This window comes from Thalassophryne amazonica, chromosome 5 (genome assembly GCF_902500255.1).
Source record: "Thalassophryne amazonica chromosome 5, fThaAma1.1, whole genome shotgun sequence".
NCBI lineage: Eukaryota > Metazoa > Chordata > Actinopteri > Batrachoidiformes > Batrachoididae > Thalassophryne > Thalassophryne amazonica.
In genome coordinates this window covers 24,177,668-24,434,876 of record NC_047107.1, presented here as the reverse complement: position 1 = coordinate 24,434,876, position 257,209 = coordinate 24,177,668, and the positions used below count along the sequence as shown (strand labels likewise).

General features: G+C 41.6%; 2 protein-coding genes and 3 long non-coding RNA genes across 6 annotated transcripts; 3 read left to right on the top strand and 2 right to left on the bottom strand.

Moving 5' to 3' along the window:
- Positions 1-7,739: 7,739 nt before the first annotated feature.
- LOC117510197 lies at positions 7,740-21,916 on the bottom strand. Its single transcript, XR_004560643.1, has 3 exons — positions 21,788-21,916; positions 21,267-21,417; positions 7,740-8,051 (listed from the first exon to the last, which is right to left on the bottom strand). It is a non-coding gene; the product is annotated as an uncharacterized LOC117510197 (long non-coding RNA).
- Positions 21,917-61,068: 39,152 nt separating this feature from the next.
- On the top strand, positions 61,069-80,628 carry anxa1a (annexin A1a). Its single transcript, XM_034169803.1, has 12 exons — positions 61,069-61,210; positions 65,587-65,663; positions 66,168-66,258; positions 69,711-69,805; positions 69,892-70,005; positions 70,110-70,200; positions 70,328-70,407; positions 72,226-72,370; positions 75,492-75,587; positions 76,859-76,917; positions 80,060-80,182; positions 80,277-80,628. The coding sequence occupies exons 2-12, from the start codon at positions 65,604-65,606 to the stop codon at positions 80,334-80,336; spliced, it is 1,014 nt and encodes a 337-aa protein (XP_034025694.1). The 5' UTR covers positions 61,069-61,210; positions 65,587-65,603; the 3' UTR covers positions 80,337-80,628.
- A 2,903-nt stretch (positions 80,629-83,531) lies between these two features.
- On the top strand, positions 83,532-171,802 carry mfsd3 (major facilitator superfamily domain containing 3). Of its 2 annotated transcripts, XM_034169801.1 has the most exons (6): positions 83,532-83,616; positions 88,108-88,914; positions 123,057-123,204; positions 148,081-148,181; positions 161,950-162,059; positions 170,935-171,141. In XM_034169801.1, exons 2-6 carry the CDS (start codon positions 88,215-88,217, stop codon positions 171,139-171,141), a joined length of 1,266 nt encoding a protein of 421 aa, XP_034025692.1. In that variant the 5' UTR covers positions 83,532-83,616; positions 88,108-88,214. The 2 variants fall into 2 exon arrangements, with proteins under 2 accessions (XP_034025692.1, XP_034025693.1); XM_034169802.1 differs by lacking the exon at positions 83,532-83,616 and having other exon boundaries at positions 88,215-88,914; positions 170,935-171,802.
- On the bottom strand, positions 155,504-178,794 carry LOC117510182. Its single transcript, XR_004560642.1, has 3 exons — positions 177,851-178,794; positions 166,670-166,674; positions 155,504-155,515 (listed from the first exon to the last, which is right to left on the bottom strand). It is a non-coding gene; the product is annotated as an uncharacterized LOC117510182 (long non-coding RNA).
- A 23,099-nt stretch (positions 178,795-201,893) lies between these two features.
- LOC117509752 lies at positions 201,894-220,535 on the top strand. The gene is made up of 3 exons (XR_004560499.1): positions 201,894-201,904; positions 219,845-219,854; positions 220,428-220,535. It is a non-coding gene; the product is annotated as an uncharacterized LOC117509752 (long non-coding RNA).
- The last annotated feature ends 36,674 nt before the right edge of the window (positions 220,536-257,209 follow it).

The following is a 257,209-nucleotide window of genomic DNA, read 5'->3' as shown; positions in this document are numbered from 1 at the left end:
AAAATGTTGGTGGTTTTTTCCAGAACCCAAAATTTGAAAATAAAATGTTTTCACTGTCAATTTGACACAAGCTTTGCACTTTTCTACTGATCAATCAGAAATTGTCCATATTCCTACCACATCATTCTGGGTTTATTTCTGGTAGGTTGATAGGGATCTATTAAATTTCACAGAGGAAATAAATGCTTATTATAAATTATTATAAATATTATTACAAATATTACAAAAGATGACTTTTTCAAAATCTATATTTCATTTTTACTTTTGACACTATTTGTGCAAAGTTGATTGTATCTCTGATGGATCAATTAATGTAAAAAAAAGAAAGGCATTTCCAGGGCCTCATTAACCACTTCTGACTAGGGGATCTCAAGGTGTCCCCAGGCCAGTGTGAACATATAATCTCTCCACCTAGTCCTGGATCTTCCTCAGGTTCTAATACCAGCTGGATGTGCCTGGAACACCTTCCTAGACAGGTGCCCAGAGGGCATCCTTGCAAGATGCCATCTGGTCCAGGCTTTAAATCAAAGGTAGAGTAATTTGATTTAAGCAATAACTTGGTGGGTTGGATGTATTTTTTTTTTTTTTAACTAGTAGGAGACAAAGAGTGCGAGTCAGTGGAACATTGTATGATCAGATCTGTTGGTCCACTGGTTCCCCTCAGAGTTGCCTGCTGTCCCTCTCTGTTGTTCATCATTTATACCAACATGTGTCCCGGCAGCAGGAGGACAGATTTATTTTCAAGTACACAGATGACTCTGTTATCGTGACTTTGCTTCATGAGTCGCAGCCCAGCCAGCTAGGACTTTGTTGAACAGTGTGATAGGTCCTTTCTTCAGATGAACACCTCTAAAACAAAAGATGTGTATTGACTTTAGAAGACTCTCCAGGGCTCAGGAGCCCACTCTTATAAAGGGTCAGACAGTGGAGCCAAACTGTGAAGCTGTGTGTTAGAAGGGGAACCAGCATTTGCACTGTTTGGGGAAGCTGTTCTTTTTCCACACTGATGGAACACTCTTGACCATTTTTTAAATCGCTCATTTATTTAATCGATTTTATCGTTTGGTGTCTTGGTTCAGCAACCTTACCCTAAAAAATTAAGGTTTTCTGAATCAGATTGTGAAGTGGTCCGATAGGCTGATTGGAGAGCCACAGCTTAACCCAGAATGCCAACATACCACACAGTTACAGAGGATGACTGGTCTTATTTTGAAGGATGGCTGGTCTTATTTTGAAAGATGACTCCGACCCACTACATGCTGAATTTCAGCTTCTTCCATCAGGCTGCAGATATAAATTGCCTGTCTGTAAAACCAAGCTATATAGGCAGCCATCAGAGTCATCAATGGAAGGGAAAGCTGTTATTTATTTATTTTTATCAGTTTTTTTATCTGCTAGGATTGTTTTTTTTCTTTGGATTTTACTTCCTCGCACTGATCCCTGTCTTTTAGCGTGAAGCACTGTTGTTTTTTATTGTGTGTGTTGAGAAAGCTGACTCACTTCGCTGTAAACCAATCTACCTTTGGGTACAAATAAAGTGACCTTGATCTCATGAAGTCTCTGCTGGGGTGCTGCTCTCCAGTCGGCTTTGGGCGTGTGCTTTTTTGTTTTTGGCTACTTGGTGGTGGTCCATTCTATTGGGAAGCAGGAACCTGGGCTTTGATAAGCCGGGCAGCTGGACCCGCAATGCAGACTCCCAGACTAGGTTTAGGTGTAAAAGAAGTCAACTTTATTCCATGCTCTAATTCAATACACATGTAATCAGGCAGCGGAGCAGAGATACAATTGGGGTTAGGCAGAGACGCAGTTGTGGATAGGCAGGGGTCAGAGGCACAAGCAAACACAGAGTTCAAAGATGAGGCAAGCATCATCTTGAGGTGAACAGAGCAATAATCGGTACATGGCTAGACAAAAACAGGACTGAGATCAAGAGGCTGGAATGTGTGCAAGAAATGACAACAAACTGGCAGTGAGCTATGAGATTGTGAGGGTTTAAATAAGGAACAAACAAATCAGGGTGATGTGAAGCAGGTGTTAATTTAGTGCACATGAAGAACAATCTAGAAAGGGACATGGCTAGTGGGCAAAGATTGTGCACTGTGCAAGATAATGAGGGAGGACTAAACAAGGTGGAGAGATGTAAGAGACAAAGATACATGAACAGGTGCCAAGAAAGTGAGTGAATGGAAACACTAAACAGAATCAAAGTGAGGGACAAAGACATAATGGCAGGCGCAGGGTGTGGAGTGAACATAAAAAGCTGGGTGTGAGGAAAAACAGGGAACATGAACAGAGCTAAAACAGAATATAATACTACTATGAACAAAAACTAAAATCAGACATGAGCATGACAACTAGAAGAACCTACATGAGAACTGATCAGGGAATAATAAGAACGTAAACACTAAGACAAAACTAAAATGGAACTTACAAATGACTGAAGAATACAATAAAGATAACCAGATTGACAAATTCAACAAGCAAAGACTAAATAATAAACCAAAAGCAAAATCTGATATTAAAGGACAACAGAAAATAACAGAAATGAGAACAGCAAAAATAAACAGATGACAACTAAATGATAAACAATGAAAACACAACCTGGCAGAACTAGAATGGAACTGAACTATGGCAGAAGTATAAAAGAAACAAAGTGATAATGAAAAACAGAACAGAGAATAAACACATGATGAAAATAAACAACTAATAAATCAGTGCTGGGGCAGATGGTGGGTAAAAGAAAGGGGGGGAAAATTAAACCATAACCCCGATCAGGGCCGAGCATGACAGGCTTTTACTGGGTCAGTCCAAATATCTTTTGCCCCCTCCTGCCAGGTGGAGAATCTCTGACACATTTTTAGGGGATATGTGATTGTCACCTTGGGGTGCCATGTGGCCTCTCCCAGCATAGTGGCCCACAGGGTGGGCATTGGCACATGGCAGGGGTCCACATGGTAGTGGCGCTGTTGCCCTGTGGTTCTTGGGCGGGGAGGGGGATGGCCTTTAGTTGGTCACAGTGTGTGGTCAGAGTGGGGCACCTCCTGGTGGCCAGAGGCAGTGCGTACCTGGTGCAACCAGGTGGGTTAGACTCTGCCCTCTGTACCGGTGTAGGGGGCCTTGGCCTCGGGGAATGCGGTGGTGCTTCTGCATGCAGCTGACCTTTACTCTGGCAAGTAGTCCCATGTGGGGCATACTTGTGACTTCACCTATAATCTCTCTATGATTAATACCAGCCTGAACTCTTCTGATTGTTCTCTCTCTCTCTCTCTCTCCTCTCTCTCTCTCTCTCTCTCTCTCTCTCTCTCTCTCTCTCTCTCTCTCTCTCTCTCTCTCTCTCTCTCCTCTCTCTCTCTCTCTCTCTCTCTCTTAGAGAGTGCATACCTCGCCCAAGGCTACATATTGCTTCAAACTGCTTCTGGATTATAACATTCAGTATTTATAATCATTTTATGTACTCTCAAATTTAGATGCAACGTAAAACAAAACACAAACCTCAGTGAAATAATTAAAATTTTATTCAACACATTTACATATTTTACATCTTTGTTATCTTAAATGAGAGAATTAACATGTGGATTAATATCAGTTTACATAATTTATGATAATTACAATAGTTAGTCCCTGTTTAATGTTATTTAGAAGGTGTGTCATCAGGATGGGTCATCTTATGTGTAATATTAACATTCCACAAACGGGCCCCCTCTGACTGTTCCGTCACATTCCCATCCCACCCGCTCACATCTCCATGTGCAGGAATGTGGGTGTGGCATCACGGTGTTATTTTCCACCCAGAAAACCTTTCAGTAGAAAAACAAAAATGACGTCACCAGGGGAAATATGAGGTTCACCTAAAGGTAAATATGTCATAACACAACAATGTGCAAAAATACAATGTAGACGTGTGTGTGAGTGACTTTATCATTACACAGATGATTAAAATATGGTCTTAATATTTTGGAGAGAGGTTAAAAAAAAGGGTCTGTTCTACAAATTCAAGATTTTTAGATAACTGTTTTGTTATATTTCCAATATTATAATTTTGAAGCTTTTGAAAATGAAAGAAAATGACAACCTCATTTCAACCTGCAAACATAATAAGAAGAAACGTGATTTGACGACATAAAAAAAAAATAACATTTGGTGTGGACATTTGACTGTGTTATTTCAATTTTTACAATTTAACCACTGATTGCAATGTTTTGAGTCTGACCCAGAAAAAGTAGGGTGTGGTTCACCATCTTCTTGCATTCTGAGAAACCAACATTTCTCAACATTGCACCCAGTGAGTCAAAATTTCACACACTCTTGAGAAATGTTGGTTTCTCAGAATGCAAAAGATGGAGAACCACATCCTACTTTTTCTGGGCAAGGCACAAAACCTCTCAATCGCTCCTTGTACCACTTTAAGTACTATTTGGTTTAATAAACTCTGCAGACTCTTTCTCTCTCTCTCTCCTCTCTCTCTCTCTCTCTCTCTCTCTCTCTCTCTCTCTCTCTCTCTCTCTCTCTCTCTCTCTCTCTCTCTCTCTCTATCTCTCTCTCACAGACCCCATTCATTGTGTACCTCATTCGACCATCTCCCTCATTCTCTTGGTTACAAAATCCTTTGTGCATGATTTGTGTGGAGGTATAACTGTGCCCTTTTGAGTTTCAACAGGTAACCTCTCAGAAACACTCAGAAAGTAAAGGTTTACATCTCTGATTTGTCCTGTGATTGACCTGAATATCCTGTTTCAGACCATGTTGGCATCTATTAACATAATTGGCAGTTGGACATTTAAAGTCCTTTTGCTGATATGCCATTTATGTAGACTTTTTGCTATCCACAGGGTGTAGTGGCCACTATTGTCAGTGTTCATTGAAGTGGTATAATGAATCATGGTCCAGCACACATGTGAACCGTGACATAATTGCACCGTTTACATAAAGTTTGTTACTACATTTGTATATAATATGGGCAGCACAGTGGCTTAGTGGTTAGCACTGTTGCCTCACAACAAGAAGGTCATGGGTTAGATTGGCCTTTCTGTGAGGAGTTTGCATATTCTCCCCCCTGTTTGCGCGGGTTTCCTCCGGGTGCTCCAGTTTCCTCCCACATTCAAGGACATGCAGGTTAGGTGAATTGAAACTTTATAATTTTACAGATCTCCCTTGCAAAACAGGTCTCGATCTCAGTGGGACTAACCTAGTTAAATAAATATTAAATTAAAATTAAATAACTTGAATTTAATGCAATTTTATGTCAAGGGCACTTTTATTATATTGGCCATGTCTGTAGCTGTGTTCTTTTTAAATGTTTTGAAAAAAGTGTTTCTTGAAAGAAAATCTACAAATGTTTTCTCACGCCTGACTGTAAATGAAGCTTAAATATTATTTATCTGTGTGTTTTTCTTGTGTCACTAACAGAATGCTAAATATAATGATATGAGGATGAATACATATTTTCTGGTGATTGAATGTTGTTGTGACAAAAACAGGAAATAAATATTTAACACAACATCAGCTTATCAACCCACCTCCCACCACATGATGGCAATAATTAAATACTACTTAAACTTGCTCTGCATACTCTAAATGGTGAAGAAGAAATCTACACAGCTCAGTATGGATGCAGATATATGTTTCAAGTGTCGGCTCCAAAGGAAAATGTGTTACTTCAACTTTTCTAAGGCCGAAGAATTATTCGTTGAGTGGTTACAAGCGTATTCTAGACTATTGCAGTCTAAGGATGGGGCCGATCCGATCCAATATTGGCACTGGCTTCCAATATCAAATTAATTCACGTATTGGAAATTTCAAATACAACCTGCGGCGTTTTCCAATACTGGAGAGGAGCCACATCTGTGAAACCTCTCAAGTGCTGCTTGCTCTCTGCTCTGTTTGCTGCTGTGTGTGAGGAGGGGAGGGTGGAGGTTTCTGAACTGAGGCAGAGCTGTTTGAGAGAGGTCTCTTCCACAGCTGAGGAGCAGGGTTCTAGCCACAGTGGGCGGTAAATTTCCACCCGACTCTAGGGTTCAAATTGACTGTGCCGCCAAGCACGGATTTTCTGAAAAATGAACTGAATTGTTGCTGAAAATGTACCAATTCAATCATATTTCAAGCTTATAGAGTCATAATTTTGCTTTAATTTGCAATTTTAAACAAACAGTTAAAGAAATAAGAAATATATTTTTTATTTTCTTCATATCAAATCAGCCACAAACAGCAGCGATCAGCACCAGTCAGCGTCACTTCAGCGTTCTGTGAGGCTGTGAAACGCTGAGCTCAGACAACCCAGTCTCATGGCATGTCATGATTTAACAGCACGAAATATACATTAATCTATTGGTTTGTGATATTGTCATGAAAAGCGCCTCATTTTCATCACGGTAGCACAAATTCATTCTAATACATTCCGTGATGGCTGCACAAAATTAAAAGTGAAGCGGTGGGGGGGGGGGGGGGGGTAGGGTTAGTAAAAATAGTTAAAAAAAAAGTCACAAAATTATTCAAATTTTTGTGACGGGGTTTTGTTTTCACATGATGTCATGAACCTGGAAGTTGCCATTACTGAAGGTGATCAGGAATCAGGGTGAAGTTTGTGGAAAAACTGTGCGAGAATATGAAAGGTGATTTTCTACAATATGAAATCTTTAATAATTATCTTATTGAATCCAAAGCCAACCTGTTGGAGCTCCAGGCTGTTAATTCATCTTTAAGCTGAACAGCCTGAACCAGCACAAACTCCCACATTTGAGATTTAACAGTGACAGATATTAAACCAAGTTCACTTTAGTTTGAAAAGTATTTAACATGTATCTTGCCAGCTTGTGTAGCACAGCAGCAGGAGACATTAATGTGGGAGATCAACATGGTAAAAAATAAATAAATAAATTCTTGCATTGACTTTGAGAACTGATTTAAGGTAATTTTGGGATAGTGAATCTGAATCAGAACTCAGATTTCCTCTGTCACATCAAGTTTTTTTGCAATCTGCATGCATGTCCCATATTGATGGATTACGCAAAAGTTGCTCATTCACACACGAGTTTGACACCACTAATTGTGCACAAAAGCAGCTTCAAAAGCAGTTTTTAAACCAAGTTCACGAAATATGAACAAGAGCCATAATACTGTTCATGGCGCTGAAGAGGTGTGTGAGACTGCAGCTTTTGCTTCAATGCTTGATATGAGAAATATGTCTTCATATCTCAAAAACTAACTCCAGATTCGGATTCAGTTCCCCAAATTACCCCAAATCCACTGAAAAACTCCATGCAAGAAAAATCATGTTGACCAGTCTAATCAGTGCAATGTGAATGTGCTGAAATGTTTGTCCTTCACGATCTGTGATCTTCTCTGACCCAGCCACAAACAAACTGATTATAAACATCCAAGCTTTTGTAGTTTTTCAGCCCTCGGAGAGGTCCTGGTGAAAATAATAAATAATTCATGATGTCCATGTACGTAACAGCAGGTAGTGAACTCTCACTCTCTGACCAGCAGATTTTACACAATTTTCTTCACCGGTTAACTTCATCTTCATCTCATAGTGTCATCCTGCTTCACTGCTGAGTCTCTATATCTGACAACTGTCTCACAAATTTTCAACATTTTCTCAACGTTTCGCCATTGGAGAGAGTTGAATGAAAGTTTCCTCTATCTATTGTTTCCTCCCTGATGCCACCGACGTGGGCAAAACAGCTGGCGCACCAAAAATTCTGATATCAGTGAAAACGCTCATGTATCAAATTTGTTGTTGTGACCATTTAATATCAGGTGATATTTTATGTAGCTCAAATGACCTATATGTGGGTTAACCCACTTTACCTCTCAGGATGGATGGTACACACCACAGTGTTCGTATGTGGGAGGGGTCTAACCTGCTGTGTTACCCTCATCCTGACCTCGTGGCCTGCTGTGAATTATTGGACATGAGGTGTCTTCCTTCAGCTCTGGCACGCTGCCTGGTAAATGCCCCAGGACCTGAACTGTCGCTGGGACACGATTGGCATGTGAGGACACTGCAGGGTCCTCAGGGTGGGGAGGTTGATTTGCTGTCTCCCAGGCACCTGAGACAAAATTGGACATGTAGAGCATACAAAAAATTCAGGGACTGAACAAAAAACTCTAAACAAAAAGACAGTTTATTTATGGTCAACAAATATCAAGAAAAAGCAAAGTGCCTTTGTGTAAACAAAACATCTGGAGACAAGATTGTGGAGATTACAACTGTACAGTGGCTCCTGCAGGGGCCAAGTGTTGACTAAGGATTGGAGCTACTAAAGTGAATGCCCAGATTAAATGATGTTATTTTTTTTAGCACCTAATGCTGCATTCTACAATGGCATTTAGGGCCACATTCATTTTTTATTTTTTATTTTTTTAGAATAAAGTCATAATATTATGGGAAAAAAATCTTGTAATTTACGAGATTAAAAAAACTCATAATATTACAAGAATAAAGTCATAATATTATGAGAATAAAGTTGTAATTTTATAAGAAAAACTTTTAATATTACGAGAATAAAGTCATAATATTACAAGAATAAAGTCATAATATTATGAGAATAAAGTTGTAATTTTATAAGAAAAACTTTTAATATTACGAGAATAAAGTCATAATATTACAAGAATAAACTTGTAATTTTATGAGAATAAAGTCATAATATTACAAGAATAAAGTCATAATATTACAAGAATAAAGTCAGAATTTTATAAGAAAAACTTGTAATATTATGAGAACAAAGTCAGAATATTACAAGAATAAACTTGTAATTTTATAAGAATAAAGACTGAATTTTATGAGAGAACTAGAAGCACTCAGAGAGTGCAAACCTCTGCCAAGGCCATGGGGTCACTGACGCCATAACATCTACACGCCGTGGAATCATTGAACCTAAAAAAGTCTAACAATGATGTTTGCTCAGTAGTAAAAAAAAGTTTCATCTGCTGTGACTGCATAGCATGTATCCTTAGCGCTTGACATCACAGTTTATTGCAACTTGCACCTTTCCCAGAAGCTACTGTCATCTGAGCACTGATATTGATATTGCATGTGCTTATAGACAAAAACAAATAAGAGACAAAATTCAATTTATTATTCAACTAAACTGCAAAATATATGAATTTTTTAACATTTATGAAACACTTCTCTAAACAAGGCCATAGGGTCACTGACCCTAAAGAGATTCCCTCCTTGGCACAGTGATCTATTCAACAATTCAATGTTACAACCAAAACTATGATACATACACTTTTCTTTCCTTTATATTTGACATCCTTGACCATGAAAACATACCACTAGAACTTGAAATCACTTTTATGTCTTTATTAGTTCAAAAGTTATTGTATAAAAACAATTTTTCGGTAATGGCGGTTTTCTTCTGGATCTAGCTCCATAACATTTGAAGCTACATCAAATCTGATGACACCTTACTGAATCAGTACAGATTCAGCTACAATTTGGTGTTAGTTGTGCATCTCTAGCTTCATTTGTCACCTCACACTGACACATTTTCCATTTTCCCTATATTTTTGCATATTCTGGATCACCAGATCCAAAATCCGGATCCGATCATCACCAAACTTTGTTGTTTGATAGAACATTTGACTATGTTACACCCTAATTTTTTTCAAGCCTTTCTGCCTTGTTTTTGTGGATTTAGAAACTACAATGTCAAAATTCCCCCTATCCTGCAATGGTGAAGAATCCTTTAAAAAATTCCTGGATCCAGATCGTGATCCGGATCACCACTAAAATTGAATCACTTGTTCCACTCGTCATTTCCAACCACTCCACAAAATTTCATCAAAATCCGTTCAAAACTTTTTTAGTTATCCTGCTGACAAACAGACAGACAGACAAACAAACAAACGTGACTGAAAACATAACCTCCTTGGTGGAGGTAAAAACTCTGCATCTCAAAATGACATCTGTGGAGCACTTTAAGTTATACTTTAGTATAGGTTTTACAAATAAATATTTCATCTTTTGGCCCATCTGCACCACATCATCACTAGTATCAGAACTTTGAAAAGAATATGCAAGAAAATGTATCTATTCCAGAGGAGATGGCTAGAGCTGGTGTTGTGGGGCTGTATCCCCTGGCGTTGGTGCCAGAGGATACAATTCCTCGTGGGAATAACTACGTTGGCACGACGCTGCCAGTCGTTGCTTTTCATATAAATACAACTGTATTCTCATAAAATTACAACTTTATTCTTGTAATATTATGACTTTATTCTCAAAGTCTAAAAAAAAAAAAAAATTCCTGTGGCCCTAAAACACTGTTGTAGCATTCACGTCAGTAGGAAAATAATACTACCGGTCATTATAACAAATTCTCTGCCATCTGCAGCAGAAGACGATAGATGATTATGTGAGACACAGTCATTTTGCAGTGTTATTGGGCATCAAATATTCCCATTATCAGGGATCGAGAGGTCAGTGTGTGAATTCCTCTTTGTTTGTTGTCTTTTTCAGCCTGCTTCTGGTGGACCTGGCTGGCTTCAAGCCAAACTCTGCCAGGTTTTGTTCTGATCCACTGACTGCTTCAGTGCTTCTCAACAGAGCCAGTGAAGCAGCTGAAATATTTAACCTTCTCTGCTGCGCCTGTCTGTCTGCAACATATCTTCTCTCTCGGAGAGTTTTTGTCTTTTGCAGCTCCAGTCATTTTACCAACAAACCACAGGGAACAGATGGTGGTCCCAACCTGGATCAGCCATTATGAACAGCTTTGTTGATGACTGTATCACATTTAGGAAACATGTTATAGCCACAAGAAAACCAAAACAAACAACAGATATAATTAATGCAAATATTAAAGGTCAAGTTGAAAGTAAATATGTACAGTGCATCTGGAAAGTACAGCACTTCACTTTTCCCACATTTTGTTATGCTACAGCCTTATTCCAACATGGAGTCAATTACTTTTTTCTCTCAAAGTTCTACTCACAACACCCCATAATGACAACATGAAAAAAGTTTTTTTTTATTAAATTTATTATTTATTAAAACTAATAAAGTAAGAAATCACATGTACAACCCCAATTCCAGTGAAGTTGGGGCATTGTTTAAAATGTAAATAAAAACAGAATACACTGTAAATCCTCTTCAACCTACAGTGAGGAAAATAAGTATTTGAACACCCTGCGATTTTGCAAGTTCTCCCACTTAGAGATCATGGAGGGGTCTGAAATTTTCATCTTAGGTGCATGTCCACTGTCAGAGAAATAATCTAAAAAAAAAAAAAAATCCGGAAATCACAATGTATGATATTTTTAATAATTTATTTGTATGTTACTGCTGCAAATAAGTATTTGATCCCCTACCAATCAGCAAGAATTCTGTCTCACACAGACCTGTTAGGTTTTCTTTAAGAAGCCCTCTTATTCTGCACTCTTTACCTGTATTAATTGCACCTGTTTGAACTTGCTACCTGTATAAAAAAACCTGTTCACACACTCAATCAATCACACTCCAACCTGTCCACCATAGCCAAGACCAAAGAGCTGTCTAAGGACACCAGGGACAAAACTGTAGACCTGCACAAGGCTGGGATGGACTACAGGACAACAGGCAAGCAGCTTGGTAGAAGACAACAAAAGTTATGATTATTTATTAGAAAGTAGAAGAAACAACATGACTGTCAATCTGGGATTCCATGCAAGATCTCACTTTTTGGGGTAAGGATGATTCTGAGAAAGCTCAGAACTACACAGGAGGACCTGGTCAATGACCTGAAGAGAGCTGGGACCACAGTCACAAAGACTACATTAGTAACACATAATGCTGTCATGGTTTAAAATCCTGCAGGGCAGCAAGGTCCCCCTGCTCAAGCCAGCACATGTCCAGGCACGTTTGAAGTTCACCAGTGACCATCTGGATGATCCAGAGGAGGCATGGGAGAAGGTTATGTGGTCAGATGAAACCAGAATAGAGCTTTTTGGAATCAACTCCACTTACCATGTTTAGAAGATGAGAACAACCCCAAGAAAACCATCCCAACCGTGAAGCATGGAGGTGGAAACATCATACTCTTGGGGTGCTCTTCTGCAAAGTGGACAGGACGACTGAAACGTATTGAAGGGAGGATGGATGGGGTCATGTACAACCTCCTTCGCTCAGTAAGAGCATTGAAGATGGGTCATGGCTGGGTCTTCCAGCATGACAATGACCCCAAACACACAGCCAGGACAACAAAGGAGGGGCTCCGTAAGAAGCATTTCAAGGTCCTGGAGTGGCCTGGCCAGTCTCCAGACCTGACCTGAATGCTGCAGTGTGTGCAAACCTGGTGAAAAACTACAGGAAACGTCTGACCTCTGTAATTGCAGTCAAAGGCTACTGTACCAAATATTAACATTGATTTTCCCAGGTGACAAAATACTTATTTGCAGCAGTAACATACAAATAAATAATTAAAAATCATACATTGTAATTTCTCGATTTTTTTTAAAATTATGTCATCCACAGTGGACATGCACCTAAGATGAAAATTTCAGACCCCTCCGTGATTTCTAAGTGGTAGAACTTGCAAAATCGCAGGGTGTTCAAATACTTATTTTCCTCACCTATATTCAATTGAATACACCACAAAGACAAGATATTTAATGTTCAAACTGATTGACTTTATTGTTTTTGTGCAAATACGAGGTCTATTAGAAAAGTATCCAACCTTATTATTTTTTTCAAAAACCATATGGATTTGAATCACGTGTGATTGCGTCAGACAAGCTGAACCCTCGTGCGCATGCGTGAATTTTTCAACACCTGTTGGTTGCGTCATTCGCCTGTGAGCAGGCTTTGAGTAAGGAGTGGTCCAGCCCCCTCATCGGATTTTCATTGTCAGGAAATGGCGGAATGATTTGGGCTTTTTTTCCATCAGAATTTTTTCAGAAACTGTTAGAGACTGGCAGCTGGAAACCATTAGAAAAATTTATCTGGCTTTCGGTGAAAATGTTACGGGCTTGGTAGAGAATAAAGAGGGTTACTGTCGCTTTAAGGATGGCCCCCAGCGGCTGTGGGGCGCGCCGCGCTCCGAAGCCGCCATCGACAGGCTGAACGACCATTTCACTTCTAAACGGATGGCTGTCTGGATCCGTGACCATTGTGTGCCATTTCTCTGGTTATCACAAGAGCTGGACATCAACCATTTTCCGGCAGATTTCACTTTTATCAAGAGATTTTGTCATGGAAAGCCGAGCGGAGGCTTCACGCGTCACGATGGATTCGCTACTGGAGCGAGACAAACCCACCTCCGTTTTGGTCTCACAGGACGGCTTTGAGATGGCGTTCAGACAGCTGTCGGTGGTTTTTCCATCGAGTGATTATCCGAGAAATTGTGGATGTGCCTGGACATGCAAGAACATGTCCCATGAGGCTTCATCACAGTGTTGCTGTGCGCCATGCGGCACCGCCGCAACGCGCGGAATTCCTCCGCACGTCTGTCTCAATGTGCCAATGATGTCCACGTCTTTTCACAAATCCTGTGCTAATCAGACGACGTCCCAGATAAAACACAGCGTCCAGTTTGGAAATGAACGGCACATTCCACTGTTACAGGAGTTTTTGTCTTGGAAAGAGGAGCGGAGGCTTCGCGCGTCGCGGTGGTGCCGCATGGCGCACAGCAACGCCGTGAGAAGCCTCACGGGACATGTTCTGGCATGTCCAGGCACATCCACAATTTCTCAGATAATCACTCGATGGATAAACCACTGACAGCTGTCTGAACGCTATCTCAAAGCCGTCCTGTGAAACCAAAACAGAGGTGGTTTTGTCTCGCTCCAGTAGCGAATCCATAGTGACACGCGAAGCCTCCGCTCGGCTTTCCATGACAAAATCTCTTGTTAAAAGTGAAATCTGACGGAAAATGGTTGATGTCCAGCTCTTGTGATAACCAGAGAAAGTCAGCCATCCCTTTAGAAATGAAATGGTGATGGCGGCTTCGGAGCGCGGCGCGCCCCACAGCCGCTGGGGGCCATCCTTAAAGCGACAGTAACACTCCTTATTCTCTACCAAGCCCGTAACATTTTCACCGAAAGCCAGATGAATTTTTCTAATGGTTTTCCAGCTGCCAGTCTCTAACAGTTTGTTGTGAAGTGTAGTGACATGGACCCACACAGGGGGCGCAAATGAACGTGCAATAGATGAGCCAAAAAATTAACAATTTAATGTTGTGAAGGTGCACAATGAACATACAGACAATCTCAGAATATGATTACAGTCAATCCACAAAGGTGACGTGTGGGCAGGCTCGAGGATAGAAGATGTCTGTCCGAGAAGAGCCGGAAACCACACGATTTCCCGCTGCCACCAGGACCTGGTGAATACTGGAGCCGCCAAGTCCCGAATTCCCAGGTGATCACCGTCCCCGACTGTCGGATCTGGTACTGCTGGCGAGAACAAAGACAGTCAAGTGTGGGTGTGTGTACACCCAGTAACACAACGGTGGGAATGCCACCTCCACCTCTCACTCAATATGTTGCAGAGTACCGCAGTGAGTCCTCAGGGGAAAAGAGTGCCGTCCTGCACTCACTCAGCCTCCACGGAAAAGAGGGACCGGTACTCCTGCAACACTCACAATATACAGATATGTTGTAACACAAATGGCTGAGAATATTACCTCCAACGAAGTACGATACTCTCGGCAACGAGGTGAGTTGACTTCTGGTCTTTATGGAGGTGAGATGATGTTGAGTAGATGGGTGACAGCTGTCAGAGATAATGAGTCACAGCTGTCCCCCCCGGCTGTGTCCGTGGCGGCAGCGCCCCTCTCGTGCCTGAAGCCCGCACTTCAGCAGGGCGCCCACTGGTGGTGGGCCAGCAGTACCTCCTCTTCTGGCGGCCCACACAACACAGTTTCTGAAAAAATTCTGATGGATAAAAAGCCCAAATCATTCCACCATTTCCTGGAAATGAAACAACGATGAGGGGGCTGGACCACTCCTCACTCAAAGCCTGCTCACAGGCGAATGATGCAACCGACAGGCATGGAAAAACTCACGCATGCGCACGAGGGTTCAAGCTTGTCTGACGCAATCACACGTGATTCAAATCCATATGGTTTTTGAAAAAAATAATAAGGTGTGATACTTTTCTAATAGACCTCGTATTTGCTCGTTTTGAAATGGACACCTGCAACACGTTTCAAAAAAGCTGGGACAGTGGTATGTTTACATCACCTTTCCTTCTAACAACACTCAATAAGTGTTTGGGAACTGAGGACACTAATTGTTGAAGCTTTGTAGGTGGAATACTTTCCCATTCTTGCTTGATGTATGTCTTCAGTTGTTCAACAATCTGGGGTCTCCGTTGTCGTATTTTGTGCTTCATAATGCTCCACACATTTTCAATGGGTGACAGGTCTGGACTGCAGCAGGCCAGTCTAGTACCCGCACTCTTTTACATGAAGCCAGGCTGTTGTAATAGCAGAAACATCCCTGAAAAAGACATTGCTTGGATGGCATGTGTTGCTCGAAACCTGGATGTACCTTTCAGCATGATAGTGCCATCACAGATGTGTAAGTTGCCCATGTCATGGGCACTAACACACCCCCATACCATCACAGATGCTGGCTTTTGAACTTTGCGCTGGTAACAATCTGGATGGTCTTTTTCCTCTTTTGTCCGGAGGACACAATGTCCATGATTTCCAAAAACAATTTGAAACATGGACTCATCAGACCACGGCACACTTTCCACTTTTGCGTCTGTCCATTTCAAATGAGCTCGGGCCCAGAGAAGGTGTCGGCGTTTCTGGATGTTGTTGATGTATGGCTTTCACTTTGCATCGTAGAGTTTTAACTTGCACTTGTAGATGTAGCGACAAGCTGTGTTAACTGACAATGGTTTTCTGAAGTGTTCCTGAGCCCACGTGGTAAGATCCTTTACACAATGATGGGGATTTTTAATGCACTGCTGCCTGAGGGATCGAAGGTCACAGACATTCAATGTTGGTTTTCAGCCTTGCCGCTTATGTGTAGAAAGTTCTCCAGATTCTCTGAATCTTCTGATTATATTATGGACTGTAGATGATGGAATCCCTAAATTCCTTGCAATTGAACTTTGAGAAACATTGTTCTTAAACTGTTGGACTATTTTCTCATGCAGTTGTTCACAAAGTGGGGATCCTCGTCCCATCTTTGCTTGTGAATGGCTGAGCCTTTTGGGAATGCTCCTTTTATACCCAATCATGACACTCACTAGGTTTCCATTTAACCTGTTCACCTATGGAATGTTCCAAACAGGTGTTCTTTGAGCATTCATCAACTTTCTCAATCTTTTGTTGGCCCTGTTCCAGCTTTTTTGAAATGTGTTGCAGGCATCCATTTCAAAATGAGCAAATATTTGCACAAAACAATAAGGTTTATCAGTTTGAACATTAAATATCTTGTCTTTATGGTGTATTCAATTGAATGTATAGGTTGAAGAGGATTTGCAAATCATTGTATTCTGTTTTTATTTACTTTGTACATAAGTATTCACACCCTTTGCTCAATACTTTGTTGATGTACCTTTGGCAGCAATTACAGCCTCAAGTCTTCTTGAACATGATGCCACAAGTTTGTGCACCTATCTTTGGGCAGTTTTGCCCATTCCTCTTTGCAGCACCACTCAAGCTCCATCAGGTTGGTTGGGGAGCATCGGTGCACAGCCATTTCAGATCTCTCCAGAGATGTTCAATCAGATTCAGGTCTTGGCTCTGGGTGGACCCCTCAAAGACATTCACAGAGTTGTTCTGAAGCCACTACTTTGATATCTTGGCTGTGGGCTTAAGGTCATTGTCCTGCTGATAGATGAGCCGTCACCCCAGTCTGAAGTCAAGAGTGCTCTAGAGCAGGTTTTCATCCAGGATTGTCTCCTGCTACATTGCTGCATTCATCCTTCCCTCAATCCTGACTAGTCTCCCAGTTTCCTGCTGCTGAAAACGCCTCCAGGGTATCAGCAGCGCCCTCAACTCAAGAGTCTTCAGTGCCCCCTCCAAAGGCTTCAGGATCTCTACCTCCTTAAGCAGCACCCACACCTCCAGAGTTTCAGCGGCACCTTCAGTGGTGCCCAAACCTCCAGAGTCATCAGCGCTACCTTCAGCGCCACCCACACTTCCACACTATTCAGCGCACCTTCAGTGATGCCCACATCTTCAGCAGCACCCTCAGAAGCACCCACATCTTCAGTGGCACCCTCTCCAGAGTCTTCAGCACCCACACCTTCCGTGGCGCCTTCAGCTGTGCCCATGGCTCCAAAGCCTTCAGTGGCGCCTTTAGTGATGCCCACACTTCCAGAGTCTTCAGCAGTGCATTCAGCAGCGCCCATGCCACCAGAGTCTTCAGGGACAGCTTCAGTGGCATCCTCAGAGCCGAGTCTTTAGCTGTGCCCATGTCTCCAGAATCTTCAACACTGCCTTCAGTGTCTCCACCTCTTCCAGGGTCTCTGAACAGTACCTCATGTGTCACTGCATTTTGGACAATCATTTCATCTGTGATAGGGCTGTGATATACTGTGTTCAAGAGACCACATGGAAAGGAAATAAGGCCAGCAGCAACAGAGGTGGGTTCAAACTCTTGTATCATGGCATGGTTGGAAGGAAAAACAGTTCTGCGGTCCTTCTAAAGAGCAGATAGCTAAGTGGATAAGGAGCTGGCCTGTCCAAATGTAGATCTGGGTTTGAGTACCACTCATGCCACCTGTCTGTGTCCTTGGACAAAACACTTCATCTATGTTGTCTCAGTCCACCCAGCTATAAAATGGGCACCAGCCGTGGCTGGGGAAGTAACCTGCATCGGACTGACATCCCATCCAGAGAGAGTCAGAGACTCCTATCCATTTGATGTTGTGAAAGCTTGAGATAAGCAAGGGGCCTCATGGTTTATAAGGACTTCATTCTAAAGGAAGAGTGTGTTGGAGATAAAGTGAGTGTCTGACAGGGTGATGAGCATGAAGTTGGAAATTGAAGGGGTGATGATAAAAGTCATCAGCACATATGCACCACAAGTAGGTTGTGAAATGGTAGAGAAAGAAGATTTGTGGAGTGCGGTAGAAAGTGTAGCAAAGCAAGAAAGAGTGGTGATTGGAGCAGACTCCAATGGGTATGTTGGTGAAGGCAACAGAAGTGATGAAGAGTAATGGGTGGAAATGGTATCAAGGATGGGAATATGGAAGGATAGACTGTGGCAGAGGTTTCAAAAAAGATGGAAATGGCTGTTGTGAACACTTATTTTCGGAGGAGCACAGGGCAACATATAAGAGTGAAGGAAGGTTCACATAGGTGGACTATATCAATGGCAGGGAAGAGTGGAGTCAGACAGCATTGAATAGTGGTTTGTTGGAAGACTTTGGAGGTGAAGAACAGGAAGACACTGAGAGCCAAACCAAGGATCAGCTGGTGGAAGCTGAAGGAGTGAGACTGCTGAATGAAATTCATGATGAAGAAGATAAAACAGGCACAGTACAGAGGTGAAGTAATTCTGGACAACTACTGCAGATGTGGAAAGGGAGACAGCTATGAAAATACTGGGTGTGACATTTGAACAGAGGAATTAAGACAGAGAATGGGTGAATGAAGATGTACAGGAAGGAATAAAGAGAAAGAAGTTGGATAAAAATAATTGGGAACATTGGAGAGATGAAGGAAGTACACAGGAGTACAAGGAGATGTGACATAAGGTGAGAAGAGAACGTTACCCTATGGTTCTCACAAGGTCATGAATGTCACTGGTGTTTTAACATTGTGAGAACGTTCTCAGAACATTTAAATTGATCCTTAAAAGATTTTTTTTCTGAAGTAAATCAAATGGGAAAAGGAACTTAATGATTTAAAAGCATTGTCTGTAATTAGCGCTTCTTTTTATTTTGTAAAATCCATAACTCACTTCAAAATTCTAGTTCTTTAGTAATGTTTGCGGAACGTTGCAGGGATGTTTTAAATTTATATATATATATATATATATATATATATATATATATATATCTCTAAAAGGAAATAGATTGGCTCTTATTTAAGCATGAAATCCATTATATTGAAAATATAAGATATGCAAGAAGTAATATCTATAATTTGATCTGTATGTCCGTCCGTCTGTCTGTCTTTTCTTTCTTCCTTGCTGTCTAAATTGTTTGCTTGCTTATGATTTTTAGATAATTGAAAAGTATCAAATTTATTGCAAATTGTGTTTTATACATTTCTTAGTAACGTCCCAAGAACGCTGTTGGAACATTTCAGCTCTCTTTAACATGAAATTATATGTATGTGGGCCTGTGAATTATTCTTCAAGATTACAGTCCGAGATCAAATCACTAAAGCTGAAACGATTAGTCGAGTAATTCGAATGATTCCATTACAAAAAATGTTCGAGGCAAGTTCTGTGCCTCGAAGCTTTATTTAACATTGTAGTACATATGCCAGGCCTGTGTGTGGTGCTGTAACATCCCCAGAAAAAAAACAAACAGAAGAAGACTAGAACATGCACACAGGCCGAGTAACAGCTAATCAATTTAGCACAAAAGCTACCTTTTCCCAACGCGACACAGAGTAAAATAAAGCCTTTTAGAAAGAGTCCACATGGATTATCTCAAATAGACTTAGTACACATTTAAAGTGAAGCAGTGTGTTTGTCTATTTTTAGAAAACTTTCTTTTTGTCAACTTTCTTTGTCACTGATCTATTATATAGAGATCAGTGACATCGCCACGATAATGTTGACGTCAAAGCTGCCAAATAAAAATAGCAAGAAGGAAAAAACAATATATCGTGACACATTGAATCAAATTTACAAAGCGAGGTATTTACAGAAAATTGCTGAAATTGACAGTAAGGACCCGAACACAATCGGAAAAGAAGAATGGTGCTCGGATGAGGAAGCGTTCCCAGCCAACACCTTCCCAGATCTTGTCAACTATTTGGTATACGGTGTGCGTGCGTACATGTTAGAGGAAATGAAAGCCTACAATTGTTGTGTACATGCAGATGAGGATGATTTGGGCTGCTGACGGCGGAACAATCACACCGGGATTTACAGTATGCTGCACCCACAGTTGTTGCGCTGATCCACAGCAGCAGCAGAAGCAGCGCTGGCATTTTATTATTATTGAGTCAGTATCACCCGAATGAATAATTCGCCAACATCTGAGTGGTAAAAGTCATGACGAAACAATGTGATGTTCTGCAGCCTGTGCAAAAGCATCTCCACGTTACGCATCGCCAGTTAGTACAGGATGGATCAAACCATCTTCCTCTGTCCTGTGTGCACTGGTCGCAAAAAGTCCTTGCGCTGTCGAGAAGGCTTTCAAGAAAATAAATGTGTCAGTTTTCATGCGCTCACAGTGATAAAATGTACAACAGAACCTGGTGTGCATCCACGGAAAGCCTACTTTTTAGACCTCCGTGTGCCGCTTACCCATGTCGTAGGTTAGCAGTCGACACGCGATGGTCACAAAAAAAAAAACACCTTTGGGCTATGACCTCAGATCAGATGACACCACCTGCTGAATTTAAGCAGCATATTAAATGAATAAATAAATAAATGCAGATGATTTTATTATGTTCTTGTCAGATGTAATGAGAGATGTGTGTGTGTGTGTGTGTGTGTGTGTGTGTGTGTGTGTGTGTGTGTGTGTGTGTGTGTGTGTGTGTGTGTGTGTGTGTGTGTGTGAGAAAGAGAGAGACAGAGTGAAAAAAAAATTCACAGTTAAACATCAAGTTTTACTTCTTGCTCTGATGAGGAGCGACAATATGTGCCTTGATTGTGAGTATATTGTCGCTTGGGACAATATGTAATGTGCCGACATCTCTTTATTAACAAACTGAATCAGTGGCCTGTAAAATTTGATTGCCACACAACATGACTGCTAACGCAAAGGGTCACGGGAAATGTGCCGGATCGGAAACCCATCTATTGACCCCGCGGCCGGCTGCTGTGAGGGGCTCTCAGCAGAAGTCCACTCTTTCTTTTGTGTTTTGCTCAGATTCACACTGTTTCACCTTTTAATTTTCGCTTTTTTGAGCAACACAACGCTTCACAAACACTATAACTTAACAAAAAAACCTAACTGCAAGGCTTGCATCTTCAATCTCCAGCTGAAATGCATCTGCTGAAATGTCAGCTACCAATTTTATAAACACTACCCAATCTAGAGCCCATGGATCCCCAGAGGCAACACACTGGTACTATATTTTATTGTGCCATTGATGCACACAAATGCACACTTTAGATTTTGTAACGTTTTTGTGTTTGAGCTAAAATCCTTTTCTTGCTGTGGCATTGTTGTTTGGTGTGTGTTTTCTACTCACGCTGTTTGCCTGCGGGGGCCACAGAATGATGTCTGCCCACTTTCTTTCCCAGAAAGGTAAGTGAATAGGACGTACTCTCAGAATTCACATACATTGTGTGTCGGACTGTTGGTTTTATGCCACTGTGTAGAGATAAGAAAGTGTACAAAATCTGCAGATAATCAGATTCATTCAAACCACATTTCATTTGTGACTGATGTGCAGACGAAAGTATTTGCAGATGTTAAACAGTTTCACTGTGGAATCCTTTCCTTAGCTGTTCTGACCTTTCTCCACAAAAACTTTATTATCTCATACTCTATTAAAATACTTAATCTTTGCTTTATTAATTGGCTCTGTAATAGTTATTTTAACACCTCATTTATAATCAATGATTAAATTAACAAGAAGCACATATTTATGAATAGTACAGATGCCAGAATGAGCGCCGCTGTCATGAAAATAATCTATAAAATACTCATGAAATTAATCTCAGAGAAAATAGTTTGTAAATGACAATAAATAAAATAATGTGTGATTACCTGAGCTGGATTAGATCCCTGTGTTTGTGCTGCTATGCTGAGCAGGAAGAGGAGGATTCACTGATCCTGATCTCTAGGGAGAACCAAACTCTCAAACATTCTTTAAATATTAAACCCGGACAGATGGAGTTTCAGCAGGTGCAGCGACCGAAGCCCCACATAGCCTGCAGGTAAATAGATGCCCCAAACAGTTGTCAGGTTTCCCACGTGTACGATAGAGATTGTTACGGGATCTGAGCTGTAAAACACCCCTTGGATCTGCATGAGGACGCTCATTGACGTAATCTGTTATCAAAACCCTCCCTTAACAATTGTACCGTACATAACCACAATCATTAAGCAGAGACAACTCAAAAAAGCCTTCCAAAGGCTGTGAGGAGTGGGCGTGTTGAGCCCATGACTATGTAAGATTATGCCGGTATTCTACCTTCCTCACACAGTCTACAAGTAATGCAAGTTAGGACTACTGATGACATTCTCTTTCAATCATTCATTCATCTTCTAAACCCACTTATTCCAGTTAAGCGGTCAGGAGGGAGCTGGAGCCTATCCCAGCGATCACTGAGTGAGAGATAGGGGAACATCCTGGATAGACCGCCAGAAATTCACACTCTCACTCACACCGCTGTTCAAGTCATGGAGGAAACCCACACAAACACAATGACTACGTTTACATGCCGTTAATATTCGGGTTAAGGTCAATATTCTGGTTTCTGAATCATTAGGAATAACCCGTTTACATGCTAAAGCAGACAGAGTTACTCCTGTATACATGACCATTGGTATCATTTGGAATATTTATATGACCTGATATTCATGTTAATAATAATAATAATAAATTTTATTTGTAATGCAATTTACATTTGACACCAAATCCCAAAGTGCTACAGTATAAAACAAGAACACAGAAGACTATAAATCAATGTAAAAGCAATAAAACAGTAACAATAAAATCAAAATAAGAACCATAAAACAGCAGCAGCTATTTAGCTAAAGGCCAGAGTAAAAAGGTAGGTTTTAAGTCCTTTTTTAAAAGCATCCACAGTCTGTGGAGCCCTGAGGTGGTCTGGGAGGGCGTTCCATAGATGGGGAACAGCCACTGAGAAGGCCCTGTCACCCATGGTCTTGAACCGTGTCCTGGGCACGGCTAGACAGTGCTGTTGGCCTGACCGGGTCCTAGTGGAAGTGTGTGGTATGAGCAGTTCAGTGAGGTAAGTGGGGGCCACACCGTGGAGACAGTGATGAGTGTGCAGGAGGACTTTGTATTGAATACGGCAGTGAATGGGGAGCCAGTGGAGGAAGTGAAGAATGGGGGTGATGTGCTCGTGCCTGCGCACCCTCATCAGGACCCTGGCAGTGCTGTTTTGGACATACTGGAGCTTTTGAATGCTCCTGCCAGAGATCCCGATGAGGATCGCATTACAGTAGACCAGCCTGGAGGAGACAAAGGCATGGACGAGCTTCTCTGCAGCAGGGAGGGAAAGAGAAGAGCGAAGTTTGGAGATATTACGGAGGTGAAAGAAGGCAGTTTTACAGATGGAGGTGACATGATTGTCAAAGCAGAGGTGGGGGTCAAATTTGACCCCCAGGTTTATCACAGAGGGAGAGAGGGGAATGTTGTGTCCAAAAAATGAAACAGAGGTGATTGGGGAGGAGCGGAGTTGATGGGGGGTACCAGTTTGGATGGCTTCTGTTTTGGAGCCATTTAGCTGCAGGAAGTTTTGACTCATCCACGCCTCTATTATCTCCTCAAGGCAGGAGCTGAGGCGGGAGACTGTGACCGAGGGGGGACAAGAAGGAGAGATGGTGAGGGAGAGTTGTGTGTCGTTAGCATAGCAGTGAAAATTAATTCCATGCTTGCTGACGACACGACTGAGGGGAAGCATGTAAATGGTGAAGAGGGTTGGGCCGAGTACAGAGCCCTGGGGGACCCCACAGGTAACAGTGTGGGGTGTGGATCTTGCTTCCCCCAGAGCTACGTACTCGGTTCTGTCAGAGAGGTAGGAGTGAAACCAGTGAAGGGCGGTGCCAGAAAGACCTGTATAGTGCTGGAGACGGTGTAGGAGGACGTGATGGTGTTAGAAAAGGAGTAAACCAGGGGTCATATTTGGGTTTTTAAAAACCAGAATATGAGCATATTCTGGTTTTTGCGGGTGTTTACATGGCCGTGCGCAACCAGGTTATTGCTAATATTCCGGTTATGAAAGGGTTATTGGCTGCATGTAAACATAGTCATTTAGAAACTCCACACAGAAAGGACCATGTAGGATGTGAACCTAGGACCTTCTCGCTATGAGGCAATAGTGCTAACCACCAAGCCCACACCTTCTCAGTACTAATCTGAATATAAATATACTTCATTAAATATTCATCTAAGCATTTAGAGGTTGTAACATAATCACTCTATGAGACCCCACATACAGTAGTGTTCAGAATAATAGTAGTGCTATGTGACTAAAAAGATTAATCCAGGTTTTGAGTATATTTCTTATTGTTACATGGGAAACAAGGTACCAGTAGATTCTCAAATCCAACAAGACCAAGCATTCATGATATGCACACTCTTAAGGCTATGAAATTGGGCTATGTGTCAGAATTTGGAGTACAACAAGAACCCACAACTAAAACAGGAGCCCATCATGGGCAGGAGCATGACATTCCCAGAGTTGTGACACTAGTAGCCAGTAAACCAGTATTGATCAGCATGTCTGGTATTTATATTGTGTATTTGTATTTACAGTATATTTGCAAACTACTTTATATGACAAACACCTCTGGAGTCATTTAAAAGACATTTTTTCACGTGCACGCTAACTTCCGCTAACTTCTGCTAACTTCCTATGAAGTAAAATTTGTCTCAATAATACCTGCAAATGCAAATGATCCACAAATATTCCTTGATTTGCCGAACTTCTGCTCTTGTCAAAAGCTCATGCTGCGCAAACGTAAGGCCTCCTGCAGACGCCGTTAAAATGTAAATATCGTTTTTGATTGATTCAATGACAGAGGGGCTTTATTGAACATGCAGAAATTGTACGTAAGACAGAATCTTAATAATTAAACACCTGCAAATTATAAATAACACACTGCTCATACGGCCGAGGGTATTTTAGCATTGCAATATGTTTTTTAATTTTGGAAATGTACACATCCATGTTTACCATTTCAAAACAAAAGCAATGCCACAGTGTTGTAAACTAAACCTTGTGGTTGATGTTTTGTTGTTAGAACAATTAAGGCGTTCCCACTTAAAGGGGTAATATTGTGCAAAACAGTTTTATCAAAGTTACTCTTTAATGTTGTTGGGATGACATTTATAAAGTGCAAATAAAAAAAAATTACATGTAGGACTCCAACTGTTTTAAATGTGTGACAAAAGAGCTAAAGTTAAAATAATGTAAGCTGACAGGAATGAAAATAAACTTCAAAAGGTTTAAAATAGATTAAATGATGTCATCACCCAACACAGAATAAACATGAATTACGACATACTAGCTGAAGACAGCCATTTTTATAGACAGTACCTCCATTTTCAATGAACAGTTGGCCCAGTCATACGGCACTTAATGAAGGGCAACAAAGCCCTGACGAAACAAGAAATCTGGACTTTCTGTGGCACTGTTTAACCTTTGCGCAGCTTCGTTCTTGCAGCTGGCATTTCATCTGGATTTTTAATGGCTCAGTCACATGGCACACCACGATTCCTGAATGAAGGGGGAAAAGTAAAAAAAGTCACAATTCGCTGAGAAAAGGTGGACGAAAGAGCTTTATCACCAAATAGCCTGGGAAGCAAGAGCGCAAAAGTGATGAAAGAGGAACTTAACAAAACCGAAGCTAATTATCTCACTGCTTTAAATGAAACGCGCCTGGAGCCACAGCTGGAGCAGTGTGTGTCTGCAGTGACATCAGAGCACATGTATATAGCGCCAAATCACAACAAACAGTTGCCCCAAGGCGCTTTATATTGTAAGGCAATGGTGTGGTGGAAATTACATTTACAAGGCCAATAGTGCCCGTAGTTAAAGAATCACCCATATACACTCAACAAAAATATAAACGCAACACTTTTGGTTTTGCTCCCATTTTGTATGAGATGAACTCAAAGATCTAAAACTTTTTCCACATACACAATATCATCATTTCCATCAAATATTGTTCACAAACCAGTCTAAATCTGTGATAGTGAGCACTTCTCCTTTGCTGAGATAATCCATCCCACCTCACAGGTGTGCCATATCAAGATGCTGATTAGACACCATGATTAGTGCACAGGTGTGCCTTAGACTGCCCACAATAAAAGGCCACTCTGAAAGGTGCAGTTTTATCACACAGCACAATGCCACAGATGTCGCAAGATTTGAGGGAGCGTGCAATTGGCATGCTAACAGCAGGAATGTCAACCAGAGCTGTTGCTCGTGTATTGAATGTTCATTTCTCTACCATAAGCCGTCTCCAAAGGCGTTTCAGAGAATTTGGCAGTACATCCAACCAGCCTCACAACTGCAGACCACGTGTAACCACACCAGCCCAGGACCTCCACATCCAGCAGGTTCACCTCCAAGATGGTCTGAGACCAGCCACTCGGACAGCTGCTGAAACAATCGGTTTGCATAACCAAACAATTTCTGCACAAACTGTCAGAAACCGTCTCAGGGAAGCTCATCTGCATGCTCGTCGTCCTCATCGGGGTCTCGACCTGACTCCAGTTCGTCGTCGTAACCGACTTGAGTGGGCAAATGCTCACATTCGCTGGCGTTTGGCACGTTGGAGAGGTGTTCTCTTCACAGATGAATCCCGGTTCACACTGTCCAGGGCAGATGGCAGACAGCGTGTGTGGCATCGTGTGGGTGAGCGGTTTTCTGATGTCAATGTTGTGGATCAAGTGGCCCATGGTGGCGGTGGGGTTATGGTATGGGCAGGCGTCTGTTATGGACGAAGAACACAGGTGCATTTTATTGATGGCATTTTGAATGCACAGAGATACCGTGACGAGATCCTGAGGCCCATTGTTGTGCCATACATCCAAGAACATCACCTCATGTTGCAGCAGGATAATGCACGGCCCCATGTTGCAAGGATCTGTACACAATTCTTGGAAGCTGAAAATGTCCCAGTTCTTGCATGGCCGGCATACTCACCAGACATGTCACCCATTGAGCATGTTTGGGATGCTCTGGACCGGTGTATACGACAGCGTGTACCAGTTCCTGCCAATATGCAGCAACTTCGCACAGCCATTGAAGAGGAGTGGACCAACATTCCACAGGCCACAATTGACAACCTGATCAACTCTATGCGAAGGAGATGTGTTGCACTGCATAAGGCAAATGGTGGTTACACCAGATACTGACTGGTATCCCCCCCCAATAAAACAAAACTGCACCTTTCAGAGTGGCCTTTTATTGTGGGCAGTCTAAGGCACACCTGTGCACTAATCATGGTGTCTAATCAGCATCTTGATATGGCACACCTGTGAGGTGGGATGGATTATCTCAGCAAAGGAGAAGTGCTCACTATCACAGATTTAGACTGGTTTGTGAACAATATTTGAGGGAAATGGTGATATTGTGTATGTGGAAAAAGTTTTAGATCTTTGAGTTCATCTCATACAAAATGGGAGCACAACCAAAAGTGTTGCGTTTATATTTTTGTTGTGTGTGTATATATATATATATATATAACAGAAAACTGTCAAAACAGGGAATAAATATAAGCGTAAAGATGATTGAATATATCAGAGCAGTAAACTGATCAGTCTGTGTGAATGCGCATTGACTCACATGTGCGGTTATTCCATGAGGTGCAGCTGATCCACAATGTGAATTCTGCCTTCCAGAACAGCTATTTATATAATCATCTGAATCATCTACCTGTTGCCACGTGTACTTTGTCATTCCTACACTCATATTGTTATATTTAATTAAAAAAAAAATAAGCGCATGCAGGAGCTGCTGCTCTCAAGTACCATCGGAAAATACACAACTTTTATGTTGTTTGAAATTCAGCAGTTGCTTGTGGCAAAATAATTAATTGTATCCACACAAAAGATTAATTCTGCCCTATATAAGGTGCCTGAGCCCAGTGAAGCTGACCACCCCACCCGGATAAAAAAAATCCAAGCAAACAGGCTGTTTGCCCTGTAATTTCCGACGGTACTTGAACGCAGCAGCAGCCTCAGTGCTCACAAACCGGCTTCTGCACTGTGTGAAAACATTCAGCCGGTCGAACGAAGTCAAACAACAATAAAGTTACAAAAACTAAACAAATGATTAAAAAACGTCAAGAACGACAGCAAAACAAAACACGGATGAACTGAGGATTTTGGTGCCCTTCGTTCAAATTTTTCAACAGTTTAAGACCCTTTCACACCGGGCCCACTTAGAGTTGCGGCGTGCGGCGTCATGACGACGCCACGTGGAAGCAACCCAGTGCTGAGACAATGTAGCTCAATGACACAACAGCGCGAGGGATGCAAAGGACGAAGCGAATCAGACACCAAAAATTAAACGTTTAATTTTTTTTGTCCTGTGCTCAACTCAGAAATTAAGTGGTTTCAACGCAAGTTCAACGCGACAGTACTCAACGTGACTGGAAGTCACACCTTCACAAGACAACGTTACCCAACACCAATTTATGATTCCTGCTGTGTTCCATTGTTCCCGAAGTTTAAATCACACAGGATTGTTTTCATACTGTGTACACAATGCAGTAAAACTACACTCTCAAAGCACAGAAAAAAAAAATGCTGCTGATTGTAGCTGCAGCTCCTCGCTCTTCTCTCATAAAAGAGTTTAATTAAAGTCCATAAAAGTCCTGCTCACAAACTGATTACCAGATACAGGACATGTGTTGTGTGGGCCGCTGAAGAGGAGGTACTGCTGGCCCACCACCATCAGAGGGCGCCCTGCCTGGAGTGCGGGCTCCAGGCACCAGAGGGCGCTGCCGCCTTATGGGAGCAGCCTGGGTGACAGCTGTCACCCATCACCGGACACAGCTGTTCCACTCAGCACAGAGGTATATCAGGAGGACGGCGTCTCCACCTCAGTGCCGAGATATCGCCTTTAGACGAAGGTAACGTTCTCTGCATTTATATTCTGACTAAATAACTAACAGATTTGTTAAACCTTTTCAGGACAGCTGAATTGCTTAGATAAGTACTCACCTGCCTGTCATACTGTAACTGGAGGTGGAGGCAGCTTCTCCCCTCTCCGTTGCTGGGTGCTGTCGCATCCACGCCTGTGTTGTTGCTCTCTCCCGCCAGCAGTACCGGATCCGACGAGCAGAGGCAGTGGCCACCTGGGAATTCAGGACGTGGCGGTTCCAGTATTTCCAGGGTTCGGTGGCAGAGGAGATCTGGGTGGTTTCGGTTCGACTGAGACGGACGTCTCCTACCTTCGAGCCTGCCCACACGACACCAGCGGATTCGACCCCAAATTGTGATTGTTGTATTCATTATGCTCGTTTCACAATAGTAAACCTTGTTATTCACCTTCCTCCATTGTCCGTTCATTGCGCCCCCTGTTGTGGGTCCGTGTTCCTACACTTTCACAACAGGATATCTCGGCCAGCGCAATGAGACAGGGGCGTCGGAGCGCAGCTGCCTATGCAGTCGCCTTCCGCATCGCGGCGGCGAGATCCGGCTGGAATAGCACTGCCCTCCGCGCCGCCTTTGTAAATGGACTGTCATTGGTCCTAAAAGAGCACCTGGTGGCGAAGGACGAACCGCGGGACTTAGACGGGCTCATCGATCTGGTCATACGACTCGACAACCGGTTAGAAGAACGCCGTCGGGAACGAGGCGAAGGGCGTGGCCAGGCACGCGTCATCCCTCTCCCTTCCGGTGCCGATCGAGCTCCGCCTTCCCCACGCTCCACAGCCCCTGCGCTCCGTGGGGTCACAGCTCCCCCTACTGACGAAGCTAGGGACACGAGTAGGGCAACATTTAGGGCACCAGATGCACAGAGGAGATGGACCCACGGAGCGTATCTTGTTTGTGGTTCCATAGAGCACCATGTGAGAGACTGCCCCGAGCGGCCAAACGCCAAACGCCCGCCCCTAGAGACTGGGCCAGGGGTGGGCCAAAACATTCACGTGGGACACACCCACATTGCTACACGACTCCCAGTCACGATCCTGTTTGAGGATTCAACCCTGAAGGCCCCAGCACTGGTGGACACGGGCTCTGAGGGGAATCTGCTTGACAGTAGATGGGCCAGGGAGATAGGGCTCCCTCTGGTGGCTCTTACCTCGCCTGTGCAGGTTCGGGCACTAGATGGCTCCCTACTCCCACCAATCACACATAAGACACCTCCAGTAACTCTGGTGGTGTCAGGTAACCACCGGGAGGTGATCGAGTTCTTTGTGACTCAGGCCACCTCCCGTGTGGTTTTGGGTTTTCCCTGGATGCTAAAGCACAATCCCCGGATCGATTGGCCGTCCGGGGTAGTGGTTCAGTGGAGCGAAACCTGCCATCGGGAGTGTCTAGGTTCCTCGGTTCCTCCCGGCTCCCAAGCTAAGGAGGAGGTCCGAGTCCCGCCCAATCTGAAGGCGGTGCCGGCGGAGTACCATGACCTCGCTGACGTGTTCAGCAAGGATCTGGCTCTCACGCTTCCTCCCCACCGTCCTTATGATTGTGCCATTGATTTGGTTCCAGGCTGTGAGTACCCGTCCAGTAGGCTGTGCAACCTCTCACGGCCGGAGCGTGAATCAATGGAGACCTACATCCGGGACTCATTAGCTGCCGGGTTGATCCGGAATTCCACCTCTCCGATGGGTGCTGGTTTCTTTTTTGTGGGTAAAAAAGACGGCGGGCTTCGTCCATGCATTGATTACAGGGGGTTGAACGAAATCACGGTTCGCAACCGATACCCGTTGCCCTTGTTGGATTCGGTGTTCACCCCCTTGCATGGAGCCAAAATTTTCACCAAGCTGGATCTTAGGAATGCGTATCATTTGGTTCGGGTCCGGAAGGGAGACGAATGGAAGACGGCATTCAACACCCCCTTAGGTCATTTTGAGTACCTGGTCATGCCGTTCGGTCTCACTAATGCTCCCGCGACTTTCCAAGCGTTGGTAAACGATGTCTTGCGGGACTTCCTGCACCGGTTCGTCTTCGTATATCTAGACGATATACTCATCTTTTCCCCGGATCCTGAGACACATGTCCGGCATGTCCGTCAGGTCCTGCAGTGGTTGTTGGAGAACCGCCTGTTTGTGAAGGGCGAGAAGTGTGAATTCCACCGCACTTCTTTGTCCTTCCTGGGGTTCATCATCTCCTCCAACTCCGTCGCCCCTGATCCGGCCAAGGTTGCGGCGGTGAGAGACTGGCCCCAACCAACAAGCCGTAGGAAGCTGCAACAGTTCCTCGGCTTTGCTAATTTCTACAGGAGGTTTATTAAGGGCTACAGTCAGGTAGTTAGCCCCCTGACAGCCCTGACCTCCCCAAAAGTCCCCTTCACCTGGTCGGATCGGTGCAAAGCCGCGTTCAAGGAGTTGAAACGGCGCTTCTCGTCTGCACCAGTTCTGGTGCAGCCCGATCCTAGCCGCCAGTTAGTGGTTGAAGTGGATGCCTCGGACTCAGGGATAGGAGCGGTGCTCTCCCAGAGCGGGAAGACCGATAAGGTCCTTCACCCGTGTGCCTATTTTTCCCGCAGGTTGACCCCCGCTGAACGGAACTATGACATCGGCAATCGGGAACTCCTTGCTGTGAAAGAGGCCCTCGAAGAGTGGAGACATCTGTTGGAGGGAACAGCCGTGCCATTCACGGTTTTCACTGACCATCGGAACCTGGAGTACATCAGGACCGCCAAGCGGCTGAACCCCAGGCAAGCCCGCTGGTCACTGTTCTTTGGCCGTTTTGACTTCCGGATCACCTACCGTCCAGGGACCAAGAATCAAAGATCGGATGCATTGTCCCGGGTGCACGAAGACGAAGTCAAAACGGAACCGTCGGATCCCCCGGATCCCATCATCCCGGAGTCCGCTATCGTGGCCGCCCTCACCTGGGACGTAGAGAAGACCGTCCGGGAGGCCCTGACCCGTGACCCGGACCCCGGAAACGGACCAAAGGACAGACTATACGTCCCACCAGAGGCTAGGGCTGCAGTCCTGGACTTCTGTCACGGTTCTAAACTCTCCTGTCACCCTGGGGTGCGAAGGACCGTGACAGTCGTCCGGCAACGCTTCTGGTGGGCATCCCTGGAGGCCGACGTCCGGGACTACGTCCAGGCCTGTACCACCTGCGCCAGGGGCAAGGCCGACCATAGAAAGACCTCAGGGCAGCTACAGCCACTGCCCGTGCCTCATCGCCCCTGGTCCCACATCGGCCTGGACTTTGTCACGGGTCTCCCGCCGTCCCAGGGACACACCGTCGTCTTCACGATAGTGGACCGTTTCTCCAAGGCGGCCCACTTCGTGGCCCTCCCGAAGCTCCCAACGGCCCAGGAGACAGCGGACCTCCTGGTCCACCACGTCGTCCGTCTGCATGGCATACCATCAGACATCGTCTCCGATCGCGGTCCCCAGTTCACCTCGCACGTCTGGAGGAGCTTCTGCCGGGAACTGGGGGCCACGGTCAGCCTCTCGTCTGGGTACCACCCCCAGACCAACGGGCAGGCAGAGCGGGCGAATCAGGAACTGGAGCAGACACTTCGCTGTGTGACAGCCGCGCACCCGACGGCCTGGAGTACCCACCTGGCCTGGATCGAGTACGCCCATAACAGCCAAGTGTCATCTGCCACCGGCCCGTTTGAGGTGTGCTTGGGGTATCAGCCCCCCTTGTTTCCGGTGGTTGAGGGAGAGGTCGGTGTGCCCTCGGTCCAGGCCCACCTACGGAAGTGCCGTCAGGTGTGGCGTGCCGCCCGCTCTGCCTTGTTGAAGGCCCGGACGAGGGCGAAGACACATGCAGACCGGCGGCGGGCCCCGGCCCCCACGTATCGTCCTGGGCAGGAGGTCTGGTTGTCTACCAAGGACATTCCTCTGCAGGTAGACTCGCCGAAACTTCAGGAACGGTACATCGGACCTTACAAGATCCTCAAGGTCATCAACCCCGCCGCAGTGAGGCTCCAGCTTCCGGCCTCACTGCGGATCCATCCAGTTTTTCATGTTTCCCGGATCAAGCCCCTTCACACCTCACCCCTCTGCACCCCGGGTCCGACGCCGCCTCCTGCCCGGATCATCGACGGGGAACCGGCTTGGACTGTACGCCGGCTCCTTGATGTCCGTCGGATGGGCCGGGGTTTTCAATACCTGGTGGACTGGGAGGGGTACGGTCCCGAGGAACGCTCCTGGGTGAAGAAGGGCTTCATCCTGGACCCGGCCCTCCTGGCCGACTTCTACCGTCGCCATCCGGACAAGCCCGGCCGTGCGCCAGGAGGCGCCCGTTGAGGGGGGGGTCCTGTTGTGTGGGCCGCTGAAGAGGAGGTACTGCTGGCCCACCACCATCAGAGGGCGCCCTGCCTGGAGTGCGGGCTCCAGGCACCAGAGGGCGCTGCCGCCTTATGGGAGCAGCCTGGGTGACAGCTGTCACCCATCACCGGACACAGCTGTTCCACTCAGCACAGAGGTATATCAGGAGGACGGCGTCTCCACCTCAGTGCCGAGATATCGCCTTTAGACGAAGGTAACGTTCTCTGCATTTATATTCTGACTAAATAGCTAACAGATTTGTTAAACCTTTTCAGGACAGCTGAATTGCTTAGTACTCACCTGCCTGTCATACTGTAACTGGAGGTGGAGGCGGCTTCTCCCCTCTCCGTTGCTGGGTGCTGTCGCATCCACGCCTGTGTTGTTGCTCTCTCCCGCCAGCAGTACCGGATCCGACGAGCGGAGGCAGTGGCCACCTGGGAATTCGGGACGTGGCGGTTCCAGTATTTCCAGGGTTCGGTGGCAGAGGAGATCTGGGTGGTTTCGGTTCGACTGAGACGGACGTCTCCTACCTTCGAGCCTGCCCACACGACACCAGCGGATTCGACCCCAAATTGTGATTGTTGTATTTATTGTGCTCGTTTCACAATAGTAAACCTTGTTATTCACCTTCCTCCATTGTCCGTTCATTGCGCCCCCTGTTGTGGGTCCGTGTTCCTACACTTTCACAACAACATGTCCACATCCAGTAAAAAGTCCGAGCATCTCCAGTCCACTCAGACGATTTGTTCGCGCGCACACGTGAACAATTAAAAGAAAACTAGAGACATTCATCATGAAATGCCCTGCGTGCAGTATTATTTTCCATACAAAGTGCAGTAATATGTACTTGTACGGGGTGGGTATTTGGTTGAACGCTTATATGTTTGATGTAAACTGGGATATACAATGAAAAAATTGGAGAATTGGAATTGGCATAACACGAGGTCTATCAGAAAAGTATCCTACCTTTTTATTTTTTTTTAAAAACTATATGGATTTAAATGACGTGCGATTACACCAATCATGCTTGAACCCTCGTGCGCATGCGTGAGTTTTTTCATGTGTGTCGGTGACGTCATTTCCCTGTGGGCAGGCCTTGAGTGAGATGTGGTCCCGCCCTCTCGGCTGAATTCCTTTGTTTCACACGCTACTCGAGACGGCGCGCGTTGTTTTATCAAAATTTTTTCTGGACCTGTGAGGAATATCCGAGTGGACACTATTCGAGAAATTAAGCTGGTTTTCGGTGAAAAGTTTAACGGCTGATGAGAGATTATGGGGTGTTTCTGTCGCTGTAAGGACTTCCCATGGAGCGGGACGTCATGCAGCGCTTCCAGGTGCCGTCGTCGGCCTGTTTCGACCTGAAAACATCCTGATTTACGGCTTAATTCACCCAGGATGTCGTGAGAGAACAGAGAAGATTCAGAAGAGGCCGGCATGAGGACATTCCACTGTTTAAGGACATTTTGTAATGAAAGACGTGCGCGCAAACGACTCGGCGAATCTGTGTGCGCGGCGACAGGAAAAACATCTCCGTGTTGAAAACCATTTGTAAAATTCAGGCGGCTTTTGGTGGCTTTCAACAAGTGAGTAACTGAGAAATTGTTTAACAGCTTGGGCATGTTCCAACTTGTCCGTTAAGGTTTCCAACGGAGGTGTTTTTCCTGTCACGACCCCCTGCGGTCGGGTCCGGCCCGACATGCGACTCTGCCCGCACGTTCTTTCATTACAAAATGTCCGTTAACAATGGAATGTCCGAATAAACTCCTCATGCCGACTTCTTCTGAACGTTCTCTGTTTTGTGACGACTTCCTGGGTCAACAGAGCCTGAAATGTGGAAGTTTTCAACTTGAAACAGCAAGACGCTGCTGCCTCGAAGCGCAGATCAGTGTCAGGCACCGTAAGCCGTCCTTACGGCGACACTACCAGACCAAAATCTCTCAGCCGTTAAAATTTTTACCGAAAACCAGCTGAATTTATCGAATGGTGTCCACTCAGTTGTGCCTTACAGTTTTGAAAAAATTGTGATCAAACAAAGCAGCAGTCAGAGCCATTACTTCTTCTTCTTTGTCTTTCGGCTGTTCCCGCCACAGCAGATCAATTGTTTCCATCTCACCCTGTCCTCTGTATCTTCCTCTGTCACACCAACCACCTGCATGTCCTCTCTCAGCACATCCATGAACCTCCTCTTTGGTCTCCCTCTTCTCCTCCTGCCTGGTGGCTCCATCCTCAGCATCCTTCTCCCTATATAGCCTGGGTCCCTCCTCTGCACATGTCCAAACCATCTCAATCTCGCCTCTCTTTGTCTCCAAACCGTCCCACCTGAGCTGTCCCTCTGATATGTTCATTCCTAATCTTGTCCATTCTTGTCACTCCCAAAGAGAATCTCAACATCTTCAGCTCTGCCTCCTGTCTTTTTGTTAGTGCCACTGTCTCTAAACCATACAACATAGCTGGTCTCACTACTGTTTTGTAAACTTTCCCCTTCACTCTTGCTGATATTCTTCGGTCACAAATCACTCCTGCCACCTTTCTCCACCCACTCCACCCTGCCTGCACTCTCTTCTTCACCTCTCTACCACACTCTCCATTACTTTGAACAGTTGACCCCAAATATTTAAACTCATCTACTTTCACCACTTCTACTCCTTGTAACTGCACTATTCCTCTGGGCTCGCTCTCATTCACAGACGTGTACTCAGTCTTGCTTCTACTGACTTTCATTCCCCTTCTCTCCAAAGCATATCTCCACTTCTCCAAACTAGACTCAACTTGCTCTCTACTCTCACTACAGATCACAATGCCATCTGCAAACATCATAGTCCATGGGGACTCCTGTCTGATCTCATCTGTCAACCTGTCCATCACCACTGCAAACAAGAAAGGACTCAGAGCTGATCCTTGGTGTAATCCCACCTCCACCTTGAATGAGTCTGTCATTCCGACTGCGCATCTCACCGCTGTCACACTATTCTTGTACATGTCCTGCACTACCCTAACGTACTTCTCTGCCACTCCAGACTTCCTCATACAATGCCACAACTCTTCTCTTGGCACCCTATCATAAGCTTTTTCTAAGTCCACAAACACACAATGTAACTTTCTGTCCTCTTTACTTTTCCAACAGTATTCTCAGAGCAAACATTGCATCTGTAGTGCTCTTTCTCAGCATGAAACCGTATTGCTGCTCACAGATCTTCACCTGTTTTCTAAGCCTAGCTTCTACTACTCTTTCCCATAACTTCATTCTGTGGCTGATCAGCTTTATGCCTCTGTGGTTACTGCAGCTCTGCACATCACCCTTGTTCTTGAAAATAGGAACCAGCACAATTCATCTCCACTCCTCAGGCATCCTCTCACTTTCCAAGATTTTATTAAACAATCTGGTTAGAAACTCTACTGCCATCTCTCCTAGACATTTCCATGCCTCCATTGGAATGTCATCTGGACCAACTGCCTTTCCACTCTTCATCCTCTTCATAGCAGCCCTCACTTCGTCCTTGCTAATCTCTTTTACTTCCTGATTTACTCTCGCCACATCATCCAGCCTTTTCTCTCGCTCATTTTCTTTATTCATCAACTCTTCAAAATATTCCCTCCACCTTCTCAGCACACACTCCTCACTTATCAGCACATTACCATGTGCATCTTTTACCACCCTAACCTGCTGCACATCCTTTCCAGCTCTGTACTTTTGTCTGGCCAATCGGTACAAGTCCTTTTCTCCTTCCTTACTATTCAACTTCTTGTACAGCTCGCAATATGCCTTTTCCTTTGCTTTTGCCACTTCTCTTCTCGCCTTACGCCGCATCTCCTTGTACTCCTGTCTACTTTCTTCATCTCTCCGACTATCCCAAAACTTTTTCGCCAACCTCTTTCTCCTTATGCTTTCCTGGACCTCTTCATTCCACCACCAAGTCTCCTTGTCTTCCTTCCACTGTCCAGATGTCATACCCAGTACTGTCCTAGCTGTCTCCTTCACCACATCTGCAGTACTTTTCCAGTTGTCCAAAATTGCTTCCCCTCCAACTAGTGCTTCTCTCCCCTGCTCGCTAAATTTCACACAACAGTCTTCCTCCTTCAGCTTCCACCATCTGATCCTTTGTTGAGCTCTCACTCTCTTCTTCTTCTTTACCTCTAAAGTCATCCTACAAACAACCATCCTATGCTGTCTAGTGACACTCTCTCCTGCTACCACCTTACAGTCTGATTTCTTTTAGCTTGCATCTCCTATAAAGAATGTAGTCCACCTGTGTGCACCTTCCTCCACTCTTATGTTACCCTGTGCTCCTCCCTTTTCTTAAAGTAGGTATTCACCACAGGCATTTCCATCCTTTTTGCAAAATCAACTACCATCTGTCCTTCCCCATTCCTATCCTTGATACCATATCTACCCATTACTTCCTCATCACCTCTGTTCCCTTCACCAACATGCCCATTGAAGTCTGCTCCTATCACCACTCTGAGCCATTACTAAACAATGAAAAAAAAAAAACAAAAAAAAACCGACGAGAGGGTGGGCCACTCCTCACTCAAAGACTGCCCACAGGTGAATGATGTAACCGACAGGCGTGAAAAAAAACTCTCGCATGCCCACGAGAGTTCAAGCATGTCTGATGTAATCACACATGATTCAAATCCATATGGTTTTTGAAAAAAATAATAAGGTCGGATACTTTTCTAATAGACCTCGTATTTATTTAGAGGATGTGACAAACAGTGACCATAAAAAGTCAGTCACGGTGGCCAGCCTTCAAAACGAATGCAACCACTGATGACCTTGAAACAGAGGTCAAGGTCACTGGCCTTCGAGCCCATGCGAAGTACTCCAAGGCATGTACCCACCAAGTATGAAGTTTCTACGAACAAAAGGTTCAATTTCAATTTATTTTCATTTATATAGCACCAATGTTGGGAAAGTGTAGGAACACGGACCCACAACAGGGGGCGCAAATGAACGGACAATGGAGTAAGTCAAAATAACAACGCTTTACTGTTGTGAATGTGCACAACGAATACAACCAATTACAGAATTGGACAAAAGTCAATACACAAAGGTGTCGTGTGGGCAGGCTCGAAGATAGGAGACGCCTCTCCAAGGTAAGACCGGAACCACACGGCTTCCTCCGCCACAGGTCCCCGGGTATACTGGAGCCGCCAAGTCCCGAACTCCCAGGTGGCCACTGCCTCCGCGTGTCGGACCTGGTACTGCTGGCGAGGGAAAAAGAACAGTTGGATGGGGGCGCGTTTGCACCCAGAACTCCGAACGGCAGGAAAGGTACCTCCACCTCTCGTTGGAACAGTAACCAATAACTAGCTCAGTCAATACTGTGTACTCAGTAGGCTTTGATATGTTACCTCTCTGGTAGAAACGATATCTCGGCAATGAGGTGGAGATGCCGTCCTGCTGATATACCCCACGGATGATTGCCGTCAGCTGTCTCAGGTGATGGGTGACAGCTGTCACCGAGGCTGCTCCCGTGAGGCGGCGGCGCCCTCTGGTGCCTGGAGCCCGCACTCCAGGCAGGGCGCCCTCTGGTGGTGGCGGGCCAGCAGTACCTCCTCTTCAGCGGCCCACACAACAACCAAATCACAACAGAGTTGCCTCAAAGCGCTTCACACAGGTAAGGTCTAAACGTACAACCCCCAGAGCAACAGTGGTAAGGAAAAACTCCCTCTGAGGAAGAAACCTCAAGCAGACCAGACTCAAAGGGGTGACCCTCTGCTTGGGCCATGCTACAAACATAAATTACAGAACAATTCATGGACAAATATACAAGAAATGCTATTGGCGCAGAGGACAGGAAGATCGCCAACACGAATACAACTCCCATGTCTGGATGGAGCTGCACCTTAAACAGAGAGAAATCAGAAAGACAAAAATACTGTATAATTTGCCAGCATTAAAAACAAGAAAAACAGAACAAATACTAAGGTGATTGCCGGCCACTAGCCCTAAACTTCACTAAAAGACCCAGAATTTAGGTAAAGTTGAGGCCACAGCCCGCTCCAATTACTAATAAATGAATTAAAAGAGTAAAAAGCGTAAAACAAAACTGTACCAGTATGCTAGCCATATGAAAGGGAAAATAAGTGCGCCTTAAGTATGGACTTGAAAATCTCCACAGAATCTGACTTTTATTGACGCAAGGAGATCATTCCACAGAACAGGGAGACAGCTCTGTGACCGCAGACTTCTTATTCACCTTAGGGAGACAAAGTAGTCCAGCACCCTGAGAACAAAGCCTGGGCCGGTACGTAAGGTTTAATTAGTTCAGCTAGGTCGGGAGGTGCCAGTCCATGATTTTATAGGTTAGTAGCAGAAACTTAAAATCTGATCTCACTGGGACAGGAAGCCAGTGAAGGGATGCCAAAATGGGTGTAATGTGGTTGTACTTTCTGCTTCGTGTGAAAAGTCTGGCTGCAGCATTCTGAACCAATTGGAGACCCCTAATGCTAGACTGCGGTAAACCAGAAAATAAAACATTGCAGTAGTCCAATCTAGAAGAGATAAATGCATGGATCAGGGTCTTAGCATCAGCCATAGACAGGATGGGACGAATCTTCGCTATATTTCGCAGGTGGAAGAAACTCCTAGTAATATTTCTAATGTGGAGGCCAAAGGACAATGAAGGATCAAAAATTACCCCAAGGTTCCTCACTTTGTCAATGTGATGTATGACACACGAGCCGAGGCTGAGTGTTAACTGGTCAAATTGATGCAGATGTCTCACTGGACCAAGAACCATCATTTCAGTTTTATCAGAGTTTAAAAGTAGGAAGTTTCTAGATGTCCAACTTCTCACTGCTGCAAGGCAATCTTCTAAGGATTTTATGTGAACGAGATTACCAGCATATACGAGGTCTGTCCAAAAAGTATTGTACCTTTTTATGTTTTTCAAAAACTATATGGATTTGAATCACGTGTGATTACATCAGCCAAGCTTGAACCTTTGTGCGCATGCGTGAGTTTTTCCAAGCCTGTCAGTTGCATCATTCGCCTGTGGGCAGGCTTTGAGTGAGCACTGGTCCACCCCTCCCATCGGATTTCTTTTGTCTGAGAACTTGCTGAGAGGCTGCCGCTTTGCTACATGAAATTTTTTTCAGAATCTGTGTTGAGACAGGCAGTTGGAAACCATTCGACAGATTCAGCTGGATATCGGTGAAGATTCTGTCGGCGTCACACGGATTAAGGAGTGTTAAAACCTTTTTAAAGACGGCCTACAGCGGCGGAGGGCGCGTGGTGCGCCCATTCGACAGGTTGGATCGACCAGATCATTTCTAAACTGAATGCTGTGTTGATCCGGGACATCATATGACTACCACAGAAATGGCAACAGAGCTGGACATAGCACTTTTGCGGCACATTCCACTGTTACAGGAGATTTTGTAATGAAAGACGTGCAGAGGATTTCGCATGTCGGCACGAAGCAGCTCAGGACGCGCAGCAAAAAAACACCTCCGTGTTGGAAGTCTCATAGGACATGTTGTGGCATGTCCAGCTGTTACACAATTTCACGGATACTCACTTCTTACTACTCACTAGTCACATGATGTCCCGGATCAACACAGCGTTCAGTTTAGAAATGATCTGGTCAATCCAGGCTGTCGGCTGCCCTCAGCCGCTGTGGGCCGTCTTTAAAAAGGTTTTAACAGTCCATCATCCGTGTGATGCCGACAGAATCTTCACAGATATCCAACTGAATCTATTGAATGGTTTCCAACTGCCTGTCTAACAGTTTCTGAAAAAATTTCATGGAGCAAAGCGGCAGTCTCTCAGCAAGTTCTCAGACAAAAGAAATCTGACGGGAGGGGTGGACCAGTGCTCACTCAAAGCCTGCCCACAGGCGAATGACGCAACCGACAGGCATGGAAAAACTCACGCATGCGCACGATGCAATGCTGATGCAATCACACGTGATTCAAATCCATATAGTTTTTGAAAAAAATAAAAAGGTCCGTTACTTTTTGGACAGACCTCGTATAACTGAGTATCATCTGCGTAGCAGTGAAAGGTAATCCCAAAACACCGCAATATGTGCCCAAGGTTCCGAGCTATGCGAAGGATTTGAAAGTTGTGACCACTGGTGACCTTCAAAGTAGGTCAATTCACTGGCCTTCGAACCCATGTGAAGTACTCCTCCAAGGCATGTACCCACCAAATATGAAGTTTCTGCAAATAATAGGTGCCGGGCATTAAAAAAAAAACAAAAACAAAAAAACAACTGTCTGGCTGTTGCAGTTAGTTCCTCTCTCTCCCCTCAAACGCTCTCATCATTCTGTTAAATAAAGGACAAAAAAGGACACAAGACAATAATTAGGGTTATACCATGGTCAGTGAGAATTCCATGTCTAACTGGCATGCATTATTTTCATGTATCCGCACACATAGTTCCGTGAGTTAAGTCACTGTTATAATCACTCCACTCTGGTCATCACCATAGCAACGCGCAAATCAGTTGGCGCAGACCAGCTGTGCTTTGACAGGTGAATGAAACACAATAAAACATGGATTTCCAAGTGAATTTTAATATTTTTGGCCAAAATAAGGATAGAACCAGAGCGCTCCGCATCAAAAGGATAGAACCAGAGCGCTCCGCATCAAAACAGCGAGCTTAGCTTCTGGACCTGTTGCCAGAGTTGGCCGCAGCTCCATACAGCAGAGAGGGGAGTGGTGTGAGTGGCCCGCTGCGGCGCGAGCCCGTAGACTCAGTAAGCAAGTTCTGTTAACTTAAATATTTGTGTGTTAGATCACTGTGTGGGACCATGGTATAAGCGGATTAAACAACTTGAAGTTGTGCATTATACGAGGTCTGTTAGAAAAGTATCTGACCTTTTTATTTTTTCAAAAACCTGATGGATTTGAATCGTGTGCTTGCATGAGCCAACATTGAACCTTCATGCGCATGCATGATTTTTTTCACGCCTGTTGGTTGCATCACTTGCTTGTAAGCAGCCTGTGTGAGGATGGGTGTAGTCGCTCATTGTTTTTTCTTTGCAAGGAAATGGCGGAACAACTGGAGCAGCGCGACTGCATCGAATTTTGCTAGAAACTGGGTGACAGACAGGTGGAAACCATTCGGATTATTCAGACGGCTTTCTGTGACGATGCTATGGACATCACACAGATCAAGGAGCAGTACAACCGGTTTAAAGACGGCCGCACAACGGTGGAGAGTGAGCCACGCTCCGGTTGGCCATCAACACGCTGAAACGACCAGATCATTTCCACAGTGAACACTGTGGTGATGTGGGACCGTCATGTGACTATCCGAGAAATTCGGAAGAGGTGGACATCAGCACTTTTTCGACACATTCCACTGGGACAGAAAATTTGGCCATGAAAAGAGTGGCGGTGAAAATTAAAAGAAAACCATACAGGATATGATTCATGTATTTAACAGTTTAAATTCAACATGAATACTGTCTTTGAATTGCCCCTTGGGGATAGTTTTCTTGAATATTAAATCTTTACATAAAATGACCAAGAAATAATATAATTGACAATAACTGGAATGTGGCACAGCCACACACCAAATTAAGACTGTTAGCTTTCTTTGAAACTTCAAAATCATTAATTCACATGAATGTAACATGTCCACATACAAACTATTTGAATTTCAAATGTGTCAGAAATGTGTCAAAATGCTCAAAAGAAAACTGAACCAGTGACCAAAGCATAATATAAGAAATGAAGTTAACAGAATCAAACTAAGATTAGAGTGAATAAGTGACCAAATACAAGGTTAAATGACAGAAACAAAACCAAAGATAACATGAAAACCTGGCAAGGACAAGAAACAAGACCAGCTGAAGCATGACGATGATACATGGCATGATTAAGAAATCCAAAAGGCTCAGAGCACAAACATGGAAAAAGAATTCAAAATAACAGCCCGGCCCAACAGGGCTGGATCATGACAGTACCTCCCCCCAACGGACCGACACTGGCGGTCCCCAGAGAACCACAGACCCAAGCTGACAATGGGTGGGAGGCCGGGGGAATGGCAGGAGGGCACCACTGAAAGGGAACATGGGCCAGCATCCAGGGGAACTGTGGAGAGGAGGGCAACCAAAAACCATACGGTGAACAAACAAGCAGGCAGGCAAACAGACCACTGAGGAATCCGGAGGACGACCATGAGGCAGACCGAAATGATCAGGCAAGGCCAGAGGCCGGCCAGGGACCCCAGTAGAAAAAAAACAGCAGAACGGGAAGGCTCTCTGACCACCACTGGCGAGTCGGGGGGTCTGAAACCTGATGAGGAACCTGGGCCAAAGCTGTAGTAGAGGGGCAGTCAGGGAACTGGCTGGGACAGGCTGTAGAATAAGGTGGTGAACCTGGGTCCACCGTAGGGCACAAAAGGGTACCCTGACTAGTACTCCCATGGAAAACGGACTGATGGAACGGCAGTAGGAACCAGGAATTGATAAACGTAGTGATATTGCAGAGGGAGTGAAAAACCTTCGAGAGCTGAATATGTGCAGTGCAGGGCTAGGTGTAACCATGAGGCAACCAATGAAACCCCACTGACCGCTAAAAGCAGCTGGGGGAGGAGTAAACTGATAATGAACACAACTTAAGTTCTGAACACACCACACACAAAACCTGAAATAACGAACAATTCCAAAAATAACCAATAAAGTAACCAACCAATGAACAGAAAGAAAACAAATGATGAAGCGAGCTGAGGAAAAAACTAGTTTCATTAAAGAACAGCAGCAGGAAGAAAACCAACAAAATGGGAGGCTATAAGGGCCAAGAAAAACCAGTAACTTAACAATATGACCACTAGGGGAGCAGAACCGTGTGACGAGGGACTGGAACACAAAAAACTATTAAGAGAACTGAAGATGCTGTGAAAAGGGGACAAACCAAAAACAACAACCGGAGGGAAACTGATCAAGCAAAACTTGCATACCGTGAGAAGATCTGTGTATAACTAAAAACTGGGGACCAAAAAAGAACCTGGGTGAGAAAGTAACTACAAAATGGGAAGTGGATCCGTTTCAAACAAAAATGTAAACGGCGCACGGTCCACAAACATAAAGGTGCACAGAAAAATAAAATGAAAGAAAACATTGACAAATCCTTAGAGAAGAAGTTCACTAACAAACCAAAAAGATACTGACAAAAGAGACGTCTTTCTGGTGAGCACAACAGGTAGATGGTTATTTCAAAAACCAGCATTAAAACAAAAGGCAAACAGTCAGTCCTACCCAAAGTGTCATCTTCATTCCTCTTCTGGAAAACTATTGACACTTCGGAGGCATGGAAGAGCTGATATGGCCAACGTGGCTGGATCTCCTTGTGTCGGGTGTGGCGCAGGTTCTGCAACGGACACTTGCGATGAACTCAGAGGAGGTTGCGTTGTGGCTGATTCAGCACACGAAGAGGTGATATTATCTACATGATCCAGAAGCGCTTTTGGCAGTTCTGAGGACGTGGGTGGCGCTGACGGTGATTTCTGGGGCGTGAGAACATCTGAGAGCTGTGGAAACGTGAGTGCCATCAAAGTTCCTGCTGGTGGTTTGAGCGACGTGGATCCTTCTGAAGGGCTGGCAGAAAGCGCCGGCGCGATGATTCGGTCCGTGCTTAGTGGGGCACGCGCAGCGTGATTCGTGGTGGAGGGTTCAGGTGGCGTGAGCTCAGCTTCTGAATGCTGTAATAGTGTTACATTCTCAACAGATGCTTCCAAAACTGCGAACGGCTCCGCTTATTTATGATGCGGACCCATTGAGGCAGCCCTGTCAGGTGCCACTGAGCGCTGAGGTAATGTGGATGTTCCCGATGGCTCTGGGGGTGATTCCCATGATGTCATCTCCCCAAACGAGTCGGGGAAAGTTTGCGCTTCAGCCTTAGCAGCAGAGGAGTTAGCGGGTGCTGAAAGCTGGAGCTGAGGAGAGCGCTTCCTCCTTGGTGCTGGGATCGGAGCTTGGCGAGGCATTTGTGGCATCACTGTGGCTGCCGGGCCATGCGCCTGTCCTCCTGGCTGCTGCGGTCCGGGTGGCGTCTGCGTGACTAAGCGTCGTGGAGCTGGGGTAGGGCGTGGGTAGCGTCGCTGCAGGTGACAGCCGGGGATCTGATGTGGATGAAGGCGGAAGTGTAATAGCAGCGTCAGAGAGGGTGATGGAAGGAGGCGGACTCAAACCGGGTTCATATAGTTCAGACTCAAAAAATACATGGGATCTTCAATATATAGTGGGATTTGACCTTGATCAAACAGCACCTTTTGTGAAAGTGTAGTGACATGGACCCACAACAGGGGGCGTAAATGAACGGACAATAGGAGTTAAATTTGAAGAGATTTTTTTAATGAAAGACGTGCGGATGGGTCCGCGCGTCGGGACGCAGCCGACGCGGTGCGGCGGCACAGGAAAAACACCTCCGTGTTGATAACCATTTGTAAAATCCAGGCGGCTTTTGATGGCTTTCAGTGGAGTGAGTATATGAGAAATTGTTTAACAGCTGGACATGTTCCAACTTGTCCTTAAGGCTTCCAACAGAGGTGTTTTTCTGTGGCGGAGCATCGCGGCGGCTGCGAGCCGACGCTGCAATCCGTCCGCACGTCTTTCATTAAAAAAATCTCCTTTAACAGTGGAATATCCGGATAAAATGCTGAAACCGACTTCTTCTGAAACTTCTCTGTTCTCTCACGACGTCCTGGATCAATAGAGCCTGAAATATGGAGGTTTTCAGCTTGAAACAGGCTGACGACGGCGCCTGAGAGCGCTGCATGACGTCTCGCACCGTGGGAAGTCCTTAAAGCGACAGTATCACCTCAAAATCTCTCATCAGCCGTTAAAATTTTCACTGAAAACCAGCTTAATTTTTCGAACCGTGTCCACTTCGATGTGTCTCACAGGTTTAGAAAAAATTTTGATCAAACAAAGCGCCAGTCTCTCAGCAACTTCTCAGACAAAGGAATTCCGACGAGGGGATGGACGACTCCTCCCACAAGGAGTGCTCACAGGCGAATGACGTCACCGACAGGCGTGGAAAAACTCACGCATGCGCACGAGGGTTCAAGCATGTCTGACGTAAAAACATATGAATGAAATCCATATAGTTTTTGAAAAAAATAAAAAGGACCTATACTTTATTGACAGCCCTCGTACATGCATATGGCATTAAGAAACCAAGGAGGGGGTTGGGGGGTGTTTGGCACCACCATCCCAAACAAGAGTTCTCTGCACACCGCACAGACAGTCCAGACCAACTGATTTACTATATCATGCATATTATGTTTATACTAGTGTGTTGCTAGTCACAGTCATAATAAGGACATCCCAAATAAATCTAATGTCTATTTGTCATGATAAAGACAACTTCTGGTCATGTCACTTTGACTAATGTCACGCTGTCATAATCAAGACAACCCCAAAAAAGGTCTACTTGTCATTACAAAACCGAATGACACTTAACGGCAGCAGTCATAAATGTTTATGAATTTAACATAATGTTTTATTGTTACGACAGTGTCATGTCACTATTATGACGATACCTTCAAAGATGCCCTTCCTGTTGCAACTCCACATTGCATGGAGAATGGGAAGGGGCGGCTTTGAACCAGGAACTTTCCGCACTGTAAACAAGATCACTTAACCGCTGAGACACCACCCCTCTGCTATTACATTTAATTAGTGATGTATCCCAATTAGATAGAGAGGAAAACGATGTCCATTGGACACATTGTGAGCATGTGGAACTAATGTACCAGAGGTGGGACGAAGTCACCTTCAAGTCACTCTCAAGTCATGAATCAGCAAATCCCAAGTCAAGTCTCACCAATTGTTTGCAAGCTCACTTGAGACTTGACTTGGGAGTTGCAGATTGATGACTTCAGAATGAGTTGAGAGATGTCTTTGTAGTTTCCTTTCTGTTGTGGTCGATTTTTGTCCTTTTGGTTGTGTTTAGGTACATGTTTTAATTGTTATAATATTCTAACAATAAATATTTCAATAAAATTGTTATTGAAAAAAAAAGAACTCTATAAATCCAAGTCATTATTATTTTATCATCAAATACGCTGTTGACACAACCATCCTGGGCCTCATCAAGAGTGGGGCGAGACTGGGTACCGTGCGGTGGTCGACAGCACACTTGCTTACGGAGAGGAAAATGACCTAACTCAATGTAGAAAAGACAGACTGCACCCCTTCACCATCAAGGGCACTGAAGTGGTGAGAGTGGACAGCCATAAGTTCCTCAGCCTTCATGCATTATCTGAGCTGGTTGGCAAACACTGCAGCCACTGTGAAAAAAGCTGAGAAGCGGCTGCACTTCAGACTGCTCAGGAAGGCCAGGCTGAGCTGCCATCCCCTCACACAAGCCTACACAGGCCTGGTGGAGAGTATCCTCACCACCGGCATCTCAGTGTGGTACGACAACACCACTCAGGCAGAGAGGAAGGCTCTCCAGGGAGTCAGAAAAACAGCTGAAAATATTATCAGGACAGAACTTCCATCAATGGACTCAATTTACAGTCATTCATGCAAAAAGAGAGCATAGCACATTATCAGGGACCCTCACCACCCTGCCCACTTTTTCCTCGGGCCTAAACACACAGCTTACAGCCTGAGGAAAACCAGAGCAGACAGCATAATTTCACACAGGACTTGATACCATAAGAGTTTTTTTCCGGCCATAGTCAGACTGATGGTATCCATGAACTCAGAGTAATTATGAAGAAATACAAAATTTTTGAGAACTGTCTAGTCCACACAGATTTACCATAGAGTGTGATACTGTCTGCATTTCTTCATAACGGATGTAAATAAAGTCCAAGGCATATTCAGTGACTTGGAAATGTACATGTATCCATCCACTAACTTGTCTGAAGAAAACTGCCAATAAAACTGATTTACTACTTTAATACTACTAGTATTATACCAAAATGTTTCATTACTTTTGCAACCCATCATCTTCGCTTTTATATTTTTAATTAATTTATATAAAGCTCTAGAGATTTGTTTTCACTTTGAGTTTAATGGCCTGGTTGCACTGCATACAACAATTCCTGAACGAAGGGAAAAAAGTAAAAAAGTCACAAATCATCGAGAAAAGGTGGGCGAATGAGTTTTTGACTTTTCTCATCACCGAATAGCCTGTGAATCAAGAGTGCAAAAGGAACGAAAGAGGAACAAAATGAAACCAAAGTTAACACTGATCTCGACGTATTAAATGAAACGCACCTAGAGCCACTGCTGGAGCAGCATGTGTCTGCATCCTCCTCTGTGTTTCAAGACTCAGCGCTGGGACGGAGCTCTGTAGCGCCTGAGTCCTGGAGAAGCTGCAAACAGAAGCACGAGATCTGTGCACATGTTGGTGGATCCACCTGCTCTGGTTGCTCATCCAGAACAAAAGAGTTATCATCTCCTTCATCATCAGAATCCTCACTGTCTGGTTCAGACTCTGATGACATGCTGCACTCCATCTTGCTCCAGTTAAAATAAAAAACAAACAAAAAAAAAAAAAACTGAAGTGCTTGCTCAACATTCATAAGACACCCAATTTTTACAAAAAAAAAAAAAAATTCACCAAACAAAACACACACACTAAATACTCCAAAATAATACACACTCCAAACACACCAAATATTTCTCAAATCTCTCAAATACCAAAACTCTAACTGCTGTCTGTACAGCCGAAATGCGTGCGTAGTCAGCATTTTTTGTGTGTTGTTGCGTTCGTAGATTTGCTTGCAGCTGCGTATCTTTGCTTTTAATGTAATCTTTAATGTATGCGTTCTGTTGTGTGAAGCCCTTGCCACACTCCTGCCTGTTTTTTTTTTTTTTTGCATTGTAGAAATGTGCTTCATTCTCAAACAGTAAAGCAAACAGCACTCAGGTTTACAGATGTACAGCGGGATGCACTGCTTCCTTGTCAGGGCTGGGAACATCAGATCACAAAGTTCAGAGTCCTTCTGTGTCCTTCAAAAAAAAAGTAGAAAATATTGCCATTTAAAGTCACAAGCAAACTTACAACATCCTGTCCTGTCCCGAGCGAGAGAGAGAGAGAGAGAGAGAGAGAGAGAGAGAGAGAGAGAGAGAGAGATAGCGCTGTCTCTCTCTCTCTGCCTTTGTTTTCAAAACCCTGGTGTTTCTGATCACCAGGTGCTGTGGCTGTGTGATCAAGCAGTCAGTCACACACACGCCCGCAGGTTCGATTAACAGTTCTGATCACTCACTCACAGCTGCTGTATATGTGGATCAGACACACACACACGCTTCACCTTCTCTCCAGCTGTTTCACTCTGGATGAATGCATTCAGTGTTTGGATGTGTTGTCACGCACGAGCACGTACACCTGCGCACAAAAGGACTGTCTCGTACACGATTCAGTGACTGAAAAGAAAAAAATGCAGCCATTTGCGATCACACTGGGTTTTCTGTTTTCATATTTCACACCTCTGTGGATCAAAGCTGTTCACAGGTGAATGTCTGCTGCTGCTGGAACCTTTTCCACACTTGATGCTCAAAGTCACGCTTCTGTAAACTGCCGTCTGGCTTGCACAAACCGAGGTGCAGGTCGCTAGGAGAGATCACTGCAGATGACACGAAATATTACGTCCACAGCAACGAGGCTGATCGCGCTCCTGCAAAGCCCCCCCGATTCAGCAGCAGTGATCATATGCTGCTGCTGAAACCTCAAATCTTTTGAACTGTCAGACTGAAAGGGCCAGTAGGCTCTTCTTTCTGCACGGGCTTGAGGACAGCAAGCCCTTCAGAGATCATGAACAGAATGCTACAGCTCCTGAGAGGACACCGGCCAGACTTTTTGTGCAGCAACTCCCTCCTCAGGTGCACACAGCACAGGAACACCACCACGATCACGGACTGCCTTGCACTGGAGGAGGAGGCTGACAAATTCTTCCTGGCCGGCCAGACATGACGGCAGCCGCACTCGCCCCATCACACACAGCAGCAGAAGCCCCACACCACACACACACCAGCTCCGCTGCAGAGGAACTGCATCTCTCCTCCACAGCAGCGCTCACAAATGGCTTCTGCCCTGTATGAAAACATTCAGCTGGTTGAACGAAGTCAAACTAAACACTGATGTTAAAAAAACTAAGCAAACGATAAGAAACCATCAAGAACAAAAGCAAAACAAAATACAGAAGAATTGAGGTTTTCGGTGGCATTCGTTCAAATTTTTCAACAGTTTAAAAATCCTGATGAAGCGCCAGCTGCAGGAATAAAGCTGTGCAAAGGTTAAATGATGGCAATGAAAGTCCAGATTTCTTGTTTCGTTTGGGCTTCGTTGCCCTTCATTAAGGAGTTACATTTTTGGGTGCCATTTCCTGCATTTCATTGCATATTTCTCCACAAAATGCAACCACAATATATTTTATAACCTGGTTTTTATTATAAATTTGAACTTGTATTGTACAATCTTAAATGTGATGCTATGACATAATGATGACAGGTATTACACCTTACTGAATCATGGTCTGATACAAATGTATATAGCTGTGTCACTTGTTGTGGAATAAAGGGTTCAGAAACAGCTATCAGCAGTATTTTGGTCTATGGGGATGGCACCCTCCATGCCCCCCCATCCCCAGATCTGCACAAAACCAAACTCTCTTCAAGAGGAATTTTATAGAAATTATTTAGTGTGCAATAAAACTTTCATATCAACACCCAAATAAAATAAAATCTAAATTACTAAATTACTGTTCCTGCCCATGACCAATGGTAAATTATATGATTGAAAATTAACACACATACATATATATATATATATATATATATATATATATATATATATATATATATATATATATATATATATTAGGGGTGGGCAAACATAAAAAATCTTAATCGCATTAACTCAATGACTTTCTGTGATTAATCATGATTAATCGCATGGTATATGTGAAACCCAAAAATGAATTCAAAAGCAGCTTAAAAGCACAGTTTTATTTGAAAATGTAAATGAACATTGCATAAATTTGAAAATGTAAATTTCAACTGAAACACACTAATGAAATCAAATATAAAACCACTGGCAGGTCATTTGTTATCCTGTTTCATATCAAAATAACAATATTCATGTCCATGACTAAATGTACTAAAACAAATACGTCACAATTGTACACATACCACAATTTGATATGTGTACAATTGTGGTGTATTTGTTTTAGAATATTTAGATTTTGTTGTGATTTGGCACTTTATAAGCCAATTAAATTGAATTGAAATTGAACATTTTATTGAGTCTTAAAGTAAATAAATATGAATTTGGTCACTGGATCCTTAAACTTTGTACATAATGAACTCTACATGGTGAATCCTTGATCTCTGGACATAAATAGGAATAAACAAAATCTGTAGTTTTTGTCAAAAGCATTTCCTTTCAGACATTATTGGCATGAATGTGTTTCCATATACCTGAGCTGAGCTCTTACAGCTGCTGTGCTTCACTTCAGGATGTAATTTGAAAAGAAAATACAACACGTTTCATTTGGGGAGGAAAAAAAACGTTTTAGTCGATTGTAGTTTCTTGTCTGTATTACATTTGGAAAGAGGTGTCACTTTATTTAAAGCGGCGATTCATTTTGAAGTTATTAATTCCGACCGGACTCTGTCTCAGCCGCGCAGCGTTTCGAGCTGTGTGAACGGAACGGAGGACGATTCTCGTTTCTTGACAGCAACAAGACAAGAGTCCCAGTTAGTGACTTTAATCCACACAAAAGTGACTGACGATATTTTAATGGCTTTGCGAGGGTTTAAGAAGCGGCTTGCCGTTTCTGAAGAGCAATGAATCAAAGAACCAACGAGCTACTGGATCGAAGCATTGCTTCAATGGTTCATGGTTTCAAAGTGGAGCCGCGCTGCAGAAATGGTTTATTACAGACCAAACCCTTAATATCCGACTTTATTTGTACGTCCGTATGACTCTGAAACTCGGAAAAATCCGTATAATTTACGGACTATAGGTTGACATGAAAACCACCGAAAAGCTTTGTTCACCGCGGGGACACCTTCGGCTATTCGAGATTATTCAAGATTTTTTTTTTTTTTTAGCGATGACGAACGATGCGTAAAAAAAATTTTGACCGATGCAGCGGTCCAAACCGGTCTGGATCCGGGTCTGATCCTGTAGAACTTTGTACCGAAAATGTCCATTCAAAAGTTCGGCGTCTTTCTGCATTTTGTTTTGTTGTGCATTGCATAGCTTGTACTTTTCACGATCCTCGTGTCGTTTTCTGTGTGAACTCAGCTATCAGCAGGAAGCAGCAGCATAACCTCGCCCCCGACTGACGCTTTCAAAATAAAAGGCAACGAGCAACAGTCATAAAAGGCTAAAAAAAAACAACAAAAAAACCCGCAGCGTTAAGGGGAGGAACAAAATTGTCGGCGATAATGACCTCAATAATTAACGCAACGTTAGCGCGTTAACGTTGCCCAGCCCTAATATATACACACAAACACACACACACACACATATATATATATATATATATATATATATACGAGGTCTGTCAATAAAGCAACGGTCCTTTTTATTTTTTTCAAAAACTATATGGATTTCATTCATATGTTTTTACATCAGACATGCTTGAACCCTCCTGCCATGCGTGAGTTTTTCCACGCCTGTCGGTGACGTCATTCGCCTGTGAGCACTCCTTGTGGGAGGAGTCGTCCAGCCCCTCGTCGGAATTCCTTTGTCTGAGAAGTTGCTGAGAGACTGGCGCGTTGTTTGATCAAAATTTTTTCTAAACCTGTGAGACACATCGAAGTGGACACGGTTCGAAAAATTAAGCTGGTTTTCTGTGAAAATTTTATCGGCTGATGAGAGATTTTGAGGTGATTCTGTCGCTTTAAGGACTTCCCACGGTGCGAGACATCGCGCAGCGCTCTCAGCCGCCGTTGTCAGCCTGTTCAAGCTGAAAACCTCCACATTTCAGGCTCTATTGATCCAGGACGTCGTGAGAGAACAGAGAAGTTTCAGAAGAAGTCGGTTTCAGCATTTTATCCGGATATTCCACTGTTAAAGGAGATTTTTTTAATGAAAGACGTGCGGACAGGTCCGCGCGTCGGGACGCAGCCGACGCGGTGCGGCGGCACAGGAAAAACACCTCCGTGTTGATAACCATTTGTAAAATCCAGGCGGCTTTTGATGGCTTTCAGTGGAGTGAGTATATGAGAAATTGTTTAACAGCAGGACATGTTCCAACTTGTCCTTAAGGCTTTCAACAGAGGTGTTTTTCCTGTGGCGGAGCGTCGCGGCGGCTGTGAGCCAACGCGCGGACCCGTCCGCACGTCTTTCATTAAAAAAATCTCCTTTAACAGTGGAATATCCGGATAAAATGCTGAAACCGACTTCTTCTGAAACTTCTCTGTTCTCTCACGACGTCCTGGATCAATAGAGCCTGAAATGTGGAGGTTTTCAGCTTGAAACAGGCTGACGACGGCGGCTGAGAGCGCTGAGCGACGTCTCGCACCGTGGGAAGTCCTTAAAGCGACAGAATCACCTCAAAATCTCTCATCAGCCGTTAAAATTTTCACTGAAAACCAGCTTAATTTTTCGAACCGTGTCCACTTTGATGTGTCTCACAGGTTTAGAAAAATTTTGATCAAACAACACGCCAGTCTGTCAGCAACTTCTCAGACAAAGGAATTCCGACGAGGGGCTGGACGACTCCTCCCACAAGGAGTGCTCACAGGCGAATGACGTCACCGACAGGCGTGGAAAAACTCACGCATGCGCACGAGGGTTCAAGCATGTCTGACGTAAAAACATATGAATGAAATCCATATAGTTTTTGAAAAAAATAAAAAGGACCGTTACTTTATTGACAGCCCTTGTGTATATATATATATATATATATATATATATATATATATATATATATATATATATATACGAGGTCTATTAGAAAAGTATCTGACCTTATTATTTTTTTCAAAAACCATATGGATTTGAATCACGTGTGATTACATCAGACATGCTTGAACTAGGGTTGCCAACTCTCTGAAAAATAAATAAGGGACACCTCACCGCCAGGGCCGACCGGCCGACTGACCATTGCCTTCACCTTTCCCAGCGTCTGTGTGAAACGATTTTTAACCATTTGACTGTTGACTTGAATTTAGGTAGATGCATACATGCATTTGTTCTGATATGAACATGTGGAAAACAAATTATTTAGCAATTTATTTTTAGTGCAAAATAAATTTTCACTCACAATTTCAATGAGCATTCTGTCTTCTTTAAAAATAAATCTCTGTAGTGCTATTGCTTAACTTAAATTGTATAAATTAACAAAAACAATAGAAAATTTGCATCATCCAAAACAATGTAACAGTGCAAAACAATGTAACAGTGCACATTTATACATTTAGTGTAATAAAAAGTGCAAAAAATAAAGTCTGAAAAGTAAACAATACTGTTGTCGCGCACCTTTTCCACCCAGCCATTTTCCTTTTCTCATTCTCCCCTGTATTTTTGCATTCGTTTGTTTTTTTTTTTTAGTAGTAGTAACAACGTTACAGACATTGCTGTCCGTAGGCATATCTGCAGTGCCAGTGTCGGTGTCTGTATCGATATCAGCCATGCTGCTTTGTTATTGTCGTCCAGCGACCGTCGTCGGCTCATGACGTCGGTATCTTCTTGCGAGCAGATGTCCCTCGACCAATGAGATAGGAGTGATTATGTATTGTCAACTCGTGTCTGTCAGCTCATTGGTGAAAAGCAGGAGAGAGGCTGGGATCAAATTTACCGTAAGTTTCCATATAAAGCGCCAGTCAATTCCATTGATATTTTACAGACTTTTTGATTCTCACAGAGATACGGGACAAACTGCGTCCCGTTTCAGGTCAATACGGAACGCACACTTTTATTTCCAAATAAGGGACGATTCCGTTTTTCAAGGGACGGTTGGCAACCCTAGCTTGAACCCTCGTGGGCATGCAAGAGTTTTTTCACGCCTGTCGGTTATGTCATTCGCCTGTGGGCAGTCTTTGAGTGAGGAGTCGCCCACCCTCTCGTCGATTTTTTCATTGTTTAGGAATGGCTCAGAGACTGCTGCTTTGTTTGATCAAAATTTTTTCAAAACTGTAAGGCACAACTGAGTGGACACCATTCGATAAATTCAGCTGGTTTTCGGTAAAAATTTTAATGGCTGATGAGAGATTTTGGTCTGGTAGTGTCGCTTTAAGGACGGTCCACGGCGCCTGACGGCGATCTGCGCTTCGAGGCGGCAGCGTCTCACCGTTTCAAGTTGAAAACTTCCACATTTCAGGCTCTGTTGATCCAGCAAGTCGTCAGAGAACAGAGAACTTTCAGAAGAAGTCGGCATGAGGAGTTTATTCGGACATTCCATTGTTAACGGACATTTTGTAATGAAAGAACGTGCGGGCAGAGTCGCATGTCGGGCCGGACCTGACCGCGGGGGGGTCGCGACAGGAAAAACACCTCCGTTGGAAACCTTAACGGGCAAGTTGGAACATGCCCAAGCTGTTAAACAATTTCTCAGTTACTCATTTGTTGAAAGCCATCAAAAGCCGCCTGAATTTTACAAATGGTTTTCAACACGGAGGTATTTTTCCTGTCGCGGCGGACACAGATTTGTCAAGTCGTCACGGAAACGACTTGGCGAATTTGCGCGCACGTCTTTCATTACAAAATGTCCTTAAACAGTGGAATGTCCGCATAAAGTCCTCATGCCGGCCTCTTCTGAATCTTCTCTGTTCTCTCACGACATCCTGGGTGAATTAAGCCGTAAATTAGGATGTTTTCAGGTCGAAACAGGCCGACAACGGCGCCTGGAAGCACTGCATGACGTCCCGCTCTGTGGGAAGTCCTTACACCGACAGAAACACCCCCTAATCTCTCATCAGCCGTTAAACTTTTCACCGAAAACCAGCTTAATTTCTCGAATAGTGTCCACTCGGATATCCCTCACAGGTCCAGAAAAAATGTTGATAAAGCAACGCGCGCCATCTCGAGCAGCGTGTGAAACAAGGAATTCAGCCGAGAGGGCGCGACCACATCTCACTCAAGGCCTGCCCACAGGGAAATGACGTCCCCGACACGCGTGAAAAAACTCACGCATGCGCACGAGGATTCAAGCATGATTGGTGTAATCGCACGTCATTCAAATCCATATAGTTAAAAAAAAAAAAAGGGGTTGGTTTATTATCTAATAGACCTTGTATATATACGAGGTCTGTCCAAAAAGTATCGGACCTTTTTATTTTTTCAGCCAAGCTTGAACCTTCATGCGCATGCGTGAGTTTTTCCACACCTGTCGGTTGCGTCATTCACCTGTGGGCAGTCTTTGAGTGAGCACTAGTCCATACCTCCCGTCGGATTTCTTTTGTCTGAGAACTTGCTGAGAGACTGCTGCTTTGCTCCATGACATTTTTTTCAGAAACTGTTAGAGACAGGCAGTTTGAAACCATTCGATAGATTCAGTTGGATATCGGTGAAGATTCTGTCGGCATCACACGGATTATGGACTGTTAAAACCTTTTTAAAGATGGCCCACAGCGGTGGATGACGCAACCGACAGGCGTGGAAAAACTCACGCATGCGCACGAAGGTTCAAGCTTGGCTGATGTAATCACATGTGACTCAAATCCATATAGTTTTTGAAAAAAATAAAAAGGTACGATACTTTTTGGACAGACCTCGTATATGTATGTGTATATACACTCAACAAAAATATAAATGCAACACTTTTGGTTTTGCTCCCATTTTGTATGAGATGAACTCAAAGATGTAAAACTTTTTCCACATACACAATATCACCATTTCCCTCAAATATTGTTCACAAACCAGTCTAAATCTGTGATAGTGAGCACTTCTCCTTTGCTGAGATAATCCATCCCACCTCACAGGTGTGCCATATCAAGATGCTGATTAGACACCATGATTAGTGCACAGGTGTGCCTTAGACTGCCCACAATAAAAGGCCACTCTGAAAGGTGCAGTTTTATCACACAGCACAATGCCACAGATGTCTCAAGATTTGAGGGAGCATGCAATTGGCATGCTGACAGCAGGAATGTCAACCAGAGCTGTTGCTCGTGTATTGAATGTTCATTTCTCTACCATAAGCCGTCTCCAAAGGCGTTTCAGAGAATTTGGCAGTACATCCAACCAGCCTCACAACCGCAGACCACGTGTAACCACACCAGCCCAGGACCTCCACATCCAGCATGTTCACCTCCAAGATCGTCTGAGACCAGCCACTCGGACAGCTTCTGAAACAATCAGTTTGCATAACCAAAGAATTTCTGCACAAACTGTCAGAAACCGTCTCAGGGAAGCTCATCTGCATGCTCGTCGTCCTCATCGGGGTCTCGACCTGACTCCAGTTCATTGTCGTAACCGACTTGAGTGGGCAAATGCTCACATTCTCTGGCGTTTGGCACGTTGGAGAGGTGTTCTCTTCACGGATGAATCCCGGTTCACACTGTTCAGGGCAGATGGCAGACAGTGTGTGTGGCGTCGTGTGGGTGAGTGGTTTTCTGATGTCAATGTTGTGGATCGAGTGGCCCAAGGTGGCGGTGGGGTTATGGTATGGGCAGGTGTCTGTTATGGACGAAGAACACAGGTGCATTTTATTGATGGCATTTTGAATGCAGAGAGATACCGTGATAAGATCCTGAGGCCCATTGTTGTGCCATCCAAGAACATCACCTCATGTTGCAGCAGGATAATGCACGGCCCCATGTTGCAAGGATCTGTACACAATTCTTGGAAGCTGAAAATGTCCCAGTTCTTGCATGGCCGGCATACTCACCGGACATGTCACCCATTGAGCATGTTTGGGATGCTGTGGACCGGCGTATACGACAGCGTGTACCAGTTCCTGCCAATATCCAGCAACTTCGCACAGCCATTGAAGAGGAGTGGACCAACATTCCACAGGCCACAATTGACAACCTGATCAACTCTATGTGAAGGAGATGTGTTGCACTGCATGAGGCAAATGGTGGTCACACCAGATACTGACTGGTATCCCCCCCCAGTAAAACAAAACTGCACCTTTCAGAGTGGCCTTTTATTGTGGGCAGTCTAAGGCACACCTGTGCACTAATCATGGTGTCTAATCAGCATCTTGATATGGCACACCTGTGAGGTGGGATGGATTATCTCAGCAAAGGAGAAGTGCTCACTATCACAGATTTAGACTGGTTTGTGAACAATATTTGAGGGAAATGGTGATATTGTGTATGTGGAAAAAAGTTTTAGATCTTTGAGTTCATCTCATACAAAATGGGAGCAAAACCAAAAGTGTTGCATTTATATTTTTGTTGAGTGTGTATATATATATATATATATATATATATATATATATGGACGTTGGAAAATGAAATCTGCTTCTCCAAAAAGTTGGTCAGCAGCAGAAAGCTGAAGTGCTCTACAACTTCCTGGTAGATGGCTGCGTTGAACTTGGACCTCAGAAAACACAGTGGACCAACACCAGCAGATGACATGGCACCCAAACCATCACTGACTGTGGAAACTTTACACTGGACCTCAAGCAACGTGGATTCTGTGCCTCTCCTCGCTTCCTCCAGACTCTGGGACCTTGATTTCCAAAGGAAATGCAAAATTTCCTTTCATCAGAGACCATAACTTTGGACCACTCAACAGCAGTCCAGTCCTTTTTGTCTTTAGCCCAGGCAAGACGTCAAGTCAGCAGTCTTCCCCATGACTCTGTAGCTGACAGAACTAGACTGAGAGACCAGTTAAAGGCCTTTGCAGGTGTTTTGAGTTAATTAGCTGATTAGAGTGTGCCACCAGGTGTCTTCAATATTGAACCTTTTCACAATATTCTAATTATTCTGAGATACTGAATTTGGGGTTTTCATTAGTTGTCAGTTATAATCATCAAAATTAAAAGAAATAAACATTTGAAATATATCAGTCTGTGTGGAATGAATAAGTATAATATACAAGTTTCACTTTTTGAATGGAATTACTGAAATAAATCAACTTCTTCATGATATTCTAATTATATGATCAGCATCTCAACACCTATATATATATATATATATATATATATATAGATATATAGATATATATATAGATAGATAGATAGATAGATAGATAGATAGATAGATAGATAGATAGATAGATAGATAGATAGATAGATAGATAGATAGATAGATAGATAGATAGATACACACATACAGGGTGGGCCAATAAAATGTTACCACTTTTTGATCGTACACAAGTTTTTGAAATGAGAACTTCGAACATTTTATTTACAGACTTGTAACTGAAGCATCAAATTAACATTTGATATCAAAGGTTTTCCACTTTGTCTCTTGTTTTCCGCACAGTTCAATAATTGATGACATGTTCAATCCACGCTCTTCTTTGGATTACAGCTACAACAGGCACACTGAAGTTTGTGATGACATTGCCACACATCTCAAGAGTGATTCTCTGAATTTTGGTCTTCAGGGCCTCAGTGGTCTGTGGGTTGTTGTAGTACACTCTCTAATTGTACAAATTTAAAAAGTGGTAACATTTTATTGGTCCACCCTGTATATATATATATATATATATATATATATATATATATATATATATATATATATATATATATATATATATATGTCATCATAACGTAATAGCATTACATTCAAGATTGTACAATACAGTGCCAAATTAAGAAAAAAGCAGGTTACAAAGTATATGTTCTCTGTGGTTGCATTTTTGAACCTTTAACCAGGTTAGTCCCATTAAGATCAAGATCTCTTTTGCAAGGGAGACCTGGGAAATTATCAAGTTTCCAATTCACCTCACTTGCATGTCTTTAAATATGGGAGGAAACCTTCTTGCTGGGAGGCAACAGTGCTCAACACTAAGCCACTGCCCTGCCAGTATTTTACAGTGAAATATGCACCGAAATACAGCAAATGGAACCTAAAAAATTCAAACTTTTCTGGGAAACACATAATTCATAATTTAATTCATAATTCATTTTATTGTGTAAAATATTTGTATACATGATTGCATATAATGACACATCATAACAAATCATAACATTCAATAAAAACAACTATTAACAATCAAAATCCAAATCTGGTGGCATTCATTATACTATAATACAGATCATAATTTGCTTTAAAAATAGCTGTACTCGAGGATAAGACCACTTCAGGTGGCAAACTATTCCAGATCTTTACTGCTCGGTTACTAAAGAATTCTTTCCTCACATTTAATCTAGATCTATTAACTTCCAAGCACAATTCATGACCTCTAAGACCAGTATACCTTCTCAATTCAAAAAATACAGTGGGGTCAACATTCTCAAAGCCATGCAAAATTTTGTATATTTCAATCAAATCACCTTGAGTTCGTCTGAGCCTATCCTCATAAGACAAATTTTTAAATTCTGGAACCTTAGTGGCCCTTCTCTGTACTTTCTCTAAAATATTTTTGTCTTTCTGCAAATATGGTGACCATGCCTGCACACAATATTCAAGGTGAGGACGAACAAACGTTTTGTATAAAAGAAGAAAGGAGTCTTTGTCAATAAACAAAAAGGCCCTTTTTATCATCCCAAGAATTCTATTGGCCTTAGCTGCTGAAAGAGCAATGTGGTGGGAAAAGGACAAGTCCTTAGAAATCAACACACTCCTAGGTCTCTTTCTTCTGAAACCGCTTCTAATTGTTTTTCACAGAGAGACTTATTCATAAATCCACGCCCCCCTTTTACAAAATCCTGGATCTGCCCCTGTTGTGGAGAAGGATTTTATTTATTTATAATTTTAGGACGTGTCTTCTGAAAACTTTTAAAATAATACATAAGCTTTTGAACGTTGACATCCGACCCACATGCGTGTCCGTTGGAAAACGCGTTCCTGGTTTTACGCACCGCTGTGACGCGCAGCAGCGGTCGAGTCCATTCGCTGCAGCTGTGTTTTTGGGCTGGATCCGTTACTAGGTGGGGTTTATCCTGGCTATAAGAACACTGTTCTGAGCTCTGCGCTACTTCTGGGACCTCAGTGAGACTAACTTTGTTCGTGTCAGGCCGTGCGGTAAGTCTGTTTAAATCATCTGTACATGGACACGCTGCGCGCTAACTCTTCCGTTGTGACGATCTGTGGACGATTTGACAAACTTTGTGGCGTTTTCACATCCGCCTTCAGTTGGTTTTCATGTCCGTATGGGTGTGGCTGTCGGAAAGTAACTGATCAGTAACTTATTGTATGTGAAGTAGGAGCTGCGTTACAGGCTCAAGCGTCTTGGAGCGTAAAATTGCCAAAAAGCTGAAATGTGGCTGTAGTTATCCGTGGGTGTGGTCGCTCGGGCTTCAGACGTTTTCCATCGTGGACAACCACATAAGCCTACAGTAAATATGCAGAGGCCTCCACTGTGCTGGATCCGACAGGGGCGTCTCCACGAAACTTCAGGAAGCTTACTGTAGCATGTGGCACCAGCAGGCCTGCTGTTTAATCCTGAGTTCGCTGTTATATAGTTAGTGTTCTCTTTTTTTTAAATTGCTATTAAAGGGAGTAAAAACTATTAACCTGTTTTTATATTCTTTCATATACTTAAACTATCTACTTCCACTCTATGCAGTATGTGAAGGTGGAACAAATCTAAAGTTTTTGTCCCTTCTGGAAGGGTGTTGTGCCTTTTTTGGATTTGCAGTGTGACTCAAAACCATCTCACCTGTCTTCCAACTTTGCAGACTTTCCCTCTTAAATGTGAGTTTAATTTCTCTAAAATGTGCAACACTTGGAAATTCAAAGAAAGCAAAATCCAGCCTTGCTGTAAGTTGGTGCAGTAGCAGACGTTTGTTTTGGGTTCACCTCCCATTTTGTTTATCTACATATGTCCGTCTGCCAGTCTCAGTTCTGATGCAGTTTTTTTTTTTTAGGGATGGGTGTGATAGTGAAGGAGGGTTGGACTGTATGCAGTGCAACTCTCATGCTGTTCTAGAATATTGATTCCAGATGTTGTACAGTGCATCTGGAAAGTATTCAGTGCTTAAGTTTTTCCACATTTTATGTTACAGCCTTATCAAAAAATGGATTAATTCATTTTTTTCTCTCAAAATTCTACTCTACATACCCCATAATGACAACATGAGAAGTATATTTTTTTGCAAATTTATTAAAAATGCTAATCACATTTACGTAAGTATTCATATCATTTGCTCAATACTTTAATGCATCTTTAGCAGCAATTAGTCTCAAGTCTTCTGGAATATGAAGCTTGGCACAACTCTCTTTAGGTTTTTGCTCACTCCTCTTTATAGCCCCTCTCAAGCACCATCAGGTTGGATGGAGAGCGTCAGTGCACAGCCATTTTTGGATCTCTCCAGAGATGTTCAATTGGCTTCTGGTCTGGGCTCTAGCTGGGTCACTCAAGGACATTCAAAGTTGTCCTGAAGCCACTCCTTTAATATCTTGGCTGTGTTCTTAAGGTCCTGCCGAAAGATGAACAGTCACCCCAGTCTGAGGTTAAGTGAAGCACTGTGCATACTTTCTGGATGTGTTGTATGTAGCTCTGACTGTCCTCTTATTTCTATGGAAGTCTCTATTCTGTCCTACAGAGTGTGAATTTGTCTATTGTCAAAATTGAGCTTTTGCCGTGGACAACCAGTCCATCCCTGCCTCTCAAAAGTGGCAGTCTCCCGCTGCCAGGTGAAACGTGAGCGTCTCCAGGAGTTACTCCTGAGGTCTTAAACGGAGGCACATGCATGTTTGATCATGCCCAAAGAAGTGTGCCACATGGCCAAAATCCAGTAGCTTTCCATCTACTTGAACATAAATTAATAAAACTCCATGACATTAATGGCAGTAACACATAAAAGAATAACCACACTTATGCATGGTTATAAGTCCAGTTTGTTTCAAAGTCTGTCAAATATGCCTCACATCAAGTTTCTTGTTTATGGAATGCAGAACAAATTTTGCATGTAATTAAAATAAGTGCATATTGTAAGAAATGACATAACATGCCGTCTCATTCCTGTTGCTGTTTTGAACTATTTCAGCCACTTGTGCTCAGGATGCATTTAATAAGTGCTCAGGGTTGAGGTGACCCTTGGATAACAATCTGTCTGTTGGGGTGACTTGTTTCTTGTGGAAATGTTGACTTGAGTGTTCTGCTTCATATAACTGCAGAACATGTGACATCTCTTTGTGCTTTTACTTGATGGAACACGAGGGGAAAAACTGATTTCCTTTAAATTCTTGTATGCATTGATGTTACGAGGTCTGTCCATAAAGTATAGTACCTTTTTATTTTTTTCAAAAACTATATGGATTTCATTCGTATGTTTTTATGTCAGACATGCTTGAACCCTCGTGCGCATGCGTGAGTTTTTCCACGCCTGTCGGTGACGTCATTCGCCTGTGAGCACGCCTTGTGGAAGGAGTGGTCCCGCCCCCTCGTCGGATTTTCATTGTCTGGAAATGGAGGAATGAAAAGGACTTTTTTTTCCATCAGAATTTTTTCAGAAGCTGTTAGAGACTGGCACCTGGAAACCATTCGAAAAATTTATCTGGCTTTCAGTGAAAATTTTACGGGCTTCACAGAGAATAAGGACTTTAACTACAGGTTTAAGGACCCCTTTAAAGGACGGTCGGTGCGCCGCGCTGCGAGCTGCAACGATGCGGCACAAACCACTGGATCATTTCTAAGCTGATGGCTCTGTGGATACGAGACCGTCGTGTGCTCTTTCTCTGGTTATCACAACACCTGGACATCAGCCATTTTCCGGCAGATTTCACTTTTAACAAGAGATTTTGTCATGGAAAGCCACGCGGAGGCTTCGCGCGTCACGACCAATTCGCTGATGAAGCGAGACAAAGGAACACCTCCGTTTCGGAGTGTTAGAGGACAAGTTGGGACATGTCCAGCTCTCCACAAGTTCTTTTATACTCACTCGACTGGTAAGCACTGAAAGCCGAGATAGACATGTCCCAACTTGTCCTCTAACACTCCGAAACGGAGGTGTTCCTTTGTCTCGCTTCATCAGCGAATCGGTCCTGACGCGCGAAGCCTCCGCGCGGCTTTCCATGACAAAATCTCTTGTTAAAAGTGAAATCTGCCGGAAAATGGCTGATGTCCAGGTCTTGTGATAACCAGAGAAAGAGCACACGACGGTCTCATATCCACAGAGCCATCAGCTTAGAAATGATCCAGTGGTTTGTGCCGCATCGTTGCAGCTCGCAGCGCGGCGCACCGACCGTCCTTTAAAGGGGTCCTTAAACCTGTAGTTAAAGTCCTTATTCTCTGTGAAGCCCGTAAAATTTTCACTGAAAGCCAGATAAATTTTTCGAATGGTTTCCAGGTGCCGGTCTCTAACAGCTTCTGAAAAAATTCTGATGGAAAAAAAGTCCTTTTCATTCCACCATTTCCAGACAATGAAAATCCGATGAGGGGGCGGGACCACTCCTTCCACAAGGAGTGCTCACAGGCGAATGACGTCACCGACAGGCGTGGAAAAACTCACGCATGCGCACGAGGGTTCAAGCATGTCTGACGTAAAAACATATGAATGAAATCCATATAGTTTTTGAAAAAAATAAAAAGGTACTATACTTTATGGACAGACCTCGTATGTAGTGGCGCAAACGAGAATAAATCTGTAAATGTATAAATGAGTAGTTCCAATTTGCTTTTGGCCACACTGTCAGCCATCTGCCTCGAGGTGGGGCTTCCTGTCCAGGCTGAATAGTCTATTCCTGCCATGGTTTCAGCCCCACCAAAAACCTAAAGTGGAACTGGTGACACTCTGCGATACTCGGATTTGCAAGCATTCCAACGATGGCAGCGGCTAAGAACACAGTTCTTGAGGAAATTCCAGAGCTTGATCTGGAATTTCCTGTCCCTCAGCCCCAACCAGTCCCAGCAGAGGACTGCCCCTCCCTGAGCCTGGTTCTGCTGGAGGTTTCTTCCTGTTAAAGGGGAGTTTTTCCTTCCCACTGTCGCCAAGTGCTTGCTCACAGGGGGTCGTTTTGACCGTTGGGGTTTTTACGTAATTATTGTATGGCCTTGCCTTACAATATAAAGCACCTTGGGGCAACTGTTTGTTGTGATTTGGTGCTATATAAATAAAATTGATTTTGATGCTGTGGGTTTAATACTTCAAATACCCTCTGTTAGAAATGGAGCATGTTTGATTATATATTGAATTGGTAATATGGTGTGGTGATTGAATGCTTTGAGAACCTACTAAAACAGGAATCCTGGGCAGGAGGCCCCACCCAAAACCAGTTAGGCAGGAGTAGTATATGGAAAAGCACTCTGTGAACTTTAACATGAATGCACAGTCCCCCACACCTACATCTTGCTCCATAATTGTCCATTTGATTTTAAGTGTTGCATCTCCAGTGTAAAATGTCACTTAAATTGTGTGAAACCTGTAAATGTGTCCTGTTTTCTTATGTTTCCTCAGAGTCCAGCAGTTCCGTGATGTCTCTCATTGACAGTCTCCTGCAGCAGACAATCTATCTGGGCATGCCCGACGAATCGGTATGCAACACTGGTTTTGTTCCAGTTGCTAAGGCAAAATGGTGTTTTGCTGCTTTAACCCTCCTCCCTCTTCCTGCGGTATGTTACAGTGGAACAAATCAGTCTGTAACACATTGGGAGGAAAAACTGTATTCGGTGAGGAAACTAAACTAGTGTGTAAGGAAGAAAGAATATAGGCCAGGAGATGAGGGCGACTGCGCAGGGGGAAAAAAATGTTCTGGTCTTCTGACTGTGACTCATCAAAGCAGGAATTTGTACCCCTCCTTTTATAAACTCTGAAACCGGAGAAAAATGCTACTTCTCTTTTTTTGCTGCAGTTTCTTAGAGCTAAAGTTGCCTCCTCTGCGGTCTGAGAGGTGCCAGGATGGTACGCTAGTATAAGTGCTGCTGTGGAAATTTTGAGCAAGTTTTTGCAAGAAAATCATGTGACGCAGCCCTTCTGCAGTTGGCCCACGCCCTGTGCTCTGAATGCCACAGGCTCATTAAACCGGTCTCGTCTTTCAGGTTGTAAAGAATGAGGGAACGGTGAAGGCAGCGCCTTATTTCAACGCTAATGGGGATGCAGGAGTCTTGGATAAGGCAATCAAGGCTAAAGGTGAGCAAAAAGTGCACATGTGAACCCCTGTCTGCACAGTGTGCAGAGCTGGTCCATTGGAAGAACATTACCGCCCTCTACTGTGCAGCATGTATCATTACTGCAAACTACAGACGTAACAAGGTTTCAACACTCACAGGGTCCTGATGCAAAATCAGACGTTTAGCTTCATGTTAAACATCCTCAAAGTCCAACATTGTCAGCACATGTGGTCACGACCCAGCTGTGTAAATCATGCTACACTGACAGTCACTAATCAAACATGCCACATTGGCACAAATACAACAACACGCCATGTCCATAAAGTCTTGCTGTTGCTCTTTTGGGAGTTGCCTGTAAGCACAGGATCAGCTGCAGATCCGTGCTGGGATTATTGAACAAAGCATAATCAGCCGAACTTGGTGCGATTCTGTTCTAATGCTGCTTATCCCTACATGCATGTTCCACAACGCCAGTGATGAATTTGCTCACTGAACTCTGTTGGTTCAGTAAGATTATGCACATTCACTGGCAACCTACAAAGAAATCAGCTGATCAGAAGCCATGAGTTGTTATGGTGAAAGTGTCTTGCTACTTTGAGGGAGAGCTGGAAATCCTCAAGGTGTTTGAGGATGGAAAAACAAATGAGAAAAGCAACACATGCATCAGCCATGAAGTGAGCTCTTCTGGCAAAGAATTGCAAACTGCATAAATGTGAGTGCAAAGTCATTTGTTGGGAGAAGCAGTATTTATGAAAGTGCAGTCAGACTAATTATTGAAGTGTTTGGTTTTCAAATTAATAACCCAGGCTGACTCTTCCCTCTAGATCAGTGTTATAAAGCAGGGGAGTATGGGGTTGGTTATCACAGCCACACTAGGTGCTGTAACAAGTTTCTCAGACATTAGACCATGACATCCTAATATTGCAGTTAAAACATTAAGCTATGGACTCTGTAATTCTCATGGGATAAATTTTAATGCATGTGTGCTGGGGTTGAAGGCAGCTGGAGTCTGTGGAGGAGGATGTTGAGGAAACTGCTCAGCATCCTGGACAACACCTCCCACCCCCTGCATGCCATAATGACATCCTGTCAGAGCACTGTCAGCTCAAAGACTGACACTGAGGTGCACCACAGGAGGCCTTTCCTACCTGTGGCAGTCAGGCTGTAGGATGAATGCATGATGAACAAAGATTCAGAGTTGTGAGCAGTATTGAACATCTTGTGCACATGTCTTCCAATCACTTTACATAAACTTGTACTTTTTTAAAAATGTACTATTTCTTTAGTCTGGAAAAAAATAATTTGATCTTTAAAAAAATGCATTAAAGCCAGAGTTGAACACTTTAATGCAACTTGTAGCTTTGCTATTATTTTACAACAGAGACTACCCTGGCAGTATTGTTAAACATGTGGTGTGTGTGTGTGTGTGTTTTTTTATTTTTATTTTCCTGACTTGTTAAAGCTCTTTGCACAAAGTCTTTGAAATGGCTGTAGTGTACTTTGACTTGAATCTGAAATTCTAAAACCTTTGCATGTCCAGGCTTTATTGGAATTTTCTGCAGACTTAAAATTGGCTGCTGAAAGACATTAAAAGCCTGTTTACTTAAAAAAAAAAAAAAAAATAAAAAAAATAAAAAATAAAATGGCCACACACTGACAATCTCTTCACAACTAGAACTGTAACAAGCATTTTATTCTGACTTCAGTGAAATGAGGCTAAAACTTCACAAAATTAAGGAAACTCTTTGCAAGGACTCTTGAGTTTGGCTACCTTATGACACAGAAAGCTTAAAGTTGGTTCAACTTCATTAACCTCAGAACAAACTAAATGAAGTATACAAAACCACTTGACTAAATTGTTTGCTAAACCTCTTTATCCGGCTACAAAAGTCCCATGGCCTGTACTCTGTCATGGCAGTTAGAATTATGGCATGTTGGTATGGTAAAAATGGCATGGTTACTAACTTAACCTGCTGTTGTTGGAACCAAAAACCGGATTTCCACTTGTGTTGAGTCAACACAACTCTAAGTGACTAAACCTACTTTGTGGAATTCCTCTCGTCGCAAGTAGAACTCTGTTTTGATATTGCAGTTGAGAGCTGATGGCACCCTCTTACAGGATTTATGTTTACTTCATATGATGAGTGAGGTGGACTAACTGCACTTCTGAGCATAAACTAAATGTGCTTTAGCGTTCAGTGTATATTTATACATTCAACTGTCCATTCTCTGAAGGAGTCATCTACAGAGATTATACCCCCAGCAGGACGATGAATTGGGCATCTCTGTAAGATGAGATGCAGTTTGTTCTTACCCACATTGGTAGAATTTATTGTTTGATAGGCCTATCCAACAAGGTAGGCTCTGAAGCATCCATGGCCAGACCGGACACAATGGAGGGTAATCCACTACGCCTGCTCAGGTCATGGCCAGCAAGTGGCTTGGTTGGAACTGGAATATACTCCGAGTTAACAAGTCTGAGTCTATGCATGCATCTCCTATTTATCATGCAACTGTCTTGATTGTAGGGAGTGTAGAAGGAGGCTGTCTTGATCGGAACCTGTTTGGATTGGGATTACTCAGAGCCAAGTAAAACAGATGGTGGTTGTTGGTGTCTGCTCACTTTTAAATGAAGGCATTGTTATTCTTGGTTGGAGCTATTCCACTCAGCACAAGAAGGTAATTGGTGGGTGTGGATTTGATGGCATAGTATACTTCAGCAACATAAATTGGCTTGATGTGGCTGCTTCTGCACCGCACTGATGCACAATATTCTGCTGCATAGTAGCACAAGGCAAGTGATGTCTGCAGTGCATTAAAGGCCACTACCTAGTTATTTGCAGCAAGCTTTCTAAGTGGTTATGGGATTGCACCTTTAACACAATGTGTGTTGTGGTGGTTCTCAAAAGGTATGATCTGGTTGAGTGATGGTCCGTTTGTCCTACGAGCCTATTGCAAGGTGGAAGAAACCGCTTAGTTTTTGTGAGGCTTAGTTAAGTCTCCATTTCTTGAGGTATTTATCCAGGAGAGCTGTCTGATGTAAGCTGTTGCCCATGGACTGATGTGGTGATGGGCAATACAAAGATTGTTGGCATATATGTACTACTTGTTCTTGGTTTCTGGCAGGTCAGACGTGTAGATGCTAAAGAGCAAGGGCACCAGTACTGACCCCTGGGGCACACAGTTCCTTAGTTGGCACTTCTGTGCTTTTTCTGCATAAACATTTATTGTATATTAAGGATCTGCCCACAACTTTTAAATCCTAGAAGGCCCAGGCTTTGTTCTAAGCCTCTGGTGTACGCTGCTGAAAGATTTACATCAAAGTGATGCATTTGTCTTGGAATTCCAGTAATAACTCTGTAGATCACAGATGTTGGGCAACAAGAGCATACAAGCAGTGACGCCTTGAACAAACCCTCTGTTGTCATCAGACTTGCCTGTTCATGAAGCTGAAGCTACTCACTGTTTCAGGTGTGGATGAGAACACTATTATTGAAATTCTGGCGAAGAGGAGCAACGAACAGAGACAGAAAATCAAAGAGGTCTACCAGCAGTCATGCGGCAAGGTAACTACAAATGCAGATGTTAACAGTGTTTGGATGTGGCTTTGAAATCACACATGATCATTTTATTTATTCACTCCCCTCTTCAGGCTCTGGAAGCTGACCTGAAGAAGGCTCTGAAGGGTGACTTGGAGGAAGTGGTGCTGGCTCTGCTGAAAACACCAGCCCAGTATGATGCCCAGCAAGTCAAACTGGCTATGAAGGTAAAAATGGATTGGGGGGGAAGAATGTGCCCCCTCCCCACTTCTGCCAAATTACTGCTTTCTTATTGGGGGGGTGTTAATCACCATGTGTATCCTTGTCTCAGGGTTTTGGGACAGATGAGGCAACCCTGATAGAGATTCTGGCTTCCAGAACCAACACACAGATTCTGGCTCTAAAGAAGGCCTACAAGGAAGGTGTGTTGAATGTTTACACAAGGTTCTTTGACTCAGTCCAGCAAGAGTTTGAAATGCACTGCTGAACATTCAACCTTTAAGGAAAAGCTAGTTTTGAAATTGAAACAAATGTAATTTCTTTGTCAAGAATACAAGAAGGACCTGGAGGCTGACATTGCATCAGACACAAGTGGAGACTTCAAGACTGCTCTGCTTGCACTCTGCAAGGTAAAAGATCTCTTCATGAAGGCATTTAAAAAGACCTCCTTATGTAGATTCTCTTCTGTGAAATCAAATTAACATCCCTGCTGCATGGGGGTAAGGAGGTCCTCCAGCTTTTCGCTTGCTTAACTCTGGATTAAGTTTTGGCATAAGTTATCTACAATGCCACATTAAGCCCCGGTCACACGGCACTAATGAAGGACACCAAAACAAGAAATCTGGACTTGCATTGACTTTCAGAGACGTCGTCCAGCTTCGTTCCTGTAGCTGGAACTTCGTCAGAATTTTCAAACTGTTCAAAAATGTGAACGAATCCCAGCGGCAACTTCAGTTTGTCTGTTTTGCTTTCTGTCTTGACGGTTCCTCATCATTTACGTAGTTATGTACCCTCAGCATCCCATTTGATTGTTGTCTGACGTCTTGCAACTTCATCAACCTCTCAAGTCCGACATCTTACACGAACATTGTCAATATCTGAACGGATCAATAACTAAAGATCCGACAAGCTGAACGTAACTCGTCCATGTGTGGGGCAAAAAGCACCGTTGGCATACAGAAACAATTGCAGCAAGAATGTTTTATCGACTATTTACGCACATTGTTTTTGTGAAGGCAATCCTGTTAAGACAACCAGAACTCACGCCTGCATGTGCTGTGGCTACAGAAATGATTACAGGCTGGTGCTCAGTCTGATATGCGCAGTCACGTCATCATAAAGGTTTTGTTTTAAAGTGTCAAGGTCACTATTTGCTTCGGATTTGTTTCATTCTGTTATGCGCTCTGGACTCACAGGCTTTTCGGTGATGGGAGGTGTGCAGGCTCATTCGTCCACTTTCCACACTTTGGGACTACTCCCCCCTTCAGCAATTGCTGTGTGACCAGGCCTTTATATGGAGACTGAGCAGAGGTTGTCTTGAACCAAGAACCTTCAAACTAGAAACAAGCGCTCCCACCGCTTAGCCACAAAGTGCGTAGGTGTAAATAGTATTTGGGCATAAGAAAACTCGATATGCATATGTCAGAATCCCCCACAGTCATCAAGGTGCATGTGTACCTGCTATTTACTTCTAAATTTGACTCAAGACATAAGGAAGCTGGGCTTATTGAGGCCCGTGGGCCACAATGTGACAGCCTGAGCCAGCGGCTGTATGAAAACATCATGCAGCTAAACCGTCTCGTACGCTTTTTAAATTTCACTGTGCATTCAAGAACAAATCTTAAGTAGTAGGCCGGGTTAAAGTTCTCACAGAATAAGCAGTGAGAGGGTTTCATGAAATATCTGCAGTGCAAAAGTATCAGAATGATTAGAGGGAACATCAAGACTTGTCCAACAGATGTCTGGTTTTTGACGTCTGCCTTCCACCAAAGCTCTGATCACTAACATTAACTGAAGCAGACGATTTGATGTTGCAGCACAATGCAAACCCCCATTAGATAAGTTACAAAGAAAATTGATGCAGCATGACATTACTTCTAAAAACACTTTCCACAGAAGACTACATGGGGAAGGGTGCAACAACCCACACTTACAGGGGCACTAATGTGCTGAAACAACATCCAAATTAATACTTAATATTAAAAAATATTCCTACCTGGCAGCCCGTCTAGCTTATAATACTGTAGGGGGAACTCTGTCACCTTTTTCCCAAAGTAGTAAGTAAAGTTTGTCAACTTTAAAATCTGGTTACTCCATCAACAGGCAAATTTCGTGTTGCGTAACTCCACAAGGGTACATGCTCTGGACCCAAACCCAGAAATATGAAGTCACACAACTCTCTGGTGTCTCCCAGCTTGTCCAGAACTGTGAATTTCTGCACATCACAGGCCGAGAGAACTGAAGGAGTGTGTGAAGAGCTGATTGACAGTGATGCCAGGGCCATCTATGAGGCAGGCGAAGGAAGGAAGGGCACTAACTGCTCAGTCTTCATTGACATCCTCACCACCAGGAGTGCGCCTCATCTCCGTAAAGGTTGGCTTGCTTCCATATGTGGGTGTACTCACCCGAACTATTGCTGTCTGACATGAACACTGGTATTGGTGTGGAATTTTCTTTAAAGCCATCACCATTCAAGGTGCAGTACACTTGGGTTCATATGTATTTGGACAGTGACAAGCATTTTGCCTGTACAAACCACCCTAAGAATAGGGGTGTAATGATGCATTAACTCTGTGATGCAATTAGACAGTGTCCATAAAGTATTTAGTGCTTCACTTTCTTTTGTTACACAGCCTTATTCCAGAATAGATTAAATTAATTTTTTCCTCAATTCTACAGTTTCTTGCAAATTATTTAAAAAAAACTAGGAAATCACACAAGTATTTATAGGCTTTAAGATTGAGCAAAAAATTGAGCTCAGGTGCATCCTGCTTCCACTGATCATCCTTGTTTCTACAGTTAGTCCACCTGAGGTAAATTCTGTTGATTGGACATGATTTGGAAAGACACATGTCTACATATAGGGTCCCACAGTTGACAGTGCATGTCAGAGCACAAACCAAGCATGAAGTCAAAGGAATTGCCTGTAGACATCTGAGACAGGATTGTCTCAAGGCACAAATCTCGGGAAGGATACAGAAACATTTCTGCTGTTTTGAAGGTCCCAAGGAGCACAGTGGCCTCCATCTTTAAATGGAAGAAGTTCAGCTCCAACAGAACCTGATTGTCACTGTCTGAGCTCTGTGGAGACAGAATCTTCCACAGACAGCAATCCACCAATCAGGCCTGTATGGTAGAGTAGTCAGACAGAAGCCACTCCTTAAAGAAAGACACATGGCAGCCCACCTAGAGTTTGCCAAAAGATACCTGAAGGACTCAGACCATGAGAAACAAAGGCAGGAACTGATTGAATAGTCAGGATTGAGGGAAAGATGAATGCAGCAATGAACAGATTCATCCTGGATGAAAACCTGCTCCAGAGCACTCTGGACCTCAGACTGGGGGGGACTGTTAATCTTTCAGCAGGACACTGGAGTGGCTTCAGGAGAACTCTGTGAATGTCCTGAGTAGCCCATCCAGATCTGAATCTGATTGAACATCTCCAGAGATCTTAAAATGGCTGTACAGGCACTCTCCAATTTGCTGCAAAGAGGAATGGGCAAAACTGCCCAAAGATAGGTGTGTGTGTGAGATGCTTGTGGCATCATATTCAAGAAGACTTGAGGCTGTAATTGCTGCCAAAGGTGCAGCAACAAACCATTGAGTAAAGGGTGTGAATACTTGTATGTGATTTCTTAGTTTTTTTTTTTATTAATACATTTTCAGAAACTTCATGTTGGGAGTAGAATTGGGGGGGTGAATTTAATTCCTTTTGGAATAAGGCTGTAACCTAAAGTGGAGCACTGTGAATACTTGCTGCATGTATACCTTACAATCGATTTGATCACTTTTTCTACCAGTTTATTCTATAAAGTAGTCAACTCTTCATGGTATCAAACTTCAAAAAACTATTTGATTCATGAGTAAAGTGAAACATAAATGTGCTTGTAGTGTGGACTCGTTGCTTTAATAAAATGTCACATTAACAAACTAAAGCCACTTTGTACAGTTCAGGATACAAACTAAGGTTTAGTGTTGACACAAAACTACTTTCATAGCCAGTTTTGCCAAACTAAGGGATGAATACATGACTAATTAAACTGGGAAAACACTCTGACTTAAAGTACAGCTTACTGTGTATTAAGTCTGCCTAGACTAGGGACTTCTAAACTCTACAAGCAAAGCCGCTATAGAACTGTTAAGCTCTGAGGTAACGCATCATGTGATAAAGCTGTTTCCAGGTCTAAACAAAACACTTATGGTTATGTAAATTGACGAGATTCATTTCATAAATGGTCAGTACAGCCGCTATAGCATCAGCAATCAACACAAAAAGGTCAGGGTGGGGGGCCTACCTGATCAGTTGTAGCCACTTCTGTTTGTCATCAGCTGGGAATCTATAAAACCACAGCTCCAGTGATGTTTCCAACCTATTGACTCGGTCGCACATCCGGGAAATCTGCCTGTGAGGTCTTGGCTTCAAAAGAAACTCAGCTGATGCAGATGACCACAAACATCTGACAATGTGCACAATTTATTTTTTTTTTGGACCTGGAAGTTGTAAATCACGTGCGTGATGTGTTACATCACACTTAAAAACCGAAAAAAGATTCAGGGTTCTGTGTGACTTCTTGGTAAACTATGCACAGTGCAACTATTGTGTGTTGCATTTGGAGCTGACCCTGGTTGCACTACCAGTTTTACAGTGGAGTGGAACAGAAGGCTTTTTTTTTTTTTTTAAGACCAAATCTCTGCTCAGGTTGTAGTTTTATTTCTTTATATATATAAAGAAATAAAATGCTTAAACTATGGATATAAACCTTTGCAGAAAGTCAGGCATTCAAAGTTGTTGGACCGTCTAGGGTCCATGGGAACACTGGTACCTCTAGTGTTTTCTTGACATTTTTATTAATAGATCAGCATTGGAATCTCAGAATCCATTTGACCACTTCTGAAATGACACCCTCTCAAACTGCTGTGAGAGGCTGCACTCTGGTTGCAGCATCAGTTTATGGTACAGTAACCTTTTTGTCAAGGCAGCAATTATATCTTTTTTCAATCTGTTTAATAAAATATCATTATTTTGAAATATTAGACCTCTACCATGTACTTCCCAGCAGGTGGTGCTGCTGCACTGCATGGCACACAGCTTAAATGTATTATGGTTTAAAAATCTTTCATATTGCACTACTTTTGTGACCTGGAGATTTTTGATAGTTTGTCTACATAAAAATGTAAAGAGCTGAAGAATTTCTAAATGCTTCATTTTAATTTGGACATGCAAAGTGTGTGCCCCCCAGACTGTTCAAGACAAATGTCTCACATCCAGAAAGCTCATTATGAATGAACATTGTGAAACATCAGCACTACACAAAAAGAAGTTAAATGGGAATTGCAGGTATTGAAAATATGGTGGGGGTGGGAAATGCTTTTGGACCCCTCAGGGTGAGTATGTTTTAAAAGCCTCTCGTATGTGTACTACTCACGGTCTACATTAGCTGCAGTGTCATGTGCCATCACACCTATTAAATCTACTTTTCTATTGTTCCTTCAGTATTTGAAAGGTACTCAAAGTACAGCAAACAGGATGTGGCCAAAGCGATTGACCTCGAAATGAAGGGAGACATTGAAAGCTGTCTCACAGCAGTTGGTAAGAGCACATACAGTCCATCAAGATGGTATTCACAGCACTTCACTTTTCCACTTTTTTTTTAGACTTTTGCAAATTCATTAAAAAAATAAAATGCGAAATGACATGTACATAAGTATTCATAGCCTTTGCAATTGAGCTCAGGTGTATCCTGTTTCTACATCTTAACTGGAGCCCACCTGGGGTAAATTCAGTTGATTGGACATGATTTGGAAAGGCACATACCTGTCTACATATAAGGTCCTAGAGTTTACTGTGCATGTCAGGAGCACAAAGCAAGCAAGCATGAAATCAAAGGAATTATCTAACCTCTAAGACAGGATTGTTGAGGCACAATCCTGGGGAAGGCTACAGAAGCATTTCTGCTGCTTTGAAGGTCCCAATGAGCCACCAGGACTCTTTCTAGAGCTGGCTGCCTGTGTAAACTGAGCAATCAGGGGAGAAGGGCCTTAGACAGGAAGGTGACCAAGAACCCGATGGTCACTCTGTCAGAGCTCCAGCATTCTTCTGTGGAGAGAGAACCTTCTGGCAGGACAACTATCTCTACAGCAATCCGCCAATCAGGCCTGTGTGGTAGTGGCCAGACAGAAGACACTCCTTAGTAAAAGGCACATGACAGCCTGTCTGTAGTTTGCCAAAAGACACCTGAAGGACTCTCAGACTATGAGAAACAAAATTTTAAGGTCCTATGCGACCTCAGAGTGGGGTGACTGGTCATCTTTCAGCAGGACAATGACCCTAAGCACACAGCCAAGATATCAAAGGAGTGGCTTCAGGACAACTCTGTGAATGTCCTTGAGTAGCCCAGACCTGAATCTGATTGAACGTCTCTGCAGAGATCTGAAAAGGGTTGTGCACCGATGCTCCCCATCCAACCTGATGGAGCTTGAGAGATGGTGCAAAGAGGAATGGACAAAACTAACCAAAGGTGCACCAAGCTTGTGGCATCACATTCAAGAAGACTTGAGGCTGTAATTGCTGCCAAAAGTGCATCAAGGTATTGAGCAAAGGGTGTGAATACTTGTTTTTTTTTTTTATTTCAAACTTTTTTTCATGTGAAAAATGAGGGGGAAAAACAAATTTCATCCTTCAGAATAAGGCTGTGACATAAAATGTGGAAAAAGTGAAGCTCTGTAAACGTTCCAGATGCACCATTCTCTAAACTATTGACGGAACATGCATCTATTAATGCACAGTTAACTTAATTTTATGTATGTATGTATGTATGTATATATATATATATATATATATATATATTTTTTTTTTTTTAGTAAAGTGTGCTGGAAACAAGCCTGCCTTCTTTGCTGAGAAACTCCACTGCGCCATGGAGGTACATGCAGGATAATCCCTAAGCCTTCCCACTTGTTTTGGAATAATGCAGTGGTATAAGGTTAAAGTAAATGTTTCATTTTGGAGTTGCCAACAAAATGACAATGTATTAACATTTTAAGCGCTGCATGTCAGCTTTATCACCAATATTGCACCAAAGTGAAGCAGAATGGTATACAAATAATGAATGTTTGAAGTCAGTGGAACAAAGCCTCGTTGAATGGTTCATTCCAGCTTTCACCTCCATGAAATATTTGTTCCATTGAAAGAATATACAACCCCTGGCAATAATTATGGAATCACCGCCCTCGGAGGATGTTCATTCAGTTGTTTAATTTTGTAGAAAAAAAGCAGATGACAGACATGACACAAAACTAAAGTCATTTCAAATGGCAACTTTCTGGCTTTAAGAAACACTATAAGAAATCAGGAAAAAAAAATTGTGGCAGTCAGTAACGGTTACTTTTTTAGACCAAGCAGAGGGGGAAAAAGATATGGAATCACTCAATTCTGAGGAAAAAATTATGGAATCACCCTGTAAATTTTCATCCCCAAAACTAACACCTGCATCATGCATCTGTTGTAATGGAAGCTAAATAAGTAGCTACAGTGACATTTTTAGCAGCTGTAAAAGCTCTCAGAAGAATGAAGTCCCCCCCCCCCCCCCCCCCCCCAGCTGGACTGAAAGAATGTGGCCCTCTGCTTCCACAGACAGCTCTGTTCTTAGCTACCTCAATTTATTTCATTTATACAGCACCAAATCACAACAAAGTTGCCTCAAGGTGCTTCACACAAAGTCTAATCTTACCACCTCAGAAGCTCCTCCATTAAATGCCAAATGAATGTCTGTCTGTTTAGGGGTCAGTGTTATTTGTACAACAGAAATCCCCCCCCTTCACCTTGCTGAGTGGGATGGTCAGTCTTTGATATGTCTTGCCTTTGCATGCAAACTCATCACTTCCTGGTTAGTTCCCTGGACATTAAGTCCCTTTCACACCAGGCCTGCATACAGTTGCATATGCTGTGTATTTAATAATGCGGGGATGTCTGCATCAGGTGTGTGTGCGTGGGGGGGGGCTTGAGTAGCTGCAGCCAGACTGTAATAAGCAGGTGTGCGCTCAGATTTCTCTTCTATTTTCTTCCTGTGACTGCAGAGCTGCAGCCGGCAATTGCATGTGTGATTGGATGTGAAGATGTCCCCTACCTGGCAATTGTTCTGTGAGCAGGAGTTGATGGACTTCAAACTGACTTCGTTTACATGCAGCCAATAACCCTTTCATAACCGGAATATTAGCAATAACCCAGTTGCGCACTGCCATGTAAACGCCCGCAAAAACCCAAATATGCTCATATTCCAGTTTTTAAAAACCCAAATATGACCCCTGGGTTACTCCTTTTCTAACCCGAATATCAGGTCATATAAATGCGCATCGGGATATCACTATAGAAAGGAACATTTTTTTGTGTTCTGCGCATGTCCTATCCGCAAGGAATCTTGGTCTTTTGAGTATGGCAACTACTTGTATGTGGACCACCGGACACCACAGAAGCAGAGATAAACCGCATTGTGTTCTGCGTCCTTATCAGGTGGGCCAGTCGCGGCACCGGTCGACATCACTGCGATTGCTCTGCCTCCGATGCGCTTACTGAGTCTGCGGGCTCGGTAAACGCCGCAGCAGGCCACTCACACCGCCCTCCCCTCTCTGCTGTGCGGCGCTGCGCCAAATCTGGCAACAGGTCCAGAGACTATGCTCGCTGTTTTGATGCGGAGGCAGCCCGCAGGAGAGAAAAGTGAGAAAATGTTAATGCCTGTTTGAGAAAAGTGTGTAGTGAGGGGTTTTACATGAAGTAGGATTTGCATGAACCAGACCAAGCACCAATGGAAGACATGCATCACTGTTTAGATGGGGATATTCCAAATGATACCAATGACCATGTATACAGGAGTAACTGTCTGCTTAAGCATCTAAACAGGTTATTCCTAATGATTCAGAAACCGGAATATTGACCTTAACCCGAATATTAACAGCATGTAAACGTAGTCAATGAGGAGATGAGAGCGGCGAGGAGCTGCAGCCAGGCTGCGTGATTTATAGTTATGCAACAATGGAGCACAGCAGGAATCATAAATTGGCGTCGGGTAGCGTTATATTGTGTGGGTGTGGCATCCAGTCATGTTAAGTACTGTTGCATTGTCTCAACTTGTGTGAAAACTGTCCTCTCTGCATCCAGTGCTCTATGCCAAAAATCCACAAAATTGAAACTTTCCGTTGCCCTTTCTGTCCCTCAGTGTATTGTGGCGTTGGGCTGCAAAACTTGGCATCGTGATGACGCAACTCTGGCCCGGTGTGAAAGGGGCTTTAACATGGACACAGATACTCCTGTTGGTAGAAGGGCTGTATTGCAGAGTTTTCAGATTCTGTGTCTCTGCAACATCCACCAGGCCTCCTGCAGAGAGAAACAGACAGCAAACCACAGCAATGGGTGAAACTGAGGTTAAATATACTGTACCTCAGGATTTCTGAGTTCTATTGGTTGGCTGGCAGAATACCCTCAGACAGCTTTTTCTGTACAAATCTAATATGTCTGGCTTTTTAAACTGTCACAACAGTTTTCAAACCTTAAACCCTGTTTGTAACGAGATAATACCTCTGAGGTGATTTACAAGATGTTGGCAAGCTTAGTAGCGCAGAAACGTCAGTAAAGTGTTGTACTAAATCAAACTCTGGTTCCGTCAAACAGAGAGGAAAAGCTCAGTGTCTGGCTTCCTCAGCCATCTCTCTAAACATTGTACACAGTAAATGCAAGTAACCATGAGCTGGCCACAGCCTTGCAACAATCAAATGGCAACTGCTTGTTGCACTCATCTGTAGTTAATTTGATCACAGGGTAAAAGGATGTTCTGAGTGAGTGGATATGGCTTTTGTGTGCTTGGGTTTAATTGAAATAAAATTGGTCCTATGGCAGGCAACTAATCATAGATGTAGGGCTGATGATGAACCATGAGGTCCTCCAAAATTAGGTTTATAATCCAAACCATGGTATGACTTAACCACCTGTATGAAGTGTACTCAAACTTTGACCTGTAGTAGTAACAGACTTTGTATCACACTGTTCTTTAATGGATTCTTTCTGCCCCTCAGGGAAGAGGAACCCGTAAACCAATCCTGACCAGAATCATGGTGAGCCGCTCAGAGGTGGACATGAAACACATCAAGCAGGAATACAAAAAGAAGTATAGCAAAACACTTCACCAGGAAATTCTGGTGAGCAAAATCCTGGCTGAAGCCACAGTAACATGGCTATCAGATGTTTGGAGTTGGGTTGAGTATAACATGTCCACTCTGGTCTTTACTTTAGGATGACACTACAGGTGACTATGAGAAGATTCTGCTCGCCCTCTGCGGGGATAACGACTAACAAGAAACACTAAAGATCCTTAATGTCCAGCTGTGGAAGAGTTCCTGGACTTTAACGTGCAAATGTTATATAAAATGGTCAAAAACAGTCTTTACTGCTTAAACGCTCTTTCCCCTTCACATAACACATTTAACTGTCCATCTGAGATGTCTAGGTGAACTTCTGCTCTGGAAAAGGCTTGACTTTGTCTTAGTTTCTTAGCCTAGACTCCCACCTGTCAAAACATTTACACTGACGGCAGTATTGCTGAAAGAGCTTGAATCTCTGCAAATAAAAGCTTTTTGTATGAAGGCCAGCCCGAGGAGTGTGTGTGGGGTTTTTCTTATGAATCTGAATTAAGAGCCTACAGCATACTGGACACTGTTTTACATGTCTGTACAGGGTGTCTTGGAACACCAGATAGTTTGTATAATTAAAGAAATTCACCCAACTAGGGGTATATTGCATGTAGTCCAACGTGCAAAAACAGTTTTGATATTTGAATGTTAATACAAGACGTCCATGCCAGATCAATTAGTAATGTAGTGAAGAAAATGTGGCTGGATGCTGCTCTCAATTTTGAAGTTCAAGGTTAAAAAAAATGGTTGCATTTATTTGTCACTAAATTTTTATACAAAGTCCACCAGGAAACATGTAAAACACAATTTAAGATTAACATAACTTTTAATGTTACATAAACTTAACTGTACATTTAAATGTAAACTCTAAAATGTGCGCATTTCATAGAACATAATGTTTTGCCAGATTTTCTGTTCTTAATCCTTTAAGGACCTGCACATAGGAGGTGATGGCCTAGCAGTTAAGGCGTTGGGCTTGAGACCAGAGGATCATCGGTCCAAATCCCAGCCTGACTGGAATATCAGTAAGGGCCCTCGGGCAAGGTCCTTAATCCCCTATTGCTCCCGGTGTGTTGTGAGCACCTTGTATGGCGGCACCCTGACATCGGGGTGAATGTGAGGCATTATTGTAAAGCACTTGAGCATCTAATGCAGATGGAAAAGCACTATATAAATGCAGTCCATTTATATACCTTTAAAATGGGTCTATGACTTAATCTAATTTTAAATGTCTGTCTTGGATGTGTTACAATTGCTACAGGATCCATTGTTATTACTGTAGTAGCAGTGGGAGTTGTCAAATTCAGACCCAGTATGTTTTAGGCTCTACACACTTATTTGTAAAAACCAACAATAGTGCAGCAGATAGAATATTTACAGCAGAATCCTGCAAATGGTGATAAAAGCATCAAATTTGGCTGAAACAGTCCTCAGACAATCCTCTTTTGAGGAAAAAAAAAAAAAAAAATGATGGGCCACTTGGATTTTCAGTTGGCGTTCAGGTAGAGGTCAATTGACAAATTACACAGGAATCCAAATTAAAAGATGCTCCAATCATATTGAAACCTATGCCACATTACTTGCCTGATCAAAAGATTAAAAAAAAAGTATGGTTTAGATGGTCTGTAACTGAATTCTATGGAGTTATGGGGTAAAAAAACAGCAAGAATGGTGACAAAGGTCAGTGTTAGTTTGTACAGGGGTCAAAAGTTAAAGTTGCTCCAATTTTGGTAACAAAGTGATGCAAATTACTAGTTAACACGGATTTAAAAAGGAATAGTTTGGACCATGTACCATCCTTATGTTACGGGGTAACATTTGTCACATGTCATAGAATCCAATAGACGTAGACCTTGTTGGACCATTACTTTGGAGACCAAGCATTCAACACAGTCAAAACTTTCATTTATTAATCCTATTAGCTCAACCAATAATTTGCATCACTTTTTACCAAAATTGAAGCAACTTTAACTTTTGACCCCTGTACAAAATAAAACTGACCTTTGTCACCATTTTTGCTGTTTTGATCCCGTAACTCTATAGAATTCAGTCACAGATAGTCCAAACCATACCTTCTTGGAATCTTTATGATCAGGCAAATAATGTGGAAAATTTTTCAATGATTGGAGCATCTTTTTTTGACCTCTGTGTAATTCTTCAATTGACTCCTACCTGACCACCGATTGAAAAGTCAAGTGGCCAATCTTTTTTTTTTTTGTTTTTTTTCCCAAGAGTGTCAAGTCAAGGTCGGCTTTATTGTCAATTCTTCACATGTAGTAGACATACAAGAAATTTCGTTTCTCACCTTCCCTCGGTGATAGGACAAGACATTTCGACAATAAGAATTTGTTGCTTTTATCACCATTTGCATGATTGTTTCACTTATCTGCTGCACTACAAGTTACAAATAAACTTGTTTGTGGATGACAAAGCACATGTACAAATCAAGGGGTATTTGTAAATCACTCTCTGTGCATTTGCAAATATTGAGACAAATTTAACTCCATATATCATGTAATGGCTACAGTACCAAACATTTGAAACCGTTTCCCCAAAAAATGTTTTCTCAAACTTTTCAATCTGAAACATCCATGTGAAATCACTTAAGTCGATATTTATTGAACCAAAGCCCAAATGAACCCTTACGTGCGCTCATGATACAAGTGTCAATACCTCAGGAGAAACCGATGTTGGAGATGGTGGCTTTTCTGTGGGTGCCAGCTCATGTTGGGGTTGAAGGCAATGAAATTGCAGGTGGCCTCGCTAAGGTAAGCTTAAAAGAAGTGAGCGTTCATTTTAAAGTGCCTTTTGGGAGAACTGAGTGTCGCTCTTTTGTTATGGATGCCATAGGGGAGCAGTGGCAGCAAATGTGGGATGCTGAAATTAGGGGAAGAAAGTCGTATGGTATTGTTCCTTCAGTTAATGGCACCATTATAAGCTCTGGCCTCTCTCGGCAGGATCATGTCAAGCTGACTCGTCTCCGGCTGGGCCATTGTTGGTTGGCTAGTGGGTTGTTCCTCATTAGAAAACACAAAGATGGCCTTTGTGAATTTTGTGATGTCCCTGAAACAGTGGCTCATTTTATTTTGCATTGTTCTGCTTATGCAGGGCAAAGAAAAGATATGTTCTGTGTGCTTACATCATTGGGAATTAACACCTTTTCCCTAAGGACCATTCTAGGTCAAGGAGCTTCCCCTAAAGAGAGGGCAATGGCAGTCAAACTTTCTGAGGAGCACAAGAGTGTTACAATAAAGTGTAGGGCAGATAAGGCATTGTGTTTTCTAGGTGCACATTCTGACAAGTGGGGGGCAGCAATATGCACTAGCCGTGCCTAGTCTGCCGGAAATAAAAAGGAGGAAACCGACACGCTTCGAATCTCCGTCGGCAGAGTGCCACAAGAAGCAGCTGGAGCTCTTTTTGTGGGCTTACAACGTAATTCTTCAGTACGTAGCTCTGTTTATCTTTTAGCAGACTTTTTTTTTTTTATCGGCTGCAGCAAAGCTCAAACTGGCATGATGTGTAGTGGTAATTTAATTTGGTACTCGGCGTTTTACGGAGTTTAGCATGATGGCTAACTAACGATAGCTAGTAGGTTTTACACTTAAACTGAACTGTTCTTCAAAAGGTTGCTAGCAAAATACCAGTAATGCAGTATTTTGATAAAACGACAACAAGCAAACAGAAGTGGTGTATTTAATACGACGCAGTCAATAACTCGTTTGATTTTGAATGTTTGTGTGGGAACAGCTAACCTGTTAGCAGGTGTGCTGCTAAGAACTGTCGGCCAGAAACTGAGGGCGCCTTCGATTAGTTCCTGTAAAATAAATACATTTTATTTCAGCAGTGCATATCACTAAAAACATAGCATGCGAATGTTACAATGGCTAATAGACGTTTTTCTTCCGTAGTCTGTTGTAAGGTGGATAAAGCTAGCTAAAAACAAGTAAAAAATAGACTATTAAAACACTTAAAACCAGGTCTCTAAAACAAAACTGTTAAAGTTAAGTTAAATTCCATAAAATAGAGTAACTGTCAAAGCTAACATGCTACAGAACGGGCTGAACATACAGTAATAAATGCAATTTAACAAGAAATTAGAGTAAAAAGGTTCTATTTTACACTGGGTCACAACAGCAGATTTGATATGGTTCTGCATATTTGGCACCATTTACACCAGATGCCCTTCCTGATGCAACTGCACATTACCTGGAGAGAATCTGGTGTTAAAACCAAACCCTTGTCTGCGTCGGGACACCTGGGTAATGGATCAGGTTGCCTGTTGGGGTGAAATACGGTGGGAACCTTGTGTGCACCTGTGGCTGCTGCTATAGCCATGAACCAAGATGTCCTTAATGTAGGATCAGGTGCCAGAGGTGAGGGATTGTAACACAATGGATGTAAAGGATAATAAAGGTTGCAGCAGGCCCTCAGACCCCAAACATCTGGGAATTTGCTTTTGGACCAGGCTAAGGATCTGTCAAGCATCTTGTGTTTGTCAGCGAAATATCGCGAAGATTCATCCCATCCTGTCGACGGCTGATGCTGAGACCCTAATTCATGCATTTGTCTCTTCTAGATTGGACTACTGCAATGTTTTATTTTCTGGTTTACCGCAGTCCAGCATTAGGGGTCTCTAATTGGTTCAAAATGCTGTAGCCAGACTTTTGAGAGGGAGCAGAAAGTTTGACCACATTACACCCATTTTGGCATCTCTTCACTGGCTTCCAGATTCTGTGAGATCAGATTTTAAGGTTCTGGTACTAATCTATAAAATTATTCATGGACTGGCACCTCCCTACTTAGCTGACCTAATTAAACCCTGCGTACTGGCCTGGGCTCTGTGTTCTCAGGGTGCAGGACTACTTTGTGTCCCTAGGGTACATAAAACATTTGTGGGTCACAGAGCTTTCTCTTATTGTGCCCCTGTTCTGTGGAATGACCTTGTATCATCAATAAAAGTCACATTCTTTAGAGACTTTCAAGTCCTGACTTAAGACACACTTATTTTCCCTTTCGTATGGCTAGCATAGTGGCATAGTATGTTACTCTGCTTTTTACCATTTTAAATTCATTTTATTAGGAAATGGAGCGGGCAGCGGTCTCAGCCTTATCTAAGGTCTGGGTCTTTTAATAAAGCTTGGGGCTAGTGGCTGGCGATCACCTTTAGTATTTCTTCTGTTTTTCATTTTGATTCATTTTGACAAATTATGCTGTATTTGTTGTCTTTCCGATGCCTGATTGTTTTTTTTTTTTTTTCCTCTCTCTCTCTCTGTTTAAGGTGCGGCTCCATCCAGAGATGGGTGTGGTGTCTGTTTCTGTAACCCTCCTGTCCTGTGCACCAGCAACATTTACTGTATTCATTTTGTCAATTGTTTTGTAAATTGTGGCGGTAGCATGGCCCAAGCAGAGGGTCACCCCTGTGAGTCTGGTCTGCTTGAGGTTGCTTAAGGTCGTATGTCGCAAATAGGTGACACTTTGTGTTACATGGTCAGAAATACCAAATTTTCAATTTTATGATATTTCATTACAATGCAGAAGTACTTTCAGGAAATCCAGTCACAACAGCAAAACTCAGTTTTAAACTTTTTGCAACGGCACACTTGTGGGGGCACTTAGATAGATTTCATAGCCAGCTTGCTTTTTTTGTGCTAACAGCGTGAATGGCCACACATTTTCTAAGTGCCAAGTGAGTGGTGTTAGATGTTCTGCATGCATGTCACCTGGAATTTGTCCGACACCTGTAGTGCAGCAGATAAGAGAATATTTAGAGGGGAATCCTGCAAATGGTGATAAAAGCATCAAATTCGGCAGAAATACTCCTCAGACAATCCTCTTTTGAAAAAACAGATTTTCCACTTGAATTTTCAATCGGTGGTCAGGTAGGGGTCAATTGAAGAATTACAGAGGTCAAAATTAAAAGATGCTCCAATCATATTGAAAAATATTCCACATTATTTGCCTGATCATAAAGATTCCAAAAAGGTATAGTTTGGACTATCTGTGACCAAGCATTCAACACTGTCAACACTATTCCATTTATTAATCCTATTAGTTTATTAATCCTAAAAGTTAAAGTTTATCCAACATATTTTTACACAAATACTGACACAGTTAAGGAAAAGAAAGCTATAGTAAGTAGATCATTTTAATGAATGTTTTGCTAATGTGGGGATTTTTTTTAATCAAACTCAATTGTACCTTCCAATAAGTGTTCTTGGGATAACAGTACAACAAGTAATAACCTTTCAGATTCAGTGTTTATCAGAGAAACTGATGAATATGAATTAACTGACATAGTTCATAAACTAGGGGAAAAAATCTACTGATTGCGATAACTTTGATATGTTTTTGATTAAAAAATGTTATTGATTGTGCCGCTAAACCTTTAACTCATATTTGTAATTTGTCATTAATGACTGGGAGATGTCCTTCCAAAATGAAAATAGCTAAAGTGATACTGCTGTTCAACTCTGGTGACAAACATGTTTTTTCAAACTACAGGCAAATCTCACTGACCTCAGTTTTCAAAAACTCTGGAAAAGGTATTCATTAAGAGGTTAAATGATTTTCTATCCAGACATCACATACTAAATAAGCAGAAATATGAATTTAGAAAAAAATCATACTTCATTGGTGGTAATTGATTTCATATGCTGTAGGTTTTTTTTTTGTTTTTTTTTGTCTTACAGAAAGCATTTGATACCATAGATCACACCTTATTATTGGATAAATCATGGAGGTATGGTATCAGTTGAATCTAATATGTTTTCCTGTTGTTGGATTGTTTTCTTTTCATTGTGAATGTTAAGATCAGATTAACCTCAGATTTCGGATGTGGCTTGCGCATGGCATAGTGATGTGCATCCTTTATTATGAAAATTTTGGGGATTAATTTTCAAAACCTTTATTTGTTTAACGTAACATTCATACTTCGACAATGGAAATCTTATATTTGCTGTGAGTTCAAGTAAGTGTGAGTTCAAGTTTAAATAAACTGTGTTCAGGAGGTGGGATACTGATTTGCTGTTTCAAATATTCTAAATTGTTTAATTTTGTCTGACGCTCTTCCAATAACCCATATAATAGGAATCCTTTTATTTTCATATAATTGATAATAAAACTTTTTTTTTTAAACAATATGAAATAACTATACTTAAGCTCCCAATTTTCTATAAGAATACAAACTTCCTACAGGCACTGCACTAGTAAAATACAATTCAGGGACTTAGGAACCAAACACATATCATTCATATATAAAAGAAACAGCAATGAATCAAGGACAACTCTGAGGCACCACATGTAATCTTCAAAAATTCTGAGTTTGCCTTATTAGTATTGACACTCTGATACCTGTTTTGTAGATAGCTGGTTATCCAATCATGTTCCAGTCCCCTGTTATACTTCTGTAATTTATTTAATAGTAAGGTGTGGTCTATGATGTCAAATGCTTTCTGTGAATAAAAAAACCCTGCTGTACATTGGTTATTCTCAGTTGTATTTATTTGTTCAACAAAGTCCATTAAAGCTAATGAGGTGTTTCCATTTTTCCTGAATCCATATTGCTGTTCATGAAGTATGTTTTTTTTTTGCTATGAAATCATTTAGCCTCTGTTCAAATATCTTTTCCAATTTTTTTTTAAAAGTCTGGTAACAGTGAGAATGGCTTGTAGTTTGAAAACACATTTGTCACCAGATTTGAACAGTGGAATCACTTTGGCTGTTTTAATTTTTGAAGGGAATCTCCCAGTCATTAGTGACAGATTACAAATATAAGTTAAGGGTTTAACTATACAATATATATAGCTGGATGGAAGCCTTTACAGGTCTGTGTGTGTAAGCATGGTGCTGTTTTAATCACTGTTGATTAATTGATCATGAAAAATGATTTGCTGAAGCTCTTCTTACTTATGTATGTTTTTGTTTGTTTGTTTCAGGTTTCTCAATCCATTTGAATGGCTCCTCCACAGCCAGAAATAATCACAATGACATGACCAATGGCACACTGTAGTCTGCTCAATCGTGGTCACTTTGGAGTTGGATCATGAATGACAAACTTGTCTTCTTGGGCCTGCTGTATTTTGTCCAGGGCATCCCCTATGGTCTGCAGTCTTCCTTGCTTCCTGTCTACCTCCGTGGAGCTGGTCACTCTCTTACCCGTATCGGCTTTACTAAGATCCTCTACTTCCCCTGGGTCCTCAAGGTGCTTTGGGCACCTTTGATTGACCGGATTGGCACTAAGCGTCGCTGGCTGGTGTGGACTGTCTTGGGGTTGGCGCTGACATGCCTCTCCAGTGCTGCCCTGGCCCCAGAGGCCCATATCTGGGGAGTAGCCGGAACCTTACTGACGATGAACACCCTGGCATCAGTCCAGGACATTGCTGTAGATGGTGCAGCTGTGGGACTGTTGAAAGGTCGCGGGGAGCTTGGCCTGGGAAACACAGCCCAGGTTGTGGGCTATAAAGCTGGGTCTGTATTTGCTGGAGGAGGCCTACTTGCTGTGATCGATGTGGCTGGATGGAGCTGGATGTTCATGCTCCTGACATTTGTATACGCAGGCGTGGCTCTGTATGTGTGGGGGGCCCCTGTACTGGATGGTGAAGCTGTGAGAGGCCAGCAGGCAGATGGCAGCAGGAGGACAGCCCAGGGAGCTGAAGGTGTGAGGCCATGGAAGGTGTGGAGGAAGCTGCTGGCAGTACCTGGAACCCCTTGGACTGTACTGTATGTGCTCACGTACAAACTGGGTGAGTCTGATTAACAGGCAAGCGTGTTTCCATGGAGATGAAGGGCCTAATTTACATAAATTACTGATAATAGGTCTGCCATCTAATTAATTTTTATTTTTACACACTAGGCCCAATATTGACACAGTTTATGAAAGCATTTTGCAGTGACTGTAAATGTTGTGTGTACAGAGTAGACTAAGTTCCCATCACTTACAAAAGCATTCAGACCTACATTCAGTTGTTATTTATCTAGCATAGCCCACTGCTGCTGTCTGCAGTATCTGTGTCAACATTCATTTTGCTATCCTGCTTAGTCCAGTAAAGGGTCACCGGTGGTGGTGGGGGTGGGGGTTGCTGAAGCCTATCAAAGAGTTCATTGGGTGAGAGATGGGGTACACCCAGGCCGCCAGTCTATCGCAGAGCCTCAGGCGCTACAACTTTCACAAAAAAAGTGCGTACAATGTCGATCTTCTGTCTTATTCAGACAATGACACAATTGAGAAACCTGGAAGATTTCATGTAATTCTATTCAGCAGTTTGTTAAAGTTTGTCCTATAGGATCTGAGACATGCATGGATGAAGTACAAACAGAATATTCCCTATTCTACAGGGAATATTTGAATACATTTGATTTTTTTTCTCTCTTTGCAAACTGTCAGCATCTAAAGTGGCATATGAGGATTTTGCCAACAAACTTAAGCTGGGCAGACACTGTACTATATTTTCAATTGTACTCAGCTCCAGCTCAAACTGTATGGCAAAACCACAGGGTGTAAGAGTTCAGAGTGCACGATTTATGTTCTCACACTATGCCTGACTAGAGCCCAATGCTCTGATGTGATGTGACTACTCACATTGTAAGTTCAAAAACCACATGTCAGACTCGTGTTTCTGGAAGCAAAACGTAAACAGAAGCTTTTTTTTTTTTTTTTTTTTTTTCCAAACTTTATTTCCATTTTGTATTTTTGCAAAAACTCTCAATGGGAGACATCACATTTTTAACAACAACAACAAAAAAACAATAGAAGACTTTACATGAGTTGAAGAATAAGGGGGAAACAAGAAACAGAAGCTACTCTCCCAAAGAGATGATCACTGTTTATGCTGTCTCCAATTCCGCATCGGTGTTTGCACATGCACAGTGTGAGAGGTTGGGGTAAATTGGCTCGTAGATGCTTGTAGCACTGCTTCAACAATGCGATATCCTCACGAGGGCCGACCAGAATATCAAACAGGTTTGATTTTCATCTGACCATACAATTGCCAATCGGGAGCTGGTTGTGAGAGATTAATCACAGCTCGTTACTCCATGATTAAGCTGAAACTCGGCACGATCCAAAAAATTCTCGCATGAGAGAAAAATCTACTCAGAAGGGCCAAAACTCACCCAGTGTAAGCCCAGTTTTAGGTACACAAGATGGGATTTTAATTTTTGGTCTTTGCCATATGTATGTGTTTTTTTGTATTATTGTGGGGGTTGCAGCTCATTATTTTCATTATCGCTGAATCTGCTATTTTCTCAATAAATTGATTAGTTGTTTGGTCCATAAAATAGTGAAAAACTTTGATCAGACTATTTCCAAAAGCCCAAGGCAACATCATCAATTGTTTTATTTGGTCCACAACTCAACCAGAAAATATTAATATTTAAGAAGCTGAAATCAGAGGAAAAGAGATGTAAAAGATTCTCTCATCAAGATGACAGAATTGTTCATCTTGATGAGAAAATGTTTTGTGCAAAATTGTATTTTGATACAACTATTGTACCCACTGCTGGACGCGGGGTGGGAATTGCAATTGTTGAGCATATTAGCACAAACCAGCAATAGTAATATACCTGTTCACAAATGAAATACAAATTGAAACAGCAATCCTTTCTCCTTTAACTAACCATACAGGAGAGATAAAAATAAGTATTACATGTCACTGTCCACCTTTTTGGTGAAAACAAACAATCATGGGGGAGTGGCGTTTGGTTTTGATTTTCTTTGCCTCCGGGAACTGACGTCGATGCCACTCAACAACTTGCAGCAGGTGTTGGCGCTGCTGTTCATCCTTTGTTAGGATCTGATTGTAATCCTGGATAAGTGCAACTCCTTGCTCAGTAAAATCATTGACAGCAGCAATGCACCTTCTTGATATCTGTATCATGAATAGCAAAGGTACAGAGGGACATAATAAAACAAGTTTCACTGAAATCCATAGGGGGCACACCGAGATATGGCCAAATGAAAATCGCCAAATATCGCGTTCTTAACATAAAGAGCACCACCTATGCAAAAGCGCCCTAACTAAGCCATCGCCATTTATGCAAATTTGGAAAGAACTTGTCCCAGTGTAGCCAAATATGCATAAATGAGCAAGGCTTATTCAGGACGCAGGCCCTGGGAGGGTTCCAAATGTAGCCCAAAATGCCAAAAGTTGTGACTTGAAGCGCCACCTATAGGCAGCGCCCTCAGTTAGCCTTGAAAAATATAACGTTAAATGGGAGAACTCCACCCATACATTCATATACCATAAGATCAATGAGGCTTACTAAGGGCACACAAATATATTCAAAGGTCAAAATCCACATTTTGACTATGTCTCTGTTTTGGCCCTTTAACCCCTACCATAAAAAGGGCCGTAATTTTCTGCCCGAAGGCATCTTTGGATAAAAAACGTAATTTTTGTCCATTTGGACAATATACCTTCCCCTAAAAAAAAAAAAAAAAATTCAGTGTCCTACTGAAACATGATATAACACCCCCTTCTATGAACCATTCCACAGTTACAGACTACGGCTCTTAAATATTTATTTTACAATTATGTTTTTTTGCATTTCTAACTTATTAGCCCGGTAAGGGCAGCACAGTGGCTTAGTGGTTAGCACTGTTGCCTCACAGCAAGGAGGTCATGGGTTTAATTCCTTCTGTGGCCTTTCTGTGTGGAATTTGCGTGTTCTCCCCATGTTTGTGTGGGTTCTATCCAGGTGCTCCAGCTTCCTCCCACATCCAAAGACACGTAGGTTAGGTGGATTGGAAACATTAAATTGTCCGTAGGTGTGCATGTGGGTGTGTCTGTGTTTGTTTTTCTATATGTGTCCCTGCGACAGACTGGCATCCTGTCCAGGGTGTACCCGGCCTTACGCTCTATGGCTGGGATAGCCTCCAGCCCCCGCGACCCTTAATTGGAGTAAGCGGTTGAAGATGTGTGTACTCAAAAAAAAAATTGCTCTTTGGATGAACTCAATTAAATTATGTGCAGGATTTCCATCTAATAAATATATATAGCCCCAACTTAAAGCACAAGATATAAAATGCAAGAGTCAAACATTCTAGTTCATCCACATGTATTTCATTGCAGATTTTTTTATAAGGATGGTTTCTTTGGTATGTTTAATTTTAAGGTGGTAAATATCAGAAAATTCTTTATAATAAAACTTTTATTTTTACTTGCTGAATTCCACATCAACAGATGCAAATTCAATGGTTCAAAACTCTTCTGTTTTTATGAGTAAACACCTCTGTTCCACAGGGCACTGTGCCATTATGATCCCCACAATCCAGAAAAAGTACAGAAACAGGAAGAAAGATTGGCATGCCGCCTATCAGGCTGGCTTATAAAGTGCAGACCTGGCAACTTGCACAACAAATGCTGCTTTTACTTTGACTTTTACCTCGATGGAACACAATCCAACAAGTATCAAGCTGTACTCATTAGGACTACCTCGTTTAAAGATGTTTGAACACGATTGAAGTTTTTAACACTACGTACACTTGGATACGGTCGTGTAATCACACCGATAATGAATTAGGATGTAATTTTTCAACAGCTCGAAAATTTCAGCCCGATTTCAAAATTGGTGCTGATGATGGCTGTATATACCAAGTTTATTCAAGATTAACAAAAGATGGATCAAGAAGTTACAGTGGTGCTTCACAACACGCCCTGAATTAACTATTCGGGATGAAACGGGAAAGAATGGCGTTTCCGAGAGCCTTGTTTAACCCCTCCCCTCAGTGCCCCTGAGCATGGTGTTATTTTAGTGTTTGAAATGTGTGTTCAAAATAAGAGCCACACTGATTTGACACAGGCTGAGCAGGGGTGGTGCCCAAGTGGTTAGTGCACTTGGTTTCAGTATGGAAGGTTCCCACTTCAAACCCCACCCCTGCCACATTTCTCTGTGTAATGTGAAGTTGTCAGGAAGGGCATCCGGTGTAAAACTTGTGCCAATTCAACATGCAGATCCATTTTGGATTTGCTGTGGCGACCCCGAATGCAAATAAGGGAGCAGCCGAAAGGACTTACTTTTACTGATTTGACACAGGCTCTATTGACGCTGTTTACAATCTTTCAGCACCAGTAGGTGGTTTTGGTCATGTGAGGATGGATAATAGTCACATACTGCTTGTATTCAGTATTACTGTGTTTACAATTATACTTTTATATTGCATTTTGCAACATCATTCATTTTATACAGGTCATCTGTTGCACGCCAGTCAATCAGTGGTTAGCACTGTTGCCTCACAGCAAGAAGGGCATGGGGTCACTTCCAGTGTGAGCCTTTCTGTGTGGAGTTTGCTCCCTGTGTTTGTGTGGGTTCCCTCCAGGTGCTCTGGCTTCCTCCCACATTCTAAAGGCGTGCAAGTTAGATGATTTGGAATCTTTAAATTGGCCGCAGGTATGAATGTCTTTGTCTGTCTACATGTGTCTGTCTATACACACCCTGTGACTGCTGGGATAGGCTCCACCCCCCCCAATGACCCTTAACTGGAGTAAGCGGGGACAGAAAATGTGGATGGGTGGATCTGCCACACACATGTTGATCATGTATTTTCTCTTGGGTCACAATGGCAATAAGTGTGTTTTATACTTTGTGTTGTCATCTGTGATTATTTATTTGTGGATTTTTTTCAATAATAAAACCAATTAATCAAAATATTCTTATTGTATCATTTTATATGATGTAATTTTAATAATGAATAAATAAAATTCAATATGCAAGTTCAGTTGATTGGAACATTCCTTTTTATTTGGAGCCCTGCTCATAAAATTGACACAAATATAAACCAATAATACACATGCTCTCTCTCTTCTGGTGGTGTGTTGCACAATTGACCGTATGGGCGAGCCACCACGGAGCATTCATGCATAAAAGTACTTTGACATTTTAGAGCACCATAATTGAAGATAATATAATTTCCAGGGATGTCCATTTTTCAACAAAACAATGCAAAAAAGTAATTGTGCACTGTTACAAAGGTATGGCTGCAGAAGAAGAAATGATCTGGACTGGCCTGTCTGCAGTCCTGATTCTGTAGAGAATGCATGGAGTATTTTGAAAGGGAAAAATGCAGTAACGACGACGCTGTACTGATGCACACCTTACAATGTCTTTACAGGAAGAACGGGACTTGAAACACTTCGTTGCTTCATATTCTCAGTGCCTTTTTAAATGTTGTTTGAAGGAATGGTAACATAACTGGTAAATTCTTGATCACACAAAACATTAAATATCTTGGGTTCATGCTGTCTACATGAAATACGAGGTCTGTTAGAAAAGTATCCGACCTTTTTAATTTTTTTCAAAAACCTGATGGATTTGAATCACGTGTGCTTGCATGAGCCAGCCTTGAACCTTCGTGCGCATGCATGAATTTTTTCACGCCTGTCGATTGCGTCATTTGCTTGTAAGAAGCATTTGTGTGAGGATGGGTGTAGTCTCTCTCGTCGTTTTTTCTTTGCAAGGAAAATGGCAGAACGACTGGAGCAGCGCGACTGCATCAAATTTTGCCAGAAACTGGGCGACAGCCAGGTGGAAACCATTTGGATTATACAGATGGCTTTCTGTGACGATGCTATGGGCATCACACAGATTAAGGAGCGGTTCAACCGGTTTAAAGACGTCCGCACAACGGTGGAGAGTCAGCCGCGCTCTGGGCGGCCATCAACACGCTGAAATGACCGGATCATTCCAAAGTGAACGCTGTGGTGATGTGGGACCATCATGTGACTATCCGAAAAATTGCGGAAGAGATGGACATCAGCACTTTTTCGGCACATTCCACTGTGACAGAAGATTTGGCCATGAAAAGAGTTGCAGCGAAATTCATGCCAATGGCTTTGGCACGAAGCTGATGGCGAAGCAAAAGCGCCACCGTGTTGAAGCCTCACAGGACATGTGACATGCCCAGCTCTTCCACAATTCGGAAGATTCAGACGTCTTTCGGTGGCTTTTCAGTCGTGTGACTATCCGAGAAACTGTGGACGAGGTGAGCATGCCAAATGGTTTCCACCTGGCTGTCGCCCAGTTTCTGGCAAAATTTGATGCAGTCGTGCTGCTCCAGTCATTCTGCCATTTCCTTGCAAAGAAAAAAACGACGAGACTCCACCCATCCTCACACAAAGGCTGCTTACAAGCAAATGACGCAATCGACAGGCGTGAAAAAAATTCACGCATGCGCAGGAAGGTTCAAGGTTGGCTCATGCAAGGACACGTGATTCAAATCCAACAGGTTTTTGAAAAAATAAAAAGGTTGGATACTTTTCTAACAGACCTCGTACAAGTCCCCCGCCAATTTGCATTTTCCATGCAGTCCCAACTTTTTCTGATTTGGGGTTGTACAATACCATGGTATAGTGTGGTATCAGTGTGTGCTCCAAGACATGTACAATCAGCCCTGTGTCAGTACCATCACTGAGATGGAAAAGCCATTTTTCAAAAATTGACAAAGCAGCTCAACAGATGTTTACACTGAATCACCAGGACAAATGCCAATCCTTGTTTAATGTCAAATTTGGATGAATGGCTTCCTTCTTCATCATATATGTTAAGTAACAGCGATTCATATTAATTCAGATCATAGTGATAGAGTGCTTTCTAAAAGGTAAATGATGTTGTGTTTCTAATCTATGCTGATGCCGAAATCAATTCCTTAATTGTACCCCTGAGGTTCTTCCATGTTAATTGAGGCCTCCTTCCTCAGTGATCTACAGTCTGCACGGTGCAAAACATCTTACATTTCTGTGGATTGCACAGTTGCTTGTGGCACCATGAATCTTTTTGAGAAGGATCTTAAGAGGGAAGCAGGGTTGTGGAGATCCGACATTGTGCTCTTGTTACGTTGACTTCATCCTTTAGAATTGTTTTTGGAAACTAAAAAAAAAGAAAAAAAAAAGCACAGGTTCTTCAGTTGTGCTGTTAAAATTCATCCAAAGATTCTCATTCAGAAGCAGAAGTGATTTAATCAATTTGTGGAATCTTATGGAATCTTCTGTCATATTTAACGACGCATCATCCTGGTGTATGCAAATGACTCGCTGAAAATCTCAGTGAATAAAAACTGGGGGAAAAATATTTCTTGTAACTGTTATTCTTTATAATTTTATAGTCAATAAGACATTCGTATTTAACATTTTGTTTGATAAAATTGAATATTTACAAAGATTGCGTTTAAAAGTTAATTGCAGAAGTGTTTGTAAATATATGCCTGCTCCTGTAGAATAGTGTGACAACAAATGCGGGGCCAGAGCTCACCACTAGGGGGCGCCGTTGCTGTGTCTATAAACGCCATTGTAAATGCACCCAGTTTAAAAAGTTTGTCGCCTGTTTTTGATAGTGGCACTGAAAGAGAATAGGACTTCGGACCAGATAAAGAATTATCTTTATATGTACAGTGCATCTGGAAAGTATTCACAGCACTTCACGTTTTCCACATTTTGTTACATTACAGCCTTATTCCAAAATGAGGTAAATTCTTTTCCCCCTCAAAGTTCTACTCACAACACCCCATAATGATGACATGATTTTTTTTTTAAGTTATTAAAAATAAAAAAACTAAGAAATCTCATGTACATATGTCTTCACACCCTTTGCTCAATACTTGGTTGATGCACCTTTGGCAGCAGTTACAGTCTCAAGTCTTCTTGAATATGATGCCACAAGGTTGGTGCACCTATCTTTGGGCACTTTTGCCCATTCCTCTTCAGGTTGGATGTGGCGCATCGGTGCACAGCCGTTTTCAGATCTCTCCAGAGATGTTCAAATGGATTCAGGTCTGGGCTTTGGCTTGGCCACTCAAGGACATTCACAGAGTTGTCCTGAAGCCACTCCTTTGATATGTTGGCTGTGTGCTTAGGGTCATTGTCCTGCTGAAAGATGAACCGTCGCCCCAGTCTGAGGTCAAGCGTGCTCTGGAGCAGGTTTTCATCCAGGATGTCTCTGTACATTGCTGTATTCATTTTTCCCGCAGGGCTCGAAATAGTACGTGCATGTGCTAGTTTGTGCACGTATTCAAGCGGTGCACGTAATTTTATACTGCACTTGCACTGGTGCAAGTAATTTTATCCAAGTTTTATCAACTATAAGCACCAGTAAAATGAACCAGTAAAGGAATAAATAAGGAAAAAAACAATTTCCAGTGTGTTGTCTTCATCTTCCCTGCATTTTATGACTCTCACACATGGAGTGAGTTGCTGTGCTCTATTTGTTATGTTCGCGCGCACACGTTAACAAAGAAAAGAAAAAAACTGGCTGCGGTTCCCGTCTCTCTCTCTGCCCTCAAACTCTGTCATCATTGTGTTATAAACCAGTCACCATTTGTTTTATTATACATCTGTGTAGTTAATAAAACTATCTTCACGGACGATTAGTTCGCGCGTAAACCCTAACCCAGGAGAGGTCACTTAAAGTGATATTTTTTTTCTGGCCATGATAATTTCTGCGCACGTTTTCCTTTAATTGAGCCCACGAATTAATAAAACATGCTCTCAAATTAATAAAACGTGTGCACGTTTTCCTGGCCATAATAATTCATGCACACGTTTTCCATTCATTCAAAATAAACTCCATAATATGACCTAAATTGTCATCCTCACGACGGGGAGACGCTTCACCCTCAGCATCTGTTTTAATGTGCTTAAATTCCCGATGATGTCATGCTGGGCAGCTGGAGTTCTCTGTATGTCCTTGTGTGCCCAAACCATGATGATACACCCTGACCAGATCCATTTCTAATGGGGAAATGTATTACACTGTCTCCTGGTTTGCCGACTAATAGCCAACATTTATGTGTCAAGACAATATTGAATAATTGAGTGCCCATTTTACAAATTGTGGCCACGTTTAAGTAGATTGTGCCCTTGTTTTTTGCTCAAACGATGCTTAAAACATGCACACAGTATCATAAAACGAGCGCACAATATCATAAAATGTGCGCACAATATAATGAAACGAGCGCACAATATCATAAAACGTGTGCACATTCTCTCCACATGCAAAACATTTTGCGATGACACTTCCAGGGCTCCGTAGTTCCTCTCTCTCTCTCCTGAAACTGTTATAATTGTGTTATAAACCAGTCACCATTTGTTTTATTACACATCTGTGTAGTTAATAAATAAAATAATCTTCACGGACGATTCGTTGGCATGTGCATGTGAAGAAAAAACAAAAACTGTCTGCTGCTGCTGCTGCTTCCCCCTAAAACTCTCCCCAGAGAGGAAGAGTCTGACACATCAGAGGAGTTTTAAGGTTGATATAAGACTGACTTTTGGTTGTGCAAGTAAATTTTTTTGGTGCAAGTAATTTTTTTTTTTTTTTTTTACTTAGTAGCACCAGTGCAAGTAGGTTAAATGTATTTCGACCCCTGTCCCTCAATCCTGACTAGTCTCCCAGTTCCTGCATTTGAAAAACTTCTCCACAGCTTGATGCTGCCACCACCATGCTTCACTGTAGGGATGGTGCCTGGTTTCCTCCAAACATAATGCCTGGCATTCACGCCAAAGAGTTCAATCTTTGTGTCATCAGACCAGAGAATTTTGTTTTCATGGTCTGCCATGTGCCTTTTAGTAAGGAGTGGCTTCCGACTGGGCACTCGACCATACAGGCCTGATTGGTGGATTGCTGCAGAGATTCTCTGTCCACAGAGGAATGCTGTAGCTCTGACAGAGTGACCATTGGGTTCTTGGTCACCTCCCTGACTACCTCCACCTCTCCCAGATCTTTCAGTTTAGACGGGCGGCCAGCTCTAGGAAGAGTCCTGGTGGATCTGAACTTCTTCCATTTACGGATGATGGTCACTGTGCTCATTGGACCTTCACAGCAGCAGAAGTGTTTGTACCCTTCCCCAGATTTGTTCCTCAAGACAGTCCTGTCTCAAAGGTCAACAGACGATTCCTTTGACTTCATGCTTGGTTTGTTTTCTGACATCCACTGTCAACTGTGGGACCTTATATGTAGACAGGTGTGTGACTTTCCAAATCATCTCCAATCAACTGTGTTTATCCCAGGTGGACTCCAGTTAAGCTGTAGAAACATCTCAAGGATGACTAGTGGAAACTGGCTGGACCTGAGTTCAATTTTGAGCTTCATGGAAAAGACTGTAAATACTTATGTACATATGATATCTTAGTTGTTTTTCTTAATTTTTCATAATTTTGTAAAAATCACCAAACATTTTCACATTGTCATTATGGGGTATTGTGTGTAGAATTTTGAGGGAAAAAAAAAAATCCATTTTGGGATCAGGCTGTAACATAACAAAATGTGGAAAAACTGAAACACTATGAATACTTTCTGGATGCACTGTACTTTTTATTTTCCTTTTTTAAAAATCACACTTCCATAAAATAAATGAAAAACACATTAATTTCATGCGAGCAATTTTATTTGTGAAAGGCATTGTAAGGTAGAATAAACTTAAAATAGTTTTGGAAGAGTCAGCATTATGCCTGTGGGAGAGAGTGGATAGCACCATAGTTTGGTTTTTGGTAGCAAAAGGGGATTATGTAAGGATTAGAATGTCTTTGTGTCTGTGGCATTCAGAAACTGAAATGGAAGATGCAGCATCTGACTGATGTGTGTATGTGGGTGGTGGTATTATATTTGTCTCTTCATATTTCCATAGTATGTGTGTGATTGTTTGTGTGGTTTTTTTAATTGTTTGTATGTGTCTCCGTGTTTCTGAGATCGTGTGAAGGGTACTTCTGTAATCGGATGAGCACCAGCAGACAAAATGTGAAGGCTAGCTGGACGCCCTAATCTGTCTAGATATCCCCCTCTTACACTCTCACACAGCAGTGTCTGATGTTGGTGATTGTATCAATAATTACTCCTTATGTTTTCAGTGTTGTGATTGAGGCCTAGATTCATTAACAGCCCAGTCACTCGTTTGAGATTCTTGTTGTGGCTGAAGTATTTGTGAGCAAATGTGATTGTGTAATATTTCAGAATAAGCTTTGGTGCTGCAGCATAATTGTGCATGTGAGACAATATTGTTTTTGTTGGAGCAGTGTCTGGTGTTGTTTGTTTGTGCGGGACTGAAGATCTGTCTGTCTGAACACCACCTCCCACTCACATACTCGGTCACAAAACCCCACTTCCCCCAATGTATCTCTAATGAACAATGAGTTGGTACTGTGTTCTACAACCCCTGGCAAAAATTATGGAATCACTGGCCTTGGAGGATGTTCATTCAGTTATTTAATTTTGTAGAAAAAAAGCAGATCACAGACATGACACAAAACTAAAGTCATTTCAAATGACAACTTTCTGGCTTTAACACTATACACTATAAAACACTATAAGAAATCAGGAAAAAAAATTGTGGCAGTCAGTAACGGTTACGTTTTTAGACCAATCAGAGGGAAAAAAATATGGAATCACTCAATTCTGAGGAATAAATTATGGAATCACCCTGTAAATTTTCATCCCCAAAACTAACACCTGCATCAAATCAGATCTGCTCGTTAGTCTGCATCTAAAAAGGAGTGATCACACCTTGGAGAGCTGTTGCACCAAGTGGACTGACATGAATCATGGCTCCAACATGAGAGATGTCAATTGAAACAAAGGAGAGGATTATCAAACTCTTAAAAGAGGGTAAATCATCACGCAATGTTGCAAAAGATGTTGGTTGTTCACAGTCAGCTGTGTCTAAACTCTGGACCAAATACAAACAACATGGGAAGGTTGTTAAAGGCAAGCATACTGGTAGACCAAGGAAGACATCAAAGCGTCAAGACAGAAAACTTAAAGCAATATGTTTCAAAAATCGAAAATGCACAACAAAACAAATGAGGAACGAATGGGAGGAAACTGGAGTCAACGTCTGTGACCGAACTGTAAGAAACCGCCTAAAGGAAATGGGATTTACATACAGAAAAGCTGAACAAAAGCCATCATTAACATCTTAACAGAAAAAACAAGGTTACAATGGGCTAAGGAAAAGCAATCGTGGAGTGTGGATGACTGCCTGAAGAGAACATGTAAATTTCCAGTCATTGATGATATGGGGCTGCATGTCAGGTAAAGGCACTGGGGAGATGGCTGTCATTACATCATCAATAAATGCACAAGTTTACGTTGATATTTTGGACACTTTTCTTATCCCATCAATTGAAAGGATGTTTGGGGATGATGAAATCATTTTTCAAGATGATAATGCATCTTGCCATAGAGCAAAACTGTGAAAACATTCCTTGCAAAAAGACACATAGGGTCAATGTCATGGCCTGCAAATAGTCCAGATCTTAATCCAATTGAAAATCTTTGGTGGAAGTTGAAGAAAATGGTCCATGACAAGGCTCCAATCTGCAAAGCTTATCTGGCAACAGCAATCAGAGAAAGTTGGAGCCAGATTGATGAAGAGTACTGTTTGTCACTCATTAAGTCCATGCCTCAGAGACTGCAAGCTGTTATAAAAGTCAGAGGTTGTGCAACAAAATACTAGTGATGTGTTGGAGCGTTCTTTTGTTTTTCATGATTCCATAATTTTTTCCTCAGAATTGAGTGATTCCATATTTTTTTCCCTCTGCTTGGTCTAAAAAAGTAACCGTTACTGACTGCCACAATTTTTTTTCCTGATTTCTTATAATGTTTCTTAAAGCCAGAAAGTTGCCATTTGAAATGACTTAAGTTTTGTGTCATGTCTGTGATCTGCTTTTTTTTCTACAAAATTAAACAACTGAATGAACATCCTCCGAGGCCGGTGATTCCATAATTTTTGCCAGGGGTTGTACATGCTAACCAATCAGTGGGGGCCTCTAGTCTGAACTGTGACCTCTTTGCCGTCTGAGGCCACAGACATGATGGGAGAACTGTGTGGATAGACTCAGCAGGATTGGGTGATGTGGGGAAAGAAACAAAGTTTAAGAAACAGTTCTGGACAGAAACATACCTGTACATGTTGGCAAGGTGGATCTGCATTTTGATTTGGCACAAGATTTACACCGGATGCCCTTCCTGACGCAACTCGACATTACATGGACAAATATGGCAGGGGTGGGGTTTGAACCGGGAACCTTCCACACTTGGCAAGTTAATAACTTTCACAAATCCTCATCAAATTTTGCCAAAATATTTATTTATTTATTTTTACTTTTGAAGTCACAGCCATACAACGTACTGCCTTTATAGCATGTAGCTTAGTGGCTAAGTTGCTGGTTTGCCTATTTGTAGATGAGCATTCCAATTCTGTTCATGCTGCTTGTCTGTATTCTTGGACAAGATGATTAATCTGCATTGTCTCTGTCCACCCAGCTCTGAGCAAGCAAAATACGTCAGAGTGGTGTCCCGTCCAGGGCCCAGTTTCATAAAGCGGTCTAATCTTTTAGTTTACTACACTTACTTAGTCAAGTAAGGTTAGTCGCCCAACATTAGCCATCTAATCACTGTTTCATATCGATGGCTAAACTTGTAGATTAGCCATATTACTTTAAACGACAATTTTCACAGTCATAGCAGCCTAGCGAGTGCCGTTGCCACAAAATGTCTCCCATGCGTGACAGTTTGGTTTACTTCCGGGTTGGTCCATCTGCTACAAACATGGCCGTCCGCTGCAGCAGAGGAGAAGCGCTCCCAACCACAGTGTCCGTAAACATGGATTGGATTATTCCGGCTCCAGAACACTCACTCCCGCCGCAAGTCTCTCCTTCCTTCCTCCTCCATCAAGTGGTGGTACATGATAGCCACCTTTTTTAAGGTATGACACTGAATTTTTTTTCAACTAAAATAAGATTAGCCTGCTCTGTACCAGTCTAAAAACTTCAGCTGGCTAACACAAAACTTTAGCCCACTAATCGCTTTGTGCAATGACTAACGTCAAAAAATTAGACAACTGAGTTTAGCTGACTAAACAACATTACACTGCTTTATGAAACCAGGCCCAGGGGGAATTGAAGACTCTCATCTGCTTCAAGGTATGGCATTTGGAAATGAGCACCAGCACCAATGGGCCTCAGGGCCTATATAGGACTTAATTCTTCATGCAACATCTGAATTAGCTTTCCACTCACATTTCACTTTCTATCAGGGACACACAATACTGGATTTGTGGCGAAATTCGAAATGTCAGTGTTAACTTATTTTGGCCAATGCCAATACCAGTATATAAACTTTGTACACCCCCCTCAAATGTCTCTGATGTACTTAGTAACTGGATTATAACATTTATTGTGATGGCCTACTTCAAATCAATATTATTTATATAGCGCCAAATCACAACAAACAGTTGCCCCAAGGCGCTTTATATTGTAAGGCAAAGCCATACAATAATTACAGAAAAACCCCAACGGTCAAAACGACCCCCTGTGAGCAACCCCCCAGCAGTCTGTCTATAGCAGCATAACTAAGGGATGGTTCAGGGTCACCTGATCCAACCCTAACTATAAGCTTTTTCAAAAAGGAAAGTTATAAGCTTAATCTTAAAAGTAGAGAGGGTGTCTGTCTCCCTAATCCGAATTGGGAGCTGGTTCCACAGGAGAGGAGCCTGAAAGCTGAAGGCTCTGCCTCCCATTCTACTCTTACAAACCCTAGGAACTACAAGTAAGCCTGCAGTCTGAGAGCGAAGCGCTCTATTGGGGTGATATGGTACTGTGAGGTCCCTAAGATAAGATGGGACCTGATTATTCAAAACCTTATAAGTAAGAAGAAGAATTTAAAATTTTATTCTAGAATTAACAGGGAGCCAATGAAGAGAAACCAATATGCGTGAAATATGATCTCTCCTTCTAGTCCCTGTCAGTACTCTAGCTGCAGCATTTTGAATTAACTGAAGGCTTTTCAGGGAACTTTTAGGACAACCTCATAATAATGAATTACAATAGTCCAGCCTAGAAGAAATAAATGCATGAATTAGCTTTTCAGCATCACTCTGAGACAAGACCTTTCTAATTTTAGAGATATTGCGTAAATGCAAAAAAGCAGTCCTACATATTTGCTTAATATGTGCATTGAAGGACATATCGTGATCAAAAATGACTCCAAGATTTCTCACAGTATTACTGGAGGTCAGGGTAATGCCATCCAGAGTAAGGATCTGGTTAGACATCATGTTTCTAAGATTTGTGGGGCCAAGTACAATAACTTCAGTTTTATCTGAATTTAAAAGCAGGAAATTAGAGGTCATCCATGTCTTTATGTCTGAAAGACATTCCTGCAGTTTAACTAATTGGTGTGTCCCCTCTGGCTTCATGGATAGATAAAGCTGGGTATCATCTGCGTAACAATGAAAATTTAAGCAATGCTTTCTAATAATACTGCCTAAGGGAAGCATGTATAAAGTGAATAAAATCGGTCCTAGCAGAGAACCTTGTGGAACTCCATAATTAACCTTAGTCTGTGAAGAAGATTCCCCATTTACATGAACAAATTGTAATCTATTAGATAAATATGATTCAAACCACTGCAGTGCAGTGCCTTTAATACCTATGGCATGCTTTAATCTCTGTAATAAAATTTTATGGTCAACAGTATCAAAAGCTGCACTGAGGTCTAACAGGACAAGCACAGAGATGAGTCCACTGTCTGAGGCCATAAGAAGATCATTTGTAACCTTCACTAATACTGTTTCTGTACTATGATGAATTCTGAAACCTGACTGAAACTCTTCAAATAGACCATTCCTCTGCAGATGATCAGTTAGCTGTTTTACAACTACCCTTTCAAGAATTTTTGAGATAAAATGAAGGTTGGAGATTGGCCTATAATTAGCTAAGATAGCTGGGTCAAGTGATGGCTTTTTAAGTAATGGTTTAATTACTGCCACCTTAAAAGCCTGTGGTACATAGCCAACTACTAAAGATAGATTGATCATATTTAAGATCGAAGCATTAATTAACGGTAGGGCTTCCTTGAGCAGCCTGGTAGGAATGGGGTCTAATAGACATGTTGATGGTTTGGAGGAAGCGACTAATGAAAGTAACTCAGACAGAGCAATCAGAGAGAAAGAGTCTAACCAAATACCAGCATTACTGAAAGCAGTCGAACAAAAAACTATATCTTTGGGATGGTTATGAATAATTTTTTCTCTAATAGTTAAAATGTTATTTGCAAAGAAAGTCATGAAGTCATTACTAGTTAAAGTTAAAGGAATACTCAGCTCAATAGAGCTCTGACTCTTTGTCAGCCTGGCTACAGTGCTGAAAAGAAACCTGGGGTTGTTTTTATTTTCTTCAATTAGTGATGAATAGTAAGATGTCCTAGCTTTGCAGAGGGCCTTTTTATAGAGCAACAGACTCTTTTTCCAGGCTAAATGAAGATCTTCTAAATTAGTGAGATGCCATTGTAGATACAAACACAAAATATGACCACATAATTACAGTTTACAAATTACTAAAATGGTAACAGTGAGATTTAATAGGCAGCATTGTGGCCAAGTGGTCAGTAAACTTGCTTCCAAAATTGAAGTCTCCTGAACATCAGTTCAAGACCACGCTTGTGTAATGTGGAGCTCTTAACTCCATGAAAAATTACATTTAATTCTTCAGATGAATTTTAGCCACTGCCATCATCTTCAGCTAAATGAGGCTGACAATGGATTAAATGGCACACTTAGGTTTTACACACAAACACAAACCAAGTGCTTTTCTGCAATCTGATTTCTCTGCATTTCACAACAGAGGTTTGACTCTGTGGTTGCACACCCGTGCTAATGTTAGCCTTTAGCATCTTACATTACGTGATGCTAAGTTCTAATAAATATCAGTTTTAAAGTCACATGAATGATTAGATCCATCACAAATGTCAGTGACTACGTTTACATGCTGTTAATATTCGGGTTAAGGTCAATATTCCGGTTTTTGAATCATTAGGAATAACCCGTTTACATGCTTAAGCAGACAGTTACTCCTGTATACATGGTCATTGGTATCATTTGGAATATTCCCATCTAAACAGCGATGCACGTCATCCACCGGTGCTTGATTTGGTCCGGCATTCGTGCAAATCCTGCTTCGTGTAATCCTGCGTCGTGTAAAACCCCTCACTACACACTTTTCTCAAACAGGCATTAACATCTCATTTCTCTCCTGCGGGCTTCCTCTGCATCAAAACAGCAAGCATCGTCTTTGGACCTGTTGCCAGATTTGGCGCAGCTACGCACAGAAGAGAGGGGGGCGGTGTGAGTTTACTGAGCCCGCAGACGGTAAGCGCATCGGAGGCAGAGCAATCGCGGTGATATGCCGACCGGTGCCACGACCGACCCGCCTGATGAGGACGCAGAACACAATGCGCTGTTTATCTCTGCTTCTGTGGTGTCCGGTGGGCTGCGCACGCCGCATACAAGTAGTTGCGTACTCAAAAGACCAAGATTCCTTGCGGATAGGACATGCGCAGAACACAAAATAATGTTCCTTTCTTTGGGGATATCCCGATGCGAGTTTATATGACCTGATATTCGGGTTAGAAAAGGAGTAACCCAGGGGTCTTATTCGGGTTTTTAAACACCGGAATATGAGCATATTCGGGTTTTTGTGGGTATTTACATGGCCGTGCGCAACCGGGTTATTGCTAATATTCCGGTTATGAAAGGGTTATTGGCTGCATGTAAACATAGTCATTGATGTTCCATCGTCGTGTAGTGGGTGGCTGGCTTTAATGGACCACCAGACTCTCACCCCTGATGACATATTCCTGGCTTCTTCAGTGAAATGATTTAGCTCAACTGCTACAATGCATACAGTAGTTCTTTCTCTTATTACTCTACCTCAGATGAAAAACTGTCACTTTAGACAGTGATGGGCACAGCTAACCAAAAAATTAGCTTTGATAACCGCTAATCCACTAACTGAAAAATTAACTTTTATAACACTAAACAGATAAACCCCTAAAAACTTAGCGGGCATTGCAGCTAACTGCTAACTTTTAGTATTGATTTGGCACACTGTCGGCGACTAATAAACTAGTTTTGAGTTAAAGCACCACTGAGGCTTCTGAGTAAATTCAATGCGAAGCAATCATAAACCAAAACAAACAACAAGCCATCGCTTTTGTTTTTAAGCACCTTGTGGGCTGCTGTAAAGACACCACACTTACACACAATACTACAAACGGTGGCAGTGTAGATCAAATGCAAGGCAATTTCACTCATGGTTTCATTTATAAACAGACTAATTCCGGACAGTTTATCAACATTAAAAGCAACACTGTTATTTTTACTAAGTGAAAATATCGCACTTGTAAAGTAATGCGCTAATTCTGAAGGCTTATGCATAAACTGACACAAGCACCAAAAGGCATTATGGGAAAACAGTCTCCTTTCATCACCCCCGCCCCCTGTCAAAATGCATAGAACACTGCCATCTACTGGATGGGAGTGTGAATTGCGGCCAACGTGTGATTGGTGATCAACGTGCTGAGTCATGCGTCACAAACAGAATTTTCAGTTTTACAAATGCCTTTTTTTTACAAATGGAAAAAATTACATTCACAAATACACATCTATTTGTAAAAACCATCACACAAGTTACAAATTGGAAATTTGTGTTTGTTGATTACAAAACACGTGTGCAAATCAAGGACCATTTGTAGATCACCCTCCATGCATTTGCAGGTATTAATGAGACAAATTCAACTCCATAAATGTCTTATCACAAAACAAAGTAAGGGTTTGCATGTACATGCTGTCTTTAAAGCAGACCCACTGTCAATCATAATGCATTGCAGCAATGCATTATGGGAGTTTGAGGTTTTTTTTTATTATTATTGTAGTACATGTTAGTTTAGCAGTATTGTTAGTGTTATAGATTTATTGTGTTTTTATTGTTCAAGGAATGTACTTAGCTTGGTGAAGAGTTATGTTGTGACCATGAGTGAAAAGGATGTTGTGATTTACTTCTTCTGCCACTGTCTGGGCTACTTTATTTTTAAAGTAAATGACTTTTTTTTCCAGCAACAGCGGCAGCCAGCAGCTGGCCGGCCCCCTGATGCTGAGGGGGAGGGCTGAGGTCGTTGCGGCAGCCTGGCTGTTGCAAAACAAGCAACTGACAGGAATTAATGTTTGACTTTACGGTTTACAAACGTTTTTGACCATTTGCCCTCAACTATGCCAGCAGAGAAATATTAGTGGAACTAAATTTAGCGGAAACTAATTAATCCGCTGATGGTTTTCAAAGTTAGCTGAAAAGCTAATCCGCTAACAAAAAGTTAGCTTTGCTAATTAGCGCTTAGCAGATTAGTGGAACTGTGCCCACCACTGACTTTAGATAACTACATGCAAATTAGTGAGGGGATGTCTCCTATTTTAATTTTCATTATTAGCCATATGTCCATAAGTAATTAGACACCAATAGCTGTGTAATTTTACCTCGACATCCTAGTGCAGACGCTTTGCTTCGCATCAAAAACGCAAAGCGTCTCATTGCAAATTATGGTTTTTAGAGCGATCCGCGACATGTCTAATGCCCTCAGTGCTTGTACTATGAAAGGCCCTGTGTTCGCATTTCCCCATGGGTGTTTGACTCTGCCAAGGCTACCTGTTGTCCAATCCTTTTTGTGATTTTCATGGACAGGAATTCAAGGCACAGTTAGGGATTGGAGGTTGTCCAATTTGTTGACCTCAGAATTGCATTCCTGCTCTTTGGAGATGATGTGGTTCATCAGACAGTGACCTCCGATGCACACTGGGCACATTTTAGACATTGTGAAGTGACTGGGATGAGAATCAGCACCACTAAATCTGAGACCTTTATCCTCTGCCAGAAAAGGGTGGATTGTCTCCTCTGGGTTATTGGAGAGTTATTACTCCAAGCAGAAGAGTTCAGGTATCTCAGGGTGTTGTTCCAGAGAAGGGTTAAGATGGAACCTGACATCATCAGATGTATTGGAGCTGTGTCCCAGGACATGCTGGAGGGATTATATCTCCCAGATGGCTTGGGAATGTCTCTGCATCCACCAGAAAGTGTCTGAGGACTTGACTGAAGAGAGGGAAGTGTGAGTTGATTTACAATGGTGTGCCGCCACCACAACCCAGACCCGGATAAGTGGCAGAAAATATGAAATCACCAGTCACAGAACCATGGTGATGTAAGATAAAGAGGTATTTTAATACCAGAACACAAACCTGTTTCGGATCCTGTATCCCATGTGCTTGCAACTGAAATTTCATGTACGGATGAGGAAAAAATTGTTACACCCCCCATGAAATTTAACGTTTTCTTCAAAAATTTTCCAGGTTCTTTTCTTTAACAAGAGCAAGGAATTTTCAACACAGCATTTCTAAACATCTGGGTATTATTTTAGATGCTTGCATTATTTTAGTTTGCACACAGTAAACAAAATTATTTCACAAAAACCAATAACTGCCAGGGTCAAAAAGTTATTTGTCCCTCTGAGTTGTGTCGTTTTTGCTGGATAACAGCCTGCTGTCATTTGTTGTAGCTTGCAACAAGTCTCAGACATGTCTCCTGGAGAAATCCTAGCCCAGGGGTGCCCAAGTTCAGTCCTCGAGATCTACCTTCCTGACATTCTTAGTTGTCTCCCTGCTCCAACACACCTGAATTTAATGAAAGGCTCATTAAAAGCCTGCTAACAAGTCTTCCATTGGATTTAGGAGTGTTGGATCAGGGAGACAACTAAGAGTGTCAGGAAGGTAGATCTCGAGGACTGAACTTGGGCACCCCTGTCCCAGCCCATTCATCATTGGTGAATATCTCAAGCTCTTCCAGATTTGATGGTCTTCTAGCATGAACCTTGGTCTTCAGTTCACCCCACAGATTTTCACTGAGATTCAAGATTTTGTGCAGGCCAGTCAATCACGTTCACTTTGGGCTTGTTAAGGTAGTTCTTCACCAGGAGAGATGTATGTTTTGGGTGGTTGTCATGTTGGAAGACAAAGCGACAACCCAGAGCCAGTTTTGGTGCTGACTGCTTGAGGTTTTCTTACAAAATCTTCACATGTCCTCCTTTCTTCATGATTCCTTCCACTTTGAGGAGATTCCCAGTTCCAGACGCAATGAAGCCTCCCTGCAGCATAATACTCCCACATCCGTGTTTCACTGTGTAGACTCGTATGCCTCTCCCTTCTGTCTCCAAACATAAACAAAGTCTCTATGGACCTATAGCGCCCTAGTTTTTTCTCATAAGACCAAAGGTCATGCTTCCAGTATACATAATCTTTCCTTGGCATTCTTTAGTCTGTCTTGAAGGTTTTTCTTCTGCAGAAGTGATGTTTTTCTTGGTCTGCAGGACTCTGGTGATTGTCTTCTTTGAGACTACAATTCCTGACTTGGCTGTCTTGACAGTTGTTTTTGGGTCTTTAGACACATCTCTCACTAGTTTTTTTCCACTTCCAACCTCTGCCAGGTTTGTTCTGTGCTGGGTGGCTGTGTGATACTTCTCACTCTAGTTCTTGACACTTGGAAACACTGAGAATGCTTTGTATATCCTTTTCCTCCTTTGTGAGCTCAATAATTTGTTTTCTCAAGCCCAAACTGATTTCTTTTTGATGCTTGCTCTAGTGACAGCTCAAACCCTTACTGAGGTTTAACTTGATTTTACAAGCTTTGAGCATCACAACGTTATAGCACATCCTTGACAGGGTTCTCACCAGGATTTTTTCATAGTATAGGGGGAATGTAGTGGGGCATGCAGTATTGTAGGAGGGTCCAGGGACATCCTCCAGAGAAAATCTTGAAATTTATAACCCTTTGAAACATTATTTCCTGCATTTTGAGGGCCACTTTGTATTGTTGACTGGGACGTTAAATAACATACGACATGTCTTTAAGCCCCGGTCACACGGCACTACCAAAGGACACCAAAGCCAAGACGAAATGAGAAATCGGAACTTACATTGACATCGTTTAACCATCGTCCAGCTTCGTTCCTGTAGCTGGTGCTTCATCAGAATTTTTAAACTGTTAAAAAGTATGAACTAATCCCAACAACCTTAATTCGTCCGTATTTCATTTTGCTTTCTGAAACATAAAATTTCATTGGGAGGGGGGGTGCCAATAATTTTATCCTCATCTGTATTCTTTTTAAGAAAATCCTTTTTAATGCCACCCCATGAGGCTGTATAACTGGTGATGTAAGATGAAATAGTTGCAATTTGCTGAGTTTCTCCAATCAAACACAGAAGCCAAAATGTTAAAGTTACTCATAACTCTCAGTGGCAACGAATGAAATTCTGGGTGATGTTGGAGGACACAGGATCATTTATGAAACTTTTCCTTCTAAAACATTTTAGTTATTGTCATTGTTACTCATGTACAGTGTACACAGGCATTCCATATGGCTACAGGGCATTGTGTATCATATAACAGTTAGTGTAATTTATCATGGGAGAATCATTGTGTAGCTGTTGTAGCCTCTCTTCATTACCAGCTGTGTTGTGCACAACAAACTAATCATGCTACATGCAGTGTCCGGAATAAACAATGACATGGAAATAGATCAGACTTTTGGAAACTGGTACAGCCAGCATAAAATGTCTTTCTTGGCCATGACAACATTTTATGCTATTATACAATAGTTAAAGAGAGTGAACACTCTTCAGTTTAATAATGCTCTTTGTTCTGTATTCTTTAACATTTTCTAGACCAGTTCCTCTCACCTTTCAGACACTAGAGGTCCTGCTTACGTAAAATTATAAGTATTCACATTTAATTGATGGCACAAGATCTAAAGGCCCAGTTTGCTAAACTGTTTCAGAGAGAAAAGTAATGGATGATGGTGGTTGGAGGAGGTGGTAGAGCTGGAAGTGAATGAATAAGAATGACAAGGGAGTTTGGTCAGGGAGGGAGCATTTGGGGGTATTTTCCAAAGGGAAGGAGTGCTTCAGGGATAGGGTGAAGGAGGGAATGAATTAATAAACATCCACCACATGGTGCCTAAAAAGAGACATGGAAGAACGAGTGTAGAAATAAATGCATAATTTGGGTAACATGTATGCGATGATGTAGAATCCTCATGGAAAATGAAATAAAGGACAGCTGAGATGGTCCAAGAAAAAAGATGGTCATTGGTCCAGCAAGACGCAGACTCCTGCATGATCACTTAGGACCCCTTCACACATAGTATGAATGTGGCCGAATTGCGCACGAAGCAGGAACCGTATGCAATTAGTGTAAAATTGCCTCCAACGTTTCATACAGCTGTCGCTACAACTATTTGCAGACACGATTGGCTGAAAGGCAGAGTGTACGCTGTTTGAGTCCATTCGATACCTCTCGCGGCAGGAGTCGGCCAAATTCCAGGTGACACACACGAACATCTAACACCGCTTGCTTGACACTTAGAAAATGTGTGGCCATTCGCACTGTTAGCATGAAAATAGTGAGCAGGTGATCGCTTTCGAGCTGTCTGTCTGAATTTGTCTAAGTGCCCCCACGAGTGTGGCGTTGCAAAACAGCAACAAGCATGTGGCGTGCCAGTGTCGCCCCCCCCCCCCCCCCCCCGCAACACGTGCCATGCGTGTGACTCACGTGTGTGTTGTGTTCCCCCCATCTCCCACACGTGGCACAGCGAGCTGCCTTCCAGCTGCTGACCAGAGACTCACTGACAGCTACAAATGAATGACGGCTCAGTGCACACGACGTGTCACATTAGAAACAGAGACTGCAGCCAGAACAGTTATAGCAGTAAGTACAACACTACCTACATACACAATTACATAACAAATAACTAAAAAGAAATGATCACATAACAGACACAGAGTGGCACGTTGGTGTGTGCACTGGACTGACGGGGCGTGGCCGCTGACAGCAGCTGCTGTTGAGATCTCTGGTTCTGTACATCCCAGCTGGGGAACACATACCGTGTTTTGAAGGACATGACCTAACAACTGTCCACTGTGACATGCGTGTGTCTGCTTGCGGTCCTCACGTGGACATACATAAAAACATATATTGCTGTTGCGACGGGCTGCGGTGAGCGAGCACACGGCGTGCACATTGAGAGGCTGCCCCAGGTGAAACAGACCGTCAGATCATAACACGCACGTCACCCATGTGAGCTCTGTTTCACATGATGCGGTGTCTGTCCTGCGACGCGCCGTCCACAGGACACAAATGTCATGCCAGACACACACGTGGGGCCGGCTGGACACGTGGGACCAGCATATGTGGACACGATAAGAGTGCACGGCTTCATTCATGTCATTTCATGACTGTACATCTGTGACCATGGGTCATCTACAGAGGAGCAGACGGTTCATACTTGTATTGCTCACTCGATAAGAGGGATTCAATAATATGAAGTGTTGTTTTTATGGTGTGTGGTTTTATTTTTTTTAAATATGTTTATCTCCTTGTTGATTTCAGGCATTTTGCGCACCTTTTATAGGACAGTGATGGTAGCGCAGTGGTAAAGTTTCTATCTGTTAATCAGAGCTTTTGGAAATTGCAGGTTCAAATCCCGAGGGTGACATGTATTTTTTATTTTTATCTTTTGCCACAGCAGCGATGTCGTTCCACACGCTCCAGCTACTTGCACTGTGTGCTTGGGTTTGTGCACGCGAATGAACGTGCACAAATCCATTGCAGTGGGATCATTCACGCCTGCCTGACCACATGTCCCTTCCGACATCGGCTTGATGTTTTCGTGGTTCGCTCACACGAGCCGTTTCTCCGTTATTTGCCCTGATTTGAACTTGTTCGTACTATGAAGGGGCCCTTAACATTGTCACTCGATGCATCTTCGTAATAATAATAATAATAATAATTTATACTTTTTTTAATCTCTTGTGGAAATCATCTCTTTGCATTTTACCCGTCCTAATCACAGACGTTTTTCAAAACAGTCTGATCACATTAGGAGCACTGAGCGGACCAACTCCAGATCGTCACATTGCACTGGTCACTGGCTGTGTAAGGAGCACAAACCAAACAGCATGTTTTTGTTTAATGGTGGTAGGAAACCAGAGTGCCCAGAGGAAAATCACACAGACAGTGAGAGAACACACACACACAAACGCAGAGGAGTGTTAACTGCTATTCCACTGTGCCGCCTGTCTGTCAATCATCATAGTAATAAAGCTAAAAATCTTATCTTGACTCTTGACCCCCACATTGTCCTTTTAACCTAAACGTTAGGGAGATCACAAAGAATACCTTTTTTCATTTCCGTAATATCTTGAATAGTAAATGGACTGACTGTATTTATATAACATTTTTTCCATCTGAATCAGAAGCTCAAAGCACTTTACAATGATACCTCACATTCGCCCAGTCACACAGACACACTCGCACACCAATGTGAGGGTGCTGCCATGCATGGCACTCACTACACACCGGGAGCAACTCTGGGATTAAGGACCTTGCCCAAGGGCAACTTAGTGATTCTCTGGTCAGGCTGGGGTTTGATCTGAGGATCCTGTGGTTTGAAGCCCAATGCTACTAGACCATCACTTCCCCATAAACCTTGAAGATTGCACTTATTTTGTCAGTGGGCTTTTGTTTAATCTAGAATTGAGTCTTCAGTTTGTTCAGAATTCTGCTACTGGAGTTTTGACCAAGAAGAGAAAATTTGATCATGTTACCCCCATCTTAATATCACTTCATTGGGCTCCAGTACATGTTAGGTAACATTTTAAAGTTTTATTAACTCATAAAATTTTAAATGGACCAGGACCCTCCTACCTGGAATATTTTTTCTTTGTTTCCCTTCCTGTTTATTTTTTCTCATTTTCTCTCTCATCAATGACTTTCTCTTTGTCTGTTCCCTTTTTTCACATATTATTTTTTGTCTATTTGGATTTTTCTTTCATCATTGACTTTCTCTTTGTATGTTTTTGGATTCTCATCATTTTTAATTTTCCCTTATTTTCATATTCCTCTCCTATTACCATGCACTTTTTTTATTTTCTCTCCGTTTCGCTTTCATTCACCCTTTCTTGTTCCTCCCTGTTCTGCTTGTTTAAGCTTTGTGGATGTCTAATGAAATCCCTGCGAAATGGACAATTGTTGCTCTGAGAATATTTATAGAAATGAATAATCAGCCCGGTTGTGTTTGTCTGCACACTTCAACCCCCCCACTTTAAATAATTAGTTGACGGCAACACTGCAAAAGCTCTGAGCTTTGAGCCGAACATCGTGCAAACAGCCGTGGAAGCATAGAACTATGGGAAAACATTGCAGGCATGTTGGGTTCTGCTGATGCCAGCGGTTATTATGACTAATAATGGTTATCACACAATTAATGTAACCCAAAACAGTCTAGTACAGAGAGTGAGTCAGATTTTAAGTGATTAATGCTCAGTTTCTGTGCAAACTCTGTGGGTTAATGGTGTTGTAGTTATTACTGAATAGTTTGAAATGGTTCAAAAATTCAGATTTTGAGTCCATTCTAAGATCTTGTTTTTTGGCACAAATTAATAGAATGAGTTATTTAATGTATTTTTTTCATCAGTCAGAACCAGCTATTTTGACAATTAAAGGTCATATAAGTCACATTTTACACATTAGTCTCGCAGTCAGCTATTTTCAGTGTAAAGTGTATAGTGGGAAATTGGCATCCTGCACAGAAAATGAAGCAACACTCCCTTTGTATGTGTTGTAACCTGGGTTTTTTGTTCCATTTATTCATAGTCAAGCTGGCTACTTAATGCACATTTAGTCCCACTTTGTGAAGCCATTACTCATCCCCACATTTCTAAAGAGACTGTAGAGAAGATATGCCTATTTACACGGGCCTATCACAGGTCTCAATAATTTGAATCTGTTGCATCTTAGTCATTTTATTCTATTCTGCTGACTGTTTTTAATCTTAAGATTTTCTGTTTTTATTCTCTTGTTTATCCTTGTTTTTTTTCCTGTTGCACTTTGAGATTTTTACTAAGGAAAGGGGAATTATAAATGAATTTTTTATTATTATTATTGTTATTATTGTTAGAGATCACCCACATAGCATGTAAGATGGGGAGAGTCGTGACTTTCCACAAATTCTTTCTCCCAAGAAGACATGTGGCATATATTATTAATGCAGTGAGGGATGTGCCCAGGGTGGGCAGCACTGGGTGGTACCACCCACCATCGATTTGTGCGGCCAGTACCTAGTAAGCCTGCCCAGCAGCCACCCTGGTGTCTGTTGCAGGGCTGCAGACTGTGACCAACCATTTTATTTTTTGAGAGCATTTATTTTGTTGGCAGCTACCGTCGGCCGTCACAATTGTCAGGCTGGAAAATCTTGCACTTCCTTGGCTGTTTTAGGCTGGCTCCAAAAAAACAAGTCACTCCCCTTGGAAGCCCATGTTAAATTCTCCAAATGTACGGCACAAGTAAACATGAACGAGGTCTGTCCATAAAGTATCGTACCTTTTTATTTTTTTCAAAAACTATATGGATTTCATTCATATGTTTTTACGTCAGACATGCTTGAACCCTCGTGCACATGCGTGAGTTTTTCCATGCCTGTCGGTGACGTCATTCGCCTGTGAGCACGCCTTGTGGAAGGAGTGGTCCCGCCCCCTCGTCGGATTTTCATTGTCTGGAAATGGCGGAATGAAAAGGACTTTTTTCCATCAGAATTTTTTCAGAAGCTGTTAGAGACTGGCACCTGGAAACCATTCGAAAAATTTATCTGGCTTTCAGTGAAAATTTTACGGGCTTCACAGAGAATAAGGACTTTAACTACAGGTTTAAGGACCCCTTTAAGGACGGTCGGTGCGCCGCGCTGCGAGCTGCGACGATGCGGCACAAACCACTGGATCATTTCTAAGCTGATGGCTCTGTGGATACGAGACCGTCGTGTGCTCTTTCTCTGGTTATCACAAGACCTGGACATCAGCCATTTTCTGGCAGATTTCACTTTTAACAAGCGATTTTGTCATGGAAAGCCGCGCGGAGGCTTCGCGCGTCACGACCGATTCGCTGATGAAGCGAGACAAAGGAACACCTCCGTTTCGGAGTGTTAGAGGACAAGTTGGGACATGTCCAGCTCTCCACAAGTTCTTTTATACTCACTCGACTGGTAAGCACTGAAAGCCGAGATAGACAGTGAGTCCATATTTTTTCCTCTGCTTGGTCTAAAAAAGTAACCGTTACTGACTGCCACAATTTTTTTTCCTGATTTCTTATAGTATTTCTTAAAGCCAGAAAGTTGCCATTTGAAATGACTTTAGTTTTGTGTCATGTCTGTGATCTGCTTTTTTTCTACAAAATTAAACAACTGAATGAACATCCTCCGAGGCAGGTGATTCCATAATTTTTGCCAGGGGTTGTATGTATGGCATGACAGATGTGGGAGATTGTTTTCACTCAGTGCCACTATTTTTGTTTGTTTGCTTGTTTTTGTCTGAGCATATATACTGTGTCTGCGATTTAAGAACACCTTGTAAACTTTCAGCAGTGTTTGTTTACTCTCTCTCTCTCTCTCTCATACACACTAATTATTTTGGGGGAAAAGCAGCACAGAGGTACATATGTTGTTGACTAATTAAGTTTTTAATATGCCCACCTTGAGTATAGTCATGGCTGGCTGTATTTACTGTGTGCAATTTGGAAGCAATGAAAGGAGAAACAGGGAGACAATCCACATCTTTGCTGGGATGTCACTCCATTGTTACAGCGGTTACGCTCGTGTGCTGCTGCTGCTGCACTGCCGCCGTCATTGGGAGCTTCTCAGCTTTCTCTTATTGTTTTTTTTTTAGTTCAATCTCTTTCATCTTTTTTTTTTGTGCTTCTCTATTTTTGTTTGTCTCCTGGCTGACTGAGTCGTTGGTTGTGTTGCGTCGTTTTTGACAGAGAACTGGGAGCCAAGCTGTCACTCACGCAGCGCCTTGGTCCCACTGTCTTTCTGAAGTCAGTCTCCATTAATATAATAATGGAGTATAGTCAGCGCCTCTGAATATTTTACTGTAATGTACCCCCACATTCAACACCACACAGACAAAGTCTTACTGCCTGCCAGAAACTTTTTATTTTGACTGAAAGGTCTTTGTGAGGTCTGTTTTATCGGTGGAAGTTTTTGTGTTTTTTTTTTTTTGTTTTCCTTTTAGTGCTTTAGGAAAAGTGCGAAGACCCTGTTTGATAAAGTGACAGAGGGTATTTTTTGTCTTGTCAGCCATCCATTATTGACACTTTCCAGGAATAGGCCTAGGTGTGCCGCGTGTTGTGTACTGAAACTGATTCTGCAGTCGTCATCGCAGGTAAGCCGTGTGTTGTCTAGCCTTGCAGGCTCAACAGTTTTTGTACTACATTCTCATTTTACTTGAATGTTGAATGCCATTAGAATAGGCTTTTGTATTCAGGAGGTGTCCCATGTGTTTATGTGATGAATGGCAATGTTTCATCAGAAACTTAAGCCTTAAAAAATAATAAATTACTGATCCTCCTTTGGCCGGGCATGAATCACTGATGTCTGTTAGTACATGTCAAATTCACAGCGTACAAAAGAACTGAGTATGTCCCTATGCAATAAATGTCCAATGATTCAAACTTTTACCACCTTTCGATAAATTGCAGTATATAACGTCGGACATGACTGTTACCTCTTATGAACGTTCATTCATTCATTTTTCTGAGCCTGCTTAAGCTTTGTTTACACATAACCAGTGCTCGACATAGCCATTTGCCCACTGGCCTGGCACCGATTTGGCCCACTTTCGGGCCACTACAATTTATCAAATGATGGCCCGCTCTGGCCGCTACAAAAATATGCAAAATTCTGTTTATTTTACCATATTTTGTGGTGGCAAAGTCAAATTTCTTCACATCTCCGTGTCATCAAACTTCACTGAGTCCGCCATGTTTGTTTTTATGGGAGTCACTTCATTTTTTTTACACTTGAGAATGCCCTCTGATGAATTCTATTTTTTTAACTTCATGGTCCATAAACTATTTTATGTTTTTTTTTTTTTTTTTTTTTTTCTGGATTGGTTTATATTATATAGGCAGTTTTATATGCAGGATTTCAGGGTGGAATATCATGAACTCTCACGCGCAAAACCATGGGCCAGTGCTCCCACACTGTGGGCCACTAACTTCTAAATTCTACTGGCCCTGTGGGCCAGTGGGGAAAATTGGTTTATGTCAAGCCCAGATAACGACGGCAAGTTACGAATGCCACGGAGTATACATTCTTGGCCAATGATCACGAATGTGATGATTCGAGGCAGAGGTGTCAGGTGTCCTCAGGAACTGCTGCAACCTGTTACCACGAGTTACGATTAATGGCACGTGTTGCTGGAGAATTATCAGGAACCATTACGCACAGTCAAGAATAATGTTGCGCATCATCAAGCTGTGTCATGTTGTGAATGAGGCGAATTGTCTCTACACACCCCCATATTCATTCAGCCATCAGTTGCTGAACAATTCAGATCGCTCCAGTTTGCGCCTCAAAATCTAGATTAATCCACAGCAGAAGAACTTTGTGACTGCATGCTTAGTCGGGCTCTGTGCCATGGAGTCATGCAGAGAGGAGGAGGAGATGGAGAGAGCCAGATGTGTGGCTCCACATGGCTCGTTTCGCGCATTTTCCCAAGCATCAAGCAGATGCAGCAGGTGGAACACCTGCAGGAGCGCGCTGAGGAGCATTGGAACGAGTCTTTTAGCCGACTTGGCGTCACTGTCTTTCTTCAGCATATTGCAGCAATGAAACTGTATGCGGTGCAGCACGTCAGAAAAGAACGCTGTCACACTCTATTAAGGAACACCACTAATCAAGATGGATCAACATGCTCAATTGCGACCTCCGCAGCATGAGGCGAAATGAGGGTGGTGCGTGACATTCGTGGAAGATTTTTTTGACAGCCAAAAACATGCTCCATGAAAATCACTAATATCATGCACCAACACGCACTATTAAGAAACCTATTCAGATGCGTTAAGTCATGTTAAGAATGTCAGGAATGTGCCAAGAATGACGCAAATATGACATTCGGAACGTGTCTTGCCTATGTGTAAATGCAGCATTATATCAGTAAGGGTCTTGGTGGTGGGATGGAGCCTGTCCCAGCAGTCAATGGGTGAGAGGGGAGAACATGAAAACTTCACAGAAAGGACCAGGTCAGACATGGGACCTTCTCACTGTGAGGCAACATGCAAACTCAAATACACATGAAAGACTGCACTGAAAAAACAGGTTTCAAATTACTGTATTCACGTGTTGGAGTGCCTTGTATATTTTGTGGAAAATTTTGCCTGAAGACAGCGGAATTTTGCACAGAATGGGCCGATGCATGAACACGGCCACTATTCCATTCGTCAGAACGACCATTTCAATAAAATGTTTGATTTCATCACAAATAAAAAATAAATCACAAATAATTCATCCGCTTGTGTCTGTTTTTGTTCTGCAAATATTTTTCGTTCATTAAATGTTTTCTTTTTCAGCTGATGTCTGATGAGTCTGTGAAGCAGTTGTGCCCATGCTAAAAACTTTGAATGCTGCTTAAAAAAAAAAAGAAATTGGCCAGTGCTGCATATCTGTGAAGACAAACATGAGACACAGTCCTGGAATGTTTTCAAACATTTGGACCAACCGTTTTTCGAAGAAGTGTCAAGGAGTCCATATCAAAAGGAAGACAGTACATCACCGTTTCCAAACATTCCATTTGATTTGTCCTTTATGGTGTTGAAACATATTAAGAACAGCACAGTAGTGATGCGCAGGTCGTGTTTTTTTTAACGCCTACCCGATCCGTTTTGAGAGCCAGTCTGCACCACCTGACCACCAAAAATATGCAGCGATCTATGACCCAAACCCGATCCAAGTCGTAGGTGAAAAACACATTCTCTCTAACTCTCTCTTTCTCTCACACATGCACCCAGGGCTGTGAAAACTCTGTGCATCTGTGGAATTCTGTGGATTTCGTCATGGAAGGGGAGTGTTAGTGTTGTACCCTGTAATGGGCCTTTCACGCTGAACATGTTGGAAGTATCAAATGCGTCAAAAATCAGTCTAAAAAGCATTATTTTCAATGAGACGCATTACTTTTTAGATGCATCAAAAGCCGAGCTAAAGTGACCCATCTGACGGGAGCACGCATTGCCGCTTGTCAGCAGGCTGACGCAGTCAAAGTTCAACCCAATCCAACTTTTGACGCTCTGAGCTGTGACGTAGCTTTGTGCTGTCCAATAGGAACGACGCGTCGGGCCAAAATACGGAAGACTAGTGGCAGAAACCACTGATCTATAATCCGTGTCTGTTACGTTTAAGATGCGTGGAATTTAGCAAATGCAAACTGAATTTCAGACATCATATATTCAACCCCTGGCAATAATTATGGAATCACCGGCCTCGGAGGATGTTCATTCAGTTGTTTAATTTTGTAGAAAAAAAGCAGATCACAGACATGACACAAAACTAAAGTCATTTCAAATGGCAACTTTCTGGCTTTAAGAAACACTATAAGAAATCAGGAAAAAAAAATTGTGGCAGTCAGTAACGGTTACTTGTTTAGATCAAGCGGAGGGGAAAAAGATACGGAATCACTCAAATCTGAGGAAAAAATTATGGAATCATGAAAAACAAAAGAACGCTCCAACACATCACTAATATTTTGTTGCACCACCTCTGGCTATAATAACAGCTTGCAGTCTCTGAGGCATGGACTTAATGAGTGACAAACAGTACTCTTCATCAATCTGGCTCCAACTTTCTCTGATTGTTGTTGCCAGATCAGCTTTGCAGGTTGGAGCCTTGTCATGGACCATTTTCTTCAACTTCCACTAAAGCTTTTCAATTGGATTAAGAGCTGGACTATTTGCAGGCCATGACATTGACCCTATGTGTCTTTTTGCAAGGAATGTTTTCACAGTTTTTGCTCTATGGCAAGATGCATTATCATCTTGAAAAATGATTTCATCATCCCCAAACATCCTTTCAATTGATGGGATAAGAAAAGTGTCCAAAATATCACCGTAAACTTGTGCATTTATTGATGATGTAATGACAGCCATCTCCCCAGTGCCTTTACCTGACATGCAGCCCCATATCATCAATGACTGTGGAAATTTACATGTTCTCGTCAGGCAGTCATCTTTATAAATCTCATTGGAACGGCACCAAACAAAAGTTCCAGCATCATCACCTTGCCCAATGCACATTCAAGATTCATCACTGAATATGACTTTCATCCAGTCAGCCACAGTCCACGATTGCTTTTCCTTAGCCCATTGTAACCTTGTTTTTTTCTGTTTCTGTGTTAATGATGGCTTTCGTTTAGCTTTTCTGTATGTAAATCCCATTTCCTTTAGGCGGTTTCTTACAGTTCGGTTACAGACGTTGACTCCAGTTTCCTCCCATTCGTTCCTTATTTGTTTTGTTGTGCATTTTCGATTTTTGAGACATACGAGGGCTGTCAATAAAGTATAGCTCCTTTTAATTTTTTTCAAAAACTATATGGATTTCATTCATATGTTTTTACGTCAGACATGCTTGAACCCTCGTGCGCATGCGTGAGTTTTTCCACGCCTGTCGGTGACGTCTTTCGCCTGTGAGCACTCCTTGTGGGAGGAGTCGTCCAGCCCCTCGTCGGAATTCCTTTGTCTAAGAAGTTGCTGAGAGACTGGCACTTTGTTTGATCAAAATTAAGATAACTTTATCATCGAGGTTGTGTCACAGAACTCTTGAGCTTCCTGAGAAATATCTGGAAAAGTGCAGACCAGGAAAACTGCTTCTTGTAACCAGACAGCCGTAATTGCTGAAATGGTTTTAAACAATTATGCAGGTGGTGTGCAACATGGAACCTACCCTGTTAACATGGTGCCCAAAAGGAAAATCCACATTTGCCACTTTTGGTGTCTTTCAGAACTAATTTCCAATTCAGTATTTTTAAATCTGGTCCATGAATACTGGAGTAACTTCTTCTAAACACTCAATTCTGCCATCAGTGTTTCTAACAGTTCTTATTTTTCCACTTTTCTCTTATCCTCATTTTCTCATTCCAGCTTTAAACTGCTTTCTCTGTTTCAGTTATCTTTTTTCTTTCTTTTCTTTTATGTCACCATATATGCAGGGGAACAAGGAGCTGTCACCATGTTTCCCCTTTTCCTACTGGATCACCACATGACTGCCAGGGAGTTGGGCTTTTGGAACGGTGTTATTGCCATGGGCTTCTCAATCTGTGGTTCCTCTCTGGGAGGCCTTCTGCTTGCTCAGTTCAGGTAATTTTAATGACCAATTTCATTTTCATTTTGCCATCAGGATCACATCAAAACTCTGTGTCCTTTATGACTGGCCTCATGTGGCCCCCGTGTATTTTGACTGTTTGAATGTTGAGTATGAGTGTTGGAAACATCATTTTCCAGGTTCTAAGCTTTAATTCAGGCGTAAAGAATAATTTTCTTAAGTTTGTAAGTGATGTATCGGCTTGTGTTGGTGTGCTAATAAATGTTCTCCATGAGCAATCCTCCATGACAATCGACAAATGACATTTCTTGCAGATGTGGAAAAAAACTTGATTTTAAAATTCCAGGTATTGTAGATACAGCTGCTTCTTCTGATAATTGGCTGAAACTACAAATTTACTGATTTTAACATCTTGCCCCTTCAGATGTTAGGGCACCTTCACACATAACACAAAGTTGTGTGAAAGAAGCACAAACTGGCCAAAAAAGGGCGGGAAAAAAAAAACGAATTGGGGAGCCGGGAAACATTCCACCTGCTGTCGGGAGGAGTACACCGTCGGACAGGCGTGAATGATCGTGCAGCAACGGTTTCATGCACTTTGAATGTAGCTCATTGACGTGCACGCTGAGATGTGGTCGGGGCGAGATCCAGTTTGTTTTTATTTTTCCCCCATGTCGTCATTGTTTGCAGACACACGTGCAGCACCATGCCTTGCACATGGGTGATTGTAGCACATGTGACAATATGTGTCCCTGCTTTGCGTTCCGCTAACGCTGCAGTCAGCTGCGATGTGGAGTAGCGCACGCTGCAGGACCACAACTGGCTGGGGTTGGTGGTCAGGTCCCTCCCTGCGTGATTTCGTTTGTTATCCAAAGCATGATGTGATCACGTCAATCACGGCCCCCTGACAAATACATAAATGTAGTGCGTGTGTGTGCATGTGAACATGTCAATCAGTACGTGATCGACATGCAACACCCCCACCTTCCTACTGCAGCAATGCGCTCACATAGATGCGCTCACACTCCAGGCTGTGGGGCAATTGAACTGGTCAAGCTGATTTTTCTGTGAGGCTGTCAGTCAGGCTGGGACATGACGGATGGACTATGCATGTTGCGATCGCGTGTCACGTGACATGCCTGTCCGATCAGCTGCCGCTATGACACACAGGCAGGCTGGATTCTTATTTGCTTCTTTGTTGTGGTGGTGTGGGTTTGTGATATGGTGGTTGGCTCTCACTGCGGTATTGTATCACTTCCTGTTCCGGAGCACAGCGGTGTTTTTCTGTATCTGTTAGCTGTTTAATCTGCGCAGTTAGATTGATCTAGTTATCTAGATTACGATTTGTTTCCCAGTGTAATCTTTACATGCCTTAACTAAAGCACTCCTTCTGCTGAATCACCTCTAAATTATTTACACATTATTCACTTTGCGTGTTTTTAGGAATCCGCTAGCTTAGCGTAGCTACTAGCTCTTAGCCGATTTAGCATGGCGGCTTCTCCTGTCTCTACCACACTTTTCTGCTCTGGGTGTGAAATGTTTAGTTATTCCTCGGCCTCCTTTAGCAGTAACGGTACTTGTAATAAGTGTAGCTTATTCGTAGCTTTGGAGGCCAGGCTGGGCGAATTGGAGACTCGGCTCCGCACTGTGGAAAATTCTACAGCTAGCCAGGCCCCTGTAGTCGGTGCAGACCAAGGTAGCTTAGCCGCCGTTAGTTACCCTCTGGCAGATCCCGAGCAGCCGGGAAAGCAGGCCGACTGGGTGACTGTGAGGAGGAAGCGTAGTCCTAAACAGAAGCCCCGTGTACACCGCCAACCCGTTCACATTTCTAACCGTTTTTCCCCACTCGACGACACACCCGCCGAGGATCAAACTCTGGTTATTGGCGACTCTGTTTTGAGAAATGTGAAGTTAGCGACACCAGCAACCATAGTCAATTGTCTTCCGGGGGCCAGAGCAGGCGACATTGAAGGAAATTTGAAACTGCTGGCTAAGGCTAAGCGTAAATTTGGTAAGATTGTAATTCACGTCGGCAGTAATGACACCCGGTTACGCCAATCGGAGGTCACTAAAATTAACATTAAATCGGTGTGTAACTTTGCAAAAACAATGTCGGACTCTGTAGTTTTCTCTGGGCCCCTCCCCAATCGGACCGGGAGTGACATGTTTAGCCACATGTTCTCCTTGAATTGCTGGCTGTCTGAGTGGTGTCCAAAAAATGAGGTGGGCTTCATAGATAATTGGCAAAGCTTCTGGGGAAAACCTGGTCTTATTAGGAGAGACGGCATCCATCCCACTTTGGATGGAGCAGCTCTCATTTCTACAAATCTGGCCAATTTTCTTAAATCCTCCAAACCGTGACTATCCAGGGTTGGGACCAGGAAGCAGAGTTGTAGTCTTACACACCTCTCTGCAGCTTCTCTCCCCCTGCCATCCCCTCATTACCCCATCCCCGTAGAGACGGTGCCTGCTCCCAGACTACCAATAACCAGCAAAAATCTATTTAAGCATAAAAATTCAAAAAGAAAAAATAATATAGCACCTTCAACTGCACCACAGACTAAAACAGTTAAATGTGGTCTATTAAACATTAGGTCTCTCTCTTCTAAGTCCCTGTTGGTAAATGATATAATAATTGATAAACATATTGATTTATTCTGCCTTACAGAAACCTGGTTACAGCAGGATGAATATGTTAGTTTAAATGAGTCAACACCCCCGAGTCACACTAACTGTCAGAATGCTTGTAGCACGGGCCGGGGCGGAGGATTAGCAGCAATCTTCCATTCCAGCTTATTAATTAATCAAAAACCCAGACAGAGCTTTAATTCATTTGAAAGCTTGACTCTTAGTCTTGTCCATCCAAATTGGAAGTCCCAAAAACCAGTTTTATTTGTTATTATCTATCGTCCACCTGGTCATTACTGTGAGTTTCTCTGTGAATTTTCAGACCTTTTGTCTGACTTAGTGCTTAGCTCAGATAAGATAATTATAGTGGGCGATTTTAACATCCACACAGATGCTGAGAATGACAGCCTCAACACTGCATTTAATCTATTATTAGACTCTATTGGCTTTGCTCAAAAAGTAAATGAGTCCACCCACCACTTTAATCATATCTTAGATCTTGTTCTGACTTATGGTATGGAAATAGAAGACTTAACAGTATTCCCTGAAAACTCCCTTCTGTCTGATCATTTCTTAATAACATTTACATTTACTCTGATGGACTACCCAGCAGTGGGGAATAAGTTTCATTACACTAGAAGTCTTTCAGAAAGCGCTGTAACTAGGTTTAAGGATATGATTCCTTCTTTATGTTCTCTAATGCCATATACCAACACAGTGCAGAGTAGCTACCTAAACTCTGTAAGTGAGATAGAGTATCTCGTCAATAGTTTTACATCCTCATTGAAGACAACTTTGGATGCTGTAGCTCCTCTAAAAAAGAGAGCTTTAAATCAGAAGTGCCTGACTCCGTGGTATAACTCACAAACCCGTAGCTTAAAGCAGATAACCCGTAAGTTGGAGAGGAAATGGCGTCTCACTAATTTAGAAGATCTTCACTTAGCCTGGAAAAAGAGTCTGTTGCTCTATAAAAAAAGCCCTCCGTAAAGCTAGGACATCTTTCTACTCATCACTAATTGAAGAAAATAAGAACAACCCCAGGTTTCTTTTCAGCACTGTAGCCAGGCTGACAAAGAGTCAGAGCTCTATTGAGCTGAGTATTCCATTAACTTTAACTAGTAATGACTTCATGACTTTCTTTGCTAACAAAATTTTAACTATTAGAGAAAAAATTACTCATAACCATCCCAAAGACGTATCGTTATCTTTGGCTGCTTTCAGTGATGCCGGTATTTGGTTAGACTCTTTCTCTCCGATTGTTCTGTCTGAGTTATTTTCATTAGTTACTTCATCCAAACCATCAACATGTTTATTAGACCCCATTCCTACCAGGCTGCTCAAGGAAGCCCTACCATTATTTAATGCTTCGATCTTAAATATGATCAATCTATCTTTGTTAGTTGGCTATGTACCACAGGCTTTTAAGGTGGCAGTAATTAAACCATTACTTAAAAAGCCATCACTTGACCCAGCTATCTTAGCTAATTATAGGCCAATCTCCAACCTTCCTTTTCTCTCAAAAATTCTTGAAAGGGTAGTTGTAAAACAGCTAACTGAATTACAATTTGTTCATGTAAATGGGGAATCTTCTTCACAGACTAAAGTTAATTATGGAGTTCCACAAGGTTCTGTGCTAGGACCAATTTTATTCACTTTATACATGCTTCCCTTAGGCAGTATTATTAGACGGTATTGCTTAAATTTTCATTGTTACGCAGATGATACCCAGCTTTATCTATCCATGAAGCCAGAGGACACACACCAATTAGCTAAACTGCAGGATTGTCTTACAGACATAAAGACATGGATGACCTCTAATTTCCTGCTTTTAAATTCAGATAAAACTGAAGTTATTGTACTTGGCCCCACAAATCTTATAAACATGGTGTCTAACCAGATCCTTACTCTGGATGGCATTACCCTGACCTCTAGTAATACTGTGAGAAATCTTGGAGTCATTTTTGATCAGGATATGTCATTCAAAGCGCATATTAAACAAATATGTAGGACTGCTTTTTTGCATTTACGCAATATCTCTAAAATCAGAAAGGTCTTGTCTCAGAGTGATGCTGAAAAACTAATTCATGCATTTATTTCCTCTAGGCTGGACTATTGTAATTCATTATTATCAGGTTGTCCTAAAAGTTCCCTAAAAAGCCTTCAGTTAATTCAAAATGCTGCAGCTAGAGTACTGACGGGGACTAGAAGGAGAGAGCATATCTCACCCATATTGGCCTCTCTTCATTGGCTTCCTGTTAATTCTAGAATAGAATTTAAAATTCTTCTTCTTACTTATAAGGTTTTGAATAATCAGGTCCCATCTTATCTTAGGGACCTCGTAGTACCATATCACCCCAATAGAGCGCTTCGCTCTCAGACTGCAGGCTTACTTGTAGTTCCTAGGGTTTGTAAGAGTAGAATGGGAGGCAGAGCCTTCAGCTTTCAGGCTCCTCTCCTGTGGAACCAGCTCCCACACAAGGTACTCACTGCACACCGGGAGCGGTGTCGTGAGTGTTTGAGAATGTGAGAATAGGAGAGCTAGGGAGGATGGAGGCAACTGTTATATACCAGCAAGTTCTGTGTCATGTGGGAGAGTCTTCTCAAAAACTGGGGAGGTGGTAACAAAGAAAAGGAACAGACTCGAGTCTAACACCACCTAGGGCTGTCACAATTATTACAGTATTCGCCAATCGCGATTATTTTTCATATTCGCAATTATTGTGAATTATTTTATCCACAAGCATAAAACGACTCAGAATCTGATGTCATTGTGCTGCAGCCTCGCTCACTCTTTTTCACTCTCGTCTTAAGGCAGGACAATAACATGGAGGCTGAGGAGCGATCCGTCCTGTCGTTTGGATTAGACGGCCGATTAAAACAGTGGCTGTCTTCTTCAAAGCCGTCTAAAATGCGGAGTTTACCAAAGGAGCTGTCGGTGTGTGTGTGTGTGCGCACGCGGAGTCAACAGGCTGCAGACTTCGAGGGAGGGGGTGGGGTAGGGAGATTCCTGAATGGAGGCACGACAAGCTGCTGAGAACCATCAGTGCACGCAGCGAGCGCGGAGCAGAGAGGATTTTAACCCGAGTGAACATGTTAAAAAAACAAAACCAAAACGTGGAGCTGCCTTTACTTCTCTCTGAACTTTCTCTGCCGGTGTGATTCTGCCGTTACCGTCCTGTTCACACTGTGTGCGTGTCGTATACTAAATTTATGAGATCATGAGATGAAATAAACGGTCAAATATCTTTAAAAACATATTTAAAAAATGAGAATATATGAATAAACGTGGAGAAGCTGTGTAGTGATGTTCAGATGCACAGATCACAAAAAGCAGGTGAGAACTCTGAACTTTAACAGCTGTTATTTTCCAAAGTTATTTATTTGTTCAGTGTGGAGCTTAATGTAGTGTTTACGCAGCACAAAACGTGACTGATGAGGAGAAACAATTTTAGAAATGCAACAGAAACAACCACAAATCAGAAAAAGTTGGGACTATATGTAAAATGAAGATAAAAATAAAAATGTTGCACTATTCCCAGTTTCTCCACTCACAGAAGCCAAGCATTCTTCCAGAGTTGTGTAGCCTTGTATTATGATAGTAGAATATAAAGAATGGAAAAAAGGAAAAAAAAATAGACAATATATTCGTCAATCGCAATTATTTGTCTGACAATTAATCGTCTCCAGAAATTCCTAATCGTGACAGCCCTAACACCACCAGTGGTGGGCACTCCTAACCAAAAAGTTATCTTTGATAACCGCTAATTAGCTAACTGAAAAGTTTGGTATATGTATGTGCTAAATGATCAAAACTTCAGAATTAGTTAATTATTTTCAAATTAAGGATATGTGTTATATTTTCACTTTGTACAAATGACAGACTTGACATTAATGTAGTTATTCTATCCGGATTAATCTGATTTACTGCCTGAAGACTGAAGCATGCTCCACTTTCCCTCCTACCTCCCCTCCTGCCCCCATCACACACCCCATCCCGGCCACCGGTCACGCCACCCCTTTCCCCTCCAGGACTGCGCGGTTTTAGCTGCGGCAGGTCCCTGTTCCCCCCAAGCTAGCGGCGGCGCGACTCCTGTTGCAGCGGCTACCACACACTCAACTTAATTACAATTCTCAATTTGGAAAACAGACTGTTTCAAGTTTAGTGCACATAAACAATGTCAAATGTGTATGTGTTGTCTTAATTCTGGTGTGTGCCATTATTATGGTAAACAAATAATTGTGTATTAATTGCTGTTTGTCTGTGGAAATGTGAGTGTGGACGTAATCTCGTTGTTGTTGCACTTGCAATGACAATAAATCTCATCCATCCATCCATCCATCCATCCAAAAGCATAAGTCAAAAGTGCTTTCCTTTTCAAGATGTCTGCCTCACAGCTGGACCACTGTATGCTGTCAAGGGAAATAACTTTTGTTTTTGTGGCAGCTTGGCAGCCACACTCCTTCTGCTGGGATATAGTTGAGCTCAGCTCCTCTCAGCTGCCTCTCTGCTCCAAAATACATAGCAGACAGGAGCTAACAGGGTTTATAATTTTTTTTCACAGTTACTAACTAGGTAAAAAAGTTAGCGGTCTAAAAGTTATGGGAACTAAATTTATCGGAAGTTAACTGGTCCACGGATGGTTTTTGAAGTTAGCTGAAAAGCTAATCCGCTAACAAAAAGTTAGCTTCGCTAATTAGCGGTTAGCAGATTGGCGGAATTGTGCCTGCCACTGAACACTGAAATGATCTTGTTTTTAAATAAAAATCTTTGAAGCCCCCAAATCCTCTTCATTTTGTACAACTTTTGTCATAACAGTCCCTAGCTGCACACCCATTTCACTATTTAGATCTCTGTTACATACAGCATTTTACAATGGCACAGTCACATTATAACACATGTATATTATTAATGTCTTTCAACAAAAATATTATAAAAATTTCAAGATGCATATAGAACCTTTCTTATTAAACATACATAACGGTGCCTTATTTTTTCATAACATCTTGCCCTTTATTGTTCCATGAAAGTGCTGTGTTAAAGATTGGCCAGCAGATGTCACCATATTTACATAATTGTATCAAATGCTAAGAAACACTGAAACATTTCAGCACAGTTGCTTCATATTGATTTAGTGGTTCAGAAGGCTTCGGTTTCTTCATCAATATTAATTAGCAATGAAATACACCAGCGACCAATAATTAGTACTGCATGTGTACAGATAGACAGACTTAGAATCATTAATGGTTTACCACAATCCAGCACTATACCCTGCAAACGCAGGGCAGGAGCTGGCACGTAGGGCTCAACCAGATCAGCCACGTAGGGAGGTGCCAGTCCATAAACAATTTTACAAGCCAGCAACAGAACCTTAAAATCTGATCTCACAGAGACAAGAAGGTAGTGACAGGATGCCAAAATGGGCGTAATATGATCAAACTTTCTGCTTCTTTTCAAGAGTCTGGCAGCAGCATTTTGAACCAGTGTTGGTCCAGCACAATTGCAAACCCAGGCTCAGATTTCTTGCGCACACAGTAGTACAATAACACCATCATAGTTTTACCTTTGCATTCTCCATGCTGACTGTGTGTAATCTTAAAACCTGATAGTTTTGTTTCTCCTCTGTCTGTAACATGCATTAACAAAATAACTTTGGGGTGTACATTGATGTTTGCTACAGCACGGTGGCTTGGTGGTTAGCACTGTTGCCTCACAGCGAGAAGGTCGTGGGTTCAATTCCCGTGGCCTTTCTGTGTGGAGTTTGCATGTTCTCCCCGTGTTTGCGTGGGTTTCCTCCAGGTGCTCCGGTTTCCTCCCACATCCAAAGACATGCGGGTTAGGTGGATTGGGATCTTTAAATTGTCCATAGGTGTGTATGTGGGTATGTCTGTGTTTGTTTGTCTGTTTGTGGCCCTGTCCTGGGTGTACCCCGCCACACGCTCTGTGGCTGCTGGGATGGGCTCCAGCCCCCCGCGACCCTTAATTGGACTAAGCGGTAGAAGATGAATGAATGAATGTTTGCTACATTATTAATAGCTACAAATTAAAGATTTAATCACAACAAACCTCTTTACAAATGCCATAATTTTCTGCCCTTATATCTGCTGGCGACACAATATGTATTTTGAAGAATACAGTAAAACTCGCCTAAACTGTTATCTGTAAACCAGATATTCGCACTCACCGGATGAAAACAAAAATCCCAATGCTTTATTATGGTTTTCCATCTAATAAGCACTGTATATACCGGATTTAGTATAACGGAATTTCGCTCACATTGGACAACCGCAATGTATTCCCATTAAAATCCTCTCACAAGTACCAGACAGGGCAGTCTGGATATACACAGTAACAGAGGTATGAAATTAAAGTTCAGCACTGACACTTGACCTTTTTTCTTTTTCAAACCGTGCTCAGACACGGGACCCACAGTCTGATGTACACCTGCTAAATTGGACACCGCAAAAGGCTGTGATCACTTTTACATTTTCACTCCTTCCTCTCCCGTCATATTTTAAACGTATTTGCAGTGCACAGCTGATTACACCCGCAATTCATGGAGGTAATTGTACACCTTATCTTTGATTTGGAGGTTGTAGAAAGAAGAGCTCATTGATGCACAATATCATCCAGAAAAATTGCATAAAGACGCGACTGAGAACTTTAAAATTGTCACGCACATCGACGTCATTACATGGTACGAAGTTACAGAGTTGCAGAAGCATAAATCAGGTTCCGCAGTGAAAAAGAAAAAAAAAAGTGTGACTTGACCAAATGGAATCTTTTTAATGGACATAATGTCCGCCGCTTATTTAAGGCAGGAGTTTTTTTGTTTTTTTTTTTACAGTGGAGGTTTTGACCCGGGCATTAAATGAGGCAGGCCCTGATTCAGGATTCCGCTTAGATCGTTTGGTGCCTCCTGGTTGTTACTAATCCATTACATGATACATATAACAGATTTTGTCCATTTTATACATATATGAATTTCTATTATAATGGACAAAATTTGCTGGTCCACCTGAATTCATGATATGCGAGTTTTGTTGTATGTCATGTTGTCAGATCCATATATGTGAGATTGGATCGCTGTCACAGCTTTCAATCAAATTTTTATTTTTTTGTGTGGTGAAATGTTTGTGAAAATCTGTCAAGTAGTTTTGATGTAATCCTCAAAATCTGACAAAGTGAAGTGTACAAATTTGAATTCTGATTTAGGAACCGATCACCTCCAAAATTCAGTGGCGTCTTCCATAGCCTAATATCTATCTGCGGTGCAGATTTGTTGAGAATTAGTGAAGTAGTTTTGACATATTCCTTTAAAAGCCTATATAAAGTGAAATCTTGATCCAGGATCCGGATCACCTCAAAAAGTTAATGGAGTCTTCCATAGCCTAATATCTATCTGTGATGCAAATTTGGTGAGAATCTGTGAAGTAGGGTTTTTTTTTTTTTTCTTTTTTTTACGTAATCCTTCAAAGCCTATATAATGTGAAATCTTGATCTAGAATCCAGATCCGGATCACCTCCAAAATTTAATGGAGTCTTCCATGGCTTAATATATCTGTGGTGAAAATTTCATCAAAATTTGTGCATTAGTTTTGGTGTAATCCTGCTAACTGACAGACAAATAAATAAATGCCCATGAGTTTATTACGTCCTTGGCGGATGTAACTAGAAGTGCAGGAATGGTATTGGCTCATCTTATTTGCTTCTTCCATCACCACTGTGCACAAGAAAGGAAAAAGTATTTTTCACTCATATTGGTCTTCAAAACACAAAATGTCCATTTTCAAAAGATAGTGTAGAACCTTTTGTTCAGACAGTATCAGTGGTGGGCACAGATCCACTAATCCGCTAACCGCTAAGTAGCAAATCAAACTTTTTTGTTAGCGGATTAGCTATTCAGCTAATTTTGAAAACCATCAGCGGATCAATAAGCTTCTGGTAAATTTAGTTCCGCTAATTTCAGTCCACTAACATTTCTCTGCTGGCATGTTGCGTGTTTTGCAACAGTCAGACCGCTGTGGGGAGCTCAGTTGTCCCCCAGCAGAAGGGGGTGGGCCAGCTGCCGGCTGCTGTTGCAAAAAAAAAAAAAAAAGTGTCATTTACTTTCCACATGCAACGACACAGACAGTGGGCAGGAGACATGAAACGCAAGCAGCGGTGGGCACAGTTCTGCTAACTGCTAATTAGCAAAGCTAACATTTTTGTTAGCAGATTAGCTTTTCAGCTAACTTCAAAACCATCAGCCAACCAATAAGTTTCCGCTAAATTTAGTTCTGCTAATGTTTAGTCTGCTAACGTTATTATGCTGGCATACTGAGTGAAGCCGAATGGTCAAAAATGTTTGCAAACCCTAAAATCATACATGAACATGTTGGGTCATGTATGATTTTAGGGTGCACATGTTAGTTCCTGTCTTATGTGTTTTGTAGCAGTCAGGCAGCTGTGAGGAGCTGAGCTCAACCCCACTCCTGGTCTGGTCTCTAGAGTCCTTCAAAGTCATCTGGAATCTCATTTTAGAGCATTTGTACTCTTCAATGAGGCTCATGATGGGCAGCTCGAGGGCCCCTTTGCCATAGAGGCTGATGTTAGTCAGACAGCATGGGACCCCGAGCCATTCCTTCATGTATGAAGTCATGGTTCGCTCCACCTTTTCCACAGTTGTTATTGGGACTTTGTAGATAGTGAGTGGCCACATCACCCGAGAAAGAAGTCCAAACTGCAGGCACCAGAGCTTCAGATTCCCTGGCGGTAAGGTCTGCCTTAGTTACAGTACTTAATCTTTGTCCCTGAGGTTTACGTTATACCATTACGTTTGACAGGTTGCTCAGACACTGTTGGAATTGGGTCACCACCAGTGCAGAACTTCACATTTTTAAGTGCTCCCTTGACTATTGAGATGCTTCATGACTTGTTCTCCTTGATTTTCATCTGAGCCCATTTGATGTTCTCCTGCAGTTTTCCAAGTAGCCACCTGGTACATGCTGCAGTAGTGGTCAGAGTGGTCATATCATCCATGTGTGCTCGGATAGGTGGAAAGGTGGGTCCCGTTCTTAGTTCGCTCACCCCCCACCACCCATTTCAAGGCCCCGATGATGGCCTCCATGGCCATTTTTAAGGCCAGGGGTGAGATTGTACAGCTTGCCATGACCCAATTGTTCAGTTACGAATAAAGTGACACTAACAGAGACGGTGCAATTTTCTGTTGAATACAAACTTTTTTCATCAGCTGTCATAGTTTTTGCTCTTTATCCTTTACTATTTCTGCCCTCTTTTAAATATAAACCAGTAAATGGCACTGTGAGGTACACTGTCTAAACAGGTTGCTTTGGTGAACAAAAACGGGTAAATTCAGAAAATTAGAAATGGCACATGTGTAAAGATTTTAGTTATACATTATACATGTTACCTGCACACTTTATCAAGCCTAGAGAAATGTGCTGCATGGCCAAAATGTTGATGCTCCCTCACCATCCAAGTGATAAACCTCTTATGAGTGTCAATAAGTAACTGTTCGCTTGACATTTGTTCCAGCAGTACCAAAGGATCTTCTGAAGAGATGTTGGTTTATCATATTAGGTCACTGGTTAGCATCCATGTCTCACATCTATACAGTAAGACAGGAAGCACCAGGACCTAAAAGATTTGAACCTTCTTTGTCCTGCAGAAATCTCTGCATTTGCAAATACCTCTGGCCAGCAACCTCAAGCCCCCTATCATATAAGGGTAATTTGTCTAGCTGTAAATTAAATAGTGAAGTAATGACACTCCTCTTTTTAACAGCTGAGCAGCCAATTGTCCAGTTACTTTTGATTACTAAGTCTAAAGAGAGGACAACATCCCAAACATTACAGTAATTTCTACACCATTCAACCTAATTTGATGGACCTAACTTCAAATTAAAATTAAAACTGCACATTCAGAATAATTCGTCTTTAATTCTGATATGCTGTTGTGACTGAGGCCAACAGAGGAGTCGCTGTGCATATGGTGGTCAGTAAGCCTTACTCCCCAGTGCCAAAAGATGCTCTGCCCACAGACTCCAGTGCCCATTGGTTTTAGCCTTCTGGTCGGGGTGCCTGCCTCCCATGCCGGAGATCGTGAGTTTCCGTCCTGAGAGTGAAGCAACAGAGTGAAGAGTACATACACAACGCAGAGTGAAGAGTACATACACAACGCAGAGGTTAAAATGTGGCAGACATCTTAGATAAGATGCTATCGATATTAAAATATTTATGCAATTAGCAGAACAGGTTTATGGAGTCACTGAGTCAGTCAATCAGTGGGTCCACAAATCTTTTAAACTCCATAAAGGCTTTTGTATATTTAGGTCTGACATTTTGTCTTCTGACAGCTCTAAGTTAGTACCAGTGAATCAAGTGGGCATTTTGAGACCTTTTAATGTGCAAAATAAAGACATACACACGTGTTTTCATGACATATCAGGACGTATGACAAAAATGGGAAAAATCAGAACATGCCTTTCCCAAGGTCCTAGAGGCTTGGGAATCAAACGCCTTCTGACCCATGCTTACAGGGATATGCTCATCTGTTGAGTTTGTGTCTAGGGCTGTATTTTGGCCAAACCTGATTTTTATGCTACATTACTTATGAGTACAATAACATCACACTGAAAGTGTGTGAACAGTGTGTTACGTTCCAAAACTGGCCACTAGGCGACAGTGGTGGGCACAGTTCCACTAATCTGCTAGCCGCTAATTATCGAAGTTAAAGTTTTCATTATCGGATTAGCTTTTCAGATAACTTTGAAAACCATCATCAGACCAATTATCTTCCAATAAATTTTGGTTCGATAATTTTTATACCGCTAACATATTTTTGGAGGCGTGGTGAACAAAGCTTTATAGTTGCAAACATTTATTAAGTTTAAAATCAGTTGAGTAACTACCTGTTAAATGTAGATGTGTAGTTCTATCCTCTGCAAACAGAGGAGAGTTGGTTCTAGAAGAAACTGCTCTATCCTCTGCAGGCAAAGGAGAACTGGTCACAGCAAAGGAAAAAGGTAATTTCTTTTAACCCTATACTGATACGCTGGCAATATCACCCAAGTCATCCAGAGACATACAGTTTTAAGTTATGGTTAAAATTTTAACCAAACTAATTTCAGACAAATTATTTAAATTAATGTCACGTCCGAAGTTTTATAAAGTGAAAATATCAGATATATGTTTTAGTTTTAAAGTATTGCACTAGTTTTGAAGGTTCACACACTGTCTATCGTCTTTGTTCCAGAGTAATATATACAACCCCTGGCAAAAATTATGGAATCACTGGCCTCGGAGGATGTTCATTCAGTTGTTTAATTTTGTAGAAAAAAAGCAGATAACAGACATGACACAAAACTAAAGTCATTTCAAATGGCAACTTTCTGGCTTTAAGAAACACTATAAGAAATCAGGAAAAAAAATTGTGGCAGTCAGTAACGGTTACTTTTTTAGACCAAGCAGAGGGAAAAAATACGGAATCACTCAATTCTGAGGAAAAATTATGGAATCATGAAAAACAAAAGAACACTCCAACACATCACTAGTATTTTGTTGCACCACCTCTGGCTTTTATAACAGCTTGCAGTCTCTGAGGCATGGACTTAATGAGTAACAAACAGTACTCTTCATCAGTCTGGCTCCAACTTTCTCTGATTGCTGTTGCCAGATCAGCTTTGCAGGTTGGAGCCTTGTCATGGACCATTTTCTTCAACTTCCATCAAAGATTTTCAATTGGATTAAGATCCGGACTATTTGCAGGCCATGACATTGACCCTATGTGTCTTTTTGCAAGGAATGTTTTCACAGTTTTTGCTCTATGGCAAGATGCATTATCATCTTGAAAAATGATTTCATCATCCCCAAACATCCTTTCAATTGATGGGATAAGAAAAGTGTACAAAATATCAACGTAAACTTGTGCATTTATTGATGATGTAATGACAGCCATCTCCCCAGTGCCTTTACCTGACATGCAGCCCCATATCATCAATGGCTGTGGAAATTTACATGTTCTCTTCAGGCAGTCATCTTTATAAATCTCATTGGAACGGCACCAAACAAAAGTTCCAATATCATCACCTTGCCCAATGCAGATTCGAGATTCATCACTGAATATGACTTTCATCCAGTCATCCACAGTCCACGATTGCTTTTCCTTAGCCCATTGTAACCTTGTGTTTTTCTGTTTGGGTGTTAATGATGGCTTTCGTTTAGCTTTTGATGCAAACAAAAACAAAACAGAACACACCTCTACATCAATCAATCAATCAATTTTTTTTTTATATAGCGCCAAATCACAACAAATAGTTGCCCCAAGGCGCTTTATGAGCATGCACTGGCTGCATAGCCTCACACCTACTACCACAATCTCTGTTGAAGTTGACAGTTCATCATCAGGTCCAGACGGGGGAGTGGAACCTGTAGGCTTTGTGGTCCATAAGGAAACCTACAAGCTAGTATTAGTATACATTAAGTTACATTAAAACAGCAGCTGGACTGAAGGACAGAAGCTAGCTCCCAGAAATTCACATACAACAATGAAATGGTAGATGCTTTACTTTGCAGAAACCTTTTCAACCCATGACAAAAACATTGTAGGCCAAATCAGTGGCACAAAAGTATAGTATGAAGACAACCATGCAAGTAATACCGGAGAGTATGCTACTTACCAATTCTAGTCATTTTAAAATGACACTATCCACCAGCCAACGGGACTCAAGCTCAAGAGACATCTGTAGATTACGGGCAAAACTCTATTATTTTTTAAAAAGCTGTTTCATTTTATATTTTAACAATAAATGAACGGATCATTAAAAATGTCCACGAATCAAAGTCAAAAGACATTTGCACAGGTAGAAGCTCTCCACGTATTGTGCTCAAATTCATATTTTAGAAATGACTGTCCTGATAACAACATTAAAGGCAGTTACATATTTTGGCGAAATTACAAGTTGAAATGACCATAAAAAAAATTCATCGAGGTATATGTCACAGAAATCCTACTTTACAATCACACTGCAGTCATTGTTAAATTATATCCTGTTGCATTTATAATAAACATTTGTATTTATTTACAGTGTCTTTCTGGTTGAAATGAGATATAAATAATCTACCAGACTTTAAAAAAAATGTACAAATTTCCATGTTTTTTTTTAAAATAAATGTCAGAGGTTCCTTATGTTAAACAAGAAATTATCTAATCTGAAATAGCAGGTGGTTTTAATTTACAGATGAAAGGTTTCTAAAGAACCATTTATTGATTATTAGCTATTTTAATTACAAGTGTTATAAACTTTTTTTTTTTAACAGTAATCAGAAATTCTGTGGTAACAAACAACAACAAAAAACATTTCCATGGATTTTTCTTCAGAAAACTGCTCCATAAATGAGCAGTCCTGTGACACGTTTTTGTACAGATCAGTGGTTTCTGTACCGATCTGTTTTGTACAGATCGGTGGTTTCTACACCGATCCATTTTGTAGAGATCAGTGGTTTCTGCCACTAGTCCGTGTTTTGGCCCGACGCGTCGTTCCCATTGGACAAAGCAAAGGTACGTCACGGCTCAGAGCATTGAAAGTTGGATTGGATTGAACTTTGACGCGTCAGCCTGCCGACAAGCGGCAATGCACGCTCCCGTCAGAAGCATCGGTTTAGCTCGGCTTTTGATGCAACGCTTCTGACGCATCTAAAAGCAACTCGTCTCATTGAAAATAATGCTTTTTAGACCATTTTTTGACGCGTCTGACGTATTCAGTGTGAAAGGCCCATTAGATTAGTGAACAAATAAAAAAACTAGCTGTCATTGACTAGCCCACTTACCAGCAATGCAGACAGCGCCAGGTTTATCTCCTCCACTCAGGGTGCAAACTTCATCAATCGGCCCTGAAGCAGCAGGTGGACGTTTTCGAAAAAAATCTAAAACCGAGGCCTGTTTTCTTTTCATTTTTTTGGGTAATAATCACCATCGATAATTTCTCTAGCATTCTTCTTGTAACTCATGCCATTCGTGTGCAGCTTTCGCGCTGATTAGCTGGTAGCCCAGCTCCCATCTATCTATGAGCCAATTAAAACTCTTATCTAGCAGAGCGAGCGGGGGGGGATGGGACACATAACGGTGCACTCTGCAGTGATGGACGCCTGATGGCTGTCTTTTAAAGGGAGGAAATAAAATTACAGTCAGTAAGCGCTCATTTTATTTACACCGTCACGTTCTCCGGGGCAATTTGAAGTGGGTAGAAGGAAATTCCGGGTCTTTTTAGGTGAGTAGACGGTGTCTACCTGCGTTCCACGTAGACTACTGGTTAAAACTCAAAATCAGCTTGTTAGTAGTTGCAAGTGTACTGGAGACAATACTGGAAGTTATAGGTTATCGGTCAGCTGTAGCTTCCGATAAATTTTTGGGTGGTTTATTGGTTTAGCTTTATAAAAGATAACTTTTTAGTTAGCTGATTATCTGTTATCGAAGCTAACTTTTTGGTTAGCTTTGCCCACCACTGCTAGGCGATGAAATTGAAGATGAGCAAAAATGATAAACACTTATTTTCCAAAAATTGCAGTAATTTAGGACATCAGAGATTTTTTTTTGGTCTGGGAGCATGTTGGGGGTCTAGAATGGTTTAGAGTGCTCAGAAAAATGAGGATGTGGAAAATGTCCTCCTTTATCCCAGTGTCCTGATATTAAAGGTGTGTTATCTTTAAAAATGTCCTGAATTGTCACACACACATACACGCATTTAGTCCTAAACTTTTTAATATGCAGTCAGAGGTCTTGCTGGGACCAAAACAACAAACTTTGCATAACACAAGCCGGGGCCACTCCCGGGTCTGAATCATCTCCACCAAGGTTAGCATGATAGAGATTGTCACCGTGGAAACAGAACTCTGCACAACACGCAGAATAAAATAATATTTTGATACGATGCAAATGGGTGCTTTGCTCCTTCACACAAGACACACTTAAAATGCTGGAAAGCTTGCAGGACAGGGGATGGATGTGGAAATCTGAGTTTAAGTCATTCACTCACTGGAAACGTTAAATGTGAGCTCTGATCTCGCTGTGTGTTCATGTCCGTAAAAATGTCAGATGTTAGTGAATCGGTTCTGTAGGCTCACAGCTGGACTGTGATAGGTGTCACTATATAAGTGTCACATTGGGCAGCATGGTGACATAATGGTTAGCACTGATGCCTCACAGCAAGAAGATTGTGGGATCGCTTCCCGCACCTTAATATATGGAGCTTGCATGTTCTTCCCATGTCAGCGTGGGTTTCCTCTGGGCACTCAGGTTTCCTCCCACAATCAACAAAAAATGCTTATTTAGGGTCTGCTCCTTTCTCTGCCCCTGACCAAGGCAGCATCTCTACATCTGGAGTTGGTCCCTGGGCGCCGGACTGTGGCTGCCCACTGTTCCTAGTAGTTGTATTGTATTGTATTTGATGGGTTAAATGCAGAGGACAAATTTGGTTGTATGTGTGTACAATGACAATAAAGACTGTTATTATAAAACTGGTTGTAAAGCATTGTGGCTTTTCATAGGGGCCTGGTTGCTACTGGAGGCCACTGCTGCTTGTATTGGGCAGCATTACCTGGAACTGTTAAAGTTGTTTTGTACAGAAGAAATAGCACACTGACCACCACTGAAAGGTTATTTGTAAGGTTTTTTGGCTGCACCATCAGAAACGGCTGAGTGGTCCGTGAGTGACCCTCTGTAAACCACCATTGGCAATTCGAGAACATGACTATTCTTATCTGCGACCAACTTGAGTGAGGTAGCAACCAGGCAGGTTCTCTTTCTTGCTCACACATACACATGCACACATCAGCTCTTCAGTGTCTGGGATATGAGACACTGCCATTGAGAAGGGAGGGAAAGTAGCAGCAGGGAAAGAGAATGACTTTAGCATGTGAATGATGCAGGGTTGGTTTTCCACTGGAGAGAGGAGGAAAGGCTTGGACCAAAGAGGTGGTAAAGAAATGGGGGAAAAGGCAGTGTTTATGTCTTTGGATGGTAATTCAACCTAACTGAAGTTATTTTTTCAGTTTATTACCAAACAAAGCCAGAACTTTAGTCACCATCACTGAAGGTTTGAGAGTTTGGTTTTAATACTGCCTGGAAACAAAAATTTGGGGTGCCATAAGTAAGCCACATGGGGCGGGCAAGTGATTGCATTCTGAGCGCTAGTTCCAAGTCTGGAAAAATGAGTAGCGCTGCGTCAGGAAGGACAGCCACCATAAAATTAGCTAAACTAAACATGCAAATCGCAAATTGAATTTCCATACCAGATCAATTGAGGCCTACATTACCAATGGTGCTGTTGTCCAGCAGGTGGAAACTATGCTGTAGTTGGGCAAAGAAGAGGAAGCAGTGTGGAGCAAGTTAAGTGTTGAAGTGAAAGTCGGGGCTATCAGTGTTGGCAGTATGACTGGTAAAGGGAAAGAGCTAGCTGATATGACAGAGAAGAGTAAGGTATATATACATGGTATATATACATACTGGGCCTCATGTATCAAAGTTGCGCACTTGTGGCGTAAATTTACGGTGTAAATTTGAAGTACACCAAAGTTGCAGTGACATGTATCAAGCAGTGCGCACCTGCCCATTTCCGGCGTACGCCTGACGCGACCTTGATAAATGCGGCGGGTGAAAACAATCGTAATTATAATAAACATGCCCATAAACATTCAGACACCGCTTCAGACACACCCTCATTTTACGACATGGAAGCCAGGAAGACGGCAAAGAAAAAGAACTCCACCAATCACGACGCGTGCCAAAAGAGCGTTGTAAGGGGCCGTCGTATCAGTTGTTTTGTAGTATAATCAAAAAAGTGTTACAGTGGTCCCTCGTTTATCGCGGGAGTTACGTTCTAAAAATAGCCCGTAATACGCGAAACCGCGACGTAGTCAGCGTTATTTTCTAGACGTTTTAAAGCTGTAAAAACCCTGTAAAACCACTTTATACACTTTCTCAATCAGGCATGAACATTTTCTCACTTTTCTCTCGTGTGTAAACACTCTCAAAGTTCAGACCTTAGTAGAAAAATAAGACCAACCTGTTTCCAGGCCCAAACATTTGTTTGAGAAATAAAAATAGAATGTTTTCCTATAAATAATTATGATGGCTTTTAGAACTAATGAATTTAATTTTAACGATCAACGTACGAGGTTGGACACATAAGAAATTATTAATAGTGACTGACCAGTATTTCACAGATCGCGCCTCTGCGTCCTGACGCTGCACCTTTTTCCACTCTCACCTGGCTGCAGGTGTCTGTTTCCGAGTGACAAACACAGTTAAGAGTAGTTGTTGGCGCTCTTTTTTCTTCTGGGCGAGAAGATTCTTATAAACAGACACGCAGAACACAGAACACTGTAAAAAAAAAAAAAAAAAAAAGCATGCAAAATTGGACTAAAAACTCCGTGAAACGGCGAGGCTGCGAAAGGTGAACTGCGTTATAGCGAGGGACCACTGTATTTTCACATGTCAATAATTCTTGACATGTGGATATTTGCTCGCTCAATTAATAAGACACACCTAATTTTTCAGATTCTTTATTCTTAAAATGTATTTCTTTATTTATTTTATTGTGACAAACGAATGGAGAAGACACAACCTGATTGCAGCACAGGCGCAGGGAATGACAACACTACAGTTGTAATTATCAATTTCATTGTCTAAAACGATCACACCAGATAAAGTTAAGCTCAGCGCTGCTCTGGCTCCAAGCTCTAGAGAAAAAGGCGTGCAGCGCTTTCTTTGCGGTCAGCGCTGTGGCCACGGATCATGCTCGATAGACCAGCAATCCCGCAAAAGCGGGATTTGTATTGATTATTATGTAGTATAATCAGGAAAGTGTTATTTATGTAACATATGCATTGATTTGTATGATGGCACTGTTTATCAGGCCGATCATATTCATTTTTATGTGGATTCCAGCGCTGGTTCATTTTGGTGTACAATTTACACCACCTCTCGACCTGGTGTATATTTTCAGTGCAGCATACGCCAACAACCACATTGATAAATGCCAAGTGGCGCAGCCGTTTTGGCGTACACCCCATATACGCTCAAATATCGCTGTACGCACGTTGATACATGAGGCCCACTGTGTGCACAAATCAAAGTAAGGCCAGGAGCATCAGACATGGTTTCACACTGTTCTGCTATAGTGTGAATGGGAGGACAACTGGTGGAGTAATTCCGAAGGAAGACCGTATTAAGACTGTGTTGGAGATCAAGCTTGTGTCTGACAGGGTGATGACTATGAAGTTGGAAATTGAAGGGATGATGATGAATGTCATCAGTGCATATGCCCCATAAATGGGTGGTGAACAGTGGTGGGCACAGCCATCAGCCTTTATTTTACAAATGGAAAAAAAATGACATTCACAAATACACATTTATTTGTTAATAAATAAATAAATAAAGCATTTGCAAAACTGAAAATTCTGATTGTGAAGTTTGATTCAGCATTTGTGGATCACCGATCACATGTATTCATCGCTTTGCTCACTTACGCAATATTGAGACATTCTGAGAGCAAAACTGTGTTTCAGATTCACAAATATGTTGGTCTGTTCACACTCCCATCCAGCAGATGGCGGTGTTTTATGCATTCTGATGGTGGGGGGGAGGGGGGGTGTAAGTGATGAGAGAAGAGTCATTTCCCATAATGCCTTTGGGCGTGTGTGTCGGAAAACAAACCTTCAGAATTACTGCATTACTTTAAAAGATATGAGTGATATTTTCACTTTGTAAAAATGACAGAGTTGTCATTAATGTCAATAAACTATCCAGAATGAGTTTTTCTTTATAAATGAAACCATGAGTGAAAGATGTCTTGCGTTTGATGTCTCCTGCTACCATCTGCATTGTTGTGTGTGAAAAGTAAATAGCACATTTTTGTAGCATCTGGCACCGCCCTGCCCATGTCTGCTCTGGGAGGGCTGAGCTCCTCCCAGCGGCCTGACTGTTACAAAACACACAATAGGCAGGAACTAACATGTATGATTTTAGAGTTTATAAATGTTTTTGACTGCTTTATTCACTATGCCAGCAAAAAAAATATTAACGGACTGAAAGTTAGTGGAACTAAATTTAGTGGAAACTAATTGATCCGCTGATGTTTTTCAGAGTTTTCTGAAAAACTAATCTGCGAAAAAGTTAGCTTTGCTAATTAGCGGTTAGCAGATTGGCGGAACTGTGCCCACCACTGGTGGTGAGATAGAGGAGAAAGATTTCTGGAATGAGTTTGATGAGGTAGAGTATTTTAACCAACAAAGATTGGGGATTGGAGCGAACTTCAATGGGCATGTTGGTGATGGGATTAGAGATGATGAAAAAGTAATGGGTAGATGTAGTAACAAGGAGATGAATGCTAGCAGACTTTTAAAAAGATGAGAAATGACTGTGGTGAATATTTATTTTAAGAATAAGGGGAAGCACAAGGTGATGTGTAAGAGTGGAGGAAGGTGCACATGGGGGGCCTATGTTCTATGTAAGAGATGCAGTCTGAAAGGAATTGGAAACTGTAAGGTGGAGGCAGGTGAGAGCATAGCTAGACAGCACGGATGGTGGTTTGTAGGATGAATTTGGAGGTGAAGAGAGTGAGAGCTGAACTAAGGACCATATGGTGGAAGGAGATGGATGAAGAGGTGAGACTGAGGAGGTGAGATGGGAAATGGATTGAGGTGATGTTTGATGACTGGACAAATACTGCAAAAGTGGTGAGAGAGGCAGCTAAGAAGATACTGGGTGTGACAGCTGGACAGAGGAATGAAAGCATGTAGACGATGGTGTGATGAGGAAGTACAGTAAAGTATAAAGAAGAAGAGTTTGGTGAAAAGGAATTGAGAGGAAATTAGACAGGAGTACAAGAACATGTGATGCCAGGTGAAGAGCGATGTGGCAAAGGCTAAGGAAAGGGCATATAGCGAGCTGTACATTATACACTTCTGAGTAGTGCTGGGTTGAAAAGATAGATTCGCCAATGTTAAATCGATTTTCATTTTAATTCCCATAGATCGATTAAAAAAAAAAAAAATAAAAAATATAAAATATATGCACTTCTCGCCAGCATGTCTGAAAAAATGGCCGCTGCAGTTGGGCCGTTGCACTGTTTCCGAGGTTGTGTATATTAGCCATTTAAAGGTGTTAATCATGACTACCTTCATTGTTGTTGCAGGCAAGAAAAGACACCCATCCGCTGTTTAATTCACACAGTTTTTTTTTTTTTCCTGTTCCTCATAATGTGCCATTTCCATGGAACAGCGCACAAAGATTCTGTAGTGTGGACTGTGGGAGCCGCATTCTCCTGCTGCAGGAGAACTTAGGAAAACCTCCCCCACTGTAGGATAGCTTTTCTAATGGCCGTGTTCTCCTGCTGCAGGAGAACTTAGGAGAACCTCCCCCGCTGCAGGATAACGTTTCTAATAGCAGTGTTGTCCTGCTGCAGCGTGCCGTGCAGAGATTGCTGCAGGTGCGAGTTTTGTAGGGGAGACCGGGAACGTTATCCCCCAGATAATTTTTAAATTTTGAACCCTGAAACACTATTACCTGCATTTTGAGGGCCAAATTTTGCGAAGTAGTATTAATATATTGCATAACTAGACAATCATGTAACAGCTCAAAAAAACAGTTTTAACAACACAAACCCAAATCGAAATTGGATCCGATCGAATTGAATCGAAATAATCAATTCTGAGTCTTAAGAATCGGACTCAACTTGATTCTTGAAATTTGAATCGATACCCAGCTCTGCTTCTGAGTCCGTGAAGTCCACAAAGTTATTGAAAACCTGAATTTTAGTCTTGATCCAGGACCATCACAAACCACAGACGCTCTGTTTCCTTACTCAGCTTCTCAAATGCTGCAGTCGAGATAACCACTGAGGTGGGTTTCTGTTTTCCTCCAAATTGTGGGAATTGATTATACATTTAACACATGTATCAAAATACTCCAGTATTGCAGAAACGTTTTGACAACCCTGTGATGTGTTTTTTGTGGTGATTAGAAATTCCTTATTTCGTGAGACAGTAGTGGAACACTTTTTCCTGCTTTTACAGGCCAAATGAAAGAGTTACAACATTCTAAAATACTGAATGAAGTAAGAGATGGTGAGCTTGTCAAACATAACAGATAATGTTACCCCAATATTGAATTTGAAGAAACAATAAAATGCCAATATTTAGCGGGACTTACTTTTCTGTCATCATGTCTATTGGAGTTACAGTTCTTGTGAGGGCCTTGCTGGAATGACCCTTATCGTGAGAAGTCACATTCTATCCCTCAATGGAAACACTCATTTCACTAAAGTGATATTTCAGAATTCGATAAAACACTAAACTTTTGCGCATATCGGATTCTGCAAAGATCACAGTATCATCTGCGAATTTAAGGCCTGTAAACCTTTCCTTGCCACTAAAAATGTCTAAGCCACTGGTTTTCTCAAAGCCTACCCAACACCCAGTCCATGCAAGCACTGAGCAGTGTCAGAGTTGGAACACATTTGTGATGAATTCTGGTTTTCACTGAGAAAAATGAAGTTTCTGCCCCCAGTTCCTGATAGCACTCAGTGCCTGTGCATTTGGCTGGCTGTCATGGGCAGTATTCTAGTGAGTTTAAAGTCTTAAATAGCCAACAAATTAGTTTAGGTTTTCATCATATACAATCAAGCTGACGACTTCTCTTTGTAAAACCTGTAATTTATATCAAACAGGATCATGCAGAGAAATAAATGATGTGGTTTTAAACAGTGCCACTAACTGTCTTGCTGCTCAGAATCCCTGCTTTGTGTGACAAAGTGCTCCCTTCTCATGGCCTTTTTTACACATAAGTAGTTTTGTGCAAAACATAAACAGCTACACATAAACACACAGATTGCTTTGACTGGCAGGTATCCTCTGAGTGATTGGCATTATTAATCCTTCGTATCACACAACTGTGTTTGTGCTTGTTAGCAGTGATTAATTTTCTTCTTCATGCTGGGGATCTCCTTAGGTTATTGATTATGTCATGAACCAAGCCCACAGGAGGATGATTTTCATGCACTAACAGGGAATCAATTAGTGTCTGGGGACTTGTTTACTTACATGCATGTGTGTTTGTGTATGCTTGTTTATGTAGTTGTACATACATGGACAAAGACATGCATACAATATGTTTCCAGGATTAATAATGGCAGCCTGAAGGTACTTTTAATAGCTACCCATCAATGTACATATGTGATTAATTGATGGTTATTTGATACCTGTCCTGCTCTGTGGTTTGTCCTCAGCATGGGTGCTCTAATGCGACGTGTGTTTGTGCTAAGAACCATCAGCATGGTCTTTCAGAGTTCTCTTCTCACTGTACTGGACCCATCATCACTTATGAAAGGTGAGAAAAAGATTAAAATATTGTCACAGACACATGCATGATAACCTTTACTGTGTTGTGCTCTTTTACAAATCTTGCTGTGCATTATTGCCCATTTATGTGTGTGTTGTAAATACCAAGCCTCAACGTCCGCTGTCTGAAATGAAGTACACCCCAAAGTGGAAAATTTTGCAGTTCCTGGTAAGGCCACTTGAGGCTGAATCCAAAAGGGAGTTACTTCCTGTAGAAACCCATTTTTCCCGAGGCCATCAAATATGGCTCTAAGTATTGTCCGTCTGTCTGTTCTCAGCATACGTCCAGATCTATTACTGCCAGTGTCTTTGTTTATGTGTAAATATGTGTTTTCAGATATTATGTAATCGCTAGCGAGAAATAAACCCTTCTAAAACTGAAAATGCTGTTTTTGTAACCTGATAACACCACTGGAGCGATTTACAAGGCATTTCGCGGATGTTAGCATGGTGACATCACTGGCTGTTCTAGCTAGCTGCTAACTCTGTTTTGTTTGTGTGTAAATATAACATCTTTTGCATATATTATGTAAATGCTACCAACAAATAAACACTTCTAAAACTGAAAATGCTGTTTTTGTAACATAACACCTGGAGTGATTTACAAGACATTTTGTGGACGTCAGCATGCACGTTAACATCCGCTAACTCAAAGCTAACTTCCGCTCTTGTCAAAAGCTCATGTATGTGCACACGCATGCCTTCCTGCAGATGCCGTTAAAACATAAATAAATTATTGTTTATGATCGGTTAAGTTTATTCTGCAACATCAATATAAACATACAGAGGGAAATGTATCAATGATACACTGATAACACAATAAAGCATAAACGCTTTTTTCCATTGTGGTACTTGCGAAATTATCACATCACAAAATAGAAGGCCTTGATTGAACATGTACAAATTGTACATAAGACAATAAGATCTTAATAATTAACAATATTGCTATATATAAATAGAAATATATATAATATATATGTGTGTGTTTGTATGTGTATAAAGCTGAACACTATGCACAGCCACAGCAATTAACACCAAACTTGGTATGGTGACTGGGGACACCAAGGGGGAGGTCAGTAGGGCCCTTAGGTTGAAAGCGTACATGCGCGAACACACACGATCAGCCTTATATATTAGATCACGACCTGCTCCGCTGTGCACACACAGTACAGCAATCAACACCAAACTTAGTATGGTGACTGTGGACACCAAGGGGGAGGTCAATGGGGCCCTTAGGTTGAAAGTGTATGTGCGCGAACACACACACACACACACACACGGTCAGCCTTATATATTACATCACAACCTGCTCACTGGAGCCCTTATTTTCACAGTTCACATGGTACTCAGGTTAGGTAGCAAGCATCACACTTTGCTTACTACACAGTAGCAGCTGGCTAGGGTGCACTTTAATTACAGTTAAGGTGCACGGTTTTTCAATTAAAATGTGACTGCTGTGTACGGCATGCCAGAGCATTGTAGTGATTTGACATGCAATGCTTTTGATCATCATTCACTTGAATCTCATGAATGTCACAAATTGCTCTATGAAAATTAATGATGACAACATACACACAATGCAGTGCAACTTACCACACCTTAACTAAAGTGACATGAAATATACAGTGACATGGCTAAAATTCTTCTCTATTACCCGAGCGTAGACCGGGTACCTCGAGCTAGTATATATATACTTTGCACTGGGATACCAATAAAACAATTGCAAATTATAAAGAATGGTCATACAGTCATGGGTATTTTAGCATTACGTTATATTAAATTTTCCAACTTCACACGAGAAATAAACATTTACAGGCTGGAACAAAAAACTGTTTTAGTCTCTGTAGGTAGTGCCCCCCCACCCCACCTATGACATCTGTACAGTGGGTGAATTTTATTTTATTTTTTTAATCTCATCAGTGTGATATATTTTAAGGGATTGAAGGAAATATGAATGTACCAATGTACACAGACATCCTGGATGAAAACCTGCTCCAGAGTGCTCTTAACCTCAGACTGGGGCGGTGGTTCATCTTTCAGCAGGACAGTGACCCTAAGCACACAGCCAAGATATCAAAGGAGTGGCTTCAGGACAACTCCTGTGAATGTCCTTGAGGGGCCCAGCCAGAGCCCAGACCTGAATCCGATTGAACATCTCTGGAGAGATCTGAAAATGTCTGCACCGACGCTTCCCGTCCAGCTTGAGAGGTGTTGCAAAGAGGATCATATTCAAGAAGACTTGAAACTGTAATTCGCTGTTTCGCAATTGTGAATCTTGCGCTGTGTCGCAGTCTGTGACTCACATGAGAGGTCGGTTTCAGCAGAGTTCCGGTTCAGGGCACAGTGTAAACAAACCTCGTGAAGTATGAACAATGAGACAACATCGGGGCACAGCAGAAATCCATCACAGGTGCTACACCTCCTCTAGATAACCCTCTCAAGTTAGAACATATCATCATCATAATGGCCCATGAACTTGCTAAATTGACTCCATCCACATCCTCACTTGCCATTTTTTACATGTGTTGTGAGACGCTGGAACTCTACTGACACCGCAGTGCATTCTGGGAAGCACAGAGAGGGGGATTATGGGAAACGTTAATACCCCTGTCACACATAGCTGGCAGTGGTCCATGTGTAATCTGAGGACCATCTGACTGCAATTTTCACATTCCGATAGTGGCAAAACGGGATCCAAAACAATTTGAGCGCATACGAGGGAACCTCGAGATGGCTCTGGCACGGTAAAGCCTGCCGGTATGACCTGCACGTGCCACGTATAATATTGTCGTATAATGACGTGCCATGTATAATAATGTCCACCCTGTTGAAATGTGTGTCATGCTTCATCATGATAATTATGAATTATTATCATGTACAGTGAATGTGAACAGCGGCTATCAAACCGAAAGCACTGTGCGCTACTGTGCGCACGCCGGTGCAAATCCGAGCAGGCTGTTATATCCACATTAGACTTTACAGTACAAATATTTGTCCATTCCTTCCCATGGGTGACTTAAATAATGACTATTGTCTCCATCATTACTGTATATAACACGGGCAGCTGCCCCTCTCCGTGGTGCACAGTAACGCGTCATTGCACGCACCAGGCTTGGAGCTGAACGGATCTCACACTGTAATAAATGATCACCTTCTAACTCTGTAGGAGATATGACATGGAACTGTTGTGCCAGGCCGTGGTAGCATTAATAAACATGAATCTCACCACCAACAGCGATCCAGGTGTTATGTGGGCCGCTGAAGAGGAGGTACTGCTGGCCCACCACCACCAGAGGGCACCCTGCTTGGAGTGCGGGCTCCAAGCACGAGAGGGCGCCGGACCCTGAAGAAGTGACAGCTGGCATTCTTCCCCTGCACCAGCTGTCACTCGTTCATCATCATCATCACCAACTTAAAAGCCGGATCGTGACTCCACCTCCTCGCCGAGAAATCGACTACCGTAAGGTAATTCTTCTCTGCTGAATCCTTACAGAATAATAATCTAATCTCATTTGCAGCCGTTGTCCTGTGGTTGTCGCCTTATCTGGGATTTTGGCGTTTGGTGTGACTGCGACAGCTTCGCCTCGCACCCCGTCACAGATAAGTGGAAAAACAGGAGCTGCACGAGTGTGTGATTCGGAGGTGGAGGTTCTCCTCCTAACTGTGTACAGACTATAGACCACTGAGTGTAAGGAGTTACACTCATTCATCTTTTCTCTGCTTTCTGCCAGCAGTACCAGGGTCGACAGCCGAAGACAGAGGTCACCTGGGGATTCGGGACTTGGCGGCTCCGGTGTTCTTCAGACCGTTGGTGGTGGAGGCCGTGTGGAGCGCGGTCTCTCTCTCGTCGGGGACTTCTATCTTCGAGCCTGCCCACACGTCACCTGGTGTTAATTAACTTCCCAATTTCTGTACATTTAGTTGTATTGTCACAACAGTAAATTGTTACCTTTTGGTTTACTCATTGTCCGTTCATTTGCGCCCCCTGTTGTGGGTCCGTGCTACGACACCTTCCCAACACCAGGAGTGCTTCACAGCGCGGACGTGGACATGGAGCCGAAACCGGCAGCCTGCGGTTAAAATCTTCTCACCCAAATTAAAAATTAATTCCCATGTGATAATGCAACCATCGTGGTGTCCAGAGTTGCATTGTGCTCCTGAAGCAAAAAAGAAATTAAAGTTCACTCTGACGTAGGGGACAGTGTGCCACAATGCCAGCAAACTTTCAGTGAAGCTGTCCAGTGGCACTAAGCACGTGTGCCCTTAGTGGCTCATATATGTACACAGACACATGGCTGAGTGATAATTGCCCCATGCGTGTGTGCGGAGAGCACATGGCCCATGCACACACACGCGTGCTGCGCACTCGAGCGCACGTGCGCGTGAGGAACACGGCGCTCCAGTCCTGTGTTTGCCATCCAGACGTTTGGACATCAGGCAGTCTACAGCGCCTTTTGTGGCCGTCTGACGGCACTCTGTGTCATCTACCTGTTGTCTACACGCACTTTGGATGCCATCGTGCAGGTGTGGACGAGATGATCCGGATGCGTTCTGTCACGGCTGACTACGCCTCTTTTCCTCCCGACTGTGTCAGATTATGACAATATTTGCCGTGTCTGGCATGGTTCCTCCACATTTGTGCTATGTGTGACGAGGACTTAAAGTACCGAATTGCTGCCAAAGGTGCTTCAGCAAAGTATTGAGCAAAGGGTGTGAATACCTACATATGTGTGATTTCATCGTTTTTATTTTTAATAAATTTGCAAAAAAAAAAAAAAAAAAAATCAAATAAAAAAAAAAGCTTTTTTCATTTTGTAATTATGGGGTGTTGTGAGTAGAATTTTGAGGGGAAAAAATGAATTTACTCAATTTTGGAATTAGGCTGTAATGTAACAAAATGTGGAAAAAGTGAGGCACTGTGAATGCTTTCCAGATGCACCGTAAATGTCCCTTTGAGAAAGTCAATACCCAAGGATCCTTCAAAAAATACCAAAGACATCAGCCGCAGCTTCCAGGTCTCACAACCATATAGTAAGACAGTAAGAAGGACTGCATTTCTGTAGCGCTTTTCCATCTAACAGATGGTCAAAGAGCTTTACAACTATGTCTTACAATTACTTCCAGAGCCAAGACCAGTGTCTTGTGCAAGGACACAAACAGGTAGCATGAATGGGATTTGAATCCAGGTCGATCATACTGGCAGGCGAGCAACTTATCCACTGAGCTACCTGCTGTACAGGAAGCAGCAGGACCCGAAAAAGTAAGATCTTAGTTCTACTTCAAGGATATTACCATCCCCAAGCACCTCTTTGCAGCCTTTGTAAGCTCCTCACGTACATCTCTCGACCTCTGAGTCAGAGGTCCCAGAGACATGCTCACAATCCAAGACAATCCAACATGTCGCTCAGCTTTTCAAGTGCTGCAGTACAGGCATTGATTGTTTCACAGCTTCATTGCTGTTTGTGCACTCTCCTGTTCCTTAAAACTTTATTGATAGGCTTCAACTGTGCCTCTAAAATGCAGTGTGTGAATAGATGAATGAATGAGTCTATGACCATGCATGAATTGTCATAAAAGAAAGAGGGGAGATGGTTGAGTGAGGTTCGTGGGATCTGAGCAAGTGACATTGTCTGCTCACAACCTCTCATTAATATCAGCGCTGTAGTATAATTAGCCCTCCCACAAACTCAGAACGGTTTCAGTTTATTGTGTTCTTAGCATGTTATCAACAGACTGTAATGACTGGCTTGTTTTTGAAGCTGGGGTTGCTTATTTATGACACAGCACCACTCAACGCTGCCAGACATGCAATGAATGGGTTTTCAGAAATTTAGTACATTGACATGATTATTTATTTGTTAGCAACAATAGACAAATGCTTTTACAATTAATTACATGAAATTCCTGGTATTTTGAAGTAATATACATCAAGTACATGTTAGAAAATTCAAAGAACTGCTGGACAGCATGCTTTAGTTTGTCAGGAGATGCCCCTAGTCCATAATTTGCCCAAAACAAATAAGTAAAAACTATTTAATATCAGAACGCATTTGTAGTACATGCTGCTCTTTCCCTTTTAAAGGAATTCTTGATGAAATGGTATTTTACTAATTAGCAAGTTATCTCATTAATTGAACAGAGGATTTTGGAGAACAATGCTGTTTTTTCTTGATTATCAACGATATGATCAATTAATAATGTTAGTGTGTAAAACCAGTCAGGGGACTACACTATTTTCTAAATGAAGCCATAACACTCCCATGGCCTGCTGTCTAAAATACAAACTGTATGATACAGTATGAAAGTGAGTGACTGTGCAAGAAGGTAATGAGTGAGGAAAGCCACTCGTTGGATCTGTTCCTACAACAGAGTCCGTCCTGTGTCTGCCACAGAGAACATCTAGTCCAGCACATGGATCCAGCCGTATCCTCTGCAGAGAAAGGAGAGCTGCTCATAGAAGAAGAAAGAAAAAAAAAAACTAATTTCTTTTGACCCCATACTTGCTTGCTGGCAGTATCACCCAAGTCATCCAGAGGCATACGGTTTTAACTTATGGTTAAAATTAAGTTATTTAAATTAATGTCACATCTGAAGTTTTATAAAGTGAAAATATCAGATATATGTTTTAGTTTTAAAGTTATGCACTAATTTTGAAGGTTTTAGTGTGGACATGCTGTGCCCAGTGCATTATGGGTAATCTCAGTACATTCACGACAGGAGAAATGCATTTGAGACGCTCTGATCATGGTCCACACGGACAACAGCATTAAACCCTTTTTATATTGTGCCTAAAACTCTCGTGAATATATTCTCTGGGTTTATAGACATTGTTACTGTGTTTGTTTTATGTAAAAATGCCAGAAGAAGCTCAGGAATATATATAAGATGTCAGAAATTCGGTTTGCGTTTATTAAATTCCATGCACCTTAAATCACAATTTGGCTTTGTTTTGCAGATGCCTTTTTTTTTTTACAAATTAAAAAATGGCATATTTTACAAAATCACATTTATATGTAAACACCAACACACATCTCACATTAATGTGTTGGTTTTTACATAGAATGAATGAGTCAACCAATCAGTGTTAGCAGAGGCACATTTTACCCTTAATCCCTTTGGCATCTGTCTGTTTGTTACAAAACTTCAGAATTAGTGCATTATTTAAAATTAAAAGATATATGTTATATTTTAACTTTGTACAAGTGACAGAATTGACATTAATGGAGTTATTCTATTCGTATTAATTTTATTTAGAAATCAAAACCATAAGTCAGCACTGCTTTACTTTCCAAGACCTCCGCCTCACGGCGATACTGCTGCATTCTGTTAAAGAATAATGACGCACTACTGCAAGCTATGTAGTAAACAGGAGCTTCCAGCAGTGGGCAGGGTGCACAAAGACAGAAATGCTGACTTATTATTTGGGGTTGTGGTCATCTTTGATGCTACCAGAAGCGATCATGGTGTTAAAACTCAAAATCAGCTTGTTAGTTGCAAGTGTACTAGAGACAATACTGAAAGTTATTGGTTAGCTGTAGCTTCTGATAATTTTTTGGGTGGTTTATCGGTTTAGCTTCATAAAAGATAACTTTTCAGTTATCCGATTATCTGTTATCGAAGCTAACTTTTTGGTTAGCTGTGCCCACCACTGATCATTAATATACAAAACAACAATGGGCCAAGGACTGAACCCCGGGGCACCCCACAAGTAATCTTCAAGAATTCAGAATTTTTCCCACCAATGGTGGACACACTTATACCTATTGTGTAAGTAGCTTGTTATCCAATCATGTGTGAATCCCCTGATACCATACTTCTGTAATTTGTCCAATAGCAAGGTATGAGCTATAGTATCAAATGCTTTCTTTAAATTAAAAAACCCTACAGTATATTACTTATATTCAATCATGTTGGAAATTTGGTCAACGAAATCCATTACAGCCAATGAAGTAGTGCTATTCTTCCTAAAACTGTATTGCTGCTCGCTAAGGATATGATGTTTAGTTAAAAAATCATTTAACTTCATTACAAATACCTTTTCTAAAATTTTAGAAAATTGTGGTAAGAGGAAGATTGGCCTATAATTTGAAAAAACATGTTTGTCACTAGATATGAACAATGGCATGACTTTTGCTTTTTTCATTTTGCAAGGAAATTTCCCAGTCATTGACAAATTACAGATATACATTAAAGGCTTAACAATACAATCAATAATATTTTTAACTAAAAACATATCAAAATTGTCACTACGTATCAGTTGATTTTTTTTTTTCCCCCTTACGTTTGTGAACTAACTACTCAACTGTAACTACTCAATAATTTCTTTTTTTATCTGTTTCTTTAATGAACACTGAATCCAGAACTGTTTCATTGTTTTGCTGTGATCCAAAGAGCATGTTTTAGAAGATACAGTTGAATTTGCTAAGTTTTTACCCACATTAACAAAATAACCATTAACATGATCTGCTGTAGCTTTGTTTTCTTTAACAGTTGTGTCAGTATTTCCATAAAATAGGCAGGATATTCTTTCACAACTTTTTTTCTTATTTATGATTTCATTTAAAACCTTCCAAGTACTCTTTATGTTTCTTTTATTTTTTCCAATAAATCACTACAAGATAATGCTCGTTAGTTTGTTTTCTTATATCTTCTCTCAGCTTCAGTTCTAAATTTAAAACTGCTTGCACAAAAAACAAACAATATATATATGTATATGTACAACCCCTGGCAAAAATTATGGAATCACCGGCCTCGGAGGATGTTCATTCAGTTGTTTAATTTTGTAGAAAAAAAAGCAGATCACAGACATGACACAAAACTAAAGTCATTTCAAATGGCAACTTTCTGGCTTTAAGAAACACTATAAGAAATCAAAAGATTGTGGCAGTCAGTAACGGTTACTTTTTTAGAAAAAAATATGGAATCACCCTGTAAATTTTCATCCCCAAAAGTAACACCTGCATCAAATCAGATCTGCTCGTTAGTCTGCATCTAAAAAGGAGTGATCACACCTTGGAGAGCTGTTGCACCAAGTGGACTGACATGAATCATGGCTCCAACACGAGAGATGTCAATTGAAACAAAGGAGAGGATTATCAAACTCTTAAAAGAGAGTAAATCATCATGCAATGTTGCAAAAGATGTTGGTTGTTCACAGTCAGCTGTGTCTAAACTCTGGACCAAATACAAACAACATGGGAAGGTTGTTAAAGGCAAACATACTGGTAGACCATGGAAGACATCAAAGCGTCAAGACAGAAAACTTAAAGCAATATGTCTCAAAAATCGAAAAATGTGCAACAAAACAAATGAGGAACGAATGGGAGGAAACTGGAGTCAACGTCTGTGACCGAACTTAAGAAACCGCCTAAAGGAAATGGGATTTACATACAGAAAAGCTAAACGAAAGGCATCATTAACACCTACACAGAAAAAACAAGGTTACAATGGGCTAAGGAAAAGCAATTGTGGACTGTGGATGACTGGATGAAAGTCATATTCAGTGATGAATCTCGAATCTGCATTGGGCAAGGTGATGATGCTGGAACTTTTGTTTGGTGCCGTTCCAATGAGATTTATAAAGATGACTGCCTGAAGAGAACATGTAAATTTCCACAGTCATTGATGATATGGGGCTGCATGTCAGGTAAAGGCACTGGAGAGATGGCTGTCATTACATCATCAATAAATGCACAAGTTTATGTTGATATTTTGGACAACTGAAAGGATGTTTGGGGATGATGAAATCATTTTTCAAGATGATAATGCATCTTGCTATAGAGCAAAAACTGCAAAAACATTCCTTGCAAAAAGACACATAGGGTCAATGTCATGGCATAAGGTCAGTGTCAATGAGCAGATCTGATTTGATGCAGGTGTTAATTTGGGGGATGAAAATTTACAGGGTGATTCCATAATTTTTTCCTCAGAATTGAGTGATTCCATATTTTTTTCCTCTGCTTGGTCTATAAAAGTAACCGTTACTGACTGCCACAATCTTTTTTTCTTGATTTCTTATAGTGTTTCTTAAAGCCAGAAAGTTGCCATTTGAAATGACTTTAGTTTTGTGTCATGTCTGTGATCTGCTTTTTTTCTACAAAATTAAACAACTGAATGAACATCCTCTGAGGCCGGTGATTCCATAATTTTTGCCAGGGGTTGCATATATATGTATATGTGTGTATGTGTGTATTCTGAAGTTCCTTAAGCCCCTGTCACATTGGCGTATTCGTAGAGCTGCTCATTACAGCGTCTTCTTTGCTGTAATGAGCAGCTCTCCGCCCACTTCACGTGGAGTTTTTTCTCAATACGCAGCAGTATGTTGAGGGCTACGCGCGTAGGACGGAAGAAATTAAACCTGTTTTTCTTCGGCGTACAGCACAGCATGGAGCCTTCACGCGAGTACACACAACACCGTGCTACTGTCCGCTATTGTGAGCCCGCCCACGCTGCAACACAGTACTGTGCGCCATTTCACATCTCCCTGTTCTTCTGGAGCTATAAATACTGCAAGATCGTTGCGTCACTTTATCATACTGGACTAATTATATGAGGACTGTTTCACTGTGTCGCATCGTTTCATAAAACCTCTCTCTCTCTCTCTCTCTCTCTCTCTGTGTGTGTGTGTGTGTGACAGAGAGAGAGAGAGAGAGAGGTTTTATTTTGCGGAGTCTGATAGAGGAGAGAGAGCGGTTTTATTTTGAGGAGTCTGCTTCTCCTTAAAATAAAACCGCTTGCTCTCCTCTATCAGACTCCTCAAAATAAAACCTCTCTCTCTCTCTCTGTCACACACAGAGAGAGAGAGAGAGAGAGAGGTTTTATTTTGAGGAGTCTGAGTCTCCTTAAAATAAAACCGCTGTCTCTCCTCTATCAGACTCCTTAAATAAAACCCCCCTCTCTCTCTCTCTCTCTCTCTCTCTCTCTCTGGGTGTGTGTCTAATCAGAGCTGTGACTCTTTAAAATAAACACGCACTCGCTGCATGTCGGTGTGCTCATCAAACACCCTGATCGATCAGTCTGATCAAAGCCGAAAAGAGCTGTGACGCTAAAATAAACACGCACTTGCTGCATAAATAAATAATAATAATAATAATAATGTTAAATGACTCTGTTTTTGAGCCGCACCACACCATGCCGTAGAGAACAGAGCGCACTTCCAGAGAGGCAGAAAATAGCACTGAAACTGGTGCAGCATGGCACACGCGATTGTGTGCACACATTAAAACATGAACACACGCAGCTGCAAGTATGAACGAACACTGTTAAAGGCTGAGTACGCGTGTATTTCGGCCGTATTTAAATGAAACACAACGCTGCAATGAGCAGCTCTACGAATACGCCACTGTGACAGGCCCTTTAGTGATCCAAGGTTTATCATTGTTTTGCTTATTTCCAACTTTTAACACAAAAGGGCAATGTTTATCATATAAATTGGAACTAAGAGAAATGAATGATTCATAAGTTTGTCTGTATCAGATGCAGCACTAAGATCTAACAGCACCAGTGTCAGAATCCATTTCAAGGAGAAGATCATTTACCACTTTAGTGAGAATTGTCTCAGTGGAATGATATGTCCTTGGGGATAATAGGCCGATGTCGGTCATGGCTGACCATGGGTGCCTACTCTATTAGCCTGGACGTTGTGGTATGGAGGACAGGCTGTTGCCCATGCACCTTGTCCCCCTCTCCACCTCGCTGACAAATCCAGAGGAACAGCAGGTTTGCTACAGTTTGGTGCCAGCACGGTCACAGGAACTGCCAGAGCAAAGCTGAATTCAACAACGAGCTACCTTAGGGTTTCCAACGCCGGAATTTGTTAGGGTTTATCCTGAGCCTTTTCCTAAAGAGAATACCTGCAAGACAGCAGAGGTTTGAATTTGGAGTGTGCTCTCTCCTAGATAGGTTGCCGACCAAGGGTAAAGAGCCCTATGTCCCCTGGATGTGGCAGCCCAGTAACCCAGGGAGAAGCTCGTAACCCCGAGCAGGGAGGCAATATACAGGTACTGACCCCTGCCCAAGGGGAGCCCAGAGGCAACTGTGGCTAAGGTGCAGCCTCACGTTCACCACTCTGTTGGGAGAGCCACAGCTGGATGCAGTTTTTAGTCATACCCAGGGCGTTGGGGAATACACTTCATATGCATCATCCGAGTCCACCCAGCTGTAAATGGGTACTCACCTCGGCAGTTGAAACAATGTGCAACAGACTGGCATCCCGCCACACTGTCATTCACTTAATGTTGCAGAATCCAGGGATAATGAGGATGAGGTTGATCTGCACAGGAGAGAAGTATGAGTGGAGCAAACTGTTTTCCTTTGCATAGAAGGTTGAAATACAAGTGGTGTCACCTGTATTTCAACTAATACCTGTTTGATAAATAAAAATACTTACGTGCAGAAATGTAACACTCTAAAATAAAGTACATCATCCAAACAAAACAAGCAAATGACCAAAAAAGAAACCTATAATTTTTAATATTGTAGCTCATTATGACCACAGGCTGCTGCAGAGCTCCTGTTTTGCTATTTGCTTGATATGACAAATAGAAAAGCCTTAAAATCTTTTCATCAAAGCTGCATTTGTAAAGCGAGAGTAACTCCAACAAACACTGGCTTCAGTAATTAAACGTACACTTCTGACAACAAAATATGAACATTGCGATGTTCGATGTTGACTGCACCACTGTCATGTTGAGGTGTTTGTCACCTTATGGGTATTTGAAACACAAAGTGTCCTTTTAATGGAAATATAGAAAATGTTTGGTTACCATGTAAGTAATGTGATATCAAGATTATGTAACATTCTTCATGTCAGAGTTTGACAATAGACATGTCACTTCACAGTGGAATTTTTTTTCAGTGCTATTGTGTAAAGACTGAAGCCTTTCTGGTTTTTGGGTGGGTGGCCTGAAACTGATCAGCTGCAACAAGCAGTGACTGTAACGTAGCGCTGCATCAGTGTCCTACAGCATTAACATCTGCGCCAAATGGTATGTAGTCAGGCAGCACAAACGCAGTTAATGCAGAGGACATTGACAGACATGTTTTATGCCCCCCCATCTTTTTCTCCAGAGAGTCATTTCATTGTTACTGTCTGAATGACATATCTGATTCCATTGCACAGCTAGTCACAAAGCATTTGGGATTCATATCCTAGCCATTCATCTCTGCCAAAGTCATCTGTGCCTCTATCAGGCCTTTCTCTCCCTATGCTTTAAACCCAGAACAAAGATTTCAAGAAAAGTGCACCAAAAACAGAGGGAAAACATTCAGTTTCAGAATTTTCAATATTACATGATAACCCCCTGCTTCCCACTCTTCCAGTCTGATCAGTCGGTGTATCTGTGCAACTCCAACAGCCTCGTGTCGCTGATTGAAGAGTCTTATTCTGCAAAAACTGTCGGCTTGAGTGAATAATTCAGTGTTAGCGGGAGCAGAGACAGATAGGCTCTGTGGTTCCTCTGTTTCCCTCTAACATCGCTCCAACACCTCCCCTCAGAGGATACACTACATGTGTTTTGGGGACGAGGGGGGGAGGTGGTGGGAGGAAGCAGACACATAACCCTTGCTTTGACTTCTGCACAGTATAGTGTAGAGAGAAGTGTAGCGGAGCACACAGCACTGTCACAATGAGAGTTTTCTTAATGTAGTTCCTCTGTTATCGGTGAAGGCCACAATGTTTCCTTTCATTCTTCTTGAGCTGCTATAAATATTGAGTCTTTGTGTACACCTGCTTTCATTTTGTGTGTTTACTTCCGCAGGGATGGCTGTCATGAGTATGAGCATTCAACACTTCCTGGGTGGGCTCATCACCACGCTCACCTTCACTACCATGATGCATTGCACTCAAAGGGCTGAAGAGAGCATTCAGGTAAAATAGATATCAATACCTGCCAACAGCCTTATTCCAGAGCCTCAGGTTTTGTAATTGTTAATTACTAGGTGCGTTATGATTACTCCGTCCGCTGTGGTATCTGAAAAAGATGTAAAAACACTTTGACACTGAATGGAAAGCATTAAAGCTAGAGTTGGTAGTCCTGGAGAGCTAGCAAGACAGCTAGGAAGATTTGAAAGTAGCACCTCCTCTAGATTCCACCCCCTCCTCCCTACCCCGTCAGTGCTCCGTCCAAAGCCACGCCCCCACAAACTTGAACGTGCAACCGACTGTGGGACTCAGTGGGGCAGAGGAAAGCTGTCTGTTGCGCACAGAGAATTTTGAAATGTTCAAAAAAATCTTTCACTCATAAATGTCGTGCTATGTGGCGCCATCTACTGTCCAACACGACGTGCAGCTCATCAAGTGGAGTAAAGAAGGAAGTGAACAGAGTGAGGGGTGACGTCAGCGGATCGCATCAGAGCGCAGCTCGTCTGAACATTATAACAAGAAGTTAAATCTATTCTAAACATACTTTAATAGCTGCACACAAGAAGGAAAGAACACGCAACTGTTGTATCAAGCCATGACAATGTAAACAAGACAAATAATTACCATTTTAGACGGCTCAAAATGCTTTCTCCAGCTTGTTAGGTGCACGCATACGGCTGAAGCTGGAGCGGTCCTGTGTCATTCAGGAAGTGATTACAGCCGTTTTCAACGGCCAGTTTGCAGAGAAAATGATTCATCCGACATGGCACAATCCAGTGGAAGTGATTGTTTCGGCTGTATTCCCTCTGCCATTGTACCGAAGTGAAACGGGATGAGCGTGCACGCACGGAGGAGGGAGGGGGAGAGAGAGGGGGGTGTTGAGCCTGGTGATGCGAGAAGAAAGAAGTAGACATGAAGGCATCTGATTGGTTTTTGACAGCGCACCGCGGGGCTTATACTGGTCAGAGTTTTATCGATCCTACAGCTGCTACAGACGTCTGTTTTTTTTTTGTCGTTCCTTTTTCTGAATACATAATGTATTGACTACTGTTAGGATGGTCTAGTGGTTAAGGCGCTGGGGCATGAGACCAGAAGGTCCTCGGTTCAAATCCCAGCCTGACTGGAAAATCACTAAGGGCCCTTGGGCAAAGTCATTAATCCCCGAGTTGCTCCCAGTGTGTAGTGAGCGCCTTGTATGGCAGCACCCATCGGGGTGAATGTGAGGCATTATTGTAAAGCGCTTTGAGCGTGTGATGCAGATGGAAAAGCGCTATGTAAATGCAGTCCATTTAATCCATATTGTCTTGTATTGTAGTTTGAGGTCATTTCTTCTGGTCATCTGTGAGAGCCAAAGAGGGAGTTTTTCAACATGCACAACCACACCCATCATCATCATGTGTGTTCCCTGGCATTACTTTCTACCTGTCAGCTCTCATCAGCTGTTTCTACCTGGAAAATCTCAAACATCTCAGCAGACCCAGTTTGTCTTCATCACTTACACACACACACACACACATACACACCCTGGCCCTTTTGGTTGCTCCTCACTGACATTGTCCTTTACTGTATTCTGTGACATTCCGACGTCCTTTAAATGTTCTGAATTTTTTCTCTTTTTTTTTTCCTCCGTCATCTTTCACATAAGTGCTTTTGTCCCCATTGTAAGTGGGCCATTGTTGCCTGGAGGTGATGGATGTTCACACAGCTCTTCAGACACTCAGTCAGTCTCTGAAGGTGACAAATTATCATGTAACTTGTCATCAGTGGAGAAGTAGGAGGGGGAAAAAATCAGATGGCACTAAAAATATTTGTCTCCAGTTACGAATGAAATAAATAATGAAAACATGAGGGAAGTAATCACAACCTGTGAGAATCACCGTATTCCTCGGGTTAATTTGAGATGTTCTCATGACATGTATACTGTTTGCTTTTTAGTGTGTGAGCCTGTAGGTGTCTCTGTACAAACACACACACACCAAGAGCATGACCTTACTTCTGCTCTGTGTGTGTGTGCATTATTGAAGGTAGCGCTATCCAGTGACAGAAAGCTGATAGCGTGAGTGCTTGCTAACGATCCCCAAGAGAATGAAACCAAATCTGTTAAACAAGTTGCTCAGAATAAAGGACGTCCACTTTGCTGTGGTCACACAGGCTCTCGGTTCTGTGCACCTCAGCGCACGGACCTGAGTTACTCCTCAAAGAGTACACACTGTACGCATGACCTCACCATTTTCTGCAAAGTGCAAACATTTCATTTACATCTTTTGTTTAGTAGTGAGAAGCATCTGATAGATATTTCGGTGATTAAAATGACCGTGAGTGTTTGTCTTGGATGGTGGAGCAAACATTTTTTTGAAATGAAATGCAAGCAAACGAATGTTTCAAGTTCTGTAGGAGAAACTTCAGTTCTCCTAGAGAAAAGTCAGAATTATTTCTTGCCATTATAAAAAGTAAATTAGTTTGATCCTCATTTAATTTGAAGTATGGATGAATAAAGGAAATAAGTCGTGTTCATGTGTGCATGTGTTCGGTTGGTAATCTAGGTGTCAGTATAGGTGTCCTGTTTGTAACTACTGAATATGCTGCTCTCATACAGAGGAAGGAGGTGTGAATATTAGATAATCTCCTTCCGTCTCTCTCTCACTCTTATCTTCCATCCTGAAAGCCTAAAGGTGGAGATCAGATCGGTTTCTTTAGTTGGCCTCCATCCATCGTCTCAGACCATGATCTCACGCTTTCTCTTTCAGGCAGCTTTTCTATTTCACTCTTCTATCGTTACCCTTTTGCACTTTTGTGGGTGTTCCTAAAGATTCTTAAATCCACTTTGTGCTGTGTGTTCAGCACTGAAAAAATAGTCTGATGAATGAACACAATTTAAATTTGTACGTCAGTTTAACATGATCAGAATGTGTCCAAATAACATTATTTTCAATTAGAATTATTTGTAGGGGCGTAATGATGCATCATGATAATATTATCATGAGATAGTATCATGAAGCCTATATTGAATTGTGTCTTCTTTTGAGTGTTGTGATGCGATGAAATGTCAACTACTACAGCTATAACAAATAACAACCTCTTGGTAGAAGAATGATAAATTATTTGTAAAATGTAAAAATAGGAAACAGATAACAGGTTTATAAGTTATACTTCACATGCACTGTTTCTTTCTCTTTTTGCTCTGTATGCACCACTCTGCATTTAATCATTAGTGATCGATCTCTGCTCCCCTCCACAGCATGTCTTTTTCCTGGTTCTCTCCCTCAGCCCCAACCAGTCCCAGCAGAAGACTGCCCCTCCCTGAGCCTGGTTCTGCTGGAGGTTTCTTCCTGTTAAAAGGGAGTTTTTCCTTCCCACTGTAGCCAAGTGCTTGCTCACAGGGGGTCGTTTTGACCGTTGGGGTTTTACATAATTATTGTATGGCCTTACCTTACAATATAAAGCGCCTTGGGGCAACTGTTTGTTGTGATTTGGCGCTATATAAAAAAAATTGATTGATTGATAACTTGTTTCTTTGAAATTAAAATATTCAGCAAATATTTCTTTCTTCATAATTAGAATGAACAGTGATGTAATTATTTGTCATAATAGGTGTATGATGATTGTACCATGGAGTTGTGTATCATTTCACCCCTAGTTATTTGGACGTATTCTGATGATGTCAAACCAATGTACATATTCAGGTCATGGTTTGTTTGTTTTTTAAATGTGTGTATAGTTTATTCATCTCCCTGTTGCATTGTAGGATGAAAACTGTTTAGAGAGCAAATAGTTTATTAAACTGTTTTCATAGTTTTTGGATTGTGAAAATAAATGTGAAAATAAAACATTTTCAAGCACTAATTCAATGACAGGACAGGTAGTTTGGACATTTTTTTTTTTGCCTTAGTTTTCTTTAGTCTTTTTTTTTTTGTCTTTTTTTTAATTTAACATCATGGTGATTTAAAAACAGTGCCTCTAGCTATTGAGCCCACAGGTGTCTCTGCAGAAAAAAGAGCTTTACTAGGTTTCATGTTTGACCAGTTCAGTGCAGACTTGATTGCTGACAATGATGGGATTTGTTTAAAAAACAAACAAAAAACAACACTGGTAACATGATTTTCTTGCATCGAGTTTTTCAATGGTTTTTGGGTAATTTGGGGGTGCTGAATCTGAATCTGGTGTTAGTTTGTGCCAGTCACATCACCTTTTTGAGATATGAAACCATATTTCTTTTGTCAAACATGGAAGCAAAAGCTGCAGTCTCGCACACCTCCTCTGTGTCATAAATGATATTACGGCTGTCGTTCACATTTCGCCAACCTGGTTTAAAACTATGCTTTTGAAGCTGTTTTTGTGTATGATTAGTGGCATGAAACGTCTGAGTGAATGAGCAACTTGTACGTAATCCATCAATACGGAACATGCAGATTGCAAAAAGGCATCATGTGATAAAGGAAATCTGAGCTCAGATTTGGATTTAGCACCCCAACATTACCATAAATCAGTTCTCAAAGTCCATGTAAGAAAAAAATTTTTTTTTTTTTTTTTTTTTTGACCAGTGTAATTGGTTTTTGAACTTCCTGATAATTCATCTCCGGTCCTGGTGACTGATCAGTCAGTCAGCTGTGAACCACTACATCTCAGTGAGGAACAGCTAAATCTATAGGAATCTGTGGTATTGGGGCTGAACGTTTTTAGGCAGGTTGAGACGCTCTTTTCTTGGAATTGCAAGAAATCTTTGCATCCATTTATAACACCTATAGTAGTGTTCAGAATAATAGTAGTGCTATGTGACTAAAAAGATTAATCCAGGTTTTGAGTATATTTCTTATTGTTACATGGGAAACAAGGTACCAATAGATTCAGTAGATTCTCACAAATCCAACAAGACCAAGCATTCATGATATGCACACTCTTAAGGCTATGAAATTGGGCTATTAGTAAAAAAAGTAGAAAAGGGGGTGTTCACAATAATAGTGTGGCATTCAGTCAGTGAGTTCGTCAATTTTGTGGAACAAACAGGTGTGAGTCAGGTGTCCCCTATGTAAGGACGAAGCTAGCACCTGTTGAACATGCTTGTCTCTTTGAAAGCCTGAGGAAAATGGGACACAGGTGTAAAAAATTATAGGCTGTTCATCTACAGTGATCTCCAATGCTTTAAAATGGACAAAAAAAAAAGAGACGCATAGAAGAAAACGGAAAACCACCATCAAAATGGATAGAGGAATAACCAGAATGGCAAAGGCTCACCCATTGATCACCTCCAGGATGATCAAAGACAGTCTGGGGTTACCTGTAAGTGCTGTGACAGTTAGAAGACGCCTGTGTGAAGCTAATTTATTTGCAAGAATCCCCCGCAAAGTCCCTCTGTTAAATAAAAGACATGTGCAGAAGAGGTTACAATTTGCCAAAGAACACATCAACTGGCCTAAAGAGAAATGGAGGAATATTTTGTGGACTGATGAGAGTAAAATTGTTCTTTTTGGGTCCAAGAGCCGCAGACAGTTTGTGAGACGACCCCCAAACTCTGAATTCAAGCCACAGTTCACAGTGAAGACAGTGAAGCATGGTGGTGCAAGCATCATGATATGGGCATGTTTCTCCTACTATGGTGTTGGGCCTATATATCGCATACCAGATATCATGGATCAGTTTGGATATGTCAAAATACTTGAAGAGGTCATGCTGCCTTATGCTGAAGAGGACATGCCCTTGAAATGGGTGTTTCAACAAGACAATGACCCCAAGCACACTAGTAAACGAGCAAAATCTTGGTTCCAAACCAACAAAATTAATGCCTCGCAGATGTGAAGAAATCATGAAAAACTGTGGTTATACAACTAAATACTAGTTTAGTGATTCACAGGATTTCGAAAAAAGCAGTTTGAACATAATAGTTTTGAGTTTGTAGCGTCAACAGCAGATGCTACTATTATTGTGAACACCCCCTTTTCTACTTTTTTTTTTTTACTAATAGCCCAATTTCATAGCCTTAAGAGTGTGCATATCATGAATGTTTGATCTTGTTGGATTTGTGAGAATCTACTGAATCTACTGGTACCTTGTTTCCCACGTAACAATAAGAAATATACTCAAAACCTGGATTAATCTTTTTAGTCACATAGCACTACTATTATTCTGAACACTACTGTACATATAATTTTGAGGGACAAAATGAATTTCTGATTGATTTCCAGTGAATTCTGGTAATTGTCAGTGATGTATTCTGGTTTCCACTCTTGTCAGTGCTGGCATAGACTAGATTTTGGGATCTTTATATAATCAATGGATGTTCTGATTCCAGTAGTTGAAATGCTGTCTTATAAGTTGCTATTGTCCTCAACCTAAACCAGGGGTCACCAACCCAGTTCCTGGAGAGCACCTGCCCTGCATGTTTTCTAATTGTCCTTGTTCCACTCCCAGGTAATTAACTTTATTAGGTGTTCTCAGCCAATCAAGAGCTGGAAAACACCAATTTAAAAAAAAATCAGGTGTGACTTGAGTACATAGACATGGAAAACATGTAGGCCAGGCGCTCTCCAGGAACAGGGTTGTAGACCCCCGAGCTAGACTGTAGGTGGAAGCTGTATAATTAATGGTGCAACAGATTAAAAAAAACATTGCACTTTCTACACTCAACAAAAATATAAACGCAACACTTTTGGTTTTGCTCCCATTTTGTATGAGATGAACTCAAAGATCTAAAACTTTTTCCACATACCTAATATCACCATTTCCCTCTAATATTGTTCACAAACCAGTCTAAATCTGTGATAGTGAGCACTTCTCCTTTGCTGAGATAATCCATCCAACCTCACAGGTGTGCCATATCAAGATGCTGATTAGACACCATGATTAGTGCACAGGTGTGCCTTAGACTGTCCACAATAAAAGGCCACTCTGAAAGGTACAGTTTTGTTTTATTGGGGGGGGGGGATACCAGTCAGTATCTGGTGTGACCACCATTTGCCTCATGCAGTGCAACACATCTCCTTCGCATAAAGTTGAAGAGAACACCTCGCCAACGTGCCAAACGCCAGCGAATGTGAGCATTTGCCCACTCAAGTCGGTTACTACGACGAACTGGATTCAGGTCGAGACCCCGATGAGGACGACGAGCATGCAGATGAGCTTCCCTGAGACGGTTTCTGACAGTTTGCGCAGAAATTCTTTGGTTATGCAAACCGATTGTTTCAGCAGCTGTCCGAGTGGCTGGTCTCAGACGATCTTGGAGGTGAACATGCTGGATGTGGAGGTCCTGGGCTGGTGTGGTTACACGTGGTCTGCAGTTGTGAGGCTGGTTGGATGTACTGCCAAATTCTCTGAAACGCCTTTGGAGACGGCTTATGGTAGAGAAATGAACATTCAATACATGAGCAACAGCTCTGGTTGACATTCCTGCTGTCAGCATGCCAATTGCACGCTCCCTCAAATCTTACGACATCTGTGGCATTGTGCTGTGTGATAAAACTGCACCTTTCAGAGTGGCCTTTTATTGTGGGCAGTCTAAGGCACACCTGTGCACTAATCATGGTGTCTAATCAGCATCTTGATATGGCACACCTGTGAGGTGGGATGGATTATCTCAGCAAAGGAGAAGTGCTCACTATCACAGATTTAGACTGGTTTGTGAACAATATTTGTGGGAAATGGTGATATTGTGTATGTGGAAAAAGTTTTAGATCTTTGAGTTCATCTCATACAAAATGGGAGCAAAACCAAAAGTGTTGCATTTATATTTTTGTTGAGTATAGTTTGTCCAGTCACAGCCATAGAAGCCTATAACACTTTCAGTGTTACCAGGGGTGTCTTAGTGACTTCCCTCGCTGGTCTTTTGTGTGTGTGTGTGTGTGTGTGTGTGTGTGTGTGTGTGTGTGTGTGTGTGTGTGTGTGTGTGTGTGTGTGTGTGTGTGTGTGTGTGTGTGTGTGGTGACTCAGTTTTCGAGAACTGCCTATTCCACACAGATTTAGCATAGCATATTGTTTGTATTGATATATTCATTGGGTTGTAAGTGTTCAAGGTTCCACCTTACGACTTGCCAAAAAAAAGCTGTCTGTGAAGGTTTCTAAATGGCTAATGCAATATTTTTAAAACCCCTTGAAATAAAGCTAAAATTTATAATAAAATATTGATTATTTGATTTCAGTGCTGTTGTGGTGGTGGACAGATGAAAAATGACAAAAGTTGTGTCACTGACTGTACCTCAGTCTGTTTGCATGTGATGAAAGTGTCAAATGTTTTAAGGGAGTCACTTAGAAGTTACATTCATGTCTTTAGAAGCTCGGCTTATGAGGTCCAGAGACACCTGGCAAGAGCTTATGAAGTCATGAGACCCCTGGACAGAAGTATTTGACGATGACAGTATCATTGCAGTAGACCAAAAGACTACATTTTCATTTGTGACCTAGATTTCTCCACAAAATCCTCCAGAACTTTGATGGTCTGGCCAGTGTAGTGACAAGCAGGACTACAGCATGCTGTGAGGCCTAACCTAGCTTGATAGGTCAGCTAATGAAGTAACGGCATCAGGGGTGTTCCAGTAAAATGTTTGTTGTCCTTATCAAGACGTACCTTTTAAGCACATTTCTACTTTTCCGAATTCAAATGACAGTACTTTAAAAAGTTCTTGGCCTCACCCATAAAATATCGCAGGAGAAACATTGTTCTTGCGTCATTTTTCAACATAACTTTCCTTAACCTCAGTGCACTTGGTCTCTTCCCAGCAGGTCACCTCTTCCCCAAGATACTTTTGTTTTTACAGAGTTTTTGCTTTACCCAAATCCCTTTTCTCTCACATTTCTTGTGTCCTCCACATCCTTATGTTCACCTTTTTCTATCTCATTACTCCTACCTCTCCCTCTTTTTCCTTTCTCCCTTTCTCCTGCCTTTTTTCTTTAGGCAACCCACTACAGTTTCCTGGCGACGCTGGAGGTGCTGGGGAAGCTTCTGTTTGGTACTCTTGCCGGAGGTTTGGTGGATTGGTTTGGATTTCAAGTTGCCTTCCTGTTCTTCCTGACCCTGTCCGCTGGGACGGCTCTGCACGTCTGGACGGCTACCTTCACTGGTGTTCTCAGGGAACACCAGCTCAAAGAACAGCCCAAGTGAGATCAAGATCAGGCTCAAATGTTTGCGCACAGGGCTTTGGCAGGGGCAAAAAAAGAAAAAAAAAACAAAAACAAAAAAAACCTACCACTATTTTAGCACCTCAAACCTGCTTGAATACTGAATAGTATTTATTTATAACTTTAGTCCATTGCTGTCTCAGTTTCAGCAGTGTTGAACATTTTATGTTTCTTTTGTTGCCATTTTATGAAGGATGAATCAGCCATGCAGCCGTGTATTCTTACACTGGGTGCTCCTTTTATTTGCACAGTCATCACAATTGGCCTTATGTTTTACTTTGCATTGGAAAGGTCTGGAAAAGTCTTAACTTTGGGCTTGATGACATTGTTAGGAAACTGATATGTTGAATGCTAGAATAGTTGGTTTAATTTTTGCTGTTGTAATAATAAGACTGGGTCATTAAGTCGGTGTGAAGAATTAATCTGGTGTAGGATTTTGGGATTTTAGGAGTAAATAAAATCAAGCCGTTTTTATCATCTGAGCCATTTTGATTGTTTTAAAGAGCCAGCAATAAGAGCTGAAGCCGAAAGCAATAGCACTACCTTGAGATACTTATTCTATCACATTGTACTGTACATGAATGTTAGTTGTTCACCTGAGTTCTATGGTTTACAGTCATAAATGCATTAAAATCAACTACCTCATACAGTAGTGTTCAGAATAATAGTAGTGCTATGTGACTAAAAAGATTAATCAAGGTTTTGAGTATATTTCTTATTGTTACATGGGAAACAAGGTGCCAGTAGATTCAGTAGATTCTCACAAATCCAACAAGACCAAGCATTCATGATATGCACACACTCTTAAGGCTATGAAATTGGGCTATTAGTAAAAAAAAGTAGAAAAGGGGGTGTTCACAATAATAGTAGCATCTGCTGACGCTACAAACTCAAAACTGTTATGTTCAGACTGCTTTTTTTTACCAATCCTGTGAATCACTAAACTAGTATTTAGTTGTATAACCACAGTTTTTCATGATTTCTTCACATCTGTGAGGCATTAATTTTGTTGGTTTGTAACCAAGATTTTGCTCATTTACTAGTGTGTTTGGGGTCATTGTCTTGTTGAAACACCCATTTCAAGGGCATGTCCTCTTCAGCATAAGGCACCATGACTTCTTCAAGTATTTTGACATATCCAAACAGATCCATGATACCTGGTATGCGATATATAGACCCAACACCATAGTAGGAGAAACATGCCCATATCATGATGCTTGCACCACCATGCTTCACTGTCTTCACTGTGAAATGTGGCTTGAATTCAGAGTTTGGGGGTCGTCTCACAAACTGTCTGTGGCCCTTGGACCCAAAAAGAACAATTTAACTCTCATCAGTCCACAAAATATTTCTCCATTTATCTTTAGGCCAATTGATGTGTTCTTTGGCCAATTGTAACCTCTTCTGCACGTCTTTTATTTAACAGAGGGACTTTGTGGGGGATTCTTGCAAATAAGTTAGCTTCACACAGGCGTCTTCTAACTGTCACAGCACTTACAGGTAACTCCAGACTGTCTATCATCCTGGAGCTGATCAATGGGTGAGCCTTTGCCATTCTGGTGATTCTTCTATTCATTTTGATGGTTGTTTTACGTTTCTTCCACACATCTGTTTTTTTTTTTTTTTTGTCCATTTTAAAGCATTGGAGATCATTGTAGATGAACAGCCTATAATTTTTTGCACCTGCGTATAAGTTTTCCCCTCTCCAATCAACTTTTTAATCAAACTACGCTGTTCTTCTGAACAATGTCTTGAACATCCCATTTTCCTCAGGCTTTCAAAGAGAAAATCATGTTCAACAGGTGCTGGCTTCATCCTGAAATAGGGGACACCTGATTCACACCTGTTTGTTCCACAAAATTGACGAACTCACTGACTGAATGCCACACTACTATTATTGTGAACACCCCCTTTTCTACTTTTTTTACTAATAGCCCAATTTCATAGCCTTAACAGTGTGCATATCATGAATGCACTCTCTAAATTATTTACACATTATTCACTTTGTGTGTTTTTAGGAATCCGCTGGCTTAGCGCAGCTACTAGCTCTTAGCCGGTTTAGCATGGCGGCTTCTCCTGTCTCTCCCGCACTTTTCTGCTCTGGGTGTGAAATGTTTAGTTATTCCTCGGCCTCCTTTAGCAGTAATGGTACTTGTAATAAGTGTAGCTTATTCGTAGCTTTGGAGGCCAGGCTGGGCGAATTGGAGACTCGGCTCCGCACCGTGGAAAATTCTACAGCTAGCCAGGCCCCTGTAGTCTTTGCGGACCAAAGACTAACCGTTTTTCCCCTCTCGGCGACACACCCGCCGAGGATCAAACTCTGGTTATTGGCGACTCTGTTTTGAGAAATGTGAAGTTAGCGACACCAGCAACCATAGTCAGTTGTCTTCCGGGGGCCAGAGCAGGCGACACTGAAGGAAATTTGAAATTGCTGACTAAGGCTAAGCGTAAATTTGGTAAGATTGTAATTCACGTCGGCAGTAATGACACCCGGTTACGCCAATCGGAGGTCACTAAAATTAACATTGAATCGGTGTGTAACTTTGCAAAAACAATGTCGGACTCTGTAGTTTTCTCTGGGCCCCTCCCCAATCAGACCGGGAGTGACATGTTTAGCCGCATGTTCTCCTTGAATTGCTGGCTGTCTGAGTGGTGTCCAAAAAATGAGGTGGGCTTCATAGATAATTGGCAAAGCTTCTGGGGAAAACCTGGTCTTGTTAGGAGAGACGGCATCCATCCCACTTTGGATGGAGCAGCTCTCATTTCTAGAAATCTGGCCAATTTTCTTAAATCCTCCAAACCGTGACTATCCAGGGTTGGGACCAGGAAGCAGAGTTGTAGTCTTACACACCTCTGCAGCTTCTCTCCCCCTGCCATCCCCTCATTACCCCATCCCCGTAGAGACGGTGCCTGCTCCCAGACCACCAATAACCAGCAAAAATCTATTTAAGCATAAAAATTCAAAAAGAAAAAATTATATAGCACCTTCAACTGCACCACAGACTAAAACAGTTAAATGTGGTCTATTAAACATTAGGTCTCTCTGTTCTAAGTCCCTGTTAGTAAATGATATAATAATTGATCAACATATTGATTTATTCTGCCTTACAGAAACCTGGTTACAGCAGGATGAATATGTTAGTTTAAATGAGTCAACACCCCCGAGTCACACTAACTGTCAGAATGCTCGTAGCACGGGCCGAGGCGGAGGATTAGCAGCAATCTTCCATTCCAGCTTATTAATTAATCAAAAACCCAGACAGAGCTTTAATTCATTTGGAAGCTTGACTCTTAGTCTTGTCCATCCAAATTGGAAGTCCCAAAAACCAGTTTTATTTGTTGTTATCTATCGTCCTCCTGGTCGTTACTGTGAGTTTCTCTGTGAATTTTCAGAACTTTTGTCTGACTTAGTGCTTAGCTCAGATAAGATAATTATAGTGGGCGATTTTAACATCCACACAGATGCTGAGAATGACAGCCTCAACACTGCATTTAATCTATTATTAGACTCAATTGGCTTTGCTCAAAATGTAAATGAGTCCACCCACCACTTTAATCATATCTTAGATCTTGTTCTGACTTATGGTATGGAAATTGAAGACTTAACAGTATTCCCTGAAAACGCCCTTCTGTCTGATCATTTCTTAATAACATTTACATTTACTCTTTACTAGTCTTTCAGAAAGCACTGTAACTAGGTTTAAGGATATGATTCCTTCTTTATGTTCTCTAATGCCATATACCAACACAGTGCAGAGTAGCTACCTAAACTCTGTAAGTGAGATAGAGTATCTCGTCAGTAGTTTTACATCCTCATTGAAGACAACTTTGGATGCTGTAGCTCCTCTGAAAAAGAGAGCTTTAAATCAGAAGTGCCTGACTCCGTGGTATAACTCACAAACTCGCAGCTTAAAGCAGATAACCCGTAAGTTGGAGAGGAAATGGCGTCTCACTAATTTAGAAGATCTTCACTTAGCCTGGAAAAAGAGTCTGTTGCTCTATAAAAAAGCCCTCCGTAAAGCTAGGACATCTTACTACTCATCACTAATTGAAGAAAATAAGAACAACCCCAGGTTTCTTTTCAGCACTGTAGCCAGGCTGACAAAGAGTCAGAGCTCTATTGAGCCGAGTATTCCTTTAACGACTTCATGACTTTCTTTGCTAATAAAATTTTAACTATTAGAGAAAAAATTACTCATAACCATCCCAAAGACGTATCGTTATCTTTGGCTGCTTTCAGTGATGCTGGTATTTGGTTAGACTCTTTCTCTCAGATTGTTCTGTCTGAGTTATTTTCATTAGTTACTTCATCCAAACCATCAACATGTCTATTAGACCCCATTCCTACCAGGCTGCTCAAGGAAGCCCTACCATTATTTAATGCTTCGATCTTAAATATGATCAATCTATCTTTATTAGTTGGCTATGTACCACAGGCTTTTAAGGTGGCAGTAATTAAACCATTACTTAAAAAGCCATCACTTGACCCAGCTATCTTAGCTAATTATAGGAAAATCTCCAACCTTCCTTTTCTCTCAAAATTCTTGAAAGGGTAGTTGTAAAACAGCTAACTGATCATCTGCAGAGGAATGGTCTATTTGAAGAGTTTCAGTCAGGTTTTAGAATTCATCATAGTACAGAAACAGCATTAGTGAAGGTTACAAATGATCTTCTTATGGACTCAGACAGTGGACTCATCTCTGTGCTTGTTCTGTTAGACCTCAGTGCTGCTTTTGATACTGTTGACCATAAAATTTTATTACAGAGATTAGAGCATGCCATAGGTATTAAAGGCCCTGCGCTGCGGTGGTTTGAATCATATTTATCTAATAGATTACAATTTGTTCATGTAAATGGGGAATCTTCTTCACAGACTAAGGTTAATTATGGAGTTCCACAAGGTTCTGTGCTAGGACCAATTTTATTCACTTTATACATGCTTCCCTTAGGCAGTATTATTAGACGGCATTGCTTAAATTTTCATTGTTACGCAGATGATACCCAGCTTTATCTATCCATGAAGCCAGAGGACACACACCAATTAGCTAAACTGCAGGATTGTCTGACAGACATAAGGACATGGATCACCTCTAATTTCCTGCTTTTAAACTCAGATAAAACTGAAGTTATTGTACTTGGCCCCACAAATCTTAGAAACATGGTGTCTAACCAGATCCTTACTCTGGATGGCATTACCCTGACCTCTAGTAATACTGTGAGAAATCTTGGAGTCATTTTTGATCAGGATATGTCATTCAAAGCGCATATTAAAGAAATATGTAAGACTGCTTTTTTGCATTTACGCAATATCTCTAAAATTAGAAAGGTCTTGTCTCAGAGTGATGCTGAAAAACTAATTCATGCATTTATTTCCTCTAGGCTGGACTATTGTAATTCATTATTATCAGGTTGTCCTAAAAGTTCCCTGAAAAGCCTTCAGTTAATTCAAAATGCTGCAGCTAGAGTACTGACGGGGACTAGAAGGAGAGAGCATATCTCACCCATATTGGCCTCTCTTCATTGGCTTCCTGTTAATTCTAGAATAGAATTTAAAATTCTTCTTCTTACTTATAAGGTTTTGAATAATCAGGTCCCATCTTATCTTAGGGACCTCATAGTACCATATCACCCCAATAGAGCGCTTCGCTCTCAGACTGCAGGCTTACTTGTAGTTCCTAGGGTTTGTAAGAGTAGAATGGGAGGCAGAGCCTTCAGCTTTCAGGCTCCTCTCCTGTGGAACCAGCTCCCAATTCGGATCAGAGAGACAGACACCCTCTCTACTTTTAAGATTAGGCTTAAAACTTTCCTTTTTGCTAAAGCTTATAGTTAGGGCTGGATCAGGTGACCCTGAACCATCCCTTAGTTATGCTGCTGGGGGGTTCCCATGATGCACTGAGTGTTTCTTTCTCTTTTTGCTCTGTATGCACCACTCTGCATTTAATCATTAGTGATTGATCTCTGCTCCCCTCCACAGCATGTCTTTTTCCTGGTTCTCTCCCTCAGCCCCAACCAGTCCCAGCAGAAGACTGCCCCTCCCTGAGCCTGGTTCTGCTGGAGGTTTCTTCCTGTTAAAAGGGAGTTTTTCCTTCCCACTGTCGCCAAGTGCTTGCTCACAGGGGGTCGTTTTGACCATTGGGGTTTTTACGTAATTATTGTATGGCCTTGCCTTACAATATAAAGCGCCTTGGGGCAACTGTTTGTTGTGATTTGGCGCTATATAAATAAAATTGATTGATTGATTGATTGAATGCTTGGTCTTGTTGGATTTGTGAGAATCTACTGAATCTACCGGTACCTTGTTTCCCATGTAACAATAAGAAATATACTCAAAACCTGGATTAATCTTTTTAGTCACATAGCACTATTATTATTCTGAACACTACTGTATCAGCACTTTGTGGTACGATGCATAGAGGTGAATGTACAGTAGCGGCACAAAGCAGATTATACACAATATGATACCCAGTAGCTAGCTAGCAGCATCAAAACAGAGACTGTTATCTAATCTACAACAGCAAAGTAGGTTTTTTGTCATTTGTTTATTTTTCCCACTTTAGAAAACTGGTTAATTTATTAAATGATCGAATTTATTCACCAATACACATACATACTGAGTCTCATATTAAGTTAAAGACCCCCTTCTTTAGTTGTAACTGACCACAGTCAAACCCTGCCATTTATGCAGTGTTCACGTCGTCTGTAAGCAGTAGATAGAAAACTGGATGTTTCATTGTTTTCAATGAGAGGTTGACAGAACAATTCCGCCACCTCTGGCTGGGACCGTGGCAGCCACGTGCACCAACAGTACTTGTCATCAAAAGTTAAAAATTTTTAACTTTTGCTGCTTATCGTAGCAACAAGAACAAAGCAGATGTTGTTTCATCTTTAATGAAGAAGAAAAATGGACAGGAAGAGATTATTTAAGTGCAGAGAGTGACCGGGTTTTAAACAGATAAATGTGAGTAATTTGTGTGATATTACAGAAGGGAATTAAACTATAGCATCACAAAGTTAACTTTTTCAGCTGCCATCAGACCCTGGGCTTCCTGTTTTAATATAACACTGTGCACAATGCTAAAATGCTGTTGTATCTTTCAATTAATTAAATTATCTTCCATGTTGATAGCATTGAAAAATGACCATATCTCACATTGACACGACGACAGAAATTCTGCTATAACGACCGCTATGATGGTAGCAGGTGGAAGGTTTCGAGGTTCCCCATTTTATTTTTTGTTCACAGATTTTCTTCCGGTTTCTGTGTCTTTCGCCCAACGTGGTGTTATGTGTGATGCGGCCCTAAATGATGGCACACACTATTAATGAATCATGAATAAACCACATAATTCAATCTCATTTGGCATGTTCACGTTGTATGATGTTTTCTTGTTTTGGGTTCATCAGACATTTTCACTAAATTCTGTTATGTATGAAGATTGAAAGACTGTTGTTGGTGATAAACTACAAGTCTTGCTAACATTATTTGCATCTTGTATAAAAAAGTCAAAGGCACAATAACACAAAATACCCACTCCACTGTACTGTATGTCTTCAGGTTCTACTACTACTGTATTTCCTTGCTTGAGGTTTGGAATGTTATAGCAGCATAAAATATTTATTTTATAAAATGTTATTTTACACAATGCTCTCAAATAATTATGTGTGTGTGTGTGTGTGTGTATATATATATATATATATATATATATATATATATATATATATACAGCACTTCACTTTTTCCACATTTTATGTTACAGCCTTATTCCAAAATGAAGTAAATTCATTTTGTCCCTCAAAATTATATATACAGTAGTGTTCAGAATAATAGTGCTAGGTGACTAATAGGATTAATCCAGGTTTTGAGTATATTTCTTATTGTTACATGGGAAACAAGGTACCAGTAGATTCTCACAAATCCAACAAGACCAAGCATTCATGATATGCACACTCTTAAGGCTATGAAATTGGGCTATTAGTAAAAAAAAAAAGTAGAAAAGGGGGTGTTCACAATAATAGTAGCATCTGCTGTTGATGCTACAAACTCAAAACTGTTATGTTCAAACTGCTTTTTTAGCAATCCTGTGAATCACTAAACTAGTATTTAGTTGTATAACCACAGTTTTTCATGATTTATTCACATCTGCGAGGCATTAATTTTGTTGGTTTGGAACCAAGATTTTGCTCGCTTACTAGTGTGCTTGGGGTCATTGTCTTGTTGAAACACCCATTTCAAGGGCATGTCCTCTTCAGCATAAGGCAGCATGACCTCTTCAAGTATTTTGACATATCCAAACTGATCCATGATATCTGGTATGTGATATATAGGCCCAACACCATAGTAGGAGAAACATACCCATATCATGATGCTTGCACCACCATGCTTCACTGTCTTCACTGTGAACTGTGGCTTGAATTCAGAGTTTGGGGGTCGTCTCACAAACTGTCTGCGGCCCTTGGATCCAAAAAGAACAATTTTATTCTCATCAGTCCACAAAATATTCCTCCATTTCTCTTTTGGCCAGTTGATGTGTTCTTTGGCAAATTGTAACCTCTTCTGCACGTCTTTTGTTTAACAGAGGGACTTTGCGGGGGATTCTTGCAAATAAATTAGCTTCACACAGGTGTCTTCTAACTGTCACAGCACTTACAGGTAACTCCAGACTGTCTTTGATCATCTTGGAGCTCATCAATGGGTGAGCCTTTGCCATTCTGGTTATTCTTCTATCCATTTTGATGGTTGTTTTCCATTTTCTTCCACGCGTCTCTGGTTTTTTTTTTGTCCATTTTAAAGCATTAGAGATCATTGTAGATGAACAGTCAACTTTTTAATCAAACTACGCTGTTCTTCTGAACAATGTCTTGAACGTCCCATTTTCCTCAGGCTTTCAAAGAGACAAGCATGTTCAACAGGTGCTGGCTTCATCCTTACATAGGGGACACCTGATTCACACCTGTTTGTTCCACAAAATTGACGAACTCCCTGACTGAATGCCACAATACTATTACTGTGAACACCCCCTTTTCTACTTTTTTTTTTACTAATAGCCCAAATTCATAGCCTTAAGAGTGTGCATATGATGAATGCTTGGTCTTGTTGGATTTGTGAGAATCTACTGGTACCTTGTTTCCCATGTAACAATAAGAAATATACTCGAAACCTGGATTAATCTTTTTAGTCACATAGCACTGCTATTATTCTGAACACTACTGTGTGTGTGTGTGTGTGTGTGTGTATATATATATATATGTCAGCTGCTTTCACCTGCACAATAGAGACAGAAATAAAGGTATAATATCAGTCCCATGATGAATCATTATGAATCTCTCTAGCTCCTCTGTAATGAACACTGAAGTTGGGTTGTTGTTGCAAAGCAAATCTCTTGTCTCCAAGCTGTTGTGAGTTTTGCACAAAAATAAAGCTGCTAAATCAACTATGGATTCCTGTGTTTTTGTGTTGCAGAAACTTTTGACACGCTGTAGATTTCACCGCAGTTTCTCTGCCTGGTACCTGTGTCACAGGATGCACCAACTGTACACCTCTAATCACACAACACAGCGCTGTGAAGGAGGTTTACGTGTCTTATAGACCGTCTAAATGTTTTACACTTTATCAGCTGGCATTACTGTTTGGTGTACGTTTTGCAGGGCAGAAAATGAAGGAACACACCTGAAGATATTTTGAACCACTCAGAATAGCCTGTATTATCAGTACATTGTAATCATCTGTGATCCTCATTTTAAACATTCGTAGAACTTTGGAGCTGCTGTTATCGTGTAGCTGTGTTTTAATTCATTTTTTCCAGGCGCTCTGATAGGAGTGCAGCAGTGCAGGGGAAGGGGACTATGACAGGTTTGTAGGTTACAGTTAGGAGTCACATATTGGGCAATCATGACACCATTAACCAAAAGGTCCCTGGATTGATTCCTGTGCCCTTGAGATGCTGCTGTTGCGTCCGCTTTGAACAGCTCTAAAACAGTGCAGTTTTTCTGAGCTGCACCTTGTCTTGGCCTGTGTGTGTCCCAGGGAAGGACACACACAACACATCAGCATTTAATTTTCACAGCGAGCGCAGAAAGGATCACTCTGAGATAATCACAAGATGAAGAGGGAGGATGAACGGTGTGCCACGCCGTCCAGTACTGAGCTGAGTGCCGGTTTCGCAGACCCAACTGTCCGCCCTGCCTCCACTGTGCACGTGCATTTTGGACCTCAGCAGCTTGTCTGAGACTGACTCTACACCGAAAGCGATCAAACGGATTAATGGGAGTATTAAACATCAGATGACAAGGTTAAACCTCTTAAATCATTCTCAAGTCAGTTTTAAGCAGAAACGAAGCAATACTCTGACGTTTTGAAATAACTGACGCGCAGTGAACGCATCTGCTAGCAGCTCGTGTAGCCGCGGTGCTCTAATTGCTTCCTCCATCTTTTATTATTAAATAATGTTGAATTCATGTGGAAATGATTGTTGTAAAAAAGCTTCAGATATCTGTCGCTGAGATAGATGATGACTGGAGGGAAGTTTTAAGCAGAGCGAGGTGATAATCCGTGAACCGCAGCTAATGACGCATGCGCATTGAAGACGGAGGGGACCGATTTTTAGGGAGGGGGGCTTTGTTCGGTGACACCGGTGGGCCAAGGTAGCTGGAACTCCACTGAGCGCCAGCAGAAAAAAGGCTCCCCACATTTCTCCACATTAGCCAGTTTACATACAACCCCTGGCAAAAATTATGGAATCACCGGTCTCGGAGGATCTTCATTCAGTTGTTTAATTTTGGAGAAAAAAAAGCAGATCACAGACATGACACAAAACTAAAGTCATTTCAAATGGCAACTTTCTGGCTTTAAGAAACACTATAAGAAATCAAGAAAAAACATTGTGGCAGTCAGTAACGGTTACTTTTTTAGACCATGCAGAGGGAAAAAAAATATGGACTCACTCAATTCTGAGGAATAAATTATGGAATCACACTGTAACTTATCATCCCCAAAACTAACACCTGCATCAAATCAGATCTGCTCGTTAGTCTGCTTCTAAAAAGGAGTGATCACACCTTGGAGAGCTGTTGCACCAAGTGGACTGACATGAATCATGGCTCCAACACGAGAGATGTCAATTGAAGCAAAGGAGAGGATTATCAAACTCTTAAAAGAGGGTAAATCATCACGCAGTGTTGCAAAAGATGTTGGTTGTTCACAGTCAGCTGTGTCTAATCTCTGGACCAAATACAAACAACATGGGAAGGTTGTTAAAGGCAAACATACTGGTAGACCAAGGAAGACATCAAAGCGTCAAGACAGAAAACTTAAAGCAATATGTCTCAAAAATCGAAAATGCACAACAAAACAAATGAGGAATGAATGGGATGAAACTGGAGTCAACGTCTGTGACCGAACTGTAAGAAACCGCCTAAAGGAAATGGGATTTACATACAGAAAAGCTAAACGAAAGCCATCATTAACACCTAAACAGAAAAAAACAAGGTTATAATGGGCTAAGGAAAAGCAATCGTGGACTGTGGATGACTGGATGAAAGTCATATTCAGCGATGAATCTCGAATCTGCATTGGGCAAGGTGATGATGATGGAGCTTTTGTTTGGTGCCGTTCCAATGAGATTTATAAAGATGACTGCCTGAAGAGAACATGTAAATTTCCACAGTCATTGATGATATGGGGCTGCATGTCAGGTAAAGGCACTGGGGAGATGGCTGTCATTACATCATCAATAAATGCACAAGTTTACGTTGATATTTTGGACACTTTTCTTATCCCATCAATTGAAAGGATGTTTGAGGATGATGAAATCATTTTTCAAGATGATAATGTATCTTGCCATAGAGCGAAAACTGTGAAAACATTCTTTGCAAAAAGACACATAGGGTCAATGTCATGGCCTGCAAATAGTCCGGATCTTAATCCAATTGAAAATCTTTGGTGGAAGTTGAAGAAAATGGTCCATGACAAGGCTCCAACCTGCAAAGCTGATCTGGCAGCAGCAATCAGAGAAAGTTGGAGCCAGATTGATGAAGAGTACTGTTTGTCACTCATTAAGTCCATGCCTCAGAGACTGCAAGTTGTTATAAAAGCCAGAGGTGGTGCAACAAAATACTAGTGATGTGTTGGAGCGTTCTTTTGTTTTTCATGATTCCATAATTTTTTCCTCAGAATTGAGTGATTCCATATTTTTTTTCCCCTCTGCTTGGTCTAAAAAAGTAACCGTTACTGACTGCCACAATTTTTTTTCCTGATTTCTTATAGTGTTTCTTAAAGCCAGAAAGTTGCCATTTGAAATGACTTTAGCTTTGTGTCATGTCTGTGATCTGCTTTTTTTCTACAAAATTAAACAACTGAATGAACATCCTCCGAGGCCAGTGATTCCATATATATATATAGCCTAATCATATATTGTCTCTTCAAATTACTAAAATAGTTGACTTTACTACCCCTATCTGCCTCTCCATCATATATTTGTGTGTGTATATATGCATTATGTGTGTGTTTACAGTGTTTGCAAAATACTTGTCTACAGTCTAGGCTATATCACAATATTCTACTACTGTTAATCCCACTATGAATATTAAAATATGCCAAACCATTTGTCCTGTATCACAGCTACATGTATGACGTTTACAGAAAAAAAAAAAAAAAAAAACGTGCATTCCAAACACTGAGTGGAGCAGGCCGGATAACCGGTTCAAGACAGTGGCCCCACGGCTCGTCAGCTCCAGTAGGCAGAGGCAGTCGATGTGGCGGCGGTGTCTTCTCTTTATAATGTCTATGGGTGAAACAGTTAGCTTACCAAGCTAAATACATACAGTCAGATGTTTGGTTCTGATGCTTGAGATTCCTCCCGTTTAGGGCAGACAAAGTAGGCAATGTATAATATGACTTGTTCCTCATCAATTTGAAGATAGTGACATTCCTCTGAAGTCTGTGCAGGAGTTTCATCTTCCAGCTTCTATGTTGAGTGTGGAGATGGCAAGGCCGCTCCACTGTTAATTCTGTGCTGAGGCTCTGAAAATCTTTGGGAGCTCGTGTAGCGGCTGCACTCTGCGTTGTGTTGTCATGACTCCGCCCATTCGCTCCCCTCGGGACGCGAACTCACGAGCTCCGGCATGGGAGTCGGGCTCTCTAACCAGAACGCTGAAACCCAGGGCTCTGGCCTTGTGACCAGAGAATCCTTTTGAGCTGTTGGGAGTGAGGTTTACTAACTACATCTGCACAGCGACACCTGCTGGCCTCTGTTACACTCGGCTGACTATAAAAATGTACTAAACTAAAATAAATTATGGACACATAAAGGTAATAACAGGTATTGCCCAAAGCAATGGGAAAAGAGAAAAACTCAAGCAAGGGTGCAATTTAGAACTAGAAATTGGGGGGGGACAAAGTGTGAGGCCTGCATGGCCGAAGCCCATAGGCGGGGGGTCTGGGGGCCGCTTTAGGTTGAAAAGGTGGGGGGGACATGTCCCCCCTATCCCCCACCAAATTGCGCCCATGAACTCAAGCACATGTAACAGAATAAATGAAGTGCGTTACGACACACCTCTGGTGATAAAGATGCAGATGGAAATGTGCTAACAAGCAAGAAGAGTGTTGAGAAGGTGGATTGAGTATTTTGAGGAGCTGATTAATGATGAAAATGAGAAACAGAACAGTGAATGATTGGGAGAAAGTAAATCAGTATGTACGAGGGATTTGTAAAGAAGTGAGGACACCTAGGAAGAGTGGAAAGGTATGGTGCATCTGCAAAGTATTCACAGCGCTTCACGTTATCCACATTTTATGTCACAGCCTTATTCTAAAATGGAGTAAATTAAATTTTTCCTTCAAAATTCTACAAACACCAACACATAATGATAACATGAAAAACATTTTGTTCAAATTTTTGCAAATTTATTTAAAAATAAAACTAAGAAATCACAGGAACATAAGTATTTACACCCTTTGCTCAATACTTTGTTGATGCACCTTTGGCAGCAATTTCAGCCTTCTTGAATATGATGCCACAAGCTTGGTGCACCTATCTTTGGGCAGTTTTGCCCATTCCTCTTTGCAGCACCTCTCAAGCTCCATCAGGTTGGATGGGGAGTGTCGGTGCAGCCATTTTCAGATCTCGGAGATGTTCAATAGATTCAGGTCTGGGCTCTGGCTGGACCACTCAAGGACATTCACAGAGTTGTCCTGAAGCCACTCCTTTGATATCTTTGCTGAAAGATGAACTGTCACCCCAGTCTGAGGTTAAGAGCACTCTGGAGCAGGTTTTCATCCAGGATGTACATTGCTGCATTCATCTTTCCCTCAATCCTGACTAGTCTCCCAGTTCCTGCTGCTGAAAAACATCCCCACAGCATGATGCTACCACCACCATGCTTCACTGTAGGGATGGTGCCTGGTTTCCTTTAAACATGAGGCCTGGCGTTCACACGAAAGAGTTTAGTCTTTGTCTCATCAGACCAGAGAATTTTGTTTCTCATGGTCTGAGAGTCCTTCAGGTACAGTCACTTGCCCAGTTCCGGATCATTGCCAGTTCCGGATCACTGCTGTAGTTTTTGTGCCACCGTTTCTCGTAATCAGCATGAATAAGCTAATACTTGGTACCAATGGGAAGATTGTTTTGTCTACAAATGACCACAAGCTCGACCGGATCCAGCCGTCCTTGTGATCAGCAGAGGAATCAAAACATCCTGGTGTCTGCGGTGTGCGCGCTTTTTCTGACTCACTCATTCCTGCAAGATTTAAAGTAACGATCTCTAAAACGTAGCAAAGGTGAGTTAGCCGTTCTGTGTTTTTGGTTACTTGGGTAGAAAATGTCAGTGTGTTATGTATTTAATTGCTGCGCACATTTATCTCCGACGCAAAAATTTGCCAGTTCCGGATCACTGAAGCAGCAGCCTCGTGTCTGTAGTTGTGAGCCTTGTGGACTTTGGGGGTCATCTCAACATCACGAATGGACATGAATGTGGGGGCTTTTACTTTTTAATTCGGGAGAAATCTCACCTCCACTCTTCATTTTTTGCTCGTAAAAACGTATAACGGCGCTTTTCGAAACTAAGTAAATTCTCATTTAATAAGTATAATGTCTATCATTTTGTGTTCAAAACACATTCTCGGGAACAGTGTGTATCATTCTGCATTAGAAAGGCTCCAGCCAGATGCCAGGAATGAACCCAAAGTGACACAGAGTGTCGTGATCCAGAACTGGCAAAAGTGATCCATTTCTGGCAAATGTTTGCGCCACACATAAAGTGGCTTCACACTTTAAGTAGAAGCCCTACTCCACCCAGACTTTTTCAGCTAAATAACATCTAAATACCCAATACAACAATACACAATAAAGGACATTCAGTTGCATTATGGCTCCGTATAGCGGGACTTTAAAAAAGGTGATCCAGAACTGAACTGGGCAACTGTCTGTACCTTTTGGTAAACTCCAGGTAGGCTGCCATGTAGCTTTTACTAAGGAGTGGCTTCTGTCTGGTCACTCTATCATACAGGCCTGATTGATGGATTGCTGCAGAGATGGTTGTCCTTCTGGAAGGTTCTCCTCTCTCCACAGCATACATGTCAACCTATACGGATTGTCCGTAAATTATACGGATTGTCCGTAAATTATACGGATTTTTCCGAGTTTCAGAGTCATACGGACGTACAAATAAAGTCTTACGGATATTCAGGGTTTGGTCTGCAGCGGCTCTGTAATCAACCGTTTCTGCAGCGCGACTCCACTTTGATGCGTGAACCAATGAAGCAATGCTTCAAACCACTGGCTCGTGGTTCTTTGATTCGCTGCTCTTCAGAAACGGCAAGTCCGCTTCTTAACTCCTCTCAAAGCCATTAAAATATCGTGAGTCGCTTTTGTGTGGATTAAAGTCACTAACTGGGACTCTTGTCTTGTTGCAGTCAAGAAATGAGAATCGTCCTCCGTTCCGTTGACACAAAATTGCCGCTTTAAATAAAATGACACCTCTTTCCAAACGCTGTAATACAGAAAATAAACTACAATCGACTAAAACGTTTTTTTTTTTTTCCTTCCCAAAAGGAGATGTCCTGTGTTCTTTATGAATTAAACTGATGCTGACATACAGCGCAGCCAGCTGTAAGAGCTCAGCTCAGATATATGAAAAGACATTCATGCCAAAATGTCTGGAAGGAAATGCTTTTGACAAAAACCACAGATTTTGTTTATTTCTATTTATGTCCCGAGATCAAGGATCCACCATGTAGAGTTTATGTCCAAAGTTTAAAGATCCAGCGACCAATTTCATATTTATTTACTTTAAGACTCAATAAAATGTTGTTTAATTCAATTTCAATTTAATCGGCTTATAAAGTGCCAAATCACACCAAAAGCCATCTCAAGGCGCCTCACATAGAACAGTTCAACATAAAAAATTAAAATAAATAAATAAAAATTAAAAAAATTCAAATACATAATCAAAAACAGAAGTAAAAGAATAAAACAGATTTTAAAAAATTAAAACTATTCATAAGAAAGAGAATAAAAATAGACTTTAAGGCTTGACTTAAAAATGTCCACAGACTCCAACTGCCTCATGGTCACAGGAAGACCATTCCACATAGCGGGTGCGCGATAAGAAAAAGCTCTTTGACCCGCTGACATAGAAAACCTGTAAAGCCTACTTTTAGTACACAGACACACACACAAAAAAAAAAAAAAAATCACAAGAGGTATCGATAAGGAATCGGATCGATAAGCGGAATCGATAATGGAATTGATAAAATCTTATCGATACCCATCCCTAATAAACACAGGGGTGAAGTCGAGGATCACTGACATGCCTGTCTGCAACATCGGCACTGGCGAGGCGATTTTCAATACATTTGATGAAGTTCGGAGGTATGTTTTTTTTGTTCATTATGTTTGATTTATTTTTCATGATTTTATTAATGTATTTCCACTAGTGATACACAGTTCTTGTTTCTGTAAAAAAAAAAAAAAGTAAATTTGACATTCAGTTCTGTAAAATTCAGCTTGACGCATGTATACTAGATCTCTAAGTCCCTGCGGCTGCTCCCTTGTTTGCACTCGGGGTCGTCACAGCAAATCCAAGGTGGATCTAAGCGTAGCCCTAAACAGAAGCCCCGTGTACACCGTCAACCCGTTCACATCTCTAACCGTTTTTCCCCACTCGACGATACACTCGCCGAGGATCAAACTCTGGTTATTGGCGACTCTGTTTTGAGAAATGTGAAGTTAGCGACACCAGCAACCATTGTCAATTGTCTTCCGGGGGCCAGAGCAGGCGACATCGAAGGACATTTGAAATTGCTGGCTAAGGCTAAGCGTAAATTTGGTAAGATTGTAATTCACGTCGGCAGTAATGACACTCGGTTACGCCAATCGGAGGTCACTAAAATTAACATTGAATCGGTGTGTAACTTTGCAAAAACAATGTCGGACTCTGTTGTTTTCTCTGGGCCCCTCCCCAATCAGACCGGGAGTGACATGTTTAGCCGCATGTTCTCCTTGAATTGCTGGCTGTCTGAGTGGTGTCCAAAAAATGAGGTGGGCTTCATTGATAATTGGCAAAGCTTCTGGGGAAAACCTGGTCTTGTTAGGAGAGACGGCATCCATCCCACTTTAGAGGGAGCAGCTCTCATTTCTAGAAATCTGGCCAATTTTTTGGGATCCTCCAAACTGTGACTGTCTAGCGTTGGGACCAGGAGGCAGAGCTGTGGTCTTATACACCTCTCTGCAGCTTCTCTCCCCCTGCCATCCCCCTATTACCCCATCCCCGTAGAGACGGTGCCTGCTCCCAGACCACCAATAACTAGCAAAAATCTATTTAAGCATAAAAATTCAAAAAGAAAAAATAATATAGCACCTTCAATTGCACCACAGACTAAAACAGTTAAATGTGGTCTATTAAACATTAGGTCTCTCTCTTCTAAGTCCCTGTTGGTAAATGATATAATAATTGATCAACGTATTGATTTATTCTGCCTAACAGAAACTTGGTTACAGCAGGATGAATATGTTAGTTTAAATGAGTCAACACCCCCGAGTCACACTAACTGTCAGAATGCTCGTAGCACGGGCCGGGGCGGAGGATTAGCAGCAATCTTCCATTCCAGCTTATTAATTAATCAAAAACCTAGACAGAGCTTTAATTCATTTGAAAGCTTGTCTCTTAGTCTTGTCCATCCAAATTGGAAGTCCCAAAAACCAGTTTTATTTGTTATTATCTATCGTCCACCTGGTCGTTACTGTGAGTTTCTCTGTGAATTTTCAGACCTTTTGTCTGACTTAGTGCTTAGCTCAGATAAGATAATTATAGTGGGCGATTTTAACATCCACACAGATGCTGAGAATGACAGCCTCAACACTGCATTTAATCTATTATTAGACTCTATCGGCTTTGCTCAAAAAGTAAATGAGTCCACCCACCACTTTAATCATATTTTAGATCTTGTTCTGACTTATGGTATGGAAATAGAAGACTTAACAGTATTCCCTGAAAACTCCCTTTTGTCTGATCATTTTTTAATAACATTTACATTTACCCTGATGGACTACCCTGCAGTGGGGAATAAGTTTCATTACACTAGAAGTCTTTCAGAAAGCGCTGTAACTAGGTTTAAGGATATGATTCCTTCTTTATGTTCTCTAATGTCATATACCAACACAGAGCAGAGTAGCTACCTAAACTCTGTAAGGGAGTTAGAGTATCTTGTCAATAGTTTTACATCCTCATTGAAGACAACTTTGGATGCTGTAGCTCCTCTGAAAAAGAGAGCTTTAAATCAGAAGTGTCTGACTCCGTGGTATAACTCACAAACTCGTAGCTTAAAGCAGATAACCCGTAAGTTGGAGAGGAAATGGCGTCTCACTAATTTAGAAGATCTTCACTTAGCCTGGAAAAAGAGTTTGTTGCTCTATAAGAAAGCCCTTCGTGAAGCTAGGACATCTTTCTACTCATCACTAATTGAAGAAAATAAGAACAACCCCAGGTTTCTTTTCAGCACCGTAGCCAGGCTGACAAAGAGTCAGAGCTCTATTGAGCTGAGTATTCCATTAACTTTAACTAGTAATGACTTCATGACTTTCTTTGCTAACAAAATTTTGACTATTAGAGAAAAAATTACTCATAACCATCCCAAAGATGTATAGTTATCTTTGGCTGCTTTCAGTGATGCCGGTATTTGGTTAGACTCTTTCTCTCCGATTGTTCTGTCTGAGTTATTTTCATTAGTTACTTCATCCAAACCATCAACATGCTTATTAGACCCCATTCCTGCCAGGCTGCTCAAGGAAGTCCTACCATTATTTAATGCTTCAATCTTAAATATGATCAATCTATCTTTGTTAGTTGGTTATGTACCACAGGCCTTTAAGGTGGCAGTAATTAAACCATTACTTAAAAAGCCATCACTTGACCCAGCTATCTTAGCTAATTATAGGCCAATCTCCAACCTTCCTTTTCTCTCAAAGATTCTTGAGAGGGTAGTTGTAAAACAGCTAACTGATCACCTGCAGAGGAATGGTCTATTTGAAGAGTTTCAGTCAGGTTTTAGAATTCATCATAGTACAGAAACAGCATTAGTGAAGGTTACAAATGATCTTCTTATGGCTTCGGACAGTGGACTTATCTCTGTGCTTGTTCTGTTGGACCTCAGTGCTGCTTTTGATACTGTTGACCATAAAATTTTATTACAGAGATTAGAGCATGTCATAGGTATTAAAGGCATTGCGCTGCGGTGGTTTGAATCATATTTGTCTAATAGATTACAGTTTGTTCATGTAAATGGGGAATCTTCTTCACAGACTAAAGTTAATTATGGAGTTCCACAAGGTTCTGTGCTAGGACCAATTTTATTCACTTTATACATGCTTCCCTTGGGCAGTATTATTAGACGGTATTGCTTAAATTTTCATTGTTACGCAGATGATACCCAGCTTTATCTATCCATGAAGCCAGAGGATACGCACCAATTAGCTAAACTGCAGGATTGTCTTACAGACATAAAGACATGGATGACCTCTAATTTCCTGCTTTTAAACTCAGATAAAACTGAAGTTATTGTACTTGGCCCCACAAATCTTAGAAGCATGGTGTCTAACCAGATCGTTACTCTGGATGGCATTTCCCTGATCTCTAGTAATACTGTGAGAAATCTTGGAGTTATTTTTGATCAGGATATGTCATTCAAAGCGCATATTAAACAAATATGTAGGACTGCCTTTTTGCATTTACGCAATATCTCTAAAATCAGAAAGGTCTTGTCTCAGAGTGATGCTGAAAAACTAATTCATGCATTTGTTTCCTCTAGGCTGGACTATTGTAATTCATTATTATCAGGTTGTCCTAAAAGTTCCCTAAAAAGCCTTCAGTTGGTTCAGAATGCTGCAGCTAGAGTACTGACGGGGACTAGCAGGAGAGAGCATATCTCACCCGTGTTGGCCTCCCTTCATTGGCTTCCTGTTAATGCTAGAATAGAATTTAAAATTCTTCTTCTTACTTATAAGGTTTTGAATAATCAGGTCCCATCTTATCTTAGGGACCTCATAGTACCATATTACCCCATTAGAGCGCTTCGCTCTCAGACTGCGGGCTTACTTGTAGTTCCTAGGGTTTGTAAGAGTAGAATGGGAGGCAGAGCCTTCAGCTTTCAGGCTCCTCTCCTGTGGAACCAGCTCCCAATTCAGATCAGGGAGACAGATACCCTCTCTACTTTTAAGATTAGGCTTAAAACTTTCCTTTTCGCTAAGGCTTATAGTTAGGGCTGGATCGGGTGACCCTGGACCATCCCTTGGTTATGTTGCTTTAGACGTAGACTGTGTTTCATAATTATTGTATGGCCTTGCCTTGCAATGTGGAGCGCCTTGGGGCAACTGTTTGTTGTGATTTGGCGCTATACAAGAAAAAAGTTGATTGATTGATTGATTGATCTGCATGTTGAATTGGCACAGGTTTTATGCCAGATGCCCTTCCTGACGCAACTCCACATTACATGGAGAAATATGGCAGGGGTGCAGCTGTGGAGGAAATACTAATGATCCTGACTTTAATCTCATTGTGGCAACTCATAATATGTGGACAAAAACCCAGTTACGTGATACCGCTATGCGGTTGTGTGTACTGTAATAAAACTGATTTTGGTGTGATTTGGAGGTTATAAGGATTTTGTGCTGATTTTATGGATTTTCTCATTTGGTTATACAGGCAGACCCTCAAAGGGGTTGACATGTATGCCACAGAGGAATGCTTCAGCTCTGACAGAGTGACCATCGGGTTCTTGGTCACCTTCCTGACGAAGGCCCTTCTCCTCCAATCGCTCAGTTTAGACGGGCAGCCAGCTCTAGGAAGAGTCCTGTTGGATCCCAACTTCTTTCATTTAAGGATGATGGAGGCCACTGTGCTCATTGGGACCTTCAAAACAGCAGAAATGTTTCTGTACCCTTCCCCAGATTTGTGCCTCAAGACAATCCTGTCTCGGAGGGCTACAGACAATTCCTTTGACTTCATGCTTGGTTTGTGCTCTGACATGCACTGTCATCTGTGGGACCTTATATGTAGACAGGTGTGTGCTTTTCCAAATCATGTCCAATCAACTGAATTTACCCCAGGTGGGCTCCAGTTAAGCTGTAGAAACATCTCAAGGATAATCATTGGAAACAGGATGCACCTGAGCTCAATTTAGAGCTTCATGGAAAAGGCTGTGAATACTTACATACACATGATCTCTTAGTATTTATTTTAAATAAATTTGCAAAAAAAAAAAAAAAAATCTGTTTTGTTTGAAGCAATTTCACAATTGTTTCCATTTTTCCTCCCTTGAACTTGTTTGAAGCCTTAATTTATCATATAATTTGTATTAGAGTTGGGCCTCAGTTTCCACAGTCCCCAGCTGTCTTAATTCTGCTTCATCCACCGTGTGCAAACAACAGCAAGGAAAGCTAGACATGTGGTCTGGATCCCGCAGTCCTGATGAGACTGAGACCTCCCACTGAGGTTGCCAGATTGGTCTAATCTCCCATGGTGAGAGCGGTAAGAGTGAGTCTTGGGGCCACCCTCTTTGCTTCAGTTGTGACAGAACGGCAGGTTGATGTTCCTGCTCTCATCTGCAGTAACAGTAGTGGGAATTGCTGAACTTTCCAAAAGTATTAGAGAAGCACCATTGCTGTCATTGCCAGGCAGGTGCCATAAATACAAAGTGCATGTTATGCTGATGTCACGTTATAGTCTGTAAATGCTGTCAGTACACATGTTGCTGGCATTGTTACCGTTAGTGAATTCCTCAGAATCTTAATTCATCTGCGACGGTAATGCTGGGTGATCCTTTATCTCATCAGCGATTCAGTTTCAGTCATTAACAATCAGGCTGAGGTGCAAGTCTGGTCACATCAACTTTATACCCGTATCTCACAGGAGATGCAGCGAAAGGATGGGGCCACTCATTCAGCTTGTGCCAAGGCCGAGCTGTTAATGACAGCATCACCACAAACACGACAATGACACCCAAACAATGGGGAATGTCAGAAATAATAAGGTGGATTTTATGAGGGGGAGTTCACTTACAGGTACGTCTCACAGCGAGTGAAACAGAGAAAGCGACATGTTTTAATCTCAGCAAACAAAGGTGTTGAATCTTTTTTGTTTACTCTTTTGTTTCTCTGAGCCTCAAGGGGAAGGGGTGTTGGCTTCTTGCACTGCTTTTGTCTTGTAGCCAGCAGAATGGCCTTCTAGGAAACCTGAGGTGGCAGGCAGAGGAGTGATGGGCAGCATCAAGTATCAGTGTTTCCTCCACCAGTGTTTACTTTTTGTTTGTTTGCGTAACAGGAGTCATGAACACCCCTCGTTTTATCCACTCTCTCTAGATCATCTGCCTCCTATCGCTTTGTCCTTTGTGTCAGTTTTGAATCTTTTTCCACACACACAGCAGGTAAAATAAGCATTGAACACGTCACCATTTTCTCAGTAAATATATTTCTAAAGGTGCCATTGACATGAAATTTTCACCAGATGTCAGTAACAACCCAAGGAATCCACACATGCAGAGAAACCACAAAAAGTAAGTACAGAAAATTAGTTATGTGTAATAATGTGAAATGACATGAAAAAGTATTTAAGACATGAAGAAAAGGACATGGAAAGCCAACACACCTACTGAAATCTGCCAGCAATTAGAAAGTAATCCTGCTCCTTGTCCGTGCAAATTAATATCAGCTAGTTCAGTCTCAACTGATGGTCTACTATATATAATGGTGTCTCCTTACCAAGGTGTCACTCAAAAAACATCTCATGATGCTTCCTTATTGTTGCAAAACATACTGATGGCATTGGTTACAGAATGATTTCTAAACTTCTGAATGTTCCAGTGTGCAGTGTGGGGCAGTAACCCAGAAGTGGAAAGAACATAATTTCACCATAAACTAGCCACAACCAGGTGGTCCTTGCAGGATTTGTGACAGAGTACTGAAAAGATTTATCAGAAGAGTTGTCCAAGAGCCAGAGACCACTTGTGGAGAGCAACTGAACAATTGTTTTCAAGAAAACAAGTACTGCACTCAACCGCCATGGCCTGTATGCACACTCTCCACACAAGACTCCACTGCTGAAGGAAAAGCTTGTTGAAGCTCATTTAAAAGCCTATGAAATACTGGGAGAATATAGTCTGGCCAGATGAGACCAAATTGAACTCTTTGGATTCCATAATACACATCATGTTTGGAGGTCAAATGGCACTGCAGATCAGCCAAAAAAGCACCACACCAACAGTGAAGTTTGGAGGTGGGAACATCACGGTGTGGGGCTGTTTTTCTGAGTATGGCACTGGCAACATCATACAAGTGAGGGACGGGTAAACGGAAAAATGACATTCTTGGTAAAACAAAATTCTGCCATCTACCAGGATGATGAAGATGAAACAAGGGTGGATATTTCAGTCAGGCCGTGACCCCAAACACACCCAAGAAAACTCTGAATTTGTTTCATGGAAATTTGTGGAAAGAACTAAAGATCACTGATTAGATTCACTGTTAAACTGTCCTTTTTGAGTTTTTTGTTATTGTTGAGACTGTGTGCCGAATAAATTCATTCATTCATTCATTCATCAAAGATCAGAGTTCATAGAAGACGTCCACAGAACCTTCAAGCTTTGAATACTATTTGTGTGGAAGAATGCGATAAAATCACACCTGAGCAATGCATGCGACTACTTGTAGTTTCTCCATACAGGAGGCATCTTGAAGCTGTTATTACCAATCGCTTTTGAACAAAGTATTCAATAAATTTCAGCAAGCATGTTCAATTTTTTCCCTGTGACATTGCATTTTATTACACATAACTTAATTTCTCTACTTATTACCTCCGCCAAGGAGGTTATGTTTTTGGTCGCGTTTGTTTGTCTGTCTGTTTGTCAGCAGGATAACTCAAAAAGTTTTGAACAGATTTTGATGAAATTTTGTGGAGTGGTTGGAAATGACAAGAGGAACAAGTGATTAAATTTTAGTGGTGAGCCAGATCACGATCCGGATCCCGATGCTAACGCGTTAGCATGTCTATGGCATTTTCAATATTAAAAGGTAGCATTAAGCAGTTGCAGCTGTCATCACGTTCGGGTGCATTTGTTTTCAAATTGTAATATTTCTTAAATTTATTTTTGTTTATATATTAATAATCTAATGATTATTATATACAATTTTAGAGAAAGAGACAAAAAGAAATAGATCTCTGTGCCAAGGAGAGAATCGCTAAGCGCTAAGGATACATGCTATCCAGTCACAGCAGATGAAACTTTTTTTTACTACTGAGCAAACATCGTTAGACTTTTTTAGGTTCAATGACTCCACGGCGTGTAGATGTTATGGCGTCAGTGACCCCATGGCCTTGGCGGAGGTTTGCACTCTCTGAGTGCTTCTAGTTTCCTTTGGTTTATTTACATGTGTGGATTCCTTGGGTTGTTACCGACATCTGGTGAAAATTCCATGTCAGTAGCACCTATAGACATACATTTACTGAGAAAAATGATGAAGTGTTAAATACAGAGGCGATTTTAGACTTCCAGTTTTAGGGGTGCTTAGCACATTTTTAAAATTTTTAAAATCTAGATGTCCAGAAATACAATTTCCCATGAGTTCAGAGTGAAAACATTGCTTGTAAAAGCTGCATTCATTGTCAGAATGCTAAAAAAAAAAAAAAAAAAAAACGCATATTAGCAATGGATAACGGCCCATACATAAAATTCCTGCATTCTGGTGCAGTTTATATAACAAATAATTTAATCTCCTAATGTGGTGAGGGCAAATAGTAATTGCAACTTAGGAGCAGGTCTGAAATATTCAGAGGCTGAGTACATATTATATATTATCCTTGTTTTTATATTAGTCTTATGAGCCTATAGTTATTGAAGATTTTTTATTTCATCTTAACAGATTATTATGTCATAGTACTTAGTACAGAACACTCACCCTGGTATCACTTTTCAATTACATTTAGACAGTTTTAGGCATTACATAGATTGTGTTTTAGTTTTGGCTATTCATTTATTTATTCTACAAACTGATTGATGTCTTGGTTTTTCTGGCAGCACGCACATCCACGTTGTAAGTCATAAAAATACAGTAGTTGCAGTTGTTATGATCAGTGAGGTTTAGTGCCGTGTGCAGGAGGACCTGGTTTAGCACAGCGACAGCAGCACTACACTTTAAGGCTGGATGGAGAACACAGATGGTACACTGCACATAAATAGGTTCAGGATAAGAAATATATGAATTATTTATTTATTGAATTAACAGCAAAGCATAGAAAGGACAGACAAGATCTAATGAAGTCCTTAAAAGTAAGAAAAATAAAAATGTGTGACTTAAAAGTCAGAATTCATACCAAAACACCAGTAACACAAGTAAGACACCTCCACTGTCTGATACACATATTCAATTTACCCTTAGCTTCACTTTCCATCCTTTGCTATTCTCAATGTCCATATCTACTATCACATAAGGTCTATAGAGTGAACAAACCTCACCTGAAGCTTTTTTTTGCTTTTGAAAAAAATGCTCTGATATCCATCTCTGCACTGCAGGCTTGGTTTGCCACTTACTGCCAACAAATAAAAATACAAAAATGAGTTTTATGATTTGTGCCTTTTTAGCAGGAATTTAAATTATTCACTTATTAAGGACCTTAACTAAGCATTTAAGGTCAGATCTGTGTACATGGTATTTGATGTAGGAGAGTGATTTGTTCATGGAAGCTCCACAGATTGAAGGGCGAGCACCATTTAGTAGCTGACATGAGGATTTAGCTGGAAAAAAAGACAACACTGAATCAATCTTACATTTGACCACACACAGCGCGCACTAATTTGTAGAGCAATATACTGTGTTTTGCGATAGGTAGCCATGTGAGTAAAATAAGCACTTTTCGGAAAGTTGCACTTGCTCTTCACATTCAGAGACATAAACTGTGAATAAATACCTCGCAAAAATCACTTGACAGTGCGGCTGGGCGAGGTTACCACCAGCACTCACAGGACAGCACCTCTGCTAAATGAGCGCCACCTGCAGCAGCACCACGTGACACAAACACGTCAGAGCAGACGCAGTTGCGGAGAGAGAGAGAGATGAATGTAGGTGCGCTTCGTGGATTGAACCATTTGCCCAAGAAGGGGAGATGATCAAATTACTGTGTTCTTGAAATACATATTTTGGCATAATGCTTGAAATAGGTTGTTTAAAAAATAGCAGTATAGAAGCATATATATATATATATATATATATATATATATATATATATATATATATATATATATATATATATATACACACGAGGTCTGTCCGTAAAGTATAGGTCCTTTTTATTTTTTTCAAAAACTATATGGATTTCATTCATATGTTTTTACGTCAGACATGTTTGAACCCTCGTGCGCATGCGTGAGTTTTTCCACGCCTGTCGGTGACGTCATTCGCCTGTGAGCACTCCTTGTGGGAGGAGTCGTCCAGCCCCTCGTCGGAATTCCTTTGTCTGAGAAGTTGCTGAGAGACTGGCGCTTTGTTTGATCAAAATTTTTTCTAAACCTGTGAGACACATCGAAGTGGACATGGTTCGAAAAATTAAGCTGGTTTTCAGTGAAAATTTTAACAGCTGATGAGAGATTTTGAGGTGATTCTGTCGCTTTAAGGACTTTTCACGGTGCGAGACGTCGCTCAGCGCTCTCAGGCAGCGTCATCAGCCTGTTTCAAGCTTAAAACCTCCACATTTCAGGCTCTATTGATCCAGGACGTCGTGAGAGAACAGAGACGTTTCAGAAGAAGTCGGTTTCAGCATTTTATCCAGATATCACTTCCTGTTCCGGAGCACAGCAGTGTTTTTCTGTATCTGTTAGCTGTTTAATCTGCGCAGTTAGATTGATCTAGTTATCTAGATTACAATTTGTTTCCCAGTGTAATCTTTACGTGCCTTAACTAAAGCACTCCTTCTGCTGAATCACCTCTAAATTATTTACACATTATTCACTTTGCGTGTTTTTAGGAATCCGCTAGCTTAGCGTAGCTACTAGCTCTTAGCCGATTTAGCATGGCAGCTTCTCCTGTCTCTCTCGCACTTTTCTGCTCTGGGTGTGAAATGTTTAGTTATTCCTCGGCCTCCTTTAGCAGTAACGGTACTTGTAATAAGTGTAGCTTATTCGTAGCTTTGGAGGCCAGGCTGGGCGAATTGGAGACTCGGCTCCGCACCGTGGAAAATTCTACAGCTAGCCAGGCCCTTGTAGTCGGTGCGGACCAAGGTAGCTTAGCCGCCGTTAGTTACCCCCTGGCAGATCCCGAGCAGCCAGGAAAGCAGGCTGACTGGGTGACTGTGAGGAGGAAGCGTAGCCCTAAACAGAAGCCCCGTGTACACCGCCAACCCGTTCACATCTCTAACCGTTTTTCCCCACTCGACGACACACCCGCCGAGGATCAAACTCTGGTTATTGGCGACTCTGTTTTGCGAAATGTGAAGTTAGCGACACCAGCAACCATAGTCAATTGTCTACCGGGGTCCAGAGCAGGCGACATTGAAGGAAATTTGAAACTGCTGGCTAAGGCTAAGCGTAAATTTGGTAAGATTGTAATTCACGTCGGCAGTAATGACACCCGGTTACGCCAATCGGAGGTCACTAAAATTAACATTAAATCGGTGTGTAACTTTGCAAAAACAATGTCGGACTCTGTAGTTTTCTCTGGGCCCCTCCCCAATCAGACCGGGAGTGACATGTTTAGCCGCATGTTCTCCTTGAATTGCTGGCTGTCTGAGTGGTGTCCAAAAAATGAGGTGGGCTTCATAGATAATTGGCAAAGCTTCTGGGGAAAACCTGGTCTTGTTAGGAGAGACGGCATCCATCCCACTTTGGATGGAGCAGCTCTCATTTCTAGAAATCTGGCCAATTTTCTTAAATCCTCCAAACCGTGACTATCCAGGGTTGGGACCAGGAAGCAGAGTTGTAGTCTTACACACCTCTCTGCAGCTTCTCTCCCCCTGCCATCCCCTCATTACCCCATCCCCGTAGAGACGGTGCCTGCTCCCAGACTACCAATAACCAGCAAAAATCTATTTAAGCATAAAAATTCAAAAAGAAAAAATAATATAGCACCTTCAACTGCACCACAGACTAAAACAGTTAAATGTGGTCTATTAAACATTAGGTCTCTCTCTTCTAAGTCCCTGTTGGTAAATGATATAATAATTGATCAACATATTGATTTATTCTGCCTTACAGAAACCTGGTTACAGCAGGATGAATATGTTAGTTTAAATGAGTCAACACCCCCGAGTCACACTAACTGTCAGAATGCTCGTAGCACGGGCCGGGGCGGAGGATTAGCAGCAATCTTCCATTCCAGCTTATTAATTAATCAAAAACCCAGACAGAGCTTTAATTCATTTGAAAGCTTGACTCTTAGTCTTGTCCATCCAAATTGGAAGTCCCAAAAAACAGTTTTATTTGTTATTATCTATCGTCCACCTGGTCGTTACTGTGAGTTTCTCTGTGAATTTTCAGACCTTTTGTCTGACTTAGTGCTTAGCTCAGATAAGATAATTATAGTGGGCGATTTTAACATCCACACAGATGCTGAGAATGACAGCCTCAACACTGCATTTAATCTATTATTAGACTCTATTGGCTTTGCTCAAAAAGTAAATGAGTCCACCCACCACTTTAATCATATCTTAGATCTTGTTCTGACTTATGGTATGGAAATAGAAGACTTAACAGTATTCCCTGAAAACTCCCTTCTGTCTGATCATTTCTTAACATTTACATTTACTCTGATGGACTACCCAGCAGTGGGGAATAAGTTTCATTACACTAGAAGTCTTTCAGAAAGCGCTGTAACTAGGTTTAAGGATATGATTCCTTCTTTATGTTCTCTAATGCCATATACCAACACAGTGCAGAGTAGCTACTTAAACTCTACCTAAAAGCTACCTACATTCTCATTGAAGACAACTTTGGATGCTGTAGCTCCTCTAAAAAAGAGAGCTTTAAATCAGAAGTGCCTGACTCCGTGGTATAACTCACAAACTCGTAGCTTAAAGCAGATAACCCGTAAGCTGGAGAGGAAATGGCGTCTCACTAATTTAGAAGATCTTCACTTAGCCTGGAAAAAGAGTCTGTTGCTAGGACATCTTTCTACTCATCACTAATTGAAGAAAATAAGAACAACCCCAGGTTTCTTTTCAGCACTGTAGCCAGGCTGACAAAGAGTCAGAGCTCTATTGAGCTGAGTATTCCATTAACTTTAACTAGTAATGACTTCATGACTTTCTTTGCTAACAAAATTTTAACTATTAGAGAAAAAATTACTCATAACCATCCCAAAGACGTATCGTTATCTTTGGCTGCTTTCAGTGATGCCGGTATTTGGTTAGACTCTTTCTCTCCGATTGTTCTGTCTGAGTTATTTTCATTAGTTACTTCATCCAAACCATTAACATGTTTATTAGACCCCATTCCTACCAGGCTGCTCAAGGAAGCCCTACCATTATTTAATGCTTCGATCTTAAATATGATCAATCTATCTTTGTTAGTTGGCTATGTACCACAGGCTTTTAAGGTGGCAGTAATTAAACCATTACTTAAAAAGCCATCACTTGACCCAGCTATCTTAGCTAATTATAGGCCAATCTCCAACCTTCCTTTTCTCTCAAAAATTCTTGAAAGGGTAGTTGTAAAACAGCTAACTGATCATCTGCAGAGGAATGGTCTATTTGAAGAGTTTCAGTCAGGTTTTAGAATTCATCATAGTACAGAAACAGCATTAGTGAAGGTTACAAATGATCTTCTTATGGCCTCGGACAGTGGACTCATCTCTGTGCTTGTTCTGTTAGACCTCAGTGCTGCTTTTGATACTGTTGACCATAAAATTTTATTACAGAGATTAGAGCATGCCATAAGTATTAAAGGCACTGCGCTGCGGTGGTTTGAATCATATTTGTCTAATAGATTACAATTTGTTCATGTAAATGGGGAATCTTCTTCACAGACTAAAGTTAATTATGGAGTTCCACAAGGTTCTGTGCTAGGACCAATTTTATTCACTTTATACATGCTTCCCTTAGGCAGTATTATTAGACGGTATTGCTTAAATTTTCATTGTTACGCAGATGATACCCAGCTTTATCTATCCATGAAGCCAGAGGACACACACCAATTAGCTAAACTGCAGGATTGTCTTACAGACATAAAGACATGGATGACCTCTAATTTCCTGCTTTTAAACTCAGATAAAACTGAAGTTATTGTACTTGGCCCCACAAATCTTAGAAGCATGGTGTCTAACCAGATCGTTACTCTGGATGGCATTACACTGACCTCTAGTAATACTGTGAGAAATCTTGGAGTCATTTTTGATCAGGATATGTCATTCAAAGCGCATATTAAACAAATATGTAGGACTGCTTTTTTGCATTTACGCAATATCTCTAAAATCAGAAAGGTCTTGTCTCAGAGTGATGCTGAAAAACTAATTCATGCATTTATTTCCTCTAGGCTGGACTATTGTAATTCATTATTATCAGGTTGTCCTAAAAGTTCCCTAAAAAGCCTTCAGTTAATTCAAAATGCTGCAGCTAGAGTACTGACGGGGACTAGAAGGAGAGAGCATATCTCACCCATATTGGCCTCTCTTCATTGGCTTCCTGTTAATTCTAGAATAGAATTTAAAATTCTTCTTCTTACTTATAAGGTTTTGAATAATCAGGTCCCATCTTATCTTAGGGACCTCGTAGTACCATATCACCCCAATAGAGCACTTCGCTCTCAGACTGCAGGCTTACTTGTAGTTCCTAGGGTTTGTAAGAGTAGAATGGGAGGCAGAGCCTTCAGCTTTCAGGCTCCTCTCCTGTGGAACCAGCTCCCAATTCAGATCAGGGAGACAGACACCCTCTCTACTTTTAAGATTAGGCTTAAAACTTTCCTTTTTGCTAAAGCTTATAGTTAGGGCTGGATCAGGTGACCCTGAACCATCCCTTAGTTATGCTGCTATAGACGTAGACTGCTGGGGGGTTCCCATGATGCACTGTTTCTTTCTCTTTTTGCTCTGTATGCACCACTCTGCATTTAATCATTAGTGATCGATCTCTGCTCCCCTCCACAGCATGTCTTTTTCCTGGTTCTCTCCCTCAGCCCCAACCAGTCCCAGCAGAAGACTGCCCCTCCCTGAGCCTGGTTCTGCTGGAGGTTTCTTCCTGTTAAAAGGGAGTTTTTCCTTCCCACTGTAGCCAAGTGCTTGCTCACAGGGGGTCGTTTTGACCGTTGGGGTTTTACATAATTATTGTATGGCCTTGCCTTACAATATAAAGCGCCTTGGGGCAACTGTTTGTTGTGATTTGGCGCTATATAAAAAAATTGATTGATTGATTGATTGATATTCCACTGTTAAAGGAGATTTTTTTAATGAAAGACGTGCGGACGGGCCGACGAGGCGCGGCGGCACAGGAAAAACACCTCCGTGTTGATAACCATTTGTTAAAATCCAGTTGGCTTTTGATGGCTTTCAGTGGAGTGAGTATATGAGAAATTGTTTATCAGCTGGAGATGTTCCAACTTGTCCTTAAGGCTTCCAACAGAGGTGTTTTTCCTGTGGCGGAGCGTCGCGGCGGCTGCGAGCCGACGCTGCAATCCGCCCGCACGTCTTTCATTAAAAAAAAGCTCCTTTAACAGTGGAATATCCGGATAAAATGCTGAAACCGACTTCTTCTGAAACTTCTCTGTTCTCTCACGACGTCCTGGATCAACAGAGCCTGAAATGTGGAGGTTTTAAGCTTGAAACAGGCTGATGACGCTGCCTGAGAGCGCTGCGCGACGTCTCGCACCGTGAAAAGTCCTTAAAGCGACAGAATCACCTCAAAATCTCTCATCAGCTGTTAAAATTTTCACTGAAGACCAGCTTAATTTTTCGAACCATGTCCACTTCGATGTGTCTCACAGGTTTAGAAAAAATTTTGATCAAACAAAGCGCCAGTCTCTCAGCAACTTCTCAGACAAAGGAATTCCGACGAGGGGCTGGACGACTCCTCCCACAAGGAGTGCTCACAGGCGAATGATGTCACCGACAGGCGTGGAAAAACTCACGCATGCGCACGAGGGTTCAAGCATGTCTGACGTAAAAACATATGAATGAAATCCATATAGTTTTTGAAAAAAATAAAAAGGACCTATACTTTACGGACAGACCTCGTATATATATATGAGGTCTGTCAATAAAGTATAGGTCCTTTTTATTTTTTTCCAAAACTACATGGATTTCATTCATATGTTTTTACGTCAGACATGCTTGAACCCTCGTGCGCATGCGTGAGTTTTTCCACGCCTGTCGGTGACATCATTCGCCTGTGAGCATGCCTTGGGAAGGAGTAGTCCCGCCCCCTCATTGGATTTTCATTGTCTGGAAATGGCGGAATGAAAAGGACTTTTTTTCCATCAGAATTTTTTCAGAAGCTGTTAGAGACTGGCACCTGGAAACCATTTGAAAAATTTATCTGGCTTTCGGTGAAAGTTTTACGGGCTTCACAGAGAATAAGGGATAGGGAGTATGCCCAACCAGGCCACATGTGTTTTGTGGACGTGGAAAAGACGTACGACCAGGTACCTCGTCATGTAGGAGGTGCAGCAGGAGTACATTATACAATGGGGTTCGGCCAAAGCCTCGGTGAACCCCATCCTGACCAGGTCCGCATAATCACGGGTTTATTATATGGTAAACAAGAAAATTGGGAGTTTGTCAAACATACTAAAACTGAAAAATCAATCTCAAGTTTCAACTCTTTATTATTACTGTCATACTGCACCAACTGACATCCCATCGATCGACTGGAGATGCCTGTTAAGTCCGTGACGAAGAGTCATCAGGCTTGTTTTCTTATAAAGTTCACCATTCGCCTGTCTAGCTTCTGCATAAAATCGACCAAATACTCCGTCAAGCATCCGTCTGCCATAAGTTTCAAAGTTGGGCGCATGTCCCTTTTCAGTTACGTACTTGCGAAACAGGTTGGCTGCTGTGTATTTTTGCGCGTGTTCTTTGCATCTTTTTCGTGTAAAATTTTTTTAAGTCAGCGTCGCTAACAGACGCAAACCTGTCTTCTGCCACCTTTTCAACAAACTGACACCAAAGTAGGCGTTGTATCGCGTTATCTGATTGGTCGTTATCGATAGAAGGCATCGCTCGATTAGCTAGCACTACGCTGCATGCGACGTGTACTTGTTTCACATGCACGGTCTACTCAGCTCCACCAGCGGTCAACTCGGCATGTGGTACAGCTCAGACAGTGGCGAATGGGCCAATCAGAAGTTGGCAAAATCCCATACCATATAATAACACCAAATATACCACCAAAGCTGCAGCTGTGGCTGCATTCTCGGTAGTTCATCAGACCTGTTTCTGGTTGGTGTTGGACTCCACCAGGGCTGCCCACAGTCACTAGCCCTGTTTGTGATTATCATGGACAGATTTCAAGGCACAGTCAGGGACAGGAAGATGTCCAGTTTGGTTAAAATTACATCTCGGCTTTTTGCAGATGATGTGTTGTTGGCTTCATTAGATAGTGACCAGCGATGTACACTGGGCAGATCTGAGGCCAAGTGTGACGCGACTGAGATGTGGATCAGCACATCCACCACGGTCCTCATTCAGAAAGGGTGTATTGTCCCTCTTGGTCAAGGGACAATACAAGTGGACAAGTTCAAGTATCTTTGGCGTCTTGTTAATGAGTTGGGGTAAGATGAAATGTGAGATCAGTAGACTGGTTGGTGCTGCATCTGAGATTCTGTGGACTATTCTGTGGACTATTGGAATTCCATGGTGAATAAATACTGAGCCGGTTGGTGAGGGTCTTGATTGACCCGTCCATTCATGCTCCTATTGTCACCAATGAGCTCTGGGTAGTGACTGACAGAACATCATCACAGATACAAGCAATGTTAGTGAGGTTCCTCCATCGGGTATCTGGGCTTACATTTAGGAACAGGATGAGAAGCTTGAATGTCTTGGAGAGAATTTGAGTAGAGCCGCTGCCCATTGCCTTGAAACGAGCCGGCTGAGGTTTGTCGGGCATCCAGTGAGGACACACCCCCTGGTTGTCTCCTGAGGAAGGTCTTCCAGGCATCTTCCAGCTAGCATAGGAATGCATCAGAATCGCCCTGGAAGAGTTAGAGGGTGTGGCTGAGGTGAGCTGTTTAATCTGCTGCCACTGCTACCCAGACCCAGATAAGTGAAATGAATCTTTAAAAAAAAACTAGAAGGGCACACCTTAATGTGCATAATTCTAGCAAGGCCCAAAATACTCCCATTTTGCAAGGCAGGTCAGAAAATTCAAGATAGGCCCATTGTTTTAACCAAATCTTTTTAAAATTCCATTTAATGGCACAACTGTATCTGTAATATTAAAATACTAGAGCACCGTGCTCGTAGAGTGCAAACCTCCGCCAACACTAGTTTCCAGTTCCACAAATTTTTACCTTAGAAAACATTTTCAAGGTTAAGTCCTGCTAGAAGTGGCTTCTCATAAGATAAAATATCATACAAAATATAGATCAACTTTTGGCTTTTCATTGTTAAAAAGAATAAAATATCCACTAGATCTGCAATACAAATCAGATGCAGATCAAACTTAGTCTATTCATTGAGAGTGCCAGTTTACACCTCAGTGTCACAAATGAGAGTGATTGAAGCACTTTTGATTGAGATATAATGCAAAATGTACATCAAATGGGCATTTCGATATTAAATTCAAATGTCAATAAAATCCATAATCCGGATCAAACTTTGTCAGGCAATAGCGAGGGCCAGTCTGCACGTCACTTTCAAATATGAGAGAGATTGGGGCATATTTGATTAAGACATAATATAAAATATACCTGTACATTAAATGGGGTGTTATGTGCAGACGCGGGTTGAGGAGCGGACCAGCGTCTGACTGAACCCAGCGCTAAATAACCAGAAAGCGGTTCCAAAAACAAAACAAATTTATTTCCCTCTTGTGCAATACTTTGTGTACAACATAAATGTGCGGTTGTCTGGCGAGGTGAAGGACGGCGCGCTCTCCAGCGCCCAAATGGATCAAAGCTCGACGCTTCTGGACCCAGACTCACCGCTGAACACCCCCCAGGTGGATACGACAAACTGACTATGTGAAGGATGGAAAAGGTGAGGTAAGTCAACAGAGCTACAACAAATATCCTTCAGAGGCACACACTATCAGCAACACATTCAGGTCTGAATTTAAGCTTTATGTACATGAGCAGCTTCTCACAACTGGTAGAGGATCATCATTCCGTACGCCACGGCAGTGAGAAGCAAACTGCACAATTCTCATCAATGTTCAAATATACTGCGTAACAAAATACCAAATTACTGTTAACACTTATTCAGACAATCATCACCTCTGATGTGTGCTGACAGCATGTGTCCCTCACCCGTCCTCCTTCACAGGCACGATGTGTCAAACCCTGGCGCGGTCCTCAGCGTCTCACAAACAAACGTCACAAGGTCGAGTTCCCGGCAATTCTGCTCGAATCACTCATGGCTTAAATGCAGAACGCCATCTCATTATCTGCTTCAGCTGAAAGTCTTTAAGTTTGCACGTGAGCATCATCCACAGGTGCTGCTAATAATGCTGATGAGGGTGAAGGACTCTTCTGCCAGCACCTTCTCCACAGACAAAAAACCAGTTTGCATACCACCTTGAGAGCAAAGAAAAGAAAACAACACCAAAATGTCCAGCCAAACCCCCCAACACACAACAGTACCCCCCCATCAACGGGAAGCCTCCCGGCGACCGAACAGACCAGGCCCGAGAACAGCACCTCCCTCCAGGGTCCTCGTCAGGAAGCAGACGGCGTAACGCTCCCAAGGTCCACTGCAGACAGCAGGACAGGGCACCGCGGCGGGAATGCCGGCTGGCATCAACAAAAAAAACCAAAAAGTCCCATATACAACCCAACATACAAGAAAAAACACAAAACCCACCCAAACCCTCCCCAGGGGACCGTCCCATCTAACCCCGGGAAGAAAAGAAAAACTCCCAAATCCAATAACCCAACATAGCCCCAACAACACAATACCAACATAAATTCACAAAGAAAAACAACAAACAACCCCCCCAGAACGACGTGCAGAGCCCAACACCCCCCAGAAGACCTTTACCGCCAGTTCCAGGAGTAACAGCCAAAGCCGGAATCCCACAGAGGTCCCCAGGTATTCATGGAGCAAAAGCGCCCCCCAGAGGACCGTACCATCAACCCCAGGAGGCACCCTCCCCACAACCCAGGAAGCCCAGACCCGGCCACACTTGGCTAGTCGGCCCCACAAGCCCATTCCCCCCCAGAGGACCGTCCCATCAACCCTGGAGGTGGAACCTGGAAGGAAGCATAAAAACACAAAAATCCAACCCCGGTGGACTTCATTAAACCACCCCGGGGGCAAATAAAACAACCGGCAAACCCTGTTACCCCCCCCCAGCACCCCGAAAGACCCCAGATCACTCCCAGAGCCTATCGTCAGCTCAATTTTGGCGAACGGCACAAAACTACCAAGCTGGGGAAGGAAACAGGAAAAACTAACCCAGTCCCATCCCCTAAGCGCAGCGGAAAACCGGAAATACGTCCGGTGCCCCAAAACGACCATACCACCAGCCCATCGGGAGGGGTGGAACTACCGAAATGGTGAACGGCACAGATCGGCCCACCACTCCGACTGAGGTACGTTCCCGCTGCACCATACCTCGGTAACACCAATGACGAACGGTCAAAGGCCCACCGGGGCTGGAGAGGAACCGGGCATCAACCAAACCAAAAAAAAAAACGCCCCTGACAACCCCCCCCCCAGGTGCAGAGGTTTTCTGAGAAACGCTCAGCGTGACCAACCTGCACCACCCCACAACCCAAAAGACAAACGGTCTTAGAGCATGTGAGGTTGGGGTTAGGGAAGCAGGGAAATAAAAAACAACAAAACAAAACGACCCAATCCTCAAACAGAAATTACCTAAGTCCAAAAAATGAAAACATATGATTTCCTGAGTCCAGCCGAGCTCCGAACTGCCAGTCGTTTACTCCACCAGAACCGCCTCTAAATCCCCAAACAATTTATCAATCAATCAATTTTTTTATATAGCGCCAAATCACAACAAACAGTTGCCCCAAGGCGCTTTATATTGTAAGGCAAGGCCATACAATAATTATGTAAAACCCCAACGGTCAAAACGACCCCCTGTGAGCAAGCACTTGGCTACAGTGGGAAGGAAAAACTCCCTTTTAACAGGAAGAAACCTCCAGCAGAACCAGGCTCAGGGAGGGGCAGTCTTCTGCTGGGACTGGTTGGGGCTGAGGGAGAGAACCAAGAAAAAGACATGCTGTGGAGGGGAGCAGAGATCGATCACTAATGATTAAATGCAGAGTGGTGCATACAGAGCAAAAAGAGAAAGAAACAGTGCATCATGGGAACCCCCCAGCAGTCTACGTCTATAGCAGCATAACTAAGGGATGGTTCAGGGTCACCTGATCCAGCCCTAACTATAAGCTTTAGCAAAAAGGAAAGTTTTAAGCCTAATCTTAAAAGTAGAGAGGGTGTCTGTCTCCCTGATCTGAATTGGGAGCTGGTTCCACAGGAGAGGAGCCTGAAAGCTGAAGGCTCTGCCTCCCATTCTACTCTTACAAACCCTAGGAACTACAAGTAAGCCTGCAGTCTGAGAGCGAAGCGCTCTATTGGGGTGATATGGTACTACGAGGTCCCTAAGATAAGATGGGACCTGATTATTCAAAACCTTATAAGTAAGAAGAAGAATTTTAAATTCTATTCTAGAATTAACAGGAAGCCAATGAAGAGAGGCCAATATGGGTGAGATATGCTCTCTCCTTCTAGTCCCCGTCAGTACTCTAGCTGCAGCATTTTGAATTAACTGAAGGCTTTTTAGGGAACTTTTAGGACAACCTGATAATAATGAATTACAATAGTCCAGCCTAGAGGAAATAAATGCATGAATTAGTTTTTCAGCATCACTCTGAGACAAGACCTTTCTGATTTTAGAGATATTGCGTAAATGCAAAAAAGCAGTCCTACATATTTGTTTAATATGCGCTTTGAATGACATATCCTGATCAAAAATGACTCCAAGATTTCTAGAGGTCAGGGTAATGCCATCCAGAGTAAGGATCTGGTTAGACACCATGTTTCTAAGATTTGTGGGGCCAAGTACAATAACTTCAGTTTTATCTGAGTTTAAAAGCAGGAAATTAGAGGTCATCCATGTCTTTATGTCTGTAAGACAATCCTGCAGTTTAGCTAATTGGTGTGTGTCCTCTGGCTTCATGGATAGATAAAGCTGGGTATCATCTGCATAACAATGAAAATTTAAGCAATACCGTCTAATAATACTGCCTAAGAGAAGCATGTATAAAGTAAATAAAATTGGTCCTAGCACAGAACCTTGTGGAACTCCATAATTAACTTTAGTCTGTGAAGAAGATTCCCCATTTACATGAACAAATTGTAATCTATTAGACAAATATGATTCAAACCACCGCAGCGCAGTGCCTTTAATACCTATGGCATGCTCTAATCTCTGTAATAAAATTTTATGGTCAACAGTATCAAAAGCAGCACTGAGGTCTAACAGAACAAGCACAGAGATGAGTCCACTGTCCGAGGCCATAAGAAGATCATTTGTAACCTTCACTAATGCTGTTTCTGTACTATGATGAATTCTAAAACCTGACTGAAACTCTTCAAATAGACCATTCCTCTGCAGATGATCAGTTAGCTGTTTTACAACTACCCTTTCAAGAATTTTTGAGAGAAAAGGAAGGTTGGAGATTGGCCTATAATTAGCTAAGATAGCTGGGTCAAGTGATGGCTTTTTAAGTAATGGTTTAATTACTGCCACCTTAAAAGCCTGTGGTACATAGCCAACTAACAAAGATAGATTGATCATATTTAAGATCGAAGCATTAAATAATGGTAGGGCTTCCTTGAGCAGCCTGGTAGGAATGGGGTCTAATAAACATGTTGATGGTTTGGATGAAGTAACTAATGAGAATAACTCAGACAGAACAATCGGAGAGAAAGAGTCTAACCAAATACCGGCATCACTGAAAGCAGCCAAAGATAACGATACGTCTTTGGGATGGTTATGAGTAATTTTTTCTCTAATAGTTAAAATTTTGTTAGCAAAGAAAGTCATGAAGTCATTACTAGTTAAAGTTAATGGAATACTCAGCTCAATAGAGCTCTGACTCTTTGTCAGCCTGGCTACAGTGCTGAAAAGAAACCTGGGGTTGTTCTTATTTTCTTCAATTAGTGATGAGTAGAAAGATGTCCTAGCTTTACGGAGGGCTTTTTTATAGAGCAACAGACTCTTTTTCCAGGCTAAGTGAAGATCTTCTAAATTAGTGAGACGCCATTTCCTCTCCAACTTACGGGTTATCTGCTTTAAGCTACGAGTTTGTGAGTTATACCACGGAGTTAGACACTTCTGATTTAAAGCTCTCTTTTTCAGAGGAGCTACAGCATCCAAAGTTATCTTCAATGAGGATGTAAAACTACTGACGAGATACTCTATCTCCCTTACAGAGTTTAGGTAGCTACTCTGCACTGTGTTGGTATATGGCATTAGAGAACATAAAGAAGGAATCATATCCTTAAACCTAGTTACAGCGCTTTCTGAAAGACTTCTAGTGTAATGAAACTTATTCCCCACTGCTGGGTAGTCCATCAGAGTAAATGTAAATGTTATTAAGAAATGATCAGACAGAAGGGAGTTTTCAGGGAATACTGTTAAGTCTTCTATTTCCATACCATAAGTCAGAACAAGATCTAAGATATGATTAAAGTGGTGGGTGGACTCATTTACTTTTTGAGCAAAGCCAATAGAGTCTAATAATAGATTAAATGCAGTGTTGAGGCTGTCATTCTCAGCATCTGTGTGGATGTTAAAATCGCCCACTATAATTATCTTATCTGAGCTAAGCACTAAGTCAGACAAAAGGTCTGAAAATTCACAGAGAAACTCACAGTAACGACCAGGTGGACGATAGATAATAACAAATAAAACTGGTTTTTGGGACTTCCAATTTGGATGGACAAGACTAAGAGACAAGCTTTCAAATGAATTAAAGCTCTGTCTGGGTTTTGGATTAATTAATAAGCTGGAATGGAAGATTGCTGCTAATCCTCCACCCCGGCCCGTGCTACGAGCATTCTGACAGTTAGTGTGACTCGGGGGTGTTGACTCATTTAAACTAACATATTCATCCTGCTGTAACCAGGTTTCTGTTAGGCAGAATAAATCAATATGTTGATCAATTATTATATCATTTACCAACAGGGACTTAGAAGAGAGAGACCTAATGTTTAATAGACCACATTTAACTGTTTTAGTCTGTGGTGCAGTTGAAGGTGCTATATTATTTTTTCTTTTTGAATTTTATGCTTAAATAGATTTTTGCTGGTTATTGGTAGTCTGGGAGCAGGCACCGTCTCTACGGGGATGGGGTAATGAGGGGATGGCAGGGGGAGAGAAGCTGCAGAGAGGTGTGTAAGACTACAACTCTGCTTCCTGGTCCCAACCCTGGATAGTCACGGTTTGGAGGATTTAAGAAAATTGGCCAGATTTCTAGAAATGAGAGCTGCTCCATCCAAAGTGGGATGGATGCCGTCTCTCCTAACAAGACCAGGTTTTCCCCAGAAGCTTTGCCAATTATCTATGAAGCCCACCTCATTTTTTGGACACCACTCAGACAGCCAGCAATTCAAGGAGAACATGCGGCTAAACATGTCACTCCCGGTCCGATTTATAACCCCTTACATGAAAACAAAAACAGCCCAAATAACTAAACAACCAAAGGTCTGCCCCCTTTTTTTTGTGTGTGTCCATTATTATGCCTGTCTAAGAACACCTGGAGATACGTCATCACTATCTTTCTTGACGCTTATGTGACCGGGGCAATATGGCGGCTTCAGCTCGTCCGAGCTGCACGGGCTCATCCGCAAAAGGAGCCAGAGGTCCCATCGGAGGAGTCTCAGTGGGGCGAAGAAGAGGCAGCCCTGATCTGTGTCGGGGAAAGCCCCGAGACGAAAAGACCTGCTCTAATGTCCGCCCTCTCTCGCGTCCACGCTCCTTTATCCGATCATCTAGACGAATAGCCAAAGATATTAGCTCATCTAAATCTTTTGGTTCGTCATGGACTGCTAGCTCGTCTTTTAATGAATCGTTCAAACCATCCACAAACACTCCTCTCAAAGCTGCGGCATTCCAACCGGACTGAGCAGAAAAAATTTGGCAGAAATAATCCGCCGCACTCCGCCTCCCCTTGGTTGACGGAGTTATCTGCACCGGTATCGATAGTGCCGCAGCTGGAGCAGCAGGAAGCAGAACGGCTTGCGCTGCAAGCTCCGTAATGCGAGCATCTGTTTGTTTAATTTGATTTGCGAGAGGCCGTAATTGCTCCCATATCTTCTCCAAGTATTCTTGAACTCTTTCAGCAAAAGGAACCGCTTCTGCTGCTGGGTCCATTTTAGAATGGCCGGGAACTACTGTTATGTGCAGACGCGGGTTGAGGAGCGGACCAGCGTCTGACTGAACCCAGCGCTAAATAACCAGAAAGCGGTTCCAAAAACAAAAATTTATTTCTCTCTTGTGCAATACTTTGTGTACAACATAAATGTGCGGTTGTCTGGCGAGGTGAAGGACGGCGCGCTCTCCAGCGCCCAAATGGATCAAAGCTCGACGCTTCTGGACCCAGACTCACCGCCGAACACCCCCCAGGTGGATACGACAAACTGACTCTGTGAAGGATGGAAAAGGTGAGGTAAGTCAACAGCTACAACAAATATCATTCAGAGGCACACACTATCAGCAACACATTCAGGTCTGAATTTAAGCTTTATGTAAATGAGCAGCTTCTCACAACTGGTGGAGGATCATCATTCCGTACGCCACGGCAGTGAGAAGCAAACCGCACAATTCTCATCAATGTTCAAATATACTGCGTAACAAAATACCAAATTACTGTTAACACTTATTCAGACAATCATCACCTCTGATGTGTGCTGACAGCATGTGTCCCTCACCCGTCCTCCTTCACAGGCACGATGTGTCAAACCCTGGCGCGGTCCTCAGCGTCTCACAAACGAACATCACAAGGTCGAGTTCCCGGCAATTCTGCTCGAATCACTCATGGCTTAAATGCAGAACGCCATCTCATTATCTGCTTCAGCTGAAAGTCTTTAAGTTTGCACGTGAGCATCATCCACAGGTGCTGCTAATAATGCTGATGAGGGTGAAGGACTCTTCTGCCAGCACCTTCTCCACAGACAAAAAACCAGTTTGCATACCACCTTGAGAGCAAAGAAAAGAAAACAACACCAAAATGTCCAGCCAAACCCCCAAACACACAACATGGGGTTTTCAATGATAAATTTAAATGGCCACAAACGCTGTAATCTAGATCAGCTCTGGATCAAACTTTGTCAGTTGATAAAGGATACCATTCTACGTAACACTGTCCAATATGAAAGAAATTTGATCATTTTTCACAGCCTTATGACTTTTAGAAAATTCATTCAGTGTTAAAGGTGTTTTTTTTTTTTTTCCTGACTTTGACCTTTGACCTTGAAAATTGAATCACGTCTTGCCTATCAGGATATGAATCTTCAGTAAAACTTTCAGAATAATAAAAGAAAAATTGCAGGCTCCAGGCTGTTCACAAACAGACAAACAAACAGGCAATAACTTAACCTCCTCTGACTTTGTTGGCGGAGGTAATAATTTTAAAATGCCCTGCCCCGAACATTCTGTAAAGCAGAACATCTGCAGGATATGAAAGACGTTGCATTAACATATATTTTGTATGTTTTAAATTGTATATTTCCTGGTTGTGACACTTTTATGGATTTCTGCACTAACACTGGGCTAGTTTTCTTTTGGAAAGGTGCAGATGCAGTTGTGAGCGCGTGTAGACAATTATAAACATAGATTGGCAAGATGGCATTTTTAGGACTCATTTCTGAAATATCAAACAAAGCAGTCTGCTGCTGGAGCAACATACACACATCTCAGTGTTACCAACTCCTCAGTAAGAAAAGTAGCTATTGACTGTCCTAAAAGTTGCCAGAAGTCGCTAAATGACGTCACCATCTTATTTGCATAGTATGATGCCGTCACAGAATGTGGGAGAGACCATTATCAACCTTTTAATATTGTTTGGTAAATTTCGTATTCGTAAAGGCAGAGTATTGAAAAGGAATTTACACGGACGTCTGGCTGAATTTGAACAATATATAAGCAGTATTAAGCTTATAGATGCTCCCAAATGTCATTAAACGCTCTATAAGGAAAGTTTTTGAAGAGAATTAATGTTAAAGAATGTCTTTAATTTTGTTATTGTATAATATTTTTTAAAATATTACAAATATTTACAAATATATACAAATAATGAATATTTGAGTTCAATGGTATGAATATTTCATGAGGTGAAAGCTGGAACATAACATTCAACTCAGTTTTGCCTTGTTGAATGGTTTGTTCCAGCTTTCACCTCATGAAATATTCATTCCATTGAAAGAATGTAAAAACATTTTTTTATTTGTTTTATATAACAACTAAAATAGATCCTTGTCATCTGATATTTTATTAATATATGAAAAACAGAAAAGGGACTTACATTTTGGTGTTCCACTGCTGCTTAAGTCCAAATTGTGACGTGTAGTCCAGTGATGCAGTGCACTAACTTCAGACTTCCATAAAAAAAAAATAAAAGACTTCGTGTAGTTCCCCAGTCCAGCCAAAAATCATGTCAGCTTTTCAGCTTTTCATCTGAACAGCTCTTCATGCATCCAGACAGCTTACAGCAGAGTGGATTTTTTGTGTGTGTGTGTGTGTGTGTGTGTGTGTGTGTGTGTGTGTGTGTGTGTGTGTGTGTGTGTGTGTGTGTGTGTGTGTTACAAGAACTGGCACCGTCGGTCAGCTCAATCAAATCGCTGTCTCGCTTGTGTTGTTGTCCCGTGTGTCGTCCCTCACACAACCGGGTCGGTGCTTGTGTGCACGTGTACTACTACTACTACTACTACAACAACAAAAAACTGTACATCCTCAGTGCAGCGCAAAAAAAAAAATCATGTCAAATTAGTCCAGCTTTTCATTTTAACTTCCTGCTAACAGCCTCCAGACAGTGCAAGATTTGTTTTGTGTGTGCTTGCGTGTGCATGTGTAGGTGTGTGTATGTGCAGAGTGCAATGGTACCAAACATATGGAACCAAACTGCACTCTAAATGCAATGCAACACAAATGGGACAAATAATACGTCATGTGACATACAAATCACCAATCAGATGACAAGGATCCACTCAGCCATTATATAAAAACTAATTAGTCACAGCACAGCAAACGAGGTAAGTAGGCTGAGCAAGTCCAAGTGAGGTTTGCCATTCAATGCGGGAACAGCCACGGAGGCATCACACGTGCGTGTTTGAATGTCGAGGATTGTAGATATCCCTCTACTCAGCGCTTTGGGATCTGTGGCTTTGCAGCAGCAGCGGACTGAGCGGAGGCGGAGGGGACCCGCTGCCGCTCGGTGAGAACAGAGACTAGATCAATACGTGCTTTCACTTCTGAGTCGTCAAACACCAGAAAAGTCTCCAGTGACACCAGGAAAAGTAGTTTGTCGATAGTCGCTTTTGAGAAAATAAGTCGTCAAGAGGGTTTGGAAAGTTGACATTTAGCAGGAAAGTCATCAAGTTGGCAACACTGACACATCTACATCCACGACTGTGAAACACAGAGCAAGTGGTAAAAACTGTGCTGAATGTACTTAGTAACTGAGTTTGCGTGCATGCTCCTAGTGCTGAGAAAAAGTATTTTTTCTCTCTTTTTTAGTACTGTACATTTCAGTTTAAATTGTTTCTGTTATTCAGAAGGTAACATGTAAACAAACTGAGTGAAAAAGTATGAGTTCCACTACTTAATCCATGAATCTTTCAAAGTACATTGATACCTGTGTTCCCCAATAAGCACACTCAAGGCTGATTAATGCCACCCCTCTTTAATGTGAGAACAGAGTGTACACCAAGTTTGACCAGAGTTACATTGAATTGTGCTGGACCTGCCTTGGAATATTCTGAGCTAAATGCAGGTGGGGCCAAAGATGCTGGGAAACCACCGACGTGGAGCAGGGAGCAGCCAAACACAGCCGGGCAGGCACTGCTCACTCACACTCGGTGTGCTGAGTTGTAACTTGTGCTCCTACAAAGCCAAACATGACCAAGTTTAAGAGCAGCTTTACACAATTTGGTCCACTCAGAAATATCACTAGACACTTTGTTAATTCCCAGTTGGTCTTTGTCTGTGCGTTCCAATTTCAACCTATCAAAAGGTCTGTCGACCCTCTAAATCTGTCATATTTTCATGTCTACTTGTAATTTACTAAACCCTACAATTAGACAAAACAGGCATCAAATTGTAAACAAAGTACTGGGCAACCAGTTCAGTGTCTTGTGTCCTGTGAAGATGTGTTTTTGTGTGTGTGTGTAAACCTCAAGTTTAATCTGTTTGAATCATGTTAGGTAGAACATGAATATCTCATAGTCGGAGTGTGTTAATGTTGATCACAGTGATACTGAGTGAGAAAAACAGATGAATGAATTGAAATGGCATAATAGCTCATAAAAAGTCTGCTCACACATAGATCTTTGTATCTGTGCATGCATGGATCTCCTGTGCAGGAGATCTGAGTTAAAAGGAAAAGAAAATTGTGGTGACAGGTGCACATGGACTAAATGCAGCAGAGAGGGCTACTGAGCAGGATGGAGAGTGAGGGCTGAGTCGTAACTTTCGCTCCATTAGAGAGGAGTGCTGGTCTGTTTTCTTCTGTTGCATTTGGGCAGACAGCTTGACCTGGTGATAGCACCAGGTTTCTATTATTGGAAACCTCCAGTCTTTGTCGATATCAACCAAATGTTGTATGTTTGCTGAATTGCTGGAGGTTGAAGAAGCAGCAGAAGGACTGTATTCCTATAGCACTTTTACCTCAAGCAGATGCTCAAAGCACTTTACAACGATGTGTCACATGTGCTTTTCCAGCTAAGGCTAGTACCTATTTTTGGGTGATTCTTTAACTACGGGCACTATTGGCCTTGTAAATGTAATTTCCACCACACCATTGCCTTACAATATAAAGCGCCTTGGGGCAACTGTTTGTTGTGATTTGGTGCTATATACATGTGCTCTGATGTCACTGTTTATCTCCATAGAAACTACCCAAACAATCTTTCATACAAACTGTTTAGGGACATTACAGTGTTGTGGTGGAAATTACGGCAATAGTGTGGGACAACTACATTTTGTTTAAAAAAATCACAACAGTTGTATGACATTGAATACCACAATTATGTTTTGATTATTTTACTGATATTTTATTCAGAGATATTTTAAAACATTAGAAAAAACGTTTCTTTACCATTCATTTTTAACATTGAAGATCAAAAGTCTGGGTGTGGGACAAGCACAAAACGGCAATATTTGCATATAATGATGCTGAAAAAAGGTGAAAAAGTCATCATAGACTACTAGAACAAATTTCTTAACACACTTTCATTGTAAAGATAACTATAAAAGTGTGAAATTTCCCCTTTTTTCTGTTTTTCATACAATATGATCAAAGTACATAATAAGTGCCCGTAGTCTAAGAATCACCCTTTTATAGTTCAGTGGACTGAGACATTAAAAGTCTTGTCTGAGGACACAGACAGGTAGCATGACAGGGAGTCAAACCCTGGTCTACCTAGTGGCAGGCCAGCTCCTTAACCAGTGAACTACCTGTTCTATAGGTTGCTGGGTTTTAAAGGACTGTGCTGTGCCTCACTGGACAGAAACTCACAGTGTTCAGTATCTCCAGGATGAGAGATGAGGAGTGCTGGTCCCAAGCCTGGAAAAATAAGTAGGGGTGCATCAGAAAGGACATCTGGCATAAAAAAGCCACAACAAAAAAAATAAAATAAAATAAAAAATACAGGTCAGAAATCGAAAATTCCATAACGGATCGGTTGTGGCCCGGGTTAACAACAGGGTGCCAGTGGAAATTGGGCTACTGCTGGGTGAAAAAGAAGAAGAGGAGAATGTGTCCAGAGACAGCGGGAGAGGAGGAAAACTAGAATGGTGGAAGTGAGAGTGGAATGTTGGCAGTAGGCCAGGCACGTGAGAGGTAGTTTCAAGTTGTAGTATGGTGTGGATGGGAGGAGAAGTGCACATGCCCCACAGGTAGGTTGTGAGATAAAGGAGAAAGATTTCTGGAGTGAGTTAAATGAGATAGTGGAGAATGTACCCAATGCATGAAAGAGTGGTGATAGGAAGTGGACTTCAGTGGGCATGTTGGTGAAGGGAATAGGGGTGACTAGGAAGTAAGGGGTAGATGTGGTACCAAGGACAGGAATACGGGAGGGCAGGTGACAGTAGATTTTGCAAAACGGAAAAGGGAGAAGCACAGGGTGACATGCAACAGTGGAGGAAGGTGCACACAGGTGGACTACATCGTTTGTAGGAGATGTAACCTCAAAGAAATTGGAGACTGTAAGGTGGTGGCAGGAGATACTGTAGCTAGACAGCATAGGATGGTGGTTTGTAGGATGACTTTAGAGGTGAAGAAGAGGAAGAGAATAATAGCTCAACAAAGGATCAGATGGTGGAAGCTGAAGAAGGAAGACTGTTGTGTGAAATTCAGGGAGGAGGTGAGAGAGGCACTGGATGGAGTTGAAGTGATTTTGGACAATTGGAAAAGTACTGCAGATGTGGTGAGGGAGAGAGTTAGGAAGGTGTTTGGTGTGATATCTAGTCAGTGGAAGAAAGACAAGGAGACTTGGTGGTGGAATGAAAATGTCCAGGAAAGCAGAAGTTTAGTTTAGACATTTATTGAAATGTATTATTTCATATAAAATATAAAACAAATGGCAGCTCAGTGGCCTAGTGGTTAGCACTGTTGCCTCACAGTGAGAAGGTCATGGGTTCGATTCCCACCTGCAGCCTTTCTGTGTGGAGTTTGCGTGTTCTCTGCGTGTTTGCGTGGGTTCTCTCCGGGTACTCCGGCTTCCTCCCACATCCAAAGACACGGTTGGTTAGAAACATTAAATTGTCCATAGGTGTGCATGCGGGTGTGCCTGTGCTTGTTTGTCTATATGTGGCCCTGCCACATATAGACAAACATGTGTTACAACAGTGTGGCTTCGTAGTAAAAGAGTGCGGGTACTAGACTGGCCTGCTTGCAGTCCAGACCTGTCGCCCATTGAAAATGTGTGGCGCATTATGAAGTGCAAAATACAACGGAGACCCCTGGACTGTTGAACAACTGAAGTTGTACATCAAGCAAGAATGGGAAAGAATTCCACCTACAAAGCTTCAACAATTAGTGTCCTCAGTTCCCAAACGCTTATTGAGTGTTGTTAGAAGGAAAGGTGATGTAACACAGTGGTAAACATACCACTGTCCCAACTTTTTGAAACTTGTTGCAGGCATCCATTTCAAAATGAACACAAAAACAATAAAGTTTATCAGTTTGCACATTAAATACCTTGTCTTTGTGGTGTATTCAATTGAATATAGGTTGAAGAGGATTTGCAAATCATTGTATTCTGTTTTTATTTACATTTTACACAACAAGATTAAGAACTAACTTAAAACAGTACAGAATATAAAATATATTCAGACAAAAGCAATAACAAAACTGATAAGGGGAGAAAGTTAAAATAATACAATAACATATTTGAAAGTCAGTGTTCACAGATTTCTTTCAGTTTCAGCCATTGTTTTGGTTGTGTGTTAAAAACCTTGACCTCTGTCAATGTTTTGATTTCAGGTGGTAATACATTCCAGAGTTTATTACCTATTAATGAGAAGGCAAAAGAGGTTAGTGAAAAAGAATTGAGACAGAGAGAGATGAAGAAAGTAAACAGGAGTACAACAAGATCTGGTATGAGGTGAAAAGAGATGTGGCAGAGGCTAAGGAAAAGGCATATAGCGAGCTGTACAAGAAGTTGAACAGAAAGGAAGGAGAAAAGGACCTGTACTGATTGGCCAGACAAAGAGACCGAGCTGGAAGAGATGTGCAGCAGAATAGGGTCATGAAGATGGTGATGTGCTGACAAGAGAGGAAAGTTTGTTGAGAAGATGGAGGGAGGAGAGAGAGAGAGAGAGAGACAGAAGACACTAAATCAGAAAGTGCTAGGGATTAGTAAGGATGAAACGAGGGCAGCTATCAAGAATGGAAAAGCAGTTTGTCCAGACGACATTCCAGTAGAGGCATGATAATGTTTAGGAGAGGTGGCAGTGGAGTTTCATAACAGAGTGTTTAATAAAATCTTGTAAAGTGAGAGGATGCCTGAGGAGTTGAGAAGAAATGTGCCGGTTGTCATTTTTAAGAACAAAGGTGATGTGCAGAACTGCAGTAACTACATTGGTATAGCACTTTTCAGTCACAGCACAAAGTTATGGGACAGAGTCGTAGAAGTTAGGCTTAGAAAGGAGGTAAAGACCTGTAAGCAGCAATATGGTTTCATGCTTAGAAAGAGCACTACAGATGCAATGTTTTCTCTGAGAGTACTGATGAATAAGTATAGAGAAGGCCAGAAGAATTTGCATTGTGCGTTTATGGACTTAGAGAAAGTGTATGACAAGGTGCATACAAAAGAATTGAGAACTGCGTGAGGAGGTCTGGAGTGGCAGTGAAGTATGTGAGGGTGGTACAGGATATGTACAAGGACAGTGTGACAGCGGTGAGATGTGGGTCATTCCATGCCAATTCAATGAATATTTGAGGGGCCTCACACACTTTGTCTCAGATTTTCTTTAAAGTTTAATCAAATAGTTCCAGACTATTCAGAACAACAAATTTGAAGTTTGAGGCCCTTGGGCCAAGGAGTTTCTGAGATATGGCCAATTTAGTGTGCATGGGGTCTGCTGTTTTTTAGGCAAAAATTATGGCCGTCATTTCTGGAGCCATGTTCAAGGTAGGATATCTCAGCAAATAATGGACAGTAACTGAGCGGGAATAGGACTGTAAGGACAGAGACAAGGGCTTGTATTTCAGAAGCTCTGGTGCTGAGATGGTGGCAGGAGAGCGAGAGAGCATCTCTTGGGTGGGAGGCACAGTGGAGCTAGCTGGCAGTGGTTACTCAGTCTCTTTGAACAATGGCACTGTGACTTTCACCGTCATGAAGCTGACCATTTTGTATTGGAAAGTCATTATTGTGAAGTGACTTTTGCTTCATCCTGATATCAAAGTTGTCAGATTTGTTATGGTATAAGGAGGAGGCGGGGCCCAACACAAACCAGCTGTGGGCTGTCGTTCAGTCCCGGTGTCACTGACTGAACAGTCCCCCCTAAAAACTGGTCCCCCCTGCCTTCACTGCGCATGCGTCATTTCAGTGCGTCTGTTATATGTCGGACGCAGCTCGGAGAACCGACCAGCGTTTGAAGGACCCAGTATGAAATAAGCAGAGCACGGTACAAAGGCTAACTGAATTTAATACATAACAGTGATGTGATACAAAACAACAAAAGAGTGTGCGGTCTGGCGTGGTGGTGATACGGTGCGCTCCCAGCAGCGCTAACAGTCCGGAGCCAGAAGCCGTTCGGACCCAAGGACCCCGCCGACACCCCCCAGGTGGCCGCAACAAACCGAGTCTGTGAAAGAAGGAACCATTATGTGAGTCCACACTCTACACACAGAGAGAACACTCAAAGGTGTACATAAACAGCAAACACTTCCTGGCTTAATTACTAATCAGCTTCCCAACCTGCAGGCATGGAACATCCAGTTCACAAAACTCCACTGCAGTGGAAGCCGATACATGACTAACGTACAGCTCAATATAATAAGGTGTGAGGGACACCACATTTACTGACTGTATAAACGTTAGTCACAAAATCTAACGTACCTCAGGAAGTGTGCTGACGAGCGTGAGACCTCACCCCCTCCTCTTTCACAGGCCGTGCATCAAACCCTGGACGTTCTCTGCATCCACTGATGATGAGATGGCTCCCGAGACGACGATCTCACCCGTCTGGTCACAAGGTCGAGTCTCTGGCAAATACACACTGTATACTCCAGTCTTAAATGCCACCATGTTCCAATCCATATAGATGCACCACAGCTGTGAGTCCTGACGAGCCGCAGGTGATCAGGGTGAGGTCCTGATAACCTCAGCAACACAGCCACTCAGTCCCAAATGCAAGCCACCTGGAAGGAAAAACAAAAGACAGAAACAAAAAGGCAGCCAGGCCCCCCAGCCATACAACAGCGTCAGCAGCAATTCACCGATTATCACCTCATTTCTGCTTAAAACTGCACTCCATTCATCATCTATCTCAGCGACAGATATCTGAAGCTTTTCTGCAAAAATAATTTTGACATAAATTCAGCGTTATTTCATCAGAAAAGATGGGGGAAGCGATCAGAGATCGACAGCAGCATGTCTGAGTCTGACTCTCTGAGTCTAACTCTCTACACCCAGAGTGATCAAAGTTAATAATGTGATTATTAACAATCAGATGACAAAGTAAATCATTCTAAAGTCAGTTTTAAGCAGAAACAAAGCGATACTCTGTGAATCGCTGCAGATGCTGCGAAATGACATATGTGCAGCAGCTTGTCAGACTCAGACGTCACGCCCTGCTCACTTCCCCCGTCTTTATTATGAAATAATTCTGAATTTATGTGGAAATGATTACCAGGACTGGTAAAGAAATCAACTTTTTAAATAAAAAGTCACGATGTTTGATTTTTTTTAAAAATTGAAATCGACCTTTATTGATTTAAATATACTTTTTCCCATTTTTATTAATTTCACTCTTCTAAATGAGACTATACAAATAATATTATTAGTTAAAATCTTTCTTGACATGTTAAAACATAAAGGTGCACATACAACATGTACAAGGTTATTCCATGCTATATATATATATATATATATATATATATATATAATTATTGTATGGCCTTGCCTTACAATATAAAGCGCCTTGGGGCAACTGTTTGTTGTGATTTGGCGCTATATAAAAAAATTGATTGATTGATATAATGACTACAACAAACATGTCTGAATGGGAAGTCCTATTTGGTACTTATTTAGCCATATTCACAGCCCAGTCTCACGTTTTTTTTTTTTTTTCGTGCTCCCGTGAGGAAATGAGTCAAATTTTTGTGACAGGGTTTTTTTAACTCACTATTTTTAACCCTACTCCTACCCCTGACCCTAACCTTAACCATAATCTAATCTTACTCCTTCCCCCCACCCTAACCATAACCACCCTGACCCCCCTGCTTCACTTTTAATTTTGTGCAGCCATCACGGAATGATTTAGAATGAATTTGTGCTTCCGTGACGAAAATGAGGCACTTTTCGTTACAATATCACGAACCAATAGATTAATGTATATTTCGTGCTGCTGAATTATGACTTGCTGTGACACCAGGTTGATATTCAACATTAAGGCTGCAACATTCAGGCTTCCCTGTTATCATAAAAGCAGTGACAGACAAAAGGCACCTTGACACTTGTACTCATTTAACCACATCACTGCTGTGCAGTCGTCTTGCCAGTGTGACCCGCTATGTTCTGCTGGATGCTGCACTTTGTGCCGCTGGATGCTGCATTATATAGAATAATTATTTCACAGTGGATTAATCATTTGCTGTCCGTTTGACTGATGAAAACACCTCTAATCGCTTTTGGAATCAAAGAGGAATTTTCTACAGCTGCTGCTTTTTTCCTCTCTCTCGTGCACTTCACTACATGGACAACACATTTGGAATCTTCTAAAAGGTAATTATTTGCAATATTTATTTATTTATTATTATTTATATTGGCTTGGTAAGACAGTTGCATTTTCATTCCTTCTCATAACTATTTGTAAAATTATGTAAAAATGATCGATTTAACATTTCATCATAATCATTCAGATAAGCTGCCGATGCAATGACTCGCACTGACGCTCCGTGTTTTTGAATTCTCTGCGCAATGTTCATGTGAAGTACACATAATTAATGCGTGCCAGAGATTTTGAACATTTCAAAATTTTCTTTGTGTACTTGCACAAAGCTGGGCACGGTTTACAATGTGTTTGCAACGAGTTTACAATGAGTTTACTCTCTGGCACAGCAGATTGTGCACCAGTGCGCAGATCAAATTCATGCAGGTGTCAAAGCACCAAAAACCTCCATGCTGGACATAATCCTCTGATAATCCCACCTGTGATCTTAACAAGACATTACTGACTTGAGATTCTCAGTCATCATTTGTCCAAGTAACCATAATTACCATTAATTAATGGTGCTGATTTCGTATTTTGTTTTAAGTACTGATTTCTAAAAAAAAAAAAAAAAAAAAAAAACAATTTTTGATGATCTTTCAGATTATTTTTAGTGATTTAAATCATCATTTATATCAATCAATCAATCAATTTTTTTATATAGCGCCAAATCACAACAAACAGTTGCCCCAAGGCGCTTTATATTGTAAGGCAAGGCCATACAATAATTATGTAAAACCCCAACGGTCAAAACGACCCCCTGTGAGCAAGCACTTGGCTACAGTGGGAAGGAAAAAACTCCCTTTTAACAGGAAGAAACCTCCAGCAGAACCAGGCTCAGGGAGGGGCAGTCTTCTGCTGGGACTGGTTGGGGCTGAGGGAGAGAACCAAGAAAAAGACATGCTGTGGAGGGGAGCAGAGATCGATCACTAATGATTAAATGCAGAGTGGTGCATACAGAGCAAAAAGAGAAAGAAACAGTGCATCATGGGAACCCCCCAGCAGTCTACGTCTATAGCAGCATAACTAAGGGATGGTTCAGGGTCACCTGATCCAGCCCTAACTATAAGCTTTAGCAAAAAGGAAAGTTTTAAGCCTAATCTTAAATGTAGAGAGGGTGTCTGTCTCCCTGATCTGAATTGGGAGCTGGTTCCACAGGAGAGGAGCCTGAAAGCTGAAGGCTCTGCCTCCCATTCTACTCTTACAAACCCTAGGAACTACAAGTAAGCCTGCAGTCTGAGAGCGAAGCGCTCTATTGGGGTGATATGGTACTACGAGGTCCCTAAGATAAGATGGGACCTGATTATTCAAAACCTTATAAGTAAGAAGAAGAATTTTAAATTCTATTCTAGAATTAACAGGAAGCCAATGAAGAGAGGCCAATATGGGTGAGATATGCTCTCTCCTTCTAGTCCCCGTCAGTACTCTAGCTGCAGCATTTTGAATTAACTGAAGGCTTTTTAGGGAACTTTTAGGACAACCTGATAATAATGAATTACAATAGTCCAGCCTAGAGGAAATAAATGCATGAATTAGTTTTTCAGCATCACTCTGAGACAAGACCTTTCTGATTTTAGAGATATTGCGTAAATGCAAAAAAGCAGTCCTACATATTTGTTTAATATGCGCTTTGAATGACATATCCTGATCAAAAATGACTCCAAGATTTCTCACAGTATTACTAGAGGTCAGGGTAATGCCATCCAGAGTAAGGATCTGGTTAGACACCATGTTTCTAAGATTTGTGGGGCCAAGTACAATAACTTCAGTTTTATCTGAGTTTAAAAGCAGGAAATTAGAGGTCATCCATGTCTTTATGTCTATAAGACAATCCTGCAGTTTAGCTAATTGGTGTGTGTCCTCTGGCTTCATGGATAGATAAAGCTGGGTATCATCTGCGTAACAATGAAAATTTAAGCAATACCGTCTAATAATACTGCCTAAGGGAAGCATGTATAAAGTAAATAAAATTGGTCCTAGCACAGAACCTTGTGGAACTCCATAATTAACTTTAGTCTGTGAAGAAGATTCCCCATTTACATGAACAAATTGTAATCTATTAGACAAATATGATTCAAACCACCGCAGCGCAGTGCCTTTAATACCTATGGCATGCTCTAATTTCTGTAATAAAATTTTATGGTCAACAGTATCAAAAGCAGCACTGAGGTCTAACAGAACAAGCACAGAGATGAGTCCACTGTCCGAGGCCATAAGAAGATCATTTGTAACCTTCACTAATGCTGTTTCTGTACTATGATGAATTCTAAACCTGACTGAAACTCTTCAAATAGACCATTCCTCTGCAGATGATCAGTTAGCTGTTTTACAACTACCCTTTCAAGAATTTTTGAGAGAAAAGGAAGGTTGGAGATTGGCCTATAATTAGCTAAGATAGCTGGGTCAAGTGATGGCTTTTTAAGTAATGGTTTAATTACTGCCACCTTAAAAGCCTGTGGTACATAGCCAACTAACAAAGATAGATTGATCATATTTAAGATCGAAGCATTAAATAATGGTAGGGCTTCCTTGAGCAGCCTGGTAGGAATGGGGTCTAATAAACATGTTGATGGTTTGGATGAAGTAACTAATGAGAATAACTCAGACAGAACAATCGGAGAGAAAGAGTCTAACCAAATACCGGCATCACTGAAAGCAGCCAAAGATAACGATACGTCTTTGGGATGGTTATGAGTAATTTTTTCTCTAATAGTTAAAATTTTGTTAGCAAAGAAAGTCATGAAGTCATTACTAGTTAAAGTTAATGGAATACTCAGCTCAATAGAGCTCTGACTCTTTGTCAGCCTGGCTACAGTGCTGAAAAGAAACCTGGGGTTGTTCTTATTTTCTTCAATTAGTGATGAGTAGAAAGATGTCCTAGCTTTATGGAGGGCTTTTTTATAGAGCAACAGACTCTTTTTCCAGGCTAAGTGAAGATCTTCTAAATTAGTGAGACGCCATTTCCTCTCCAACTTACGGGTTATCTGCTTTAAGCTACGAGTTTGTGAGTTATACCACGGAGTCAGACACTTCTGATTTAAAGCTCTCTTTTTCAGAGGAGCTACAGCATCCAAAGTTGTCTTCAATGAGGATGTAAAACTATTGACGAGATACTCTATCTCCCTTACAGAGTTTAGGTAGCTACTCTGCACTGTGTTGGCACATGGCATTAGAGAACATAAAGAAGGAATCATATCCTTAAACCTAGTTACAGCGCTTTCTGAAAGACTTCTAGTGTAATGAAACTTATTCCCCACTGCTGGGTAGTCCATCAGAGTAAATGTAAATGTTATTAAGAAATGATCAGACAGAAGGGAGTTTTCAGGGAATACTGTTAAGTCTTCTATTTCCATACCATAAGTCAGAACAAGATCTAAGATATGATTAAAGTGGTGGGTGGACTCATTTACTTTTTGAGCAAAGCCAATAGAGTCTAATAATAGATTAAATGCAGTGTTGAGGCTGTCATTCTCAGCATCTGTGTGGATGTTAAAATCGCCCACTATAATTATCTTATCTGAGCTAAGCACTAAGTCAGACAAAAGGTCTGAAAATTCACAGAGAAACTCACAGTAACGACCAGGTGGACGATAGATAATAACAAATAAAACTGGTTTTTGGGACTTCCAATTTGGATGGACAAGACTAAGAGACAAGCTTTCAAATGAATTAAAGCTCTGTCTGGGTTTTGGATTAATAAATAAGCTGGAATGGAAGATTGCTGCTAATCCTCCACCCCGGCCCGTGCTACGAGCATTCTGACAGTTAGTGTGACTCGGGGGTGTTGACTCATTTAAACTAACATATTCATCCTGCTGTAACCAGGTTTCTGTTAGGCAGAATAAATCAATATGTTGATCAATTATTATATCATTTACCAACAGGGACTTAGAAGAGAGAGACCTAATGTTTAATAGACCACATTTAACTGTTTTAGTCTGTGGTGCAGTTGAAGGTGCTATATTATTTTTTCTTTTTGAATTTTTATGCTTAAATAGATTTTTGCTGGTTATTGGTAGTCTGGGAGCAGGCACCGTCTCTACGGGGATGGGGTAATGAGGGGATGGCAGGGGGAGAGAAGCTGCAGAGAGGTGTGTAAGACTACAACTCTGCTTCCTGGTCCCAACCCTGGATAGTCACGGTTTGGAGGATTTAAGAAAATTGGCCAGATTTCTAGAAATGAGAGCTGCTCCATCCAAAGTGGGATGGATGCCGTCTCTCCTAACAAGACCAGGTTTTCCCCAGAAGCTTTGCCAATTATCTATGAAGCCCACCTCATTTTTTGGACACCACTCAGACAGCCAGCAATTCAAGGAGAACATGCGGCTAAACATGTCAGCTGATATCAGCTGATTTCAATCATACCAACCCTGTAAGAAACACTTTAACTACACTATGCTGGTTTGATTTTATCTCTTCATTTATTTATTACCTGTTATTGCATGAATTTTCTGATTGACTGGGTGAGAAGCTACTTAAGTAACAGAAAACAGTTTGTGAAGTTGGGGGAATATACATCATCATGCTTGGACAATGCTTGTGGCGTCCCACAGGGGTCAGTATTGGGTCCAAAACTGTTTCTAATTTATATAAATGATATTGTCAATGTTTCCAAAATATTAAAATTAGTATTATTTGCAGATGACAGAAGCATTTTTTGTTCAGGGGGGGATTTGCAGGAGTTACTGAGGAGGATCAGTATAGAATTGAAAATATGGTTTGACAGAAACAAATTATCATTAAACTTAAGTAAAACAAAATACATGTTATATGGCTATTGTAATACAGACATACAGGTTCAGTTACAAGTCGAGGGGGTAGATATTGAAAGGGTACATGAAAATAAGTTTCTGGGCGTGATAATAGATGATAAGATAAACTGGAAGACTCATATAAAACATATACAAAGTAAATTGTCAAGAAGCATTTCAGTTCTAAACAAAGCGAAACATATTCTGGACCACAACTCACTCCGCATTCTTTACTGCTCACTGGTTTTACCATATTTACAGTACTGTGCAGAGGTATGGGGTAATACTTATAAAGGTACAACACAATCACTATCAGTAATGCAGAAAAGAGCTATAAGAATTATTCATAATACTGACTATAGAGATCATACAAATCCACTATTTTTACAATCCAAATTCTTAAAACTCACAGACTTGGTTCATTTTCAAACAGTACAAATCGTGTATAAAGCAATAAACAATTTACTTCCAGCAAATATTAAAAATATGTTTTTTTAACAGATCAGGGGATTACAGTCTGAGGGGGAAATTTAATTTAAAGCATCAGTGGGCACGAACAACATTAAAAGGTTTCTGTATTTCTGTCTGTGGGGTGAGGATGTGGAACAGATTGGGAGTGGGGCTCAAGCAATGTCCAAGCATGAACCAGTTCAAACAGCGGTACAAAAATATGGTTTTTTCTAGGTATAGGGAGGAGGAAGGGTAATGAGGGTTAGGGTGTTTTTGTTTTTTGCTTCGGCTTGTAAATATATAGTATTTTGTATGTAAGTAGGTATGTGTAGGTGTATATTTATGTGTGTGTATATATATATATATATATATATATATATTGATATCGGTTTAGGTGTGTAGGAATCTATGTGTATATGTGGCAAAGGGTATTACTGGTTGTGGGGAAGAAGGGGTAGGGATCAATAAGCTGATGCTTCACCCTACCCCTTTTCGGACATGTTGGGTACACAGTAGGAACTTTTTTGTTGTTGTCTTTACTGATCTATCTTGTAATTGTTGTTGTATCAAATGTTCGAAATAAACAGTTTTCATTCATTCATTCAAATAAATAACTAAAAATAAAAAATAAGGTTTACAGAAGTGTGGTTTGGGCTCATGAGAAAGCTCAGTCACATACCACTTTGATGCCCAGGTATTTCTTTTTCATTAATTTGGAGAACGGTCTCTGTCAATTGTAAGTTGAGTCTTGAGAGAAGGTTACTAACCATGCTCTAATACAATTAATTTTTTAAAAGAGTGAATATTGTGTTTAATTTGAATTATTTCATTAGTTTCTAACAGTGAAATAATCACAGCAGTTGTCTTCTGGCACAGGCACAGACTAAATCTTTAACTTAATCCAGTTATTCCAGGGTGCTTGTTGATGATTGTGGTTTTCAGAATTTTATTTGCATGAGCTACCAGTCTTGGATACTCCAGTGGAGTTAATTTCAAAAATCACATAAACCCCTGCTCTTAATTTAGAAACAGTCATTTTCCATTTTGATGAGAGTCCAAATATCAATTAGTCTCCGTAAAAGCGTTTTGGGTTCACCTCTACAACCTCTGTGCAGTAACGACAAGCATTACCTAACTGAATGACTTAATGTCGGAATAAATTGTATGTTCATTTCATTAATAATACACATCTCATTTTAATACAAGATCTCTGCTCCCTGCCAACATAATCATCCTCATCTATTTTTAGGAACAGGCTTTTAATTGGCATGAATATTCCAATGAGAGACAAAGAATCATATCTCTGTGTGCACAATGACGCACATTGACACTCTGCTACACACTGGATGTTATATGCACATGCTTGCACACAGACATACAATATGGTGCAAAAATTTTAAAGATATTAATGGTGTCTAAAGGTTCGTGAAAACAATGAAAAACAAATATTTGTATATAAACTGGGTAACAGTACCCATGGATATGAAGACCATAACAGTTATGTCTATCTGACGTTTGACCAAAATGACCTTGACCTTCACCCAAGTGATTGACCCCTCTGGCTGACCTTACCAGGGTATGCTTTGGTATGCCTCATTTAGTCAAAATCTGGTTGAAAATCAATTTCCTTGACTGTTGCCAAAGTAAAATTTTAAACGCTATTTCAAGATCAACCTTAATTGACAAACCAAGTTTGATAAAGATCAGCAAAAAGACCTGTGAGCCGTAGGACAACAAAGAGAGGGGTAGACATGACCTTGGCCCCAACGACTGACCTTTGGTAGATATGACCTTGCTTGGGCAATTCCAGAACCCATCTACGTACAGTATGAGTACCAAATTTGGTACAAATTGGAGAAAAAAAAGCTTCATTTTGACCTTTGACGTGCAGTGACCTTGATCCCAGTGATTGTTCTTTGGTAAATTTGGCCTCGCCTGGTCATTTCCCGACAGCATGGTGGGTTTGTGGTCAGCACTATTGCCTCACAGTGAAAAGGTCCCAGGTTTGTTTTCGATCTGGTTGTGTCTGAAGTTTGCACATCCTCCCCATGTTTGTGTGGGTTCCCTCCAGGCGTTCTAGCGTCCTCCTACTTCCAAAGACATGCAGGTTAGGTGAATTGGTGATTCTAAATTACGGGTTGAACGATATGGATTTTTAAGGTCTGATACAGATTCCGATTCTTAACCCAAAAGTTTCTTTTGAACGTTTTGCAGCATATGTTTAATTCACAGGGCCTTTCAACATGACCTCCACACAAAAAGTGCAAGGAGCTGTAAATACCATTATTATGAAGTTGAACAAATAAATAAATACAGCCAACACAGCTCCAGCCTGCATACTGCTACCTTCTTCTATGCCAATCTGTGGGATTGCAGCCTTCAGCACGGGCAGGCTGTACTTGTCACATCTAACAAATCAAGTAGTGTTGTGGGAGGGACTTTGCTGCAAATCAGAAAGCAGTGATTCATATTTTAAAAGAGTGGTATGGGCTAAGAGCCCCTGAGTGCCTGAAGTCATGGGCCATTGGCTCAAGAAAAATTAAAGAAAGTCAACATTTATAATGTTTACTAATCTACTCTAAAATACACAATGTGAGGCAATTTAACTTAAATATGATAAATATTTCATATTTCTGTTATTTCATGCCCTTTATGTTACATGTAGGTCATAAATAACATTTAAAAGGTAAAAAAAACACAATAATATTTGATGGACATGGCATTTTTTTTTTTCTTTCAACATTTTTGAGTGGAACTGCATTACTTAACCCCTTTAATAATTGTCTTATTTGAACAAGAGCTCAACCTGGACTGATTTTCATTGGACAACCTGTGTGTTTAAAGATAAAACCTAGAACAAATCTTCCTAAATCATAGATTTTCACACTTTTTGGTTTCATTATGAGTCTGCTTTAACAACCATTTAGCACTAAAGTCCACCATTCACACAAATGATCATGTGATCATTTGTAAACAGTAAACACTTTGTACAGTTTGTAAACTGTTCCATGACTATTAACTTTTGTTTTCATGTGAAAATGAGTGAACTCCCCTTCTCCACCTCCCCCGGTCCCCTGACACACCATCTTTGAAGTTTTCTTCTTCAACCAAACATAGAGTTTTTGGAAACATGAAGCCTTTAAACTGTAAAATATACCGTAATTTCTGAATGTAACAGCAGCTATGGACACAGCAGGAACCCTGGATTATTTAATGAAAGATTTTGATGAATTTTTATTTTCTTTCACTCAGATGGAAAGACATTGCTTTCAGCTATGCTCGGTAGCTGAGAGAGAGGTTTCTCTTTTAGCTGTGCTCTGGCTTCACATAACATGAAAGTCTATCTTTTTCAAAAATGAATGTGTGATGGTCTAGTGGTTAAGGTGTTGGGCTTGAGTCCAGAAGATCATGGCTTCAAATCCCCGCCTGACTGGAAAATCACTAAGGGCCCTTGGGCAAGGTCTTTAATCCCCTATTGCTCCCGGTGTGTAGTGAGCGCCTTGTATAGCAGCACCCTGACATCGGGGTGAATGTGAGGCATAATTGTAAAGCGCTTTGAGCGTCTGATGCAGATGGAAAAGCGCTATATAAATGCAGTCCATTTACCATTTAAAACACTGTGCTCGCAGAACACAACTTCTGCCAACACTAGTTTCCAATTCCACAAAAATGTTCAAGGTCAAAGTCCTTATAGAAGTTGCTTTTCATAAGTTAAAATTGATGTGATCAAATGTCAGCAGTATGTATTTAATTCATGCACTTGAATCAGTGGTGTTGATTTTTTTCAACTTTTTCAGTTTCTCAATTCTCTTTCAGAAAATTTTCACAGAACATTAGTTATCCCTGCTATGCACAATTTGTATTTGCTTTTTGGCACTTGGTTTCTGACTGATAACTTGGAAGATGGAGAAACAGGCATAAAATTGGAAGTTCCATCCAGTGTAGGTGAATCCATAACAGAAAAATAAGAGTGATAGAGGCACTTTTTTTTGATTGCGATATAATGCAAAATGTACACCAAATGGGTTTTTCAATATTAAAATCAAATTGTCCACAAAATCCACAATCCGGATCAGATCCAGATCAAACTTTATCAGGTGATAGTGAGTGCCAGTGTGCACCTCACTTTCAAATATGAGAGTGATTAGGGATTTTTCCAATTTTCCAAGATGTTTCCTCACTTTGCCCTTTGACCTTGAAAATATAATCAGTTCTTGCCTATCAAGATATGAGTCTTCAGTAATTGCTTAATTGCTGTGGCTGTGCATAGCGAACGCACGCGCACACACACACACACACACACACAAGGTCAGCTTTATATATTAGAAGAACAATGTACAGTTGTATGCAAAAGTTTGGGCACCCCTGATAATTTTCATGATTTTCCTTTATAAATCATTGGTCGTCTGGATCAGAAATTTCAGTTAAATATATCATATAGCAGATGAACACACTGATATTTGAGAAGTGAAATGAAGTTTATAGTATTTACAGAAAGTGTGCAATAATTATTTAAACAAAATTGGGCAGGTGCATACATTTGGGCACCCTTGTCTTTTTATTGATTTGAATACATTTAGCACTAATTATTGGAACACAAAATTGGTTTGGTAAGCTCACTGACACTTGACCTCCTTACACAGGTGAATCCAATCATGAGAAAGGGTATTTAAGGTGGCCATTTGCAAATGTTTTCCCTCTTTGCATCTCTTCTAATGAGTGGCAACATGGGAGCCTCTAAACAACTTTCAAATTACCTGAAAAAACAAAGATTGTTCAACATCATGGTTTAGGGGATACAAAAAGCTATGTCAGAGATTTCAGCTGTCAGTTTCCACTGTGAGGAACATAGTGAGGAAATGAAGACCACAGGCATAGTACTAGCTAAGGCCCAAAGTGGCAGACCAAGAAAAATCTCGGATAAGCTGAAGCGAAGGATGGTGAGAACAGTCATAGTCAACCCACAGACCTGCTCCAAAGACCTACAACATGATCTTGCTGCAGATAGTGTCTCTGTGCATCATTCAACTGTACAGCACACTTTGCACAGAGATGCTGTATGATGCTGTAATGCAGAGGAAGGCTTTTCTGTGTACACGCTACAAACAGAGTCACTTGAGGTATGCTACAGCACATGTGGACAAGCCAGCTTCATTTTGGAATAAGGTGCTGTGGACTGATGAAAGTAAAATTGAGTTAGTTGGACATAACAAGGGGCGGTATGCATGGCTGAAAAAGAACACAGCATTCCAAGAAAAACACTAGCTACCGACACTAAAATTTGGAGGTGGTTCCATCATGCTGTAGGGCTGTGTGGCCAGTACAGGTACTGGGAATCTTGTTAAAGTTGAGGGTCACATGGATTCTAGTCAATATCAGCAGATTCCTGAGAACAATGTTCATGAATCAGTGACAAAGTTGAAGTTGCGCCGGGGCTGAATCTTTCAACAAGACAACGACCCTAAACACTGCTCAAAATCTACTATGACATTCATGCAGAGGAACAAGTACAACGTTCTGGAATGGCCATCTCAGTCCCCAGGACTGAATATTATTGAAAATCTGTGGTGTGATTTTAAGCGGGCTGTCCATGTTCGGAAACCAACAAACCTGACTGAACTGGAGATGTTTTGTAAAGAAGAATGGTCCAAAATACCTTCAACCAGAATCCATTGGAAGCTATAGGAAGCCTTTAGAGGCTGTTATTTCTGCAAAAGGAGGATCTACTAAATATTGATGTATTTTTTTCCTGTTGGGGTGCCCAAATTTATGCTCCTGCCTAATTTTGTTCAAAGAAATATTTCACACTTTCTGTAAATCCTCTAAACTTCATTTCACTTCTCAAATATCACTGTGTTTTTCTGCCATATGATATATTTAACTGACATTGCTGATCCAAACAACCAATGATTTATAAAGGAAAATCATGGAAATTATCAGGGGTGCTCAAACTTTTGCATAAAACTGTAAATTTGAAGCAGTTTACAGTATACAAATAATGAATGTTTATGAGTTCAATGGTATGAATATTTCATGATATGAAAGCTGGAATGTACCATTCAACAAGGTGAATTAGTTCCATTGAAAGAATGTAAAAACATTCATTATTTGTTTTATATAATGACTAAAATAGATTCTTGTCATTTGATATTTTATTAATTTATATACAACAGAAAAGGGACTTACATTTTGGCATTCCACTGCTGCTTAGCAGGCCAACACGAACTTTAAATAGGAGTCCAATATTGCGACAGTGTAGTCCGTGATGCTGTGCAATGACTTTGTGCACTTCCAAAAAAATAAAAAAATAAAAAAAGAAGACTATGTGTAGTTCCTCAGGCCAGTGAAAAATCACACCAGTTTTTCATCCTAACAGCTCATCATCCATCCAGAGAATTAGCACGTCAATTAGCTCCTTCAAATTGTTGTCCGTCAGCAAAACAAAGTCCATGTTTAGCTAAACACAGCCCCCACTAGTGGGCGGGGTTTGCAGTTTGCAATGATACAAAACATGTGGAACAATCTTGCACGCTAAACAGAACCAAATTGCATGCTAAATGCAACGCCACACAAATGGGATGAATAATCCATATCATGTGACATACAAACCACCAATCAAATGACAAGGATACACTCAGCCGTTATATAACAAAGAATTGTGGATATATGGTGAATGGACTGCATTTATATAGCGCTTTTCCATCTGCATCAGAAGCTCAAAGCGCTTTACAATTATGCCTCACATTGACCCACTGATGTCAAGGTGCTGCCATGCAAGACACTCACTACACACCGGGAGCAACTAGGTGATTAAGGACCTTGCCCAAGGGCCCTTAGTGATTCTCCGCTTTGGCTGGGGTTTGAACCAACAATCGCCTGTGATCTGAAGCCCAACTCTTAACCACTAGAGCATCACTTCCACGTCCCACCATATACAACCCCTGGCAAAAATTATGTAATCACCGGCCTCGGAGGATGTTCATTCAGTTGTTTAATTTTGTAGAAAAAAGCAGATCACAGACATGACACAAAACTAAAGTCATTTCAAATGGCAACTTTCTGGCTTTAAGAAACACTATAAGAAATCAGGAAAAAAAAATTGTGGCAGTCAGTAACGGTTACTTTTTTTAGACCAAGCAGAGGGAAAAAAATATGGAATCACTCAATTCTGAGGAAAAAATTATGGAATCATGAAAAACAAAAGAACGCTCCAACACATCACTAGTATTTTGTTGCACCACCTCTGGCTTTTATAACAGCTTGCAGTCTCTGAGGCATGGACTTAATGAGTGACAAACAGTACTCGTCATCAATCTGGCTCCAACTTTCTCTGATTGCTGTTGCCAGATCAACTTTGCAGGTTGGAGCCTTGTCATGGACCATTTTCTTCAACTTCCACCAAAGATTTTCAATTGGATTAAGATCCGGACTATTTTTTGACCCTATGTGTCTTTTTGCAAGGAATGTTTTCACAGTTTTGCTCTATGGCAAGATGCATTATCATCTTGAAAAATGATTTCATCATCCCCAAACATCCTTTCAGTTGATGGGATAAGTGTCCAAAATATCAACGTAAACTTGTGCATTTATTGATGATGTAAGGACAGCCATCTCCCCAGTGCCTTTACCTGACATGCAGCCCCATATCATCAATGACTGTGGAAATTTACATGTTCTCTTCAGGCAGTCATCTTTATAAATCTCATTGGAACGGCACCAAACAAAAGTTCCAGCATCATCACCTTGCCCAATGCAGATTTGAGATTCATCACTGAATATGACTTTCATCCAGTCATCCACAGTCCACAATTGCTTTTCCTTAGCCCATTGTAACCTTGTTTTTTTCTGTTTAGGTGTTAATGATGGCTTTCGTTTAGCTTTTCTGTATGTAAATCCCATTTCCTTTAGGCGGTTTCTTACAGTTCGGTCACAGACGTTGACTCCAGTTTCCTCCCATTTGTTCCTCATTTGTTTTGTTGTGCATTTTCGATTTTTGAGACATATTGCTTTAAGTTTTCTTCTTGATGCTTTGATGTCTTCCTTGGTCTACCAGTATGTTTGCCTTTAACAACCTTCCCATGTTTGTATTTGGTCCAGAGTTTAGACACAGCTGACTGTGAACAACCAACATCTTTTGCAACATTGCGTGATGATTTACCCTCTTTTAAGAGTTTGATAATCCTCTCCCTTGTTTCAATTGACATCTCTCGTGTTGGAGCCATGATTCATGTCAGTCCACTTGGTGCAACAGCTCTCCGAGGTGTGATCACTCCTTTTTAGATGCAGACTAACAAGCAGATCTGATTTGATGCAGGTGTTAGTTTTGGGGATGAAAATTTACAGGGTGATTCCATAATTTTTTCCTCAGAATTGAGTGATTCCATATTTTTTTCTTCTGCTTGGTCTAAAAAAGTAACCGTTACTGACTGCCACAATTTTTTTTTCCTGATTTCTTATAGTGTTTCTTAAAGCCAGAAAGTTGCCATTTGAAATGACTTTAGTTTTGTGTCATGTCTATGATCTGCTTTTTTTCTACAAAATTAAACAACTGAATGAACATCCTCCGAGGCCGGTGATTCCATAATTATTGCCAGGGGTTGTAGTGGGATGATGTTTGGATCAGCTGAAACTGGGCTGTGTAACGCTTTGATCAAAGATGTGTGTTGTCATGTAATGGTTCTGGTCCATGTTGTGTGTGTTTGTGTGCCTGTGCACATATAATTTATAATAATTATAATAAATTGTGTCTTCATACTTATACATGTTCATATGGAAACAGTGTGTAACTTTTTTTAGTGTGTAACTTTTTTTTTAGAACTTTTTTAGTTCTTGCTTTTTAAGAGATACTTGTTTGTTTTATTGCATGCCCTTCTGTCTATTCCTACTGTTCTATGCTGCGATGTGACACTGAAATTTCCCCATTGAGGGATGAATAAAGGCTTTTCTTATCTTTATTTACATTTACTTATGTGTACTTCTAGTCAGCCATTAGAAAACTGCAGCAGATATTTTTTTGGTTATTTGCTGACACACTGCGTGATAGTTTAGATGTTAATACCTTCAACTGCTGGGATCACAGAAATCCCTGCTATGTTTTCATTCCGTTTACAGGTTTATATTACTAATTAGCACTAGGAGGTTGATGTGAATGGGCTTTCCCAGTTGGCTTTGAATATTAACAGAACATCCAACATGGCACAAACATCAAGCTAGTTAAAATAAGTGTAATAATATCTGCAGGCTACACACAGTTTCCTGCAGTCATAAGGTCCTGTAGGATTTTCAGATTTTCTGTCACCATCCTTTTAGGATTCAAGCAAATCTTGTTTATACATCTGTCCTCTCTGCAACAAAATATATTTGATTCTCACAGGAAAATATCCTGCTGACATTTGCTAATAAGATTGAGCCAACTTTTTAACAGTATATTTGGTTTAATTATACTTTATTTTATATTTGTTAGAATCACCCATAGGTGTTATATTTATTCCTGGAAATTAAGGCTTCTTACTCTTTCATGGACCAAAAACAAAAATCAGAAAATTAATATCGTTTCATGTCCTGGAGAAGAAATGTAAAAATTATTACATTTACTTTGACTTCTGTTTCATTGCACACAGTATGAACATGTGTGCAATATGTCATGTTTTGTGTGGTCAACTTAATTTAATTTGTTAATATCTATCCATTCTTACATTCAAAGCATGCAACACATGCCAAAAAATGGGATGGGGCAATGTAGGCAAAGTAATGAGGTAATAAAATAAATAAATAAAATTAAACAATAATGCAAATAAAATAAAATAATGTCAACAGTTGATTGTAATCTTCATTTAGTACAAAAGCAGTAACCACAAAAGGTTGTCTTTGTGGCACAAACATGAGCAGAGCATCTCCAGTTTGTCAACAAATGGATGAGAAAATTATTGAATTATTTAAAAATATTGCGCCTCAAAGATGGGATGGGATTTGCATATTTCTCCCACTACAGTGCATTACATATTAAACAATTCAAGGAATATGTAAGGGCAAGGGTGCAAGCCGAAGCTGAACACCAGTAATCACCGATCCCTCAGACAGAACTGCATTAAGAACAGTCATTCATCAATAACTGATATAAAAAAGATGGGCAACTGATTACTCTGGGAAACCCTTAGTCAACCACTTCAGTATAGCGTTATATACACAAATATCACTTCTTTATTGTGCAAAAAAGAAGCCTTATGTTAACTTTGTCTAGACGTGGTATTGACTTCTCTTGGCTCAGACCTGGGTTGGACCATTACACAGTAGATACATGTATTGTGGACAGACAAACGTTAGCAGGTACATTCCACTGAAGCGCACACTGGGATGCTTCTAATAGCTACATCACCTGTGAGAAACACACTAGTACTCACAGGTATTTTGTTTTTGGAAGTCTCCATTGTTGTTGCGAATGCCGTAAACTTTGAAACCGGTCATTGAAGGGCACAAAGTAATCCCGGTGGATTATCGATCGTCACTAACAGCCTAAATCTAAATTGTTATGATTTCGGTGTGCAGAGGTGTCAAGTAACGAAGTACAAATACTTCGTTACTGTACTTAAGTACACTTTTTAGGTATCTATACTTTACTCCTTATTTTTCTGCCTACTTCTGACTTCTACTCATTACATTTTCACACAAGTATCTGTACTTTCTATTCCTTACATTTTTAAAACAAACAGCCTCGTTACTCTTGGCTTCAGTTTAATGTTTATATATATATATTTCACGTCATGTGCGCCTGTAATCAACTTTTCTGCAGCGCGGCTTTGCTTTGAACCGTGAACCAATCCAAGCAGTGGTTCGCAGATTGAAGCAATGCTTCGACCTATTGCTTCCTTTATTCTTTCTTTCGCTTAATTTTCCCCCGCTAAAACCCTAAAGAGCATACGTCTGTGAGTATTACTTATCTTTTCTATGTTAAACCGATGGTCTTCTGAAACAGTTGATAGATGTATTTTATAACTTAAAAACGGGAGCGACGCTAACGCGTTAGCATGTCTATGGCATTTTCAATGTTAAAAGTTAGCATTAAGCAGCTCTCGTCACGTTCGGGTACATTTGTTTTCAAATTGTAATATTTGTTAAATTTATTTTTGTTTATATATTAATAATCTAATGATTATTATATACAATTTTAGAGAAAGAGGCAAAAAGAACCTGAATAGAAACAACAGAAAATATAAAAGCAACTAACAGAACATACATATATAAATACATACATAAATAAATAAATAAATAAGTGTTTCCTGTGAACACCTAGTGACTGACACCTCCACTTCATCCCTGTCTTATTTAATGACAGTTTGTTTCGGTCAAACCATATTTTCAGTTTGTTAATTTCTTCAGTGATTTCCTCCAGAACTATCTGCCAAACTAGAAAACTGCTGCATCCTTGTAAGAGCAGAATACTACTGGAATGAATTTGAATAAGGAAAATTGTTTTTGTTTTTTTTCTCACTAAATGGATGCTGCACTCACTGCAGTTTATTGTCTGGAATAGTCCCAGATTGCATTTCAGAGCTTCTAGAATTTAAACATTTTCATGCAGGTGGTGTTGGGGGATAATTTTGGGTTTGGGGTCTTGGGCCACATGTAGAACGAATCAGTTTTTAAATTAAGCTTTCAATTCATATAGTGGCATCTACCTTTTTTTTTTCTTCTTTTTTTTTTAAGGTTACTTTATACTTTTATACTTTAAGTAGGTTTTGGAGCACATACTTTTTCACTTTTACTTGAGTAAAGAGGTCAAGTTGATACTTCAACTTTTACCAGAGTGTTTTTAAACTGCAGTATCTATACTTCTACTTAAGTAACAAATGTGTGTACTTTTGACACCACTGTCGGTGTGACATGTCCTTTAATGCAGACAAGTACATTGAGCTCTCAGGGCAACATATGCTGCCTTCAAGACAACATCTTTTTCCTGGTATCTCCATGAATTTTTTTAATAAGACAGTACAAAACCACATTCTGCACACATTACAAAGGCATGGCTGCAGAAGAATGAGCTGATTTGCCATTATGACAGACCAAATGACAAAATAATCTTTGGAGAAATCTGAAAGTGGCTGTGTCAAAAATTGAAGCACTGTGAATACTTTCTGGATACACTGTGTTAAATAGCAACAATTTCTAGACAGGGTCCCACTCCCAAACATTTCTGTTACTTTGTGGCCAAGATGGCACCGTTGTGTCTGGCTGCTCATCTGCTGCTCTTGAGTCTGTTATTTTATTGTTTTTAATTTATGCTGTTTTTGAATCAGAGGCACTGCGGGTGTATGATCACCAAACGCTACTGGATCTCCAGCCCCCGGTTCGTTGTGCGGTGTGGTTATCGGCGGGTGGACAGAACTTTCCGCCCCCATTTTTATCAGAGGTGCCGGCTTTTCTGTGCCATGCTCCTGCACTGCCTTTCATCCGAAAGCGCAGTCATCGCCGCGGGAGACGAAGTGGCCAACTGGTGAATTCTGGCAGGATCTGTGCTGCCCTGGCACCTTGTGGATCTGGTTAAAGCCTATGTGGTGCCACTGGTCGGCTCTGAGGACTTTCGGCCCGGCCGTCCATGTCTTCGCCGGATTGATGTGCGCCAGTGGCGCTCTCAGAACCTGGGCTTGCGTCGCCGGGTTCCGAACAGTGAGACTGTCATCCCCACTGAGGTCCTTAAACTGGGTCTCCTGAACATCAGATCACTGGCCTCGAAATCATTGTTGATTAATGATTTAATCATGGATCATCATTTAGATATGATTGGCTTATGTGAAACCTAACTCAGACCCACAGCTCTCCTTCCTCTGAATGAGGCCTGCCCATCAGAGTATACATTTAGTCACGTGTCTCGTGGTGTGAAGCAAGGCTGGGGTGTTGCTTTTATTTACAAATCTAGGTTTTCTTTATTAGCTGTTAGGGGTCACAAATATAATTCCTTTGAGCATCTGACTCTCCATTATGCCTGTGATACTAAATATTGTCAGGGTCATAAAACTGGAGCTGTTATTTTGTCACTGTTTATAGGACCCCTGGTCCATATTCTGATTTCTTAGATGAATTTGGTGCGTTCATCTCTAGTTTGTCAACTAGTGCAGATAACATTTTGATTATTGGTGACTTTAACATTCATATAAATAAGCCCTCTGATCCCCTTAGCAAATCATTTATGCAAATTGTGGATGCATTAGGATTCCAGCAATGCATTCAGGACCCAACACACATTAGTGGAAATACCCTGGATCTGGTTCTTGCACGTGGGTTTGCTGTCACAAATATTGACATTTTGCTTCTCGCATCTATAGTCTCTGACCATTCACTTATCAGGTTTACATTTACGCTGTCACGTTTAGTGGAACAACAACCTTGTCTACTACTGCAGCATCGTATTAAACCCTCAACTATGACTGAACTTGAGGTTAGACTACCTGATATTTTAGCTTTGAGTCTGGAGAATGCTAAATCCGTGGACAGCCTCGCAGATAGTCTAAATTTAGTGCTTAAAACTACACTTGATAAGACTGCCCTTCCTCTTTTAAGGCCACGCCCTCCCAAGGCACAGTCACCTTGGTTCAATGGTTACTAGCGTGACCTCAGGCAGAAGGCTAGAGGTTTGGAACAGAAATGGCGTTCCAAATTAGAGGTGTTCCGCCTTATGTGGCGGGATGCTATTGTAACCGGCTTTCACTGCATTATGTTCTGTTGAGTGGTGCGGGAAGGATGACAGAAGCTGGATGTGGTCTGACTGTCTTTACTGTTTGGACATAAAAAGACAAAAACTGTAGTGATCACAGTGGTCCAAGACACCTCTCTTCATAAGAGAACACAACTAAGAAAATAAAACAGTAAAATAAAATTAGTACAATCCACGTCTGCAGAGTGTGGTGCAAGTAAGTTTACATTGACTCTACAGCAGAGCACCCCTCGGCTAGCTTAAACCATGTGCCAGCTAAACATTACTCTCGGCCCAAAAACTTACATTTACCATTTCACACACACAAAAGACACCTCTGCACCATTAAAGTTGGAATTAAGTCGTGGACAGAACGTGAATTTACAGAAAAAGTGCTCAATATCAGGACCCAGTTTCATACGTCTTACCTCTCACACAGTCCGAGCTGCACTGAGTCTGCCCCTCCCCGTGCACCAGCTGTGTGCTTTGTGAGGTGTGTTCAAAGACATACGGACTTCTCACTCTTCAATGCCAAACAGGTATGGGTGATTCTTTAACTATGGGCACTATTGGCCTTGTAAATGTAATTTCCACCACACCATTGCCTTACAATATAAAGCGCCTTGGGGCAACTGTTTGTTGTGATTTGGCGCTATATAATGTGCTCTGATGTCACTGTTTATCTCCATAGAAACTACCCAAACAATCTTTCATACAAACTGTTTAAAGGGACATTACAGTGTTGTGGTGGAAATTACGACAATAGTGTGGGACAACTACATTTTGTTTAAAAAAAATCACAACAGTTGTATGACATTAAATACCCCAATTATGTTTTGATTATTTTACTGATATTTTATTCAGAGATATTTTAAAACATCAGAAAAAACATTTCTTTACCATTCATTTTTATCATTGAAGATCAAAAGTCTGGGTGTGGGACAAGCACAAAACGGCAACATTTGCATATAATGATGCTGAAAAAGGGTGAAAAAGTCATCATAGACTACTAGAACAAATTTCTTAACACACTTTCATTGTAAAGATAACTATAAAAGTGTGAAATTTCCCCTTTTTTCTGTTTTTCATACAATATGATCAAAGGATATAATAAGTGCCCGTAGTCTAAGAATCACCCGTATATATACATATAATATGACCTTCTTATAACAAAAAAAGTGAGTAATTTGAGTTAATTTGGTGGAATTCGACCAGGATATTATTACCCTGTTACACTATTTTACATTATAGGCATGCACTACTGGCCACAAAGCGGACCCATTACTCTGATTTGATCAGTAAAAACAAACATAACTCAAAGTTTTTGTTTGACACTGTCGCATTTCTTATTCATGGGCAGCCACCTGTTAGTCATTCTCCCTTTTCAACACAGGCTTTCTTGGATTATTTTGAGAAGAAAATAGGAGATATTAGGCTGAGCATATCTCAGCACGCCTCGGCCCAGCCATTAAAACCTGCTATGGAGGTGGGTGCTACCACTGAGATGTTACCTAGATTGACAGAATTTAATAGTATTTCATTAGGCGTGCTGACGAAACATGTGGCGTCTACAAAAAGCACAACCTGTTTATTTGATCCTATACCAACAAAACTGTTTAAGGACCTGTGGCCCACTCTTGGGCCGACTGTGCTGGAAATGATTAATCTGTCATTAACCTCTGGATCTGTCCTGAAATGTTTTAAATCAGCAGTGATTAAACCATTACTTAAGAAATCTAATCTTGACCCTAGTGTATTGAAAAATTAAAGGCCGATATCAAATCTATCATTCTGTTCCAAAATTTTAGAAAGGTGGTTTCACTGCAGCTTGTAGACCACCTCACAGAGAATGATCTTTTGAGCTGCTGCAGTCTGCTTTTAGGAAATATCACTCCACAGAGACAGCGCTCACTAAAGTAGTGAATGATCTTCTGCAAGCAATAGACTCAGACACCGCTACGGTTTTGGTGTTGTTAGATCTCAGTGCTGCATTTGATACTGTGGATCATCATATTTTGGTCGATAGGTTGGAGAATTGTTTTGGGATTACTGGAAGTGCCCTTGCCTGGTTGACGTCATATCTGTCCAGTCGTTCTCAATGTGTCTTGTATAATGGCACGACCTCTGACCTTGGTGACATGAGATTTGGGGTTCCACAGGGATCTGTTTTAGGCTCCTTGCTTTTCTCCCTGTATGTGGCACCCCTTGGGCGTATACTGCGGAGTTTTGGGATTGCCTTTCACTGTTACACTGATGATACTCAGTTGTACAGGCCGATAACTGCGGGAAATCTCACTCCCATAAAATCCCTGGAGGACTGTCTTCTATCAGGGACAAGTTGGATGTCTAGTAACTTCCTACTTTTAAACTTTGATAAGACTGAAATGATGGTTCTGGGTCCAGTGAGACATCGGCATCAGTTTGACCAGCTGGTGCTCAGCCTGGTTCCTGTGTCATACATCATACGGACAAAATGAGGAACCTTGGGGTAATTTTTGATCCCACATTGTCTTTTGACCTCCACATCAGGGATGTTACTAGGACTGCTTTTTTCCATCTGCAAAATATAGCGAGGATCCACCCCATCCTGTCTATGGCTGATGCTGAGACCCTGATTCATGCTTTTGTTTCTTCTAGACTAGATTATTGTAATGTTCTATTTTCAGGGTTACCGCAGTCCAGCATCAGGGGTCTTCAGCTGGTTCAGAACGCTACCGCCAGACTTTTGACACATAGCAGAAGGTCTGAACATATCACACCCATTTTGGCATCTTTGCACTGGCTCCCTGTCTCTGTGAGAGCAGATTTTAAGGTTTTGTTCTTGACTTACAAGGTTGTTCATGGTCTGGTGCCATGTTATCTGGCTGATCTGGTGGAACTTTACATGCTGGCCCGGGTTTTGCGGTCACAGGATGTGGGACTTCTCTGTGTTCTCAGGGTGAAGAAGAAGTCAGCAGGTCAAAGAGCCTTTTCGTATCATGCATCCACCCTGTGGAATAGTCTTCCTGCGACCGTGAGGCAGTCAGAGTCAAGTAAAGACTGAAAACCTATTTTTATTCTCTTTCTTATGAATAGTTTTTATTTTTTTTTATCTGTTTTATTCTTTTACTTCTGTTTTTATTTATGTATTTGAATAGTTTTTTATTCATTTTTAATTATTTATAAAATTTTATGTTGAATTGTTTTATGTAAGACACCTTGAGACGGCTTTTGCTGTGATTTGGCTCATTATAAGCTAATTAAATTAAATTAATTGTGGTGTAAGTAGTGAGTGTGTTGCTTTATTTACATTGTAGCATCATGCAATCCCTCTGGCACAATGCTGACCCAAGCTACTTGTTACAGGCTGCTACTGTTTATATTGTTTATTCATTGCTATGGAAATAATGGTAACTGGTTAATGATGTTAGTTTTAAATTCTTCATTTCAAAATGTAAATACTGACTGCTTACAATAACTTTGTGCTGAACATTATTCGCCCTATTGACGTTTCAAATCCCGCAAAACTTCGGAGCGGTCGTCGTGCTGTGAGATCTCATTAACATTGAGAACTGCATTGAGATGCTCTGATTACGCCGCACTTTAACCACTGCACACAGACAACACCATTAACATTGCAACATAAAACTATTTTTATATTGTGACTAAAACTCTCATGAATATATTCTCTGGGTTTATAGACATTGTTATTGTGGTTGTTTTATGTAAACATGCAAGAATCACAGTCTGTCTCTCTGTTATTTTCAATGGGAGCTGCTGTGAGCTACAATCGCTTCCTGATCATCTGGAGGAAAGTGAAGTTTGCTCTTTAACGTCTTGATTATTGTTCTTTACAACACTGTTTGTCCTCTTTGTTCCAGACTAATATATATAATATGTCTGAAATTCAGTTTGCGTTCATTAAATTCCATGCAGATTAAACGTAGCAGACACGGATTATTTGTTATAATTGTTTTAGCAAGTTTTCAGGGTAACATGCAGCAGTCTCTTATTAACGTGACGAAATGTGTAAAATTTTTGTTTACATTTTTGTAGTATAATATTCATTTACAACTGTCATCATGTGGATTCTCTATGTGTTGTTTGACTGCAGCGACTCTCTGGCATGCAAGGGATTATGGGATACGTCAGTAGGGTGAATGCACCTTTGACTGGCAAAGAAAAATTTACCAGCAGCAGGCGATTAAAGTAAAATATGTTTTTACAGTTTCCAACCAGATGAGATAAATATTGTGCTGTATAAATTTGTACATAAATGCTGGTCTTAGACATCACCTTAATCAGTGTTTGATGGACAGGCTAACGAAAAGAGAAATAATGTTGGAAATAGTTAGCTAGCTCCAGTTAGGCTAAACAGTGTGCCCAGTATTGCCTGTTAACAGCAGTAAAATAAAGCCAATATCAAAAGACATTTTTATCATTCCTAAAAAATACATATGGTTATGTCACACAGCTTTACTTAGAATATTAATCATCTGTATTTCATTTGGTTCTCACCAATTTAGTAACAATAATCTTAAGATCAAGTTTACCAGAACTGTTCAAATACAGATTCGACTGGAAAAGTAATGATTTTTTAACCCGAGGCCAAAATATGGCCATTGGGTATTGCAAAGGCTTTACATCCCTCCGTCCTTCTGTCTGTCTGTGATGAGCATCAGTCCAATTCTGTGACTGCCAGGGTCTTCAAATTCACAGGGGAGGTGATGGTCTAGTGGATAAGTGTTGGGCTTGAATCCAGAGGATCCTTTGGTTCAAATCCCAGCCTGACTGGAAAATCACTAAGGGCCCTTGGGCAAGGTCCTTAATCCCGTAGTTGCTCCCGGTGTGCAGTGAGCGCCTTGTATGGCAGCAACCTCACATTGGGGTGAATGTGAGGCATTATTGTAAAGTGCTTTGAGCATCTGCTGCAGATGGAAAAGTGCTATATAAATGTAGTCCATTTACCATTACCCTTTACACAAACCTTGGACAAGTTCAAAGATGGCAAACCTTGACCTATTTTAAGAGGTCAAGGGTATTTTAGCATTGAGTTATATTTAGCACCTACAAAGAATGGGGAGAGAAATCAAGTGCAGGTATTCACGTCCCATTTCCGAATAGAAAATAACTGTTGTGGGCTGGGGTGTTTGGCTGGTTTGGTTTTTGTTTTCTGTTTCTCCCACCAGGTGGTATGCATTCAGGACTGAGTGGCTGAGCATTAGGACCTCACCCTGAACACCTGAGGCTTGTTATCACGTGCAGGTCATCAGGACTCACAGCTGTGGTGTATTTTGTCTTAATCAGAGATTGCTGCATTTAAACCTTGAATGCACAGTGTGTGATTGCCAGAGACTCGACCTTGTGAGCAGACGTGTGAGATCGACGTCAGGAGAACAATCTCACCATCACGGACGCAGAGACTGCTCCAGGTTTGACGCCACAGTCTGTGAAGGAGGATTGGGTGAGGTCTCACGCTCTTCAGCACACTTCCTGAGGTAATTTGGTTTTGGTGACTTTTATGAAGTAATGACAGTGGATTTGGTGTCCCTCACACCTTGTGTTAGTGAGCTGTCACGTTATGCTAATTGTCTAATCAGCTTCTGCTGCAGTGGAGATTTGAACTGAGTTGTTCCGTGCCTGCAGGGTAAGAAGCTGATGTATAGATTTAAGCCAGGAAGTGTTTGCTGATTGCGTGCACTTTTGAGTTGTGTCTCTCTGTGTGGAGTTGGACTCACCTCATGTTTTCTTTCTTCACAGACTCGGTTTGTCACGGCCACCTGGGGGGTGTCGGCGGGGTCCCTGGTTCCGAACTGCTGTGGCTCCGGACCGTTTGCGCTGTTGAGAGCGCGCCGTGTTTTCACCTCACCAGACCACGGACATTTTTGGTTGTTTATCACCCCACTGTTATGTTTATTAAATTCTGTTATCCTTTGAACCGTGCTCTGCTTATTTTATGCTGGCTCCTTTCAAACGCTGGGTCGGTTCTCCGCCCGCGTCCGAAACATAACAATAACATTAAATGAGGGAGTGACAAGCACAGGAGTAACAGCTCGAGATTTGAACATGTGACCCTGAGGACTGTACATTTGCGATCTAATGTACAGATCTTGAATGATGCCACCAGATAGGAATTGCATTTTCAGTAAGTCTCAAGTTTGATCCTTTTGAAATTCCATCAAAACCAGAGAGCATTATTCCAATTTGACAGTGACGTGGTGATTAACTGAGCCACTATGTTTTAGCATCCACATTTTGTTTTCTTACAGTATTACTGAAAATTAGTAAGAAACCCAATTGTTACAAATCTTTTAAAAAAGTTCACGTGACAACAGCAGATATAAAATGTGTTTGAAGCGGGGATCCAGCATCCCTTAGTGATGGTCTGGGATGTGACAAGCTGCCATCTCACGTGGTGTTGATCGTGAGTCACATAGCTGTGCTGTGCCAGAACAGACCCTTTCACCCCCACTCCGCTCCTCTGCCCCAGCCTCATTTGGACCATTAGGGCCAAGACAGGAGAAGCCTCATTCTTCTCCACACACTCCACTTATAAAAAAAAAGTCCTAGCCCCATTCATCTCCTCCTCCATCTCACTGCCAAAGCGAGCAGGCAACCTGTCAAGACAAGTTGTTGACGGGGGAGTTCACCGCGCATTGTGATGGCCTTTAAAGGGTCTCTGAGCGTGTCAAAGTGGCTGACACCAGGCATCCTGGATGAGATCATTTTTGTTTGTCTAATGGCCCAGTCACACGGCATACGACAATTCCAGAATGAAGGGGGAAAAGTAAAAAAAAAAATCACAATTCGTTGAGAAAAGGTGAACAAACGAGCTTCATCACTGAATAGCCTGCGAAGCAAGCGCGCAAAAGGGACGAAAGTGGAATGAAACGATACTGAAGTTAACGTTGATCTCGACGCTTTAAACAAAACATGCCTGGAACCACTCCTGGAGCAGTGTGTGTCTGCATCTCTGCATTCCAGGACTCTGCGCTGGCCTTTTATTGTGGGCAGTCTAAGGCACACCTGTGCACTAATCATGGTGTCTAATCAGCATCTTGGTATGGCACACCTGTGAGGTGGGATGGATTATCTCAGCAAAGGAGAAGTGCTCACTATCACAAATTTCGACTGGTTTGTGAACAATATTTGAGGGAAATGGTGATATTGTGTATGTGGAAAAAGTTTTAGATCTTTGAGTTCATCTCATACAAAATGGGAGCAAAACCAAAGTGTTGCGTTTATATTTTTGTTGAGTATATCTATCTATCTATCTATCTGTCTGTCTGTCTGTCTGTCTGTCTGTCTGGTTTCTCAGTGTTGTTGCTTTCTGTTTAAAATAATACACATTTACCTGTGTATTATTTTCATTATTTTTTGGTGTGTGTGTGTGTGTGTGTGTGTGGCTGAGGACAGTTTGTATTGTTTCTTGGAGTGCAGTCAGGCTCAGATTTCCCTTAATCCCTCGTCAGAATGTTTATCCTATGAAGCGGGAGCGATGCAGAAATGGGGAAATGTCAAATTAGTCATGTTGATATTGCTTCCACATGTTTCCTGACACCCGTCTGTGCTGAAGCGAGTCACCAGGGTGTCAGCATTTGGATTTGCTGATGAAAGCAAATTTGCTTTGTCTGTGATTCTTTGTCAGTACTGAAACTGTTGACTGCCATATCCTAAAATGAATGCATATTTACCCCCACCCCTGTCTCGTGGCACAGCATCATATCACACACATATCACAATGTGACAAAGCATCGCTATGGAAACCATTTATCATGTATCTGTACAGATACCCACGAGGGCCTCTGTACATAAATGCTTTCAGGAACATCACGAAACTAAACCCTAAACCTGATTGTAAGGGTACAACAGTTCACTGAATGAATGATTTATTGATTTGTATTAGTTTACGGTAACACTATCATGTCATTAAGTATATAAAAAAAAAACAAGACAGAAACAAATACCAGATTCAAAACATGACTCGCCCCTCTGATTTCTTTCCCTATAAAATGTGGAAAAATACAGTTAAACCAGTAATCGCTGAGTTGAGAGCAACTGTCGTGATCAATCATTGCATGGAAAATAAGATCAACACCCTTTTGAACATCAGCTGATACATGTTTAAAAATATACATTACAGTGCCATTAAATACCATGTTTTGTCTTTGTACCTTTTAAATTTCCTAGTTTTATTTTGACAGTGATCCTAGCAATTCCTGTAACTCAGACATTCCCCTGTGGTCAATCACTTTATCACTGTCTCTGTGTATATATGCTCTATAATAATTGAATATTTTCTGTTACACTGTTGGTTTGTCAGGTTTTTGATGTGTTGGTATGCTTTACTTTCCAAATATTAATTTTGATAGCAATTGTATTCTGTGGCATTACATTCCCTCTTTGTACTGTTCTGTTGTTTTCCCAGTGCCACATTTCTATGTTCATGTATATACAGTAATTTAGCTTGGTTCCATGTTCTATTCATTTTATCTTTGTTTTTATTTGTATATAATGACTTTAGTTGTGATTAAATGATTCACTGTGTCCCATTCTGGGAGTCATCCTCATGGACATAGCCCAGGATCCATATCAACATTATTTTTTGCCATTCTTCCTTATTATTATCATTGTTATTGTTATTATTGCTATGTTATTGTTATTAATATTGTTATAGGATTAATAATCACTACTGACCTCAGTAACTAGGAGAGGATAGAAACATTTTGGTCCCTAGTTTTAACAGCAGAGGCAAAAACTATTTTGCACCAACGACAATGTAAATTCAATTTACAATTTACCAATTGACCAAATCACAACAAAGGTTTCCAAGACGCTTCACACGGGTAGGTCCCCCCCCCCCCCCCCCGCAATGAAGCACATAGGCGATACAAGTCCATTTGCAGCAGGTCCAACCACATTTTGTTACAACCCCAATTCCAATGAAGTTGGGATGTTTTGTGAAATGTAAATAAAAACAGAATAGAATGATTTGCAAATCCTATCCTAAAGTTTTATAATCCAATTATAAAACTACATTGCAACCATTATTTATTCTTCAAAAAAGAGCATTAAGAACAATTCATAATGCAGGTTATCGAGACCACACCAACCCATTGTTCATTAAATCTCAAATATTAAAACTTCACGATATGATTTTACTCAAGACTATTCAATTAATGTACAAAGTTAAAAATAAACAAGTGCTGTTTAGAATTCAAGAGAAAGAGGGAAAATATAATTTACGGGGCTTGTATCATTTTAAAATTGCTGGCGCTCGGACGACCAGGAAAGGTTTCTGTGTCTCCATGTGTGGTCCTAGAATATGGAATAACCTGACGGATGAACTCAAATGATGTCCAAATATCAATCAGTTTAAAAATCAATATAAAGACATGATGTTTTCAAGATATGTATCTGTTGAAGAAGGTTGAGTTTTGTGTGTTGCCAAATTGTAAATGTAAATTTGTTTGGTATCATTTGGATTGTGTCCTTTAAGCTAAAGAGATTGAAGTGGTTGAAAATGGGAGTGGGAATAGTTGGGTCTTTTACTCCCCCCCCACTCTTTTCAGACTAGATAATTTTATTTTTGGTTAAAGGGGTAGGTGTTAAAAAACTTTGCTTTTGCCTATACACTTTCAGACACACGGATGCATTGTTAATCCATTGTCTTTCTTCGTTTTAAGTTTTTTGTTGTTTTGGACTATGTGTGGTGAATAAATTTTTTAATTAATTCATTCATTCATTCAAATCCTCTTCAACATATACTCAATTGAATACATCACAAAGACAAGATATTTACTGTTCGAACTGATCAGTTTTTTTGTTTGTGTGCAAATATTTGCTCATTTTGAAATGGATGCCTGCAACACATTTCAAAAAAGCTGGGACAGGGGCAAAGACTGGGAAAAAGTTGAGGAATGCTTAAAGAACACCTGTTTGGAACATTCCACAGGTGAACAAGTTAATTGGAAACAGGTGAGTGTCATGATTGGGTATGAAAGGAGCATCCCCAAAAGGCTCAGCCGTTCACAAGCAAAGATGGGGTGAGAATCACCACTTTGTGAACAACTGCATGAAAAAATAGTCCAACAGTTTAAGAACAATGTTTCTCAATGTTCAATTGCAAGGAATTTAGGGATTCCATCATCTACAGTCCATAATATAATCAGAAGATTCAGAGAATCTGGAGAACTTTCTACACATAAGCGGCAAGGCCAGAAACCAACATTGAATGCCCGTGACCTTCAATCCCTCAGGCGGCACTGCATTAAAAACCAACATCGTGTAAAGGATCTTACTGCGTGAGCTCAGGAACACTTCAGAAAACCATTGTCAGTTAACACAGTTCATTCCTACATCTACAAGTGCAAGTTAAAACTCTACCATGCAAAGCAAAAGCCATACATCAACAACAACCAGAAACGCCACCGCCTTCTCTGGGCCCGAGCTCATTTGAAATGGAGAGATGCAAAGTGGAAAAGTGTGCTGCGGTCTGATGAGTCCACATTTCAAATTATTTTTGGAAATCAGGACATCGTGTCCTCCAGACAAAAGAAGAAAAAGACCATCCAGATTGTTACCAGTGCAAAGTTCAAAAGCCAGCATCTGTTGTGATGTTAATATTCATGACAATAGGGCATGGCAATGTGATTACTGATGAGTGGCCATTCAGTTGCGTCATCAGCTCTGACTTCTGTCCAAAATAGACCTGTTGCCTATTTCCTGCATAGTGATTTGATCTGCTGCAACTGAAATATGCCGCTGTGGAGCTAGTGGAAAAGAAAGCATACATTGGAGTGGAGTCTATAAGCTCCACCCACGTATCATACCTGCAGTGCAACCCAGGTGCCTGCAGGTTACGGCCTGACCTGCTCCAGCACTAGAATGACTTTGTATGAAATGAACAAATGGTGAGACTTGGACTGCTTGCATTGACATGCATGTTCCTCAGTGTTGAGGACCCCAGCAACTGGAAAACATGAAGAGGACGCTCACATTTCACCTGGCTGTGACAGGTAGACGGCTACTGTCTGGGTGGAGATGGACCAGTTGTCTGACTGGGTGGTTGCCATCCAGGACCCAGGGCAGCTCTGTAGTTTGGTGGTTGCAGTGATGTGTGGCACTAGTGCAATCTTCCTGAACTGACCTGATTTAAGTCACTATCAATGCCAGCACAGGATTGGCAGAGGTATGCGCTCTGAGTGTGCCTGTCCGGTGAAATGGTGTGATGATGATGATGATGATGTGATGATAAGAAGCAGTGATGTGATTAAATAGAAGAGACGAAAAAAGAGTGCAGGTCTTCTGGTGGAAGGAAAGAAGCGATGGAAAAGTGGCGATTGGACCATTACTATGCTGTTTGACATCATCGGTGATTCAGCCTCAGGACAGATCTACTAATGGGTCTCTCTCTCTCTCTCAAAATGCATACTATATATACACAATGGAATTCTCATTTGCTTGAATGCTTCTAGCTATACAAGCAGACACGTGAATACACATGTGCATAAGTATGCACATGCACATTTGTGGTTGAGCCTCCATGTCCAATCCAATAAGGTTTCCAGCCAGATTTTAAAATAACAAACAGCTGAATCTATACTACCTTCTAGAATGGGTGCCTGAAATGTTTTCATCTCATTTTGATGCAAAGCTGAGCTCATACATATGACTGCACTGCAGACATTGTTTTGTGGCATTGAAATCACGGCATTGTGCTGCACAATGTTGCTTCATGAAAAAAGTAATCTTGTATAATCTTCCATGTAAGTGTTAATGTGTCATCCGCAAGACAAAAGGGAAGCAATGTAGCCCGTACTGTATATCTCACCCTGTGCCTTGAAAGCCACGCCATGGCTTATTTATCTGTGCAGTCATTGAGGGGGAAAAAGGCTTACAGTGCCATGCTGCCGAGAAAAGCCAACTCATCCCGACCAGCATTTGTTGTGCTGTGTTTAATCTAATTCAGCTTCTAAAAACCCCTGTGACAGCAGCTCCTGTGCTGCAAGCTCTAAATTGCAGTTGCACTGGGAAACCAAAATCAAGATGAGAGCTAGAAAAAGCAGGATAGAGATAAAATTGAATGATGTGGGATAAAGACGGAAGGAGATTGTGTTGTAGTGATCTGTCTGGTGGGATCATCACAGAGGAAGTGGGTTTACTGATGTAGACAGCTGGACATGGATTTTTTTAAATCTGTCTCAATAGGTTCTGCCCAACCCAGACTTTTCTCCTGAACAGCAGGACCTACACGGTGGATGTGACAGCCAGACGACAGCGTGGCACCACACCATTCAGAGACCACATCACAGATGAAGAAGAAGAAGGGTCAAACAATGACTTAAAATGCCAGCAAGTCTAAACGGGCATAAAACAGGAGTGAATTTCCAAATCCAGCACTGCCATATAATTTCTCACATTTGTCAAATATGGCTATTTAAGAATGTTTTGTATGGCACATGATACCACTTCCAGTGTAACGTATATAACGTCGGGGGAGTTGGCACCAGGAAATGTCTAACACACCAACCCTATTCTTGGAGTTTACCTGTCCTGCATGTTTTCCAATTCTCCCTCTTTCACCCACTGCTAAATAACTAGGTCAGATGTGCTCAGCCAATCAAGAGCTTGGAAATACCAAACATTCATTAGCTTCACTGTATATAGGCCCCCTTGCCCGTACTCTGAATTCTTAGATGAATTTGGTGCATTGATCTCAAACTTGTCAACGAGTGCAGATATTATGATTATTGGTGACGTTAACTTTCATAGAAATAAGCTTCTGATCCCCTCTGTAAATCATTTATGGAAATTGTGGATGCAGTAGGATTTCAGCAAAGCATTCAGGACTCGACGCACGATAGATAGATAGATAGATAGATAGATAGATAGATAGATAGATAGATAGATAGATAGATAGATAGATAGATAGATAGATAGATAGATAGATAGATAGATTGTCATTACAACAAGTGCAGCGAAATTTCTTCACATCAATCACGGACAAACTACAATTAATCCACAATTATTACAAGTTGAACATAATAATTGCACACATCAGAATTAAAACAACCATACATATACATGTGATTGTTTATGTACGCTAAACTTTAAGACAGTCTGTCATCCGAATTGAGGTAATGTGAGTGTGGGTATTGAGGGGGGTTGCAGCAGTGTTCTGCGTAGCCGTGAGCTCTGGGACAGCGGAAGGGCAGAGGCTGGGAGGGGGGGGGGGCGTGCGTCATGTGTGCAGATGAGATGACTTCGTATCAGTCAGATGGGTTTCTATCAGTTTCTGCCAGTGTGTGCATAATGTCTGGAGTTGCCTTGACAACATCAAACTGTAGGGGAGGGCAGAAGATAAGATAAGAGGGCAGCTGAATGGTTCACCAAGGCTCTAGAAATTCTTCTGGAGGAAAGCAGCGGGGCATTTTGACATTTGGAAGCTGATAAGCCTGCCATGTTTAGACTTGAGCAGAGAAACTCATTTGCAGCTGACCGACCAAATCCATTTTATGAGTATTCTCTGGTCTCCGATATCTTCCTTTGCAAGGCGTACATTTGCTCCGAGATGTTATCCAACTTACGTCTGAGTTCAAGGGTTAATGCAGTCTGAGACTGTATCGCCTTGCCCAACTCATTAATCATGACGGATAGGTGAGGGGTCGTGGTTCTGGTAGCAGCCGTCTTGCCAATTCTCCGGTAGGTCAGGGCAGCACATAAACCAGTAAGCACCAGCCCTCCCACATAAAACCAAATATAAATAGTTTTTGACATCCTCCACAGAGAGTGATACCAAGTACGCAACATGCCACTTCTCCCAGGCATCGAGAACATAGCCCGCAGGGTAGATTCCATCTGAATACGCATGGTCCCCCGGCCCTGAT

Coding starts and splice junctions, on each gene's coding strand:
- mfsd3 (XM_034169802.1), top strand. CDS start 88,215: ATGAATGACAAACTTGTCTTCTTGGGCCTGCTGTATTTTGTCCAGGGC. Junction 123,205..148,080: donor CTTCTGCTTGCTCAGTTCAG/GTAATTTTAATG, acceptor GTTTGTCCTCAG/CATGGGTGCTCTAATGCGAC. Junction 148,182..161,949: donor CCCATCATCACTTATGAAAG/GTGAGAAAAAGA, acceptor TTACTTCCGCAG/GGATGGCTGTCATGAGTATG.
- anxa1a (XM_034169803.1), top strand. CDS start 65,604: ATGTCTCTCATTGACAGTCTCCTGCAGCAGACAATCTATCTGGGCATG. Junction 70,006..70,109: donor AAGTCAAACTGGCTATGAAG/GTAAAAATGGAT, acceptor TCCTTGTCTCAG/GGTTTTGGGACAGATGAGGC. Junction 80,183..80,276: donor CACTTCACCAGGAAATTCTG/GTGAGCAAAATC, acceptor TCTTTACTTTAG/GATGACACTACAGGTGACTA.